Raw genomic sequence first — 268,060 nt, forward strand, 5'->3', positions numbered from 1 at the left:
GCAAACTTGAGACACCCAATTCTTTCTGTTACATGGTTCTTGTAAATGACCGACATGGCTAGAAATGAGCTAGGTAAAGGTAAAGGTACCCCTGCCCGAACGGGCCAGTCTTGACAGACTCTGGGGTTTGTGCGCCCATCTCACATCTATTGGCCGGGGGCCAGCGCTGTCCGAAGACACTTCCGGGTCACGTGGCCAGCGTGACAACGCTGCTCTGGCGAGCCAGAGCCGCACACGGAACGCCGTTTACCTTCCCGCTGGTAAGCGGTACCTATTTATCTACTTGCCCCCGGGGGTGCTTTCGAACTGCTAGGTGGGCAGGCGCTGGGACCGAGCAGCGGGAGCGCACCCCGCCGCGGGGATTCGAACCGCCGACCTTTCGATCGGCAAGCCCTAGGCGCTGAGGCTTTAGCCCACAGCGCCACCCGCGTCCCAGAAATGAGCTACTCACAGTTAAAAAAACAGGCAATGGCATATTGGGGATGGGGGCACAGTTGTACTGACAGTGTATTGGAGGAGGAGTCTAGACTAGCAGGGGAGAGGGCAAATGAGGGGAGATGGTAGTTATTGACTGTTTTCTGCTGTTTCTGTTCTTCCAAGAAGTTGGGAAGAAGATATAAAAGGGCCAGGAGATGCCCTGGGCTACAACAGGGATGGGGAATCCTCAGCTTAAGGGCCGCATTCCCTTCTAGACAGGTTTCCTGGGGCTATGTTCCAGTGGTGGGCAGGATCCCAAGTAAAAGTGGACGAAGCAACAAATGTCAATTTTATCATTGTTATGCACACACAGTCCTCTCTAGCCCCCACCCAGGCAAGGAACAGGCATTATTAAGCATTCAAGGATACATTCCAGCCAGGTAAAAACATTCAGGTTGCAAAGCACCAGGGGAGAGATTTGGTCCCTGAGCCAGAGGTTCTTCCCCCGCCCTATGGGCTAGGAAGAAGCACAAGAACTGGAAGAGACTTGGACCCCTGCCTTGACCTAGAGCAGCCTTTCTCAACTTGTGGGTCCCCAGATGTTGTTGAACTACAACTCCCATTACCCCTAGCTAGCAAGGCCAGAGCTCAGGGATGATGGGAGTTGTAGTACAACAACATCTGGGGAGCCACGGGTTGAGAACCACTGACTTAGAGAAGGCTGCTTGCCATGTCAAGCTGTTCAGCCCTGGGCCATAATTTATATGGTTGCTAAAACATGGTCCCTGGTAGCATCCCAATGCCCATAAGAGCAGCTCACAATTTGCCACTGCCATAAATGAGCTAAGCATATTTTGGCTTCTCTCTCTCCCCCCCCCCCCAGATATGAAGCTAAAGTCCCACGTTAGGCTCATCTAGATGCAGAAATGAACAGTCTCCTGATGGTTTATGTGTGGGGTTGTTAAATTGAAATTTAAACAATTAAGTTGAACACAAATGTGGGGCGGAGGGAGCAAATTTGGATTGGGGCAGTGGCAGTAGGGTGGGAATGCTGAACTCTTTACCCCAGGGGGCCTTTTTCTGATTAAGACTATCTTCCCCCAGACACCCACCCATGGGTGAAAAGATATGGGGGTCCCTGTGCCTTTTCCCTCGGGAGGCAATGTGATTGTGGTTGGTGGTTCCCAAACTGTTCTTCTCTCAGACCACCTGCATATTGCTGAAGGTCTTCGTGGACCACTTAATCACAGTTCAGCCTATACTAGTAATCATGATGTACCGTCTTAGATGCTGTAGGTCCTTAATTGTATTTTTATTGCTTCTTTTATTTCACTTATTACCATTTGAAATCCACACAATTCAGAATGCGAACAGGAGATACAGAAGAATCAATAAAAATACAATTAGAAATCACTACAGATATTTCATGCAGACGTGCCACGGACCACCTGACCTTGTTTTTCAATCGTAACCCACCCTGCTTGGGGCCTGAGCGCAAGATCACCCTCCCTTCCTGCGGTTCCTAGCAATTTGGCTCCCAGCAAATTGCAGAGCTCTTAACATTCCCATCTCAAAGAGCCGCCTCTGTCTGGTTTGGGCAGGACAAGGCCGGGACAAAGGTATGCTGCTTACCTGCCTGATTTCGTTCCAACCCAAGGACGTAAGAAGACTCTGAGGAAGGGGTGGCCTTCTGGCCTGGTGCCACCACAGCAAAGGTAATATGGAAGGAATGTTGGGAGGTTGCGACATGGTCCAAGATCTGGAGTCACTCAGAATCCTGCCACCACCATCCATTCTGCCTTTTGAGTGTTTGGAAATGACCACTTATCCCATCCCCAGGGTCTGCATTCCTTCACAGCTGCTAGGAGCACCCTGTTAATTTTTTCTATACCTGCAGGCAGTCTACCAGTCCCCATAACATAATCAGCTGTTACAATTACGCAGTGAATTTTAGCAGAATGTATGACTGAGGATTTGCTTGTGATGTAGCTGTTTTTTTCCATCCCTTTCCTTAAAGCAGCAGGGGAAGACCTGGGGACCCTTCAGAAGTTGCTGGACTCCAGCTCCCATCACCTCTGATCATTGGTGATGCAGGCTGATGGGTGGTCAAATATATCAGGTGGGGGCACACATTCCCCATCTCTGCTTTGAGGAATATGGCATGCAGCACTGGTCACCCCCATGTCAAGGTGGGAGCTGGGAGCAAGTCAGCAATAACTCACAAGGTATCAGTGAAGTTCACTCTTTATTCAAAGAAACAACACAGCTCAAGCCTAGTGATCACAGCAACTCTTCCCAGTAGGTCTTGTCCCAATGAGGCAGTTGCGAGAACTGAAAGTCCTCACCTTCCACTGCTCTCTAAGTCTCTTCTTGCACCGGCACCTTCTGCAGCAACTTGAAGCTCCTTCGTCTTGTCTCTCTCTGCTCTTTCCTCTTCATTCCTTTTCATGTACTGGGAGATGTGGAGGGGGCAGGGGGAGAAAGCAGGTCACAGTGGGAGGGGAAGACTCCCTGGCTTCTTCAGCAGCCTACCCCCACTCTGCCTCTAGGCCCCTCCTCTCCAGCCTTCGCTTCTGCCTCTGATTCTCAGCTGCTCTCTGCTACAGCCTCTTCCTGCTCACTAAACCCTGTTACCTCTTCAGCCTCTGATACCTCCCCACCCCATGTAATCAGACTGTAAGGGATGCTTGAAAAGAATTAGAAGTGTGCATTGCTAAAAACATTAAGACCACCATCAAGATGTCCTTTAAATACATCAGTGGCCGGAGACCACCTAGGTAGACTGCTGGACACTTGGATGACAAGAGAGTTGAAGGCATACTAAAGAAGGATAAGGAATCTGAATTAATTCTTTGCATTTGTCTTCATAACAGGTCCGGCCCTCTAGAAGGAGTTCCTGTTTGTTTGCTCATTTGCCATGCATAACACTTGTTGAGTGTTTGAGCCCTGTTTTGCCTATGTAACACACTGATTTGAGCATTAAAGATTTTGGCAAAAATGCTACTCCAAGTTCTTCATCCTTTGAGGGCCAGGAAAATCTTTGCCAGTTGTTTCAGCTGATTGTTTGCAAAGGGCTTTTGAAATAAGGCTGAGGAATGCATAAAGTTAGAGCAAGGCTGTAGGTTGCCCATCCCTGGTTTAAAGCCATGAAACAGAAGTGACTAACCTATTCTGGAAACCTTGGTCTACCTCCTGGGGCCATGTGGGTATGGCCAAAAGTGAATGGGACCATTCCACACACTCTGTCACTCAATCAGACATCAGCATGTAGCCTGCTTCCCTTCCTCTGTTGCAGATCAACTAGTGAGGGAGGCTATTGTGCCCCTCTCTGCTCCTCAAATGACAAATCAGATGCCTGAGAATGGCATACCTATCCGAATGCTGGGCTCCACCCACTTCAGCTCCATGCCTACTTTATTTTTTTCCCTTTTCACTGTCACCATAAAAATCAGTGGAATCTGGGTGGGGGAATATTTGCTTGGGGAGCTGAGTGAGGCCCCTGAACTGGTGTTAGAAGTGCAGCACTTTAAATTGAGCTCTGAAGCAAACTAGTAGCTGGTGCACTTGAAGTGGAGTGATATTATCAGTAAACTCCCAAAGAACAGTCTGGTGGCTGTGTTGCGAACCAAATGAAACTTTTTGAAAATAGCCCTATGCAGGGACACTCAACAAGTGTTATGCATGGCAAATGAGCAAACAAACAGGAACTCCTTCTAGAGGGCCGGACCTGTTATGAAGACAAATGCAAAGAATTAATTCAGATTCCTTATCCTTCTTTAGTATGCCTTCAACTCTCTTGTCATCCAAGTGTCAACCTTTTTGAAAATAGCCCTATGCAGGGTGCATGATATCAAGAGCATAACAAGGACACAGATGATTGTGTTACAAGCCTACCACTTCCTGTGGCCTATAGCCACATTTTTTACCCTTTCCCATTTTCCTTTAACTAGAATCATACTGAAATGGAAACCAAAATGGCAGGCAGGTAATAGATTACCCACAATGCCTCTGGGCTGTGCCAAAGCTCCTTCAGGTCTGTTCCTCCCTTCACTTGCTGTGACATTCAGCCCCCTTGCCCACTCACCCTTTCACAATCTGCTCTCAGAACTATCCCAAATAAATGTGCATTACTCAAGGACAATGGTGGGTTTTGTCCGGTTATTCTATGGGAACTTGAACTTTCCAGGAAGAGAACAGAGCTGTTGTCTGTCAAGGCTCAGAACATCTGCCCATGTAGGCACAGACCCCCTCCCCCATTTCATGATGCCCCTGGGAACATGAATGTGCCTCAGGGGGTCACTATGAGCTGTGTCACAGCAGCAGTAGACAGAAATGTGCCATGAAGGACGTCTTTCCATTCTGTCTATCTCCAGGCATGCTAAGCACACAAAGCCTCCTACAAATGGTGCTGAATTCCTCACGGTAAGAGGAATCCCTCGCGAACTGGGTCTTTTGGTGCTTCCAGGCAAACTGTTTATTAAGCATTCACCCTGTTTTGTTTTCAGGGAGATTAGACAATGTCCTCTATTTATTGAGCATTCACTCTGCTTTGCTTGTGGGAAGGTTAAATGATGTTGCATAGAAGCTGTCAACTTTTCCCTTTTCTTGCGAGGAATCCTATTCGGAATAAGGGAATTTACCTTTAAAAAAGGGAAACTTTGACAGCTATGCATGGAAGCAAAGGTTCTCTTGCACTCTGCAGTGCATTTCCCCATCACTTTCCTAATCGCCAAAAGGCTGATTTTGGGGAGAAGTGTGTTGTACAAACCCACCCTCATCAATTATAATCGCACAAGCTGAATTTGCCAGGATGCGATTGAATCCCACCTAAAAATAGAAGCACCCTCTGATGTTCCAAGGAAATATAATTTTTGTCCTGGAGTTGTGGGGTTGCTAACTAACCAGTAAATAAATCCAGCCTGCCCTGCTCCTGAGCTTTTAGTATATAATTGAATGTAGAAATCAGCAACTGTTTGTTTTCATGGCATGAAACCAGATGTTTAGTGTCATGTGTGAGGGATGGAGAAAATTGTCCATTCTACTTCATGGCAGACCAACTCAATCTGGGGCTCACAAATTTGCTTGTGGATCAAAATGCAACTCCTAGGCAGATTATGCACTTGCACGGATTCTGCAATCCAGTTATAATGCACAAAAGCACAAAACAAAATACCTTTTAAATATTAAAATCAAGTGTTGCTAGATGTTGCTAGATTCCAGCTCTCACCATTCCTGGCCACTGGTTATCTTTCTTTTACATTATAATTTTTTATTTTTATTTTTGCAGGAAGAGGGTACCATAATATTATATTGCATACTTAAAAAAAAAACAAAAATATACTCCTTTTTGCTTTTAGGACAGGTTATTGCAGGATAGATTAAAATGCCATATGGCAAGAGGAAAGAGCTTTCAGCTATGCACCTGTGGTTGAGACGATGGGGAACTGAACCAAGTGATAGAGAAATAGAGATGCTTTGAAAGTGTCCCTGTTTTAATCTGTGACATGCTCAGGTGTGTGGTTGGGGAGAATTGGGCTCCTGAATCCCTTTGGTTCACCTAGCACTGGACTCAGACAAAATTTGTGGGGTAGAGGGTGGGGATTATAAAGAGCAAGCACACCAGCAACTAAACACACCGAGAGACTTAAACACAGAAAACAAGTTACTTCCAGAAGGGACAGTTCTGATGTCTCTGTTTCACCCATCAGATGCACTCTTCAAGAAAAAGCATTTCTCCAAAATGAGTTTTAAGTGAACCCCACCACTTAATATATGACAAAAATGGAAACCAGGTGTCCAAAAGATTGTCCTGCTTGACCATGTCTCTTATCGACCTATTGTGGTGTGTGGATTTTTCTAGCGATGCAATTTGCCCAATTCTTTTTGCTCTACCAAGCAGCCAGTTTTCATTTTCCAATGCCTTGTGACTTCCGCCCCCCTGAGGAAGCTGACTAACTCCTTCTGCATAACTTTGAGCTGGAGCCATCAATAGAAATGACCATGCCAGACTGGGTGGTACAATCTGTTACATAAACACTGAGATCTACCCCCCCCAAAAAAAACCACCTTTGCACAGAATTGCTGCCTAAGTTGGCATGCTCACCACATGTGCATTAATGATCCTTCTTGAGATCTGCAGCTCCTGTAAGCTGTGTGTGTGTGTGTGTCACATCTGTTGATACGGTGCAACATCACAGGGGTGAAATGCAGAAAACCTGTAATTTAGACTACCAGCAGAGGGTTCCGGGGAGTAAAATATTCACCAGTTTGTCAGCTAGCTGGAATGAAAAAGGTACCTTGGAATGCCAGGGAAGGAAATGTGAGTCACTGGTGTCCCTGTGCTGAGGAGGACTTACGTGCTCTTATCTCTAAAGGCAGGGCTGCTCAGAGCAGGCAGAAAGGGGGAAATGAATCAGGGAGGCCATGACTTCCGCCTGCCGTGATCTCAGTGTCCAGGCTTCTCTATGTGAATAATTAACCTTCACAACGCAGCACCTCTTAGTGGTGGAAAAGTCTTCTAAAGGAGTTTCATTGGCAGCTCTAAGAATGTAAGGGCTGAAACAAATTTGCTTGCTAAATTTCCAAGTTTGCCTATTTAATTTTCTTGTGGCAGATACAGTGGTACCTTGGTTCTTGAATGGCTTAGTTGACGAACAAATCGCCTCCTGAAGGCTGAAAACCCAGAAGTAAGTGTTCTGGTTTTCGAATGTTTTTTGGAAGCCAGATGTCCGATGCAGCTTCCACTTGGGGGCAGGAAGCTCCTGCAGCCAATCGGAAGCCATGCCTTGGTTTTCAAATGGTTTTGGGAGTTGAACAGACTTCCGGAACAGATTAAGTTCAAGAACCAAGGTTCCACTGCAAACAATCACAACCCAGATAAAGATGTGTGGACCCCAGCCTCCCAAACAAAACTCAGATGAGAATTTGGGTAAAGACAATTGTGTCACTAAGTACGTACAGAACACTGTTTGCCACACAAGTCTGTTCATTATGTGTCTACATGGACATAACATTTTAATTTGCCCATATCTTAAGGTGCTTATATTCATTTTTATACCACACTTGAGTAGTAGTTTTTACTCAATTTTTTGTCTGAGGATTTGAGTGAGAGATTCTCCAAACGCACTCTGGGGGTGTGAATATTGCGTAAATATTTAATATTCAGCACTTGTCAGAAGATACTAAGACCTGAAATATAGTTGCTGACATTTGGGAATACATTTGACAAGTAACATAGAACAGCATTTAGCATTGATGCTTTCTGAAAAGTGTATTGTAATAAAATTGAGTAAATGTATAATGGCATCATCCATCTATTCATCTCTGAAATTTGAAATCTAAATTTTCATGTCAAATTTAGAAAATTTACCAGATGTTGAAAGGTTGCAATGGTTGGTTTCATTGTGAATGTTTTTGACATGCCTTGGGTAAACTAATTAATTTATGAAACTTGATTTCTGCTGGCTCAGTTCTGGCTTCTTGGATCAGGAAGTTTCACGCTCACCCTTCTCTCCTAACATAGGACTGTGGATTTCTTTTTCCTATATTGATCCAGGCATCAGGGTTATGGACAACTGCAGGGTGGATGTTGAAGGGGCAGCATAACAGCATCAGCTGCCCCCACAATACTCTGCAGGGCAAGCAGAGCTTCATCAGGTCCTGTTTTGCCCCTTTAATTTTCCTCCATATCTGAAAACAGTTTGCCAATAACTTTCTTGCCTATAACTTTCTTCACCCAGTGAAAATGCCCTTGGGGTGATTCAGTGATTGGGTCTCATTCATACTCCTGATCTGACAGATCAGCATATTTGGGGGCAGGATGGAATCCCTCCCTCCTAGATCAGAATGGAGAGGGACTCTGCCTCTTCAGGGATGGGGAGGGGCAGAGGCCACCCTTCTCTTGCCTTTCTTGTTTGTCTGTGGTTGCATTGAAGCTGTGCTTTTCTTGTGGCACAGGGCGGTCTGTGTAGATCCATGGTCTATTTAGCAGCACAGCATTTGGGATAGCCTTCCCCAGTCTCAAGCCCTCTAAATCAGGGGTCAGCAAAGTTTTTCAGCAGGGGGACGGTCCCCTACCCCTCAGACCTTGTGGGGGGCCAGACCATATTTTGAAGGAAAAAATGAACTAATTCCTATGCCCCACAAATAACCCAGAGATGAATTTTAAATAAAAGGACACATTCTACTCATGTAAAAGCACGCTAATCCCCAGACTGTCTGCTGGCTGGATTTAGAAGGCGATTGGGCAGGATCCGGCCCCCAGGCCTTAGTTTGCCTACCCATGCTCTAAATCCTTTGAAGGACCATCAGCCTGACCATCCAATGCAGGGACTGTGCTAGGTCCAGTACTTCTGGAGAGCATGTCAGGTTGGCAAAGGTGGCGCTCTGTCCTGGATCATAGGCAAGTCAATCAGAAAATTGTGTTTATTTGGCTCAACAACTTCTGGGGTGTCCTGGTTTTTTACTTTTTGAAATATGGCAGGGAGACAGCTAGCATGCAAGGCCTAGTGTGATGAGGGCTACACACAGAATGGAACCTTAGGGCAGATCCAGAAGAGCATCAGTCCCAATGTGGAGTCAGTTGTAGACTGAAGACTGAACTGCAAAATCCATCCAGATCAAGGCTGGAATGGAGCATGGGAGGCAGGAAGGGCACAGAAGTGGTAGCAGCAGCAAGTTCTCATGCAGAGCTCTGCAAGGTCTTGTGAGAGCACTGCAAGATCTTATGAGAGCTTGCCGGAACTCCCTGCTGCTGCTTCTCCTCACTTCTCCAGTAGTGGTGGTTGTGGCAAGTGGGGCTCCCACTGGGAGCTGCCCTGGTGGTTTTCCACTGCCCAAGGCAGCTGCCTCAGTGTGTCTCCTGTGTGGGCCGGCCCTGGCTGTACTTTTAGAAGTTCTAATGCATCCTCTTTGCCTCCTCCTCCTCTTTCTCTAAGCACCCCACCTGCTGCCCCAACCCAACTTTCCTACTTTTGCCTCCCTTTTCCAGTAATCACTAGGGATGTTCTCTCTGGCAAAGTGCAATGGGATCCCCCTGTGTACTCCATGTGGACCACTGACTGAAAAACAAGAGCAATGTGAGAAAGAGCATCTTTATTTTGGGAAATGAAGAGGGGGACTTTTGGAAATAAACATTCTTGCATACTAAAAGTCATCCAAGTGCCAGGCTGAGGGGAGAAAAGAAAGGCTCCGGGAAGAGCCATTCCCTGCTTGCATTACAATGGCTAAAGACTTGTGTCAAGTGGAGGGGGATCTCTGCTGCTTTTCCCCAGGGGCTCATGGGAAAGCACATGACGCATGGCACATTCCCATCCACTCAGTCACTGCTAAAATATGCGCAGAGGAGACGCTGGGTCTCCGAGTGTCCTGCTGGGCCTTCCTGACACCCTGTCCAACACCCGGCCCCTTCACCAGAAGGTGGGGTTGCTGCTACCGCCAGGAAGTGAGACTTACAGTCACCAGCACAGGAAAAGGAGCTTTGGCGGATTAGAAAAATCTATCAAAGTTGTATAAACTTATCTTAAAGGTGACGCTTCTTTCTTAAAATAGGGCCCCGATAGAAGAATTTGTACAATTGTTTTAGCCCATCACAAGTAGGAGGAATGTCTGGTTCAACTTCCACTTGGTTGTTGTTTTTCCACTCTGGCAAGCAAATGCAGTGGTACCTCGGGTTAAGAACTTAATTCGTTCTGGAGGTCCATTCTTAACCCGAAACTGTTCTTAACCTGGGGTACCACTTTAGCTAATGGGGCCTCCTGCTGCCGCAGCGTGATTTCTGTTCTCATCCTGAAGCAAAGTTCTTAACCCGAGGTACTATTTCTGGGTTAGTGGCATCTGTAACCTGAAGCGTCTGTAACCCGAGGTACCACTGTATCTCCAACCATCCTTATGTCTGCTTCTATCCCATTTGCATTCTGTTGGGCTCTCTCTCTCTCTCTCTCTCTGGCCTCTGAATGTGCAAACACCAGCAACAGCATGGAGAAAGTGGACAGAGGAGTTTTTATCCTTCTCTCTTTACACCAGAACTTGGGGTCATCCAATGAAACTGAATGTTGAAAGACTCAGAACAGACAAAAGGACGCACTTCTTCATGCAGCGCATAGTGGAACTATGGAATTTGCTTGCACGGGAGGCAGCGACAGCCACACCAACAGATGACTTTAAAAGAAGATTGGACAAACTCGTTGAGGACAAGGCTATCAATGGCTACTAGCCACAATGGCTATGCACTGGTTCCATGGTCAGAGGCAGCAATGCCTGCAGGGGTGGAGCAGCTGTTGCACTCAGGTCTAACTTCTTGGTTTTGCAGAAAAGGGATCTGATTGGCTACTCTGAGAATAAGATGCTGGACTAGATGGGCCCAATCCGCAGGGATCTTCCTATATTTCTATGGAGAAGAAGCGAGCACTGAATGCTGTTTCAGAATAAGTTGGGAGCTCCAGTTGAGCAATGGCATGCCAGGAGTTGGAAACTTCCTCCTGACCCACTGGTGCCCCAAAGCTTCTTCAGGATTGGGCAACTTCCTCTTTGATGGAGTCAGCGTTGATTTTGCTAAATTACAGTAGCCTCTTCTAGGGCATGTGGAATGGGTTTGGAAGATAATTGCATATTGTTTGGCAAAGACCTTTGAAGAGTCAAAGGTCTGTCGCTTGAAGGGCAGCAGTGGGCCTCTGGCTCTTAAGAGGCTGGCCTGGACATGCCTAATGACACCCATGCTTTGTACTTGTACCTCTATAAACCGTGCCTCTTGGGCCAGGGGGTGGTTGTTGTGCAAGGCAGTACTGGGTTTCAGTGTTTTGGAATGAATTCTGGAGGTTCCTGTTGGGGGTGGGGATTTCTGAGGAATTTGGAGGAAAGCAAAAAAGAGTTTCCGTGAACTAGCAAAATATCTCACTGGAGCTCTGCACAACCTTTCCTTGGACCTACAGAAAATGTTGGTCTTATATGGACAGTGGGGAACAACAATGACTTGTCAATGGGGGGGGGCAGGATTGGGGTTGCTTTCTTATCCCCCAACCACCGACCACTCTGACCACCATATGTTAATCAGAAGGTCTGTGTAGAACAGCCTTCATCAACCTGGTGCCCTCCAGATGTTTTTGGACTACATCTCCTATTGCACTTCTCTAAATCTGCCTCTGCAACACTTGATCTCAAAGGCCAGCCTGGCACTTAGGAAACTAGGTAAAGGTAAAGGGATCCCTGACCATTAGGTCCAGTCGTGACCAACTCTGGGTTACGGCGCTCATTTCGCTTTACTGGCCGAGGGAGCCGGTGTACAGCTTCTGGGTCATGTGGCCAGCATGACTAAGCCGCTTCTGGCGAACCAGAGCAGTGCACAGAAACGCCATTTACCTTCCCGCTGGAGTGGTACCTATTTATCTACTTGCACTTTGACGTGCTTTCAAACTGCTAGGTTGGCAGGAGACTAGGAAACTAGGCAGCCCTTGATTTTGCCCCTTGACAGTGAGCAGCACCTGAGAGGCGGCAGGCTGAGGAAGGCACACAGCTCACCTGGTCACTGCCTCCCCCAGCATGCTGAGATGAATGCAGTTCTATTTTAATTATAGATGCAAAATTTGAGGGGAAGTGGTCCTGCCTGTCGTGGGGATGACTGCTGGCATTTTTTTCTGCAGAAATGAAGTGACGCACACCGTGTGGATGGATGGGGTTTGCTTCAGCATATTTGTCCCCACCTGACTTCAAGGTCACAGCCCTGGGGTGACTCAGTGATGTTCCCTCCACATTTCCTAACCCTTCAGCACTTTGCTTGAGGGACGTTGGTGCTAAAGTGATTCAGACCCAGATTTTCACTTCCTCTGCCCTTCTCTTGGAAGAGGGTCCAACACTATCCCCCTTGCCTTTCCAAGATGCTTTCAGTTCCTCTTATTCCGCCCCCACCCCACTTGTGCAAGGGATCATGACACATGGTTGTGTAACAGGAACCCCGTTGTGCAGAGTCCTGCCACTTGGGGTTGTGCAATGGGACGCTGGCAGGTCAATCCCAGAGCAAGCCTTGAGGCAGAGGCCCCCAACTGTCAAAGAGGAAAGGGGGAGATGAGAGAAAACTTTCTAAAAGGCAGCTAGTCCTACTCAAAGTAGATGCACTGAAATTAATGGAGCTAAGTTAGTCATGTCCACTAATTTCACTGGGTCTACTCTGGGTAAGACCTTTTTGAGCAAGTGGTTTGTTCAAAGCCAGCAGCAACCAGGCTCACCTCCTTCCAGGCCTCTGTATCTTCTTACTGATAATGTCCTCTTGTGAAGAGAACACTCCCTTTCCAGGTGTATGTATTGCTATTACCCAAGAAAAAGTCTTACACTGGGAACTGATGGTTAGAAGATGCTTGCTGAAATGGGTTGGTGGCTACTGGCTAATGGCAACAATAAGAGATGGATGAGCTTTTTCATTTGTTGGAAGCTTCCCAGAGTGGCTGGGGTAACCCAGTCAGATGAGTGGTGTATAAATAAATTGTTGTTAATGATGGTGTTATTATTTCAAAGCTCTCCCTGAATTAACTCAGAAATTATTCTGCTGCAGCTTTCAGTAGGTGAGACTGAGGAAGGTGCTCACTCCTGAGGGAGAGATGGGTGACAAAAGGGGGTTCAAACAATCCCTCAAAGCATTGAAAGAATTCATGAGGTGGGTTAGGCATTCCTACCATTGCACACCATGCAAGAGCCACACATCATTTGCATGTTCAGGCACCATATGAAGGGACTTCATGCATGTTTCAGAGCTAATTTGTATAGCTCCATAAATCTTCACATGCTCCTTCAATGTGTGTGTGTGTGTGTGTGTGTGTGTGTGTGTGTACTGACCTATCCCTCCACACATACATAAGAAACTGCCCATTGCATCCAGTTCTAAGTAAAATGACCCCACTGTATCCATGGGTGGCAAAATTGTGAGGGAAATTCTCCAAATATTCTCCAGAGAAGTATAATTCTAGAAAAGGTTGTTGATGCTGTGTGTTCTATTTAATGCAAAAAATTCTCCTTGGCGAAATTTCAGTCCAACCCCTCACCCGAAGTATACTGTATTGTTAGTTCATGGTGATGGAGGAAGGAATCGATAGGCTATGAGAGAAGGGCTAGAAGGAAGAGGGGCCCAACCCATTAATGCTTCCCTTCACAATGTTAACATGCCACCCCCAATCTCCACAGCAGTGTGAGATTATAGGGGTTCAGGCACTTAGCCAGGGGTTGTGTTTGGAAATGAGGCACAGTGGAGATGGTGGTGTCTTTGGGATATACTGTATGGTTTATTTGCACATATATACAACATGAGCCTACAATGGAGGGGTTCACAGCATGGACAACCCAAGAGGGTCTTGTTTCTCCCGCAGCCACAGCCTTGGATTCAAAGAGAAATCAACCATCATGCTCTGACCCTCTCTTCAGCTTGCTCCTTTACTTCTACGTTGCATCACTCCTAACCCTTCACTAGGTAATTGCCTGTGTTGCTTCTCCATTGCTTACAGACTGATCTGATTTTCCTCCGGCAAAAACTGCTAACCTCAAACTCTGCTACTGGCCTTTGTTCTTCCAGCTAATTCAGAGATCAGAGTGGGACCCCACCCCTCTGCATGTGGCAGAGCGTCTTAGCCTTGTTGATGGCTTTCTTGATGGGTGATCTTGTCTTTGCTTGCTTAACAACTCAGCCATGATCGGGGGAAACTCAGTCCAGCTATTAAGAGTGTGCCTTCCAGTTTAACTTGTCAAGTTTTGATTGTATTCTAACACTTACCAAACCTAGAAATTATGGGTGTCTGACACCCACACACCCTGGCACCCAAAACTCATAACAATACCGTGGGTTGGATCCACAATGGTCCTCAGAGGTTTCCACCCTATTCACAGGCAGGAAAATTCCCATTCCACCAACAGTTCAGAGGGATTCCGAAAAAGGAATTTCTCAAGTTATTTTTGGAGACGTTTCATCTCAGCTCTCATTGCTCCCCTGGGTGAATCTCTGCTCCAGGTTGGCCTTCTTCCAATGAGGGCCAGAACAGAGACTCATGCAGAAACACAACAGCTGGACTTCTTTGTGGGTGGCTCATGTTTTATATTTGGTTTTATATGCCTCCAAAGGAACCCCTTTCAGATGTGGGATGAAATGTGCTCCATGTTTCAATTCAGAAAGGCATGTCTCAGCTATCAGAAGCTTAGATTTCTATTTTTTAATGTAGGCTGAGTTCAGGTGGGGCTGTGGCTCCAGCTAAGCCTTCCTCCTCGTGCCTGCCGTTCCATCCCAGCCAGCCACAGACAGTGGCAGCCTGGCTTAATTCCCATCTCTTTTCTTGCCAGCGTCCTGAGGTCACAGTTGGCAGTGTGCCCAACCACTGTGGCTAATTTCTTTTCTTGGCGCAACCACAGCCCAGCCTCTCGCATGTGCCAATGGGCAACTGGCCATCTGGTTCGGCACTGAGTGCTGCCAAGAGAAACCTGTGGAGGGATGCCACAGTTTGGTGGCGTATCTCTCTGCCTTTATCGAGGGTGCAGCTGGCTAGCGCATCCTTGCCCTGCTGGCTCCTGCTTGAGCAGGATGCGATGCTGCATCCCATGTCTTTGGAGGCAGATTCGGCCTTGATCTTTGGCAACACATCTCCATGTGGATCCTTCTTGGGGTGGGAAGAGGAAACCACAGCTGGAAGACTTCACTGAGGCTTCAGGTCAGGCTTTGCTTCAGCAGAGGCCCATTCCCCAGGGATGAATGCACTGCCACAGCCTCCAGTTTTTTCTCCCCAACGCTCACACTTTTTTAAAGCATGCATATTTATAATTATCATGTAGAGTGTTGTACAAAATCATCTCCAACCAGAGGTGGCTGGTGGAGTGGAAAGGCATGGAGACCAACATGATGTTGAGCCAGAGCCAATGGCAGGCAGAACCAGAGGCATACCTAGGGTCCCTTGCACCCTTGTCAAGCAGCTGTATCAGCATCCCTGCCCCCCCCCAAAAAACCCCAAATAGCCACATTAGATGTTATTGCATTTTACATGACCCAAGTATTCTAAGTGTCTGGATTGTGGGCAAAGTGAGGAGGAAGAGTGAGAAAATTCACATGCCTTTGTGCCGTAGTATAAGGACTCTCCTGTGTTTGATCTTGCCACAACAGTAGGGGCATTTCAACACACACATATATGTCATACACCCACCCCTCGAAGGGCCTGCAACCCTGGAGGGGGCTGAATACACCAACCCCTAAGTACACCTGTAGGCAGACCCACCCCCAGAGTCACTGTATATAAGATGGCAGGCAGGTAACAGGCAGGAGTTGGCTGAGCCGGGTTGGATTCTGCCCATTTATCCTCATGGACCAGCCTCCACTGAGTTCAATGAACATCATAATAGATGCAAACACATAAGCAATTTTTAACATTTCATTTCTTTCCTTTAGCAGATAATTATTAAAGTTACCAAATCAGTTGTTAAACTGTCATTCCCACATTTTTTTTTAAAAAAATCATTTTCTCTCCCTCCCTCAAGACCACATAAGGATTGACTGCATTGAAGTGTTCATTTATTCCAGGTGGATATTTAAATAATATTTTGTTATCCCTTTGCCCACCTTCCCAAACCAGAATTGATTTTAATTAATTCTTATGATGTTTTATAATGTTGCACTATTTTAGTGTTGTTAGCCGCCCTGAGCCCGGCTTCGGCTGGGGAGGGCGGGATATAAATAAAATTTATTATTATTATTATTATTAATTATATTTGTTAATTTTATCATCTAGGCAATGCCCCCAATTTTTATCCACCAGATTTCTAATTTAGGTGGTTCTGACTTCTTCCATGACAGAAGAAAGCTGCTGTTAAGTGAATAATCATTTACTGATCTTCCAAACCAAATGTCCTTAGTAGGGACAGGGTACTAAAAACAACAACCCCAATCTCTCCATGGGACCACTGGGGATCTTTAGTGCTTGAAAGCATTTTTAGCATACCCTCCATGCCCTCTTCTCACAACAATATTGTGAGGTAGGTTGGGCTGAGGGGGTGACTTGCCCAAGATCGGACTGGTGAGCTTCATGGCTACGTGGAGATTTGAACTCAGGACTCCCTGCTCCCATTCCAACACTATACAACAGTCTGTCAAAGTTCTCTCACTCCTATGAGATAGGAGGATGGGACAGGAGGATGGAGGGAGAGAGGGAGGGAGAGAAAGGTTTTGTCCTGAGTTCACCAAGTAAGTTTTCTGGCTATGCAGGGATGTGCACTGGGATCTCCAAGGTTTAAACCCAACACTCCAACGAGAAGAAGATAATCTGTGGCCTTCCAGATGCTGCTGCATTCCTATCATGCCCAAGCCAGCATGCCCAATAGCCAGAGATGACTGGAAGTGTGAAAGTCCAGCAATATTTATTTATATTTATTAGACACCACCCTGGCTGCCTATAGATTTGATTCAGCCTTTATTCATGCTTGCTTTTGAAATTCAAAGAGGATTCCCTCTCATGTTTGCAGTCTCAGGGACTAGAACCTTGTGTTTATTTGTTTTTTTTTACAAAAGCTGCTATTTATTTTAGTGTGGTGCTTATGCCATGCTTAGATCCCCACCAGAGGTGCAAGTGAGAGGACATGTTTATATAAAAGAGTATTTATTTAGCAAGTCTGGAACTCCCTGCCTGTTGGTGCACTCACCATACTGTTTTAGCTGCCTGCTGAAAACTTTTCTGTTTCAACAAACCCATTCAGCTGCATATTTTAGGTATACTTTGCTTGAAAGTTTTACGGATTTTATAACTGTTTTCAGTGATTCTATCTGCTTCTAGTTGGTTTGTGTATTTTCGTACTGCTTTGCGTAAAACCAGACTTGCACAACACCGCTTGGAGAATTTCTTTGAGAAATCGTTGAATGAATGAATGAATGATAATGATGATGATGATGATGATAAAAAACAATCAACTGTATTACGCTTAATCAACAACCAGCTCTAAGTCGCTTACATAACAGGATAAATATTCATTAAAAATAACGATAAAAAGAGGCTTTAAAAGCAGATAAAAACCGACTGTTTAAAAAAAGAAAGCGAGGAAGGGGGGGGAATGTCCCTTCCTAGCGCTGCGTCTCTCACCACTAGGCAAAACTACCAATGAACGCCCCACCCCAGAAGGGTCCTCCGCGCTGCCCCTGCGTAAAGCTGGGCGGGCCGGAGAGGCAGGCGGCAGGCTTGGTTGCCGGGACTGGATCGAGGGAGCCGGTGGGCTGGGAAGCGTACATAAGAGGCGCTTGAATCTCCGGGCAGCAGAGCGAGAGAGACGTCCGCCCGCTCCTGCCGCCCCTGCCAGGGACTTTTCCTCGGCGAGGAGCAGCGGCTGCCTGCCTGCCTGTCCGCCTGCGAGCGCCAGAGCTGCTGCTCACACCCCCTTCAGGTCCACGAAGCCCGCGCCTTCTCGTGCGCGACTGATTCTTCAGGAGATCAGCCTCTCTGGTATGCCGCCGCCCTTCCCTTCGGCTGCTCCTCTCCGGGTGAAAAGCGATCCAACTTGGCCAGAGCCTGAGCATCACCGGGGCAGGAAGGCGAGGCTGTTCTCTTGTTGAGGCTCCTCTGAACCTCGTTTCCAGGTTTGGACCTCAGGCTGGGAAGCTGGTGGGGTAAGTGTTACACGGCCAGGTGTGAAACGTGGAGTAGGGCAGGGATGGGGAAACGTGTGGGGTGTAAGGCTGTAACTCCGTGAGAGAGGATCTGCTTTGCATTCAGAAGGTATTGGGTTCAACCGCAACCCCGCAGCATCTCCACACAGGGCTGGGGATGTCCCCTGTCTGAAGACAGCTGCCAGCCAGTGTGTGCAATACTGAGCTAGGTGGACAAAGGTCTTCATTGGTCTATGTTCCTTCGTGACCCTCCAGACTCCAACTCCCATCATATCTGACTGACCACCCAAAAGGTCTATCACAGAAAAATTGGGGGGGGGGAGAGGGGATGCAGGATAGAATGGAATAAAGAGGATTGGTGCATGTGTGCTTTTTTTAAGTATTATATGTGAATGTATCATGTGCATGAATGTCCTTGATTTGCTAGGTTGCCAAATGCACAAGTTGGCCTTGGTGCTTCTGCTTACTAGGGTTGCCAACTTACTAAAACCATGCTTACATGCACAGGTGAGAGCAACAATCAAGTGGTCCATTGTTGGGCAATCATAATATAATTGAAGCTACAAAGGAAAATGCTAAGCATATTTATATCAAGGTTCCAGATCAGAGTGCAACAACATCTGGAGGGCATCAGGTTGCCCACCCCTGGCATCAAGGTCCAGGGTACAGTCTAAAGGCATCTGCTGAAGCTAAGCAGCTCTGGGTCTAGTCAATGCCTTGGTGGCTGACCACCTTGGAACCACAGGCATGCCACCTTGGGTTCTGTCATCTAAAAGCTTCCTAAACAACGGTCAGGGTGCAGAAGTCTGTGGATCAAGAAAACCAGGGTGCTGTCATGGTTAGTGTCAGACTGAGGAGAGCTGGGTTCAAATCCTTGTCCAGCCACAAAGATCACTGGTTGGCTTGTTGTAAGGATTAAAGCTGAAGAGAGCTATGTACACCACTTGAGCTTTTTTTGGAAGAAGGGTGGGATAAAAATGCAACGAGTTAGACAGATATCCTGGAGATCTCTTAAAAGACCCATATAAAGAAGGATTTTTTTTACTACATATTCTCTCTAACCCCCCCCCCCGCAAGCCTCCCACACATCCAAGGCATCTGGGGAAGGAAAGGGGAGGCTGGTGCATCACAAAATAAAGAGTGGGATTCTGGTTTAAGAAACCCTAATTATTCTATTCTAGTTCTATTCTAATTGATGTCGTTTAAGAAGTCCCCAGTGAAAGGATAATTTGGGGGGGCGGGGGGGGGCTTGAACATATAAGTGTTCTTTCTCCTTCCCGTGTTTAGTTAGTGAAGAAGAGTTTTGTCTGAGCAGGGGGGAGTGTTCCGATTGCCAGGGAAGGCCCCCAGTCCCGAGTGTTTGTGTGGAATTCCTTATCAGCAATGTGTTTAAATAAAGGTGCACCAGGAAAGGTTATATTTAATAACTGTCTGTGAAATTTAGAACATGCTGCTAATGTTTGTGTTTGGGGTGGGGAACTAGGGTGTGGGTGCCACTCATCCCCTGCCGCTAGGAGGGATGTGGAATTGACTGGAACTGTTGCAGATTGTGTTATGTGTACTGTGTAAACTGTGCTCTTGTAAAGTGGGCACAAAGTTCTCCTGTTTTGCAGTTATGTCTTTTGGAGATCTTTTCCCATCACTACTAAAACAAAACCAAAAACCAAACCAAAACAAAAAACAAACAAAAACCCCTCAATTAAAAAAAAAAATCCTCTTCCATTTGAAATGCCGCCGGCTCTGGGCTGGAAAACCTCCACAGTTGTACAGTCACATAACAAACACCACAGTTCAAAGGGAGATAAGCCGCACACCAACAGGCACAAGCCCAGATTCCCTGCCTTGCACGAGGTGAGAGCCGTTCTTGAACGCTCCACCTCCTCAGATTGATGAGCCGCCCTGTGTGTTTCCGTGGACTTTGCCGACTGAGGTCAGAAGGCGACAGTTAATCAAAATGACGCCCCACTACTTCCTAGCATCTGGAAGAGCAAGGCAGAGGTGTGGGGTGGGGGGAGAGGCCCAGATTCCTTCCTTGCCTTCTGACCTTGAGCCGCCCTCCTCTTGAGATGGCTGCTGCTGAGAGTAGAAAACTTATTGCATTGCTGAAGTCTGAGATCATAGAAGGTGCCTTCTTAATCCCAGGTGGCCATGAGATGGGAGGACACAGGGGAGATGCCAGAGAAGGAATAAGAACGGGGCAGAGGCTGTCTTCCCCTTCTGGGGCTAGGGGGCACAGCAGACACCAGCACCCAGTCTTTCTAACATGAGAGGTGAGGGGGCTCATCCTTCCTCCAATTTCTTTTTTGAGAAACTTTGAACTTCAACCACAGTTCAGAAACAGTTACTTTGGAGTTCTAGCTTCATATTCCAAATGTATCATTGGCAACAGGTATCTTGAGGGAAAAAAATACCCTTATCAGATTACCCCCAGAAATTCATTAAATCTGAATTAAATTGGAGGTGGGGGTGTGTGTAATTCAGGCTGGCATCATGTTTTGAGGATGGTGTAAAAATGAGGTGTCTCTGTCCTCTAGTACAGTGTTTCCCAACCTTTTTTGGGCAAAGGCACACTTGTTTCATGAAAAAAAGTCTCGAGGCACACCACCATGCCAGATGGGGAAAGGTCACTTTTTACTTATGTAAAAAAAAAAAAAAAATAGTAACAACATAGAAGGTAATGGGTCTAGTAAAAGCCAGCCTGGAAGAACGCCCAGTGCTCTCCCCTCCTCATTTGATCGGCTGCTTTCAGCTGCTCAGTTCACGAGTTCAAGGCTGTACCCTTTTGCTTTCTTTTTCCATCCTGAAGGCAGCGTAAACAGGAAAATGTCCCGAGTTACATTCCTGGCTTGGAAAGCCTGGGCTCAGGGAAAATGGCTGGGACAGATATATCAGAGGATGTCAGATACACGATTACTGTACTCTGGCTGAGCCAGCCCTGTGCTCCTGGATACCTGAAGGTCAAGCTGAACACCATCTTCCAGCGAGGGAAGCCCAGAGCATGCTGGTGAGACCCGTGGGATTTCTTCTCTCGAGCTGCCAGCTGAATAGGAGGATCCTATTGGGGCAAAACATTTGAATGTTGAACACTGCCCGCCCTCCCCTGCAAAATTGCTCCCTGCACATTCCTGCATGTTTCATGGAGGGGATTGACTGTCAGGCCAGGCAGGGTGCAGAGCAACCCAAGGGAGACCATCAATGGGAAGGGCTGCTGGTGCCTGCTGTGAGTGTCTGCCTTCAGGGGCACAATTGTGACTACACTTTGGGGTGCTCTTTGGAGGATTTGGGTCAGAGTTCCAGAAACTCTGTTCTGCTGGAGGGAAGTATTGTCCTTGATGTTATTGCACTGAACAGGTCACTTTAATTTTTTACGTTGTGTTTTTGTTTTGTATTGTAAATCACTTTGAGCATCATTTTACGGGGTGCATAAGTTGGTATGTATCCAACCAAGCTCCACATAGTGTAAAAGGGAGATCGATTCCTCTGTGTGATTCTCCATCTTTTCATTGTTCTCCAGGACCTGCAGATCCCAGAAGATCAAACAGAAGAATGGGGGCCTTCTGGACTCTCTTGGCCATAATGCTGTTGGCAGAAGAGGCCCTTGCTCTCAGGGCATCTCGTACGCGGAGGGAGCTGGCCCCGGGATTGCATGAACGGGGGATCCGGGACGCAGGAGGTTCTTACTGCGAACGCCGTAATGCTTGCTGCCCTGGGAGGGATGATGGCTGCACAGTGCCATACCTGGACACCATCTGCTACTGCGACCTCTTCTGCAACCGCACTGTCTCTGACTGCTGCCCCGATTTCTGGGAGTACTGTTTGGGCATCCAACCTCCATTTGCTGTGCAGAAAGGTAGGTTACTTGCGGGTGGATTGCCTGATCGGTGGGTAGATATATATAACAATGGAGGTGAGTCTGAGGGGAGAGGAGGGGGGTACAGATGTGGGCTGCTTTGCAGACTTGGTTCACACTGCTTGGGGTGCTGATGGTCCAAGTCATCTGGAGGGCACAGGGTTGAGAAAAGTTGTTTAGAAGGTTAGATGTTTTGAGATAGGTGTTTGTTTTTTGGTCAGATAAGGGTCTGTGGGCATAAGTGGCTGTGTGTACTGGACAATTATGAATGGTTGCATTTGTGTGTGTTTTCGTTTTCTCTTCCTCTGTGTTAATACTATAGATTGTAGAAACAGATCAGAAGGAAAGTCGCAGCAGGCAGGCTGTTGGTTCCTAGCACTACCCAAGATTGCTTAAAGAAATAAGCACATGGATAGAATGGTGCCTATTGGAGGTGTGCCAAAGTTTAGGGGCATGGCGATAGACTCTCCTGCCCAGTTCATCACTAAACGCATCCAAACCATGCCCAGTAGTTGTAGATGAGACAGGCTGAGTTCATGCTACTCTTCTGATCCTTCCTCCCCAAACTGGATTTCCTGCAGTCTGAAAAAAAAGCTGCAGAAAACAGAGCACAGGGGAAACATAGGCTGGCAGTGCTTTGATAATGACATCGTGTAGATGCCTTGTAAAAAAAATGATGAAGAAATAACAACAATTCTATGGTAAATGTCTGTTGTGGAAGCCGGCATAGAAAGCCACATTCATCAACCAAATGCCCTCCAGATATTTTGGTCCACAGCTCTCCTCAGGCTCCACCAGCACCACCACATTGGAGAAGATAGCCAGAGAAGAGGCAGTGCATTTTGGAGTGCCCAATGTTGGGGCCAAATCATCATGATCATCATCATGATCATCATCATGATCATCACCCTACCTTTTCCCCAGACTGGGACACAAGGAGGCTTACAGATAAAATAATTAGGATGCTGTTGTTGTAATGTTACACTGGGCACTTGGATTGATCTGAGAAAGACCAACCTTATGATTAAATGTGTGGATATTTATTATTATTGGGATTCTCCCATTCCCCCCACTCCACATGCTGAAGACGTCAGTGTTTGGGTCCTTAAATATGCCCCTACTAGATGTGTCATGCCATTGGCACAATCGCAGTCCCCAGAGTCCCAGTAGGGATACTTCCGCAGCAGCTGCAAAATCCCCTTGACCCCCTTTAAGGAAAATGTGATTTCCCCTTCTATCCTTGCTTAAAAACAATAGGCGCCTTTCTCTTGAGAGTCTCATAGAAGGGCTGGTGGTGGGGAATGCCTTCAGCTTCCCTCAGGGCTCTGGCTTCCCTCTGAAATAAAACGTTTAACCCCATCAAAGCTGAATCCAAAGGGGAAATAGAAATTTTCATTTTGGGCTAAATTTTCTCCCCGCCCCAAGCAGTTAATTTCTAAAAAGAGCAGTGCTAAACCCTAGCTGGGAAACCAATTCCACACTCTCAGGTTTTGGTGTGCATGGACTATTTCACCCTCCCACCCCCAGTGGTGGGAAAAAAAGCACTTTGGGCATACTCAGATAAATTGTCATGTTTATTGCTATTTTTCACATTGGGAGGTACCTTATCCTGAGACGTAGGAGGCAACCTAATGCTGAGCCAGATCATTGGTCCATCTAGCTCAGCCTCATCCTCATTGACTGGCAATGGCTGTCAGGGTTATAGACCAGGGACATCCCCAGCTCTCCCTAAAGTGAATCATAATTATAATAATAAATGATTTGCAAACCAGATGTCCTGCCTTCTGGTCATTGACCCCTCTAGTACAGTACTGCCTACACTGAGAGCTAGCCATTCTCCGGGGCATTGGGGATGCTGCTGAGTTCATGGCAGAGACAACCTTCTCAAAGGAGGCTTCCTGAAGTGCAAGCTGGTCAGGAACACCACCTTCTGTTACTGCCGCAAGATCATGTCTTATCACATTCACATTGTTCCACCTCCACTGTCAGAGGCAGCATGCCTCTGAATACCAGTTTCTGGAAGCTGCAAGTGCAGCAAGGTGCTTCTGTCCTCAGGTCCTGCTTGCAGGCTCCTTGTAGGCATCTGATTGGCAACTGTGAGAAGAGGTCCTTGGCCCGGTCCACCAGGGCTCTTTGTATATTCTTATGTTTCTGTACATTACTGCCAACAGGTAACACATATCTTCTTGAAACTGACTTCTCAGAAGGCAGAGGGATAACTGCACAGGAGTTTCAGGGTTCATGGAGCAGAATTACATGCCTGAAACCTGCCTCTTGCCCCTCCCTACACAACTAAGAAAGTTCTGTACATTCTGGACTTCAATGGGCCACTAGCAGGCTCTTCCTGTCTTCTTAAGAGCTAGGGTTTGCCCCTCCCTTCACATTTTCCAAGCCCGACTTGGAAAATGGCATTTGAAACATGCTCCAGCCTTGAATTAATCAAACTTTGACCCTGAGCTCTCGATCCAAACCCTCAGCGCAGGAGAGCGAACTCAGTGAGATTTTATACAGTTCAACCTTTGCGAGCTTCAACCAGCCTTTTGTACTCTGGAAAGGTTAAAAGGGTAGAATTTATCCCATACTTTCCATGTACATTTATGGAGGAAGAGAAGCTTCTAAACAGTAAGTTATTGTTGCTCCAGAACCAGGGAGTGGTACGTAATTAAGCCAGGCTACATCAGTGTGTTGGTTCCCCCAGCATGCCTTACAATATTTTAGTGAGAAATTACAAGAAATGTGCTACAGGGTTTAGCTCAGATGATAAAGCCCTGAAGGCTTAATGATGTCTTTTGTAATATTTGATGTGCTTACAGTATACAATCAGAGCATGGCAGGGGTTAATAGACGCCCATAAACACCAGCAGCTACACCCAAGCAGTGCTCTCAGCTCTCTTTCTTCTCTATCTGATTTTAGCTGGTTTGAAACTGCGCAACTGGTTCCCAAACCATTTCTCTGCTGCCCCTCCCACTAACTGGAGCAGAGTCTTGCCTTCCCAAACTCTGCTGGGGGTTGTATTCCAAAATCTGGAGAGAGATTCCCAGCAATCAGGAGTCTCTCCCCCACTGCTGGTTCCTATTGATTATGGCTGGTGTTGTGTGTGTGTGTGTGTGTGTGTGTGTGTGTGTGTGTCTGTCTTTCTCTCTCTGTGTGTGTGTGTGTACACATACATACATACTGCTTTTTGGCCCAAATGCCCCCAAAGTGATGGAAAAAATAGAAAAGAAAAATACAATAAAGTATGATAAATTCAAATACAAGTGTACAATAAATATAATGCAATATAAGCATGACATCTGGGCTTTTAGTACAAGCAATCAGCCTAACTAAATATTGATTTCCCAGCATCCACAGCAGTAAACAGTTGTACAGAATACTGCACTGAATCCTGATATTGGGCGGTTGAGCCCCTCTACCAAAATGTAAGCCTTCTTGCTATCTATATGGATCCATAGGCACTCAGTTTCCCATCCCAGTTTTCTCCTTGTTCCCTTTTTTCCAGCCTGCATCCGTAATGGACACAAGTTCCCAACAGGCTCAACCTACAGAGATAACTGCAACTTCTGGTAAGTTGGGCTCTTTGATCACAGAAGCATTTTTTTCCAGTCAAAGTCTCACTGCCAAAGTTTCCCTTCAGGCCGTCAGCATTTGGCAGAAGGAATCTGAGCACATGCTAGAGCTTTCAGTTTGCAGTGCTTAACAGATCCGCAAAACAAAAAAATCTGCTTTAGAAACTTGCATGGACTTTTGCAGTTAGGAAAGTGACAGGGAAATGCGTTGAAATAAGCTGGAAGAATGAAGATGCTTGATTATGCTTTTGTATTTGTTGGAAGCCGCCCAGAGTGGCTGGGGCAACACAGTCAGAAGGGCCTGATGCAAATAAAACAACAACAACTATTATTATTATTATTATTATTATTATTATTATTATTATTATTATTATTTAGTGTAAACACAATGCACACAGAGCATGGTCAAGCTATGTAACTCACTCCCCCAGGAGACAGTGATAGCCACTAACTAGGATGGCTTTAAAAGAGAATTAGACAAATTCATGGAGGAGAAAGCTATTAGTGGCTATTAGCCTCTGTCGCCATGGTTGGAAGCAGTAATGCTTCTGAATACCAGTTCCTGAGAGTCAGAAGTGGGGAGAGTGCTGTTGTGCTTAGGTCCTGTTTCTAGGCTTCCCATGGGCATCTTGTTGGCCGCTCCAAGAATAGGATCCTGAACTAGATGGACCACTGGCCTGATCTAGCAGACTCTTTTTTCCTTTTGTTCTTATGTTCACCATGGCATTGAGAACATGGTGCTGGACTCGATGCGCCTTTGACCAGATCCAGCAACAAAGCTTTCCTTGTGGTCCGAAAGGCAAAGGGAAGATGAGGGTTAAACAGAGAGTCCCGACTGAGCTCCAGTTAACTGCTCAGCAGGATGCAGACTCTAAGGGGAGAGTGTTGCTGCCAGGCAGGTCCGTAAAAGGACAAAACCTTTTCTGCCTTCAGGATGGGGAAGGGGGTGGGGGAAAGGATTGTTGTTGCTTTTTTAAAGTGCCTTTTGGCCGAGAGAAAATGCCAAGCGTTCTATGAAGCATAGCTAATGTTGGAATTGGCTCCTCGTCAGCAAGGCCACCGTGTTTCCTGAAGGCTTCGTGAAAAGGATTAAGGGCACCTTGTGCTAGCAATGTGCTTGCAGAAGGCCTGGCCATAGACCATGTGCAGGGGGAGCGTGGTCTAAGAGCGTGTGTGTGTGCACGTGCGCGCACACACACACACACTCATAGAGGTTTTTGGTGCCTTATATCAAGTCAGACCATTGTGTCCAGCCAACTCAACTGTCTAACAGTGGCTTTCCAGGATTTCAGAGTGGTCTCCCCCAGCTCCACCTGCAGATCCTGGGAATTTAACCTGGGACATTCTGTATGCAAAGCAGATGTCCTGCCACCGAGCTACAGCCCTTCTACTTCCAGCATCCTCAGAATCTCAAGCTTTCTTTAATAAAGGAGCCTGTTCCAATAAGTAAATAAAGCTCTTAGCACTAGTCAGATCTCACTTGGAGCTCTGTGTCTTTTTGTAGATTCTGCACTTTGAATTTGGATGTAGACACACTGGAGCACCTTCAAAGGCAGGAGCAAAGAGGGCCAAGATGATGGGGGGAAATTCTTGTGGGGAAGGCAGAAGGCAAGGCTGTAGTTAAATGGTGGAGCATCTACTTTGCCTGCAAAGTGTCCCAGATTCAATCCCTGGTGTCTCCAGGCAGGGCTAAGAATATCCTTTATCTTAAACCCTGGAGAGTCACTGCCAATCAGTGTAGGCAACACTGAGCTAGATGTTCTGACTTAGTTTAAGGCAGCTTCCTAGGTTCCTATGGAAGTCAGAACTGCCTTGGTTATATCTGTGCTGTGGTCTGCCCTGGCTCATCACCTATCTCCTTTGTACAGTTATAAATTTGATCCTCAGGTGATCTGCACCTGGTTCCACAAGGTGCAGAGTCCTTTGTAACAAACTTGAAGAATTCTGTACTGCTCATTGCTGAGTTGCTCAGTTTAAGCTGCAAGGTGGTCTGCCAGGGAAGACCTTGGTGGGTGCTATGCACCTTCACGCAATGCACTGGCAACCTCTGGTGTAAAGCAGGTTGGCGGCGAGGTTGAAGTTGCCTGGGCACACCAGAGGGAGTGTGTTGGATTGGCTCTGCCAGTGGGCCTGCACAGCCCCTATGGCATCATCATTCTGCCCAAGCTCACTGCATTCAGGTCAGTGTCAGCAAAGCTGGTGTCAGGAGGGTGGCTCCACACCACCTCGCAGGCCACTGCTGGATCTAGACTTCTGGAAGTATCTCCCTTTGGCTACTAGCTTACCACCCTTCCATAGCTTCGTATATCTAACGTTTCCCATGTCTTCTCTTCTCAGCACTTGTGAAGGAAATGGGCGATGGTCCTGTGAAAACCACGCTTGCCTCATCAATGGGGATATGATAGATGCCATCAACAGAGGGAATTATGGGTAAGAAGAAGAACCTCAATTTGACGAATCAAACAGGCTGCTAGGGAGGAGGGGTCCAACAAAAGTTGGTGGTCTCCATTCCAAGGGGAATGTAGCAATGGTGAGGAGTGGAGCCACATATCCACCATTTTGCGGCTTCTTGTCAAAGCTGTGGGCAGGAAGGAATAAGCCTAAAGAAAAAGCTGCCATTGCTCCAGCATTGACCTCGTTGTTATAAAAGGATAGGTTGGCTGGATCTGGAGATGTTGTAGCACTAGCTGAGGACCTGGAACAAGTTCCTGATACTGCACCTGAGGCGAGTGGCCCAGGGGTCTGTGGAACCCAAGCTAGGACCCTCGTGGATATTGTCCCCCAAGCTCACCTGAAGAGTCAACACAATCCTGATTTAAGGCAGATCCTGATTTAAGGCAGCTAGTAGACTTGAACCTCTTGAAAAATGGTACCTCTAGAAAAATTGTGATTCATTGGTTTCATGCTTCAGTTTTCTTTTGAAGTTCCTTTGTTCAAGAACAAGATTCATGGCAAGTACAGTGAAATGCTCCCCCACAGTTGTTGGGGTGTTGTTTTTTTAAAAAAAATGCTATTTCAAGTGTCAAGTTTATGTCCGTTTATGCTTTCTGCACAGAGGTCGTTCTGTTGGTCTTATGTAGGATGCAGAAAGGCATCACTGGCAAACAAGAGACTGTCATTGTGTAAGATGAGCTGGTCAGTGCTCCCTTGACATTCTGGCTGCCATTATTAGGATCTGTAGTAGTATTGCCTGAGGAGCTGTAGAGACAGGATTGGAACCTGTGTCTGTTGCAAGATCTGATCCCTGTGTTTATGTCTGTGGCCTATTATTCTTGGTGAGGAGCTGGGCTAGCTTGAGGATGTGCCTCTAAGTAAGACCTACCACCCAAGGCCAGTGAGAGGGAGGTACCCTTGTCCAGGATGGGCTGTAGCTCCTTGGAGTGGATTTAGCTGGGAACTACAAGTAACAACAAGCTGTGTTATCTAGGCCTGTGGTATAATAAGTCCTTTCTGGATACCTGTCTGGCTTTGCTGATCTGCATTTTCACTTTGTGTGGTGTGTGTGTGTACTGTATTGATTTATTTAGCAACATTTATATACAGCTTGATTGCAGTAAAATCTCTAAGTGTTTGTAGTCTAATAAGGAATTCCAGTTGTGAGTCTCTATCCAATGGGTTAAAACAGATGTGGTTGTATCACAGAGCTTGATGGCAGACAGTGGTTTTTGTGGTCTGTTCTGGGTAGAAGCTGGAAACTTATAAGATACATGTGGTGGTCAGTATACCGTATATCTGACATAAAGTGGTGCTTATATGCCCATTATGTAATGACACAGTAGTGATTCGAAAGCTGCATACCTCAGTATTCAGCTGAGCATACCAATGCCTCCATTTTGTTTCTCAGTGGTCCTGTTTGACTCCAGTTCTGTTGGCACAGGGACGCCATGTACAGAATTAGAACTGATTATTATTGCTTTATATTACATTCCAGTTCTTCAAAACATCACAGCAATCAATTAGTTTCTTTGCGAATTGGGGGGTTCTCACCCTTCCTGGGCAGACTGAGCAGGCAGAGTCTCCCTTTAAATTGCATGCCAGTTCTGAGTCAAGGAAGAATGCCAAGAGAAAAGGAAGCTGGCTTGTCATATATCCAAGAACTATGAACTGGTGGTGTTTTCTTACCAAGGTAGCTGCTTAGTTCCGAATGCTGGCACCCCCTCTAATGGATCTCTCAGGGTCTCCCTGAGCAAAGGTTCATCTTCTCAATGGAGTCTCTTCCATCTTTCTTTAGCTGGAGAGCCTCCAACTACAGCCAGTTCTGGGGCATGACGCTAGAGGAGGGCATCCAGTATCGCCTTGGCACCATCAAACCCCCCACTGCTGTCATGAACATGAATGAACTCCATGTAAGTCTCGCTTGGTGGATGATCCAGAAAGGCTCGTTCTGCGCTTCTTCAGTCCAAAGCCTGGGAGTTTTCTTCCTCTGCACTTCTGAGCACAGGACAGTGTAAAATTAAATACAAAAGAACATGTCCATAATTTCCCCAGTTGTGTCAGAAGGGACAAGGGACTGATTTCAGGCACGTAGCTCTTAGAGCTCTGAAACTCACACCCAGTTACCCCTCTGACTTCTGAGAGGTCAGTTTCAAGCCTGTTTTTGTTACCTGTTGACAGTAATTAAAAAAAAGGGGGGTAGAAAACACGGAGTGTCTACTGGATCAGGCCAAAAGCCCATCTAGTCAGGCATCCAGTCCTTACAGTGGCAGTAATGAGGATGGCCTGGAACGCTGAGCTCTAAATCAGGAAGGCTTACAATCAGTGCTATTTTCCTAGGGCAAGAGGTGCCGGAACTCACCATGAACGCCTCCCTTGTTCACTTATAAGGTCAATGGTGCCCACCTGAGAGGTGCCAGAACTGAGTTCTGGTGAGTTCCAGCTGGAAAAAGGCCCTGCTTACAATCTACAACAATATAAGAGGGAGGTCACTTACACTTTTTTGTGGGGAAAAGAGGGAAGATATGTGACTTTGTTAAGAGAAGGGTTTGATTTGATTTATTGTATTTCTATGTCGCTTTTCATTCAAACGAATCCCAAACCAGTTTACAAACAACAAATAACACTGACACAATAGAACATAATAGAACATTACAAATTCACCATCAATCATACAATCTACAAAACAATCCTGAGACTTCAGGGGCCCTGGAGATGTTTGCAAACAAACTCAGCTGCTTCAGCAATTTCAGTCCTCGGGATGAGGGTGGTTTCAGGGGGAGGGGACACATGTCCTTTCTTTTTCTGGCTGTGTTGTTCTTTCCCACTCCTGGGAAGGCCACTGCAGCCCCTCAGGACATCAGCAGAGGCTGCTGATTCAGCAGTGCATTATCCCTGACGTAATCTGCTCCCCTAAAGCAAACACCAGACCAAAGGAAGCCGGCTGAAATGTCAGAGGAATCAAGCCAGGGTGGCCCCCGGATCTCTGCTCTCTTTTTAGAACAGGGAAAGGGAAGAGGCCAGGCTGGACTGAAGGCCCCACTTTTTCCAGCAAGGGAAGCGACAAGTCCTTGTATGTTGGGCTACCAGCACAAGCTGTCCATCAACAGAACAGGACATGATCCCAATCCTGAGCAATTTTTGCTCTTGCTCTTGTTGCTTTGAGACTGAGCAACGTGGGAACTCTCAAGGTTATGTAAACTGGGAGAGGAAGTAGCAGGAAAGGGCAGGAAGTTTTACACAGCTTGTATTCTGGTTTCTTGACTCTCAGGGCTTGTTCGCTTAGTCTGCCTGTCCTAGAAAGCATGGGGTTCAAGAGCTTTTCTGCTTGCCCCATGCTGTCTAGGCACGGGTCTGGGCGGCTTTGCCTTTGCCCTGCTACTTTCCCCTGGAAAACCTGCTCTTTAGCACTAAATTGGAGCAGAAGAACCAACAATTTTGCCTCAGTGAGTATCTTGAAGCAGCAACCGAGGTGAGCCTGTTGCAAGATATGAATATCCCTGGCCTGATTCCTGTTGCTGTTTCCACTGTGAATCCTGGGTACATTTCCCTGCTCTCTAGTGACTTCCTTCTCCTTCTTTCCCCTCTTTCTGTAGATGAATATGGATGCCAATGAGGTGCTGCCTTCCCATTTCAACGCTGCTGAGAAGTGGGCAGGAATGATCCATGAGCCGCTGGACCAGGGCAACTGTGCTGGATCCTGGGCCTTTTCTACTGCAGGTACCTCACCTCACAGGTGGAAAGAATGTGCCAAAACAATGATGGAGCAGGGAGAGGACGTGTCTTCTGCTACCTTCCTGATGCTCTACTTCGGGGTGGGATAGGCTAGGCTAACCTGCCCCCATACAGATGTTTTCTGTACCTGGCAATCTACTGCCAGTTCTTCTAGGTGCTCTGGGAATGGGCCTCATCCATTGACTCACACATCTTCAGAGGCCTGTAAATCTTAATCACAGTACTGGCTCCTTTCCAACATCCCTGGCATGTCCGTGTCCCTGATTATTATCGCAGTGCTTGTCCCACCCTCCTGCTGTGACACTCTGTTGCCTCTTCCTCCCATTGTACATGTGCTAAGGGACTCTGGGAACAGTAGTTCTTGAGAGGGCATCACTCATAGGGAGGCACACTTCTTTCAAGCAACGCCCTAGACTTCCCTGTACAAGCTGTTTCTCACACATAGAGGGGCCAGCCATACCTCATCTTAATGCAGATTGTGAACCTCTGGTGCCTCCCCCTCATCCATCCGGCATTCTCTTCCTACTACTCCTGCCCCTCACTTTCTCCTCCCTAAATCTGGAGATTCCTTATGCTTTGAAAATCCAAACAGGAGAGCTGCATCAACTGCATGCTACTGTAGCACAATGCTAATGCTCCTGTGATTCAAGAAACTGGCTTCATCCTCATTACTAGCTCTCCAGACTTCTAACCACATGTGTCTTCTCACCAGCGGTGGCCTCGGACAGGATCTCCATCCACTCCATGGGACACATGACTCCCGCCTTATCGCCCCAGAACCTCCTCTCCTGCAACACTCGCAACCAGCAAGGCTGTAGTGGGGGCCGAATTGATGGGGCCTGGTGGTTCCTGCGCAGGAGAGGGTGAGTTTGTGCAAAAAAGTCCACTTTGTCACATTCAGAAATGGAACTGGTGTAGCAATGCAAGTTGATGAAGTTGCCAACCTGCACTGGACAGAAAAGGTCTCTGTGCGAATGTGGCATGGCCTAGTGTAGCACTGGAGGCTTTCCAGAACCCTTTTGGATCTCCCAGATTCTGCCAGGCCCCCAGTTTTGCCTCAACCGTGAGTCCATGAAGGCAGAATGAACAAAGGGATCATATGCTGAATTTGACTTAAACTCAAATGTTCAGGCATTGTCATTTTACAGCAGGCTGTTGAATTAGAGAACTGTGATGTTCAGACTTTCCACCTCTACATATATCTACCATGGAAGGCCAGTGCATTGCAGAAGATTCTGGGGAGTTTTCATCTGCTGCACAATGATTCTGCATGGGGTGTTTCACCACTAGCGTGTATGGAATTGGAATCCCCCCTCCCAAAAAAATTGCACACAAGAGCAGTCATGGGGAAGAAACAAAGTTCAACGGTAGAACAGTTCCTTGGCATATTACTATCTAATGAGCTAGATGGACCTGTGGCCTGACTCTGAATAAGGCAACTTCCTATGTACATATTGTCTTTTGCAGAAGATCAGCCTCCATTACTCTCCTTGTCATGTGTCTTGAAAACTGCTAGGCAATACTGGTCTGGCATTGTTATAGGGCTGGAGGGCTGGGGCTATTAGCCTTTGATGACTGGAAAGGCTAGAAGGCTGGGGAAAGTATCAACACAACTAGCAGGGGATGGGATGAGGCAGGTGGGTTGGCATTGCTTGTATCTTTAAAAAATCTATAAATAATTGCAGCTTTGTGGGGGGGGGGAAGCAAGGGGTGGAAGATCAGGACCATGACACATGAGGAAGGTGTTTTTAAACTGTTCCCCCCATACTGTGTTCCTGATTGCGGGGGGGGGGGGGTGAATCCCTTCCTCCTTCCATTTCTATAGGAGGGAAAGGTTAAATAATCACCTCCCTGTTCATGCTGTCCCCATCCCGGGTTAGAGGGGTTTTGTTTTTTTTAAGGTACAGACCATGTTCTTAACATCACCCTTGGGAGTGAGCAAGTCTCCACATAAGCCGTTCAGTTACCTACAAAATCTCATACTTTTCTCCTTTCCCTCCCCGCCACATTCGGTCTTCCAGAGTGGTGACGGACGAATGCTACCCTTTCACCAGCCAGGAAAAAGACAGCACCCCGCCTGCAACCCCTTGCATGATGCATAGCCGCTCCACAGGCCGGGGCAAGAGACAAGCCACAGCACGCTGCCCCAACCCATGGACGGACTCCAATGAGATCTTCCAGTCCACCCCTGCGTATCGCCTCTCCTCCAACGTGAGTACTGTAGAGCATGGGCTGAGCACAGCTGATCGTTCTGGGCAGGGTTTTCAAGCTAGAGCTGTGTGCAAATAGCCACTTTAAATCCTCTGTCCTATTGGTGGGCACATCTATATTTGTGGTGGGGGCGGGCAGGGTCCCAGTACTTTATTTGTGGTGGGGATCACCCTTAAAAGTTGCAGTAGCAGATTTTCTTTCTTTTGTCACAAAGCAGTATTTTCCTGCTGCAAGATGAAGCTTCAGCATCAACTATGCTGGCAGCCTGACCACCTTTTGCATCTTCCACCAAGTCCTAGCCTATGCATCCTTCTGGGGTGTTGTTCAGCGGGATCTGCCATCAAAAATGGTGGAGAATATTGGGAGGAAATTTTACAAAGTATCCTTCTTTCTATGGGGTTTTTAAAGCTGTTTATAATATGTTTGTAAAACGCCTTGCTACTCTTCCGTCTGCTTGCAGGAGAAAGAGATCATGAAGGAATTGATGGAAAATGGACCAGTGCAAGGTGAGCTATGGGTCTCCCCCAGGGGAAAAAAACTGAGAGATTTGTAGCTACAGAGCTTTTCCACAAAGCACTTTGAGGAAGAGCAGTCTACCTGAGCATTTAGAACCTTAGAGGTCCATGACCATTCTTAATTTGCTCCAGTGCTATGTCCTAGTCAGGAAAAGGGCCAGCTTGGTGTATAAATGATTATTTACAGCACTGTGGTGCCCAGTATGGAAGACACAATGATGAGAACAGGAAGCCAGCTCCCAAAAATGCTGTCTTTTCATATTTTGTACAAAAAAAATGCCTCTGTCACAGCAACCTGCACTGCTCCTGTAACCCTCAGAGATAAAAACCCAGTAGAAGTCGGTTTGTGATCTTTAGGATAGGCACAATCAAGACAGACCCTCTGTTAGGAAATTATCAATGATTAAGCTCAAAGGAGTTGGACTCTGGCTTTCAATGGTTCACAGATCTCTATGACTGAGATTTCTGAGACAGTGATGTAAGACAGAAGAAAACCCACATGCATTAATAGGGAATTGTGTGTCCCTCCGCCACCAGTGTATTCATCACATGTAGGAAGAGACTCTATGATCAGAGGTCCAGTCATGACCCACCCCCCCAGCATTGGAGAAGCTCCATTCACATACATAGTTGGAGGGGGGCATTCTTGGGTGCATCAGCAAGGAAGGGGGCAGCCTGTGTAATTGTTTCACATGTTCTTTGAACACATGGAAAGTGTTTGCTCCAATTTCACCAGCACCAGCAATCTTGGAAGGGTTGTGCTGATAAACATATAACACTACATACAAACAGTTTTGCCATTGGGTGGGTGGGGGTGGAGGGGTTAATCTGAGTCTGAAGCTAGATATTATGAAAGCCACGTCTTCTAATGCAGAGCACACTGGACGTTCAGCACCGCAAAGCTGTTCAAAAGTTTGACAGGTGGAAAGAAAGAAAAATAGATTAATTCCAGTGGTCTAAATCTCAAAAGTATAGTAGTAGTAGTAGGATGATGATGATGATAGATGAACATAGTTTGTAGCCAGTGCTAGTCCTACTCAGAGTAGATCCATAAAAGTGAATGAGCAAGACTAAGCTAGGCCTATTAATCACAATGGAGCAGCTCTGAGTAAAACGTAGTTAGATATAACCCTGCATTAGGGTCAGTTGATCTTAATTTGCTCCCTCCTATTCAAGTACAGCATTCTGTTCACAATGCCACACTGACTTTCAAAGGTGGAAGCACACAACCCACAGACTACTAGCAATGGGTATCACCACCAGCAGCCCAAGTTTTACCTCCTGCCTTCCAAGCCCTGCAAGCCCAATCACAATCCTTCCTGGCCCCCATGATCAGCTCCATCATCCATAGTGCAGAAATGCACACCTGCTTCTTGACGGAAATTCAGCCGGTATGCCTATCGTAGAAATCTAAATGGCGTGTTCACACAGCAAACCTGCTTAACAATTCCATCTTCTGAAGAAATTCTGGCTTTGTGAGTGTAAGAACCCCTAACAGGATTCTCAGCCAGATTGCAATTACTAGGATCCTTTGGGGTGCACATATGCAAGTGTGAATGTGCAAGCCAAGAGAGTTATAAAACTGATACACGTTTGTAGTGCAGACAGGCCTCCATAGGGTTGGTGGTGAAGTCGACGTCAGAGGTGGAGGGTCTGTGCCTGTCGTCTTTTTCCTGTTGCTTACTTCATCTCCTTTCTCTTCTTGTACAGCCATCATGGAGGTGCATGAAGACTTCTTCATGTATAGAAGTGGCATTTATCGGCACACATCTGTAGCAGCTGGGAAGCCAGAACAGTACCGACGGCACGGCACCCATTCCGTCAAAGTCATTGGGTGAGGGATATTGCTTGAGGGGGCAATGTTGGTGGAGAGGTGTTCAGGGGCTGCCTTTCTACTGATCACAGGAATATCCAATCGCATGGTATTCTCACATGTTATGTCCTACTGGATCATGCCAATAGCTGGTTCAGTCGAGCATTCTGTTTCCCACAGTGGACAGCAGCTTCTGAGAGCCTCAGAGCAGGGCATGAAAGCAATTGACTGTTGAACCACTCTGAGAATGGTAGCTTTGTGGGGGCAATAGGGGCCTCCTAATAACTGTGGTTAAACCACAGAGCCTAGGGCTTGCTGGACAGAAGGTCGGCGGTTTGAATCCCCACGACGGGGTCAGCCCCCTTTGCTCGGTCCCTGCTCCTGCCAACCTAGCAGTTCAAAAGCATGTCAAAGTGCAAGTAGATAAATAGGTACCACTCCAGCGGGAAGGTAAACGGTGTTTCCGTGCGCTGCTCTGGTTCGCCAGAAGTGGCTTAGTCATGCTGGCCACATGACTGTACGCCAGCTCCCCTGGCCAGTAAAGTGAGATGAGCGCCGCAACCCCAGAGTTGTCCATGACTGGACCTAATGGTCAGGGGTCCCTTTACCTTTAACAACCTCAGCACCCATAACAAACTGCAGCTCCCAGAATCCTTTGGGGTGGAGGCATGACTGGTTAAAATGCTATCATGGTGCTATAAATGTATGGCATGAACGTGGCCTGTGGATGTTTTGGTGGAGAGGTGTGTGAGCTTGGCCCTGGCCCCAGAATTTGGGAGAAGGCACCAGTTGCAGGAAAAAGGAATAAAGGAGTCCTTTGGGTAAAGAAAAATGTTTGTTTTTGTTTTTTAAAGGTGCTCCTGAAGGCCTCTTCTCTTTTCCCAGGGTTGGCTTGGGGGGGGGGGGAGAGTTGCAGAGGACATCCTCCACAGACTGTTTTAACCTAGAAGAGGGGGCAGAATTTCCTCATATTACTCCTTCCTCTTTGTGGCTCTTCTTGGACCCCTGATGACTGCCTGGCCTTGTGACTCTTTGGAGCTTACTCTGCCTGCCTCTGTCTGTCTCTCTCTCTGTGTGTGTGTTTGATAGTGGGCATCATAGGGAGTTCAACATGTTTCCTCTCTGCAGTGCCTCGTGGCTTCCTCTCCACTTTCCCTCATTTGGTGGGCACTGACTGGACAGCGGAGTTTGATCCATGCCAGCTCACTGCTGCTCAAGGAATGAGGAAGGAAAACTAACAAGAGAGGCCCCGCAGGGGGAGAGTAGAGGCTCTTGAGAACAAGTCACTGCCAGATAAGGCCACTCTTTGGGGGGAAAGTGAGAACTTTTCTCTCTGACGTCAAACAGCCACCAGCCGGGTGAAAGAGTCATTCTTTGGGTGAGCTGAGCACAGCTGGAGCAGATTCCCCTCTGAGATCTCTTTCACCAGGACTGAAACGGCTTCAGAGACTTATTCCACAGCATGCAAAAGACTCTCCAACGTTTCACAGATGAAATGGGGAAACTGCTGTGCGTGTTTTTAGTCTGTTATGGCTAAAACAACTAATGCATCATCTGAAGTATACATTTTAAGCAGTTTTATATCACTTTAAACAGTCATGGCTTTGCACCCTCCAAGGGATTCTGGGAACTGTAGTTTGTGAAGGGTGCTGAGGGCTGTGCCTTAGACTGAGAGCCCTGAAGGGAAGGGAATAGATTGTCTTCTCACTTCTAAGCTGCTGTGGATGAAATGCTAATAATAATAATGCTACTTATAATACTGTGTGAGGGACGAGGAATTCTCACTGGATTGGAACAAGCTGGGAATACAGCAGAAACCTAAACAAAACATTGGCACCAGGCGATGCTTTGAGTCTTTTTAACTTGAGTCACAGACTGCAAGTACACAGAATGTTGCCACAGTTACCCATTCCAACACTGAGATCAAAACACTCAGAGATGGGCAAAGGCCTCTGCTTAGGGCAAAGGAAAACACTGAACTATGGGGGCAAGCTAAGGAGAAACAAGAGGAGGGCTCCCAGCCAGCTAGATCACGCTGTCTTTTCCACTTGGGCTTATCTTCTCAAGCTGTTTGCAGAAGGAAATGACAGACCAGATTCTGAGCTAATCAGTAAGGAATGAAATGGGAAACCCCTTCCAGTCGGACACCAAGCCTGCTTTGCTAACACCTGACCAAGAACTTTGGGCATCTCTCCCGGACAGGCAGTATGAAGTACTGCCACTAACTTTGATGGCTTTATTAGGGGACTAGACAGATTCATGTACCAGCAGCTACTAGACATTATATTTATCTGTAACCTCCAGATTCTGGGCAGTAACGAATGGTAGAGCATCTGCTTTGCATGCAGAAGGTCCCAAGTTCAATCCCTAGAAGCATCTCCAGGTAGGACGAGGAATGCTCCCTACCTGAAACCTTGGAGAGCTGCTGCCAGTCAGTGCAGAGAACACTAAGCCAGATGGGCCATGGTTTGACTTGGTATAGGACAGCTTCCAAGGAAGGCTTTCCCCTCCATGTGCTACTTGTGGGATTCCTAGAGGCATCTGGTTGCCCCATCGTGGAAAACAGGATGCTGGAGTCCAGAGGGTCTCTTGTTATGATCTTCTCAAATCGGAAGGATGAATGTAATGGGGTTGGATAAAACCTAGTAATCAAAGCAACAACAATGCTTCATTTTTTGTGAAATGCATTCCACTGTGCAGGTCTGTCATAAAACAGCATCCTGACATGTTAAAGAAGGGATGAGAATAATAATAATAATAATAATAATAATAATAATAATAATAATAATAATAATAATTTATTATTTATACCCCACCCATTTGGCTGGGTTTCCCCAGCCACTCTGGGCAGCTCCCAACAGAATATTAAAAACATGATAAAACACCAAACATTAAAAACTTCCCTAAACAGGGCTGCCTAGTGGCCCAAACACTGGATGTTGCCTCTGAAGCATATGTTTTTTTCCAGGTCCTTTTGGCCTTATCATATTTTAGTTAAAGTGTGGCAAAATATTTATCACTCACAGTTTCATTTGTAAGTATGGACCGAAGAATCAGTCAAATTTCATTTTGGTTTCTTATCTTTCCAGTCTTAAAAATGTTTGCCACGTTTCCACGTAATATTATTATTACTGTATTAAGATCTGCATGAAAATTCATCAGCGTTTTGGTCCGATTACTCCAAGTATACACTTTTTTTTGCAAGCAGTTTCCCTAATATTTGTTAATTGTCCTTCATCAGAAGATGCCTGGGTGGTGTGCAAATGTGTGGCTGAAATCTTTTGCATAGCACATGTTAAGGAGGACCACTCAACAAAGCTGTCTCTTTCATTCTGTGTCACAGGTGGGGAGAGGAACAGCTGCCTGATGGGTCAAATCAGAAATACTGGGTGAGTGCTGCCGTTTCTTAACCAGGAATTGCCACAAATTTAGGTATTGTTCATTTGATGTATTTCATTTAAGGTCTTCCATCATAGAGCTCAAGGTAGCATAGATGGGTGCCCAGTCAGGACATTTCCAGGCTGTCACTGTTTTCAGGTGGAATTCAGTCAAATCCTGGCAAATTCAGCCTGTGCACTCAAAGCTGATTTGGAACTCTTGCGAAATAAACCTGCTTCCCTAAGAAATCAGACTTGCAATAAGGAAAAATATGGTGAAATGGAAGTGTGTGATAAAACTCCCTCGACACATCATCATCTGATCTCCCCAAAAACAAATCAGGGAGCAACTCAGTGTGGGGGTGACGATCGAGACACTGACCCAGACCCAAATTTGTTTTAACTTGAGCAAGTGGCTGCAACATATACCTTCAAAGCACACTATGGGACCTTTTAATAATTATTCGTTATCCTAGACATCTATTTCTCTGGATCTCTCCTGCCCCGCTGTCTACAAGTAAGCGCTGCTGTAAATGAGGCTTGAATACAGTGCCAGTCAGCTGATTGGAAACTCTGGAATGTAGCCGGTCCCAGCGGGGCTTGAAGTCACCACCAACCAGCTGGTAGCGAGTGGCATCAAGCCATGCTGCAAAGGAAAAAGGGTTCCCTGAGGTGGGTGCCCCCTCCACCTGTCACTGACCCACTGGGCTCAGGATCTGGCCTGTTGAGATGAAAATGTTCCCCATCCTCGTTTTAATGTGAGACTTGGTGTAGCAAAGCCACTATGAGATAGTGTTACAAAGCAGGAATCCCCAGTTTAAAACTCGCCTCTGCCATGAACTCACTTGACAGCCTTACGTGAGCTTCTCTTTTTCTCTTTGCAAGATAATGGGGATAATACTGACAATACCTGCCTTGCATGCTTGCTGTAAGGATGGCAACAAGATTGCTATGTATGAATGCTACGGCGCAGTATAAATGTGAAAAGCTGTTTTGTCAGAAACCATTAATGGCTCATGTTATCTTCTGGGCAATTTTGTGTCTCTGGCTTCAGATTGCTGCCAACTCGTGGGGCAAGGACTGGGGAGAGAACGGCTACTTCCGCATTGCCCGTGGGGAAAATGAGTGTGAGATCGAAACCTTTGTGGTAGGCGTCTGGGGCCGAGTCGGGATGGAAGACATGCACCACAAGAAGTGAGGAACTTGGGAGGCCGACCTTGCATCGGCAGGTCACCAGGGAGAACTTTGTTGCCCACACCTTTTTTCTTCTCCCCAAAAAAAGAAAACAAAATCAAATCCGAGATCTGGATCAGCCAAAGAACACCACACAGCTCCTTTTCACCACTGTGTCTGTCTCTGAAGAGAACAATGCTTGACCACATTCTGGGGTCTGCACAAGACTGTGTTAGGCCTAGGACTGTTCTTGAAGCCCTGGGCATGTCTAAAAGGCTTTGTATGGCCTTCTTGGAAACTTTGGAAGCTCCTTGAGAACTCAAGAAACAACTGGAGAAGGGGAAGTTTTGTCAGAAGGGACCAAGGAAAGTTATTCTGTCTGACACCCCCTTGCTCCTCTGCATCTTTGTTAGCCTACACTCAAAACCCAAAGTTTGCCACAGAGACATCAGAAGCAAATAAGGAACACCCTGTCAATTTTGCCTGAAGAGTGGCTAATGCCATACAGTGAACTGTATGGGAGGACAAATCAGCATCTCATTTTCTGTGGGTATCCAGTAATCTCTTGTACACCTCACCAGTGCCTCAAAATGAAGCCATTTCAGAAGTGCTGGTTTCTCTGACCTGATGTTCGACAGGGGTTTGAGTCAGGAACAAGCCTCTTTCGAGGAATTGGCAGCCATTGTAATGCCAACAGTTGTGGGCTTCTCATGTCAAACCATTTCGGGCCTCAGATAACATGGGATCTCCCCTTAGCTGCTCCTTCTCCTCACACATGTACCAACACCAGTCTTATGGAGACCACACAAAAACAATCAGGCCTCACAGCCTAATACACATTGTCTCTCGTAAACACTCCCATAGTTTCGTTCCTAGCCACTCCGTATTCCCATTGCTTTACCTCAGCCTGGCTGACATATAAAAGAAAAGAATGAATCCCAGATCTCAAGTCTGCCAGGTGATGCCCTCACAAACAGAGGAGTCAGTCCAAATCACAGGAAGTGCTGTGATTTTGAGAAGACATTTCTAGAACTGCTCAGTAAGGTCCATCATTCTTGGAGGCCCAATCCTGAAATGGAAATGGCGTCCAGTTACAGAATGAAGAAACAACCCCAAAGACTGGGTTTTTCTAGACAGCTTTGCCCAGGCATGTGGGAAATTCACCTGGGTGGTGGAACGAACTACTGCTAGGGTTCCTCCCTCCCAAAAAAGGTTGTGTATCTTATGATTCCTGTGATCAACCAAACGATTGGAAGACAAGCAATAGTTTTCAAGATAGCTGAGGATGGTATGAAGGAGGCATTGTTGTTTATTGTATTCACACCCTTTGTATTTGTCTGGCAATCTCTGATCAAATGAATTTGGCAGATTTTTGAAACATGGCAGAAACCATCCATTAAGGAGGCTGAAGCAACATGTTATTAAAAAATGTGGGGCTGACACTGAAAATGGCAACCTTTCAGCCAAGTTCTCCATAACTTAGTCCATGTCCTTATGACATCTCTAAGCTGAACACTGCCCAACTGCTGCCAAGGGCAGCCAATGTTCTGTAGCAGGAAAACACACTGTATCATGATGTCAGGAGTTTGCAGAAGAAGTTGTGCATCTTGGAGGAAGGAACTCGGCATGGGGTTCCTGTGTGCTTTACTCTGTGCCAGAGCAGAGTGTTTGTTTGTGCCACAGGGGATGACTCCATTGTACCACCTTCAGTTATCTGAAAAAAGCATTTGCCTGCCTACTGGCAGAGCAAGCCAGAATCAGCCCCCTGTCCTGCTAGAGCCCTGTGCTCTTTCCCTACCACAATGCCATTTCTCCTCTCTTCCAAATTAGAAAATAGGAAATCCTTTTTTTTCCCTCCTCCCAACCTCTTTAAAATCCCGTGCTGTTTTCTCATTTGCCCTCCCGAGATCTCTTGCAAACACAGAGTTTTGCTGACATGAAGAACTCGGTGCACCAGCCCATATATTATCCATATTGAAAGCCTTCATTCTCCCCTGCGCTGGCCTCACTCTGCCCCTATCAGTTATCCCTGTCCCTTTCTTTCATGTTTTAGCGCCTGTCTCTGAGCCTTCTGTACAGGATGTGGGGGTCTTTGGGTGCTTAATCCCACCCTGGCTTAGTAAGACCATTGTTGGGAGTTTGGTGCTGATGAAAGGGGGCTTTAGTCAGGCGTCGTGGCTGGTTCTGTCAGTTTTTGCAAGCTTCACAAGCGTCAGTGTAAACACTGAGCTGCCCCCATTCATGTGAAAGAAGCAGAGAGTGAAAGTGCACATTAAAGTGGAGTGCGTTCACGCCTGACAGAGGCAGCGAGGCTTTAGGGTAAGCGTCTGTGCCAGCACTCCATATGGAGTCCAAATGAAGTTTTAACAAGGGAGAGGCCAGCAAGTACATGTGCCCAGATCAAAGCAGAAAAAGAGACATCCAGGTGATTGTGGATTTTCTAAGCCTGGACCTTGGCTTATACCTCACAGGCCCATAAAGCTGTGGCTGGGACTATACCACTTCAGACTGCAGGTGGTGGTGATGGATGCATGGACTGTTCTATGAAAATTTTAAATAAAAACAAGGAAAGCGAGCATGCTAAGGAGAAAGCAAGGTGCAAACCCACCTCCATGGCATCTGTCCAGGTAGATGGCATTTTTAATTTTGACATGAAAAGTATTCCATCATGTGTGCCTCCACTTGCAGTCTGCAATAACCCAGACACAAGTTGATCACCTCCGGGAGAACTGGGCCACTGCGTGAAAGCAGAACAGAACTGCCTCCATTTACCTGTCCATTTCAAAGTGCTTTGGGAATGGAAATGTGCATTGGGGATACAGTCAAGCTCTGCAGTCCACGCTTCCATCCTAGGTTGACTTGCTGTCCTCTCTAAACTGTTGGCAGCAGCTGCAGCTGTTTTTAGGAGCAGCCTAGATTCTGACATCCATCTGTAACTACTGTGCAATAATCATTGTGGGCAAACCTCTTATGCTGCCCACTTCCTGGCTATTATAGCTCCTTCCCTTCTTCTTTTTCCTTATCAAAGCTTTTAACTGAAAAAGGAAAGATAAGAAAATGTAATGAATTGCCATCAGTACACCTGTGCACCCATTGCCTAAACTTGGTAGCCCTCTTCCAGAGAATGTTCAGACAGGCATACATGTCTCAGTTTATTTCTCTACATTTAGTTGCTGTGTAGTTCATCAGTAGCTGAATGTGTGAAGTAACTGGTGTCCTTGAACTGTGATGAAATCTTTGTGAAGAAGGGATTTTCTCAAGGTTCCTCAAGGCTGTGTGTCTGAAGACCCTACAAGTGGCCAACCAATGCATGGCTGCTGGAGTGTAGTGAGGTTTGAGTGAACATCCCTCCAGTCTGCGAAATTTTATCTGCAATGGCCTGTTTACATAGGGTTGCCATAGCTGCTGAGCTTCCTTTGGAAAATCTCTGATAAAATTGAAGTTTTAGAGCTTTTTTAAAGGAAATTCGACAAACAACAATACTTTCAACATGGGTTGCTATGGGTTCCCAGTTATTTTAACCTCTTTTGGAAATTCCACCGGGACTCCATTTTCAACAGGCGAATCTTGGATATGTCCAGGGAATTCCAGACATATGGCAGCCCTACATTTACACATGCAAGTCATCACTTGCACCCGAGGCCAAGTCATGCAGGAGAATGAGATGAAAGAACCTAGTGGTTATAAGAATAAAATATAATTGATTTAGACTGCGGGTTGGCGATGCCGTTTTGAAATGTTCCCCCCAGGTTTTAAAAATAATTCACTGAGAGTAACAAAAAACTCTACCGTAGCTGATATAAATGTTACGAGTGCCTGGTTTTAAAAGCTCTAACCCCAGCCACGCACTCTGCTGTGCTTGCAATGAGATTTTAATGTATCAGCACATTGAATAATGTGATCTCCCACCTGCCCTTTGATATTATGTACCTTGTTCTCCCACCTCAGGACTCTTGCCACCTCTTCCTGCTACATGTACAGCCTGTGCTTAAAATAATTTCAAAACTTGAGGGATTCAAAATGGTCACAGCTGACTTGGCTGCTAAATTCAGCAAAAGTGAGGCATGGCCTTGCCTTTTCAGGTGGCGCCATTGACCAAAATGTTCCCAGAACCCAGTTATTCCCCATGTTAGGAGACTGGCTATTATATTAGTGCCTGCTCTCCCTGCCCCTTTGAAGCACACAGCATAACATTGACTGGATATAGGTGCATTTGTGCAAATTGTTGTTGTTGTTTAGTCGTTTAGTCGTGTCCCACTCTTTCTGACCCCTTGGACCAGAGCACGCCAGGCACTCCTGTCTTCCACTGCCTCCCACAGTTTGGTCAAACTCATGTTTGTAGCTTCGAGAACACTGTCCAATGATCTCGTCCTCTGTCGTCCCCTACTCTTTGTGCCCTCTATCTTTCCCAACATCAGGGTCTTTTCCAGGGAGTCTTCTCTTCTCATGAGGTGGCCAACGTATTGGAGCCTCAGCTTCAAGATCTGTCCTTCCAGTGAGCACTCAGGGCTGGTTTCCTTAAGAATGGATAGGTTTGATCTTCTTGCAGTCCATGGGACTCTCAAGAGTCTCCTCCAGCACCATAACTCAAAAGCATCAATTCTTCGGCAATCAGCCTTCTTTATGGTCCAGTTCTCACTTCCATACATCACCACTGGGAAAACCATAGCTTTAACTATACTGACCTTTGTTGCCAAGGTGATGTCTCTGCTTTTTAAGATGCTGTCTAGGTTTGTCATTGCTGTTTGTGCAAATTATGGGCTAGCAAAGATGAAGACTAAAACGAATGGTGACAAACAGGGAACTTCCAGACAATCTGTTTATTGAGCATTCACCCTGACTTGTTTGCAGGGAGGCTCATTGGGGTTTGCTGTTTAGTGAACATTCATCTTGATTTGCTTGTGGGGAGGCTGGTGGACGACTGTGGAGGGTGTTGCATCCAGCTAATGTTATCCCACACATTCCGGAGCATTTCCCTGTCACTTTCCCTATTGCTGAAAGTCTGACCGAGTGGGTTTGTTGCCCAGGACCTCTCAGTCAACTGTAATTGCACAGCCGAAATTTGCCCAGAATGTGAATAAATTCCACCCAGAAATATGAACAGCCTGGAAGCGCTCAGAGACATAAATGTTGCAAACCTAAATAAATATTTCGTTTCAGTGTATCTGAAGAAGTGTGCATGCACACGAAAGCTCATACCAAGAACTAACTTAGTTGGTCTTTAAGGTGCTACTGGAAGGATTTTTTTTATTCTAAATAAATATAACCAGTTTGTCTGTTGCGGCTTTCCATAAAGAATCATGGAAAGATTACTGATCCAGGAGGTGATGCATGGGTTAAAAGTCTATTTATGTACATGGATCTCTTCAGCTGGCTCAGAGCACCTGTGTATTATCCACACGCTCTGGTTTCTGCATAGAGAGAATCTCCACCTTTGCAACTAACAGCTGACACTTGCATGAATGAACGAAACTTGATGTGTGTATGGTGGCAGCGGCAGGGAGCCCTGCTCCAAATTCTCAAGTTATTACATTCCAAAGAAGTTGCTTCTGATCAGGCATAGATCAAGAACTTATTCAAAGACAGAAGCAATCCTACTATCTTGTCTATGCAGAAGGTTTTGTATTTCTAAGAGCCTTTTTATATTTATTTTGCTTATTTGTAAATAAAGTGCATCAAAGACAGTGGCAAGAACTGTGTGTGGCTGGTTTCTTTCTTTCCACCTGGAGCCTTAGGCTAAATTTTAGCATGCACACCCCAGGAAAACACACACACTGAACTGGGAGAGGTTATCCGCTGGTATTTGGAAACCAACACTGAGGTTTTCCTAAAGACACTTAAACTTGAAAAATTCATTAATGTACAAAGGAAAACTGGTGTCTTTGTAACTTCTTGAAGAGGCTGCTTTTTATTTTATTTTTTTGTCCCGATGGGGTTTTTCCTCTTGGGGGAAAATTTCAGCAAGAAAATGTCAGTTGCAAAAAGAGTCACGAACGACAATCTTGTGGGTTTTTGTTCTACATTGAAAAAGGACAGGAATGCCATCACACTTTTGTGTCACGTCTGATCTGTAGCCAAACTACTTTTGTGACCAGAGGTATCTTTTGATACACCCAAACTTGGCCTACCTGGCAAAAACTTGGCCTCATTGCAAAGCACCACGGGAAGGGGAAAAGACAGAAGCAGACTCTTCCTGCTCTCACTTCCAGCCTCAGCTCTGGCCCCAGGGGCTTTTGCTCTGAGATGTCTGCAGGCATGCCCCCCCCCCCGCTGGATGTGTGTAGAGCCGGGCGGGGGGAGGTCAGCACCTGGAAAAGCTGCACAGTCAAGATAAGAGCCTCGGCCATTGTCTCGCTTCCTGTTATGCTGGGATGCATTAACCTTTGGAAAACCTTCTTCATGGAGTCCCCTGCCAGGAAAATTGGACAGCGGCTCAATTTAGATGCGAAACCTCCTGCCCCCTGCAGTAGCCATTCGGGAAGTCCTGTCTGTGTCCTCAAGTGTCTTCTGATAAACCTGGGGCATACCAAACTATCAGAAATAGGTGGGGACCCATAAGATTGATTGCTCCCCCATCCACCTCCAAATTCCTGTGCGTGGAAATCGAACATATCAAGCATAAAGTTGGACTCTCCTTGATAGCTAGCTTTCTGTGTGCGAGTAATTTTTTTTGGATGGATGATTATCAGGGCTCGTTCACACTTCCTCTTTCCCTGTGCCTAGAAAGCACAGGTCTGAGCGGTTTTCTGCTTGACCAACGCTTTCTAGGCATGGGAGGAGTGTGTGGGTTTTCCCTCTCTCCATTCCTTTCCCAGGGAAAACTTGCTCTTTGGCTCTAAGTCGGAATGAACGGCAGTCTGGGACAACCAGATCGCTGCCCCCACTCCTCGAGTGGTTTCCCCAGGGGAAAGGAGCAGGCCAGGAAAAGAAGCTCTGGAAATTTATGGGGTAACTTGTTAACAGTCCTGTGCTGCACGTTTAAGACCAGCCAGTTCAGGTTTACAATCCTGTACATACTTACAAGGTGGCAATCCCCAGAGAATTAAACAGGGCTCACCTCTGTACAGTTTGCTTAGCATGAATCCACACTAGGAATCGTGACAGCAGGGACCCCTTTCTGAATCAGAGTGAGGCACTTTTCAGTTTTAGCCAGTTGCTGCTGCAAAAATTGCCGTGCTTAAGTGCCCACTGTAACTTTACAAGGGAGGAGGTTGTGGAGAAAACCAGAACAATTTGGCCACACCTCTGTGACCGCTCATTGCTCATGCCCCCATGACCTCCTAGCAGCTTCCCTGGTCTGGTGGGCAACAGCCATCACTGACCAGCTCATCTTAAAAGTTGAAACCACTGAACAGGCCTGTCGACATAAAAAAAAACCCAACAACGTCAGGATACAAGTGAAGATGTCTGCTGTGTCTCTACTACAAGAGAATTGCACTGCATGGAATCAACAGCACTCGGTGCCTGACTTCTAGACAGTGCCAGTTGGGCTTCTGAAACACGGAGGATAGCTAAAAACTTTCCTCCAGATTTTTCTCTCTGATTTGGCTGAGATATATAGTCACCTCATTCTTTTTAAATGATAGCTCTAGATGTTATTTCATTGGTGTTGTTAAGCAATTGCAAACCACTCTGCAATCCTTCAATATATAGTCAGTGCTGGATTTACGTATAAGCTAAGCAAACTATAGCTTAGGGCTCCACTCTCTTGGGGGCCCAAAAAAAATTTAGAGGGGGAAAAACTGGATGTACATTTCCAAAATGTAAGATAAAAACCAAGTAAAATAAAACCTACATTCAGCAACAGTGTTTTGTGTTGTGTAGGCACCTATGATGTAAATAATGAGCCCCCAATCATTTTAAGTTAGAGCTTAATAATTATTTCACTATTAATATACTTCTTCTTAATTACATTTCACTATTAATATACTTCTTCTTAATTACATTTCACTATTAATATAATTCTTCTTAATTGTATTTCAGTTCAACAATTGCTTTGATAAAATACATATTTTGTTATGTGCAAATAGCTTTATATACCTGTTAGGTCCATAAATTACCATATAGCATATATTCAACACAAAAAACAGCGACAATTTGTTGTCGACAAAGGACAGCTGGACATATATAGGGCCCCATTACCTTCAGTAGCTTAGGGCCTCATCAAACCTAAATCTGGCCCTGTATTATAGTGTAGGCACCCCTGATTTAGCTGTCTGCTAAATCAGCTGTCTGCTAAATCCTTCCCTCCCCACCCTTCACTGCATTTGGAGTAAGGAAATGCTGCCATCTTGTGCCATCCTGGGGAACTTCAGGAACTCAAGACCGGGCACCAGCCTTCTGTTTTCTGAATTTCATTTCTTTCTGACTTCATGGTCTGTGTGGTAGATGGATGCTAGTTCTGTACTAAGAGTGTTGAGTCTTTTTAAGGTGCCCCCAAACTTTTTGTTTTTGCTGCAAGAGACTAGTGGAAGGACAATGAAATGGCAATTATGTCTCCCCACGTAGTGGAGAAACCAGAAACAGCAGTTAGACATGTTCCCTAAAGATCTGAGCTCAAGATGTAATGCAGATATACCCTTCTATCTTAGGGCTGCCATATTCCCAAAAGTGAAAATCTGGACAAATTTGCAGCCCCATTCTATCTGTGCAGCTGAGGAAACGCAAAACTATTCAGCTCCTGGAGACAAAGTTACTTCCCAAAACAGGGTCCTTCCCCACCCCCCACCCCCCAGTGCCCTAAATCCATTGGGAATAAGCAAAACCATAATGTAAGTGCACTAAGTGCTTTTGTAGTGGGGTGACTCAGTGAATGAGTTCTGCTGTCTGAGGTTGTTGCTGGTCTGAAATCTCACATTTGACGTGATTGCATATGGTGGTCTAAGGCCATTTTTTCTCACCGCCTCGCCCCCTCTCCCCATTTCCAAGGTAACACTTTGACAACACCAGGGGCATAGATTAAGACTAGATTTTTATCAAATATTTTTGCCATACATTTATGGAACTCAAAGTATATGGACTGGTAGAATTATAGATACTTCCTTTGCTTTAGCAGCCTGCTAAGCAAATTCTTGGATTCACTCCTTAGTTACATCTGGTTGCATAAATGTAATGCACCCTTTATTAGGCTGCCTAAGTTCAGTTGGTCCTGCAGAGGATTTATAGAACTGTGTCTACCTGCATCAAAATAGATGTCTTGCCCGTTCGGTCAAACTTGTTTCTGCTCAAGCCTTACACTTCTGGTTCTGCCCAGGAGATGGCACTGGAGACACACTGACTGAAAGCCTCTCACCGTCTCAAGCCAAAATTTGAAGACTGTTTTGGAAAGTAGGGAGTTGTCATTAAGTGAGGCGATGAAAATAACAGGGTTTGATGTGCTAAATTGCAAGAGAAGGAGAGAGGAGGGCTTTGGGGGGGGGCAAAGTTAGTATTTATTTGGGTGTGGGATGATAGGAGTTTGACTACAATAGAAAAAAAGCTAATGTGCAAAAAAAATTCTATCACCGCCTCAAGACAATTTTCAGGCAGAACAAGTAATGATGTTTGAAAAACGTTTGGAGTCCTGCAGAAAAAGTCATTTGACAGAGTAATGGATTGATTTTGGCATAAAGCCCTAAGGCATGATCCATTTAAAGTTAGGTATTTTGAAGCCCCATTAATTTAGGATGAGGAACATTTAATGATCATACAAAGCTGGCTCCAAGTCTTTGTGGGCCTTTGGCAGCAGGGCATTGGTGAGTCCCCCCCCCCATCTTACAGGCTGTGCCATGGAGGTCAGCCATGTTAAGTCCTAATTCTAGGAAATGAGCAACATTTGTGTTACAGAGAAGGCAGACCACGAAGGTTTTGGTTTTTGAGACCTTCGATCTGGAGTTCAAAGCATCTACCTGGGGACTTCATGTGGTACTTCAGTTACTTAAATTACTCAAGGGAATTAGCCAGAATTAGCGAGTCCCCATTTCAAATAAATAAGTTCAAATAAACTTATTTCTGTTCAGAAATAGCCCTCCCCACAAAAACCGACACCAGAACCAGAGGCACACAGAACGCCGTCACCAATCAACCACACCAGACCCAAACCCAGACCCTCTCCACAGACATATTACAGACTCCATCCAGTAGCCAAACTATAGTGGCACCTCCGGATGCTGCACCCCCCTGCAATCCCTACACAGATCTGGCTGGCACAAGGCACAAAACCACAGCTCGCCCCTATACACGAAGCCAAGCCAGAGCACAACTAAATGCAGCACAGCCATCTTCTCAGAAAAACTCTTCACAAGCTCAAGAGGTCAAGACACGAAAGCTTTAGCAACTAATCTACACTTAATGACCCACCCAGTGGTATTCAGAATATCACTCATGAAATCACTCAAGATATCCCTCAAGTAATTAAGGAACAAAAGAAGAAAAGGCACACTAATCTAGGAACTTCCTCTCTGCCCAGAACGTTGGAGGCTATACACCACACCCCTCAACAGTATTTATAGGAACTCAAACACCAGATTCTGCTCTGTTCCAGTAACAAGAAGCCGAAAGCACCAGCCTGAAGATGACGAGTGAGACCTCGTCGAAACGTCGCCCAGACACCCCGACTCTTACACGGGAAGACACCCGAAGACACCAAAACCTGCATTCCTGTACCCGTGAAAATCTACGAAAGCATATATATATATATATATATTAAAGGTGGCGGTACCACATCTCCTTGAGTACTCCTAGAAAAAGCACTGTTTGTTATTATATTTATATATCCCACCTATCCTCCAAGGCCCTCAAGGTGGTGAATGTGAGTCTCCCCCTCTCCATTTCACCCTCATAGCACCCCTGTGATGTAGCCCAGCCTGAGACACAATAAACAACACCCAAGGTCACCCAATAAACAACATGGCTGAGTGAGGATTTGAAGCCTAGCCTCCTAGATCCTACTCCAGCACTAATCACTACATCACACTAGTTCTGAGGAGGCAATTCATAAACAATTTACCTCACAGAACCAACCTCTGTTCATGGAATATTACAGAACTTCCCCTCCACATCAACAGTGAAAAGGTTTCAAATTGTGGCTTGCGTCCGTTAGGAAAATCTGAGGAAGCCAATTTCTATTTTTTTTTTTTTTATAATATTTTTTATTAGTTTTACAAAAGTTTTTATAACAAACAAGCACAAAAAAAACAAACAAACAAACAAACAAAGAAGTGTGGTTTCATAGTGTCATTTCGTAGACTTCTTTCCTCGGACTTCCCCATACCTCCCCTTTCTGCATCCTCATGTCCAAATTTTACAGCAACTTATACATATTTTTCCAACTCTAATTTATTATAGTCCTTTCTTATTCTAATCTTATATTACTGCAACCCTTTATCTCTGTCGAATCTCGACATTCTAAACTTCCTCAAGTTTATAATGGTCCTTAAGATAAATCTTGAATTTCTTCCAATCTTCTTCCGCAGTCTCCTTCCCCTGGTCTCGAATTCTGCTCGTCATTTCCGCCAAAGTCATGTAGTCAATCACTTTCATCTGCCATTCTTCCACGGTGGGTAGATCTTGTGTCTTCCAATACTTTGCTATCAATATTCTTGCTGCTGTTGTTGCATACATAAAGAAAGTTCTATCTTTTTTTTGCACCAATTGGCCGACAATGCCCAAGAGAAAGGCCTCTGGTTTCTTAAGAAAGGTATATTTAAATACCTTTTTCATTTCATTGTATATCATCTCCCAAAAGACCTTAATCTTCGGGCACGTCCACCAAAGATGATAAAAAGTACCTTCAGTTTCTTTACATTTCCAACATTTATTGTCGGGCAAATGATAAATTTTTGCCAGCTTGACTGGGGTCATGTACCACCTGTAAACCATTTTCATTACATTTTCCTTTAAGGCACTACATGCCGTAAATTTAATTCCGGTGTTCCACAACCTTTCCCAGTCAGCTGACATTATATTATGACCAATGTCCTGTGCCCATTTAATCATGGCTGATTTAACTACTTCATCTTGTGTATTCCATTTTAACAGCAAGTTATACATTCTTGACAGATTCTTAGTATTGGGTTCTAACAATTCTGTCTCAAGTTTTGATTTTTCCACCTGGAAGCCAATTTTCCTGTCTTGTTTAAAAACCTCCGTTATTTGGTAATAGTGGAGCCAATCTTGTACTTTGGGTTTTAGGTTTTCATAGCTCTTTAGTTTCAGTCTCTCTCCATCTTGTTCTAGAATCTCACAATACTTTGGCCATCCGACCTCCATATTGAGTTTCTTGTGGGCCTTCGCCTCTAAAGGTGACAACCATCTAGGGGTTTTATTTTCCAGCAAGTCTTTATATCTCATCCAAACATTGAACAGCGCTTTCCTTACAATGTGATTTTTAAAGGCACTATGCACTTTAATTTTATCATACCATAAATATGCATGCCAACCAAATGCATTATTAAAACCTTCTAAGTCCAAGATATCTGTATTCTCGAGGAGCATCCACTCTTTCAACCAGCAGAATGCTGCTGCTTCATAATACAATTTTAAGTCCGGCAGGGCAAATCCCCCTCTTTCTTTTGCATCTGTTAATATTTTATATTTTATCCTGGGCTTTTTGCCCTGCCAGACAAATTTCGCGATATCTTTCTGCCACCTCTTGAAACAGTCCATCTTGTCAAGTATTTGCAAAGTTTGAAACAAAAATAACATTCTAGGCAATACATTCATCTTAATTGCTGCAATTCGGCCTAACATTGATAATCTCAAGTTTGACCATATTTCTAGATCTTTTTTGATTTCTGTCCAACATTTTTCATAGTTGTCCTTATACAAATTCAAATTTTTAGATGTTAGGTTAACCCCTAGGTATTTCACCTTCTTAGTCACCGTCAAACCCGTCTCTTCTTGAAACTTATTCTTTTCTATATCTGTCAAATTTTTCCCTAGGACTTTAGTTTTTTGTTTATTCAACTTAAATCCGGCTACCTGGCCAAATTGTTGGATTATCTCCAACACCTTTTTCGTACTAGTGTATGGCTCTTGTAAAGTCAGGACTAAATCATCTGCGAAAGCCCTTAACTTGTAATGTTTTGCTCCGACCTGTACCCCTTTAACCTGCTGGTCATTTCTAATCATATTCAGCAAAACCTCCAGGACAGAAATAAAAAGCAATGGGGAAATTGGGCATCCCTGTCGTGTTCCTTTTTCTATCTTAAGTTCCTCCGTTATCACATTATTTACAATCAACTTAGCTTTTTGTTCAGAGTATATTGCACCCACACCATTCTCAAAACCTTGTCCTACCCCCATCCCATGAAGATTCTTTTTCATAAAACTCCAAGAAATGTTGTCAAAGGCTTTCTCCGCGTCCACAAATATCAAAACTGCTTTGGTGTTTATATTCACCTCTAACTTTTCCAAAATGTCTATTATAATCCTAACATTGTCTGAGAGGTGTCTCTTTGGGAGAAAGCCTGCTTGGTCTCTGTGGATCTTTTCCATCAATACTCTTTTAAATCTTTTTGCTAAAATGTCTGCAAAAATTTTGTAATCCACATTGAGTAACGAGATTGGGCGGTAGTTCTTCAATTGAGTCTTTTCAGTCTCTGTCTTTGGTATGAGTGAAATATATGCTTCCTTCCACGATTCGGGTGCCTTTTTTCCCTCTAAGATCTCATTACAGACGTCCTTTAACGGTTGAATCAACCATTCCTTTAGCGATTTGTAATATCTGGAAGTCAAGCCATCTGGTCCTGGAGATTTGCCCAATTGCATGTCCTGAATGGCACCCTCTATCTCGTGTTCTGATATTCTCTGGTTTAAGTCCACCTTACTTTGAGGGGAGATTTTTTGTAATCCATATTTGTTAAGGAATTTATCTATATCTTCTTCATTTTGTGCTCCTTGAGAGTAGAGTTTTTTAAAATAACTCACAAAACAGTTTCTTATTTCATTTGGTTTAGATATAGTCCTTCCATCCACTTCTAAACTTGTAACTGTATTTAATTTCTGTCTTTTCTTAAGTTGCCATGCCAAAAGCTTGCCACATTTGTCTGCCGACTCAAATGACTTTTGTCTCATTTGCTTTATTTTCCACTCTATCTCTTGGTTCATCAATTCCATATATTGTGTTTGATATAATTTAATCTCCCTCAAAATCTCCTGGGACTTTGGTTTTGACCTTAATTTTCTCTCTCCTTCTTTTATCTTTTCCAAAATTTTTTCTCTTTTCTCATTCTGCCTTCTCCTCTTTATTGAGTTTTGTTGAATCAAAAACCCTCGCATCACAGCTTTGCTTGCATCCCAGACCACTCTTTTTTCCACATTGCCCCTTAGATTGATTTCGAAATAGTCCTTTAAAGTTTTTTGGGCCTTCAAGTGGAATTCTCTATCTCGAAACAGGGTGTCATTCATTCTCCACCTAAACTGACCAGTTGTTGTAAGTTTCATTTCCATCTTCACGGCGTTATGGTCGGAGCAGGTTTTTGGGCAGATCTCTACCGTCTTAATCCTCGGAGCCATTCCACTAGTGATCCAAATTTGATCAATTCTGGTCCAGGTCATCTGTGCTTGGGAGAAAAAGGTTCCCTCTCTTTCAAGAGGGTTCCTTGTTCTCCAAATGTCTACTAGGTCCATGTTCTCGGTCATTTCAAAAAAAGTCTTAGGGAGTCTCCCATCTTTAGTGAGTGTCAGTCTTTGTGTCTTGTCCATATTTGTAGAAACTACACCATTCATATCTCCCATAATTATCATATTGTAATCCAAATAGTCCATCAGAGTTTCATGAAGTTTTTTAAAGAATTCCGCTTTACCTTCATTTGGTGCGTAAATCCCAATTATCAAAAATTTTTCTCCTTGTACTTGTATCTCCACCGCTAAATATCTTCCCTCTTCATCTTTAAAAATCATTTTTGGAGCCCATTTCTCTTTTACATAGATCACAACTCCTCTTTTTTTCACTTTATCCGACGAGATAAATTCTTGTCCCAATTTTTTATTCATAAGTAGTCTCCTGTGGGCTCTAGTTATGTGAGTTTCCTGTAAGCAAGTCACGTCCAGTTGTTCTCTGTACAAAATATGGAATACTTGTCGTCTCTTCAAAGGCATGTTCATCCCATTACAATTCCAACTGAGGAATTGCAGGGCCATCTTGTTATTTTTCTGGTATTCCTCCAACTGCTCCCAATTGTTGTTCCTCCTCTGTTGGTAGTGGAAGGTTCTGTCCAAACGAAAGGTTCAAGATGTCTATTACACCCTTTTGCTCAGCAATTGGGTCTACAGTTCCTTTCTGTAAATCTTCTTGATTTTTATGCAAGAACCTGTCTTTATCCTGTATCGTCTTTATTTTAACCTTCTTTCCCCTGTAGTCAAAGGACAGTCCCTGTGGGAATTCCCACCTAAAACGAATATCGTTCTTCTTGAGCAAGTAGACCAGGTCCTTATAAAAAGCTCTCAAGTCCAGGATATGTTTGGGGATATCTTTAAAAATCTGTATCGGTGAATTTCCAATTTGTAGGGCTTTTTCAAAATGCAGTCTTAGTATTTTATCTCTTTCCTCCTTTGATCTCAAGGTAATCAAGCAGTCTCTCGGTACCTTTCTATTTTGTCTTCTGCCCAATCTGAAAGCCGTTGTAATTTGGATTTCGTCTTCCTCTAGATCTTCCCAGGCATCTGCAAACTCCTTCATTAAAAAGTCTGTAAGGTTATCTCCTTCATCCTCTGGAATTGATCGTAATTTCAAATTCCTTTCTTTTCTTTGTAGTTCCCACAATGCCAGAGTTTCGTCGTGATCATAAACCTTTTTGGCAATCGGTTCTAATTTTTCCTGCGTCTCTCCAGCAATAGTTCTAGCTTCCTCCGCAATTTGACGTGTGGCAGAGTTCTCTTGCGTAAGCTTGTTTATAGATTCTGTGTTCAAGTCAAGTCTAGCTGTCAAGTCTGTCAATTTCTGTGAATTCTCTGTCAATTTCTTAGTATTCTCTGCCGTTTGCTTTGTCAAATTCTCCAGGGATTGGTTTATCTTGAGAAGGGCTTGCGATACTGCATCCATGGAGACTGCTGCACCTCTTTCTTGTCCTGTTGTCACTGTAGATGTTATTCCTGAGATCGAGCCTCTTTTCTTGAATTGCTGTAGCTGCTTTGTCTTTGCTCTCGTGGTTATCTCGTCTGCTGGGCCACTCATGTCCCAAGGTCGTTTCCCACAGGAGCCTTCACCAAAAGGAAAATTCCACTGTCTCAAAGCGTAGCAACTTTCAGTTTACCCTCTAGAGGGAGCAAATCAAAATGTCCGCAAACCGAAATTACGAGTATTTATAACACAAATTTATCAGGAGGCTCCTATATGTATATTGCAGCACTTTCCCAATAGATAAAGTCCCAGCCTTCCCTGATAAATTGTATCCACCAAGTCCCAAAACTTTGTATCAAGTAAACAGTGAAGCTTCCACTTTGTAACCTTCACAAGAATTTTAAAGTCAGTTCAGTGTTCCTTTGTTTTATGAGCAGTTCGTACCAGGTTGGGGGCTGCAGAAGTTTTCCTTTTCCGTTAAATTAATCATGCAGCTTGTAAAGTCACTTTTTCCTCCCCTCTGCCCTGCAAGCTGGAGGGGATGATCAAAGTCCGAATGTCGGATTCAGGCAGTTAAGAACAATTTTCCCTTACGGATGCAGCTTAATAACTTTCGTTGCTTCAATTGTCATGCAGTCGGGGGAAGGCAGACTTCCTTAATTTTTGCCTTCCCCGTTTTCAGCCTAATTTCAAATAATTTTGACACGAATACAGGTTCAGTCTTACTCACGGGTCCTTTTTGTCCAGATTGTTTAGGAAGGGAATCGACGCTCTCCACTAATGGCGACGCGGCTTCACTCTGCGGGCTGGGTAGCGATTCTCAGCACCGCGCTCCCCCGTTGTCGTTCCGGAGCCTTTAAAAAGGCTCTTTCTGCGGTAAAGAGGGGGCGCTTCGGGTGCCCACCGAATCTCCTTGTTCACAGGATCCGTTCCTGTGATTTTAGGGGTCCCCCGCTTGCCGAAGCGGGTCAGACCCGAACTCGCAGAGCCTTCCTCTCTCCGGAGCTCGGAGAGAGAGCAGCCATTAGCGCTGGCGCCGAACCGGAAGTCCTGAGGAAGCCAATTTCTAAATCCAAGCCAGCTGGAGGCAGGCTATGATTTCTCAGCGGCGAGGCAAAGCTACTCTGTACATGTTCAAGGTTATTCTCTCACACCGTCATTCTTCACGCAATATATTATTTGCCTGGCACTCTGTGACTGATTCTGGGGCTCCATCCAGACTCGGACTGAGATCCAAGTGGCTTCCTAATCCCCATCGCCTCCCAACAGAAAAAAAACAATTTGTCTTTCTCTCATGTCTAAACTTCCTGACATTGCTTAAATCCTCTTAAGCAACCAGCTCAAATTGTCCTGCTTTATGTCTCTTGCAAATGCAGGCCATGGCCCTGAGCCTCCAAAAAAGATTATCCCATTAAGCAAAGAAGCCTGAAATCAGCAACTCTGGGCACTTGGGCTGGAGGGTGGGAGGAGAATCGATAACCTAGAAAATGTATATCTTGCTTTTCCCCCTTCCCTTTGTAAATATGAGCCTTTGAAAGAGAGTGGAACAGAAAACACTAATTTTCTTTCTTCCCCAAAACACACACCCCAATCTAAGTACAGTAAAAAGGAACCGACAATCAGAAGCTACGTTCTATTAACTTGAGAAATGGGCACTGGGACGGAATCTAAGCCGGAGATGTTGGCTAGGGGTGGGGTGAGAATTAAATGGCCCTGCTTTTAGCAGGAGTGCTGCACAGCAACTTTAACCGTTTCCTCTGTAACTGTTGACTTTTGGAAAAAGATGCTAAGACCTGGTTGAGGCCTGGGTCAGAATGGGTCTGCGGGCAATGCTCAGACTTTGGGTGGGTGGGTGGCTAGCATAGAAGTTGTTTCTCTGCATAAATTGCATAGTTTTAAATGCACACATACCAGCCTAGTGAGTTAGCAACCCTATCCATTCATCCCCATACAGCTCCTATCATCCCTCCATTTTTAAAATTTAAAACATTTTTACTTCATTGTTGAGATAAATATGGGTCCCAGAGAGGCTCACAGAGGTCAGGAATAAGACGGTCCCTGAATTTGTGGGTCACTTGAAACAGCGGCCAGTCATTAATGTTTTTTAGACCCAGGGACCCATTTGTAATTTTAAGTAACTGTTGTGGGTGACTTCCCCTCTGATCGTTTCTCTCCTCACTCATCCAGATCAGTACACAAAAACACACACACATGTCACTCAAGGAAAAAAAAACCACACATTTTATTTTCCAACGAATCTGGGTGGAACTATTCTGTGCCTTGAAAAGCATGTGGTGATTGTATTCAGCTAACTTTTACCTGGAGTAGACTAACAGAAATTAACGTGTCTCAGTCAGGGACATTCATTTCAATGGGTCTATTTTGGAAAGAAAGAAAAAAGAATTTGTGCCAACAAAAAAGGAATGGCGGGATACATTATTAGATTATGTTGAACTGGCCAGATTAACAGAGACAATTAAGGGACAACCCAGACAAGAATTTCAAAAAGAATGGGGAAAATGCAGAGAATACTTTACCAAACAGTGCCCCAAAATATATACCTGGACTTGTTTCGATAAATTTCTACAGGAGACTTTGCGGTTTTTTAAGTCATAACTAGGAAAAATTGTAATAATCACGTATAAAAGAAACAGTATACAAGAAGTAAATAAGGAGGCCATTGACAGGATAAAGGAAGTCTTTTATTTTTATGTTATGTTTTCTTTATATAAGGGGATAGGAGTTTAATTTTGATAGTTAAATTGTCAATGGTGGTGGGTGTGTTTGTATGTATGAGTTGTTGTGGACTATGTTGTAAATAAATTATTAATAAAAATTAAAATTAAAGGGAAAAAGCTGGTTGAGTATAATCCACAAATTCCTGAAAGAGAAAGCGGGAAAGAGTGTCACTCTTCCAACTTCAGCTCTATGTACTTTTGAAGGGAAAAGAGCAGAAACTTCCCTTATCAACCAGGAGAGGGCGGTGCAGAGGTTTTGTGGGCACCTCAAGGTTGCCATAGCAACATGGGTTCCACATTGCTCATAAACTTCATATTTATGGGCTATGCATTCCACATGAACTTCTCTGTCCTTGCTCCGGGTATCAACACCTTTGCTGGTAAGGTTGGTTGTATCTTCTCCAAAAGGGATCCACAGGGCTGCCAAATCTTTAACAGGGTTTTGCCCGTGTGCTTTTCACAGCATTCTCTGTTGCCTTGCTCTGCCATGACCTAGAGTGAGTCAGTCACTTGTCATGAAGCTCTTTCCCTCACAAGGCAATATGGAAGTTCCCAAATGCCAAAAGTAACTTTTAGTGTACAGGATTTTTTAATGATGTCTCCATGTATTATTATTATATTTCAATTAGGATTAGATACATCTAGTCTGAGTATGACTAACATTGGCTACAACCCAAAATGTATAAACTCCTCTCTTTTTTGTCTCTGTGGAGGGATGAGAACCGCAAGCGGCTATTGCCGATTCTATTCTCGCAGCTCTGTGGTCAAGGAAGTTCTCTCATGCAAGCCCCATAATGTCACACTTCACAAAACGGAACTGGAAGCAAACAGAACTTCAGGCGGTGGGGAAGCAGACCACAATACTTAAGAACCCCCCATCCCCAATATACATAAAACAGCATGTTTTCTTTTTAAAAGCAAACTATTTCCACTCCGTTTCCCTTTAATGCAATGCCGTTTTAACACAATGTCCCATCCCTCTTGAACTCTCTTCTCCTTCAGAACATTTAACCATGAGGTTCTACCCAACTTTTTCTCTAAGCTCCTTGAAGTTGGCTTTCCTGAAATCCAGGAAATACACGCTAAACTATGCTCACAAATTCCAAGGTGACATATGGTCACTCTCTCCTAAGGTCTTCCCCCATGCTTTCATTTCAGTGATCAGGTTTTCTCTGCTGGTCAGGATTATTAAGTCTCGGATAGCAGATCCCCTCATTCCTTCTTCCACCTTTAGAGAGATGAAGTTGTTAGCAACGCAAGTCAAAAATTCATCGGACACATGATGGATCAGTAGATGGTATGTGTTGCACAAAAAGTATTCTGTTCTCATAGTGGCCAACCAGATTCCTATAGGAAGCCTGCAAACAGGATCTGAGTGTATCAACTCTTTCCGCCTAACTGGTATTCAGAAGCACACTTTCTCCAACAGTGGAGGTAGAACATCTCCATCAGGGTTAGAAGGCTCTGATAGCCTTATCCTCCATGAATCTGTCTCATTCTCTTTTAAACCCATTCATCTATCCTCCACTTCACACATGAACCTGCCTTGGTTTGGGAGGAGTGAGAACTGATAGCAGCGAGGAATAATTCACAGAATGCAAGCTTCATTTGCAATGGTTTCACACACACACCTCAAAAGCTTTCATAGTCTTTCATGCCAAATAAAAAAGAAAAACCCACATACCCATTGACCTATGCAGCTTCTCATTGCAACCACAACTGCCTGAGAAGAGATAGAAAGAGGGCTGAAGGTCTCAGGTCTTCAGTGCCTACCTCACCATGAATTGGTAATTGCGCCTTGCTAAGAGATAATGATTCATTCCTTCCATGGAAATGTCAGGTGCCTTTGCTCCTTCATCCCTTGAGAGGCTTTGGAAAATGTCACACTAGCTGCGGGCCAACAAATGCTCTTGGCATTTAATGTGACCAGCAGTTTCCACTGCTGCAGTCAAAGGCTCCATTTATTAGATAGATATATGTTACTTTAAGGCAGAATTTGCATCACCACACCGCCATAGCAACCGCAACTGATGAGATTTTTCGTTAAACCAAAGGTGAAATGTTCCGGAAGGCCTGCAAACGCCATATTGGTAGTCAAGATAACCTCAAAACTAATTGGTAGCTGTTGCAAGAATGAGCTCATATATGTTTATATCCATTTGCTTTGAAATATGCTAATTGGCTTGCTTTGATGCTGTGCTTATCTGTGTTCCTCCATTAGGCTTCTAGAGGTGACTTTTGGATTCAGCGAAGGAAGCAGTCCAGGCCTCTCCAGCCCAGACTAAGACTGCCTCAGGACCATTGTTCTCTCACACTAAGCAATGACATCACCTTCGGCCATGGGAGGGGAAGCCTACCCCCTTCTGGAATCACCTCCAGCTAGTAGTTTCTGTGGCAGCCAGTCTCCTGTACTCTTTTGTCATGCAAAGTGACACTTAACAGACTCAGCTAGTGCTATTATTTTAACAGAGATCGATCTGACCTCTTCTGCATCCTCTCTGAGGTGTTTGCAACTTGGTTCATGCAACACAGTAAACCAAGGTTTATCCGTGACTACAGCCTGTGGCTGGTGAGGAGAGAGCTAAACCAAACCTTGGCTTAGTTCAGCATGGTACAGGAATAAAGTGTGTGTGTGTGTGTGTGTGTGTGTGTGAGAGAGAGAGAGAGAGAGGGAGAGAAGGGGCAAAGCAACTCCTCTCTGGGAGTCTGTACATTCACACAACCCTGGTAAATGATAGTTTACTGTGTCATGCAAGGCAAGAGTTTTTCAAGACAGGATCGCTTCTTGAAGAGATGAGCCAGTGATTCTGATGCTACAAGAGCAGAAAATAAATAAGAACCCCTCCTCCCATTATTAGAGGCGAAATCCCTAACAGAGAGATGATTTATTCAGAAAATACCCATCTCCTGGTGGTGTTAGATAGCCCCCCCTTGACAAGACTTATACCTGGAATTAGCTTCCATTCCTCTTATCAGTCCCTTCCTTCTGCGACAGTCCCTTTGCTGGCTGCAGCTGGAGGGGTCGACTGAAGGAGTGAGCAACTTTAATGGGGTTCGAAGGATCTCCGGCTGGGAGTCACTACAGCAGATGGAATTAGGCTTCTCCTCCCTTGTTTCTGCAGCTTTAAGCAAAATTCTGCTGCGTGCCGAGCTGGCGTGATGAATGTGGCAAGCGGGAGAAGACCACCCACAGGTCACAGAGCGGAGCTGATGCAGCAAAGAAATCTTTATAGCCGAGGCTGTGCATTAGCTGCTTAGAGAGCGAGTGCAGGCTGGGACAAAGTAGCATACTTGGATCTAGGAGGCAGGGAGAAGTCGTGGGACACCATCCCCAGGGAGCTTCTCTATTGAAACTTCACTGAAATGAACAGCAGAAGACAACAACGCCTTTGCCTGGACTAGCCTTTTGTTCTTGAGACTCAGTTCATGTTGTGCTAAGAGTATTACAAATAGGAAAGGGTTGCCCATAAATGGCAGAACAAATGGCATTAGCAAGCGCCTTCTTAGCTCAGTTGGTAAGAGCACGAGGCTCTTAATCTCTAGGTTATGGGTTCAAGCGCCACATTGCAGAAAGATTCCTGATTCTTTGATTCTTTCTCTGTACTGCCAGCCAACCCAGTGCCCTCTAGATGTTGCTGGACTACAGCTCCCACCATCCCTAGCTATTGGTCACGGGGGCTGCTGGGACTGCTGGGAGATGGAGTCCAGCAGCATCTGGATCACCCTTGTACTACAGACACAGGTGCTTCCTATACCAATTCCATTTTTGAATTTCTGTGATTGCTGCCAACGCATTCTTAGCAAATCATATTCAGCACCATGGACAGAGGTGCTAGAAATTAGCAAGGTAAATACTTCACCCCTCCCTGTGTCTTATGCTAAAAAAAGGCTGAGCAGTACTTGTGAAAAAAAGGCTAGAAGGTGCCCCACTGACACTCTTTGGAGGCATTTACAGAAGGTGTTTGCGGCACATAAAGATTTTGAAGATACCAGATTCTCCTAAGGGGGGGGGGGAGGCAGGGGAGAAGAGGAGGGAAAGAAAAACTGGCCACGTCCCCAGTACTAGGGTTGTAGAGACTAATGTATTTATTTCTTTTTGAGTAGGGATGCATATCACACAGAGAAATCTATAAAACCCCTGCTATTTGCCGCCAGAGACACGGCATCGGTTCCTCTAAGTTGCTAATTCCCAAGCTGTGTTCCTGGAGCAAGAACGTAAATCAAATTATTAAAAGTTCCCTGGAGCCCAAATTACCTCCTCGTTTGGAGGCTAGTCTGCCACAGCCCTACTTATTTATACTTCCAGGCTCTTTTCTGCCAAAAAGACCTTTCCAAAGTGGCTTACGAGGTAAAAAAAGGCAGCAAAATAAAAACCAAGAATCCAATAAAGAATGAATAGAAATAAAAACATAAAAGGTGGAGCAGCGGGGTAGGGTGGGGGTGGGGACGACAACACAATTCCAACGGCAACAGAGGAAATGAGGGTCATTCCAAACTAAAAGCCCGACAGAGCCATTTGTAAAGAGCCTTGAAAAACTGCAGTGTGGGGCCCATGCAGCTTTCCTACAGGAAGGAGTTCCATAGCTGAGGCCCCTTAAAGTACCCCGTCCAATGTCATCCCCTATTGTTACTCTGATGGAAGCAAAGTTTCTCCTAATCATCTCAGTAGGCAGGCAACTGGACTTGGGCCACTGCTGCAACTTAGCTTCCTCCTTTGCCAGATGTGAGCACATACATGTAATTCTGCTGCATCAGATAAGCTCAATCGCACAGTCATTCCCAATACCTCATAAACACCCGCTCTCAGAGGAGGTTGGTGGTTGTGCTTTGTGTGAGTCACTGCTCTGGGCTTGCACTTTTCTATTCAAGATCAGCGACTCCTGCAGAAAGAGCATGGGGCATAGCCTCTGAGGGTGAGTAGCTCTTACTGTTTCACTGAAAATTGTTGCAACAGCAAAGCATCCCTTTAGTTTCCACATAACAAGTGTGCTCCTTCTATGAGAAATTTGGGAAACCTTGACCATGGCATTACTCTGGCTTGGAATAAAATGATGCTTTCAAGAAAAGTATGATACGGAGGACATTTTAGGGTGAATATGATTATAGCTTATTGTGAGCAGAAGGTAATTTCCTCTTTTAAATCTGCCAATCCCTCCCCGCGCCCTGCTTTGGCCCTGAAATGTGCGCTGTTTGGTTGTCATAGGAATACAGGAAGCAGCCTTATACTGTCTCTGCCAATATTGTCTGCCTTTGCACTGACTCTTCAGGGCCTAAGATGGGGTTGTTCCAAACCGTCCTTGGAGATTCCAGAGATCAGACTTACAACCTTTTGCATGCAAAGCGTGTGCTGAAACACTGAGGGAAAGGGAGATTCAGGGCTAGGGTATATACTCAGCAGAATTAAGTGGTACCTGTACAAAGCAATTCACTTGGACGGTGCGGCACTTAAGAATGCAGCTGTCAGGAAGCCGGGCACCCGTAGCCACTAGAGGGCAGTGTTGCCTTAAAAGGAAATCAAGAAGGTATATTCTACCTCAGGGGTCAGCAAACTTTTTCAGCAGGGGGCTGGGCTACTGTCCCTCAGACCTTGGGGGGGTGGGCTATATTTTGAAAAAAGAAGAAGAATGAATTCCTATGCCCCACAAATAACCCAGAGATGCATTTTAAATAAAAGGACACGTTCTACTCATGTAAAAACACACTGATTCCCGGACCGTCCGCTGGCCGGATTGAGAAGGCGGTTGGGCCAGATCCGGCCCCCGGGCCTTAGTTTGCCTACCCCTGCTCTACCTAGTCATACCTTTGGTCTACCTAACTCAACATTTTCTAAGTTGATAGGCAGCAATTCTCCAAAGTTTCTGACGGGGCCTTCCCTGCCCCATCAGGCGATGCAAAAAAAAACACCACAGGGCCTTTTGGATGCAAAGCCGGTGGCTGACCACTGAGCCCTTTCCCTTCATGCCCTACTGCCCCTGATGTGCATTTCTAGATGGGGAAAACAGCTCACACAACCACTTGAGCACAAAAAGTGGTATCTGAAGAAGTGTGCATGCACACGAAAGCTCATACCAAGAACTAACTTAGTTGGTCTTTAAGGTGCTACTGGAAGGAATTTTTTTATTTTGACTATGGCAGACCAACACGGCTACCTATCTGTAACTGAGCACAAAAAGATATTGAAGGTGCAGACACTATGTCAGCATTTATGTGGCACCTGAGATACAGAAGCAAAATGGCGGAAAAGGCACTGGGTTACCTCCAAATCAGTTTTATCCAGAGTAAACCCATTGAAATTGGCTGAGGTTAGCCATGCCCTTAATTTCAATGGTTCTGTTCTGAGTAGACTAACCCTGGATACAACCCACTGTTTGTATGCAAGAGCATTTAAGTGCCCTGTGTTTAATTATCTGCACCCTTCCTTCAGCCACTCACTTTGTTGTGTGTGAAAGAGGTCTTGATTACAAAGGGGCTGAGAGAAAAAAGAACATCAGTTACCTCTCTGAGTTGCAGGAAAAAGAGTTGATTCCTGCCCATTAGTTTTTAATTTGGCTGTGCATTGCTTTTTCACGCTCATGAGTTGCCTCAGGTGCTTTCGTTAAGGTAAGGGGAAAGCGTTAATGTAAATAATTGAAGTAAAAGAAAAACAAATCACATACAGAACAAAAGCTCCAAAAACTTAAAAATCCTGTCTTTAAGAGATCCTTTCTATCTCTTGTAACGGACCCTATAGGTGTGCAGAGGATTCTAGCCTGCGTTGTAGTGGGGACCCTCAACTGATGTGGGGAATTGACTAGGACCTGCTCAGCCTTTCCTTCTACCATCAAAGAGCATAAGGTCATAAGAAGAGCTCTGATGGAACAGGCTGATGGACTCCATAGTCGAACACTCTGTCCACACAGTGGCCAAGCAGAGGCATGTGGGAAATCCGCGAAGGGGAGAGTGGCCTAGGATAGGCAGAGACCTCAGACTCGTGTGGTCTATTTTTTACTAGAAATGTGTCATCCACCAACTGAAACCAGGTACAAAATGATGGCTCAAGGTGGATCCAGCTACCTGCTGCACTGCACCCAGAGTGATACATTGAGATGACTTACATAAAGAATTGCAAATCTACATGAGTTACTGCAGATCACACATTTCAGGGTTCAGAAGTGCTGGAATGGGGTAGGGGGAGAATTCTTTGAATTTTTGTTAAACCACTGGGATTCATACAATCTTACCCATCCAATGACATTCTTTCAGCAAATTACTAATAAATCCTCCCAGTTCTACTGCTGTCCTAGAATGCACCCAGCATAATCTTGATTCTGTGCTTGGCAGAAGAAAAATCAGACTCTCTTTCAGGGGAGTTAGTCCTACTGGCTGTTCTTCTGACCAGTGAGGAATGTCCAGGTGCCCTGGAAGATAGCTTGAAAGCCACTGTTCTACCATCAAAGTAGGGGAATTCTTTGCAAAAGTGGTACTGACGTTGAGGAACACCTCTCAGTCTACAACAGATGTAAAATGAAGGCACGAAAGACAGAGCTTAGTTCCTTGCAAACGCCTCTAACCCATCCAAACCAATGTTATTCTGTCTCTGAATAATTTAATAGTGCAACCCCATGCATATCTACTCAGAATGGACTCCAACTGAATTCAATGGGACCTACTGCCAGGAATGAGTGCACAGAAGTGCTCCCAGAAAAGGTGTGGGTTAGGGGGAAAAAGCTTTACTTTTTTAAAAAATGGAACCAATTCTCACACCTCCGATCTACTTCTCTAGTAGACCCACTAAGAATCTTAGGCTTCCTTTGCACCATCTAGATGCATGCTCCAGGTTTGCAAGATAAGACCATCAGTAAAAGAATTAAACCAGTAATTCCCAACCTATGCTCTATGAGAAATAAATAACTGAAAAGTGTGTGTAACTTATACACAAATGAAGCTCCCTGCAACTATTCTGCCTTCACCTCTTTTGACAGGTAATTATGCTGTGTCTCTGCGTTGTATGCAACTGAACAATCCAGTCACTAGATATATAGCGAAATTGCTCTCAGAGGGTGCCTGTTGTGTTTCTGTATGAGTCACTTCTCAGAGCTCACCCCTCATTTTCAAGTTAAGTACCTTAGTGATTCATACAGAAAGGTAGGCAGCTCTTTTAGATACATACTCTGAATGCAAACATTTTAGGTATAAGAAGGAAAGGTGCTCACCATTTTAATTTAGCTGGGATGGGGGAAGTGTGTCACAACTATGTAAATTTTGGAGGAAATGCAGAAACCTTTTCTTTAAAGCAGGAAATTCAAGGTAAGGGCATCCAATTTGCCAGAGTGGGTAGGCATTCATAACATCCTGCCCTCCACCCCTGTCACGACTCCACAGACAAAGATCCATTCACCAAGCACCTCAGTCCACTAATCTACGCTGTTATTTCTCGCCTACCTTTGCTTCTCTAAATACAAATTCTTTGTTCGAGACTAGCGGGAAGAAAAGAGTTCCAGGAAGAGGTTGCTTTTGACATTATGTCTGCAGGGAGGTGAAAATAAACAACTTGCATCTGGTGAGCCAATGCATAAACCGCCAGGAGTTCTTGGAAATGCACAAGTGGGAATTATTTGCTCTGCTGCAAAGGCAGTGATTTTACGCTAGAAGTGCAGCTCTCAGGCTACCAGGAAAGCCAACTGCCTGGCACAGTAGCCAGAACCGCACACCGTGCCTAATGAAGAGGCTGCTCGTTAAGAGCTGAAAGAGTAATTAGCAGTTCAATTTTCTTCCAAAGCTAAAAGTTAATCTCATCATTTGCATGGCGGATTCCCTCTCCCCCCACCCCCCGGTTTGTTTTTGCAAGAGAAATTACAGCAATAGCTTAAAGCTGCTTTCTCCTGCTGTTTCCGTGGCTGCAAAATTCTCCATCCAGAAGGCACCAGACCAATCTGACAGAAGTTCTCAAACTACCTAAAAAGAAACATCCTGAGTCTGGGTGTACCACAATTATCTTGGCCAAAAGTGAGAAAGGGGGCTGGGAAGTGGACTTGGTACAAGGCGCCTGTCCTTTGCTTGGGGAACTTAAAAAATTCCTTCCAGTAGCACCTTAAAGACCAACTAAGTTAGTTCTTGGTATGAGCTTTCGTGTGCATGCACACTTCTTCAGATACACACAGTTGGGGAACTTACTCTACCCTGCGACGGAAAGAGGGCTTGAACCTCCTTACCCGGAGTCTTGCCCTCAAAACAAATTATGCAGCTTGGATGTGTCTGGCCTCAGTCAGTGTGTTCTCAAGGGTCAACATGGAACCTAGATGCTACTTCCATGCTACTTCCATGTTTAGAGGCAGAAGGGAGCTGTTTCGCATGGAGCCAGCAAGTGTCCCCTGAGAGAGATCAGGAGGCAGACAAAGGCACCATCCAGAACATCAGTTTTTGAGCCACAGAGGGAGTTGCTCCTTCTGGTGCCACCATCAGAGACACCAACCATTTACTATCTGTGGAAGGATATAGTGTTTTGTTAATAAGGATTTTCAAGTTTTGTGCCCACCACCCTCCTGGTGAGGGTACAACTCAAAACTACAGTTAGCCACTCTGCCTTGGGCTAAGTAGGGCCTGAATGCCAGGACTCGGCAGATGGGAAGTCATGAAAACAAATGCCTCTCCCCTCATCCCTGACCAGCCTCAGCCAGCCCTGCCAGAGGTATGGCCCCTGGCCCCTTAAAAAGAACAATTTAAAGCAGCGTAAACTAATGTATGAAATTCAACATGCATGGCTGCTTTTTTTTTTTGCAAGGAAAGAACATTGGGCAGATGGTAGGAGGATGCAGAAGCCCAGATAATTGGTCATGGGAGAAAAATCAGGTACTGTCTGAAGTATCACCGCCTGCCCAGCTCTCCTCTGGCCTGTGAATAGTTATTTTCTGGAACCACAAGGGCTGGATACTCAATATAAAAAGAAGAGGAGAACCAGGCAGTCTGCCACATGGAATTCCGCATTTCTGCATTGAACTGGCAGACTCTCTCTTGCCAAAGGGCAGGTTTGAGGATTATATCACCCACTTCCAGGTGCTTTCTATCTAACATATTTGCATCCTAGCCACCCTCAAAGCAGCTCAGGGTGGTTTTGCACTAGGCCATCCCATTTTATCCCCACAGTATTTTGTATAGTTCTCATGCACGAAAGAAACACACAGAAGGGGAAGAGAGTGTTTAGGGTCCTTTATTGTACAGAGTTTTATCTGGGTGTAAATCTCTTTCTGACACATCTTTATCTATGATTTTGGCCTTTACAAAAATCACAAGCAACGTGTTGGCAACTGAGAAAATAACTGAGAAGTGCCAAGTGAGCAGTTGGCAAGGGACTTTGCACTTTAGCAATGCAAAAAGAAATCTGCCAGGACACATTAACCAGGGGAAAAGCCCCTACCCAGAAAAAAGAAGAAGTCTGGAATCTTGGCTGATGGTCTCCCCATCTAGTGGCAAAGAAGGGAGCTGCACTTGGCATGGATGTCATGGAATGCAGGAATTTTGGCTGCTGTCGACACAAAAACATGGAACCCAATTCTCTTCCCTAGGTGTTGTTTTCTGCTTTGGCAATTACAAGTTGCACATGCAAACTACAGAAGGGTAATTTAGGAGCAAGAAGCTCTATTCAGACTTCTTGGCAACCAACTCCTCTAACTTCTTGGTGGGATGGTTGAGTGGGGAAGAGGAAAGAACTCAGGCAGAGGGTAGTGGGGGCTGCTGCAGAGCTGCCTGGCACAGACAGTCTGACTTGGTGTTTGTGGCTCACCCTCTAGTGGCTATAAGAGGCAGCTGTTTCAATGCAATCAAACCAAACCCTTTCCAAGAATCCACCTAGCTTAAGCATCTGGAGTTACACTGGTGTGATGGAGAAGGGCAATTTCATTTTCCTTTGCAACACAATGTCCTCCAGACAAAGTGGTCCTTCCTTCTGTGGAAGGAAATGCCACCAGCCACCAGTGGGATCACCAACAAAATCAATACCCCTGGCTCTCACAACACGCGAGCAGTCGAGATCGTAAGGAAGTCTTCGTAGTTGAGTCGTACGTTGCCCGTCATCCCAGTATCCTTTTCCCGGAAGGCTTCGGTCAGGGACTGGAGCAAGGTGCAGATTTGGATGAAGCGGTCCAGCTGGATGCCAGGATTGGCAGCCTTCGGTGAGTAACGGGAGAGCAGCAGCTGGGAAAACTGGGGGCTCAGGCTGTAGCCCATTTGGGAGAGTGCTAGGAGAACAGGGGGCAGGGAGAGAGAATAAATGAGAATCCACGCTTCACACAGCCATGGATGGAAGTCACAAATGATTTGCAGCTGTTATTATAGTCTTATTATGAATGTTGACTTATGAGTGATCTTTGTAAGCTACTCTGGGAATCTTTCCCACTGAAGGGGAGGGTAAAATGCTATAACAGTAATGATAGTTGTTATTATTATCACCATCAACTGCCCAAGTGCTAAACTTTTTTCTTCTCACCCAAATACTAACATAACACTGAGACAAGATGGCCTTTCTTGAGTCACTCAGAGCTGAGCGTTCAAGCACCCAAGAACCACGCCAGTATTTCTACACGGCTACGTTTTTCAGCGGTCCCTGATGATGCATTTTTTTTCGCACTCCTCTTTTGGCACATCATCTAACTGCTGCTAACTCTGTGTCTGCTCAGCCTCTTCTTAGACCAGTTCTTTCTCCATTTCCAAGCCTAGCCCCAAGGCACTCCAGAGAACTGCACTAGGGACTTGCATTTAGGTTCTCATGAACCTACGGAGACTGCCAGAAAAAGCTGCATTACTCAGAGTCCATCAAGCTCAGTGTTGTCTGCAATGACTGATGCCAGCTCTCCAGGGCTTCAGATGAGGACTTGTTCAACCCTACTTGGAAGATGTCAGGGGCTGAACTGGGAACCTCTCACACGAGGCATGTGCAGCCTCCCACTGAGCTATGGCTCCACTCTCGAGGAACCACATAAGTCCAATGAGCCATTGCTCTGCTGTCAAAGCTTCCTGAAGAAATCAGCTCATCTGCTCTCCAGACACTAAGCAATAGGCATGTTTGCCTGATGCAAAAACTTCACATTTATCAGTTTACTAGGTTTTAGGCTCAGCCATTGCCAGCTGATGGGAGTTGTAGTCCAAAACATCTGGAAGGCACCAGGTTGCCAAAGGCTGCTTTAGCTTGTTCCAGTCATAATGCATTGATTCAATCTCATCACAGTTATTGGGGATCTAGATTGTGTCAGCAGTTCAACAGAAGGCTGGATGGTTCAGTCTAGCAGCAGAGGGACACAAGAGATTACCTGACTGAGGGAACTCTCACTAACCATGGTGGAAACCTCAGTCTGTTGTTCACAATTGTTTTGGAATGGCCTCTGAGCCCGAAAGCAACAATCTGAACAGACCTCTGCCTAAAAACAGCCACTCTCCAGCAGCGTTAGAGATCGTGAACAGCCTCTTGAGGCTTTAAGGACTGTTGCCTCGTTCTGTCTCACCTTGGTGAAGCTCATTACAATTAATGCTTCCTGACTGGTCGCGGTCGTACTGCTGGAAGAGATTCCGCCACTGCTGGATGAAACGCCACAGGGCCGAGAACCCATAGAGATCAATTCGCCCAGATTTGGTTTTATCAAACATGTCTGCAGAGGCAGTAAAAAAAAGAGTGGAGCACTGAGCAGTGGTCCCATATACTTGCTGACTCAAAACCAGAGACAGAATACCCACCTTGCAACACAGCCCCAAGAACTGAAGGTGACACAAGAGAGGCAGCTAATCCTACTTTTGCCTCTGCTCCACCAGGTTTGTGCAATGTTTCAAAACCCAGCAAAATCTGTCTGACCAGAGGAAAGTGTGAGACCAAACAATGCGAGTAAAGCAGAGTCTCTATCACATTGCTTTCAGCCCTCTGAGAACTATTGTCTGTCTCCAGTGTAACATGCAATTCTTCACAATACCTTCTGCATGCCACATGCCAGCAGCAAGGACAAGCATGGGGTTGTTCTTAGGGTTGTGCTGCCACTAGGACACTAATGCTTTCCACAAACAAGGTTGGAGGATCTTTTGAAGACTACAGAAGATATTAAACTCAATTACTGTTTCAGCAGGATGGTCTGGAAAAAAGCACACACGATCTAACATTTATTATGTGGACTACTCCCATTTTAATTACTGCAATGTAGTCTATGTTGAAGTACCCTTGAAGACAGTCCAGGAGCTGCAGCTGATGCAAAATGCAGCTGCCAGATTGTTGAGAGGGACAGCAAGATGGGACCATGAATCACTAGTCCTAAAAGCTTTGTACTGGCTGCCTGTGAGCCACCAGATGCAGTGCTGGTACTGGCATGCAAAGCCCTAAATAGCTCAGGGGCTAAGGACTTTAAAATACCTGCCTCCTCCAATGCTAACCAGTTTGAGCCTTAAGGCTAGCAAGGGAAACCTGGCAGGTGGCCCTGCTGGCAAGTGTGGCCTGGGGGTAATGGTGGCAGCCTGCAGCAGGGCCTCCTCTGTGGCAGCACCTTGGTTATGAAACTCCCTTTTTGGTGAAGAGCAGCTGTTCCCCACATTGCCAACATGCCGATGAAATCTATAGGCACTTTTGTTCACCCAGGGGGTTAGTATTTGACGGGTGATACATTTAGCAGATGGAATTGTGAAATTTTAAAAATATATCCCTTAATTGTTTTAGTCTTTGTTGGGTCTTAATTATGTCTTATTGCAAATGCTGTATGGTTGTCCTGAGCTCCTTTGGGAGCAACGGCAGGACAAAAATTGAAATAATAATAATGAGGGATAATGATGATGAGGGAGATGAAACGTGCATCTCACATTTCTGAGGAAGGCAAGCATGGGAGTCCATGAACTTCAAGCACAACTGAAGAACACCAAACAGCCTTGGCATTTCTACTGTTCATTTCAAGTGTTCAATGCACTCTGCATAATCAGGGTTTGTCAGCCTTCTGGGGCCTGTGAGCAGAGTTGCAAATCAGAGAAAATGTTGTGGGCAGTTTCCCTGCGCAATGAAGCACACACACCAAAACCTGTTCCATTGGTCACAACAGAATGCTTCTTTTGAGCCTAAATTCAGCAGGGGGGAGGAACAGGGAAGGGAAACCTGTGAGTGCCAGGTACATGCATGCCAGTGGGTACTAAAATGGCAACGCCTGGCACACATTATGTGGCAATCCTTACAACAACAACAAAATAATTCCAGTTTGCAATTTTGGTTCAGGGTGGTGCTGAGGATTTCTTAAGGTTACCCTGTACTTTCATTACCAAAATGATATTTGAGCTGGTTCACATTTGATCCACTCTGGCTTCCGATCATGTAGGCCGGCCTGCTAGCGATTAGCAATGCCTTTGCCAGCCTAGTGCATCCTGTCCCTTTTGATAGTTCCATATTCTTCTATTTTGAGAATTAAAACCTGAAGCAGGATCAGGAAAGTAGGCATCTGCTATGAAGTTTTGAGTCCCCCCAGATAACAAGAACAGTTTTTAAACTGACGTTTGCATTCTGGCATAAATTCACACATATGTTGAATCAGGGCACATCTATATTATCAACTTCAAAGGGAAACTGTCAGCAGAAAAGTCCCCAGCCCCTGATACAAGTATTTTTAAAGAAAATCTTGTATTGAGTCTTCCAGAATTGTCTATTTCCATGTGTCTTAGACACCATACCAAAGTACAGAGTATTGTGAGAGATTAACATTCCAGACCCCTCCCACTCCAAGCACATTTGATTTGAATCATCAACATCTGGACTCACTCATCATCATTGAGCAAGTTTCCTCATTGAAGGCGGACCAGTTGGAGTTGACAAGGGCTTGCCTGAGTTCTTTGACTGAGATGTAGCCGCTTTGGTCAGCATCCACACTCTGGAACCAAGAGAAGGCTTCTGGGTCCACACCTGGGGGGATGTTCCCTGCTGGGGAAAGGGCAGAACACGAATTAGGAGAACCGCATGGCCATTCATCAAGGCATGGCAAGCGCCCATTGCCACCGGCAGTAAGCTTTTAGCTCAGCAGATTTTTGGCAGCTAGAGCAACAGGGATTGGACAGGCCCTCTCTCATGCCCGCTGAGTCAGCCATTGTTTTCTAAAAGGTTTTTTTTTTAATAGCCAAGTTATTAATCCTGCGGAAGACGGCTCAACCCTCCCAGCAGGAGCTGGGATGCAAAGCCTTGTAAAAACAGAAGGGAAATAAATGGGATCTCTTTAGATAGTTTGTAAAGTTGAGTGCAAACATGCGGAAGGTGTGTTGTTTCAGCAGGATGTAAATGCTACCCAGTTCCAGGAGACAGATGCACAGCCATAAACTTTTATTTCCGCCACTCAGGGTGGCAGCTTCAGTGCCTTTTGGCTCCCACCTTGGAACCTTAAATAATGCAGTCTTTCTCAACTGCCTATCTAAATGGAGATGAATAATTCAATTAGCGACTGCTTCTCCAACGCTGCGGTGCAAAACTCGAGTCAAGGGCTCCAGCTGCACACCAAGAGGCCCTTTATATGATAGATGCCAAAGATAGACGCTTGGGTGCTTGAAACGCTTTGTAAGTAGAAGAAAGTGAATCTTGGGAGATTTGGGGAAGGGGAGGCAGAAATGTGACATCTGCAAAACACAAGCTTCACTCAGCCTTGCAAAATGGTATTTGTGGTGTGCTAATTAATAACCAAAATGTGTGTGTGTGAGAGAGAAGTTTACATTCTTTTCAAATTTACAAAAGTTTCCCCGGCTGGGTTTTGATCAGTGTTCGTATGAGAGAAAGCCCACCATTGCAATTAAAGACCACATGTACCTTTATTTATTTAATTTATATTCCATCATTTTCTCGGAGGAGTTCAAGCCAGCGTCCATGTTTCTGCCTCTCCTCATTTCACCTGCGAGGTAGATTAGGCTGAGAGGCAGTGACTGGCCTAAGGTGGCCCAATGAGCTTCATCACTGAGTGAGGATTTGAACCCTGGTTTCCCAGGCCCTAACCTGACACTCTAACCACTACATCATAGCAGCATGAACTAATGTATGTTCAGGTATGGTTTGCCATTTCTTGTCTCCTAGTGTTGATATTTAAAGTGACAAATTCCAAGTTTTTAGATCCCAAACTGAAACTTTGTATCAAGAATCTGAAGCCCAGATGCGATACGGCATGGACAGCACATGGGTGGAAGAAACTGCAGGTAATTTTGGAGATGTGCGTGACTGTCTGTCAACCCTATAATGAGGAGGGAAGAAAAGCACCACCCCACAGAAGGTTTGGCTTTGAGGTCTTGTCAAGAATACTTTTTCAAAGAAAGAATTTGGTATGAAATTTCATTAGCAAGAAAACAGGGCAATACATACCAGCAGCCCCAGAAAAGCGGGTGGAATCATTCAGAGAAGACATGGAGTACCATGTCATTTGAATTCAGAAAGCACGCCCCATATGGCAATCCATTAGACCTCCTCCCCATGATGATGATTACTGATTAAATTTTGATACCACCTTTCATCCAAAGATCACAGGGCAGTTTACAATATAAAAACACAAAAACACCTAAAATAGAAACAAACAAAAACAATACCCACCCAGATTTAAAGGCTATAGATTAAAAATATGGAACATTTAATGAATTTGTGTGTCATGAACACTACTAATCCACCTGAAAGCACATAGTCATCAGAACAGCCCTAAGCTCTTTTAGCACTCACCTCCAGGACCTACTGCCCCATAGGGGCCAGGCTGAGGAGCACCATATGGATTGGTAGAGGGTTGCCCATAAGGTCCTCCTGGTGCTGGGCCTCCTCCATACATTCCACCAGGAGGCCCAGAGGAAGGGTGGCCATAAGGTCCTCCGCTTGAGGGTGGCCCATAGGGACCACCAGGCGCTGGTCCACCATAGGAGCTGCCAGGAGGCACCCCACCTCCATACTGGCCTCCTCCGGGATAGTTGCCTTGCGGAGCACCTGGAGCTTGTCCTGCAGAACCAGGGTAACCCTACAGGAAAAGGAAAAGGCTATGAAAGTGGCAGGGGGAATGAGTTGATTTCTATACCCCATTAATATGCAACAATGAAGGAGAGGGGCCTATGCATTCCCAGTGCATAGTTAAGATAATATAATGCAGAGAGATTAACCCAATAGTCTTGGATTGAGTGCAGAGTGGCACTACCAATGCATGGAAGGAACTATGAGTATGTACAATCAGTATGGAGTGGTGGTCAGACAGTCAGAACAGGACGAGAGTCCTGGGTCCAACCACCCCACTCAGGCAAGAAGCATACTGTACGACCTTGATCCAATCAGTCTCTTTTTTAAAAAATAAATTTTTTATTGGATTTTCACAATTTATATAAACACACACAATACACAATACAAACATACAAACACAAAAACAAACATGTATAATTTCAAATCCTTTTTTTCTTAAAGCTTATTTCACCGACCTCCTCATACCTCCCCTTTCTGCATTCCAATTTCAAAATTTATTTCAGCAAATCCTCCCCCTTAATTTTATCTAATTGTTTCCTTTTCTTTTCCTCTACTCAATCTTTACAGCTGTAATCCACTTACTTTCTATAACCACAACATTTTAGCACTCATTAATTTTACAATATTTCTTAAGATAAATTTTAAATTTCTTCCAATCTTCTTCCGCCGTCTCTATCCCCTGGTCTCGGATTCTGCCACTCATCTCAGCCAAAGCCATATAGTCTATCACCTTCATCTGCCATTCTTCCAGAGTGGGTAAGTCTTGTGTCTTCCAATACTTTGCGATGAGTATTCTTGCTGCCGTTGTAGCGTACATGAAAAAGGTTCTATCTTTCTTTGGCACCAATTGGCCGACAATGCCCAAGAGAAAGGCTTCTGGTTTCTTAGGGATCTGGTTTCTTAGGGAACCTTGATCCAATCAGTCTCTGGGCTTATCCAGACTTCTGTTTGTGCTGCAATTTGTAGGCACAGGTCTGTGCTTTCTGAGCAGTTTGGTTTTTTTCCTTACCATTGCTTCCCCCAGGAAAACCTGTTTACTGCTGAACTGGAACAAACATCAAGCCACGTAGAACTCAATTGATGTTTGTTCCAATTCAGTGGTAAAAGAGTTTTCTTGGTGGGACAAAAACAACAGCAGCCCTGCTTGGATCCATGCCTGGAAAACATGGTCTTATGCCTACAAATCATGGCACAAATGGAAGTCTGGATAAGTCCTCTCTATCTACATCACAAGGTTCTTGTGAATGATAAAGTGTGTGTGAGAGAGAGGGGGGGGGATATATCACCGAGTGCTACATTAGAAATGTAGTAAATAAAACTTCAAAACTGGGTCTGATAAGATATTTTGGACTAATTAATCAGGGATATGGAATAAGACCCCGAGAAACCAGCAGAGTAGCAGGGATGGCTCCCAGGATTTAGAGTCCAAGGTCTTGGGGGGGGGAGGTTTTTGCAATGATGTTGCTGCACAGTTACTTATAGGCAAGGAATTTGCATGAAATATTGCAAAAATCAGATAGTGCCACATCTCCAGCACTGCTGTCAGTGGCATAGTAAGAAGAACTTGCATTTGGGGTGTCTCAGTACATGGAAAATCCCAAGGCCACAGCTGAACCCAATGGCCCAGGAAGCAATGATTCTCTGCTTAACCTGCTGAACAGGCAGAGTAGGAGACGACTTTGCAGCCCTGACACCACAGAGCCTCCTCTACACAGTGGAGGAGGGGTGAAGAGAAGCTTCCAAACGTGTTTGATCAAAGGACTCCAGCACATGTCTCTTAGTCACCAAAGATAACTAACACCACAAACAAGTGCATCAAGCATTAACACCTTTCATTTGGGGTAGGTTTGGCCCTCTATGTTGCTGAATTACAGCTCCCATCATCCCTGGCCACTGGCAATCTTTGCTCAGACTGCAACATGTGAAGGGTCAAAGGTTCTATATGGTGATGTAAGGAGAGAAAGGGCTAGTCTCTGCTCCACAGAGCTTACAATCTCAAGGTGGCCAGCAAAGCCAAAACAAAGAGAGAGGAAAGACAAAGGAAATGAGGGAGGACTCTTGCATTTGGCTGGGGACGAGCTTAATGTGTGTGCATGTCAAGGAAGGCCACTGCACATCAAGACTGACAGCACCTGGCTAGCATGGGCACCATATACATAGCTGGGTCAGACTGACTGGACATGACAGAGGAAAGGACACTGGGAGACTCCAGCAGTTTATTTTGGAGTATTTTTACCACACCTACTAAGCAAAGTACCCAGGGTGGCTTGCAACATAGTTTACAACACACACTAAAATACGACAATGGTCCCCCCACTTTTCATTGTTCCAAAAAGAATCACTCTGCAGCTGAATCTCATGGACTCTTGAAGCTGTGAATTGTTACGTCTGCCACAGGCCAGGGGTTCCTACCTGCTGTCTCTTACAGTCCCTGGCTCTGGTGGCCAAGACAGGTGTGATGCGGGGGGGGGGGGGCATGCTGCCCAGGAAAGAGGGGTTTGTGAAATGAAGCTTCTCTCGTTCCTATGCAACATGTAATGCTTGTCAGGACTTTGCTCTCCTAACACAACTATAGCAGCTATGCTCCCTAGGCACTCTCCCTCAGGAGTAATAAGCAATGACTCTGTTTACAGATCATAGAGTTGGAAGGGACCCTGAGGATCATCTAGTCCAACTCCTGCAATGCAGAAATATGCAGCTGTCCCATTACGGGGACCAAACCTGCAATCTTGGCATTATCAGCACCATGCTCTAACCAGCTAAGGTATCATCATACCACCATCAAGCTTTTCTCTGTCTCTTTTCAGTTTTGCAACAACCCTATAAAGCAGGCCAGTATTACCATCTCTATATTGCAAATGGGAGAAGCAGAGGCTGAATGAGAGTAGCTAATGTAGTGAGTACAGGGCTAGAGGTGAAAGTCAAACCAAGGACTTCCTGGTTCATAGCTTAATGTCTTGGGGTGCTTAAATAATTCCATATTAATCCCATAATAACTATTAAATAGGTCACTATTCTTGGCGGGGGGGGGGGGGGCTGAAAGAGAAGCAGCTTGCCCCATGCCAATCCCAGCCATATTACAACACTGAAGCAGCCACCTTTTCATTTCCCACCATACCCATGCAAGGGCAGCCACTGGCAGATTTCAGAGGCCAAGGTTGCCTGGTGGAACAGCTGAGATTCAGGCCAGGAGGTTACTATGGGCAGCCGAGCCTCTTTCTTAAATACACTTATTAGGGACCAAGCCCTACTGATCACAGTGGGACTTACCAGGCAGAGGGCCTTCTCGGTAGTGGCGCCTGCCCGGTGGAACGCCCTCCCATCAGATGTCAAGGAAATAAACAATTATCAGACTTTTAGAAGACATCTGAAGGCAGCCCTGTATCAGGATTTTTTAAAATAACTGATGTTTTGCAAATTTTTATATGCTGTATGACGCCCAGAGTGGTTGGGGAAACCCAGCCAGATAGGCAAGGTATAAATAATAAAATTATTACTTCTGAGTAAACACCCACAGGACAGTGCTGCCTGTCACTCTGCTACACCAGCTCTCTGATCACCCAAGTGATCAGGCCAGACGCTTCCGACCCTTCCCCAACATCTCCTCCAATGAATCCTTTGCACTCGAGCCTAACCATGATGTCACCTCACAGGCCCACGCCGGCAATGACGTCACTCTGGGAGAGATGCGCTTCCTGTCTGCGTACGTTTCCCCCCTCCAGACTCCTATCTCCATCGCCCCGGACTCCTGGGTCCTCTCCCACTGCCCGTTCCCTAGGCAACGTCCAACTCCCCCTTCCCCCGGAAACGCTCCGTCGCCTAGGCAGCAGATGGGGCCTTCATCCCCCTGGAGGCTCCCCTCGGCAGGGGGCAGGAGAAGGCGGTCGGCGCTCCTCCCTCGCTCGCTTACCTGCCCATACGGGTAGCTGGCCGCCATTGAGCTTTTCACAGCCGCTCGGGCCACCGCCCCCTCCTCTCTGCCGCTGGCACGCCCACTCCTTTCCGCTCTGGTACCGCCTACTGACGCAGCCAATTGGCGGACAGGCTTGCTGAGCCTCCCGCGGACTTGGGCCGAGCTGCCGTCAGTCACCCACCGTGGGCGGGGTCCTGTGACTGAGGAAGTCCATAAAAAGAAAAGCGGGCCTTCCTTTTTCCCTGGGAGGGGAGGGAGGTGCTGGTGCTCGTGGCCCCGCCCCCTCAGCCGTTGCCGACCGTTGCTAAGAGCCGCTTCCGCTTCCCTCGCTTTTACCTCAGGGCGGTTGAGTAGCGAAGAGCCGCCGCCAGAGTGGCAACAACAACAGAAACAGAAATAATTACACAAAGAAGCCACCGTGGCATTATACAAACAGAAGTAATAGCAAAATATAACAATAAATCATTTTTTATTTGAGCAGGCATATTAACTGAAGGCTGATTTGTAGTTTTAACTATTTTAAAAAAAAATCTTCTTTATTTATTGTGCACTTTTTAGAGAAAAATTATATATATATATATATATATATATATATATATATATATATATATATATATATATATTGATTTAAGGGGTTTTTGAGGCAGTTACAGCTTTTGATTACAAAGACTCTCCAAAGGATAGGGAGGTCCTAGACCTCCCTATATATATGCATAAAAGCATATATGCTTTTATGTAGCACTGCTCTAGGACCTCCCTATCCTTTGGAGAGTCTTTGTAATCAAAAGCTGTAACTGCCTCAAAAACCCCTTAAATCAATGACTCCTGTATGCCAGAGAAAGATGCTCTACTTGCCTCGCTTTTTACAGCTCCCAGCTGGGTGTGCATCTTTATCCCTCCAAACCACTGAACTGCAGGTGGTTCTAGAAATGGGTCTTGCCGTGATTAATACTGTATAGCCTTAGCCTGGAATCCCAGCTCCACTCTCACTTCCACATTCATAAATTAAATAAATAAATAACGAGAAGTCTCTTTTTACTTTCTTTTTAGATTTATCCTGATGCTAAGAAATGGTGGCACAGCCTGAGTTCCAGAAAAGGGGGTGAATTTTGTGCCTTCCAAAAGACAAAAGAATGATCATCAGTCTGAAGGTCAACCCTCCATTGAGAAAATTCATGTTTTAGCATTAAATCCATAGCCATTCCAACAGAGCTTAAAAGACACGAAAAAACAGTTTCTTGCAGATTATTTTCATAAGAAGCCATATCCCACTGAAAAGTAGTTACTTCTGTGCATGGAAAGCTGATGTTGCAACATTTGGGGGGAGAAAGCGACACATCTGCCTAAAGGCAATAAAAAGTCTTAAGCCATCCGTGCTTTGGGGCTTCAATATGTCCGAACTTAAAAATGTGAAGCCCAGTTTCAGGTTAATGTGAATTGGAGGATGTGTGAGTTGTCCCCCCCCCCCCCAAGCAATATAAGGCAATCAAGTTTGGCTGTTCAGCCTTCTGTCATGAATTCTTTAGTTGAGATTTCTGCATTCCATGGGATGGTGGAATAGATGACCCTTGGGTCTCTTCCAACTCTACAATTCTATGATTCTGTTAATCTTAATCTCCCAACCCAACCAGAGTCCATGCCTTTCCAACATTTTTGGGACAGTGGGCACATCTGGAATTTTGAGAAAGTGCTGTGGGTGCCAGTCACAAATTGGTTGTTGTGGGGTGTGTTGCATAACACAAAATAGCTGCCATATTTAAAAGAGCAGAGAAGGACAGGCACCTGAAATGGTGTTGGTATGCTTCTCCGCCAATAGAAAAATGACTCCTACCTGAATCACTACTACACAGAGTGAAGTTCTTTGCACCTTTCCACTGTTTGGGATGGGAGTGTGAATATCCAATCCTGGCACCCAACAAACATGGGCATGTGTGTCCTACCCCCTTTCAACTTCCATTCACCTGAATGCATGGTTAAAAGGCTCTTGGTGGAATCACTTCTCACCCTTCTCCCTTTCCTTTCCTTCTCTGGACAGCCTTCATCATAAATGTCAAATTTCTATTTTGTTTACTTTTTAAATGAAACTCAATTTCCTGAAATGCTCTGATCTTGTATCTGCTGCTTTCTGAGCGACTGTCATTGGCACTCTGGTACAATAATGAAACAAACTAAAATTAAAAGCTGTCTTCCTGTGTATTTGGAAAGTGTGCAGATTTCTGTGCCAGTTCTGTCAGACAAATAAATTGCCTATCCTCCAGCAGCATCGATCCAGGGTTGCAGTGGGGAATGGTTCTCATGGCACATGTAAGCTGAATTCCAACCTGTCTCCCCAATCATCATGTTCCAGAATAGCTTATTATTTTAATATTGAGAAATAGTCCTCAGATGTATGTTAAGGCTTGTATTCTGAACAATCATGGTAACATATGGAAGAAGATAGATGTAATGGTGCCCTTGTAATGGTGCCCTTGTATGCTAATGCACAGGCTCTTTGGGGAGCGGGCAATGGGGTCACATCAATGCTGACAAACAGTCAAGGCAAATGACTTTGATGCAGGGGGCAATGAGAAGGGTTCAAAGGAAGATTTAAGGTCCTTGGGCATCTCAAGGGTCTGTTCATGCATCTTTCAGGTGACCAGAAATCCCTAGGCACACCCCTTGCTGCTTTTTTTAGGATCTTGAATGGATTCCCTGCTCAAAGCTTTATGTTTAAGTGATGTAAGCAGTGCTTTTTTTAAATGAAAAGACAAAAAAGGTGCCAGTACTCACCATGAAGTTGTTATAGTAAGTGCCACAGTTTTAACGTTTTTTTGGGGGGGGGGGAGGTGCTGGTACTGTGTACCCTCGAGTACCCCCAGGAGAAAAAAACACTGGATGCAAGACCAGTAAAAGTTACATTGCTTTATCTTTGGTGGCTCCAAAGCTATGGGACATTTGCCCAGTGATTCTTCTTGACGTTAAGCCTTCTTGTTCAGATGAGCTTTTCGGAAGCTATAATGTCATTTGCTCCTAGTGTCTATTATTCTCATTGCCTTGTTTTGCATAAGATGTATTGAGCTGTATTATGATATATAACTATATTTTATAAATTACATTGATGTTAATTATATTTTTTATCTCTCTTTTTAAAAATCTTGTTTTATTTAACTGCAATGTTAATTCAATTATGTGTTTCAGTAAGAATACTGATCCTGCAGTTGTGGCTCCAAGTCCAATATCCAATGGTACACATTAGATCATGAGCTACTATAAGTTTTTGGAGAGGATGTGATTTAAATTTGTTAAATGCACTGATTCTTACTTCAAGAGGCTACGCTGTTTGCAATGGGCCATATAATGGCAGCTTCTTAAGTATTTAGGGGCAAAAACTTTTAGGCTTTTATGAGTGAAGATCAACATCCTGTCTTTTATGCAGAAGACAGAAGCTGATTTCCCAGTCTGTCCAAGATACTTGCACACACAATGCAATTTCAGTAGTCTAGCCTAAAGATTATTGTGAAATGAATCCATTTCATTCAAGAACAAGGTTATTGCAATTTCATATATCCTGGAGTATCAGAGTATGATTTCAGATTCATCTAGATTTGGTGAAAGTGGTCTCCCTCTAATTAAAGAGACAAGAGATTTGTGTGTAAATTGTCAAACTAAGTTTTAGATTGTTCAGAAAAAAGAACAGGAGAAAACCCTCCCTTGTGTGATTGAGCTAGTGTAGCCTTACTTAACCAGCATATTTTCATGTTTGGAGCCAAGATTTTGTAATTGCAACCATTATTTCTAATCACAACCCTTGTTTTCTAACAAAAGGACCAAAGCAGGTTGTCAAACAAGAATTCTTGCCGTTCTCTGGCTGTTTCCTGCTGCAGAGTCCATTTGGTAAATGGACATTGTTCACGGAACAGCATAAAAGTGTGTTGTAATCTGCTAGGTTTAAACACAGCATGTGAGCCAAAGGGTTGAAATGAAAGTGAGCCAAATACCAATTAGGAAACAAGGCATCATTTATTTAAATAGAATGGCTAACCATTAGGAAAGGTTCTTCAGCTGAGGAAAGACGCCACTACTTACTCTCCTCTACCAAGACCGTTAAGGGGCATATTCCATGTAAACCTCTATTGCAATGAGATGCTCACAATTACTCTAACCTAGTTAGTTTTAAGTCTAGGAATAGCTGACAGAAGCTACATAGCAACACAAACAGCTTGCTTGGTAGCCAATTCTTATTTCTAAAATAAAGTAATTTGAGGTCTGAAGGCATATAAGAACAAGAGCATTTTTGGGAGGGGGAGAATTTTTGAGCATTTTTTTTAACATCCACATTTCCCCAGTATGCCATTGCATGAAAGAGCTGGTTACCATGAAGGGGTGTGGTGTGTTTATTTTAAGGGGGAGCAAAAGTGATGTTTGACCGCAGTTTCTCATCTGACTCTAAAATCTCCCAATTGTAATGCCCAGAGATTCCAGCAGTCAGTAAAATCTTTAACTTTGGATAAGCATTGTTTGGTCTTTTTTTTTTTTTTTGAGTGAAAAATATATTTTATGAAAAGTAAACAACTGATGTTCCAGTAACATTAAAGAAAAGTCACTGATTCCAGTATATTAAAAAGGTATAATCCCTATCCCTTGCCCCTGGCCAAGTTTCACATTACGTACAATAGAAATGGAAGAAACCAGAATTTTCCTCATTTGGACAAAAATGTAATTACATCATAATACACAAAATGGTGTGTGTGTGTGTTACATAGAACTGATTTTTCAGTTATTTTTAGATGCAGGAGTGCCTGTCATTTTTTGCTGCAGACAGAATAACTAAGGTTCAGTATTGTTCAGCTCCAATGTTCATCTGGGAGCAAGTCTCGGTCAATTTATGGGGCTTACAGAGTAGGCACACACAGAATTTCAATGTTAATTCCATTTTAGAACTCCACCCTCCATATCCACCCCTCCACATTCTTTCAAGTTTTAACCTAAACTTATGACAAAGTTGCCAATTCACACAAGTTCTGTTGAACTTAACAATAGGAGTACTTCCACATTTTTTGCACAGCTACTGGAATTTCCTGCTGGAATATGCACCTGCACATATTGTTGAAAGGCTAATAATTCATTCCTAACAAACAGAAGAGGTGTGGAAGTAATCTACCCATTATTTGCCCACAGCAATTGAAAGACTGAAGCATTATTTTGAAATGTATTTTGCTGAACACAGATGACAAAATCAACTTCCCTTTAGAATACTGAGGCAAACATACACACAGCCACACATGCTTGGATCATTGTCTTTGAAACAAAACAAAAACAAAATATCATTATGAACGGTTGAACCCCACTGGCGAAAAAAAATATAGTCAAAATATTAACAACAATGAAAAAATAATCATTCACGACTAGTCACAAGGACCAGAACTTTGGCAAATCCCAATGGAGTCCTTTGTAGAAGAAAACCTGTTAGTGCTTCAGCCTAAAGGCCCCTTCATGTTTTTGGGCTGATACATTGGCTGTTCCAGAGGCATCATGCCAAAGCAATCTGAAGGGTTGCAGTGACCTGTTTTTCCAGGCGGCCCTGTAATCCCTGGGGGTCCTGGGATACCTGGGATGCCCTGCTGTCCCATAGGTCCTGGAAGACCAATCTTGCCATACCCTGGTGGTCCTTGGATCCCTGCAGAGAAGAATTGAGAAAGAGGGTCATTTCATAAGCTTCATCCATTGGGGCTTATGCAGACTGTTTTGTGCTTTCCACTTTCTGGGAGGGCAGGAGCTTCTGGGAATAAGTCTCACATCCTCCCCACCCCCTTTGCAGTCCTTACTGCTTGAGCAAGCTGCAGTCCCTTCTGAGGAGGCCCACCTCCTCATTACTATAGCTACTCCCCATGTCACTTGCCCTCTTCCTCTGGGTCAAATCTGCACAACCACAAGTGGAGGGCGAGGCTTTATCTCCATCCATCATTGCTTGCATGCTTGGGGAGGGCAAGTGAACAGGCAGTGAGAGCATGGAGGAGGACGAAGGCCAGGAGTCTCTAAGGAGGAGTCAACCATTATATCTCTATAAAGTTACAGAAAAAGAACTCACCCTTACTTTCCGTATTAACTAATTCACTCTTATGATGTGCGTATGTATGTGTGTATAAAAAAGGTAAAGGGACCCCTGACCATTAGGTCCAGTCGTGACCGACTCTGAGGTTGCGGCGTCACATACCCAAATGAAGTAAACAAGTTGTTTTAAAAAGGATGCCTGTTATGGTGCAGGAAGAAAACAGGAAGAAAAGGAGGCCTCAGGAACCTGGGACTTATGTTCACAAGTGGTGGGGGTGTAAATATGTACAATTGGCAAAGGGTGTTTAAGGAGATAACAGAAATCACTGGGTTAAAGCTGACCGAAAGTCCAGAGGTAGCATTATTATCAATTTATGATGGGGTAAAAGGTTCACAGGCTATGAAGGACTTGCTCACAAATTTATTGACATTTATTATTTATTGACATTTATTATTTATTATTTATTAAATTTATTTTAGCTAGGAAGTGGAAGGGGCAAGGTAACTGAATATAAAATGGAAGAATGGTATAAAGAGGTGTGGGATATATCTATTAATGATAAATTAACGTGCTGTTAAGGTAAGATGGGGGAAATGCAGCAGAAATGATTTTGAGGAGATATGGAAGGTATTTGTAGAATTTGTTCTGTTAAAACGGAAAGGAATCAAACCATCACAAACCTCCTTTTGGGAGGTTGGATAGTTACAGTGGAATGGTCTTGGGGGGGAAGTACACACATTTTAATTTTATTTATTATTATTACTTTGTCAAAATATAAATAAAATAATAATGAAAAGAAAGAAAAAGAGGCCTGTACCTGGAGGACCTGGAGGGCCAGTCTCTCCCATGATTCCAATCCCTTTGTCTCCCTTTTCACCTTTGGCACCTGGCTCACCTGCACCAAGAGAAAGGAAAAGGAAGAGAAGCTGCAAGGTGATTGATCCACCACCAGCACCTACAGAATTGTCTCCATGTATCAGAAGCACAGAGCCTTGTTCTCATTGCATCAGTTTGCTGCTAACGTAGGTCTTTTATGATACTGATGCTAAGGCTAATGCTTGTGTCTTCTCAATAGCTAAACACTGGTCAGTTTCATGCCAAATTTGGTAGATGTAATTGCTAGCAAGGAGAAGGAATAAATCATTCACTGCAAGAATACCTAGAACATCCCAAAATCCAAATCCTTAGGTTGTCATTGAAATGAGCCAAAACAAATTAATCTGCAGGGTATAAGAGGCCCTCTGAGCCTGCCACTATCAGGGACAGAAATGGAAGTGCGTACCTCTCATTCCAGGCACACCTTGTCGACCCTCTCTCCCAATCTGTCCTGGCATTCCTGGGGGACCTGGAGCCCCTTGCCGTCCAGGTATACCATCTTTACCAGGGGGCCCTGGTCTTCCTGGCTGAGCAGCCACTTCCACTGGGAACTGCATCCGGGAGGTATAATATGCCATCCGCTCTGCAGGAAGAGATAAAGAGAGTGCAGTGTTTGCTTTGCTGTTGTAAAGATGGCCCATTGGTCTGGGCACTGATGGTTTGCTCTTGCTGGAAGGGCAAAAATGAGTCTGCATCAGTTTTGAACATAATATAAAGACTGTCCTGTCCCATCTATGTGTAGAATTTTGGGAAAATATCAGCACAAAACTCTCTTGAAAAGAGAAAAACCTTTTTTTAAAAAAGCCTTTCCTTTTTTTCTTTTGTACAGCTGTCACTTAGCTAGAAAGCACCACTGTTGCACTATTTGAAAAAGGAACTGCAAAAGCCCCTGGCCGTCCCAGGAATTTTGTATGGAGAAAGGAGTTACTGGTCCCAGGTACCCATGGCCATCTTTTCCCCACACTGGGACATTGTATGGAAAAAAAGATGGCCACTACCATGGGTACAAGAGGGCAACCACATTTTCCTCTGTACAAAGTTTGAAAGCGGTATTCATCATCCTACAGGTTTATCCAGCCTCATGTGCAAGCTGTGTGGAAGCTGCTTTGCTGCTTAGTCTTTCCAAGCAGCTGAATGCTATACCAAAAACCAAACACTACAGGGAAAATGGTTTCAGGTAGTCCTCAGGCCATGCCATAACTTAAAGGCAAAAATTGGGTTGTTGAAGAATGGATTCCAAAACAAAACAACATTCCAATGTGCATATTCGTCTGGGAGGGTTCATTTTGGAACTTGAGCCCAGTGGATTCTTCTAGCATCCCAAGCTAGTGGCAGGGACAACAGGGGCCTTCTATTGGGTAGCTTATGGGAAATAGAAAGATGGTAGCCAGGGAGAGGATCTTCTTAGTTGTGGCACCCCATATATGAAATCTGCTATGCAACTGAAGCTTGCTTAAACTGGTTTTTATTCATTAATTGAATATGTGTATGCTGCATTTCTGGGAAGCTCAGAGCTGTTCACAATAGCAAAAAATACTATATATATGTGGTACTAAGCGAAAGACTTTTTTAAAAAATTGCTCAGGCATTCCAGTCTGTTTTATGGCTGATCTAAGTTCTGTATTTATGACTTTTGCTGGATTATACCGACTACTGAATTTTATGGCTGCAGCTCCTGTGATTTTGTATTGTCCTTTTATTGAATTTTATCCTATCTGTTTTATTATTTTAAAATTGTACAATGCTCTGAGAGCCTTGAAGGGTGGTTTATAAATCCACTAAAAAATAAATAAATCCTAGGTTGGGTCTCAGCTAGGGGAATGATGGAACAAGCTTCTGTTCTAGAATGTGTACTATGATATATAATGCTGAGAGAGGAGTAGCAGAGAGGAGCTTTAGCCTTTTAAAGACATATCCACAATATCAAGCGTGATGATGAATCCACGGAGGATAAGGCTATTAATAGCTGCTAGCTACAATAACTGTGTTCTGCCACCACTGTCAGAGGCAGTACGTCTCTGAATACCATTTGTTGGGGACTGCAGGCTGGCAGGGTGCTGTGCTCAGGCTTCCCAAAGGCAGAGCTGGCTGGCCACTGGGAGAAAAGGATGCTTGGCTAAGTGGGTCTTTTAAGTTCTTAATGGAAGCTACTTTGGCTCCATGAAGCAATCATAGGGACAAAGAAATACAGTAAGCCACCTTAAACTGTGTCAGATCATTAATCCATGTACCTCAATATTTCTTGCCCTGACTGGCAGCATCTCTACAGGTTCTCAGATAGGAATCTTTTCCAGGCTTGCCTAGAGATGTCAGGGATTTAACAGAACTTGGGACTTTGCATGGAAAGCAGATGCTCTACCACTCAGTCACAGTCCTCCATGGCTTTACCTCCCACTCCCCCAACCTGGGAACAGTAGGCTAAATTATATGTATACAAGGATTTATTTTTGTCCATTCACAAGTTTAAATCCTTGTTATTTGTTCAGGAGCCACGAGAAACAAGCTCATAAAATCAGGGCAGGTACAAGAATGTATCCAGCAGCATATTCTTCTGCACAACTCGCTGAGATGAAGAGAATCTGCACAGGTCTCTCACTTTACTGCTCTTCACAGTACCCTACAAAAATCTGACCACCAAGGCAGCCACATCATCTTGGGGCAGGGCTGCCACTGCTTAAAAGATCTGTCCAACTTATCCAATAAAGAAGGAACAGCTACACTCAGTCTGCTCAATGGTCCCAAATGGCAAAGCCATGAGATGATATTTCTGTGAAGTAGAAGCCAAAGGTGGAAGAGGTGGAGCCTCAAAGCTCTGCCAAGAAATCATTCTTTATCAAACACCATTCTTGTAAAGATTCTAAAAAGCCCAAACACAATGCAGTCGAAGACAACCTCCTTCTGGTCCTTCTCTCTGTCAAAGCAGCATCTCTCTCCCAACTCAATATGGCTGCTGCCACCACCACCCCAGCAATGTTTGCTACTAACCATCAAACATTTTGTTCAGTTCTTGTCTGATGAACCTCCGGATTTCATCATAATTGATGGCATCCGCCTAGCAAGAAAAATGAGGAGAAGAAAAGGCAGAAGTCATTCTCTGTCCTAGCAGCAAAGAGATACACCGGCAGAGAAAACGCTAATCCTGCAGAATCTGTTACTTTTGTAGTCCTCTAAATAGCCTGTGCCAAGAACCTTTCCATGGCATATCCTAAGCAATTTTCAGCATTAATAGTTTCTTCCCCTTACTCTGCACCTTTTTCAGGCAACCCATTCCATTGGATACATGTCCCTTAGCTGTCACTCATTTGCTGTCAAATCAGGTGGGTCATAAAGCCTTCACCAATCCAGTGCCTTCCAGAAGTTTTGGACTACAACTCCCATTAGCCCCAGCCAACACTCTAAGAAATTTAGTAAGGTGACTTCTGAGTCACAGGCTCTGGGTTTGACCTGCTCTCAACGCACATAGTATTAGGCAGAATTTTATACTTCTGATTTGTTTTCCATTTTTGCATTTGTCCCCTTCTGTTTAAGGAGCTCAGAGCAGCTTTTTCATTCCACAGCAACTCTTTAAGTTGAACTAGGTTGAAAGTAGTGACATAAGTACCCAGCAAGTGTCATGGCTGAGTGAGGTCTTCCCCCTCTATATTGCATTAATCAGAAGCAAACCTTAGTATGGGGCTGGATTTGGGACTTCTGCTGTATGTACAGCATCTGGTTTTGTATTGCATTGTAATTAATCAGTTATGTCTCTTTTTATTAAAGTTGGTCACAGTATACAAGAAGGCCTATAGCCAAACACTTCACCTGCTGACAGCACCAAGCCTTGCTTGGAAACCTTGCCTGGCAATCTAGTCTCCCATTGCACCCCTCAAACAGTAGCCACACACTCCCCATCTCTTACCATGGTCCCAGGCAATCCTGGGTTCCCTGGACTTCCTGAGGGACCGGGAGGACCAGGCTGCCCTCTCTCCCCAGAGGGGCCGCGTGGCCCAATAGGACCCATCTCGCCACTCTTTCCTGGCCCTCCTGGCATCCCAGCTCTGCCTTTCTCACCAGGGTGTCCTCTCTCTCCTACAGACCCCGGTTCACCCTGGAAGAAAAAAGATGGCAAGAAGTCCATGAGGCATTTTCACGGGATTGGAGACTAATACTAAGATCTCAGCCACCACACTTACCTTTGGTCCAGAGGGTCCGGGAGGGCCTGGTTTTCCTGCTGCACCCTAGTAAGAGGGAAAAGGGAAGCAATAACCATGGAGATAAAGACTCACCATGCTTTGCCCCATAGACATGCTCAGGGCAGGCTTCTTCTGGCACTGCTCCCCCCACCTGCCAAAGAGGGAAGGTCTTCAAGAAGACTGCAGAGACCACAATTACCATACCTCTTTGCCCACTTGTCCGTCTGAGCCTGACTCGCCCTAGGAATCAACGGGGGGGGGGGGCAGAAGCAAAAGGTTATTTTCTTTTCATTTTGAATCTAGGCCCATAAATCATGATTTGTAACGATCTCATATTCTTCTCATATGAGCTTTGTGCATCACCAAATGCACTACATGGCTGTGCTGGGATTTGAACATGCACCCCCAAATTCAAACCCAACATTCTTCGAACTGGACCTTAAAATGCAAACCAAAGATTGGCCACACAGTTTTTCAGCAGACTGATCTTGAGGCATTCCAATTCCAACCCGCCACACTTACCGGTGGGCCTGGGTGACCCGGTGGGCCTGGCTGGCCTGGAATCCCACTGAGACCTCTTTCCCCAGGCGATCCCCTCTCACCCTTCAGCCCCTGGGGAGAGAAGGTTTTAGGCATTAGATACTGCTAGAAGCAGCCAAGAAGATGCAGGAAAGAAGATGTTGTTGGACTCCAAATCAGTCTCAGACACCATGGCCAATGGTCAGGGGTGATGGGAGTTGGAGAGCATCAATATGTCTGCCCTGATGTAGGCCTTTGTAGTGTATAGCTAATGGGGTGCAACAGTCAACTCTGGAATAAGGACTTTCCCCCAAGGCTGTGTTCAGAGCACTGTGGGCTGACTCTCAGTAGATTTTGTATATATGGAACTTCTCTCACAAAACCTCCAACATGCAGTTTCACTGTAGTTTATCTCCCATTTTGTTCCCTAGCAACTGGTAGTCAGAGGTACATAGTGGTACATAGGCATATTACCTTCCTCCATTCTACACCCCCCCCCTTTAAAGTAATCCAATTTTGTGGCCATCACAACATCTGGTGGTAGCCAGTTCATTATAATTCAACTATACACTGCGTGAACAAGTCCGCCCTTTTGTGTGTCCTCAATCTTCCAACATTCAGCTTCATAGGGTGACCCTGGGTTCTAGTATTATGCGAGAGGGAGAAAAACATCTCTCTACCAACTTTTCCCATAATTCTATACTCCTCAGTGATGTTGCCTTTTTTCTAAACTAAAACCGCCAAACACTGTACCCTTTCCGCTTAAGTATCATTTTGGTTGCCTCTTTCCAGCTCTGCAATATTATTTTTGAGATATGATGACCAAACTGCATGTGGTATGCTAAGTGTTGCTGCACCATAGCTTCCTATAGTGGCACTATGGCATTGGCTGCTTATTTATGTGAAAAGGAAGCTGACCATTTCTCTAGCAGCAGCTGCCAACAGGGAGCCAACAGTAGCAATAATGATACTCACAACTCCAGAAAGTCCTGCTGGGCCTGGCTGGCCAGGGCTTCCAGGGGGACCCTGAAGAGGCAGAGAAACACAGCAAGTTTAATAACAGGATTAACTGGGGAATGCAGTACAGACGGAAAACTGATGGGGAAACACACACTAGGGTTTTTTTTATTTAGGAATTTATTAGTGCTTTACCCCTGCCCTTTGGTTCATAAAAAGACCCACAAGGCAGCTCAGAAAATGCTACCTAAAATCCAAATTAAAAATGCGTCCAAAACCAACTATAAAGCAGAGTAGAATAATTATCTCAGCAGTAAAATTTTAAAACAACCAACAGAGCTGAGATTCTAAGTGCTCTTTTATTGCACTTTTGCAAAGCTACATTTTTTCATTCACTCACATCACTCACTGACTCTGGACCAGATGAGGCTTGCTGTTCACAGGTCTCACTCACATGGGAGAAGATGGATCTTTATTTATATCAAATGGGGCACACGGGTGAAGGGAGCCAAGCTCTCCTCTTGTCTTTCATCCCTGTGCTCCACTACCCACTTTTCACCTTTTCTCACTTGTGGTATTGGAGTCAGTTTGGGGAGAAGAGCACCCAAAGCAACTGTGTATGATAAGGCAAGGCAGGATTTGGCTCCCTTTTCCTTTATGTACAGATCACCCCCGCTCTATATGTGAGTGTTGCAGCCATGTGAAGAAACGAACATGGCTACCTCCCAAATCGAGTTTGGTCCTAAAGGTGATTCAATTTTGTGTGTGGTTTTATATCCCACTTAGAGAGCACTTCTAAACTACCAAAGAGCTTCACAGCCTCCAGTACATTCAGCTGTCCAACAACCCTGTAAGATCAATCCATGCTGGAGCCAAAAGTTGGCCAAGGCTATGCAATGAACTCAAAGTCAAGATGGGACTTGCATTTGGCTTTCCAAGATCCAACTTTCTAGCAAATTTTCACTGTCCAAACTTGACATGCAGTAATCTCAGAGGCCCTGATCCAGCTAAGTCCCACTGAAAAATGGATGAAATAAAAGCCTCCTCTTTAGTGATAAATTGGTATGAATAGCAATCTGCTAAAAAACCGACTGCCATTTGCTCTGATTCAGCACTAAACTGTAAGTTTTCCTGGTGGAAAGTGGCGGGGAAAAGAGAAGCGTGGGTGAGATGTAACTGGAACCCTGACATTTTCAATGTGACTTAGCAATGTCTAACTTCTTCTGCATTGAGGTAAGAATATACAACTACAATATATTATTCTGATTATTCACAAGACTTCCTAAGTGCAACTACTATTCTTATGGGGAGGGGTCCTGTTTTTATTTTCCACATTAGCTTGTGCAGAAAGCACAGCTGCAGATTGTTCTACTGGTTTTTTTAAGGAATCCTAAAAAGTGAGAAAGGACCCAAACTGAAAAATTAACTAGCTGCATGGTCTTTTGCATAATGTTTCACATGAATCCACACATCATGGACCTTCTGGAAAGCAGGAACTGATTTTAGCAGGTGACTCAGACCCAGCCTGAGCCCCAATAACAATCATGCAAAGGCTGAGAATTAAGTATTTTGACTTACAAGGTGGCCAGGAGGACCTGGTCTGCCTTGAGGTCCCATAGGGCCTGGCTCTCCCTGAAGGAAAAGAGAGAGAGAGAGAAAGCTGAAGGATAACATGGAAATTCAGAGCAGACACATGACTCTTTTCAGTGGAGACTAAAGACTCATCTTCAGATTTCTCATATAGTAGGCTTTAAGCACATGTTGAATATACATTCTTATACCCAGGTCAGATTGGCCAGTGACTGATTTTTTCACTCTTGCAAGCTACTCTTCTGTGAAGCATCTGCTCTTGTTTGCACTGCAGGCTGCTCTGCATGTCACAAGGTATTCAGGGAGGAGCTGGCAAATGAACATCCCCATAGCAACAAGGTCCCCAAGTTCCTTTTCCCCATTGGGGGAATAGCTGCTACTCCCTTACATCGGAGAAATAAGACGTCTGCACAGTATGAGGATAGGAACTATGCCCATATTTTAGTTTGGCCCTGCTCCCTTAGCAATCTTGCCAATCCCAGCATGTTTATCATTGTGAATTGCTGTCTGCAAAGCTCCAGGCTTCACCTGCATGACCTCACCTTAAGTTCCTGACCCAGGAAAGTGATGGTTATATACACATGCAGCTGATGCTGCAATGGGGCATAGCATGAGTGTCACAGGGACAGAACAGCCCATTGTGCATCAGAGCTGTGGGCTGGATTTAGTGGCTAACTCCATCAGTCTGTGAATCCAAAATAAAAGAGTACAAGTCTTGTGCTGTGTGCCCAGAGCATTGACCTGTAAAAACAACACACTTCTGGTGGCGTGCTGATAACTCACCTCAGCTCCAGTCCGGCCAGGATTCCCAGGTGGCCCTGCAGCGCCACAGTCACCCTAAGAAGTAATATATGCATGGTTCATCATGTTTATATGGGATATTCCACAAAACGCTGACACTGTCTGGTCCTGGGGACCCCAACAACATAGATCCATAGGAGGATGGGCTTGCTATGATTGCTGCGCATGCCTCTCAATGCACTAGCGTGACTGATGTTTCAATTGAAGAAGTTGCAGGTTGTATCTGCGATCTTCTACATGCAAAGCAAGGACTCTGCTGCAGAACACTGGAGGGCTATTGCCTCAAATATTTCGTAGCCTGTTGCTTCAGAACACCTTTGATGTTTGACTACTCTGTACTAGGAAAAAATAGGTCACCCAAATTCTGCAAGAAGAATCCTGTGGCCTGCACAGACCAAACAAGTACATTTGCATGCTTTACTTCACATTACTAAGTTTCACCCCCTCCCTGCAATTTTCATGATTTATTCTGCTAATTATCAAGGGTGGGAAGAAAGAAGGCATGCAGGGCTCCCTCTAAAGTCCTGGCTCCTTGAGGACAGGAGATCCTATTTAGCCAGTCTTCTAGTGCCTACTGCTGCTACCATAACATGAAACTTGCAGTTTTGTTTTTAAATGAAAGCTGAAGTTCCAGGAAACCGAATTCTTAACCCACAACCATGTTCTATGATCAGGGCCAGCTCACCCATGCGGCAAGGTAAGATGACTTTATCAGGCGGCAGGATCCACAGGGGCAGCAGATAGCAATGTAGATCTTTATTCCCCCCCCCCCTGTTCCTGATGTAGAACCTTACTTACCCCTTCTGTCCTTGCATGGAGAGGGTGCCATTTTATGCTTTGTTTCAGGTGCCAAATTGTCTTGGGCAGGCCCTGTCTGATGAGCATTCCTTCTTTTACACTTCTATACGGAATTGTCTCCATATTCCTTACTGGGCCCATCTTACAGATAGCATTGATTTATTTTAATTTTGCTCCCTCCTCAAAAGCACCTATCACTTAATGATGCCTGCAGTCACTGACCTTTTGTCCTGGAAGACCGGGGTGACCTGTTTTCCCTTTGAAGCCCTAGAAGGAGAAAAGAAGAAATTAGAGTTTTCATTGAAGGTGCTGGAGCAGCCTTGGCCAACCTGGTGCCTTCTAGATACTTTGGACTACAATTCCCATTGGCCCCTGCCAGCACTGGCTAGGGCTGATGGGAACTGTAGCCCAAAACATCTGGAGGGCACCATGTTGGCAAAGGCTGTGTTAGAGTAACTCTCATAGTTGCTGAGCAATTAAGCTCTAGGCCCGCAGCTGTGGATCCATCCCCCCTTTTTATAGTTGCCAATGGATCAGAACATAATGCACACCCATCTCAGCTTGCTCTTGCACCTTTAACAACAACACCCTGACCTCCAGAAATTGGCCAGTGAAGCTTTGCACAGTATGTAGATAAATGGTACTGCCACCTGCTAATGTCTGCATTTCAAGCTGAAAGTACAGCAGCTGCAGATTACTTAAAGGGCATTGTCCTACTGCCCTTGTCAATACCAGCTTCTTTCAGTGGGAAAAGAGGCTGCCCTGAAGGGGAAAGCAGTGGGATTAAGGTTCCCTACTTTCCATAGGTCCAACATGGTCATAAGATGACCTGCAACTTACTGGAGGTCCCATCCTTCCTGGAGGTCCTGCAGGTCCTGGGTCGCCCTAGAGAAAACAACAAGTTAGTACCACCAAAGGGCAGATGCTTGTGCAAACCTGGGGGTTTTACCAGGAGGCTTAACACTATCAGAAGCATAAAGTTCCTTACACATCATGCAAAGGAAGCAGCCATCACTCCTCCAGCCCCACTAGAGGGGTTTAGACTGCTGTCCCAGATGCAGTCCTGGAGTCAAGCAGAATGCTATGCTTTTCATCTCTTTTTTGGTCTCACGGTGCTGAAGCCCCAAGCAATCAATGCCCAATGGGGTAAGGTCAGATCAGAGGCAGAGGTGAGCTCACCAATAATTCTGAGACACAATATAATTGATGGTGTGTGTGTGTGTTTTAAAGGCCAAAATAAGTTGTAGGTGAAGACGTTGCCACCATCTAGCGGGATTCGCATCCTTACCCGTAGCCCTGGCTTTCCGTCCTTCCCATCTAGTCCTTCCAAACCAGGTGGACCCTAGAAATAAACTCAGGTTATAGATGCATTCATTCCTTGCACTGTCATGTAGATAACCAAGATTACATGGCCAACAGTTTATATTTATATATTGCACTATAAGCATGCACATGGGCTTCACAGACATTGGCACAGTTTCACTTCAGATGTTACACTGAATGGCGACTAAGGAAGCTTAACTGTGTTTTGGGGTAATGTTTGAGCTGACAATGCATAGTTTTCAAGCCAAGTGAGAAACAATGGGCTGAAACTAGCTTGTAAACTATGGTTTGTGGCAAATTTTGTTTGGTGCAATGCCAGAATCAACAAATCATAGTTACAGCTATCATTCCAGCTTCTGAGGCAGTTGCACCATGGATATAGGAGTGAATTTATCAACCTACAAAGCTGAGGGTGGAAAATGAAAGCTGACAAGAAGCTCTAAACCATGGTTTGCTTGCTGAATATTGGCAGAACAAACTATGGCTTGGATTCTAATGGCTAGCAGAAGCCATGGTTTATTGTGATGTCTGAACTGAGCTATTATTTAAGTGACCCAGTGATTACTACCATGTTAGGGCATATTGGTGTGCCATAAAAGGGTCTGAAGTGTCACGGGAAAAATTTAGTCTCCTTGTTAGAATCATCCATTACTCCATCCATCACAGGTGCATGTGAGCCAAGAAGCATCACAACTGCCCAGAACATGACTCCAGTCATGAGCAGCAGAGAATCTTCAGAGAGTTTAAGAAAATTAAAGTGCAGGATGGGGTTGGCTTGCATCACCTAAATAACTACCATAACAGAGGCTTCATTGTGGAGCTGCATCTTTTTCCCTTGCAGAGTACTTAGTATCATGGCTAATCTAGCCTAGTTGTCTCATATCCATATCCATGTTCAGGATCTGTAAACTGCTGAGCGACCAGCATACTTACTTGTATTCCAGGGGGTCCTGGAGGCCCTGGTGGGCCCGCCATGCCAGGAGAGCCACGCATCCCATCGCTACCCTGTAAAAACCCACACAACACCAAATGATTACATTGCTATGACTGCCGTGCATGGAGAAGAAACCAATATAGAGGCAAAAGGGAGCTGGGCGTGACAGATGCACTCGCGATTCCTTTGCCTTCCTCCTGTTAACTATCTTTTCCATGGGGAATTCAAGGGGGTGGGGAGATAATTTGGATCGGGGGAGATTGAAAGAGCATGTGGAGACCACCTGGGCATGACAGCTGATACCTGGTGGGCATATGAAGCACAGCTGTCAGTGCTAAAGGCTTTCTGGTACCATCCCGATGTTTTTAGACTCCAGCTCCCCTCAGCACAGCATGGTAGTTGCCATGCAAACCATCTGGAGGGTGCTGGGTTGGCAAAGGCTGGTATATGGGGTGTATTGCAGCAAATGATTCACAGGTGTTCCCACAAATCGGTGCCAGAGGATTGCAGAAGTGCCCAGAAGCCAAGACCTGCTTGAGCTCACCTTGCCACTCCCTCCCAGCAGCTGTGTCGTACCTGAACAAGAGGTTTCAGGCAGCCATTCTTTCTATACCAGTTTCAAGCTACACATTTCAGCCAATATCCACCTCCCTTAAACTCTAGAGGGCTTATTCACCTTTCCTCCACTCTCTCCAAGCAGTGTTCACACTTTAGAGATATGTGTTTGAGCGCCGTTGTTGTTTTTTTGCCTGGACCTTTCCCCACAAAAACCTGCTTTTTAGCACTCACTTGGCACAAACAGCAATCCACAGAAAACCCAAATTGACGTTTGCTCCTATTGAGTGCTATAGAGCAGGTTATCACAAGGAAAACTATTTTTTTTAATGATATTTATTAAAGTTTCAGAAAAGATTACAAAAATAAGAAAAAGGAAAAAAGAAAATACAAAATACAGAAAAATAAAAACAATTAAAAACAAATCAATCTTTCCATGTCTTGTCTTTCATTTACTTGTTTCCCTGACCTCCTCACACCTCCCTTTTTTGTATTCCAGTTCAGTTAGTTAATTCAGCAAATCCTTTCCCTCTTTGTTTTTATCTTAATCCTTTATCTTAATATATTATAGCTTTAGATTCTCACCTATTAACAATCCATTTTTACATACTCCTTTGTAACATCGCAAGGAAAACTATTGGGCAAAACTCAAAAGCAAAACCCCATCTGTGCCTGGAAAAAGGGGGAAGGAACAGGTAAGTGAGCAAAAGGCTTACTCTCCAGTAACTGCTGGGATAGCTCAGTCAGTAGAGCACGAGACTCTTAATCTCAGGTGGATCCTAGCCCCACGTTGAGCAAAAGATTCCTGCATTGCCGAGGGTTAGAACAGATGACCCTTGTGGTCCCTTCCAGTTCTAACCCTACAATTCTATGACTCCAAGACTTGAATCATTGATTCAATTTTTCCCCAGGTGCTATCCTAGCAATGAGCTGCAGGTGTCAGCAGAGGCCAGGAAGCAGGGGTGATCTGCTCCTTTTGACTACACTTCTCTCCCCTCCCAGCCCCATCTCTTTCCCTGGGCAACTCAACAGCTATTTTCTCCTTAGAGTTATCATTGGTGCTGCTAGAGAGCTTTCCTGAAAGATGTAGCACAAATGACCCCTTCTTCCCGGATAGTGTTTTGTCAACAAACATGGGTAGAGGGTAAGGTCTGAAGACAATTCTCATTGGAACGACTCTGTGACTTGCCCACAGCGAATGACTGAGAAAAGCAACTAAACTTGCCCCTTCCTGGTTCAGCAGGTCACCCTCTAACCACAAAGGCTGTCTTGTCATATGAAGGAACATCACACTCTCAGGTAGTGATGGATGACGACCTCTCGGCTCACCCCAATTTCTACTTGCTTTCAGTGATTTCTCCTACTGTCCAGTGGGGGGAAATAAAACTCAAGCATTTTCCAATGCTTGCGAGGAAAGGTTATAAATAGTGAATGGATGAGCTGAATCACTTTCTTAGCCCTCCTGCAATTTGCCCCATCCCTATGAGCCCCCAGATTCCCTCTGCTCTCCTTCCCTTCTCCTACATTTGTCTGGGAGTGAAGGAATGCAGAAAACGTCTCCATTTCTCCCTCCCATTATTGGGACTCCTAAAAGGTTGCAACTACACTAGCAAACATTGGAGGCATAGTTCTCCAGGGATGCCTGGAGGGCAATGTTTCCCAAAAGCTGCCTTCCATGTGGGAGGCTGGTGTTGGCAATGCTCTAACTGGAGGGGAGGGAAGCAGAGAGAAAGACTTTTCTCTTGCCTCTGCTTTCCCCATCCTTGCTACAAGGTGAGTCTTTAAGGTGAGAAGGGAAAGAAGCAGCAGGGAAGGGAAGGAGGTTGGTCAGAAAGGGTGACACAGATGCCTATCAGCAATGGGCAGGGGACACGGGTGAAGCACTGATACTGGCTAGTCCTTCCCCATTCCCTGCCATTAACAGGAACAGTGAGACTCATTCCTTCCATCCTTTCAATATTATGTATGACGGAACCCTTTTAATTCCTGGATCTGGCAGGGATTCAATTCCTGGAATAACCAGGCTAGCTTCCTGGTGAGGTAACGACCCTAAGTAGGGGGCGTTAAGGTAAACAAAGGAAGCAGCTGGCAGTTAGAAAGACAAATGCCAGAGTTAAGAGTTACGTGAGCTAAAGGCTAGAAACTGGAAGCAGCAGGCTGGGAAGACAGAGAGTCAGAATCATGCCTGATTTTTGCTTGAATCCAAGGCTGCAGCTGTGGGAGAAGCAAGACCCCACTTGCGGTGTTGATGCTGTGAACCCCTCTATTATAGACTCAGGTTGTATATATGTGTAAATAAACCATTTATCATAAAGACACCACAGTCTCCACTGTGCCGCATTTCCAAAAGGAAACACAGATCTTAGGTGAGTGCCTGGAACCCCTGGAATCTCGTAGCACTCAGAGACTGGGGTGGTGTGCAGCCATGTTTTACACGTTTAGGGAAGTTTTTTATGTTTGATTCTATTTTTAATATTTTGCTGGGAGCCACCCAGAGTGGCTTGGGAAACCCAGCTAGATGGGCGGGGTATAAATAAATAAATTATTATTATTATTATTATTATTATTATTATTATTATTATTACTACTATTATTTCCCCTACTCACCTTCTCTGCTGGAGGCCCTGGAGGTCCAGGTGGTCCTGCTTTCCCTGGGAAGCCTGGCGGCCCCTAATAAGCAAAAAGCAACAGATAGTTTTGAGAAGCCCTTTGGCTTTAGAGTCAATAAACAAGCTTCATTTGAGAGGAAAGCTGAAGTCAGGCCAAAGTGGCTGTTTTGTGCTAAACAGGAAAAAATTAAAATTCTATACTAAAAAGAGCTGAATTCTGCAGCATGTATAAATTATCCAGATTAAGCAAATTTGCATAATTTCCATTTCATTGCATAATTTATAACGAGGAAGAGGCCAAGGTGCTGGAGCTGCCTCCCGCCCCTCCCTGCCTGCTCAAAATCTTATCCGACCACCCTTTTGGCTTCTGAGATTTCAACAGGCATTGCTCATGTGCATTTTTGCAACCGTAAGCACTAGAAATATGCTTTTAAGAATATATAAACTGAGATTCTCAGGAAGCTGAATTCTGGCGCCACGTTCCAGGGCTTCTTCTGCACTTATGCTAAATTGGCAGCACACGCAGACCGCCCTGCCTTTTGCTTGATAGTTTGCTTCTGAAAAGGAGCCGACACCTCCACTATGCTTAAAGCTTCCAAATGTTAAGATTCCTGATATAGCCCTTCAATTCCTCTTTTACAAAAAGGGGCAGAGAAAGCAGTTTTTGGATAGTTTTCACACACCATTTGAAATGTTTCTGATCTCTATGGTGACCCTCTGCCAGCCACCGCCTGTAAGCTTCTCTCATCTGCTCCTGAAAACCCATCATCCCAGCAAAATCCCTCTGTAATAATCAGACAAAAGGCTGGTTTCGCTTTTGTTTTCTTACATCTTGATTGCCTTCTTGAAACAGGACTAAAGATCCTTCCCCCTTAATTGGATTTATTTCAGGATTCTGCTCTGTTAAAGATAACCACAAACTCTCATCCAAATCCCCAGGGAGGAAGGGGGAAGGGCTGTGGGTCTCCTGCTTTTTCACGGTGCTGTTCCAGCACACCCAGTGCTCCAGAATCTAAAAACCCCTTTGAGATGTGCAATACTTACAGGTGGTCCCGGGAAACCAGGTTGACCTTGAAATCCCTGGGAAGAAAGGAAACGCTGATCAGCCACAAGTAAAGCCATAGCAGAGTGGACCAAATAGGTACTTGAGTAGAGTCACATATTTTGCAGGGAAACCTCTGGGGCTGCAGGTTTTGAGATAGTGGCTTAATGGCACTGAAGGCCATGCTGTAGCCTAGGAGGGCATCAGACCTTCGGTACTCTTCCTAAGCCAAGCCCATAACATCATCTGCTCCTGGCTGCAATGCGTGTCCTTCAACTGTGACACCTATTGCTAAACCTCTTGGGGGGGGGGGTTGTGTGCAAATATCAGGGCTTTCTGCCCTGGCCTTGCCCACCACTGTCACACAGCTGCCAGAAGGTTGCCCAAGAATGTGGCCTTCAGAAGGAAAAAAGATTGGTTACCCCTGATCTAAATACCATAAGGGGTATCTGAAGCTAAGGAAGGTAGGTTAAGACCTGGGAAGTACCCTGATTTAAAATGCCTCGGGGAGAGAACCTCCTTGGCAGACATTTTGAGCTCTTTGGAAGGACGGCTTATATGTCAAAACACTTAAAGAGAGCAGAGTGTCATCTTCCCCAACTGCATCCATTTAAGAGGTATGGAAGTCATTTTACCCTGCAAAGATCAAAACTCTGAATAGACTGGCAAGACTCAAGTTCAAATCCTCACCACTCAGGCATGAAAAATGAATTTGGCCCAGTCTCAGCCTAGTCTACTTCACAGGGTTGATGTACTGTAAATGACTTCCTAAACCACGGAATGCCAAGGTATGGTGCCGTAAGTGCGTTATAAAAAGAGGTCAGGCTGTAGAAGTGGTAATTATACAATTTGTGACTAATTTTGGAGTTGACATTCCAACTATGGTTACTCACTGTGCTGTTTGGTGTAGTTTTTGCCTAGCCTATAGAAGTTGGGGCAGAGGAAGGCGATGCAGAGAAATAATGAAGGCTTTAAAAAAAGCTTCTTTTGTTCTGTTCGGGTTGTTGTTGTTTTTAATCTGCTGCGTTTGCTCCTTGTCATTATGCTGTATTTTACTTATGTCATTTTAATGGTGTTAGCTGCCTTGGCCATTTTTATGGAAAGTCTGGAAGCATGTTTAATATAAATAAATAATACATAAGCAAATAAATATTAATGTTAGGCAGCTCTTTTTCATTCCCCATACAAGTGGTGGTGGGGAGAGGGGATGGCATAGATGGTCCTCTCCCTCTGGCTTTAAACCCGCTTCACCTTGACATGCCAGCTAATCTGGGATGGATGAAAACTCCTTCCAAGGCATCCAACACCATTTCATCATTTTTTTCTGAGCCAAGGCAGGTAACAGGGCAGAAAGGATGAACAGCAGGATATTGTCTCTCTCCCAGCAGGAGTTTGGCTGGCAAAGAAACAGCAAACAAGCCAGGTGATCAATTACCCCCCAAGAAGAAACAGGATTTCAAGCTTTAACAGACACATCGGTTGGAAATCCCAGATTGGGGAAACTCTATATAGCAGAAGGGGGTGTTTAAGCCAGCACAGCACTGTCTGGTAGCAGTTTGACATGCTTTGTGCTTACCTGCCTCACGATGCAAGGAGGAAAATTCTTTTGCAGCTACTCTAAGTACTTTCAAACTAAGCATGCAAAGTGTGGAATTGCTTGTTTGTTCACTTGCTTTTTAAAATAGGATATCCACACAATGCCGTCATCCATTAATGGTCATTTTGTATTTTCCCAGGTGTGGGTGTGTCCATTTCTTCCCAGATTGCATTAAGTCTGTTTTTGCCGCCACCCCCACCCCAGCAGAGAGTGGAAGAGTAGCAGAACCTCTAGAGGGATGGTGGAATCTGTGGCTCTGCAGATGCTATTGGACTCCAACAGAAGGTCTTAAGCTGTTTAGCAAAAAGGCTTTAGGGAGGAAAGAATGGCTCTCCCTGGGTAAGTTTCTCCATCTTTTACAGCAGTGTCTCCTAAATGTCTCAAAAGGGAAGCATACCCTTTTAAAATATTAAAAATGGAAGACACACACCACTCTTACAAACTGACTGTTTTATACCATGTAAAATGTGTGTAAGAGGTAGATTGGCCTGTGCCCAGAGCCACCTCCCTTGTACCTGTATGAATCACTGATCTGGCCATGTATCCAGAATGAGGCAAGCCCCAAACAGGTATTCATGCAGAGATGCAACAGGCATCGGTAATTCTGCTGCCTCTCTGCATCAGGCATGAGTGAGGGATCTAATCAGACCCAAATCAGAGACTCAGCAAAATTACCTGTCCCTAGGAGGAGGCTGACTGGAAGGAGGCAAGGTCAGAACACTGAATCGTACCAAGAGGCAGCATGGAGCTTCCTCTGTGGGCTCGTAATCCACACACTTCATAGAAACTAAGCCAACATGACATAAACACCACCATAACTGCAGACAGATTGAATTTGTGGCAAACTTGAAGAGAAGCAAGGAGGGCCTGGTTATGATACAGAGTCAGGCCTGCATTGCTGCCTTCTCTCCAGCTAAGCTAGAAACAAAAACTATATGCCAAGGCATTATTGACAAGAAAAGGAAGGCCTTTTAGATCTGGCAAAGAGAAATAAACTGTGGCACCAAGAAAAAACGTATGCCAACGCTAAGGCCGAGGTTCAAAGAAAAACCAGAGAACTAAAGAACACCTGGTGGATTAAAAAAACAACAACAAACCCTCAAGAGATCCAGCACTTAGCCTATACTCATGATGCACGGGTCTTCTTTAGAGCCACAAAGACCATCTATGGGCCAATAAATTATGGTATAAGCCCCCTACACCCAACAGACGGTACCACACTTCTAAAAGATAAATAAGCTATTGCGTTGTGTTGGAAAGAACGTTACCAGCATCTCCTTAACCGCAACTCCCCTGCAGCTGCCGAAGTCCTTTCACAAATCCCGCAAAAACAAATTAGAAATGAGGTTGCGGTATCTCCAAATCTGGGAGAGTTGTGTACATAGCTGTCAACGTTTCCCTTTTTAAAGGGAAATTCCCTTATTCCGAATAGGATTCCTCACAAGAAAAGGGAAAAAGTTGACAGCTATGGTTGTGTACAGCTATTAACCAAATGAAAAACAGCAAAGTCGGAGTCTTCAAAGTAGGCGGAATTGAACTTACAATCTTTTAAAAAAAAACATGATAGAACCGATGGCAGAAATTATCGAGGCATCTCTTTATTTGCCATGGCCAGCAAAATTCTTGCAAGGATCTTAGCAATCCTGAGGACACCCTTTCTGAATCCCAAATTGGTTTTAGATCTTCTAGGGGGACAGCGGATATGATTTTCACTGCTCTACAGCTTCAAGAAAAATGCAGAGAGCAAAATCAACCCCTGTATATGGCGTTTATTGACCTGACTAAGGACTTCAACACTGTAAATCGGACTGCTCTGTGAACTGTCCTTCTGAAAATCAGCTGCCCAGATAAATTTGTGAACATCCTTCAGCTCCTCCACAATAACATGACAGCAACAATCACAAATAACAATGGCTCTCAAAGTGAACCATTCACAGTGGGATCAAGCATTAAACAGGGATGTGTTATCACCCCAATTCCATTTATTATCTTCATCACCATGATTCTACACATTGTCAAAGGGAAACTCCCCATCAAGGTAGAAATCATATCGAACAGATGTCAAGTTCTTTAATCTGAGAAGGCTAAAAGCAAAGAGTGACGTTACCATAACTTCTGTCATAGAGCTTCAGTATGCTGATGACAACGTAGTGTGTGCACACTCAGAAGATGACCTCCAAACAATCCTAAATATCTTCACAGAAGCTTATGGAAAACTTGGCCTATTGCTCAATGTCCAAAAAACCAAAGTGCTGCACCAACAAGCACAAAACAACCTCTGCAGCGCCACAAATCTAACTTAATAGTGTAACTTTGGTAACTGTTGATCACTTTTCCTACCTGGGCAGTTATCTTGCCAAAATCCAGCATCACCTGAACTCTGCGAGTGCAGCTTTATCCAGATTTAAATGCAGAGTGTTTGAGGACTGGACATTTGTAGGGAAACCAAAATGCTTGTTTACAAAGCTGTAGTACTACCAACTTTACTGTACACTTCTGAAACATGGACCACTTATAAATGCCATCTCCAACTCCTTGAAAGATTCCATCAATTTGAAAAATTGTACACATCACTTGGGAAGACAGGCGAAACTAATGTCAGTGTACTGGAAGAAACAAAGATTACCAGTATCAAAGCAATGATTCTTCAACATCAACTTTGTTAGACTGGTCATGTTGTTTGGAAGATTGTCATCTTCCAAAGCAACTACTCTATTCCCAACTCAAGAATGGAAAGTGAAATACTGGTAGACAACAAAAGAGGTTTAAAGGCTCTCTCAAGGCAAATCTAAAAAAAATGTAGTATAAGCACTGATAACTAGGAAACACTGGCCTGCGAGTGCTGCAACTGGAGAACAGCTTTTACCAAAGGCGTAATGGGCTTTGAAGAAGCACAAACTCAGGGTGGAAAGGAGAAATGAGCTAAGAGGAAGGCACATTTGACAAACCCTCATCGTGATCAACTCCCACCTGGAAACGTATGTCCCCACTGTGGAAGGACATGTGGATCCAGAATTGGCCTCCACAGTCACTTATGGACTAACTGTTCAAACCGTGTTCATGGAAGACAGTCTTACTCAGCTTTGAGTGATCACCAAAGAAAGAAGAAGAAGAAAGCATAAGTGTGCTAGAGTACAGCAAGGTGGCGCACTGGGCTTGACCTGTGGCCCACTTGCCAAATATCTTGGCCGTTACTAAACTAGAAGAATCCGAATACAGGAACACCTCACCTGATCTCCTTTTTCTCCTCCACTGCCCGGCAGTCCTCGTTCTCCTCTTGGACCCTGATGTACGGAGAAAACAAAGGTGAGGGGGACACACTCCTTTCAAGGAGCTCCCTGCAACAAACTTATTGCTGACCTAGTTCTTGCTGGGATGGCTAAACCTGTGTCTGGGTTGTACCTCTTCAGCAGAGGCAGATTTAGGGCAGCATGATCGGTTCTGGTCACCGCAGGGCATTGCAATTATGACACGATGCAGTGGTTCCCAATTAGCTAAGTACTGAGGACTCCTTTTTAAAAGCCAATTCTTACTTTTGAAAATATTGTTATCTGTATGGTAGCTTTTATTATATGAATGGTGTCACTGACCCCCCACAGACCACCAACTAGGAACTACTGATGTAGTAAACAGATCAGAAGGTGAAAGATTGGGGAGGGGGCAAAATTTGGTCTTTCACAAGGTGCCACTGAAATTTAATTAACAACAATTCTTTCTAATGTGGTCCAATTTAACCATTTGCTGGCAAAAGTCCAGGCTCACTGTATGTGACACCAGGTGCCCACTGATAAAAGTTTGATTGGCTATTTCAGAGCATACATACAACTCAGCTGTGAGCTTACCGCTGGTCCAGGGGGCCCTGCAGGACCATCCAAGCCTGGAGGACCCTAAAGAAACAAAGGGAAGACAGAGGAGACATTTATACTGTAACAATCCGGGGAATGAGGCCAGGTTGGGGAAGATATTTGCCAAGTTCAAGAAGGATGTAAGAGTAGGTACCAAAGCGAGCCTCATTGGTGAGCATGTCCCAGAGCGCAGTGCCCCAGCTGAAAAGGCTCACCTTCCAGTCATTATCCACCTAACCTCAAGGAAGGGCCTCTGAGGATCATGCAGGCATGTTCAGGCAGGAGAACACAGGCGCTTACCGATTCCCCTTTCTCTCCAGATGACCCCACGTATCCTCGTTCTCCTTTAGCACCCTGGTAGTAGGTTAGGTAGGTAAGGAGAAAGGAGAAGACTTGTCATCACATGATACTGGATTAATTGAGCAGGGCAGTCAACTTTTCCAGTGATTTTTTCCTCCCCCCCCCCAATTACATTCAGAACTTTAAACCTTACATTTTGAATTTTCAAATTCTGAATTAAAACAAAACAAACATGGGTATTTTTACTATGGAGAACATTAAATATTAACTTGACATGTTTGATAATTTACACCTTAAATCTTTAAAAATCGAAGAGGGTCCTCAGCAGGGTATGCTGTAAAATTATTCAAAAGCAATTTTTTTTTTAATAAAAGTGAATTTTGGATAGCAAAAACTGACTAAATACAATGTGCTTGAGCCTGTTTTTGCCTGAGGCATTTCAGCTCTCCTGCGGACTCCTGCTTTGTGACGTGTGGGCCTGGCTGACCTGTTATATATGTTTGTTCCTGCACCACCAAAATAGATTTTGTGTGGCGGCACACCTGAGGCCCTCCCCACCCAGCAAGGGAGCCAAACCTTTCCCATCCTCCCTCCACCTTTTCTCTGCCTGCCTAATTTGCCATTCCATCCTTCCCTTTGCATGCCATACTTACAGGTAGCCCAGGAGGACCCATTGAGCCAGGATATCCAGGCTGACCTGGGGGACCCTGTGGAAAAGGATGTTGGAAAAGCATCAACACACAATAGTCTTGTGGTCTCAGACAACCATCACTGTGCCAGACAAACTGCTTCCATGCATTCTTGAAGACCCTGATCATTGTTGCTGTGTTGCAAAACCATTCCAAAAAGCATGGCTGAATGTTAAAAAGTCAGAAATGAATGTGTCCTCTAATCTTCATTAATAATTGTAAGTTACCCAAAAGACAGTTGTTGTTACAAATTATTACTGAAGAAGGTAAGATGCTGGTCTTGGGTAAGTGTCAAGAAAATCTCTCCTGATCTAGACAATCTATATAGAGGGCATCACCTTTGATAACAGATTTTTGGTTCCTTTCATTGAGAGAAAATAGTCATCAAAATATTGGATTGTCCATCATATGCACTAAAAATGTCTCTGGTTGTCTTAGTAACTCAGTTTCCTGCTAAAACCACCTGCTACTATTTGCTTCAGCCACTCAGACCCATGATCACACAAAGAGGATCTCAGCTAGGGTTAATAGCACCTATTCATCTAAGAGTGGAAGACAGGAGTGCCTGGCGTGCTCTGGTGCATGGAGTCACGAAGAGTCGGACACAACTAAGCGACTAAACAACAACAACAATCCATCTAAGACATCTAGTTGAAAGGTCTCTAGACCTTCGCCAGATATTTTGGACTACTACGGCCATGCTGGCTGGGGCTGATGGGACTTGCAGTCAAAAAAATGTGAAGGGCACTAAGTTGGGGAGTGAGGACTAGTCTAGATTGACAAACCCCTTGCATGTTTTATAGCTCTTCTGGAGTTTAGAAGCAGGATCCATTACTCACCGATTCTCCCTTGGATCCAGGGGGCCCAGGTGATCCACGTTCACCTTGGAGACCCTTTGGGAAGAAATACAAAAAAAGGGTGTTTCACATTGTTTGTCCCATTTTCATTTAATTGCATTTGGTGTGGGTGGATGGGAGGGTGCTCTAAGCCATATAGCAGGGTGGGGATGAATGGAGAATGGATTGCAGAAATGGGAGCCCGGAGACACAAGTATTGAGTGGCCTCGAGGCAATCAAATACCACCTTCATCTGGCTACTGTTGCTTGGAAAGCTTTACCTCTTGTTAAGATTGTTTGGCATTCAGTTCTCCACAGATGGCTCTTCTTTTAAGAAACTGGACCAATAAGATATTATTGATAATGCATTGAACAAAGTTTTGGAACAGCAGTGCTTATAACAGTATTTCTTCCCACATCTGAAGACGCTGATCTAGAAAATGGCCAGTCAAGGAGAACCTTGCAGCATGATCTCTGTGTTATCTGTATGACAGAATTTTCATACACACACATGAACACACACCTTCAAGTCCAAGTATTTTACCTTGATACTCTTTCAAAGGGAAAGTACTATGTACATCCCCAACCCTTCCCACAAAAAATTCTTCCAGAAATGATATGACAAAAGAGTCAATTGATTGGATTTCTGTGTGCTCTGCAAAAGGCATCTTGGACAATTTGGTGAATGTGCACAGTAGCGTGTGTTGCACAGTAAAACAGCTGGAGAAGCTTTAATAACACAAACATGCAAAAAGAGTCTGCTGGAACAGGCTAATGGTCTATCAGGTCCAGCATCCTGTTTGCACGGTAGCCAACCAGATGCCTGTGAAAACCGGCAAGCTAAATAGCATCCTCCCCACCTGCGATTCCCAGCAACAGTTTGGTTGACCTGCCACATTTCCAGCATTGCCATTTTGAGGATTCTAGAGAAATCAGTATCAGTATCCCGTTGTTGTTTTTTTGTGCTTTTTAAAACTACCTCTGCAAGAGCTACAAAAATCTGCTTAAATCCAATCCCAGTCTCCAACCATGGTATTATCCAATAGGTTTAGGAGGAGGACACAATCCAGCCCAAGTTGTTTTGACTAAATTCCATTGGGGTAAAATCGAAATCAAGCTTAGTTTGCAACCCTATGCTTTAGTTTTGAATCTCAATGAACTCAGTGAGGGTTACTTTTGTGTAAGCAAGCATGGGATCAGGTTGATATTTGTGTGATGCATTAAATCCCCATGGATACTGATTAACTTTTGTTGAATTGTGCCCCAAGATTGAGCAGTGTGTGGGGAGAGGATTGTTCTCCCATTCCTTATGAGAGTCTTGCCAGAATTCTTACAAATAGTTGCTTGCAGGAAATTTGCCTTCTATTTTTTGTGGTGCTTTCATTCTAAATATTTTGGATATCTAAAGTCATTCAGATAATCTTTAACAGCTGCACCCCGAAAGAAGAAAAAGTGGGTGAAAAAAACCAGGCCCCCACCTTGTCCCTCCGCTATGTATGGTAACTATATAACTCTTCCTTCTCCTGCTTTCAGCTGCTGTGTTCCCTCCACCACTAGCAGTGGGCAACCATCACCACACAAGATGCTCAAGACACAGGAGGAAGCAGTCTCTCAAAGCAACCAAGGAAGTGAACTGTAAGACAGGCTGAAAGGTGGGCTCATTTTTGCAGCCCCAGCATAAGAAGTAGCCCGACACAGAAAGCCTGAGCACAAAAAAGAGGAAAACCCCAAATGGCACAGGAGATCATTTATTAGGAAATTCATTTTGAGCCTATGGAAATAACTCTAGTCAGTGGATGTGTTCTAGGGAACTTCTAGACTGTTTCTGCTTTGAGGAGGGATTCCACCACACACTAGCAAATTCAGGTTGTGCAATCTAAGTTAATTTGGAGCTCTTGTGCAACAAACCTGCTTCCCTCAAAGGCCAGACTTTTTGCAATAAGGAAAGTGATAGGAAAATGCATGAGGAAACATGGGCACCTCCTGACTATGACTGTGGGATGGAGGGGTTACTACTTCCCTTATAAGCCACTGGGGAGAGAAGGGTTTCAGCCGGAGTCCACCCTATTCCATTTAAGATCTGGAGAGACTGAAGGTGAACGGAGTAAACCTGGGCTTCACTTCTGAACAGAAATCCCAAGACGCAGGCAGAATTCTCCACAGATTACAACTCATTCATCCATCCTTGCTAGCAACTTTCAGTGGAATATTTAGCAAATGGAGTATCATTTTCAGTTTACAGGATTGTCAGGAGCAGCAGCTGGCTGTACATACAACTCATCAGCTCATTTATCTGGTCAATGGGAGTCACTCCAGCAGTTACCTTTTATTCAGAAGGCACTGTGTGACAAGCAGCCCTTAACTGGGTGTTGTATCTAACTGACAGAGCTACACAACATGGAATATGAGAATGACTTCTCTATTCATTGTCATGTGACCCACAAGAGTGGGGAGGCTCCCCTGGTGCTGCTAACAATGTGGGGTTAGTTCGGGTTACATGGGGGTGCTGGGCAGTGATGGTTTTCACTGGACACACTGTTGACACCAGCACAGGGCCACGCCGCATAGCAATTAATCACACAGACTGTGGGAGTTACAGTGCCATTAGTGGGATGAGGTGCTGAGGGATGAGATTAAGGAATTAACAATGGTGATGGTGGTGGTCAGGTGAGGGTGGAATGAGGATTTCAAGAACCAGAAACACAATTTGCATACACGACACAGAAGGAAGGCGGTTTCATTTTGGAGTGGAATCATAGAATCTTAGAGTTGGAAGGGACCCAAGAGTCATCTAGCCCAACCACCTGCGATGCAGGAATCTCAGCAAAAGCATCCATGACAGATGGCCATCCAACCTCTGCTTAGAAACCTCCAAGGAAGGAGAGTCCACAACCTCCTGAGGGAGACCATTCCACTGTTGAACAGCTCTTACTGTCAGGAAGTTTTTGCGTATGTTCAGTTGGAATCTCATTTCTTGTACCTTGACATTTTTCCAGCGTTTATCCACCATGGGTTCACAGTCAAGTGGAACCACTTCATCTGAAGGGATTCAACTCACAATGAACAGCCAACAATTGTTGGACAAGCTATGCACTGAGAGAAAAGTTAACTGTGGGAATCTATTGTATGCGTAATCTTTGTGGGTAGAAATGTGACTAGATCTGTCAAGGTTTCCCAGCATTTGGCAGAGGTGAAGATGTTCCTTCATAGCCAGGACTCTGGAAGGTTTTAGAATATGCTTGTATGGGGCTGAGGGAAGACCACAGAATGACCCTGATTAACCAGTTTGGGGGCTAGGATGAATCCCAGATTAGATGATTCCCATATTGCCAAAAGGTTGGAGAGCCTTCCAGTCCTGCTGATCCACATCTACAGAAGATGAGCCTTTATCAGGCAACTTGACTGTATGGGGGTGGGGGTTAGATCATGTGACCAAGTGTGCATGGGAGGTTGGCTGTGCTATTAGATACAGAGCCTGGAGTAGGAGGGAGGAGGAGGAGGGGTGAGAAGCCAAACAAGCGGCGGCGACAAAGGACTGCACACAGCACGTGCTATACTGGGTTCTTACAGGTAATCCAGGTGCGCCAGGCGTTCCAGGAAAACCTGGGGGGCCCTATGGGAAGAAACAGTGAAATCATACCTTGGCAATCACATTGGCTAGGCTAGGGAAGGTGGGTGAAGACGGAGGAAACTGAAAGCAGAGATTTGGCTTGAATGGACAGGGCTTTCCTGATACAAGCAGGACTTAATTTCTCCCATCGCAGCACCAATGCGATGGACTCACCTTTCCAAATGAATCCATCACCGTATTTCCCCAAAGCAAGGCTACCTTAGAGTACAGAGACCTGCCTATCCCTTCCTTCTCCCCAATGCAATTTGAGCCCTTTTAGTCGGAACTTGCATTAAACACAATGAGCAGCTGCTCACAGCCTGGATGTAAAAGGCCAAATATGGACCAGGCACAAAATAGGAAGGTTATATTTAAATGCATTTTCTCTCCATGGCTCTTTGGACAGGTTTCAGCTTGTGGTGAAAAGGATGCTGCAAGGGTCAAAGGCTTGAGGAAGGAAACAAAAGCATTTGCATTGTGATTTTAAATTGTTGCAAATTGTGAATGGTGCACAGGCAGGCTAAAAATCTTTACTGAAAATGGAAACAAAAAAACAGAAGCTAATGTACTCACAATTGGTCCAGGAGGTCCTCTTGGGCCTGGTAGGCCCTGCACAGAAGGAGAAGCAAAGAGAAAATTATAATTCCTAAACTCAAGATACTGTGGCAGCATTGTGGCTCCTTGGTGTCTTAATAATAATAATAATAATAATAATAATAATAATAATAATAATAATAATAATTTATTTATACCCCACCCATCTGGCTGGGTTTCCCCAGACACTCTGGGTGACTTACAGTATATCTAAAAACATAATTAAAACATCAAGCATCGGGTGACATTACCTGTTCCCCCCTCTCTCCAGGTAATCCAGGGATTCCAGGATGGCCAGGACCTCCAGCACAATCTTGGTCATTGCTACTATCGCCCTGGAAGGAAAGACAAGATGCATTGAGTCAATCCCAACTTTTCTACACAGTTAAAGGATGCCAGCTGTTTACAAACAAAGAACGGCATCTACTGGAGTAGGACTTCCAGCAGCCTTCAATTTACAAGCTAAAGTGATCCTTGCAATTACCAGAAGGATGGCCATGCTGGTCTGTTGAAGGAAGAACAACAAAGTGTTACGTGGCACTTTAAGAGCTAACAAATTTATTATGAATAAATGGCTTTTGAAGACCACATTCCATCCATTGCACTAAGTGTAAGCCTGAATTGGCAATCATATATACATGCAAATATGAGTGAGTGAAAAAGCACAGGAATGAGTTCAGAGGAAAATAAAGTGGGAGTAACAAAGGATGCAATTACCTGAAAACAAAATAGTTACATTGTCCAGTTAAGAAGGCAGTGGTCCCACCTTGTTAATCAGTCACTGTAACTATTTTGCTTTCAGATAATTGTCAATCTTTGTTGTTCTTGCATTTCATTTCCCTCTGAATTCACTCCTACTCATTCCTTCCCCTGTCATGTGATACATATGTTTACCAGTTCAGGATTGTGGCTCACTCCCATGGTCCATGAAACCTTGTGCCATAATTAAATTTGATATTCTTTAAGGTGCCACAAGACCTTTTGCTTTTTGCAGTTCTGGTAGTTGTGATTCAACTGGTAAAAATTTCCTGATGTGCTCTTTGTCCTCTTCCAGATTTTTTTAAATAGACAAACAGAAAAAAAATATTTAAGACATAGGTCATGAGAATGAGCTCTCTGTTTATGCTAGTTTCTTTAGTCCAATAGTCCTGGATTTTCACACAACCTCACCACCAATGAACATCTATTTGGACTTCTTTCAAGAAAACAGCTTCTAGAGAGAAATCTCAGTAAACTGAGCAATGATGACCATGCAGTAAAATTGGTCATTGCCAGACCTAAGATTGCATAATTTACAGTTCAATCCTAGGCATGTTCACCCAGAAGTAAGTTCCACTGAGTTCAATGGGACTTCTTCCAGGCTAAGTGCATATAGGGTTGCAGCCTCAAGGAGGAGCCAACTCAGACTTTTGGATCCATTTCCCTTTGGAACAAGACCCAACTTGAATGCCAGAATTCACATCAGAACAGATCAGTGAACTGGCACTGGGCTAGGGAGCTTACATTTTCCAGAACCCACAGTCCCATAGAAGATTAAATCAGTGTAGCAGCTGTTTTGGGCTGCCTATTTGCATGCACTGTTGACTACAGACAAAATACTTCTATATTTAGACTCATTCTAAAGTGGGTAATATATCATTGCATCTCCACCATTTTTTAAAAATGACAAATAAAGTTGCAAAGGTCCTTGATTCTGAACAGGATCACAGAACAGGGCCATGGTGATCTCTTATTTTCCCCAATACCCAGTTAAAACTGCCCAATACCCAGTTAAAACTGCCCAACCGCACTGTTCCAAGCTGCATTTGCTATTTGACAGCCCCTCCCCTTGGCACCCAGAGGAGAGACAATCCATCTGGTTTGGTGTGCTTGCTTAGATATTTTTGTAGTTACTTTTTATTGATTCCACCCATTCCTTAATTATTTGTGCTGTATACTATTCAGATACAATAATACTGCCTTCAATTCTGCTTGTTAACTGGATGAATTTTTTTCACTGGCCTGGTTTTCTCCTCCACAGAGCCATTTCTGGTTCCCAGGGAAATGACGTTGTGGGCTGGGAGCAAGACCTAACCATGCGCATGGAGCGGGATAGCCCCTGCACCATTGGGGGGTCCTCGGCCGTATCATCCCTGGCTGACCAATCCGGACGATCTGGGGGCGTGGCGTGGGCTATTTAAACTGCCCGCGGCCAAGGACTCACCCCCTTTTCAAGGGTATTCCATTAAAGGAATCCAAGGGGCGTGGTCTCTGTCCGAAACCCCAGACGGGGGGCTAGGGCCATTGCATGACCCCTAGCAGTGACCCTGGGGGAGTTTCTAGTTGATGTGCATCAACAGGCCTCCCACTACTGGTGGTTAACCCTTCCAAGACTTCCTGCGAATGGGCAGGAGTCAGATATAGTCGTGTGGTTTCCAATGCCTAAGGCAATAGCACTCACATTCTGTAACCAATAAAGTTGTGGCCTTTTTCACCCATTAACCCAAAATACTGTTTCATGTGTCTTTATTCCAACATCCCAGGAGGGTCTGGGACCTTGCTATGCAATTATTTTTGCTACTGCACCACAGTGAACTACCCAAACCTGGGCTTGTGGTTAAGCTCTCTTCATAGGTTTATTCTTAGCTACAGCTCATGGTCTGTCCAGGCCATGACTTAGCAGTAAAACAACCATGGAGGGCAAGGGTAGCTGCAATCTCCTCCTCAGAGGAACCTGCACATTTATGCCAAGCCATGGTTCTGCCATGGTATTTCACCCGTGGAAGGCACAACAACTGACTTTCTGGAATTATCGTTGGATTTTAGCTCACCATAATAATCTACTCAAGGTACCTTTGGAGATCAAGGAATGATGTGAAATACACATATCTTCAGAATCCCCTAAGCTTCCCCTAAGCTTTGCTGAACCTGAAGTCTCAGCAACTTGAGCTGAAGAGTGAAGTGTCTTGGATCAAGGATAGTATAGAGCAAAAGGGTCTCAAACTGTACCAGTATAGACTGGCATTTTGCTGCAGGCATATATATACCTGTACAGCACTGCTAGTGAGAACATGATGATCAAGAGGACACAGAACTTGGTCTCCCTCACTTGGCTGATGATGAACCCTTTGTGCAAATAGCATGTGCTGATGAGGATACTTTTTGCATACCACTGGGTGGAAGAAAGGTACTATTGATTAATTAACTCATAGCATATTTTATCTTTTCCATGATTCCCTCTCCATAGATACTCAGCCAAGAGTTTTACTCACCCGAGCCTCTTCTGCTCTGGGGTAAAGAGCAAAGCACTGAAAGCAGAAGAGATGCAGAAATTTAATTTCTTAGCCAGAGTTTGTAGTACGACTTAGCATTACAGCTCAGCACTTGCCAGAAACACGTGAGCAGCCATATTTTCAAGGGATGCCAATGAAGCTGTGGGTGACCTGATTAGTGCACCGCAGAATCCCTTGCAATATTTCAGTGGATGCTAAGGCATCAGTCTTGGACCATGAGTGGCATTTGATAGGTATAATCTAAGAAAACCCAGCTGTTGGAGCTGCTTATGTCAGTTCTGGGTCATGCCTGGAAAGGGGCTGGCAAGTAAGGCAAAATATGTATGATTGCCCTACTCCTGGTCATGCCCAATGTCCTTGTGTTGGACCTATCACTTCCATAGGGACCCCTACAGGTGGAGCCCAGCATGTGTCAACCTGAATCTCATGACTGATGCAGTGAGCTCTATCTGTGTAGCTCTCATGCAAACAGGAAGTCCAAAGCATAGGTGGGGGGGGTAAGGGGGCCACTTGACCACACAGTCACAACCCCCTTCTGTATATAAAAATGGGACTCCACATAGGACTATATGTTGGCACGTTGACCAAAGGCATTTCTGTGATTTGTTGAGATTGAGCAAGATAGCACCAGAATGACCGCTCCCCGCTTAAAATGGGGGGCGCCCTTTGCGTGGACGCGTGCAGCCCCTGGATCTGGAGCGGCTCCAACAGCATAGGCTTGGCTTTGCCTTCCCTCAGGTGGGATACCTGGAGGTCTCCGCCTACCTCAGTCAGTTGTCCAATCCCACCTGGGGGAAGCGTTGCCAAGGAGACCAGGCCAGGTAGGGGAGGGATTACCTGCCCACACAATAGAGGGAGGATCTTACCTAGGAATCCTCACTTGGCTCCAGAGCTTCTCCCACCCTACCCACCCTCAGTTAATGTCTTATTTTGCAGGTTAACTTTTCTTCACAGGTTTTGCAGGTTAACTTTTCTTCACAGGTATGCGGGCGCTGCTACGTTAAGGTCGCTGTTAAAGGGCCGGAAAGGAATTTCCCTACATTGGCAGGTTTCGCCTTTCCCATAGCAAAACGTCACAACTTTGGTGGTATCAGGCCTTGGGCGGAATCCTTTTGTCCATCTTCCTCTTGCGGCGGCGATACCAGGGTTCCCCGTTAAAGAGGTTTTCTGAAGGGAGGCTTTGGCCGTACACCAAAAGGTCGTCATTGCTCTCTCCTGCGGTGGCGGCGTTACAGGGGCGGCCATCTCTGCTTGAACATATGTTCTCCAGAGCCGGCCCATCCCCCCCCCACACACACTGGATAACCCTGATGCTCCCTAGGTCCCCGGCTGGGGACCGGGGAGGGAGAACGCCCAATGCTTGAGCCAAGGTCTACCCACATTTGAAATTTAATAAAGTTGTGGCCAATTTAATCCCATAGCACGTTGTCTTGAGTCGTTATTCCACATGACGGGGGGACCGTGCACGATCTGGGGACTCCGCCTGTCCACGCAAAGCATTTCCCTCTGCAAGCATATTTTGGGGCTCTCCTGCACTCTTTGCCAACATTTACTGGTTTATTATGGGAATGAGGGCAGGGTTTCATTACATTGAGAAAAAAGTCACTTTCTGATATTTGAGCTCTCCAACAGTAAAAAAACAAACAAACAAAAAAACCCACCCTGAATTTATCACATTTAACATATATCACCTCCCAAAATGTTAAGAATTGCCAGTAGACAGAAAAAAGGAAGAAACTCTAGTGGTTAGATAATGGAAAAATAAAGTCTGGGCAGTGATCAATATAATTATTGGGGGGGAAATAACAGAAGTGGAAACTCTGGCTGGACAGATCTTGTAATGATTTGTTGTGAAAATTATTTTGACGGTGAACCATATTACACATTTGTATATTACATTCTGAGATGAAATGTTTGTATTGGATATATGTGCGTTTCATGCATTCAGAATTGTTTTATAATCAATAAACATAATGATTTTTTTAAAAATCTGGCTCTCAAATGTTCATGTGTCCTGAGTTTTTAGCATTTCCCATCACTTACTAAGATGCATAAATGTGTCATATCATCTTGGCAGAATGGGCTGTTATAGGCTCATGCTATTGCAAGGTCACTGATTTCACAGTCTGATTTACAGTACTCTTCAAGCCTAGCTACAGGAATCTGGATGTGACCAAAGCCTGACTGGCTACTCACCCGTGCACAATTATCTATGCCAGGGGCTCCCGGCATGCCTTGGTCACCCTTTTCGCCTTTGGTTGTGCCGGGGACTTGGGAAGCTTGTATGTTAGCACAGTCTCCACAAATGTTCTGGCAAAGGAAGAAGAAAAAGAGGCTGAGAAGTAGAATATTCCAGCACTGCCTGCTGCCTTTCCAACATTAATTGTCAACATTTGTATTAAATGATGTACTATTTGTATTGTGAATGATGCACAAGTAACCAGGAGTGGAGGAATCCTGCCAGCTCTGGTGAGAAGGATACTGGCAGGACAGTCTGTGTCATTTCTGCACTGGGGTTTGTTACAGAAGCACTTTCACTGACTAGCATCTCAGTAAGATGAAGCATCTGCAAATGTGGCAACGCCTTCCTAATAATTGCCTCGTTTTCCCTGTTGCTCTGTGCACTCAGCACAATTCTGTTGGAGTTTGTCACCATTTGCTGTGGCAAGTGATTCTGTATTTTCCATTATTATTGTTGTTGCCATTGGGGCCGCTGCTGTTGTTATTGTTATCATGCCACCCTTCCTTGGAAAGTTGCCCAGGGTGGCACTCAAAATAAAATAAAATAAAGACATAAAATAAAAAAACATAAACAAATACAATAAATAATTAAAATATCAAAAAATATTTTATCACAGTCTCTAGGATCACCTGAAGAATGCCCCACAGACCATGGCTTACTGAATCACTGCTGCAGTCCAGCCCTCCATCCAAACACAGAAACACCTTGGGCAGGTGACTTTCTAACCTCTTCTTGAGAGGACAGCTTTTGCTGCCGTCTCACATTCTGTCGCTCACACCAGAGCAAAAGCCAGCCAGAGGTCCTTTTTGCCTTACCTTGAGGACAGCCATGCTCTCAGCAGCTAGTGGTCCCTGCAATGGGGAGATGGAAAGGAGGAGAGGGGAAAAAATTGCATCGATAAAACAGAGCTATCTTCCTTTTCTTTTTTATCGGAGCCACGAGCTTCTAGGGAATTGTGCCAAAAGCAGCATAAACACCTAACAGATTCCCTCCAGCAGCCTCCTGGTTGCTGCTTTTGATAAAAACATAGCTTCTAGTTTGCACCTCTTCTGCACTTCTTCTTGGTGGGGTGATGGAGGAGGCTTGGGGAAGAGCTGAGCAAAAAGGGGCAGCACTAAGCACAGGCCTGAGCGAGGGCAGGAAAAGGCGGACACTGCAGTCCTGTACCTACCAAGTCTCCCACCGGCCCAGGCAGTCCCGGCAAGCCATTGTGTCCTGGGATGCCCTAAAGGCAAGGAGAAACTTTGAATATTTTGAGTGCTTCCCAGCTGTTGCCTCCTGAAGTGATCTTTGCTATCTCAAAGGGCTTCTGCTGCAAGATGTTGGCACCTCAAAAGCACCAGAACTTGGGACCTACGATACCTGACTTCCATGCCAGAACATCCCTCACTGTGTCTTTCCAACTCCTTTACCTATTCCTCAAGCCCTGACTGGCTCCTAGACTGGCCTCTCCATTGGTTGGCAGCCTCCTATGCACCTTCTTCATCAGGGTAACAACCAATCATTGACAGTCTGCTGGTGACTGTCACCACCAAGTCAGGACTTCCCTATTCCTCTCTCTGACCTGAGAGATCTAGTGATGTGATGAACCCTGTTTCTTCCCTTTGAGCTCCCCTAAGTCCCCAGCATTGCTCTTCATCCACACTAGGGATGGAAAAATCTGTCAATTTCAGTTCTCTTAGTTCCTGGCTTTTCCAGTCTTAGGGCTCATCCCCACTTCCACAATCCCACACCTAGAAAGCATGGGTGCGAGCAGTTTTCCACTTCTTCCACTCCTTTCCCAGGGAAAACCTGCTCTTTGGCACTCATTCAGAACAAATGTCAATTCATGAAAAACCGGATGAGCCTTTAAATTCAGTTCTCCACATTTCTGTAGCAATTTCCTTTGAAAAATGCTAATGAATTTTTTTTAGCATTTCATTTCAAATTTCTCCTAATAAACACACTTTTGCATGCTGTTTTGGTTCTCATATTGTTTTGGAAAGTGCAAATTTGATAGAGCCACTTTTAAATGTGAGCTGAATCAAATTTCTCCCCCATGGCAAAGCAAAAACACATAAGGCCTTCTTCAATCATGTAATAAGAAGAAGCCTGTATGTACAATGTATGGAGGAGATACGGAGATATTCTGGAAAGAAAAACACCCTTGTGGATATCACCGACAGAAGCAGTGGCAGTCAAGAAGATGAATCTCAGAGATAAATGGGGAACCCATAGAAATCTGGTGAGCATCCAAGAAGATGAAACAAGACTTAAAGAAAGATAAGATAAAGATAAGGGCTGGGGGTGTGAAGGCTTAGGAGAAGTATCATGGGTGGGTGTGATTTTCTGCAACTTAGATCAGGACTCATAACGCTTGCATGGTATTCTCCCCACCTCTAGAAGGCACACCTTTTGTTCTTGCAGCCAACAATTGTGTAGAGGGGATGGGGAGGCATGCCTAAGATCTAGATGCCCTTTAGAATGAAAAGGTCTATAAGACGGGAATACATCAGTTGTACATGTGTCATGTGGAACATTGCCACAGTTCTCTGTTCTGTAACCAATCAATGTGTCTTAAGTCAAAACAAGCCTCTGCTGTTATGTTTAGTTGGGATGGAGGAACTAGAGTCATCACCCCACACTGATATCTGCGTTCTGGGAGGGGAGGAAGGGCAGGAAAGGAAATGTTGTGAACTGGTTCTCCATCCAAGTGGTACCGAGGGCTCCCCTTTGCCAGGGCAACATATAGAACAAACAGGTATAGTGTTGCTTTTGGAGAGCAATTTCTGCCTCCTGCTCTTGATCAACCACCACAGGGATGGCCCAGCAAGAAAAGGGTCATGGCATTGGGACTCTTGCTGGACTTCTCCACCTTCCCAAAGCTTTTTAGCATTCCAGGTCATTTCCATGAGGGTGCGATGAGAACTGCTGAGGGCAGCACACTGGCTCACAGCCACAACACAACTCATTTGCTTAGCACAGCACCAGGACTGGGTCCCCATCTAAGCAGAGCTGCTGCTCTTCCTGTGCACTGCACAACCAAGGAAGTCAGGGGGAGTGGGAGTGAATTCTGGGCTTGGAAGCCCTGTCTCTTCCAGGTTAACTGAGTCCACTAATGCTGTGCCTTATCCACTCCCCCACCACAAAGAATACAGGAGCTGGCACTGATAATGCATACCTGTTCTCGTCTGTAAGATGCTGCAGTATATGGCTCTCCTACCACTTACCTGCCTCCCAGGAGCTCCTGGTGGGCCTGGAGGGCCTGGAACACCTGGCGGTCCCTGTTAACACCACAAAGAAAGAGAGAGGAAGAGGTTAAGAGAGCTATGGGGTGGGCGATGGGAAGAAAGGAGCCAAGGTCGCTACGCACAGAGGAGCAAGCATGCACATACACACACCCACACACCTGAGGGCCCGGCTGAGGCTGCCAGGAAGTCCCGATCCACAGTCCTGGGGCACCCTGCGGGTCCAAAAGGGGAGAGCGTTTAGCAAAGGCCAAGCAGGACATGGGCGTTCCAGCCTCCGGAGCAGCAAAGGCGTTGAGCGGAGAATGGGGGGGCACAGGTGGCTTGAACCATCATCCAGCCTGGCAGCGAATCCCCAAGGCCTTGGGGGCAGCAGGAGCATGTAGTGATGCTTACCGGAAGACCAATGTTGCTTGAGTCCACGCGAGGGCCGGGCTGGCAGCTGCACTCACCAGAATCTCCCTGAGAAGATAAAGGTGAGGAGGGTAAGGAGGGAGAGACACCTGGGGACCAAGGAGTGGGAGTACAGGGATCCTTTCCTACTAGAGAAGGCTACTGTGCCAATGGAATCATAGAATTTGTAGAGTTGGAAGGGACCACAAGAGTCATCTAGTCCAACCCCCTGCAATGCAGGAATATTTTGCCCAATGTAGGGCTCAAACCCACAACCCTGAGAGTAAGAATCCCATGCTCTACTGGCTGAGCTATCCCAGCTCATGTATGGCTTGTGGGCTTCCTAGAGGCATCTGCTTGGCCATTGTGGGAGAAGAATAGATAAGCCTTTGGTTTCAACCAGCAGGACTCTTCTTATGTTCTTAGGGGCTCTGGAATGGAATGGAAATGGGTTGTTATTCCCAGAGTAACACTTCTGGTCCACATGAACAAGGAGTGGCAGAGTGGCAGGGTGTTTCTGGCTCTTCCACATGTTGGATTACTCAAAGGTGCACTGTGCTTCTCTCAGCCAGTGCATTGCATCCCCAGAAAGAAAAGAACTGGGAGAATTGTGTGCAGCACATGACAAAACAGCAGGTGTTTGTTGTATAAGATGCTGACGGTGTGGAAAGACACCAAAAGGAACTTAAGTGTTGCAAAATTTGGGATGGAGAAGGAGTCTGACCCACCTTCTCTCCTCTGGCTCCCTTTTCACCCTAGAGAAAAAGAAAGGAAGAGAAAGAAGAGTCAGATATTTGGAGAAGCGTGCTGCTGGCAATAGCACACATGCGCACACATGTGCAGAGTGATTTCATGGTCCCATTTGCTTCTCAGATGTGCAAAGAAGCACACCTGCAAGTTCCTTTGATCAGCTCTCTTTGGCCTGCTTCTTTCACTCGTTTTCATGCCTTCTGACGTCCCATTGTCTGGAACCTCTGAGCTCTGAGCTAACTACCGTATTTTTCGCCCTATAGGACACACTTTCCCCCCTCCAAAAATGAAGGGGAAATCTGGGTGCATCCTATGGGGCGAATGCAGGCTTTTGCTGAAGCTTGGAGAGCGAGAGGGGTCGGTGCGCACCGACCCCTCTCGCTCTCCAGGCTTCAGGAACACATCCGTAGCCTAGGCAACCCTGCGGGAGTTCCCGCGGGGCTCCCTATGCTGCGGATAGCAGCTTGCCGCCCGGCACGAGCGACACCCTGAAGCAGAGCGCCCCTCGCGCTGGGCAGACATCCGCAGCGTGTTGGAGCCCTGTGGAGTTCCCCGCAGGGCTCCCCACGCTGCAAATAGCAGCCTGCCACCCGGTGCACAGGGCGCCCTGAAGCAGAGTGCCCCGCAGGGCTCCCCATGCTGTGGATAGCAGCCTGCCGCCCGGCGCGATGGACACCCTGAAGCAGAGCGCCCCACCCACCGGGCAGACGTCCGCAGCGTGTTGGAGCCCTGTGGGAGTTCCCCGCAGGGCTCCCCATGCTGCGGATAGCAGCCTGCCGCCCGGCGCGATGGACACCCTGAAGCAGAGTGCCCCGCCCGCCGGACAGACATCGGCCAGCCCCACAAGCTCGAAGGACAGCAAGGAGGCGCAGCCCCCACGCTGCGGATAGCAGCCTGCCGCCCAGCATGAGGGGTGCAGAGCGCCCCTCACGACGGGCAGACATACGCAGCATGTTGGAGCCCTGTGGGAGTTCCCTGCAGGGCTCCCCACGCTGCAGATAGAAGCCTGCACCCGGCGCACAGGGCGCCCTGAAGCAGAGCGCCCCACCCGCCGGACAGACATCGGCCAGCCCCACAAGCTCGGGGGACAGCAGGGAGGCGCAGCGCCGCCATCCCGCTGTTCCTCGACCTGCTTCGGTTTCCCTGACCTGGTTTTGGGGGGAAAATAAAGGGGAAAATGTTTTCCTTTATTTCTCCCCCAAAAAACTAGGTGCGTCTTATGGGACGGAGTGTCCTATGGGACGAAAAATACGGTAATCCCTTGCCCACCTTTAGAAAACTCCTCTGTTGCTCAGAAATCATGTGGACTTACCTTACATTACAAGAGGGGTGTAAACAGTGGCCCCTGGGCCAGAACTAGCTCCTGAATCCTTTTCAACTGGCCTTCCAGCTACCTACCTGTTTTGTGTGGCAGTGGTTTCAAGTAAAAACAAACAAACAAACAAATTCCTCTGTGTTCCCTCAGCTCTTCCTAGGAATCTTCTGAAGCACCTGATGATCATTGCCAGGACCATCTGAAATGGTAAGAGAAGCTGGCTCCATCAGGATCCACCTCCTCAAGATGCCTGGAGTGCAGGTTCCTAAAGGTTTTCCTCACCTGGGGTACCTTGAAGTAGCAGTTCCCAAAGTCTTTCCTTGCATCTCACCTTTAGCACTAAGAAAAGTGAGGGAAGCCAGTTCCACCAGGAACTACTACCTCAAGGTGCCTGGCATGCCTTGAAGCTGTGACTCCCAAAGGAGCAATTCTCCTCTCTCTCTTTTTGCTGCTCAGCATTTTCCAACCAGCTTGAGGGGCAGAGAGAGAATCACTGGGAAGGGAGGTTTAAACCTCAAAGTCAGAAGTCCATTTTGCTCAGTACTGTCTGCACTGATTGGTAGTGGCTCTCTGGGGTTTCAGGCAAGGAGTCTCTCCCAGTCACACCTGGATATGCCATGGGGAATTGAAATTTGGACCTTCTTCATGCAAGGCATATGCTCTACCACTGAACTATATACTCCCCGCCCCCAGCATCTGTGGCACGGCCCACCCTTACCTTCCACCCGACATGATAACAGCATTGCTGCACTGATAAACAAGCTGAGTGACATGCTAAATTCAATCGGAACAACTTGAGAACACCAAGGACCATGGAACAGATCTTTGAAGGCTGTGCACAGTGGCTCCTATTGAATAATTGAAGGTCTTCCCTCAAAAGAGGCGCGCATAATTAATAACCCCCTTTATCTCTCTTGCTAACATTGGGAGTTATTAGAGAAAGGTACGCACCCCAAATCCAATTTATTTTTCAGCGCCATATGTTGGCCTTTGAGGCACCGCTCGTCATTAGAGCAGCGCTGAGCATTTGCACTGCAGATTTCAAAACCGCCACGGCGTGAACAATCATCTCTGCTTTGCAAACGAGAAAGCATGCTCTGTGCTGCATGCTTCGCTCTTTGACCCTCGGCCGCTTCAGTCATCTTTAGTCAGTCTTATTTTGGGGTGGAAATGAAGTGTTTACACGAAACATCCACACATTAGTCATGCCAAAGCTGGATCCAAAGCTTCAAAATTCAGGCTTTCAACACTTTCGTTTCAGAGCCTGCTTCCAAAAAGAGTGGGGTCAGGCAAGTGCTGTGGCCTGGAGGCAGGCAAAGGGCCAGCAGCACTCAGGGGCATCACTCTGATAATTTTTCACAGAGCATCCAAGAAGGTGAGAAGCAGCATGAGCGAATTCTTAGTTGCACAAGCCCCTCTTCAATATTAAAGAGGGCACTGAGGGCTCGCCCACACATTTCTGCTTGTCCCAGTGCTTTTCCCTGGGAAAACCTGCTGTTTACTACTGAATCAGAGCAAATGTCAATAAGTTTTTGCTGTGGATTGTTACAATTCAGCAGCAAACATAGGCTTTTCCTGGGGAAAGTGGTGAGACAAATGAAAAACCGCTCAGACCTGTCCCTAGAAACGTGGGACAAACGGAAAACCTCAGATCCATGCTTTCTAGGGAAGTGAGAAGCAGAAGTTTGTCTCTAAAGGAAGGGTGGATCTGGCACCTGGGCATTTTTAAGAAAGGGAGGAATCTTTCACTGATTGGATTCCATCCAGGTAGCAGCCATGGCAGGATGCATCTGACAGGCCTATCAAGTTCCTTTTGTTTTAAGGCTTTCAAGGCCAGTGCAGGTTTGTGCCAGCAGTGGGATTGTCAGAAGTGGGTGGTTCACAGGTACAGTAATTAAGAACCTGGTGCAGCCAGATGATTAGACAGGATCATTTTAGTTTTCAGAGCACACAGCTTGCCCACCTTTGAACCATCGGATCCAGGAACTCCCGGGAGGCCCTGCTGGCCTTCTCGGCCCTGGAGGAAAATATCAGGACAACAAGAGTCAGAAAGCACAAAGCGCTGGCTGGTTGTAAGATTTCCGGAGCTACAAAGCAATGGCACTTACTGGTGGGCCAGTAACACTGGCACCTGGAGGCCCAGTGGGTCCTATGGCACCTTTAAGACCTGGGGAGCCCTATAGGGAAAAGAGCAATATTACATCCAAGCTGACAACATTCTGATGTTAATGGTGGAATTTGCTCTAAAACATGGTTAAGGCCCAACACAATCTATGCTGGAGTTTTCTAATATCTTGGACAGATATTGTGGGATATAAAGTATACTTTGCAAACACAGTGTCTCCCACGCTCCTATATTAATGCAATGGAATATGGGATAGTTGCTGCAGGGTGCAAAGCAGTAATTCTATCCTCAGCGAAATGGCGCTGTGAACAGCACAGAATTAAAGCAGTTTTCTACTGAGATTCACCTTGGAATAGGAGTACATGTCACTTCACTGATATTTTATCTGTTTCATCATTCATTTGATGCAACAGTTCACTGGTAATGAATAAGAAATTAAAGATGAACCCACCACAGCCATGAAGGCTATTAGATACCATTTCTCAGTTCCCACTGAAAATTATACAACCCAGATGCCAATGCTCACCTTTTCCCCCTTTCCCCCAACATTTCCTGGTGGCCCTCGAGGTCCTGGGGGTCCCTGTGGCACAAAAAAGAGAGAATCACAGCACAAGTGAAAGGGACAGGAAGAACAAAGCTGGGTTCTGGAAACATGAAGATATCTCAATAGCAAAACATTTCCTTTTGTTAGGCTTTTGCCAACCTGGTTCCCCCTCCCCCAATGCTTTGGACTAGCCAGCTGATGAGGATTATGGGCTCAAAACCTCTGGAGGGCACCAGGTTAGCAAAGGTTGCATTGGGAGTTTGCAAAGCATTTGGGGGAAAAAGTAGAGATGCCATTGAATTTTCTTGCTATCAATTTCAGAAGGTTCCGTATATTCCTAGCTGGAGGAACCACAAAAAAGTTGATGCAGTTTTGGGTTAGATATGTTCTGTGTGACATCCTTTGGGACATCCTCCACTTGCCATGGTGAAGGAAGCCTACACATTCAGGCATGGGCATAGCCAGGATTTTTTTGGGGGGCATCATCCTCTGTCTAGCTCTGTCTAGCAGATTCAGAATGAAATTTCTCAACAAGAGTTGCTTAAATTACTTTCTTTTGACCCTAAACGCTCAGAAAAATCATCCTCCAAGTGACCGTAGTGAGCCTTTCAATTTCAAACATTCTGATTATTGCTACTTTCAGTGAAGTATTTTTACTTATCTAGTTGATTTTGGTGAGCTGCTGCCCCCCCTACCCTCTGGCTATGCCCATGCATTCAGGGCAGAGTCAATTATACCTGTGACAAGGCAAATTTGGAGGTCTCTGGGTAGGGGAATCATACAAGGATTATTGAGAAAAGGAAAATGAGCTTTGATAAAACTCCGCCACAGACCCCAGCTCGTTCCCCTTGTCTGGAATATCGAAGAGCCTTCTGCAAATGAGTGCTAATTTCCATGCTAGGTCATAACCCCTTGCAAAGCAGTTAACTCCACACTGCTCCTCTTGGGACTTTGCTGCTGGGTCATCAGGGCTACGCAGACCCTGAGTCTAAGGCCTTCCAGGTGAGTACCAATTTATAGGTTAGCACCAGAGCCTGGTTCAGGGATCCTCTGAGTCATTGTCTAGGCATGACAGGTCTACTGTGGCTGACCTGCCTTAATGTGGCTGAACAAGGCAAGGCGAGATTCTACTTACAGGATTGCCAGGAGAGCCTTTCTGTCCAATTTCCCCCTGAGAAAGAAGAGAGAAGTGGGTGGGTCTTGTTCTAATCACAACACATAGTTGCAGAAACGATTCACACACACACACACGCACACACACACACACTGGCCATACTCACTTCTGGACCTTGGATTCCTATCCCTGGAGGACCTGGCTCCCCCTGGAAAGATGCAACAGACAGATTAGTGGAAGCACGACATCACCAAATCACCCAAAGAATGAAGCACACCTGAGTCATAGCTATTTCAACAGCCTTGGCTCCGTGATTCCCCTTATCTCCCTCCCTGGAATTTTATGCTCCCTCCTCCTGCATCTCTGCACCGCAGCCTTAATCCTCTTCATTCACTACCCCAACTGGATGGTTGTGGAGCACCTTTTGTGGCTCATTAGCAATGGCAATTCACTCTTCCTCTTATTTCTTGGGCCTGGCTGTCAAAATAGGTAGCCATGCCAAGGTTTAAGCAGTGCTTGGGAGAAAGCAGCCCCATCTGTCCATGCAAACTAGGTACATTTAAAGCCCTGTCCAGCTATGCCCTTGCTCACCTGCAGTCCTTTCAAGCCAGGAGGTCCCTGAACTCCTGGAAGTCCTGGTTTTCCCTGGTGGTGAGAGGAGGGAAGACGCAGTAGAATTAGCCTGAATAATTTAGAGCCCCCCAGAAATCACTCATGCTGGTTGCAACACATCTGATCCATATTCTGTTGCCTTAGAGGAACGTATAGTCTACCTTCTATGAGTTCACAGCAGGTTTTCAGTTGCTGTATAGTTCTGAGCTAGAAAGCTAGGGGGAAAGCTAGCTATTTATCCGAGGAAGCTAAAACAGTCAGCATTTGCTCTAAATTGACATTCGATTTCAAATGAGTAGTTCTGGAAAATTTAATGGGCGCAATTAATCATTTTTAGACCTTTCAGTGCTGCAGATTTTTTATTTTTTTATAGTATACTGGTCTATCAGAAAGTTACTAGCTTTGTGAAACAAACTTTTTAAAATAACTTCTTAAAAAGTACTCCAAAAAGGATATTTGTAAAGCAAAGAAATATGAGGCTCTTATTCCAGCCTCATCCTGTGAAAGGATATTTTTGCTGTCATGAACAACCAAAAGATAACATCATTCTGCATCTTGATCACTCTAATTTTGCATCAAGAAAAAACAGAATTATGCAACCTTCATAAATCACGAACCACCATAAATCACGGACATTTGCATAATTTCCCTAGTGTGCATAATTTCATCTGCTTCAGCTAGTTGCAGGAAGGGATAATGCCATGCTCAGTGCAGGACCATTTCAACCCTACTCTTCTGAACACTGGAATAGACATTGCCTACACCCTTTCAAGGCTCTCTTCATAGCCATGAGGGATAGAAACTTGATTCTTTTTTAAATGAGATTTTCAAGATGCTGAATTCAGAGACCCTGTTGCAAATTCTCTGCCTTTCCTGTGCTTTTATGAAATCATGGGGTGTGCTTAGAATATGTTTCTCAAATCTCTTGAGACTCCCAGTACGAACAATGGTATTCATATTGTTTCAAATTATGTTTGAAGATCAGTATCTGTGAAAACAGAGCCATACTGCCGTCATCATTGGTTATCTCACAAACGATATTATATTCACAAACTTAATAGGGTTAGAGCATGACTTGCTTTTAAAATAACAAAGATGTCTTTCTTTGTCTTACCAAGGAATGCTAGTGTTTAAAATTATAATTATTTGACATGCTCATACTGAACAGAAACGGTCACCTGTACTGAGGGAAGATCTTTTATTGAGATCCTTTGTGAAGGTGTTGTGAAATGTAAATCGAGCCAGTTAATTAAAGGAATAAAAATGAGGCAGTTAACACTGGGTCATCCAATAAAAGTGATTGGCAGCAGGTTCTAGACAGATGAAAGGAATTAGTTCTTCACACAAGACGTAATTAACTTATGAAAGTTGCTATTGCAAGTTGTGCTATCTTAAAGGATTAGACATATTTGTGGAAGATCTATCAAAAGTCAACAGCTATCGTAGTTGCATGGAATTTCCAAAAACTTATTATTAATGGGTGATATAAGAATGCTGTAAATAAACAAATAAATGTACAGAGTACATGAGTACCAGATGCTAACTTGGAAGCAGGGCAAAGGCCTTCCACCTTCATGCCTGCTTGTGATACCCACAGGTATCTAAACTGGCTAAAAGGTCGTGCAACAGTTGACCAATCTATTATACAAACACAAATGTATCTGGTTCTAGGGATGCAGCCTTAATTGTTCAGTTTTGTTCACATAAATAACTCAAAGTAATGGTAGTTAATGACTGAACCAATCTTAAAACAGACTATCAGACTAAATTCTGAATTTGGCATTCTCAGCAACACTATTTTGATCAGTTGGAAAACTACTTACAGGTTTGCCTGGCTGTCCCACACCTGGAAGTCCACGATCTCCTTTTGAACCTGGTTTTCCTGGGATCCCAACCGCACCAGAGAGGTCTCCACTGAGGGTGGGACAAGAGTCACAAGCATCACCCTGTGGGCCGGGATGGTGAGAGTGGGGAAGAATGCAGAGTGATATGTCAGCAAACAGGAGACCAGGTTAGATGTCCCAGATATCCTACCCCATTATCCCTAATCAAAATTTTCCATCATGTAAACACTTAAGACCAGAGGCCTATGTGGATAGTCATTGGCCATACCAAGGAGGCAAGCTGCAATTGTGTCTGCTGGCTCTTTACATGTGTGCTTATGGGCACACGCCCTGCCAGACAGGATGGTTTGGATCGTGCAAAGAAAGTTAGTGTGTGTAGTGTGTGTAGGCTCCTCTTTGCAAACATGAACTTTAAAGCAGGGCAGTCAGGGGTGGGACATCAAGCAGGATTCTGATCCACCCCACCCCACTGAGAGATATGCTTGAGGACCATTTGCCTAGTGGTCAGGTACACAATAACTGATATGAACCAAGCTGAATTAGGGATGAACATAAATGGGCTCCAAATTTTGTGGCCCTTTTTGCTTGTGGTGAACTTAGGAGAGCCTCTTTCTCTGCACCAAAAAATAAAAAATAAAGGATAAAAAAAATCAGAGAGGTGTGCACACAAAATTTGGCATCAGAGAAGCAGCTCATCCTTAGTAATGGCAGTGGGTGTTTTCCTTTCTCCCCCTTTTCAAAAGTCTCTACCAACAGCAGCAGCAACACACCAGCTCCTCTTTCAGTGGCCCAGCCACCAATTTGTCTCTACCTCCCATTGCCTTAGATGTAGCATTGCATCTACATCAATGGGGTGGGGAGATAATGGTGATAACAACATTTATTTTTACTGTTCTCCCACTCACTCAGTGCCTTGTTTGCAGATGGCAATTTTACTACCGCAAGAACAGTAAAATACTCCTACTGGTTGACAGGGCAATACAGTGGAACCTTGGTTCTCGAATGGCTTAGCTGACGAACAAATTGGCCCCTGAACACCAAAAACTCAAAAGTAAGTGTTCAAACGTTTTTCGGAAGCTGAACGTCCAATGCAGCTGTCAGCTATTGTTTCCGGGGCGCCTGCCTTGCCATGCCTTGGTTTTCGAACATTTCGGGAGTTGAATGGACTTCCAGAATGGATTAAGTTCGAGAATCAAGGTTCCACTGTACAGGTGAGAAAGCTCACCCTGGGGTGAGTTTGGTTATTTGCACAGGTGCACACACACACATCCTGTTCCAAAAACATTTGGTCCCTCTTGGCTGCATGGTGGTTGTACCCCAACAAGGGGCTTACTCACCTTTTCACCTTTAGCTCCTGATGGACCTCTTACTCCAGGTTCACCAGAAAGACCAGGCAAACCTGCTGTGCCAGGTATGCCAGGATCGCCTGGGCTTCCTGAAGCACCCTAGACAGGATAGATTTTTATACACACTTGTTCTTATTTATTTTTACAACCTATCAAAAAGATAAAAATGACAAACTAGACCTCTCACCCTCCCTGTTTTTTTTACCCAACCTCAAGGCACAGTTCAGATCCAAATAATAATAGTAAAGGTTATATACTAAAGTGGAGAGAGCCTGAAAGATGCTGATTTCAATATAGAGCTCATCCACACTGTGACAGGCTTTTTAGGCACAGGTCAGGGATTTCCAGATCTGTGTTTGAGCGGAGATTTTTCTTTTCCCTGCTGCATTTCCCTGGGGAAACTCATGCTAGAACAAATGGCAATCTGCTGCCAGCACCATTTGGCCAGAATTGGTGGTATATTCCCAGACCACCAGGTCCCAGTCAATCATCTGGTTGCTGAAATCTTCACTTCCTGAAGTTTCTGAACCATCTTCAAAAGGCAGCCCATTGTCTTGGCACAGCATCATAGAAACAAGGGATACAGACTGGAGTGGCTGTTTTCATAGGCCCACTTGAACCATGTGCTGTAACTCAGGGGCAGCCAAAAGCAGTGGGCAGAAAGGGTTTCTTTTGGGAGGTGGGGAGAGGAATTCTCTAGCTTCTTTGCTAGGACTTCCAAGACTATGCCAAAATCTGCCCTGTTTATGCAGTAGAAATCACACAAAGCAATGGTTCCATTGCTAGTTTATGAAGTAAAAATCTGCTGCTCTTTGTGAGTACCCTTGTATCTGTGGCACAACACTACAAGAGTCAGTGGGATGTAGTGGCTCATGGGACAGACGAGAACTGTGGGGCAGATCCAGATTCAAATGTCCATTCAGCATCAGAGTATACCGGGTGCCTGGGTGCAAGTCTGCCTCTCGACCTAACCTACTTCGAAGGGCTGTTGTGTGGGTAATTTTGAGTCAGCCATTGTCTCTCAACTTAACCTACCCCACAGGATTATTGTGAGGATAATACTGAGGGCAAGGTGAGCGATAATTGGAGGAAAGGCAGGATATAAATATAACAATAACCTGCTATTGTTTTGTGCCATAGTTCAGTGGTAGCACGCCTGTACTGCCCACAAAAGCACTCAGGTTCTGTCCCCAGTGGCATCCCCAAGTAGGGCTGGGAATGTCCCCTGCCTGAAACCCTGGAGAGCTGCTTCTCGTCTGTGTAAACAGTGCTGAGCTAGATAGGCCAATGATCTGACTCCGTATAAGGCAGCTTCCTATATTCTTGTGTTGAAGTAGCCTGTAGAGATAGGACTGGGCTTTGTGCGCAGTGGTTGTTAGGAAACATGGAGGCTGTGGTTCTCTGCTGGTGGTTGTAAGGCATCACAAATACGTAGCACCCAAATAGGGTCTCTTAATGTCATTTTTAACCTTCCTAGCACCTACTAGAACCTACGTTAAAGCATTAAGAATTCAAATACAAGGTTGCCAGGCAACTTAAAGGCTGTGTGGTGATGCCCCCCCCCAAATGTGGTTGCTAGGGAAAGGGGTGTGCACCTCCCTCTAGTGGCTGTGCGTAGGCAACAACAGCTGTGACACACTTTTCTCCTGCAGTGATGCTTACCGGTGGTTACAACACTATAGCCTAGGGTAGACTGCACCTTCAAGAGTTGTGTAAAATCGATTTCAAAAGGGGCCACTTCTCTTGGCCTTGCCTGGCAACCTGCACTTGATGAAATTACTTCTAAACAATTCTTTTAATCACCCCCCCAAAAAAAACCACACACACACCAGCCATACGTTCCTTTGCCTCTTGGCCACTCTACACAACCACACTTGGGGACAGCTGTCTCTCATGCTGTTGAACATATGACTCTGTCCTCCTTGCAAAGCCTTATATCTGTAACCCACATAACTCCCAGGTCAATATAGTGCATGAAGCTGCCTTATACCGAGCCATACAATTTGTCTCTGCAGCCCAGTGTTGTCTTCTGCACCCAGGGGAGGGGCAGGGGGAAGGAAAGGGGACTAGATCCAGCCAGCAGGACGGATCCTTACCTTTTCCACACACACCCTGCAGGCCATGCCTGACAAATAGGTGGGGCCATCCACCTGTCAATCATCTGATAACACAATGCCATCAGACGAGCTATTTTTGCATAGCACTGTCTGCAAGAGTTCTGACAATCATCTGATCATTGGAGTTCCCAAAGCACTGTGCATGGGGCTTTTAGCCCCACATCGGTTGTCATTGGTGTAGGACAAGTGAGCATGGCTTGATCAAAACAACATTGTGGGCCAAATGGAGAAACCAGGTGGTCCTAATTAGGCCCATAGGCTGAAGATTCCTCACCACTGCTCTATGCTGACTGGCAAATGACTCTACAAGTACTGAGATGGGGGTATTTCCAACCTCAGTACCCAAAGCCTTATTACTTGTAGAAGGAAGTGAACTGCTATGGGCCCCTTCGGGAACTGGCACGATTTGGCACAGAAGGGATTCATTTGCACTGATGAGATTTTTAGCAGTGTTGGACTGTGGGTGTTGACATTCCTCCTATTGCACCGCATGCATATTTGATATTTGTGTTTCCTTCTGGTCTTTTGCAACTTCTTATAGATCACTATACTTTGTTTGTAGCTTGCTTTTCCAATTATACTGTGTAAATATAATGAGAATATATTTGCTCCCTAGAGATCCATTTCCTGTGCCTCTGGTTTTGTCTCGAGGAGTGTGAAAAAGCCAGACCTCCTCACCCCTTTCCGAAGCCAGCTCTGGCCACCAACCCCCTTGGGTTATGTAATCTCGCAAAGAAGCACTCCAGCAGGCAGACTTCTCTTACCTTCTGACCTTTCATTCCAGATTCCCCGGGTTTTCCCTGAAAAAGTACAGCAAGCAATATAAGAGAAAAAGCTTTTCTGCTTAAACTTCACTGGCCCCTTGGATCCTGCCACAAAGACAGTCCTTCCAACAAATCAAGTCTGCCAGGCAGCCTAATAAGAGAAGCCCACTAGAAATAGGTTCCAAATTCTCAGCCCTGTTTATCTTCTACACTGAGCTTCTGCACCAATTTGTCTAATTTAGGAGGAACGTACTATGCCATAGACTCACAAAACCTTTCTACCTGCCCCAGGAATCACAGAATTGTAGAGCTGGAAGGGTCATCTAGTCCAACCCCCTGCAATGCAACTTTTTCTTTCACCTATGGGAACCACCTTCCCTCTATCTCTATTGCCACACCCCTTGCCCCTCTCCAAAGGAGGTCCACGCCAAGGGTCACTTACTGGTTTTCCAGGAAGTCCAGCACCAGGAAGCCCTGGCTCACCCTTCTCTCCTGGAGGCCCTGGAATGGAAACCATGGTCTCCCGACCTTCCAGAGAGGCAGGGCACTCAGTACAAGGTTCTCCCTACAGGGGAGAGAAAATGAATTGTGATACAAGATGGCAAAACAGGGGACATGGATAAGAGAGGAGAGGGCCACAGATTGTGAGCAAGATGAAAGGCTCACTTATCTGAACGAGTTACACAACCACTTCCATGCTTCGATACCAATTTTCTCACCTTTTCGCCTTTGACTCCTGAATCTCCAGTGTCCCCTTTGGTCCCTCGGGCTCCCTAGAATTACAGGAGGAGTGAGAAACTGCTGAGCTTTAAGCACAGAATGAGAGGAAGGGTTGAGGAGAAGGAGGTGGGGTCCTTTCCTAGATTCGGAGAATTCCTTGTGGTAGAGATACATCATGGCATTGCCATTCATTAGAGTTAATTTGGAAGCATCAGAATGTACTGAAGAGCAGTACGCCATTTCTCTTCAAGCATGAACTGAAGCTTTTGAGTTTGATGCAATAAAAATCTTGAGGTCTAGCAACTATGCTAGGGGACAATTCACCAGACTGTCTAGCAAGCAAAGTAAAAGACAAAGACAAAGAAAATTGCACAGAGTTTCATATTTCATATTAAAGAACTGGATGTTTGGTACCCTGGTTTGCTGTTATTTCATCCTGCAGATCTGCAACTCTGTATTACTGTTTTTGTGTTTGTTACTTACCTGTTTTCCCCCCTGAGTGACAGTGACTTATTAACTCCCCCAAATCCCTTTATTATCTGACTTTGTTCTTGTTTTCATATCTTCCAACGCTGTTCAGATCACAAAAGCCAGCTCCCAGAGGGCAACCAACGCACTCTAAACTTGCAGAACTTTCTCATACTCACAGCTTTGCCTGCAGGTCCTACAGCTCCAGTATCTCCCTAGGTACAAAGAGGAACAGGTGAGTTGCTGAAGACAGAAAATGGCTGCAATGGTGCTCAAATGATCTACCATCTTGAAACAAGAAAACTGCTGCTCAGATGAATCTGACATAAGGGGGATCTTCTTGTTGTTGTTTTTTTTTTAATAATACTTATTGCTTTTACAACAATTTAAACACTACAAAAAAAACACACAAAGAAAAAGCAATACATTACAATACAATACAAAGACACTACCTTACACTAAAACATTAAACTAACAAGACAAAACAAAAACAATTTAAAAACACATCAACAAAGAAAAGAAAAGAAAAATAAATAAATTTCAATGTCTTATCTTTCTTTCACATATTTCCACGACCTCCTCACACCTCCCTTTTTGTATTCCACTTCTATTAATTATTTCAGCAATTCCTTCCCATCTTCCCGTTTCCTATCCTATAATTATCTTAACACATTTCAACCTTATTTTTCTTTTAATAGTTCATAGTAACTATTAATCTATTTGTACTTAATTCCTTTCTACTAAAGCCATATCACTTCATTCCAACATTCTTCTAGCATTCCTCAATTTTACAATATTTCTGTAAATAGTCTTTGAACTTTTTCCAGTCTTCTTCCACCAACTCTTCACCCTGGTCTCGGATTCTGCCAGTCATTTGCGCCAATTCCATGTAGTCCATCAACTTCATCTGCCATTCTTCCCTGGTGGGTAAATCTTGTGTCTTCCAATACTTTGCGATGAGTATTCTTGCTGCTGTTGTTGCGTACATAAAAAAAGTTCTATCCTTCTTTAGCACCAATTGGCCGACCATGCCCAGGAGAAAGGCCTCTGGTTTCTTAAGGAAGGTATATTTAAATACCTTTTTCATTTCATTGTAAATCATCTCCCAGAATGTCTTAATCCTTGGGCACGTCCACCAAAGGTGAAAGAATGTACCTTCAGTCTCATTACATTTCCAACATGTATTATCGGGCAAATGGTAAATTTTTTCAAGCTTAACTGGTGTCATGTACCACCTATAAATCATTTTCATTAAATTTTCTCTTAGGGCATTACATGCCGTAAATTTCATACCTGTGGTCCATAACCGTTCCCAGTCAGCCACCATTATGTTATGTCCAACATCTTGTGCCCATTTAATCATAGCTGATTTCACTGTCTCATCCTGAGTGTTCCATTTCAACAGCAAGTTATACATTCTTGACAAATTCTTGGTTTTTGGATCTAACAATTCTATTTCCAATTTTGATTTTTCCACCTGGAAACCAACTTTTTTGTCCAATTTGTATGCCTCCATTATTTGATAATAATGGAGCCAATCTCGCACTTTGTTTTTCAATTTTTCAAAGCTCTGCAATTTTATTCTATCTCCATCTTGCACCAGAATTTTGGCCATTTGGCCTCGATATTGAGTTTTTTCTGTGCCTTCGCTTCCATTGTTGACAACCATCTTGGGGTTTTCTTTTCTAACAAATCCTTATATCTTATCCAAACATTAAACAATGCTTTTCTAACAATATGATTTTTAAATGCTTTATGTACTTTTACCTTATCGTACCACAAATATGCATGCCAACCAAATACATTATTAAAACCTTCTAAATCCAACACTTCAGTGTTTTCAAGAAGCAGCCATTCTTTCAGCCAGCAAAACGCTGCTAATTCATAATAAAGTTTAAAGTCTGGCAAGGCAAATCCACCTCTTTCCTTTGCATCCGTTAGTATTTTAAATTTTATTCTGGGCTTCTTGCCCTGCCAGACAAATCTAGAAATATCTCAATCTTAAACTCTTCTGTCATCACATTGTTCACAATTAATTTTGCCTTTTGTTCTGAATAAATTGCACCTATACCATTTTCAAAACCTTGTCCTACCCCCATCCCCTGTAGATTCTTCTTCATAAAACTCCAAGAAATATTGTCAAAGGCTTTCTCTGCATCCACAAATATCAAGACTGCTTTAGTACTGATATTCACTTGTAGTTTTTCTAGAATATTAATTATATTCCTTGTATTGTCAGACAAATGTCTGCCCGGGAGAAAGGGGGATCTTCTTGTTTCACTTCTTATTTATTTATTTATTTAATTTACAAACTGTATGTGGCCTGGACACACACACACACAGAGAGAGAGAGAGAGTAGAAGGCACCATGCATCTTTACAGAGGTATTATTACCCTGTGATAAAAATCACTGGATTCACCCTCAAGTTCTGGCTAATTACACTTGCAGTGGAACAGAGATAAAGCAAGGTATTCCAGAACCAGCCCTCTGTCTCCTGAAAATTTGCTCTTACCTTTTCTCCTTTGAGTCCAGACAGCCCTGGAAGGCCATCTTTGCCCTGAAAGCAAATAAAAGAAAAGTAAGAAGAATCATTTCAGTGATTCTTCAGTTGGCCGAACCAGGAAAAGTTCTGGATATGGTTTTAACCAGGATAGTACCTTAAGATCAGACCTGCTCTCATTTGGAACATTCTATTCGCACAACCAATCCAAACAGCTTTGAAACTGCCATGACATCCCATCAAACCCTGAGGACTGTAGTTCAGTGATATCATCAAGAATGCTTCTCAGAACTAGAGTTCCGCAGGCTAAAGTGAAGAGGATTAAATGGGTTTGTACTGTGTAGACTTGCCTGTTCACAGAAACTGCCATGGGGATTGCATGTGCTTTTCTATGATCATGAGGACTAGAAACCCTTGTGTTATTTCACATTCTCACTTCAGCACTGCTATTCATTCCACCTTTGTTCTTCCCATAAATCCTTGCAGTGCCCTACACTAAAGGCAAGAGGCACAATGGCTCTATACTTACGGGAAGCCCAGGCAGGCCAATCCCTGGTGGTCCTGGTTCTCCTTTGGGTGCTTTCTGAAGGTGCTGGGCTGCAGGGCTGCAAGACTGACACTGATCTCCCTTAAAGAAGAAGAAGCACAATGCTTGGTATTAGCGAGGAATAGCTCATTTCATACCAATACAATGCAAATGGTGATACAGATTGCAGGATATGGTACAAGCCTGCTCCCCCACCCCAACCGCCTGCACCGTGGGAAAACTGCTGGTTTGGGACAGACATAGATGGGTAGATTTCAGTAAGCCTAAAATGCACGGGTCTCCTTGTTTACATGGATTACAAAATTGACTTTGCAGTAAGTATCATTTGTGGGTGTGGGTGTGTGTGCCTGAAATAATTTGCACAAAGGTATCCAGCAGTCTTGTAAATAACCACATGCCTAGTCACTTGCAGTGAGGAACAACTGGCTAAAGACAATGAGATGGAGGAGTTGTGTAAAACCTGTTCCTTTTCATCAGCAAAACTTCATCATCACCTTGTTCAGAACACAAAATTTACCCAACTCAAAATGCTCACTGTTTTTGGTTTGTTTGTTTGTTTTTTTACAAATGAAGCAGTATTTCCCTAAGGAGTTCTGCAGTTTGCAAGCTAAAATGAGAATCTGCAGGCATGCAAAAGATGCTGTTAGTTGAAGATTGCTTTCAGTCTAAGCCCTTGCCACTAATCACAACTAAAGCAGAGATGTGTGCAAGCACTCCCCAAAGGCTACAGAGAACTTTGGACAAGCCCAGGATTAAAAGGAGAAGGCCTGCCTAGGAATTCCATTCACATTCACTCGAATGCATCTCATGATCAAGGACTGTGCTTTATCAGAATCCACAATTACATAATCCTAATTGAATTGAACACCAAGTAGAACCCCTGTGCAAATTTTCCTTGTACATCATGGGAAAGATTGGGGACAAAGCGAGGCAGGAGGTGGGAGACAGCACACATGAGGACATTTGTGGTGGGGCTTATGTGCACAACTCCCCCCCTACTACAGAGTGTGACCCCTATTAAACCAAAGCAAAAACAGGGGTTAGAGATCATATAAAAAGGAAATGGCCACCTACCTTCTCCCCTTTAATTCCATTGATCCCAGGGTCCCCCTGAAGAATGATAAAAAGAAAAGGGAGAGGAAAGAATCAGAAGGCAATGGAAACGTTCATGCAACCAGCAACTGGGTGAGGCAGCTGAGCCTGGGTGGTGTTGGTGGTGCTGAGAGGGCATCAGCAAGAGATGCACCTGCTGTACCCCATCAATAGTTGCTTCAGTTTAGACAAACCAGGAACATGTTACAGAATCACAGAATTGTAGAGTTGCCCCAAGGGTCATCTGCTCCAACCCCCTGCAATGCAGGAACCACAGCTAAAGAATCCCTAGCAGATGCCAACCCAACCTCTGTTCAAAAGTGCTCCTGGATCCACACAGCTCACAGTCTCAACAGACCACAAGGGGCCACAACAACTGGCCCTCACTTGATTCCTCCACGGAATCGGTGTATCCTGGATCATGTCAACTTCCCATGCACTCATTTGTAGGTCTGCTTTGTGCCATTTCAGCTTTAATTTGAAGAGTGGTTTTTTATATATATAAAAGAATGAATATGCATTTTAATAGGTAACAAATTCACCTAGTGTCAGAAATCTGCCACAGTTCTTGAACCAGTGAAGTGAGACAGTGTCCTTCAACCTTGTGTCTCCTGATGTTGTTGGTCTACAGCCTCCACCATCCCTGGCCATTGGCTAAGCTGTCTGGGACCAATGGCAGGTGCAAGTCAACAGCATCTGGAGACCTAAGGTTGAAGAACACTGACCTGAAGGATGCCAGGTGGGGCATTCAGGCTGTGTGCCATCATCCAGTTCACTCTGTCTAGAGGAGGGAACGACAGGGAAAACAGCCACACCTGCCAAGGAAAGATTCATGCCCAAAGGCTGTAGGTGGTATTATTCCATCACAACATCTAAGCTTCTGGGTCAAGGGATACCCGTTCTTGTTGGTTACAGGCCATCTTGACGGACATAGGAAGCTACCTGTAATTGGGTCAAAGCCCCGTGCTGGTCTGGCAGTGGCTGTCTGGGATATGAGGGAGATGGTTTTTTGTGTCACCTGATGCTTTTTAAACCAGAGATGCAAAGGATTCGACCCAAGGCTTTCTACAGGCAAAGCATGTGCTCTGACTTGGGTCTTCCCCTTGCTCTGCTCTTAATCTCACAGAAAGTGAATCTGACACCTACCCTGCTGCCTTTGAGTCCTGGAGGGCCAGGCTTGTCCTGAAAGAGAAAGGTGGTGGGGGGGAGGGAGGGAGGAGACCAAAGGAAATGCTTAGAACTCCAGGGTCCAATAACTCAGCAATTGCCCCACCAACCAAACACCTTTGCTTCTTAGAATCATAGAACTGTTGAGTTGGAAGGGACCTCCCAGGGTCATTTAGTCCAATGCAGGAATCTCCTTGTCTGTAACACCCTCAAGGGATAAAGCCTTCACCCAGTGACCTGGGACTCACCGATTTGCCCGGTTTCCCTGGAGGTCCAGGCTCCCCTTTGGGCCCTGGTTTCCCAGGGATGCTGACTGCATTGTTCCCATCAGAGATAGTGGGACAGACTTCACATGGGTCCCCCTGTTGAGAGACATTCAAGATGCTGTGAAGAAGATTTCAACTAAAGGAAGACAAAACAAAGGCAACAGGGCCAAAGGGAAAAGGTCTCCATTGCTTCCTTCCACAAAATGGAAAGAAAATTATTTAAACAAAATGCATTAAGATGAATTATTCCTGAGACAAAACATAGTTAGATCCTCTTGTTCAGGCAAGTAGTTTTTGGGAGGTGTGGGGGATGGAATAGAGGGAAGAGCAAATTAAAGGGATATAACTGTGGAACTCCTTCCCCATAATGGTGCCTGTTGCATCTTCACTGTACAGCTTTTGCCATATTCCTGAAGATAAGCCTCTTTACCCTGGCCTTTTACAGCTTAAGCATTACACCTCTTTTGCTGTTTATTTATCCTCCTCTGGTTGGAAAAGTTTTGCTTTTTCATATGTAATTGTAACTGTTTTATCTGTTGTTATAGCTGTATAGTATATTGCTATAACCTGACCTGGGACCCTATGGGAAGGGCAGGTTAGGTTCATTATTAGATGTGGTGATAATGGAGCTTGGTGGGGAGTGGGGTAGGAGCCTCATGCCCTTCTCTGAAACCAGAGAATGCACAGGCTTTGCCTTGATCCTGCCTTCCTTCTACTCACCTTGTCTCCTTTCAGGCCTGGGACCCCGGGTTTTCCCTGCAGAGAAAGAAGGAAGGTTTCCGTTTGTGATGCAACTTCTTTTTTGTACATTGTGTCGAGGTTTTTTTTACACTTAAATGGTATATACATTTTATGGAACAAATAAACAAGCTCCTATGAGACCAGGAACTAGCTATAGCTAGCTATATAGCTAATGTGTTTGCAGATCAGGAAACCTGCAGCCTAAACTTATTCATGTGTATCTGGAAATCAATCCTAGGAAACTTCAATGGGAATTCCTGCCAAGTAATTGATGATGTCATGGGCCCCCAGTGAGGGACCTGGTTGGGCATAGGTGGAGAGGAGAGGAGTTGCCCATAGATGATCCTGGGACAGATCATGCCAGTGTCTCAGAAGCTCGATGAGCCACTTGGGGAGGAAGATCATGGGGAAGGACCTACTGTGGGGGGAGGGGTTTCCCTACTCCATCTCTGCATCAGTCACCCCAGAGCACAGCTCATACACAGCATCCATCTCTGAAGTTGTCAGAGGCCGCCCCACCTACTCCACCCACTGCAGAGGAGTTGGTGATGCCTCGTCCATTGCCAAGGTAATAGAGATGCCAGCACAGGCATGAACAGACAGTTCTGCTTGCCACATTAAGTTGTGCTGCCCTGTTCCCATATAATAGGACTATAGGGGGTGTGCTGATTGTCAGATCAAATGATGGCTGTGTTTCAGTCTGCATATTATTTCAGGAAGTGTGAATTATGTAGGTTTGCCCTTCAATGCAAACTGAACTGAATTTCTCCCCCATCCCTATAGTCATTGTCACAAAAATGATTTATTTCGCCTTTACGATCCCATTCCACACAGACACTCTGCCTGTCTTTTGAATGCCCCCTCAAAGCCTTCCCACAACCCCTCTGGCTTTGCTGTTTCCCACCAGTCTTCCCTCACTGGCAGAAACCTCAGCTGTTGAGCAATGTAGACTTTTAACAATCTAAGCAGCCCTTAGGGAGCAAGTGCTGGGCGTGGAACGAGGCATGACTTCATTCCCAACAGCTGCATTGGTACATTCAGTTTATTCTCCCTTTATGTCATCGTTTAAGTGTGACACTAAATGCCAAGTGGAGCGCCACAACAGAATGCTGCAGTACGTTCCTGGCACATGTGCGTTGCTTGAGCCTGCGGCATCGGCATCAAAGGCAGGTGGTTCGGCTCTGATTTGAATCTTCATGTCCAAAACGTATTGGCTTATTGTAGCTTTTTGGACATTTTGCATGCAAGCCCATAAAGCCTGAGCCCTCTCCATGCTTGAATTGACCTGGGGGATAGTTCCACCTCTGGTCTGCTAAGAGCTACTGTGCCTCAGCACATTCCTCCTATCTGCAACAGGGATATGACAGTGAACTACCCTGTAGGATTGTTGTGTGCTACTCTCACAGCTCAACCTCAGCAGCACAGTGATACAAGCAATAGATAACATGACTGGGTTAGTTATAAGCTGATCTCTGCACTTTAGCCAAATCCCCAGGCAGCAGTGGGGGGGCCTAATACCTCTGGACAACACTGCAAGTTTGTTGTAAACCATTCAGAAGCTGAACCTCACCATTCATTGTGAAATACACTTAAGGGTTGTCTTGCTCCGCAAAAGCCTCTCCCAGCCTACAGTTTGTGGACAATGGACTGCATTTGCTTTGGAATTTGAGTTATTATAGTGCCATTTGAGAGATTTTTTTCACCCACCTACCACAGTTATCTCGAGCCTTGTATATGCCTCTCTCTTGCACACAGGTGGTATAGGTTTGTATCCAGCTCCATAAGCAAGAGGAGTTACAAATCAGTGTCATATACATATCATAAATAAACCCAGCAGCTGCCCAATAAGCAAGGTCCCACCCAGCTTCCCTGGCTGTCAGTCAGTGGTCACATGACCTGGGTGGAGAAAGCCTAGTCAAGAGCACAGAAATATGCAAAGCATGAGCCCCCACTCCTATGATGGGGGTTCTGGGATCTGCTGCAATTTTGTGGATCCTCCCCACTTTGCTTTGCTGGTTTACTCACTGAAAGAGGAACTTACTGGCTTTCCACTTGAACCGCCTGGCCCTGGAGGTCCTGAGTCCCCCTGGAAATAGAGAACAGAGAATAAGAGCCACATAAGTAGGTCTGAACAAAGCAGCCATGGACAAGAGAAAAAACTAGTTTTCTGGGACATGATAATCACTGGGACTATCCAAAGCTATATGCATGGTTATGCCTACCTTCTCTCCTCTGGGACCTGGTGGGCCACCGGGATCACCCTAGAATGAAAGCAGAACAGTTGGTTGTATTCAGAAGCTGAATGATCCACCAAGGTCATTGCTATCCCAAACAGGACCCAGAATATGTGCCACTTCTGCCGCTTCTTGACTCTCTCTTTCCAGGCACAGATCTGCGCTTAAAAGCTCTGCATCTAAGAAATTGTTTTTGTTTGTTTTTTGCCCCGGGAATTTCCCCATGAAAACCAGCTCTTTAGCACCCAATCAGAGCAAACACCAATTCAGGCCTTCTGTAAATTGCCCCTTGCTCCAATTGACCTTTAAAGAGCGGGTTTTTTGCGGACAAAGCTCTGGGGAAGGGGGAAGAAAGATGCCTGGAAGTGGAGCACAGGCCATGCCTGGGGAGCGTGAAGGAAAGGTAGGTGTGAATAAGGCCAAGGTCTGCTGTGCCCATTACATACCCTGTATCCTGTATAACTTTTGAACCCATGACTATGGAAAGCATAACAGAGGGGAAGTTGCATTGCAGTCTTCTAAACACTCGTGCCCTTTGTTACCTTGTGTACATTTGGCATATTTCTATGTAATTTAACCTGAGTTTGACCTTTCCTTCATTCCTTCTATCTTGGTTATGGAGCTGTTAAATTATGCTGACAGGGTGGGAATGTGTGTACTTGCCCTTTCCCAAGCTGATCACACTCTCCTCCGTCCAGGCAAGCAAGAGGCATTATCAGAGTTCAAGGGACCATTCCAGCCAAAGGGGATATGGAGCAAGGCTGGTGAAGGTGGATGGGAGGGCAGGGCAAAGAAGCTGTGGCCAGGGAGGTGGGTGTTGCCTGGGGAGAGTCCCAAGGGCCAGGCAGAGAGGCTTGAAGGGCCACATTTTGTCCCTGGATCCGTGGTTCCCCAACTGATATGGAACCCTAAGTGGATGAGAATATATGACAGACTGGACTCCCAGAGGTAGAGGCAGCTGGCTGGCACTGGCTGGCACTGGCTGACTGGTTGGGTGGTATCTGGGGGAAGATAAGAATGAATTGCACATACAGGCTTCCCCCAGGGCCCCTATTTCAGATTCCTGAAAAGCAGCTCCTCTTAGCAATTCTTTTCACAAAGCTGTCAGTGCTGTGAGCATTGTTTAGGCTCAACACCCACTGGCTGTTGCTCGATGTTTCTCCTGGCTGCCAGTGGCTGCACTGGAACAGGACCAAAATTCTATAAATGCCTTTCTTTCTTTCTTTCTTTCTTTCTTTCTTTCTTTCTTTTTAAAACACTTTTGAAAAATAACCAAAACAAACACAAAAGACAATGAAAAATATCACCAGAGCGATGCTGTGGTTGGGCCAACAGCTTAACGAGGAACTGTAAGGCATTAAAAGGGTTTGTTTGCCCATGACACTGCAGGTGGTGCGAGTTTTAAAAAGAGCTCCAAATTCTGCGCCTAATTGTTCAAATTGAAAGCTTGCACATATTTTTGTTTGCACGATAAAATATGTAACCTAGATTTGGGTCAATCCATTTGCTCACATTTACTCTTCCTGACCCTCTGCTGTTCCTCGCCATTCCCTCGCCATTCCCTTCCCTTGTCTCCTAATGTTACCTGCCCTCTGCTATCAAAAGATAGATGTGAGCTCCCTGGGGCAGAGCTTTCTTCTTTGCACAATGCTGTAATTCTCATCCTCATCATCTGCTGCTTGTCAGAAAGAGGGATAAAAGGGTAAAGCAGAACATCAGAGCTTCTCTCCTGGATCCCTGTGAAGTCCTGCTCAGCATCACCTGCTTCCCTTCATGTCATCTATTGCTTACATGTTTCCTAATTTATTTCCACAACCATAAGGAAACATATTTTTAAAACTTAACAAAATCCTGTGGTTAGCGAGGGGTGCTATAAACAACCAAAGGGGTTTCTTGGTTATGTTTGGAAAAATTTAAAGAAGAACTAGGAAGCAGTAGGCTTGCTGCTTGGGGAAGTGGGGTAAAGAGTTAATAGGTAATAGAGAGGAGGAGGAACTATTCAACTCTTGTATTGCCTCAAGGGGGGTTATTTTTGAGAAGAAGAAATGATTATGAGTTATTTGTAGTCCAGGAGGTGGTCAAAGAACACCAAGCTACTTCCAATGAGTTCAGGTCTCCAGGGTCAGATGAATGAAAACCCTGATTGCTGAAGGAGTAATTAATCAGATGCTAGTACCCTTTAATAATTCTTGGAGAACAGGTGAGGTTGTAGAAGAGACCTGAGATGGGCAAATGTTGTCCTTGTCTTCAAGAAGAGGGGAAAGGAGCAACCAGAAAACTACAGACCAATTTGTCTGACATTAGGCAAAATTCTAGAACAGATTATTAAGTGCTTGTTCTGTGAACATTTAGAAAAGAAAGTATGGATTGCTAAGAGCTGCCACAAGTCAAGTATATCAAGAACAAGCCATACCAGGTCAAGCTTACCTCAATTTTTGATAGAATTATAAGTCAGGTAGATCATGGGAATGCCATGGACATAATAGGTCTTGATTTCAGTAAAGCATTTGACAAGGTCTCTCATAATATGCTTGTGGTGCAATGTGGGCTGGATGATACTATTATTCGGTGGATCCACAGATGGTTGAGCTATCATGCCCAGCAAACGTTCATTAAGGGTTTTGCATAAAACTGGAAGGAGATCTTGAATAAAGTGCCACAAGGCTCTGTCCCAAGCCCTGTGAATGATTTCAATAAGGGTGCAGAGGAGATGATGCAAAGCCAAGAGGGACAGCTAAATAGAATCAAGATTCAAAATGATCTTGATGAGCTGGAATATTGGGCTAAAACCAATAAGAGGAAAATTCAACAGAGGCAAATATAAAGTCCTTCATTCAAGTGAAGGAATCAGAATCACATGTACAGGATGGGAGAGACTTGCTTGGTTTGGCAGTGGTACATATTAAAAGAATGTATGCACAGGGGGTACTCAAGGGCACACGGTACTGGCACATCTTCTTGTTGTTGTTAAAAAGTGTGGCACTTTCTGTAACAACTTCATGGTGATTACTACCAGCTTTTTTTAAAAAAAGAAAAAAGCACTGTCTATGCGCCTTAGTTTATTACAGGCTGAACATGAGCCAGCAGTCCAATATAGCTGCTGAAAAAGCTAATGCAATCATAGGCTGTTCAAATCATGAGAAGTAATAGGTCCACTGTTTGGGCTGCATTTGAAGTTCTGTGTCCAGTTCCGTGTGCCACATTTTGAGGACACGGAAAACCAAGAGCATGTCTAGAGGATAATGAGGAGTCTGGAACCAAATTCTATGATGGATGGTAGAAAGAGCTGAGTAGGCATAGGCTGAAGAAGAGGTGATTAAAGGGGGAGATAGGAGAGTTGCCTCCAAATATCCCAAGGGCAGGATCTATTGAACTGCAGGATCTACTTCATTTTTACCTAAAACACCAAGGTCCACCAACCAGAGTCAGGCACATTACAGTAAGAGCGTAAGAGATCTGTTGCTGGATCAGGCCAGTGGGTCACCTATTCTGGCATCCTGTTTTCACAGGCCAACCAGATGCCCCAAGAGGAAGCCTAGCAAGTGACGTAGGTATGGGAAGAATTAACGAACAGGGTACCTATGAGCACATGTTCAGACCAGGAATGTGTGATCGGTACCACCACCCAGCCTAATTCTTCTCAGTCCACCCCTACCCCCAAAGCAGGCTACAAGGAATTTTAACCACAAGCTGCACTCAAAAAGTAAGGGCCAACTGAGGCATTTCATTTCATGGGACAGACTGGGCATGCTGCAGAAGACCCAAGGGCAGAGCACCTTACTTTCCCCCTAGTTCAAAGCAGATATTTGGGACATGGGTGTGTGTGTGAATTGGGAAATCACACAGTGCCACAGTGTTTGGGGAAGGTGGTGTTAACCCCCCCCCCATTTCCCTGAGGCGAATTATCTTCCACAAATTGTCGTTCGCCTTGCAGGGAAGAACCTACATGTTTCTATTCCACCCACGTGGCAAATAGCAGCTTTGGAAAGAGGGAGGTTTAGATCAGGAAAATGGAATTGGGGACAGCAGGGGTTGAATGCCCCCACCTGCCAGTACCAATCTGATTTGTCTCCACCCACCGGCAAAAGACCCACAAACCTAGCTTGGCACATCATCACAATTATCTGAGACATAATTTTAACAAAGGATTGAAGCCGTGAAGGAGCCAGAAATAGAAGGCAGGCAGAAATGAAAGTCTTACTGGTTTTCCTGGGAGGCCAATTCCAGGTGGACCCGGCCGACCCGGGGGTCCTGGTTCCCCAGCAAGACCTTCAGGACCCACGAACCCTGGGTCACCCTAAAAAGACAGGCACAGTTGTTACTAGTGACAAGCCCATCAGTAGAATGCTGGCTTCCCCCCACCCCCAAGAGAAGCATAATCGTACCTTTTGACCTTTGGGTCCCACCACGCAAATCTCCCCAGGCCGGCCCTGGTTAGGAAGGAAAAGCAGGATGCATGAGGGCGGGGCTTCTTTCCACTGAACAGGGCCAGATTGTCAGAATCTTCAGAGCTTGAATCATTATTTATTAAATTTATATACCGCCCTATACCTGTAGGTATGATTGGGGGGCCTCATGGGCTGAGGGTGGGGCTTAGTCAAGGGAGCTGCCTGTGGGGGGTATATTCTGAGGCTTCAGAACTCCCTTTGCATGCGAGGGGCCATGTTCTCTGTTAAACAATCTTCCAGGGGCCACATTCAGCAGTGCATAACAACAAATGATAATTTTCCCCTTTGTACAGTAGTCTTCTCTCTCTCTCTCTCTCTCTCTCTCTCTCTCTCTCTCTCACACACACACACACACACACACACACCCTCTGTCCTCCATCCAGTCAAGCAGGCAGCATTAGCAGAGTTCAAGGGCACAGTCTCCCTGATCTACGTACCAGCCTGGATAGCTCAGCTGGTTAGCTCAGCATGGTTCTGATAATGTCAAGGCTGCAGGTGTGTATTCCTGCATTGCAGGGGTTTGGACTGATTTTATACTATTGGCCAATCACAGGGGTCAATATTTCAACCCCTATCCTAGGGTGCAGAATCTCAGGTCTAGGGGGCAAATATGGTCCTCTAGGCCTCTCTAGGATTCTTCCCAGCTCACACATCCCCAGCCACACACCCTCATCCAACGAAATACCCATCACTGGCCATACTTTGCACTCTCCTTGGGTGCTTTTGCCTATCAGAATTGCATTAAAATGTGAAGAGGTCTCCCCTATCCCTATGGATTCAGCAGGGTTCCTCTTATGTCATGTTCCTCCATGACCCTGGCTCAGTCGAGGAGAGATCAATGAAGAGAAGTACAAGGTGCTGTGTGGTTTATCTATTCTGAGCAATCGTTCTAAAGTCCCTGCTCTTCTGATCCAGGAAGCCAGAATGGACAATAATAGTTCAGGGGGAAATGGTACAACAGAGTTAAAGGGGAAATGTCACCCAAAGTAGTATGAGCATTCATGCTTTGAAATGCATCTCCATGTGGTGAAAATGAGATTTGATGATGAGAGACACAGCAATGATGGGAAATGCAACATTTGTTTTCAACAGCTCAGCTTCCAGCATCATATCTCAGTTTTGCCAGGCAGAAATGCACTCATATGAGGAAGCAACAAATGAAGGATTTCAGGGAGATGTCAAATAAAAAATTATTAAATGCTATTTTGGTTTAAGTGAACTGATGAGTAATCTTCCTCATACATTTTTCTTTAACCTCAAGGGTGTTTATTTGGATAATAAACTTATTTTTACATCTGAAGGTTTCAGATTTGAACAGCACCATAAGAGCAACTTCCTAGTGGCATTGTTCACTGTTTGAAGTATCCCTACCAGCTAGAGAAGATCAAAGCTTGGGTCACACAGATAAGTCAGCCAGTGATGTAAATGTACATGTAGCATCTATGAATAACTTGCATGTGTGATTGGCTGAGCCATCACAGACACACCAGAGGATGAAGTTTCAGATGACCCTCCCAAAACAAACAAACCAGCACACACACACACACACACACACACACACACACACACACACGGCTCTGTTCACAGTAGGGATGGGAAGAAAGTTGGCCCAGTTCACATTTTATTGTGAAGCTATCTAATTCACACTTCCTGAGGCAACATGCAAACCAAAATGCAACTATCCTTCAAAATTTACACTTCTACAAATCTTGTAATACAGTTCTTCAACCAAACACTGCATACAGAAATGCATGTATTAGCGGAGAGTGTGCATAATAATCAATACTAGGGGAGTTTGCTTACACAAATGGTATATTAGGCAAAATTGCATGCAAAAGTTTCTGCATTAGGAGATATATGCACTAACCTGCTGACAAATTTTCATGATATTTTTTCTAAAAAAGCACCACAAAATTATGCAGAAATGTGGTGATCTGAACTTGAGATGTGAAAAACAAGAAACAGAAATGCACCAAAATGAACAGATTTGCCCCAGTTCTAATCAAGTAATCTCCATGCATGTGTAGAGCAGCTCTATGGCTGTGTACACATTACCATTTACTATGGCTTCAGTGTGCTCCCACAGCTGGTGTTTGTAACGTTAAGCCACATTCACTAAGGTGTGTATGTTTGGGACAGTCATTGTACATGCACAGATGACAGCTTCATTTTGGGGGGTGGGGTTTGCAGGCACGCATTGCCAATCAGGTGGTGAGCATCAGGGAAAGACATCCCCACCCCTTCGCTAGTGTGTACAGTAACATTCAAAGGCCACCTTGTTGTGTTTAAATATGTATAAGGTAAAGGTAAAGGACCCCTGGATGGTTAAGTCCAGTCAAAGGCAATTATGGGGTTGTGGCGCTCATCTCACTTTCAGGGCAAAGGAGCTGGTGTTTGTCCACAGGCAGTTTTCTGGGTCATGTGGCCAGCATGACTAAACCGCTACTGGCGCACGGAGGACCGTGACGAGTCCCAGAGCGCACAGAAATATTGTTTACCTTCCTGGCGCAGTGGTACCTGTATATCTACTTGCACTGGCGTGCTTTCAAACTGCTAGGTTGGCAGGAGCTGGGACAGAGCAACAGGAGCTCACCCCGTTGCGGGGATTCGAACCACCAACCTTCTGATCAGCAAGCCCAAGAGGCTCAGTGGTTTAGACCACAGCGCCACCTGTGTCTCTAGTGTGTACAGTAACATGCAAAGGCCACCTTGTTGTGTTTAAATGTGTATATAGCCTAAGTAAGGGTCTTCCTGGCAGATTCAGAGAAGTGAAGACATGATGGAAGACGACCCTGCCCAAATCTGGCAAGGGAGCCAAAAAGCCACACAGTGAACACTGCAGCATGTGCAGGACTCTCCAGATCTTAATTTGTGAGGAATAGGACTGTGAGGAGAATCACTCAAAGTTAACGCTCAAACAATCCTTGTGGTGGGGGAAGTAAATCCAGGCCTCTGAACAGGAGAGGAATTCACCATTTTCTTTGTAGGATGTTTGTGTATTGGCTTTGCTGTCATGTGGGGGGCACTTCTTATTTTTAACTTTCTTCCCTGCCGCGGCAGGAACAAGACTTTGCTCTTGGTTGTCCTGTGGGCTATTTTCTTAACCCCCAAATTATGCAGATGCCTTGCTGTTCTCAGGCATTTGGGGAAGGGTAATCATGGCAGCCATCTCTCACACACCCCAAAATGCCAAAATAACTGAGCAGGTAGTGGCAAAATACAGTTAAAAAAATAATAATGAAGGAAGCTGATCCTGCACCCATACGAAAGGGCAGTGATGAATTCTGGTGCACTTAACCCCCGAAAAGTCAGAAATGGTCCCCAAATGCATGGTATTCAGGGTACAATCCTAAGTACAGAGAAGGAAGAAAAAGAGAAGGAGGGCTGGAAGAAGAGAATGTAAAAGAGAGAGAATCAAAATTGCACAACTTACATCGCGCCCTGGGCTTCCTGGCTTTCCTTGAAGACCAAAGTCACCCTTATCACCCTTTTGCCCCTAAAGAAAACAAGAGATGACATGTCTTAGCAATTAATTCAGTTTCTGCCTTGGCCTCACTCCAGTACAGCCTTCATCAACCTGGTGCCCTCCAAACGCTTTGGACTGCAACTTCCATGATGGGAGTTGTGGTCCAAAACATCTGGAAGGTGCCAGGTTGGGGAAGGCCACTCTAGGGTCATCCTCATTACTGCCACAGTCTGGCACCCCTGCTTCCCTGTCTGACATCCAGTCCTTGTAGCCAGCCAGAGGCCCTCAGTTCTTCTAGCTAATATCACAGCTCCCCTGGAGAGCTCTTGTAAGTCATTTCTCTGAAAGCTAGGAGGCAGTTTGGGAGCATTCTGGATGAAAGGTAGCATCAAGACGCAGGAAATAAATAAACAAGACAAATAAATAAAGTTCTTGTAGCAGGACCTTCTGTCACGGGAGAACAACTTTCAAGGGGTCAGCGTCTTCCCTTGAGCCAACTATTCCTTCTCAAAGCTGGGGTGCTTACCTTTTGGCCAACTGTTCCAGCCAATCCCGGAGGTCCCTGTTAGAAACATAATGGATTATTTATTAGTGGTGTAGATTTGTTAAGTCCATGCTATCCCAAATGCTGAGGGCTGGTTTCATCATATAAGCATATACATATAAGCCTAAGGACTTTCACAACTGTCATTTGGAGGGGGAGGGGAGTTATTAGCATCCCTTTCTACACCATCCCAGCCTGAGGCCATGACAGCTTTCCCATCGTGCTCAGACAATAATAAGTATATTTTTGTTATATATTATTTGTTTTAATGACTGTACTGTTTTAATTGATTTTTTTCTTCATTTGTACCCACTCTGTGATCATCTGTTGATATTCATTGAGGGGGATGAAATAATAAATAAATAACTTGGGTAGCTGAAATAAGTAGCTCAAGGCAGATCCACACCTGTTCTGGAGCTACCATTTCCAGCACTCTGAATGAACTACAGTTCCCAGAATTCTTTGGGAAAATTACATGCTTTAAATGTGCACTGAATATGCTTTAAATGCGTAGTGTCCACACTATTCTCTGCCCCTTTACTGAGACAACATTTTCCACAGCTTTCCCATCACATCCCATTAGGAGCTGTCCAGGGTCCTGACTTGACCTGCTTAGGCCAGAAAGGGCTCTGTTTATTGCTTCCAGTTTCTACATGGGACCCAAGCCCCTATAGATCAAGACAGGGGCTACTGTAAAGCATTAAACGGAATATGGTGGCAGTGGAAGTGGTGAAGCCTCTGTCAACCATTAGCTAAGCTGCCTACCTGTCACATAAGGAATGGGTTCTGGCTGCCATTGGTTGAATTGCTGTGATCTCAGAGAGAGAGGTGAAGCAGCAGCAAGGGCCTAGAAAAAGAGGAGGCAGAGGCCTGAAAAGGCAGAAGAGAAGAGGAAAGGAAGGTTGGATTCTGGGAGAATGGAGGAGGCCAAAGGGAGATGAGAGAGGGAACAGGCAGAGAGGAGAATGGTTTGCCATCAGCAGTTCTTAAGTGAGAGAGGCTAAATTTTTCATATCAATTTGAAATACAAAGCAAAAGTCCTTGGCTCTGACAAAATATATAGTGCCACTATATTTCTGGTTTTTGTTAATGCATTAAGTGGACAGGGCAGGATGCAGCTGGCCAGGCACAGACACACAGAGACACACACAGTGTCATGACAGGCCTGACCACAGGATGCCGTGACTAAATATTTATCATTCACAGTATAAACTTTGGCCCAGCACACACTGGCCTTTATTCAAATCAGCAGCTTTCAAAGTGGGAAAGAAGAACAGACATTTTGCAAAACAGCAAACTAGAGATTGCAAAGAGACAGGTGGCTGGTCAGCAAAAGGTCAGAACAGGGTGACTTGGGCCAAGTTGAAGTGACATTCGATGGACACAGACCTGCTAAGGTCAGGCTAAACCAAGAAGGCTAAGGAGTAGGGGCTGAATTTGATGCATCTATGCATGGATGTCTGTGGAGCTTATTAACTAGAGAACTCGGAAGAATGAATGAAGAAGCTGCTGAGTGGACCAATCTCTGAAAGCAAGATGCAGGCGTTTGCAAAATTCTGGGTCCCACAACACTCTTTGGCATCAAAGGTCAGTCTAAAAAATTTCTGTCCAATGCCAGATGATGAACAAGGACAGGCTATCAGAGTTTGGGCCCCTGGGGATAGTCTCTCTGTCTTCATCCCTTAATCATTACAAAGGTGGTAAACCTGCAGCTGAGCTGCAACCCTTCAGGTTGCAAGTGAGGGTCTCACATGATCAGATTGTTTTCCACACTAAACAATTCTCTGCATGCAGAAAACAAAATGTCACAGTGATAACAATGGTAGTACATTCTGATCAAGTGGGTTTTTATTAAGCACAGGCAGGAGTGGGTCATTTAAGATTGGTAACTAATCATTTAAGATTGCTACTAATCTATTGCAGGTAAGGCTGAAGAGAAATTTCATTCAAAATAATTTTCAACTTGAAATTGAAAAATACCTGGGCAGGAAAGCTCACCCATTTTCACAGTCCTAGCAGGAGCCTTCTCCCTCCCTCTGGTCCATAATGCACAGGGTAAGCACAGAGTAGGGGATGCAAGCTGACGGTGGGTGGAGCCAGAGTGGAGCGTGGGCGGAGTCCAAGGCAAAAGTGGGTGGTGCAAGAGCCAATGGTGTGTAAAGCGCTAAACAGTTTGGCACTAGGGGCTGATGGGAGTTGTAGTCCAAAATTTCTGGAAGGCACTAGTTGGCAAAGCCTGCTGTATATACATGCTTACCTTTTCTCCTTGATCTCCCTTCTCTCCCGGTGGGCCTTCAGCACACTTCAGAAAAGATAAGGAACAAACAGACAGACAGGGAGTTAGTAGGACAGCAACACTGGACAAAGAAGAGGAGAGAGAAGCCAAACAGGCATGACCTCTCTCCAGGGTTGGGCAGCAGCTCACCTGTAATGGGGCTTCAGGTGAGATCCGGACACAGTCAGCACCCTGGAAAATTAATAATAGTGTTACAGGTTTGAGTGTGGGCCAGCCTGGATTAAATTTGTATATCACCCTTCATCTGAAGTTCCCAGGGCAGTTCACAGATTAAAAATACTTTAAAATACAGAACAAAACCACAAAGTACATAACAATGATGATGATGATGATGATGATGTCAAACAAAGTTTGGCATTGGGATTTGGATATGCCAATTCTCCCACATGGTAAAAGTGTTGCTCCCCAAAGCATGTCAGCAAAGTTCCAAGTGTGACAGAGCGAGGAGAACCATGCTGTACTTACACGATCGCCTTTCTCCCCTTTGGATCCATAGACGCCTGGTGGTCCACGTTCGCCTTTCCCACCCTGCACGAAAAGAGAGAAGGAACTCCCTGAGAAAAGTACTGTTGTCATGCCATTGAAAAGAAAACAGAAGCTCTAGGCAGAAGACACTTCCAGAGTGCACAAATCAAACACAAAAGCCCACATGCTGTGGATGTGAGCAGCGCACAATACAAAAACATGACATCACTTGATGTCTGGATGCAAACACATATGCTAGTTTATTAATCTCTTTCAGATGTAAATGCCATCCTTGCCCTTCGCACACTCTCTCTCCAGTTAGGAGCAGGGAGTGAAAGGTGGGTGGGATTTAGATAGAGAGGGGATGAGAAAGAGAGAGAGAGAAAGAGAAAGACAGGATGACAGCAACAGCATGGGTGGGTGGCATTGGAAGGAATTTCTCCCACAGTCTGTTGATTAAGGTGTGCATAAGCATCAGCCACAATCTTGGCTTGAGGTCTCTAGTCTGAAAATGAATAGCAGGTTTAGCAGCTTTTCTAACATCAGCGGTTGTTTGCCTTCTTTACAAGTCTATCCATTTAAAACACATGACCTCTCAAAGAATCCCAAGGATTTTAGTTTGCTAAGGGTGCTGAGCATTGTATCTCTGTGAGGGTGCTGGCCACAGTTCCCAGGGTTCTCAAACTACAATTCCCAGGATTCTTTGGGGGGAATCAATGTGCTTCAAATATATAATGTGTACACAACCTCAGGTGCCAGTAGGAACACTCTAGCCACCCTTACCTTAAAATAATTACAAACATCCTGAAATAAAAATATTCGCAAATGACAGAAGTTGGATTGTGTGCAGTATCTGCAGTTAACAAAATAAACATTTATAAACTGCTTAATAGTCAAAAACCTCCCAGGCTTTCTCAACCTGTGGGTCCCCAGATGTTGTTGAACTACAACTCCCATCACCCCTATCTAGCAATGCCAGAGCTCGGGGATGATGGGAGTTGTAGTCCAACAACATCTGGGGACCCACAGGTTGAGAACCACTGCAAGCGATGACAATAATTATGCAGTAAGAGAAAATAACAAATCCCTAGTAACAATGAGAAAAGGAGTGGTTGACGTCTGAGCACATGGCCTGCATTATTGCCTGTTAGTATCAATACACAAATATGCACTACAATTTGGGGAACGTTCTGGATAAGGTAATTTACATGCTTATTATGTTGTAGTCTGTTTGTTTATTTAATCTAATCAGAAGAAGGCTTTAAAAGGAACTGCAGAGTGATCAGCAGTCCTTTTTAGCCCTACTAATGATGGCAAGCCAGACAGCCAATTCTTCTAGGAATGTTAACTGCATAAGATTAGGAATGTGGAGCCTGAAGCAGCCGCCACCATTTGGGATTCTGCTTAGGTGAAAGACTTACCTTTAAGCCCGGTGGACCCAGCGTGGCCTGAAGAGATAAAAACAAAATTAATGCACCTGCTAGACGCCTCGGTGATCATTCTGCATGCCAAGAGTAAGTAAAAGGAGGAATCAGGTCAAACGGGAACAGACTGAAAAGCAAGTATTCAGGCCGACAAAACGTTAAAACTATCAGGGGCTGTGTAACGTGAGCCTAGAGAAAAGAAGATTAAAAGGTAACATAACAGGCCTCAAACTTAAGAGGCTGCCATAAAGAAGATAGAGAGGAACTCTTTCCTCCTTCCCCCAAGGAAAAGACAAATGGAAAAGTTAGTCAAGCTGCAAGGATGGAAAATGTAGGTGTCTTATTGAGAGAGGGAGGGAGGGAGGGCCTCTTATAAACACTGCTGGAACAACCTGAAAAAGGATCCAGAAACGGATGGAGAAGATGGAGGCCAGCATTAGTCACAGGCTTTGGTGGCTGGGTCAGGCCCAAGGGGCTCCATCTGCCTGCTAAAGTTAGGGGCAAGATGTCTGCATAGCTACATAGATTAGAGGCAAAGTGGATATCCAAGGAGGTAATCTGTGGCAAAGAGAAGGAGATGCTAAAAGATGTGGGTCTAAGTGAGGAAATCAGGACTGGCTAGTCTCATTACTGTTCACTCTTCTAGTCAGGGCAATGTGATGGCATCCAGGTTCAAAACTCCTTGCACATCTCCACTTCAAGACCCACTGCAGATGGTTCTGGCATCCATATGTTCCATCCATGCAATCATAAAGCATCTCCCTCCCTCCACCACACACACATTCACACACTGAAGTAAAGATAGACCCTGAGCTTTGACTTTCAGTTTAAAACATACCAGTGGAAAATTGGCTGCCACTGCGATGAATGAAAAGCCCCTGTCAAAAGTTACTATTCTGCAGCTGCTGTATCCATTGGCTCCGTAGGGCCTCCTTTGCCAGGAGGAAGGTTGATAAGGAGGCAAACTTATTCTTATGACTGGAAGTCACATAAGACTGAGTGCTTTAAGCATCTTTCAGAGAACAGAGAATCTCACCCAAAAGCCTGCATTTTCAGAGTGGCTTGAGCTTAATCTGAGAGGGGGAAGACAAGCCCTAGCTCATTTTTAGGTCACCAATGTGAAAAGGCAGCCCCTGAGCATGCCCAGAGTGCATTTCACTTCATCCTAACCCTAATGTGAGGGTGGGCAGAACCTTACAATATAACCCCCCTCTCCACCACAATACAAGTCTGGTATAGTGTCTGCATTCAGCTCACCAAGCATCATAGGTTGTGCAGGTCTCTGCTAGAGCTTTCAGGCTAACCAACAGACTGGTTATAAAGCAGCATAAGATGCTGCCTTCTGCTGCCTCAGACCATCTAGCTCAGTACTGCTTACACTGACTGACAGGGGCTCTCCAAGGTTACAAGCAGGAGCCAGTGGCTCAGTCATGGAGATATGGTGCTTAACAAGTTCAGAGATATTGTTGTGCACAAGTTGGGAGGGAGGGGTTGTGGCCCAGGGCTGCTGAGACGATTCAGCACCTTGCATTTCATCAAGAGTGAACTGGTGGCCTTTGTAAGAAGCTCTTAATATGTCAGATGCTGGCTCCCTTCGGACTAGGAGCAAGAAAGGTCTGGAGGTGGAGATCAGAGCCTGCAGTCAAGGAAAGGGCAGCTCTCAGTGGCAGCAGAGCATATTTTCTGTATGCAGAAGTCCCCTGCTGAGAAGTATCGCAAAGGAGAGGCCACAAAGAGAATGCACAAACAACAATAACTCTAATACAATACGGTTATGGAGGGGAAAGTCATGTAGCCAGCTGCCACTTGTAATGCAGATGGAAACTAAGAGCCCAGGGCTTGAGCTTTGTACGGCAAGCCAGAAGGACCAAAACACCGCACCTTGCTCATCTTGGGCATTTCTGGATAGGGCTGGGTAGGTCTTTTATCTTCTACCAAGAGAGGCACTGCCTGTCACTGTAGACAATCCTGAGTTAGATGGACAAATGGTCTGGCATGGAATAAAGTGGGCTTTTTAAGGGAGGACAGTTGTTCAGTGGTAGAGCAGGAGGTCCCATGTTCAACCCCCAGTATCTCCAGATAGGGCTGAGAAAGAGGCAGTCATTGTGGGCAATATGGACCTAGCTGGGCCAATGATTTGACTGGAATAAGGAAGCTTCTTATTGTCCTTTTCTCTCTCACACCAATCTGCCCCTGTCCCTCAGTTCATGTTGAGGGTCAAGCCACAGGGTCCCCATTACATCTGGGGAGTAATGGCTAAAAGGGACTCTGGCAAAGCCACCAAGACTCAGATCTGTGGCTTCCCCTCCCACAAATTCCTGTGCAACTGCTTGGCAGTCCCACCATCTAGCCCTGCAGAAGAGTAACCAAAGTAAGCAAGGAAAGGGAAAAGTGCAAAGAGTAGCATTGATGCAGCCTCTCCTCCCCACCTCTTCCTTTCATCCTCTGTGGTTCCATGTGCCAAAGTTGTTGCCATGGGAACCCTTGCTGACATCTGGAAGCCATCACGGATTTCTTCAGTGATCCAGATGTTCCAGTGGATGCAAGCCAGAAGGAACAGGGGAAAGTGGTGGAAGGATGGGGGGTGGGATCACAGGGACAGCTCCTTTTAGAAAGCATGCGGACAAAGTTTGATATTCAGCCAACTGGGACAGGTAAAAGGACTTGGGGGGCAGGGGAGAGTGAAGATGGAAATCCAGGTTCCGGGGAAGGAACCCGCCACTGGGATGAATGAATCAATGAATGAATCAATGGTCCCTGTTGAGGTTACAATTCTGCAGCTGCTGAGAAGCCTTTTGAGTCAGCAGTTCGGCTGCCAAATGAGGAAGGATCTAAGAATACAGCCTTGTCCCATTAGAGGCCCTGTGTCTGTGTGTGTGGGGGGGGTGTCAGGTGATTTCAACATTGCTCGCAACTAGAAGTTTATGTCAGTTGCTTCTCTAATTTGGCAAACTGCACATTCAACTACATTTGCAGCTGGGGCAGCAAAACAGTCATGATGCTGCTCTAACACAGAAAGAAAGGGATGTAGGTGGGACAATGTTCCCAAGAGTACCAACAGTGTTTGGCCAACTCTTGAAGCAAGCAAGATTGTGGGTCTTTTTTAAAAAGAGAGAAGGGGGTGTTATTGTGGGGTTACAACAACCCTAAGAGGTAGGTTGGTCTTGCTTTACCCTTATTCTCATAGGAAATGCTCAGCAGGATCAAGGAGGTTCAGTTGGAGGGGAGTGAGAAATGTCCCTATTTACATCTGAGGAATGTTGATGGGTGTGGAATATCCAGCTGGCAACCAGAGATGCCAAACCCAGAGTACTTTCTTGTTCTGAGCATGACCTTGCCTTCTTGACCACCAGTTCAGCTCATCTCCTGCCTAATTAACAGTTTTCCAGGAACAATTACTCTTGGACCCGAGTTCCTGCCCACTGGACCTATGGAGATTATTATTTTTTCCCAAATCCACAAATGCATGGATCCCACTCCTGGAAGTTAAAGAGAGCCCATGTTGCTTCTTGAACCATCAGCAAGTGACATCCATCAGCCTGCCTTATCCAAGGGCTCATTAGAAAATCAATGTGATATTAACACCAGCCCGTTGACTTACATTTGAAAGCTGTGACTTCTGTGAGCATGGGGGACACTGCAAAAAAGAACAAAACAATTAGAAAACTGGAAAGGAAGATGCTTTCTAATAAAGGCTGCAACAGTTATAATGCAGTTCTGTGCATGTTTATTCAGAAGTACATCCTGCTGTGTTCAGTGGGGGCTTTTCCTCAGGTAAGTGAGTTGAGAAGGCTGTATTAACTAATTGACTAGCAGTCAAGCAATTAGTTATTGCAGCCTTCTACAACTTGGTGCCTTCCAGATGTTTTGGATGGCAAGTCTCATCTACCCTAGGCACCAAGGCAAAACATCTGGGGGGCAGCAGGTTGGAGAGCTGACATTTAAAACATTTTGATCAATTAAAAAGATGCCACCATGAATTGGACAGCAGTTTTTAATTTTAAAAAAGAAACTTGCTTTGAATTTAAGTACATTAAAAAAATCAATATGTGGTGGGCACCACCTTAAGAAAGGCATCCCTGCTTTTTCCTCACATAGGATGGACCACCATGTTTATGGTGATGCTGGCTGTGGCTCAAGGGTCCATCAAAGGTCAGGGGAGAGTGTTTTTCTTCAGCAGTGTTGCTTTATTTGTTTGCAAACATGTGTGGGTTTACTAGATAAATTCATTCATTGACTTACGCCCCATGGGCAAGGACTTCTTTCATCCATCTACCAGTTAAACTATCAATCACCCTGTAATGTTTATGCATTTTTGTGACTGTTAGTATGATGGGCAGTGACACAAATGATCAAACTTTGGCTATTTTTAATGCAATCAGGAAAATACTAAAATGCAGTATTGGGGGGTTAAGCAAATACCTTCTCTGATTCCCTTGTGATATGATCGGTTTGAATCCTCCTACAGTCCATTCCCAAGTACAGGCCAAGCAGCTTATTAGTGAAGGGTGTGTTGGGTGGAAGCCTCCAGTGAGCTAGTGAAGGGACTCAGTTGTCTGAAAGGCAGCTGGCTCCGTCTCCTTTCCCTGGCAAATTTCTGGGCACAGCGAAAGACTCTTATTATATGTGAGGGTTTGTGGCTTGACCACTGCTTCCTCCCACCAAACCAGTTAAGTGTGAGATGCTTCCCATGGGATGGTCAGCTCTAAAGAAGCCAAACCAGTCAGGCCGAGGCAGCTGGTGGCTGCTGCGGTTTCCCTGCATCGGGGGCAACTGAACGAATGGTGCTTGGAATGCAAACTTACACACTGTTGATAGGGATGTCAGAATGTAGTGGAAATTGCAGAGATGCCTTTCTGGGTATATCCAGCACACCAGCAAGGTATAAGGCTGGGATATGTGAAACCTGCCCATTTATTTCAGCACAGTATTCCTGTGAGTTCAGATATCCACAGAAACTCCACAGAGCACCATAGATCACCTTGCTTTTGAGCATAATGTCCCTCATACCTACGGGACTGCCTCTCCTGGTATGCCCCGCAGAGGACCTTAAGGTCCATAAATAGCAATGCTCTAGAGGTCCCGGGCCCTAAGGGAGTCAGATTAGCCTCAACCAGGGCCAGGGCCTTTTCGGCACTGGCTCTGGCCAGGTGGAATGCTCTATCTCATGAGGCTAGGGCCCTGTGGGATCTGATTTCTTTCCGCAGGGTCTGTAAGCCAGAGCTGTTCCGCCTGGCCTTTGGCTTGGAATCAGTCTGATCCTCCTCTCTCTTTACTTTTCCTTCTGTGATGGAACCCCTATTTGGGGACTTCCCTAGCTTTTTTCTGGCCCACGTAGGACCAGTCTGGATACCTGGCCTTGGTGAAGATTTGACGTTTTCTCCCCCCAAAGAGTTTTTGATCTGGGCTTCCACTGAAATGAGGCTGCATTTTAAGTTGCACTTTAATCCTGTTTTTAAGTTTTATACCTGATGTTAGCCGCCCTGAGCCCGGTCTCGTCTGGGGAGGGCAGGGTATAAATAAAAATTATTATTATTATTATTATTATTATTATTATTATTATTATTATTTCAGAAGAAACCATTTTTTTAGGTGTGCTCTTCATTGTTTTCAGTGGGACATGGAATGAAGTGCAGAGGCTTCCCTTTTTCCCAGTGAATTCAGTTGCACAACCCCCTTCATAATCCCACCCCACCTTGACAAAATTGTGCAAAGGTTTATGCATCCAACTACATTTTTACTTAATTTTGATAATTTCTAAAGCATGTCCCAGGACTGAACCGAGGTTGTTTTTGTTTCTTTGTGGTGGCGTGGAAGTGAAATCAGAGGAGTTCTGATGACTTGGAGGAAAGGTTTCTTCTGTCCTTCGCAAGTGAGGTCTTCATTTACCTACACTTATACAACATCCTCCCCCCCCCCCAGGCACCTGTGGGTTCAGAATAACTGATGGCATCAATGGAAAGACAATATCCACGTCAGCAATCCAATCTTCCGGATGACTGTGGCATCCAGAATGGTCTGAACAAGGAGCAGCAACTGCAGAGGCATGTTATGAAGGCTACAATTCCTGACTGTGTAACAAGCGCCAGAGCGCAGAAGGCTTTGCTTGCTTCCTTTTAGGCATTGGTAGCTCAGGAGTCTGGGACATACAAAGAAGCCCTCAGAAGGAACCGTTTACTGAGAGCTCTCCAGGAAAGGATTAGCATCAATGAAGTCTTAAGTACTACATGGTAAGCAGGGACAAGCAGGGTTTTGATTCTCAGCCCCTAAAGGTCTGGAATACCACTGAAAGAAATTGTGTGTGTGTGTGTGTGTGTGTGTGTGTGTGTGTGTGTGCTTGGAGAAATTCCTCGAGAAACTTCTCCCCAAAGCAGAACACCTTACAAAACTCTCCATAGGTCATTTGCCAATGTTCCCATTCAAAAAAAAAAAAAAAAAAAAGAATTCAAACTGCCTTGTAAAATGTCATTCTCACAATCCAATATGAGAATTTCAACTGTTTGTATCAAATTCTTGCGGCTTCCAATACTACCCATATGCTGATGACACTCAGCTTTTCCTCTGTACCTTAGATCTTTTGTCCTTCCTTCAATTCCACATTTCCAACTTCCCCTCTGATATTTCTCTGTGTCAGTGTTTCAACACTGTTCTTTATTTGTTTAAAAACAAACAAACAAATGCAAAAAGGATGTCTCAAGCTGAATATATCAAAGAGCAAACTTACCAAGTCATGGTTCAAACAAACCTATTTAACTATATTCCCCTTCCCCACGTATATTACAACAACCCTATGAGGCTGATTGGTCTTACTGTCCTATGGGCACGAGGACTCAAAAATTCATGACAGGAGAGGTCAGAACTGGAGTCTATCTGATCAGTAGCTCAATTTCTTCTTAGATGCTACACCTACGTAAGCAAAATTACTAACTCATGCTCCATATATGATTCCGCACCTTGTCACCTTGGCCATCTTTCACACCAACCTTTCCAGAAGATCTCACCTCCTCCTGGAAGAGAGCAGAGAAAAGACAGTATTATAGGCTAGTAGTCCACAAACCATTCTTCTAGCATATGAATATAAGAAGAGTCTGCTGGGTCAGGCCAAAGGGGACTCATCTAGTCCAGCATCCCTATTTCCTATTCTCATAGTAGCCAACCAGATACATGTGGGAAACATGCAAGGAGGACCTGAGCACAAGAGCAACTTCCCCTCCCCTGTGGTTCTTAGCAATTTCTGCATTTCTGCTTCCAGCGATGAAGACAGAGCCTAGGCATCATGGCTAGTAGCCGCTGATAGTGAATTTGTCCAATCCTCTTTCAAAGCCATAAATCTGCTGGATGCTCTCATGCTCCCTCCCACGTAGGAAGCCTCCCATGTGGGCCAAAACAGCTTCTTTCTGTCCTTCACTCCGAGTGAAGAGGGAAGGTTGCCAGCAGCTGGAGAAAATGGCTGATGTTCAGAGAACTAAGATTAACATTTAACAGGTGCTTATCACAGCATTTGGAAGTGCACTGCCACAGTTCAGTGATAGAGCATCTGCTTTGCTTGCAGAAGGTCACAAGTTCAAATCCTGGCACCCTGCAGTATGGCTGGGAAGGTCTCCTGCCTGAACACAGGACACACAAAGCTGCCTTTATATGGAGCCAGACCACTGGTCCATGTAACGCTGTATTGTCTACACAGGGAGGCTCTCACAGCCTTACCTGGAGATGCTGGGGACTGAGCTTGAGACCTTCTATATGAAAGGCAGGTGCACTTCACTGGGCTATGCCCCTTCCCCAAGGGGCTTAGCATCCCTAGTCTGAAACCCTGGAGAGAAACTGTCATTCAGTGTTGACAGTACAGTCATACCTTGGAAGTCAAACGTAAACTGTTCTGGAAGTCTGTTCGACTTCCAAAACATTCGAAAACTAAAGTGTTGGCTGATTGGCTGATTGGCTGCAGTCAATCAGAAGCCATGGAAGCCCCATCAGACATTCGGCTTCCAAAAATAGTTCACAAGCTGGAACAGTCACTTCTGGGTTTGCAGCGTTCAGGAGCCAAAAATATTCAGGAACTAAGCTTTCGACTTCCAAGCTACAACTGTACTGAGCTGGATGGTCTGACTTGTACCAATTCAGTTTCCTGTGTTAAACAAGAAATGAAATGGCAGAAGCTCAGGAGGTCAAGTGACCTCCTCCGTCACCCATCTTGGCCTTTGGCTCTCCAGTCTTGCTCCTCAAGGCAGGAGTGGCTTGTGAAGAGCGGTTCTCCTGACAGCAGAATTGTTGCTGCTAACCGGGACCTTGTGGGGGCAGGGCAGGGTGACAGTGAAGCCATGTCTGGCAGAGCACCCTGGCAGAGCCAATCTGGCACTCTCACCTGCTCAGCCCCACCCCACCACCATCCCGCCCGACTCACACAACAGCCCAGTGAGAGGCAGTGATGCCAGTGTCAGGATGGTGGCTCTACTGCACCACCCCATCACTCTCCAAAACCTTTTTTGCAGCCTTAGCCAGAGATGCCAGGAACTCAGGACCTGCTGCATTCAAATCAGAGACTATAACAGAGAGTGATGCCCCTTATCTGCCAAATGGCTCACAGACACATATTTTGATTGTCTCAGCACTGCCTGTCTCTGGGCTGTTTGCTCCCTTTTGCACCATCTGTGCACTGCAAAAAACCCCCACTTGTCTCCAGTAAATTCTCCTCACATTCTGACCTTGTTCAGCTGCCCCTGGAACATGCTGTGCAGCAGCTACATGCCTGTCTCTACATCACTCGAAGTCAGGACTGGGGAACCTTTGGCCCATCAGATATTGCAGAACTACAATTCCCATCAGCCCTAGCAACCATGGCTGGTGGCCACGGATTATGGGCGGTGTAGTTTAGCAATTTCTGAAGGGCCATAGATCCACCTACACTTCAACCACCCAGGGACTAGTCTGCCTACACATCGTCCTAACACCCTGGCCTCTTTCTCCCAGCCCACCAGCAAGATTCTTATCATCACACACTTGTAGGAATACTTTCCCTGTTCCCACTTATCTGTTGCTCCATCCTGTCAAGATTCACCCCTTGATAAGCTCTGTTTTCTATCCTCTGGCTCTTGTTGCATTTTTCTTCAGTCTGGCTCTTTTGGCCTAGTCTCATCACCGCCATTAAATCTTGTGGAAAAAATGAGGCAGGTTTGTTTTTGTCCCAGAGGGTGAATGAATGAGGCTTGTGTTCTCATCAATGAAAGAAGCTCAAAGGATGGAGAGGAGAGCAACAGGGAAAGGAGGCCCATATGTGGGAGAAGGCAGTTCCAAGTCAAAGAGTTCAGCATATCTTCCTTGGGCAAGTCAGAACACAATGCCCCAGGGTCAGATATACCTACAGTTGGACAAAGATGTCCATGCCACTTCAGGATGAGGGGAATATCCAGCAGGGTTTGCATCTTAATGCAAATCTACCCACTTCACGAAACAAGACATGAACTGATAGGCAGCTGTCCTTCAAAATGCAGACACAAATTATGATGCAGTTCTCCAACCAAAGAATGCACACAAAAGCATATACTCACTAAGAGTGCCATGGTGGGTTGACCATCACATCCTGCTGGCTTTTACTGGCCAGGGCAGAAGAAGTGGGCAGTGGTTTTAGTGACTTTTCAAAGCCATGCCAGTTCCAGGAGCCCTCTCTGCTAAATGGACTGGTTCAGAACCCAGTGGATCCATGGCTGGCCCTGCTGTGACCCAGCCCCATTACAGATCATTTTGGGGTCCTATGCTGGTTATGACTGGCAGGAACAACACCACTTTCTATGGCTGGGAGTGGGGCTTCCAGGGCAACGGAGTCCCACAGAGACGTAGCCCAGCAGATGGATGCATCTGTTGCCTCCTAACCCCCTTCAGCCACAAGGATCAGCATGTTAGGACTGTAGCCTAAGCTAATATTAAATCATCTGGATGTAAGCATCTATTGGCCCTACAATTCATCTCAAAACCAAATCAATGCCTCTACAAGATATGCTGAATTAAATGGGGCTTTTCTATGTAAATAAAAGAAGCACAATTTAATCATATATCAGATATGAATGCCTACACTTGAGCTATCAAAAACAGGAGTGTTGTTCACCAGATGAAAGAAAACTTAAGTTATAGGACAGGAATCAAGCAGTAACTGCACCTCTGGGAGAAGGTAAAAAAAAACTGTTTATGTACCAAGTGATTGAATAATAAAGTGTTTAAATGATTGATTAATCAATTCTGCTGCTGTTTTTAATCTGCTGAAGGTTGTGTTTTGCTTTTGTACTGATGTTTCCTTTTATATCATGTTTTTGTATTAAAAAATGTTGCTAGCCCCCTTAAGAACCATCTTTGGTGAGCAGGGATGTAAATATTTCCATATTCTATCCATCATGTCAGCGCACAACTGGCTGGCAGTAGTCTCAGATGGTTTAGATTGCAACCTCTTGCTCCCCCCTTCCCAGTCCCTTCTCTGATGTGTATTTCTTCTCAGTAGGATGTGACAGTGAAAAATAAAATCCCTAAATTGGTAGCAAACATATTCCCAGCAAATGTTGAACGGATGACTGGTGTTTAATTCCAGCAATGCTCTCTCTATTCCATACTACAGTGGTGGTGGGAACAGGCAAATTAGTTTTCCATCAGTTGGACCATTAAATCTATCTCAGCAGAGGATTAAAACCGCACTGAGTCTCTACAACTTTCCGATTTGTGGATCAAAAGTACTTATTTTGATGGGTAATTTCCCCTCCCAAATACTTATCTTTTCTCAAAACTGTTGGGTGCCATTATTTATCCTGACTGCTGCTTCTGATAATGGTTACATGGGTGATCCCATCCTATCAGGGATCACACAGTAAATGGAACAATGCCATGGTACTATGTCCAACACAATGTGATTGGACATAACCATTACCATTAGGCAGAGTGAGCCAGCTGCCTCAGGTGGCAGATGCTGGGGGTGGCAGCAAGATATTGGTGAACATGGCTAAGCACATGCAATGGAAGTTTTCAGTGTTGTTTACGCAGGCTAACATTGCAATGGTTGTTCAGTAATGATCTCACAGCTTTTCTTCCACAATAAAATTCTTTCCACACAAATCCATCCTATTTAATCACATCGTATCAATCTAGCTGTCTGCTAGAGAGAAACAGGACTAGAAATTGCCAATGTTCACTTGTTCATCCCATGTCCAGAATGGAAATCAATCCAGCAAATGCAATTGCTATTCACTGCTGTTGTTACTTTCAGACTGCAATTGATACAAAATCGATTGCATTTTCTCTCATTTGCATCATGTTTTCTTTACATTGAAATGAATGGATAACATAATGACAAGATGGAATTTACATAATTTACACAATATTGTCACAGCGGACAGTGAGAAGAATAACAGTTTATGCAGAAGACAAAATGCAGTGGAATGGAAACAGTGCTACAAGCAACAAAGGCAGAGTGAAACAGAAACTATGTCTTCTTACATCTGTGTTGTCAGTACACATGCAAAAAAAACCCCATGAACCACAACCACCCCATATTTCCACAGTTTGGGCAGTACAATTCCAGTAAACTGAATTTTCCAGAGGATTTCAAATCAATAATACTTTGTCTTATGTAATGCTTACAAATGCTCCACATACTTTAGCTTGTCATAACCATTACAATTCTCCAGGGAAGGACAGCATCATCAACCCCCAGATGGGAGACTGAGAGGCTTGCTTATAGTCATGTCCTGACTTCACAACAGGAACAAGATTTGAGCTAGAGGCTTCCTGATTCATAGCTCTATACTGGGAGTAACTGGAGTGGTACACTCCACATGTTGTGGACTGCAGCTCCCATCCTCCTTGACCAATGGCCATGCTGGCTGAGGCAGATGGGAGTTGTAGTTCCAAATGTTTGGAAGGCACCATGCTGGCTGCCCATGCTCTGGACTTTGCTAGTTCTTTCTTGCTGGTTGGTGTTCCTCACCTGCTTGCTTTGGGTCTCCTCCAAGCAGAAGCAGCGGGTGTAGACCTTGCCTTCAGTCTGAGGGTTGATCTCTATCAGGTCATTGCTCTGCATGACTTCCACATCCCGACGAGTTTTAGATGCTTCGGGAAAGCACTGATGAAACAGGAAAGCATTGAAATAACTTTGATGAGCAAGGCAATTAGCTCTTCATGGACCAGCATGGCCTGGGGCTTATAGCAGCGGTGGCTAACTTGTTTTGGTCCAAGGTTTTACCCTTGGCCAATCTCTGGGGGCTGCAAGCCACCCTACACTCCCTCATGCACTCACCTGCATACACACAGGTAGACAAGCCACCCATTGGCTGATCTGCATGCCCCCCTAAAACTACAAAATTATCATTCTGATGATCAGGAAGGAGGTAGTTTTGATTCCCTATAAGGGAACTGGGCTCCACCCATCCTAGCACTGTGTCTACTTACAATTTTTCTTTTTCTTACTGCTGCCCAAATTGGTTGTGTTTGGGGAGCCCCAGAAAATTTGCTTAGGAACAAATACGGGTTAGTGACAGACCAGGAACTGGGAGACCAAAGTTTATGGCTCAGGTGATAAGATTTTTCAGCCTGGTGGGCTGGATGCTCGCTTCCCTCACCCATCATGACAGGTGTGTCATCAGGTAGCAACTTCTAAGTTGCTAGCTTTCAGTCCCAAACAGCTGGTTGGTTTGACAGCAGCCCTGCTTGCCAAAGAACAAACAGGATTACATTTTAAGCTCCTGAGTATTCCTTTGCAAGGCGTGTCTTTATAAGGTGCCCACCTGATGTCATGTGTGGTGTCAGGTGTGGGGCGTGGTTTGGGGAAAACAGCCTTGAGGGCCAAATTACGACTGAATCCCGTAGGCCTGATTAGGCCCATGGGCAGGAGGTTCTTCACCACTGAATTTATGGGCACAATGAGGCTGTACTATTTGAACAAGATCAGAGCTTGTTGAGAAGTAAGTAGAGGGGAATGACTGCATAGACCTGAAAGTGAAGGTTTTCTGAAGCAAAAACCACACCGACATTGTTTCAAATAACTATCCACTCCCCCCAAAAAATAATAAAAAATAACTATCTCAAACAGGCAGCAGGTGTCAACGTATTATCGGATCCACCCAAAAAAAGCAAAGCAGTTTTTACATGCAAGTTGCTATGTAACAGAGTAGATTGCATCTACAATGCAAGATCACATCTATATCAATTGCTGCTGTTGCCTGTGGTTTTGAATGGGGAACCTGATGCACCACTGTAGATAATAAAAACCTGCAAAACAGACAGCAGTGCTTTCAACTCTAGAAAAGTTGTCTGACAGCTTTTGTGGATAAATGTCTCAGTCCTGCAACCTCAGCATGAGGAAATGCAGGAGCACGCACATAAACAGAAGTGACAGCTTTTGCATATCTGGAGTATTACTCACCCCGTTATCAGAGATCTCACAGCATCCCTCATGCATTGCCATGGCTGGGTCGCAATAAATGTGAAGCTGCTGAATGTCAAACTGCAAACAAAGAAACAAGCAAACTGTTATAGGGTGGAGATCCAATATCCACCCTGGTTCTTCAGATCCTGGAGAAGAGGCCTCAGCCAGCCCTTCACTTAAGCATGGGAAATCATAGTGGTACAAGTACACATCCCATTGGAGGAATGAGCAGAAGTGGCTCACCAGGTGGGGCGGTGCCATTATGATAACTTCTCACCAGTTGTGTCCCAGTTGCTTCCCAAGAAGGAGAGTGCAAAAGTGGCAGGGAGACCAGTGCAGTGAAAACGCACTGGCAGAGCCAATCTGGTGCCCCTGTCAATGCATCTGCAGCCTCCATGCCATCTTCCCACTCAGCAAGTGACAGTGACATACCTACCGGGCTCCACCACACCTGGCAAGCTTCTTCTGGGCAAGAGAAATGGCAGGGTGAGCTACCTATTGTCTGTACGTTTTCAGACACCTGCCTCTCAAATGGTTTCTGGTGAAGGGTTGGTAGGTCTTGGGCTTGGTTCTGAGAATGAGGTTCTATATATTATCCTCAGGACCTCTCTTCCAAGGCAGCACATTTCCCCTCAAGGCCATCAGGTAGGCACAAATTGCCACCTTTAAATGTTGGCCTAGGAGTTTTGGAGCAGCATTATTTTAAAGTTCTACTTAAGAAGAAAACAACACCACACATTCTGAAAGAGAAAATAGTGTATGTGAAATATTTTCTTTGGTGCTTCTCCAAATTCCCCAGTGGCATTGCCACAGTGGGATAAATGTGTGGGGAGAGAAATCCCCTCTCCAAAAAGGAACTGTCACTCCCAATTCTATTATGGAAAAAGAGAGAACAATCAGAAATCCTGATCTTGGCAGGGTAAATTGCCTCATTTTGACCTCTTGCTTTATCCCGCAACTGTGCACATGAATTAGAAGCAGAGGTGGGGTCAGGGTTGGGGGATGAAATCTGGCACGTGTGGAACTGTGCTTATACCTGTCTAATGGGTCAGTACATCTATTCATTTATTGCATTTAAATATCACCTTCCTTCTATCAAGGAAATTAAGGCAGGATATGTGAGGGTTCTCAGGCAGTCTCCCACACAGGCACTGACCAGAGCTAGACCTGCTTAGTGTCAGCAAGGCTGCTATGGCATCATTTGCCCTCCAGCCATAGGGAAATCCCACAAAGACATACTCTAGGTATCTGGAGTCTAAGTAAAACTCTGAAGCTTCTAACAGCTCAGGAGTTAACTCAACAATTGCACAGGGCTCAAATTACTGAATTCCCAGCACCGCCATTTTACTTCGCCAGCCCTGCTCCCAACATACACACCCTGGGAAATGGCATAATTAAAATGTTCAGGGGTGCAGGCCTAGAGCTCCACTCAACACCAAGAGCTTCACATGGCTATTAGCCATGATGGCCATGTAGTGTCTCCAATATCAGAGGCACTGTGCCTCATAAGAATGGAAGAAGAGCCTACTGGACGAAGCCAATGACCTAGCTAGTCCACAATCTTATTATCACAGTGGCTAACCAGATGTTTGTGGGAAACCTGCAGGGAGGACCTGAGAGACAAGAGCACTTTCCCCTCCTTGGGTTTCCAGAAACAGGTATTCAGAAGTATTATTGCCTCCAACCATGGAGGTACAGCATAACCATCATGGCTTGTAACTGTTATTAGCCTTATCCAATATATATTTGCCCACTCACTTTTTCCATGCCATGAATAATTTTTTGACACCTCCATCATATCACCTTTTGCTGGCCTTCTCTCTGAACTAAAAAAGTCCCAAATGTTGCAGCCTTTTCTCATTGGGGAGTCACTCTCCATCCCATTGATCATTTTGGGGAGAGCAGTGGTCTTGCACTCAGGGTCTACTTATGGGCTTCCCATAGGGGCATCTGGTTGGCTACAGTGAAAACAAACTGCTGGACTGGGAGAGACTTGGGCTCATCCGGCAGCCAGGCTCTTCTTATGTTCTCATGTTCGAGGCCACCCCACAGTCCATTCTAGCTGCTGCTGGGAAGCAGCTAGCAGCAGTAGAAGTGACCAGTGATGTCCCCACCAGCATTATAACAGCAGCCTGGTGGTGGTGGCAGTAGTCCTTGCCAAGGCCCCAAACCTTGCCCAAGAATTTTGTGTGCTGGCTTCTGGCTTAGAACAGGATTTGCTAAAGCTCCCTGATTTATTGCAGAATGCACTTACACCAAAATAGCTTCGTTTGTTGTTAATTATGCATTGGCTGATCAGCTCAAGCATTTCAAAATCTCTTCCTGGAAATATATAGTCATTTCTTGCTCTATCACCATGCAGATTCTCCAGTGGTGGAATATCTGCTATGCATGCAGCAGGTCCCTGGCTCAATCCTTACTATCTGCAGGTAGGATTGGGTTAGGGTTAGAGAGAGCTGCTGCCGGTCATTGTAGATCAGAGGTGGGGAACCTCTGACCTGCATCCCTGCATAGGCCTGGCAGAAATCACAAAAAGGAAACCCCCAAAGAATAAAATCATAGCTATGTCTTGAAGTTCAAAGGTGACCTAGCTTAGTGGCCTCAATCCTGACACCAACTCCTGTTCTCTGGGGAGTGAGGGACAATCCCTTACAGACAGAAGCTTCAGTAGAACTGAATTTTGTGTAAAGTGAACTTTTGGACAATTTGGAGGTTCTTTCTTCTTAGAAATGTAAGATTAGCAAAAAGTATGCATGTCACCTACGGTAGAATGCCAGGACAAACCTGAAGGTTTATGAGAGGTTCCCGGTGAAGCTTAACACTTTTTTAAAATGTTAGCAACATTCCTTAGAGTTGGGGGTGTCTTCATAGATACCAATGTGTGTTTGAGCCCAACTAGGTTTGAGAAAAGGCCAAGCAGGCCCAAATGGAGAGATGGTCCGCTTGCCACAGCTTGCCCACAAAGCCCCACCATGACTCACTGTGACAGGAGCACCCTGCACGGCATCCAATCCAACAAACGCGTTGCCTTCCCTGGCCAGGCGCCGGCGGGGTTGCAGTGGCTTGGAGGAGATGTAGCTGCAGTCGATGTGGATGGAAACCACTTGGCTTTGGATGCTAAGGACCATTTTGTGCCACTTCAAGTCGAAAAGGGCGGAGACCCCTTTTCCGGAAAAGATGGCACTGACAAACTCCTTGTCCTGGCCCTTGGCTTGGAACTCCAGGCTCTGCTCTTTGCTGTTGATCCCCAGGGAGAGCTGAGGGGGTGAAAGGAGACGGCACTGACTATGAGAATGTTCTAGAAAGAGAGGCAGAGAGGAAAGGCATGAGGGGAGACAGGGAGACAGAAAGATGAAGAAAGCACACTAAACAGAGAGATACTAGGATTGTGGCGGCAGCAGGCAAGCTGAGAGAAGACTTGTGATTCTTTTTTGCCAGGGCAGTCTTCCCTCTGGTCCATACACCCTTCATTATGAAATGGGTCAAATCTAATGTTGCAGACCATCAGATCCCACAACACAAGTGGCATCTTTGTCATATTATGAATCATTGTCTGTTTTAGCTATATATTATTTTTTATTAAAGGAAGTGACAGATATAAAATACAGTTATATTATCATAAAGAACACAGAATGATAAATGTGGTCTCAATGCCTGTTATTCCAGAGAGGAATGCTTTATTATTATCATTAACTTGGATCAGCATGTTTTCTGAAATAACATCTTGAGAAAAACAGTTAGTTTAGCCATTTGAGATATTCCATATTGTTATGAGTTTGTGGGGAACCGCATTCCCCTCAATTCCTGGGTCTAATAAAAGTTAGGATTAATCAATGCTTGGAGGATTAAACTGAAACTTTAAATAGCTGGGCTCCAGGAAACGACCTGGGAGAGGAGCCTTCAAGAGGAAGAAAGCTAATAAATGTTCCTCCCACCTGCCAAAATGGCTCAGGTGGGAAGCAACCAGCCAGATTCAGTGCTCTGCCCTTGCCCAGGCCACACTCTCATGCTAGCTTTCAATGGTGAAAGCACAACACAAGGCCAGTCTAGGAAATCTGTAAGGCTCACTTCTATGGCAAGGATCCTCCTCATGGGTAGCAGCTTAGGCTTGAACTGTGACTCAGACAAGAAGGAGCTGGCTAGGTTTGTTGGACCAGCAGCACCAAGTGAGGGAAATTACAAATGAGGAGTCAGATCCTTGGGAAGGTCTCAGTGATGTAGCCACCCCAGCACTCCACTCTTTCCCCTCTTACATCACCCAGGTGAACTAAGCCTACTACACTCCTGTGGCAGGTTCACCTCCAATCCTGGCACCCTCTGCAGCACTGCGAGAGCCTGACTCTAGCTTATCCTCTCAGGAGGAGCTTACTGCTCAGTCTGGTTTGGAGCCACCACTGTGGGTTCCTCCATCGCCTTGGAGGGGTGATCTTGCCCTGGAGGCATAGAAGGCTCCAGCCCACTCTTGGTCTTTATGGGAGCAACTTGCTTACTTGGGAGCTTTCCATGATGCTGCCTTGCCCCATTAGAGCAATCTCCCACCATCTAATGACCTCCAGATATTCACCACTACAATTCCCACCATCCCTAACCATTGACCATGCCGGCTGGGGCTGATGGGAGTTAAAGCCCACAACCTCTGGAGAGCACCCATTTTGAGAAGGCTGCATGTGCCACATTTCCTGGGTGAAAGAAAGATAGGTGGGCATGGGTGCAGATAGCAACTGCATAGGTGGCGACAGCTTTTGGAATCTACAAGGTACAGCAGCTCCACTGGCAACTTTGCCCATGTGGATCAGGTGAGTAACAGGAAGCTGAATAGGAAGCTGGTTGCCCTCAGTGGAAAGAAGAGGCACATGATAGGACAGAAAGAGCCACAAGGCCCTGGAAAGGATGCACCATGCTAGTGTGATGTACCTGGGGGTACCCCTGACGATCGGTGGCCTGGAAGAGGTACCAGTTCTCTTTACTGGTCTGTTTCTTCAAGAGTAGAGTCACCACCAGGGTGAATTCATCAGGCAAGCCCCGGGGGAACAGCTGTCTGGGAACAAAGAGGAGGGGAGAGATGTGAGGAAAGGGAGGCAGCCATGGGGGGCAGGCAAGAAAGCTCTAGAAAGGCATTACAGCAATTCATGACATCATTCCCATGGTGGGACATTTTGCCTCAAGGACAATGCTGGATGCCCAGGGGCAGCCATGCCAGTGAAAGTAGTGATAGCAGGCGGGTCTTTTGCTCGGGATACGTATGTATGTGTAAAGAAATGAAAAGGGGGGGAAATCATAGGAAAATAGAAACCACAGTCACCTGCTCCCCACCCCCAACACACAAAGTGGAAAAGAATAACAATAACCCTTGACATATATTACACCATAATCTTGTCATGCTTGCTAGAACTGAATTCAAAGTGGTGTAAAAGCACAATATATTTTGACGTAACCCTGTATTCTTGCTGTATTTAATAAATGGCTGCCAATTTGTTGCTAATTTATCTTGTCTTTGTCTTTTCTCTTTCATTTTGATGTAATCAGTTAACTTGGCCGTTGAGGTAAACTCCCACATTTATGGGAGTCACCTCGTATTGAGTTCATGGTTTATAACTAGCCCTATAAATTATTATTTTGTTTCTGCGGTTATTTATGAACTGCCAGTTGATAAGAAAAATATTGTGGTGGTGTGCACCAAAAAGTTCAGTAAAAAATCATGGATGAAACATCATAAAACATAGATCACTAGTCTGACTCACTATAAAGCAGCCTCCTCTTTGCAAATACACCAAGCAGACACTGAATCAAAGCTTGCACCCTATTTTCAAGGAGACTAATTAAACAATCACAGAAAATGTTGGGAAAGATACGTATCAGTCCATAAGAACACGTATGCTCGCACACATATTAGATGGAAATGACACTTTAATTGGCAGATTAATCAACAACAGCTGTGGTTTATTCAGTGGGGTGGGGGTCCCCTTTCATTGTGAATGTTCAATTTCTGTCGTGGTGTTGTTGTTGTTTTGCAGCTATTTTGGCTCTGGTGACTTGTGGAAAGAAAAAGAACATATTAACAATGACCTTTCTCTCTAATGAGTGCTCACTTTTGTTTATTAAGCAGTAAACTATCTTTCACTTTCTTCATTTTTCCCCAAAAAAGGCATCCATGTGCAATATGCCAATTTATTTTAATTAACGTTAATATATCTAAAGACAGATGATTACTCAAAGGATTTGTGGTTAATTGGTCAGCCTATAATAAATCCCTTCTACCAGCCCACTAAATCATTTCTTTCTGCAAGCATAATGTGGGTTCCAGTTGAGTTTCCTTTCTTTCATGCAAAAAAAATCATAAAAATATATTAACAAAGAAAATCTACAATGCAATTCTAAAAACAACAAAGCAGCAATGAAATGGAATAATAAAACATAGAAGGAACATTAAATTAGAATTCATTCTCTGGGGGCTCTAATTAATTCAGAGCTGCACCTCAGAATGAAATAGTCATAAGAGCCTGCTTAATAGAAGACAAAGAAGGGGTTGGGCAAAGATTTCTTGGGGTCAGTACCAACTAGGCCTTGTTTCCCATCACCTCAACAGGCTTGGGAACAATGAGAATCATATAATTGTAGAGCTGAAAGGGGCCATGAGGGTCATCTAGTCCAACCCCTCCCCCCATGTGGAAATCTTTTGCTCAATGTGGGGTTTGAACACACGACCCTGAAGTTATGAGTCTTGTGTTCTGCTGACTGAGCTATGTATCATGTAAGGGCCACACAGAGCTGCAATTCCCAGCACCCTCAACAATTCCCGGATTCTTAGTGGGGAAACTTATAGTGTAAATGTGTCTCAGATGGAGCTCTCAATGATGTTCATTCCTCAGAACTCTTGCTAGCCCCAGACCCTTCCAGAACAGACTTATGTAACAGCCATGGTGCCTGTTTTTGTTTATTTCCCTCTCCTCTTCCTTACCCCTCAAGTACCACCATGCCTATAACACTGTAACTTGTTATTTTAAATCATGAAACAATGCGGGTGTGTTGACAGTACATAAAATTAGAAATAGATGAACACAAGAACAAAGCTTCCTTCATTATCATGGACACCACGAAAGTACCTACTGGCCATGCTCAAAGGCACAGAGACTCTGTCAGATAGGAAAGGAGGTAAGCCTAAAAACCATTTGGAAGCTTCTTCTCCCCCCCAAAAAACCATAAATAACACTTTAAAAGGATTACTATAATGAGGTCATGGTAGACACAGAGTGAGTCCAACAATTTTGCTCCAGTAGCAACAGCAACCACTAACATCTGTGTTCATTTCTCAGGACATTCAAAAAGAGAAACAGCAGCAACAACAACCCATATCCAGTCCAGACAGAATCAGGAGATTTGGAAGCCAAGCAGAGCAGGAATCAATTTCATCTGTGGAATCCATCCTACTATTGCAACATTCATTGCCCATCAGTGACCAATTCTGGGGCTTGGTCAACACCAGTTATTTATGCCAAGTTTTTCCACTACAGAGACTTCCCCTTGCATCACATGGTCTTTGTAGAGGTGCGTCAGGAATGAGCTGTTATTTGGATGCCAGACAGAGGTCAGAATCAGGGCCCTTTGACTTTTAAGAGGTGAAGTTCTGCCACCAGGGATGGGAGAGAAATTCAATTCTGTTCGCATGGAAAGGGAAACCTACCTAATTCACACTATGTGAGATAATACAGGCACTGAAATGTAGCCATCCCTCAAAATCCATACTTTTCGGAATTTTGCAATGCAGTTCTTCAAGCAGACAATGTTGGCAAAAATTCAGTCATTGGGGGGAAAGGGTGCATAATGGCAAAGAACATATTACTGAAAATAACATGCAAACATACCATATAGTAGGACAAATTGCTTGCAAAATATGTATGTTAGTCAAACTGTATACAGAAATGTATTCGTTAGGATAAATTTGCACTAAAAGGCTTATTACTTTTCATGAGGATATTTTTTTAAAATAATAATAATCACAAATTGTTCTAGAAATATGGAGAACTGAATTTAAGACTGGAAAAATGAGAAACTGAGAGAAGCGAAATTGACAGATTTTTCTATCCCCACCTGACAGAGGCCTTTAAAACATCAGACCTGCCACCAAACAATGGAGACATCAGTGGCAATTTGGGAAAGCTATTTCAAAAATTCTCTACATCAGAATTTTTTCATAGGCTTTGGAGTATACAGTCCTGTACAGTGATACCTCGTGTTACATACGCTTCAGGTTACAGACTCCGCTAACCCAGAAATAGTGCTTCAGGTTAAGAACTTTGCTTCAGGATAAGAACAGAAATTGTGCTCTGGCAGCGTGGTGGCAGCAGGAGGCCCCATTAGCTAAAGTGGTGCTTCAGGTTAAGAACAGTTTCAGGTTAAGAACGGACCTCCGGAACAAATTAAGTACGTAACCAGAGGTACCACTGTACATATAAATAAGTGCATGCAAATTTTGCACAAACCTATGCCCTCTTTTTTCTGATAATGGATTTTCTCTTATTTGGTAAAACATAAATGACCACCCTATCTTAATATGAGCATATTTGTTTCATAATACTCTCCCCTTTAGCATAAGCGTCTACCCTATCTATGTTCGATTGTTTGCGTGGTTGCATTTACAGTTCTTTGGGTACATTTTAAAAAAAGAAAAATCCCTGATGCACACGGGTGCATTGATGAGACATTACACAACAGTATACATGATGTGACGAAGCGCATGGTTGGATCAAGATCATTTTGTGGAGTGTTCCATTAAGATGAAAGTAAGTAATGTACGTAAAACACTACACCACTCAAAGCAAAACTGGAGCTGCTCTCCCTAAAGCTGACCCCACCTCCGGCTGCTGTCGGAGTTGGGACAGGCTTCCTCAACCTTAGCCCTCCAGATGTTTTGAGACTACAATTCCTATTAACCCTGACCACTGGTCCTGCTAGCTAGGGATCATGGGACTTGTAGGCCAAAAACATCTGGAGGGCCGAGGTTGAGGAAGCCTGAGGTAGGAGGGAAAAGGCAAGGTTGGAGAGAAGTACGTGGTGGCTGTGGTAGAGGAGGAGCAGGTGGTGGTAGCAGCAGTGGTGAGCGGTGTGCTCATCAGAGCCTGGATCTGTCGAGGCTCTCAACTGTCCCCTGGTCTGCCACCTGAGACAACTGCCTCACTCTGCCTCATAGGCAGGCCGGCCCTGGAGGGGTAGTGCTGATTTCTCAGTTTTTGGTGGTTTGCATCAGTGATGGTTTGCAGCTGTGGAGAAAGATGCAGATGAAAAGAGGGAAGAGAAAGCAGGGGAGAAGCTGCCCCTGAGCCAATTCTGATGTTAATTTTAGAAATTCTCCCCAGTAAAGGAATGCAGGAGGAATTGTAGACGGAGCAAAGGAAAGCATCAGATCAATAAATGAATGGAGCTGGGGAAATCCTCTTATCCCCAGCCAGAGGCACGATAAACAGTCTGAGATTTTTCTTTCTCTCTGCTTAGGGCTGCTAAAACAGGGAGAGGTCATCAAGCATCTGCCAGACCGATAGACATGGTTGGTGGGCCACATTTGCATTGACTTCATCAAAATTATCGGCAATAATGGAGATCAGGCTGCATAACTTGTGACTTGCCCCCCACCCAGGCTGAAAGCAGTTTCACAGTATCCTGCATGGAGGCTCCACATGAGTTGGATAAACTGCCATACTTTTTTTTTTTTTTTTTTGCTGCCAAGCTGAGAATGCAAAGAAAAGGATGTAGAGCCGGGATGGAGGGTACAAGCACTTTGCATGCAGCAGGAGCAGGAGCTGAAATCTCCCTGCTTTGAACGCACCACAGACTGGCAGGCGTGCCAATGCCACACTTTGCTAGCCCATTGCCGCCGCTGTTTTTCCTAACTTGGAAAATAGCTCTGAGTTCTTTCCACTGTTGACTTGCAGCAGCAAAGAATTCTGATAAGAGAGTCTCGCAGGCCAGAGTAAAGAGTAGTGCCTGGTGATGGGGGAGAACGATAGCAGCCTTCACAAAAAAAGAAGAACTGCACAGACGGTTTCCTCATCAGTCTCAGTGTGTGGGTGGAGAGCTTTTCTGTCCCCTGGTCTCAGGCTCCCCTACCCAGCAAAGGAATGAGACCAGAACTAATACTTGTTGGCCCCTGCACCTCTGGCATTGCCATTGTACCGGATGCACATTGATCTCCTTGTTGTCTTCTTGGAAGCCCTGCTCCAGGTCATTTGTCTTTCATTTGCTCCTCTCTCTGTGTTTATTGTGGGGTCATCGTGCCTGGCTCATGAATCACCAAGGCAAAACAAGAACCAGCAGAAGGAGATCATAACAGAGGCGCCCTCGGCTAGCCAAGCGTTTAAACAAACACACCTATTCCCAACTGCCACAGCGCCCATCCTTGCATTAAGAAACTGTTTAGAAACTGTCAATGAAGATAAAGAGAGAGGGCAAAAAAGAGAGAGAGAGAGGGAAACCCCAAGGGACTCAAAGGAAATGTTTTGGCACCATCAAATTCAAAAAGGAAAGGCAAATCTCTCCACTTTTTCTCCACTGTCTAATTTCAGATTCACTCCACAGCTTGGTTCCAGCCACTGCTCACCAAGGGCTCTGCCCTAGAGTTTCTTCTCCACCTTAGGCCCCACACTATGAACTGAGAGATAAGAAAGGAGATAGCACAGTAGCCATGTTAAGCAATCCACTATTTTCCCAGACTCCCTTTTATAATAAAGCAATAATAATACTGTCCTGCCTTACAGGGGTGTTATATTGTGTTCATTTTTTAAAAAAACACTTGAAATATGAAAAGATATGCATATGAACCTGCTTGTAATCTATTATTTGGTTCTGACTTCCTACTTATGTGCCGACCAATGAAACCTGTTAGGATGGCAAGACAGGGACTTCTTAGTGGTGGCCCTGCAGCACCCCTTGCTTGGACCCTTCAGTTCTGGCATTCAAAAAAGCTTAAACATTTATACATATCTGTCAGGGAACTGACATCCAAGCTAGAGGCGGAGGGAAGGCTCTCAAATGAAGCTGGAGAAGGGCCCAGCAGGGAGAGAGGGAGCTCCGCAGATGGGGAAGCAAATCAGCGCAACACCAGGGATATAGAGGGGCTGATGGGGGAATCGGCGAGAGGGCTCCAGGACTCTTCACCGGACACCAGCGGGGAGAGCACGGGTCCTCCGCTACCCACGCCCTCCCTGCGCAGAAGACTTCCGCACAGGGAGAGTAGGAGGAGACTTGGCATCAAACAACTTTTATGCTGGAAAAGGTTTAAGAAATGCCCACTGACGGAAACTGCTAGCGACTGAGGCAGCCACGAAGTGAAGGGCTGTCCAGACAGAAAGGTTTAACCAGGCAACATAGCCAGGAGAGGCGGCAACTTACGCACAAGCAACCCATACTCATTACAATATCTTTTTAGTTGGTGCCATTTCTTAGGAGAGTTTCGGTGACTGAAATCAGAATTCAGTTGTAAGATTTTCCACAGACTCCCTCTTTTTCTTTGTCTTTGTCTTCTTTTGGCCCTCACCATTGTTTCCTTTGAAGCTGGTACTATCTGAGTGGTCCTACTCCACATGTGCCCCTGAGAGGTGACTGCACGCCTTCTGCAGACAACTACAGACTTGTCTTCTTTGGAACAGAACAAAAGCTGCAATTGCTAAGAAGGTGGAGGGGAGGGGAGAACTCTGAAAGGAGAGCCACGGCAACTGTTCTGCCGTGCACCAGCTATTTCCAATGCCCTCAATCCTTTGTAGCAGAGCCTCCTTCCCTGAAGGCTGAATTCCAGGTGTCTGAATGAGCATTAAAGCAAAGTACCATCATACATGCTGGAATATATTTGTGTTGGATGTTGGTGGCACCATCGGGATCTAAGCAGCCACTGGCCTCTTTTCTGCCACGCCACATCTTCTGAGTGTGGGTGGGGCAGGTGCTCTGGCTTAGTGGTTGAGAGGGAAACTGTGTCAGAAACCCCAAGGCACTTAAATTAGTGTTGTGATCATCCTCTGCTCTTTTCCTCTTGGCTTTCCGTTTTGTTGAAAATACTTCTTTAGTGGGCACTGAAGACCCAAACATGGTGGCTTAAGTAAACTTTACCAAAGAAAATAGGAAGAGCCTACTGGATCAGGCCAATGGTCCCTGAAATCCAGCATCCTGTTCTCACTGTGGCCAACCAGATTACTGTGGGAAATCCACAAGCAGGATTCAAGCACAGGAGAACTCTTTCCTGGTGTGGTTTCCAGCAACTGGTGTTCAGAAGCCTCCAACCATGGAGGGAGAGTAGCTATCAATAGCCCGCTCCACCATGAATTTGTCCAATTCTCTTTTAAAGCCATCCAAGGTGGTGGCCATTGATACTTCTTACAGGAATGAGTTCCATAGTTTAAACATGTGCTGTGTAAAGAAGTACCGTACTTTTCCGTGTATAACACGAGGGTTTTTTCTTAGAGACTACCGTGAGAATCCCACCCCCATTTTCTTAAATTTGAGTCCCCCAAAATAGGGGGTGTTTTATACAAGGGGGCGTATTATACATGGAAAAATACGATATTTTCAACTGAATCTTCTAATGTTCAGCTTCACTGGAAGTCCACAAATTCTAGTGTTGTAAGAGAGGGAGAAAAAATACTTTCCCCCACCCACTTTCTCCATACCACATGCCACTGTATAAGCTTCTATCATGCCACCTCTAACTCGGCTTTTCTCTGAGCTGAAAAGTCTCAAACACCGCAACCTTTCTTCAAAGGCAAGTTGCTCCTTCCCTTTGATCATTTTGGTTTCCTTGATGGTCTTTCATGGCCAATGGGAGTGGAGAGAATAAGTTAGGCAGTTGTGGAAGAGAAAGAGATAGACTGAGTTCTGGCAGGGAGGAGCGTTTTTACTTGAAGGTCTTCCCGACAATCAGATGCACAACAAAATGTTGTGTTCTGTCCTCAGTATGTTCTCTACTGCCTTTGCTGCTGCTGCTGCTGCTGCTGTGCACATGTGCCCGAGTGCCCAGGGCTCTTCTATTTGCATCTTCCCCTTCACTGTTGGAGCGGAGTCTTCCTCTCCTCTCCTCTTCCTCCTCAAACTTGCAGCTGCAGGCGAGTGGAATGTTCTGTTCCTCCCGGGGGGAGCTGTTATTTCTGGCCTCTTGCATCTCCTTCTACAGATCTCATGAGGTAGGATGGCAGGAGGGAGGCTGTACAGAGAAAGGGAGGGTCTGAAGCACCACTCCAGACTTCATTTCAGGCTCAGTTGTGTGTTGTGTGTGCATTCACTTCCATGCAACCACATGCATACATGCATGATTTTTCCTGTTGTTGGATGGGAACGGGGGGGAAGCCACTGATGTTTTCTCCCTCTTTACTGATTTTATGTCCATCTGCAAACTCCAGAGTTCCCTGAGAATGTAGATGTCTTGCCCTTGTTTCCTGCTGGTCCTGCTTTGCCTACAGAGCTGTTGGCCCAAGCCACCCAATGTTCAATGTTAGAGGGAGGCTACTGTGTAAACTGACATGGTGTGTGTGTGTGTGTGTTTTGACATTTGTGAAGATTGGAGGTCCTGCTGCTTTCAGTTTTACTTATGTTGCTGTTTTAAGTTATGGTTACAGGTCATCTTTATGAGGTTTATCAAAATGTTAATCTTATTGTATTGTAGTGCTTAAATTTTAAACGATCCTTACTGGTGGGTTTGTGTGTGTGTGTGTGTGTATTGCAATTCTCCGTTCTGCGTACTTTTAAGTGCCAAAATGCACAGGAAGAATAAAGCAGCCCCATAAACTGGGAACTGAGTGCAGCTGTGCTTTCTGATTTACTTCATGGGGATCAAAAGCCCCAGTGCCTGAACTGAAGCAAGTCCTGGAAAGGAGACGAGTCCTTGCAGCACCTCCCCTTTTAGACATTAAAGGCTGTCCTACATGCAGAGGCAGGAGAAGAGGGAAGCCAGTTTCTAAGCCTGCTTTTTCTGCACTGCTGCTGGGTCCTGATGAAAGGAAAGGCCTAGCTAGTAAACAGCTTAAGCTGCTTCAATCTACCCGTCTAGACCCGTCAGGCTGCCTGCCAAGTTTCAGTGGAGGAAGGAAAACACACATGGTGCAGGGATTGCATAATGGCCCTGGAAAAGGCCCAAGTCCTTTGCTCTTGTGCTGTGATTTACTTTCTAGGATTAAAACATCCTTCCAGCCATCAGGCTGTGGCTGAGGCTGAGGCACCCACACAATCCTTACTCAGGGAGACCGCAGGCTCTTTTATAGAGTTAACAGGGTAAATTTATTTGAGTTTGGGGCTGGTACTCATTGGACACACCCTAATGAGATGTGTCCAAGACACACCCCAATGAGATGTCTACTCCCCAAGGGCTATTCGATTTACTACATTTGCATCCTGCCTTTCATCCCAGGAGCTTACGGCAGCATGCATGGTTCCTCTCCCCACCTCCATTTCATGCTCACAACAACCTTGTGAGGAAGGTTAGGCTGGGAGATGGTGACTGACCCCAGGTCACCTGGTGAGCATCACAGCTGAGTGGGGATTTGAACCTGGATCTCCCCAGTACAAGAAGGGGAGGTGTGGGGAAGTCAGGGAAAGATGTTAAGAAAATAAGGATCTGAAACTATACTTGTTATTTGTGTTGTGTTTGTTTGTGTTTTTGTGTTTGTTTAAAATTTGTGAAACTTTAATAAAAATGTATATAAAATAAAAAGAACCTGGATCTCCCCGAGCCTAGTCCAGCACTTGCATCATGAAAGCCCACGGGCCTCTCATTTGCCTTCATCCAAGAAGCTCAAGGGGCAGATATGGTTCTCCCACTCACAGGCCACCAACTTATCTTTACAATAAGCCCATGAGGTGGGCTAAGCTGACCGGTCCAGATCAGCTGGCCCAAGAACACTCAAAAGCGGGGATCTGAAGCTGAGCCTCCACAACCCAATGCAGATTGCATCACGTTAGCTCTGAGGTGCAGTGGAGAGCAAGTATAGATCCTTTTCACATGTACTGCTGTCAAACTAGGTGCTCCCCTCATCTTTTATTTGTGCACCTGATTATTCCTGCCCAATTATTCCTAATATTTGTCCCTATGGTCAGCTCTTGCACTGTACAGTATACCTTGAAGATACAGTGGTACCTCGGGTTACATACGCTTCAGGTTACAGACTCCGCTAACCCAGAAATAGTACCTCGGGTTAAGAACTTTGCTTCAGGATGAGAACAGAAAACATGCTCCAGCAGCGCGGCAGCAGCAGGAGGCCCCATTAACTAAAGTGGTGTTTCAGGTCAAGAACAGTTTCAGGTTAAGAACGGATCTCCAGAACGAATTAAGTACTTAACCCGAGGTACCACTGTGTATAGGTACAGACTCAAAAGGCTGTAAAAAGAAGAAGGAGAGGAGGAGGAGGAGTTTGGACGTGATGTCCAGCCTTTCACTCCCCTTAAGGAGTCTCAAAGTGGCTAACAAGCTCCTTTCCCTTCTTTCCCCACAACAAACACTCTGTGAGGTGAGTGAGGCTGAGAGACTTCAGAGAAGCGTGACTAGCCCAGCAGCTGCATGTGGAGGAGCAGGGAAGTGAACCTGGTTCACCAGATTATGAGTCCACCGTTCTTAACCACCACACCATGCTGTATTTCTGCAAGTTCAAAATTTACCACTATCCCACCAAGCCTGGGGCAAATCATTCTGTGCGCCTCTGCCAGCCTCAGTTCCCCATCCACAATATGGGAATTCATGACACATGTTGCAAGGTTGTTGCACAATTGCTGGAGGCTGTACACCTCTGCATACCAGTTGCTGGGATTCACACATGAGAAGAGTGCTGTTGCATTCTGGTCCTGCTTGTGAGCTTCCCATAGACATCTGGTTGGCCACTGTGAGAACCAGCAGGGATCCAGCAGGTCTGCAGAGATCCAGCAGGGTCTTACAATAAGCTCTATTGTTATCTCTGCAATAGTGAATACTCAGTTCCTAAATGGGAATAAATAAGACTCACTTGGCTTAATAACTTGAACGACTGCACTGATGACTTGAGGCACATGCAGCCACGTACTAGTTTTTGGAATCGAGATCAGGCATACTCACTCCGTCAGTCGGACCAGAGGGGTGCTGCCCAGTCGCAGGATCATTGGGCCTTTGGGGTTGCGGATCTTCTTAATGGCTGAGGTCTTCAGCAGAGCAAACCTTTTAATTAGATTAAATCCTGCCAAAGACACAGAAGAGAAAGGAGCATAGCTTGAGAGTCCAGCCTCCCATACCGACGCCCAAGTTCCCATTCTCCCTTTACAGACAAGTTGCTGGGGCAGGTTAAACTCCGAAAATGTGAGAAAGTAGAAGAAGAAGAGTTTGGATTTGATATCCTGCCTTTCACTCCCCTTCAGGAGTCTCAAAGCGGCTAACATTCTCCTTTCCCTTCCTCCCCCACAACAAACACTCTGTGAGGTGAGTGGGGCTGAGAGACTTCAAAGAAGTGTGACTGGCCCAAGGTCACCCAGCAGCTGCATGTGGAGGAGCGGAGACGCGAACCCGGTTACCCAGATTACGTGACTACTGCTCTTAACCACTACACCACACTGGCTCTCAGTGAAAGTGAAAGGCTCTGTGTGGCATTACAAAAAAATACAGTTTATCCTTTCTTTCTTTCTTTTTGTCTGTTATTCCCTGGTTGATTGAAAGTTCTATGTTTGGAATGCCACATTTTAAAATATTCTTTGCTTAGGGCTTGTCCTGTCACATTTAACTTGTTCACATGCATATTATATTAACCCTGTTAAGCTTGATACTAATCAATTAGTTTTCATTTCATTAGTTTTCATTTATGAATCACTTCCTGTGTAGGATCTCAAAGCAATTTTCACATTACCATAGAAAACATATATTGAACAATTACATTGCTGTAAAAACAATGTCGAAGCATTTGCAAGTGTAAAAACAATTGCAGATCAAATGCAGATGCCTCTCGGGATGGAGAACTTCACTTATTTAAATAGGAAAGGCATTGAAAAATGACAACACGCACTTTTGCTCCAACAAATTCTGGAGGCTAAGACTCCCTCAGAAGGTGGTGGACTCTACTTCATGGGAGGTTTTTAAACAGAGGTTGGATGGCTATCTGTCAGGGAATGTTTAACTGTGATTCCTGCATTGCAGAGGGTTGGGCTAGATGACCCTCAGGGTCCCTTCCAACTCTACAATTCTATGATTCCATGATTCTATGAAATGCTAGGTCACACTGCCCATCTTTCTTCCCAGCTTCAAGACCAGAACGCTTGCCAGTCCTGCCTGTGACACTGCAAGAGATCCTCAGGCAGCTTTATGGACACTCCTTGGGCTGCATGACTTTGTGGTTGTTTTGTTTTCTCTTTGCTGCCCCTCAGCTAAGTGGATCTTCCTGCCCGATTCTGCTGGGTCTCAGATCCACAGGTGCTGATTAGATAGATTTATCTCTACCCCCTTGCAAATTCCTTGGGAGGAAAGAGGTTGTGGCCAGAGGCCAGCAAGGAGAAGAATTTTTTGGGAGAGACAAAACAAACTTACCAGTTATGTTTACATATTGGTCACTAGTCTGGTCCAACCGGAGACCTTCCTTTTGCATTTGGGGACATTTCTCGTCTGCAAGACAAGACAGTGCATTGAACATGGATTGAGTACAGTGGCAGCTTGGTTTAAGAACAGCTTCATTTATGAACAACTTGGATTAAGATCGCTGCAAACCCGGAATCGTATTTTTTGTTCTATAAGACTCACTTTTTCCCTCCTAAAAAGTAAGGGGAAATGTGTGTGCGTCTTATGGAGCGAATGCAGGCTGCTCAGCTATCCCAGAAGCCAGAACAGCAAGAGGGATTGCTGCTTTCACTGCGCAGCGATCCCTCTTGCTGTTCTGGCTTCTGAGATTCAGAATATTTTTTTTCTTGTTTTCCTCCTCCAAAAACTAGGTGCGTCTTGTGGTCTGGTGCGTCTTATAGAGCGAAAAATACAGTGGGTGTTTTAGTTTGTGAACTTTGCCTTGGAATAAGAACATGTTTCACTTCCTGTCGAGTGTGTTCCATTTGTAAATTGAATCCCCTGCTGCTATGGGAAAGCACGCCTTGGTTTAAGAACGCTTTGCTTTAAGGACGGACTTCCGGAACAGATTAAGTTCATAAACCACGGTACCTCTGTAATACATTTGAAAGCTGCCCATATAACCTGCCATTAAAAATTAAGCTGCAACTTGTTAGTCTGTTCTTTTGTTTTACAAAGGGAAGTGCGTCTGAGTAACAATTACAAACAGAATACAAACAAATATGAACTTTGGAACTGTTGAGAAATCTCCATATATGCTATGACGCTAAGTCCTGCCTTGCCAAGACCCCATGTGAGATCCTTCTACTCCAGTGTGTTGCACTTTATTTCGGAAACGAAGACAATGAATAATAGTGTAGTATAAAGCAAATGACTCAGCCCTTTGATATGCATTTACCAGAAACCTTGTTTTCTCTTCATAGCAGTCCCACCCAACCGGCATCAAGCCTGTGCTGAAAGCTGGCTTGGGTACAACATATCCCCACAGAAATTAAGCAGACGTGTGCAAGACGCCATCACAACAAAGTGACTATGAGGATGAGCAGGTAAGCCCACCATTCACATTTCATGGTAGCCTTGATTACACTAGAGCCTTGCACAGACAAAAATCAAGGCACACGGATTGTGCAGATGGGGAACAGAATCAAGATGCAGACCTCTGGGCCAGTCCTACCATTAGGCAGGAGGCAGCTGCCTCAGGCGGCAGCTTCTGGATAAGTGGGAAGGTGTTAGAGAACAGGGGGAGGTGTTAGAGCATTGGGAGGTGTTGTAGAACAGGACAGTGTGACTAATGTCTGCCCTGCATCTCCTAAACTAGCCTTCTCTCTCCAGGTGTGGTGCAGGATGCTGCTCATTACCCATAGTGAAGTAATATTCAGGGATCAGTCTTCCTGGCTTCAAAACTTGGAATGGGGTGAGGAGGCACCGTCTTGCCCCCTGACCCACACAACAAAATGTCCTGAACAAGCCTTGTGCAAGCATAGGTTGTGGCCAATGCTCGTCCTGCTCAGAGTTAACCTGTTGAAATAAATAGGCCCATTAAGTTCAATGGGTCTACTCTGAGTAAAACTTAGTTGGAAACAACCCTTTCCCCTTGATTAATGAAGGCTGCAATCTTAATAGAAAGTCCCTTTTCTACTCAGAAGTCCCACTGGATTTAGTAGGGCTTATATACAAGTAAACAGGCCTAAATTTCATACAATTAGTCAACTGAGTTTGGATTGTTGTTGTTTTTTAAAAAGGAGGGTGACAAGCAGTGCTTTTTTCTAAAAAAAAATGTTTAGGGGTACTCTCACTTTGACTCAAGAAAATCACCATTTTAAAGTTCAAATCAGGAAAAATAAATACAGTAAATAGACAAAAGTACAAAGATTCACAAAATATTTGGGGGTATGTGTACCCCTGCGTCTGCCCCCCCCCAAAAAGCACTGGTGACAATAAACCCTCATTTTAATCTCTCCATGAACAGGAATAAATGTGTATAAAATGTAGGTGATGCCATGCTCCACCCAGTTTCCCTTTCCCTCCTAACTATTTCTGCTACTGTTGTGAAGCTTTCTCTGTCCCCAAAGATTATCTAGTTATTTGCACTACACAAAAAAATACTCTAGATTTTATCAATGCGATGCAATGTTGCTGAGATCTAAAACAGCCACCAGAGTAAGCCATGGCTGGAAGCTCCACTCTGCATACGCACAGATATCTTCCAGCTCCTTCAAGGTGCCTCTGGCAAAATGAGGGTTGATCCCTATCCAGTTTCCACATTAGATGACAACCGGGATGATGCATCTCTCTTGTGGATATTCTGAGACAGATAAGTAAAAGATGTGCACATTTTTTCCAAACCTTCCGCGTCATCCTTGCTGAGAGGCAAAGCATTTCTTCATCGCCTGTGAATTCCACCCTTTGGCCAAGGAGCTCAAAGTGCCTCACAAGGAGTCATGTCATTTCACTCTCACAATGACCCAATGAGGGAGGTTAGGCTGAGAGCCAGACATTTCCTGAGGCTGCCCAGTACATTTCATGGCTCAATGGAGAATGAACTTGGTCTCAGTGAGCAAAGTCCTACAAGTTATCTATGACACATCAAGAAAAGGATGTCACATAGAGGTGGGAGAAAGGTTGTTTTCTGCTGCTCCAGAGAAGCGGACACGGAGCAATGGATCCAAACTACAAGAAAGAAGATTCCACCTAAACATTAGGAAGAACTTCCTGACAGTAAGAGCTGTTCGACAGTGGAATTTGCTGTCAAGGAGTGTGGTGGAGTCTCCTACTTTGGAGGTCTTTAAGCAGAGGCTTGACAACCGTATGTCAGGAGTGCTCTGATGGTGTTTCCTGCTTGGCAGGGGGTTGGACTCGATGGCCCTTGTGGTCTCTTCCAACTCTATGATTCTATGATTCTATGATCTCTAAGTGGAAAATAGGGCGAGCCCACTAATGGGGAGTGCCCCAACCCAAATGAAAGTGGGTCACTCCAGCTTTCTTTCCTTCTTTCTTTTTAAGAAGAGAAAAATTAAGTGTGAAGTAAGAGGGACACAGGTGGCACTGTGGTCTAAACCACAGAGCCTAGGGCTTGCCAATCAGAAGGTCGGTGGTTCAAATCCCCACGACAGGGTGAGCTCCTGTTGCTCTGTCCCAGCTCCTGCCCACCTAGCAGTTCGAAAGCATGTCAAGTGCAAGTAGATAAATAGGTACCGCTCCGGAGGTAAAGTAAACAGCGTTTCCGTGCACTGCTCTGGTTCACCAGAAGTGGCTTAGTCCTGCTGGCCACATGACCCGAAAAAACTGTCTGCGGACAAACACCGGCTCCCTCAGCCTATAGAGCGAGATGAGCGCGCAACCCCAGAGTTGTCCGTGACTGGATCTAATGGTCAGGGGTACCTTAACCTTTAAGAGAGTGAAGAAGTTGCAAGGGAGAGAGACATCTTCATAAACTATGGTGAAAACCTGGAGCATACCTACACAACAAACATCTTGTCAGTTTTGTACGTATTTAAACTTCATGGCTAACCCCTTCAAAAGAAAATCATTCTGGAAATTGTGGTTTGTTAGGGAGCGCCCAGAATGCCAAATTAGCATTTAACATTTAGCATCTGTCATTGTAGTTCACTTACTGGATAGCTTAACGCCAACGATCCATGCTCTGGAAACCTCCAAGTTAGGCTACTGTAAATGTGTTACACAATAGGGCTGCCCTTGAAGGTAATAAATAATAATAATAATAATAATAATAATAATAATAATAATAATTTATTATTTATACCCCGCCCATCTGGCTGAGTTTCCCCAGCCACTCTGGGCAGCTCCCAATCAGTGTTAAAAACAGTACAGCATTACATATTAAAAACTTCCCTGAACAGGGCTGCCTTAAGATGTCTTCTGAATGTCAGGTAATTATTTATCTCTTTGACATCTGATGGGAGGGCGTTCCACAGGGCGGGCGCCACTACTGAGAAGGCCCTCTGTCTGGTTCCCTGTAGCCTCACTTCTCGCAATGAGGGAACCGCCAGAAGGCCCTCGGCGCTGGATCTCAGTGTCCGGGCTGAACGATGGGGGTGGAGACGCTCCTTCAGGTATACAGGACCAAGGCCGTTTAGGGCTTTAAAGGTCAGCACCAACACTTTCAATCGTGCTCGGAAACGTACTGGGAGCCAATGCAGATCTCTCAGAACCGGTGTTATGTGGTCCCAGCGGCCACTCCCAGTCAACAGTCTAGCTGCCGCATTCTGGATTAATTGCAGTTTCCGGGTCACCTTCAAAGGTAGCCCCACGTAGAGCGCGTGACTCCAAAGCTTCAGAATCTGGCTGAAAGTACTTTGCCTGGTGAAGCAATTTACATCAATTCTTCAATAAGTTCACCAGCTGCTTATCTGCTCCTGGGCCCAATTCAAGGGCTTACCTTTAAAGCCCTAAACTGCTCCAGTTTTGGAATACTCTCCCTAGAGGGATTCGCCTGGTATTGATCTCACAGTCCTCTCAGCACCATGTTAAGACATCATTTGTCCAGGCATTTTAAAGAAGCTACATTCATCTTTGGTCCTCCTTTTTGTTCTTCAGCAGTTGTCTTTTAGCTTTTATTGTTTCGTGATGGATTATGTTATGCTTTTATTGCATATTATTGTTGTTCTTATTCAACATCACTTTGGGATCTGCTTGGATGGTGGACAATTTAGGCTCTTTTTTCTTCCTTCCTTCCTGTCTTTTCTTTTTTTAAGTTTAATGTATCTTACACAATTTTTTTTTTTACAAGATTGAAACATAGTACAAGTACATTTCAGACTTAACCAGCTTTAGCAATATAAAATAAGATAATGTTAATAATAAGTCACAAAAAAATGTTTAATATGACATTGAATCCAACCATGGTACATTACATTGTCCTTAACAATATATGTGGTTGAAAAAACACAGTAAAAGTGGTTAAATATTCATTGGGGAAAATAAATACACACAGTGGTATCTTGGTTTAAGAACACCTTAATTTATGAACAACTTGGATTAAGAATGCTGCAAACCCAGAAGTAGGTGTTTTGGTTTGTGAACTTTGCCTTGGAATAAGAATATGTTCTGATTCCTGTTGAGTGTCTTCCATTTGTAAATTGAGTCCCCCACATGGGAAAGCACGCCTTGGCTTAAGAACACTTTGGTTTAAGAATGGACTTCTGGAACAGATTAAGTTCGTAAACCAAGGTACCACTGTAATCAAATACAAAGAAGAGGATTAATTCCACCCAATTCTCCACTACTCCTTTTTCCACGATCTCTGCCAGGCCAGTCAGTTGGCACCTGCCCCAGGAGGGCAGGAGATCTTAGCCTCAAATTGATGTGGTACTTTCTGCATTACTCTTACCTCTTCTTCCCTTGGCAGAAATATCTGTGTTTCTGATCCAATAAGGTTTTTTTTAATCTTTGGTTTCCCACTCTAATAAAATACTATATGCTTTTTTAAACAATTTAACATTTTTTTTCCACTATTTCTTTTTGAAATCCGGAGATTGTATAACTAAACCCCTTTTTATTGTCTTCCTTTAAAATTTCATTTAATTGCCTATGGTGTAACCAACTTTGTAGATAGTCTTTCAGCTCATCATACTCTTTTAGTTTGAGTTTACCTTCTTCTTCTGTTAACAACTCTCTATATGTCAAAAAAGTAGAGACATCACCTTGCCAACAAAGCTCCGTATAATAAAAGCTATGGTTTTCCCAGTAGTGATGTATGGAAGTGAAAGCTGGACCATAAAGAAGGCTGATCGCCGAAGAATTGATGCTTTTGAATTATGGTGCTGGAGGAGACTCTTGAGAGTCCCATGGACTGCAAGAAGATCAAACCGATCCATTCTTAAGGAAATCAGCCCTGAGTGCTCACTGGAAGGACAGATCATGAAGCTGAGGCTCCAATACTTTGGCCACCTCATGAGAAGAGAAGACTCCCTGGGAAAGACCCTGATGTTGGGAAAGATTGAGGGCACAAGGAGAAGGAGAGGGCACAAGGAGATTGAGGGCACAAGGAGAAGGGGATGACAGAGGACAAGATGGTTGGACAGTGTTCTCGAAGCTACCAGCATGAGTTTGACCAAACTGTGGGAGGCAGTGGAAGGCAGGAGTGGCTGGCGTGCTCTGGTCCATGTCGTCACGAAGAGTCGGACACGACTAAACAAACAAAACATATGTCAACCAGCTTACTTTTTGGGTTGACTTAAGTGAAAATGCTTCATTGGGTGACAGCCACCATGGTGTTTTCTGCTCTAACAGATCTTTATATTTTTCCCACACTCTTATTAATGACTTTCTTATTATATAGTTTGAAAAGCCTTTATGTTTTTTCCCTTTCCCATACCATAAATATGAGTGCCAGCCAAATCTATTGTCGTGTCCTTCTAGTTCTAACTCTTCTTCTTTTTCCAATTTTATCCAATCCCGTATCGAAACAAGACATGCTGCTTCAAAATACAATTTCAAATCTGGGAGAGAAAAGTTTCCTCTATCTCTTAAGTCTGTTAATGTCTTATTAAATGTGTTCTAATATATTTTAACTATTGTCGTTAACTATTGTCACTTTGTACTTGATGATGATGTTTTTTAAATGTTGTAAGCTGCCTTGAATCCTGATTTTGGAGGAAGACAGGATATAAATACATTTAATAGTAATAATAAAGGAAGAATGCAGGAATTCTACACAAAGCCCAGCTGGCTTATGGAACTCACAGCCACAGGATACGTCTGTGGACACTGTCATTGTTTTAAAAGGGAAGCTCACAACTAGGCAAGCTCATGGTTAGCCAGGTTATCTAAATGAAACTTCCTCAATCAGAGGCAGTGTACCTTTGAAGACATTACACCAATGAAAACAAGAGGGGGGTACTGCTGTCTCTTCACCCTGAGATGGGGATGGGGGAGAAATTTGGTTCACTCCCTATTTTAATGTGAATCTACCCAATTCACATTTCACAAAGCAATGTGTAAACCACAAATCTGCACCACACCCATTTTGCAATGCAGTCCTGCAAGCCCCCTCCATGTGTCTATTATAGCATAGAACTATGTAAACACTAGGAACAATGCACACTAAAAAGCTGATGAATTCTAGTGGTGCAGAAATGTGGCAAACTGACTTCAGGACTGGAAAAATTAGAAATAGAGAGAAACTGAAATTTGCCAGATTCACCCCTCTTTCAACGCATCTGGTTGACTTTTCTTGGAATTAGGGTTAGGATGCTGAAATTAGGATGAGCTCTCTTTAATGTTCTTTGGTGTCATACCAGAGAGCTGCAAAGTCAGAAACTGACTCCTCCCTGATGAATGATCTCGGAAGTGCGGCATTCCCTGGAGTGTTGGCTTGAGCTGCATCATCACAGCCAGTGTGCAGCTGTGGCCACGGTTCACTGCAGCGTGTGTCTATAAAGAGACATCACAGCTCCCGAAAAACTGCTCCTGAGGGCCCTTCTGAGGTCCAGGCTACAACATCTGCTTAACATCTTTCTGCTAGGACTATTTAAACAACAACAACAATGGGAAGGGGAAGGGGAAGTCAATGTGCTAGCGTGGGCCATAGGATGCTCTTGGGAGATCATTTGGGGCACTTTCTGTGCAGCAAAAGGAGAGCGTAGAGCATTCTAGATAAAGAGCCAACATCACAACCATTTGGCCTTCAGCAAAAATCCACAGTGACTTTGAGAGGGAAGCTGTTAGCTGCCACCCAAACACCTCCAGGCAGGAGGCAAGGGAGAAATGGTTCAAATCAATACATAGCAATGTGACAGAAAGAGTGAATTAAAACTTTTAAACTGTCTCAAGATGGAGTGTTTGGTGGCGGGATTCCCCACATCTACAAGTTGTCTCCAGATTTTGTCAGAAGTGAGATTCAAAGAAGTTATTCTTGTTCTGACGCAACGTCTGAGGAATTTCTAAGGAAGTCAACAGAGTTTCAATAATATGAACGAGGCTTGAAAGAAGAGTCAGGAAGGGGAGCTACATCTGGCCACAGCCGGCGAGGGGTGGAAGGGTCAAGTTCGCATACTGACTTGAAACAGCAACAGGCAAAATCTTCTGGCCATTGCAGGTGGCTAGTTCTCCATGCTGCTTTTTTTCCCAAAATGACTGCTTTGAATTTTTCACTGTCCATGGAGGAGCCAAACAACTGATATGCAGTGTAGATAACATGCCCTGTGATATTTACAGGTAGCTATAGGGACCCTCTGATGCCAGAAGTGGTATTGTCAGGCATTCAACAAGGTCCAGTGTTGACCACCAAACTTCCCTGACTCTAATAGCTATCCTTCTGGCCCCAAGGAAGAGCACCAGTGAGCAAAGGGAGTGAGGAACAGGTGAGCACAGAGAGGTAGAACACACAGGATAATAATACTACATTTTTCTATGGCATCTTAAGTAACTTGACCAAAATCACAATGGGTAATCTGTAGCAGAGCTAGAAAAACTGAAGGTGCCTTTCCCAAGTGCCTTGCTTGTTCCTAGCTACTGGTTATGCTTGCATGCAACACATAAACACATAGTTTGTTTTAGCCATAGTTTGTTCAACAAAACATGAGTCATCTGACAAAAAGACAAAACAAGCCACAGTTGGAATATCCAAAGCTTGTTCCCCACCACCACCTGCTATTGCCTCTGTGGCTTAGTGAGCAGGTGGGGTCAGGGACAAACAAACCATGGTTAAGGCAGGCTGTTGAGTTTGTACATAATGCTAAACCATAGTTAGAACAAGCCACACTTTATAAGCCAAGAACAAATTGTGGCTTCACATCATGGCATTATGTTGACTTATTTGATTCAGGCAATTGATAGCTTCAACCAGATTCTCCAATCAGGGTACATTTTCTTAAAATAAATAAACACTATAAATGCCATCATAAAACCATAGTAAGGCAGAACGAAATCAAGAACACCAATCTACCCACAATTTCCCCAAAGCTTGCCTTTTGCAAGGGAGATCTTAACTGCCTCTTTAAATTTCAAGGGGCATTTTCTTTCCTGCTCTCCAGAGCGGCACCCTCACATAATCTATAGGCACTGAGCCCTTCTTTTTTGCCAATGGTGGCAGCTGCCATGATAACTCAAAACAGGAGAAGAGGAAAACGATCAAGAACAAGCGGGGCAGTGAGCGTACGAGAGGAGTCTGCTGTTTACCGTGTGCTTAGCCAATAACTGAGAAAAACAAGCTCATAAGTCAGGAAGACGGAATGTTTCTGTTTAATGCATCACAGACGAATGAAAGGAGAGCATGTGAAAGTTGGAGGGAGTACAGATGAACTCTGGACATCATCAGTGCAAGCAGGTAAGGGAGAGGCTGCATTGCTAGCCAGTGGGGGACCCAAATTCTGCCCCTGCCAGAGACAGGCAGTATTTTTGAGGCAGCACAGCATTAACCTGAATAGCTTAATTGCCTCAATATATTATGCTCACTACCAGAGTATGTGAGCATTGGACAAATAGATAGAGCAGGAATGAGCCCATCCAGGCAGGAAGCTATGATACAGGGCAACAGTTCTATCCATGGGGTTCTCTTAGGTCATTCTGCTTGCTCATGAACCGTATCCTGCTCTATTGTATTCTATTTGGGCCTGAAATACAGGAAAAGAGCCGGCCCTGTCATTAGGCAACTGGTTTGAGATGAAATGGCAGCCAATGGTTGGTAACTTAAAGGTAAAGGTACCCCTGCCCGTACGGGCCAGTCGTGACCGACTCTAGGGTTGCGCGCTCATCTCGCTCAAGAGGCCGGGAGCCGGCGCCGTCCGAAGACACTTCCGGGTCACGTGGCCAGCGTGATGAAGCTGCAACTGGCGAGCCAGCACCAGTGCCGCACACGGAAACACCATTTACCTTCCCGCCGGAGCAGTACCTATTTATCTACTTGCACTTAAGGGTGCTTTCGAACTGCTAGGTGGGCAGGAGCTGGGACCGAACGATGGGAGGTCACCCCGCCACGGGGATTCGAACCGCCGACCTTACAATCAGCAAGTCCTAGGCACTGAGGTTTTACCCACAGCGCCACCTGCGTGCAGTTGGTAACTTAGTGTGTTGCTATTATTGTGTTTTGACAGCTGGGGTGGGAGGAGGCACACATGACTGGCATTATCTTACTCTGGAGTAGACTACCTTGGTAGGGGTGGGGGCACAATTTGCTGCTCCACCCCAGGAAGCAAAATGCCTGGGCCTGGGCCTGGCATCAAAGTATCTTCAGCTCCAAAAATAGAACCAATAAGCAACTGCAGATGTATCTCCAGGCTTTGTCCTATTTGTGACACAGAACATCCATTTATAAGGTCCCATTTGGTTGGAAATGGTTTCTATAGCCACCGCTGAACCTAAGCCCGGAAATGTCACCTCAGGCACTTGGCAGAGTGAAGCAAATCTTTAAAAGGGGAGCAGCCTTCAGTGCAAGAGAGGCAATGGAAGAGACAGAATAAATAAGGGCCTCAGCAGAGCAGAAATGGAGCCCAGGTTCAGCTGCCAGCAACTCCAGTTACAAGGATCTCACGCAGCAGCGCTGGGGAAAGACCTTTCTCAGCCTGGAATGCTGGAAAGGAATGCCAAGGTGCAAATTCACATCAAGGTCACACTTGGGATCCTGTGTACAGTTCAGATCACCTCACCTCAAAAAGGAGATTGGAAAAGGACCAAAAAAAAAAAAAAGGCTTCACATAGTTAAATTATGGAACTTGCCCCCACAGGAGACAGTGATGGCCACTGGAATGGCTTTAAAAGAGGATTGGAGGAGGAGAGGGCTATCAATGACTGCTAGCCCTGATGGCTCTGCTCTGCCTCCACAGCTGGAGGCAGCAATCTTTTTCAATAACAGTTACTGGAAGCCACAGGAGGGGGAGAGGGCTCGTGTCCTCAAATCCTGCTTGTGGGTTTCCCACTGGCATCTGGTTGGCCACTGGGAGAACAGGATCCTGGACAAGGTGGGCCACTAGCCTGATCCAGCAGGCTTTTTGTATGTTCATGATCAAAACAAGGAGTTCAAACAACTTCCCTTTGAGGAAAAGCTACAACATTTGGGTCTTTTTTAAGAAAAAAGACTGACTAAAAGGAGACTAAAAGGTGCATATACATGGGGTGAAGAAAGATAGGGAAAATCACCCCCCCCCTACTTCCTCTCTCTCTCTCTCTCTCTCATAATACTGTCGTACCTCTTGCTGCGTTCGGTTCAGGTTACGTCTTTTCAGGGTGCGTCCCGCGGTGACCCAGAAGTAATGGAACAGGTTACTTCCAGGTTTTGCCGCTCGTGCATGCGCAGATGCTCGTAATGACATCACGTGCATGTGCAGAAGCGGTGAATCACAACCCGCGCACGCGCAGACGCGGGTTGTGTTCTGCTCATGATGCAAACAGGGCTCCAGAACGGATCCCGTTCGCAATCAGAGGTACCACTGTACTAGAACTAGAGGCCACACAATGAAGCTGAATGCTGGGAGATTCAGGAGAGATAAAAGGAAAGACTTCTTCACATAGTGTGCTACAGTATTCTGCCACAGTATGTAGTGATGGCCAGCGGCCACCAACTTGGATGGCTCTACAAGACAAATCCATGGAGGCTTAGGCTATCAATGGCCATTAACTATGATGGCTAGGCCCTGCCTCCATCACCAGAGGCAGTAATGCTTTTGAATGCCTGTTGCTGGGGTCAACGAGGAGGAACATGCTGTTCTCCTCAGGCCTGGCTTGCAAAAATCCCTTAAGCATCTGGTTGGCCATTGGGAAAGCAAGATGCTGAATGAGATAGGCCTTTGGTCCGCTCCAGCAGGGCTCTTTTCATATTCTTATGATAATAGCCACTGCCAGGCAGGAATAGACAATATTGTGCAGGATAGACCAGCGATCCAGCTCAAATTCATAGCTTCAATTGGGGAAAGGGGTCGGGCTGGGAGAGAGGGACTGCCAACTAGATTAAAACATTCTGCAATAAATGAAAACAAAAAACCCTGTTGTCTGGAGCCACCATGGAAGATGTTACATTCTCCACCCCCCTCCTTTATCCAGCAGAGGAAAGCAACTCACCCGCCCCGCCCCACCCCAAGACTTGAAACAAAGCTAGCGGGAGCCACAGATGTGCTCGGAATAAGTGCATCTGCCACTGAACAAAGACAGATGCATAAATGAAGCACTCTGTGCCCAAGGAACCAGAACAGATTGCCTCCGATTGCAGCAGGCTCTGTGTTTGGAGTCTCAAAGGGCCTTGCGGGGTTATTCCTATGCTATCGCTGCTCTCCTCTTCTCGTTTGACCCTGCGGGAGCTGCATAACTATACATGCCAATGAATTGGTTCTGCCTGCCATTGGCTTTGGCTCCATCTACTGCTGGTCTCTCTGCTTACCACTCTGCCAGTATGTCTGGGCACCAGTTCTCCCTGCCCTCCACTTACATACCCTCCAACATTCATCAGACGGAAATAAGGACATTTCTCATTCCCTCCCCCCACTGACCCCCGTTTCTCTCCCCCACCCTGCACAGCATTTCCTATTGGAAGAAGGGCAAGTACCACCACCGCTACACCAGCAGACATGCCCACTGTCCTGAGAAAACCCCTTAATCCTGATTTCATTTCATTGCATTGCATTGTATTTTATTCTTTGGTAGATTTACAAAAAAACACCCACCCACCAATACAGTGGAACCTCGAGTTGCGGGTGCAATCCATCCTGGAGGCACGTCCACAACTCGAAGAATTCACATCCAGAAGCACCACGCCGGTGCAATTTAGTGCTTCTGCGCATGCACGAAGCATGATTTAGTGCTTCTGTGCATGCGCGAGCAGCGAAATGTGGAAGTAACCGTTCCGGTGCTTCCAGGTTGCTGCGGGACGCAACTTGAAAAGACGTAACCTGAAGCAGATGCAACATGAGGTATGACTGTAAATAAATTTTAGAAATGGGCAAGATTTGACACAGATGCCTAAAACCTTTTTTAAAAATCAAAATCAAAATCAAGACTTGCGCTCTGCTCCATTCCCCCTTTCATCCTGCCCAGAGTAGCCTTGCAGGGCTGGGCCTCTCCAGCAATTGCAGCCTCTCCGCCTCCTCTCCCACTCTCCAGTGCTGCTACAACCTGCCCAAGGGAGGAGGCTGGCAGGCAGAGGCAACGGGATGCCTCCTTGCAGCCGTGGCTGCCACTGCCACTCAGGACAAGTGCTGGCTTATGACCTGAGTTCAGTGCTGGCGGGGAAAACTGGGACATTCTGGGATCAAATCAGAAGCCACAATGGCTTTTGTAATTCTAGGACTGTCCCTGGAAGATATGGACACTTGGAGGATTATGCACTTAGCGTTGGAGTTGCAGAAGCCCCCACTGGGTAAACTTAGTGGGAATTTTAGACTGTAGGCTCCTTGGGGACTGAGGATTGTCAGTTTTGCTTATGGTACAAAGTGCCGTGTGTATTACCAGCACTGTAAATATGACCAGTGGACTGGAAGGAGGTAGGGGTATCTGCTCACTGAGTACCAGACACACTTAAAAATTATGAGGGAGGGAGGGGGGAGGTGTGAAGGAAAAGGTGACTCATGTTTGATCTGTCAAATCCTCTCAGCAGTCCTTCAGCTCAAGATATCTTGCAGGCAGTTTTTGTGCAGAAGACTGTCAGGGAGTAATTGAACCATCCTTTAATCCAACAATAGTTTTTCGGTAATGCATCGTGTGTTAATTCCACGCCCATCAGTGTTTGCACAGCAGACACCTCCCAGTTGAGTTTTGGCTGGCCTGCAACCAAAGATTCTGTTCTTTTTAAACAATCCATATGTAAAAGTTGCCCTCCAGCTCCTGCCCATTTGTACCTCTCCCTCCTGCCAATTCTCCCTTTCTCTCTCCCTGCTATCCTTTTCTTTCTTGCATTCCTCTGAGCCACTCCCTCTTCCAACTCTGGGGAAAGTCTATATAGCTCAGTGGCAAAGCAAGTGCTATGCATGTAGGAGGCCTCTGGTTTTGGAGACAAAATACTGTATCCCCGAAGACCAGTTGCTGGAAAACGCAAGAGAGTGCTGCTGTTGCACTCAGGTCATAGGATAATAGAATAGTAGAGTTTAAAAACATCCCATGAAGGACATTCCACCACCCAGGGGTGAATCTAGGCTTTCTTTCACCCAGGGCAAAGACTCAGTTCAGCACCCCCACATGTGAGTTTGCACACATGCACGCACACCCCTCAACACATTTGTTGAGCATAAGATGTTCCCATACAGGGCATTTCTTACTGGATCTATTATAGTGGAGCAGCCTCCAGAGCACTTAATGCACACTTGTTCCATCAATGACCTGTTGCAGAATAAACTCACAAAAAGCATCTCTGGTCTAGAGGGGTCCAGAGTGGGGTAGAAATCTTGCCACCGTTTCCCTTGTATGTCAGAGAGAGAAAGAATCTACACTTTTGAAACATAGGAAGTTCCCAATACCTGGCCAGATTATTTGTACTTTTTGCCCATTACTGCCTACAATTTTTGGTCTTTTACATCACCTGCTACCAAATCATTTTTTTTTAAAAAAACCCACACACAACCCCAGAGATCCTGGCATTTGGACACAGTATCGTGTGGCGCTGTGGGTTAAACCACAGAGCCTAGGACTTGCCGATCATAAGGTCGGTGGTTCAAATCCCTGCGACGGGGTGCGCTCCCGTTGCTCGGTCCCTGCTCCTGCCAACCTAGCAGTTCAAAAGCACATCAAAGTGCAAGTAGATAAATAGGTACCGCTCCGGCGGGAAGGTAAACGGTGTCTCCGTTTGCTGCTCTGGTTCGCCAGAAGCAGCTTAGTCATGCTGGCCACATGACCTGGAAGCTGTCTGCGGACAAACGCCGGCTCACTTGGCCTATAGAGCGAGATGAGCGCGCAACCCCAGAGTCGTCCACAACTGGACCTAATGGTCAGGGGTCCCTTTACCTTTATCTTTTACCTTCTGCATACAAAGCATTATCCTCTGACACTAGCAAGTTGGAGTCCCTTCTCCATCAAGCTATCATTCCCTTCTTTAATATTTACCTATATTTGGGGTTTCTACATTTTCCCACTGCAAAGAAGCCAATTTTGTGGCAAACATGCACTTTTGGCCCCCAAGCAGAAGCAGAGTGCCTTCCTCCCCCGCCACCACCCATCGCTCCACGATGCTAAAGTTGGCCTTTCCCTGGCTAGATATAGCAGCTCCCCAGGAATGGAGACCGAATTGGGGATCTGAACTGAATGGACAGATATGCACATCCAGTTATGATAACCCAGGCGGGGTGCTGGAGTCCATTTCATATTGCTGCATGGACAGCCCACGAAAGTCTCAAGAGGCCGCCTGCAGCAAAATGCCAGGAGCGATGAAGGCAGCTATCAGTCACAGCAAATTGTTGCTGAACATGCACCTTGGAGCACTTCTATCCGTCAGTCGGAGATGCCAGCAGATTAATTCAGCAACGAGCCGAGGTTTATCTTGCCTTTCACAGCTGAATTTTGCCCTCCAGAGTCCTGCACGATTGCGGAGGTGGTGCAGAAATCACAGTGTTTTCGGCCTGGGATTGATCCGGAGGTCACTGCAAGGACCTTCACACCTGGGGACAAGATTGCCTCTCAGATGTTTGTGGCAGGCAACACTAGGCTTGCAAGCAGTAGAAAACACACACAAGGCCCTGCAGTTCCTCTTGCTGGAGGCTGACACATGCACCAGTTTTGCAGGATGGTCAGCAGTGTGCACAAGTGCAGTAGCAACTGTGAAGCTGAAGTTAGCCAGTGGTCACAAAGAGGCCCTTTCCACATGCTCAGGAGCATTTTCCCTTCGTTTCTTATTTTACATATTGGTACATGCCACCCCAATCTCTGAGTGGTGCAAGATTCCAGGGGTACCAGGTGTGCTTACCAGGATCTGTGTCCCCTTTTGGACAATGGGGCACAGCAGAGTCTGCAGTGTCTTTATGATATATGGTTTATTTGAGCATATAAACAACCTGTGCCTAATGAAGGGGGTTCTGAGCATCCCATCCCATGAGGGGCCAGCCTCTTACAAAGGCAGTAGCAGCCTTGCCCTGCAGCTTGCCTTTTCCTGAGAACAGTCACATCCCACCTGCTCTAACCTTGCTAACCTAAGCCCTGGTATTCTGTAACACAGAGAGAGGCTCCACTCATCTGTATTCCCACACCTAGTTCTATGATGCTTTTGCAGTGCTTACACCCCCAGACTCTCACCTCAAAGGCTGACTCCATTGCCTTTGAACCCATGTTGATTTCACAGGATTAAGAATGTCGGACACACAATCCAGCACACTGGGTCTGACTTAATGAGCCTTCACACATGCTAATTAAAGGATTAACAGAATATCACACAGCTTAAATACACACCCAGAAATTGGACTATATGACCCTTGAGATCCCTTCCAACTCTATGATTCAATTATTCTACCTTAAATACACATGAATCTGGCTATCATCTCTAAGGAAATTAGCTTTGACATCCCCAAACCTTAATTGAATTCTAGCACCTATCAATCTATAACATTATCAGGGGGAGCAGCCTGATGTTTTGCATATTCTTCCTCTGCCTCACCTTCCTCTCTTTCTTCTGGTGCTGAATTTTAAAGTGTAAGCTCTTTGAAGCAGGGGCTTGATTCCATATGCGATAATGGGGTGGATAACCAAGTTCTTGCCCCAAGGCCACCTTCATCCTTGACACCAAACCATTGTATTGCTGCTCACACCTCAATCTCCAGGCATTTCAAGGGTTCCTGTGCTTGCCCCAGGGTTCCACTTCCTTGGAATGAAAAGTCAATGGAGACTGTAGTGTCTTTAGGATATATGGTTTCATTTACACGTATATACAACCTGACCATAGGCTGGAGGGGATCTCAGCAGCAACACCCCAACAGATCTTGCTTCCCCATTAGGGTTACAGGGAAGCCCCAAGCTCTTGGGACCAGCACCGAGCAAGACAAGCCTCAGTCTTGACAGTCTTGACACTTCCAGCATCAGCCAAAACTCACATACAAATCTCTGGTCATTGTACTGCTGCTACCTTACAAGGTGATTTCTCTTCCAACTAGGTGAGGTGAGGGGGTGTTACTCCCATTTGTCTCTATGGACTAGTAAATGGCAGCACTTAACAGGCCAGCTGAGACCATAACCTTAACAAAAGTTAACCAGGTTTCCTCTTGCAGATTGTAACCTCACAGTCACATGATCACAGGTTGGAAGGGACTCATGGGCATCATCCAGACTGACACCACCCCCAACCTATAACAGTATGTTAAGAAAATTAAGGGGGAAAGGCAGCCCTAAAAGACATTGCCACCTCACACAGTGTTGCGTGAATTAGCCACAGTAATCATCAAAACGATTTGGATCCCATCTTTCATTGGTGTCATAGTTTTGGAACCTTTCTTTAGTGCCAAAAGGATTTGCATATATTCAACACTGAAACTTGAATTAATTAATGTTGAGAACTGCTGCAACTCTTTCAGTTGGATGTTTTTCAGTTTGCTTTGCTGGCACTTTAATTAATGGTAGGGCTCAGCTTTAGTTCATTAAAAGTTACACATTATTTCCAGTAGAATCCTGACTTCACTTACAGTAAGATGTGAAAAGGGAAAGCATGTACAAAGCCAAACTGCCTCCGCAAAGGGTGCAGACACCTGAAACCCAACATTCATTCCAAACACCAGGAGCCTGGATCCATTTCTGTGGATTTCTCTGACGTGTATCGCACAACACAATCTTAGTGATCCATCTACATCCCATTAAGGAACTGGCCGTCTGTGTCGGCCATGATGGTTCTCTTACCTTCCTGAGGAGCAAGCAATTTCCCTCCTCTGCTGGTGCCAAAGACAATGCCAAACAAGCACAAGATGGAAAAAGGGGTTCCCCACATGGTGGGTCTTTGGTAGCCCAGGCAGGCACTGCTGGGAATGCTGCACCTAGAAGAGAGAGGGAGCAGATGTCAGCAAGGGCCCCTTGAGAAAAGAGAAGGGTCAACCTGTCTGCCATTTCATTGGAACAACAAAAGACCCACCTTCTATCTCAGCAGCTAATTATCCTTGCTCCTCCCCTTCCCAACCCAGTGGTAATATTAGCTACTAAAGGGGAGATAAGATAAGCAGACTATGATCCCCTCCAGCTTTCTCTGTATGCTTCAGGAAGAGCATCAGAATTCAACACTCAGAGCCTGGCTATTTAACACTACTTTCCAAGTGATGACTGTACCACATAGTCAGGATCTAAGTCAGGGTAGCCAACATAATGCCCTCCAGATGTTTTTGGACTCCAACTCCCAGCAGTCCCATTTGGAGGGCACCAAGTTGGCTACTTCTTACCCTAAGTGGTGCTAAATTAGGGGTACACGGCTGCTCTGTACAACCTCAAGGCATGCCACCCATCCTTTCAAAGCCCTTTAAGGTGGTTGCAAAATTTCAGTCCTGTTTTGCCCATATTTGCATCAAAATGTCATTTTCAGCAATATCCACTGGCTGCAGCGATAAGCCTGTGGTGGTTGTGTGGCGGAGTGTGTGTGTGTGTGTGTGTGTGTGTAATGAGTAGAGCCCAGATTAGCTGCTACATCTGGAAAGCTGCTTTCAGGGAATCGTGGTTTAACGTTGCACAGCTTCTGTGGACTCCTTGATGTGAAGCAATTATGGGAGCCTTCTGGTGCTAAGGGATGAGCTGACAGGATATTTTGTAGAATTGTTTGTAGTTCAAATTAGTGTCTCCTCTTTTCTTCTTTTTTTATTTGCTCTCAGTGGAAACCCTGCTTACAACCCCAGCCTCTGGAATGACGAGTCTTCTGGAAGAAGGTCCATTATGACAGGGGAGAGCCGAGTAAAGGAAGACCAAGGGTCCCCGACTCATTTTTGGCTAAATTTCCCCAGGCCCAATTTTGCTCCTGGCCTGTACCTTGGATGAAACTTCAAACACAAGAAGAAACTGGTGTGTGCAGAGGGGGGTTATTTGTTCCAAGAGGGGTGAGATGTGTGCCAGTGTCCAGAAAACAGGATAGAAATATTTTTGGGGTGCGTTGGGATGGTTAGCAAGGCTGCGACTGAACTTTGGAGGACTGATTTTGCCAGCTCAGGAAAGAACCTGCTGTAAACGCCGTTATTATTCCAGTAACCAGTCGTGGCACATGAGGAATGGTGTTGGAGAGGCAGGGGTTCCCTGTTTGCAACAATGTTCCTATGTGCTGAGCTGGGGTGGGGTGAACGTGGGGAGCACAAGGTTTGTAGCCATGGCATCAACAACCAAAAACTATCCCGACCCTGCTGCTGCCCTGCTCTGTCCCCTTCTGGGCAGGCTCATCTCACAGCTACTAAGATTAACTTCCCCACTGAAACCTGATGAATTTCCATATAACTAACTTTGGTTGGAAGGAAATCAGCCCTGAGTGCTCACTGGAAGGACAGATTGTGAAGCTGAGGCTCCAATACTTTGGCCACCTCATGAGAAGAGAAGACTCCCTGGAAAAGATCCTGATGTTGGGAAAGATGGAGGGCACAAGGAGAAGGGGATGACAGAGGATGAGATGGTTGGACAGTGTTCTCGAAGCTACCAGCATGAGTTTGACCAAACTGCAGGAGGCAGTGGAAGACAAGAGTGCCTGGCGTGCTCTGTTCCATGGGGTCACGAAGAGTCGGACACGACTAAAAGACTAAACAACAACAAGAACAACTTTGGTTGGCTTGTCCCCTGTGGGTTGTATCCAATGTTAGTCCTATGCAGAGTAGACCCACTGATTGCAATTTCAATGGGTCCACTCTGAGTACCAACGTAGTTGGAGACGACCATATGTCTTTAATACAAAATGTTAATTTACAATGTCTCAATATCCAGAAATCATTGATTGTTTAACCTCTGAATGGATCGGACTATGCCAATTCAATCAATCAATCAATCAATCAATCAGTCAGTCATTTCATTTGTATGCCACCTTTCCAAGGTTAAAACCATGCTCAAGGCGGCATGCAACATATTAAGAATTACGTAAGTACAAACATAATAAAAATAGGCATAAGCAATAAACAAAACATCAAAAAACACACAACCAAGTTGAACAATTTCCACATAAATCATAAGATACAAAATAAAGATACAAAAAAAAAATAACAGTGACAACAGCAACAAACCCACCCTCACTAAAAAAAAAAACCCTAAGCAACACCCCAGCCCAAGATAAAGTTCAGCAGCCTCAGTTTTTGTAGATGGAGTCAGTCAGGGCCTTTCCTTCCCAGCCCAGGTGGGAAAACGCCTGCAAGGCAGGGAGTAGGTCTTTCAGGAATCACAGCCAAGTTTCCAGTCTGCGGATGGGGGAGGGCACCAATTTTGGACCCTTCCTCTATGTTTTCCTCAGTAGGGGGAGCACAGGAGGAGGTTCCAAGTTCACAAGAAGAGCTAAAAGCATCCAAAGGCATCCAACATCCTATTCACACAGTGGCCAATCAGTAACTAGCCACCTACAACTGCTCCACTATGTGTTTTCTTCTTCTTCTTCTTCTTCTTCTTCTTCTTCTTCTTCTTCTTCTTCTTCTTCTTCTTCTTCTTCTTCCTCCTCCTCCTCCTCCTCCTCCTCCTCCTCCTCCTCCTTTCCTATAACCAAACTTTTCCCTGCCCATCTCAGGCTGGACCAAATATTGCAGATAGGAATTTACACACACTTACCCCTGAATGCTTTTGTAAGTCTTATCAAAAGTCTTCAGACTTCCTTCGAAATCCCTCACATCTCCCTTCCATCTCCAGATTCTGCTCAGTTTTTTCTTTTGCCAAACCACAGTCTCAGTTATGGTATTTATGGGATACCCTTTGTAAAATGGTTTGAGTCTCCTCAGATTTCTCCTAGGTTTAGTCTGAAGAGAACAGTGTTGACTCCAGGTTTTGGAGGGACTCTGGGGAAAGGACTCTCTGTGACCCCCCTCCCCCAGTGATCCTACCTCCTCACCACACCAGGTCTAGGGGGCTCTTGTCAGTGGGCCCACTCCTGGGGTGCAGTCCCATGGCTTAAATTTTGCCCAAGTGAAATTCCGTCACACAATTCTCTTTGGACTCCATCTTTACTTCCAGGGGGAATGTCTGGACTCCCTGGAAGCTTGCTGTGCCTTTCCAGAGACACAGAGGTTTAACCTTCTTCTGCAGATTGTGTTTTACGAGGACTTGGGAGCGCCTGTAGCAAAATAGCCCAGGGATTGTGCACACATTCCTAACCCAGGGAAACAAGCCATTCTGAATAACACCGGGAAATTGGAGATTTATGAAGGGCCTGCCCAGGAGTGAACTGTTGAGATATTTTATTTATATTTATTTATTGAAAGCATTTATTTACAGCCCTACATAAAACTCACTTTATGAGTCCCCTAACACAAATGTAAATAAAAGAAAGAGAGTAAAGCTATTTGGTTAAAACTACTGATGAAGCCAGTGTCAGTAAGGCTGAGGGAGGCCACACTCAAATGTGAAGCTAAGTCACATGAACCATGGTGCAATCGGATAGGAACAATGTCCTACAAGTGGTAGATGTGTTCAGTGGTGCAGGGATTTTGGTCTAGAGTAGTCCAAGTAATTACTACTGTAAAATCAAATCGTGTTTCTAGATCCAGGACTGGTTCTCCTATCATTTCCCCCCAATGAATGGCTTGATATGCCTTATCATTTGTCTCTTAGCGACAGCTAGAATGGAAATTGCCCATCAATGGAAACAAGTCAACATGCTTCACTATTCAAGGATGGTGGACCATAATGTGGCCAGAAAAAAATTGACCCAACAGCAATGTGTTTTGAGGGCTGAAAGTAAATGCGATAAACTAATCTGAAGGCAGTTGGAATCCCCATTTGTGTCATTAGCCAGGCAGGGAGACCTTATAATACCACCAACTACTAAAAACATAACAAAACAAAACAAACAAACAAACAAATCCCTTTTGGCTGGACCTATTACCCAGACACCTTCTTGATTAAATTGTTCCTACAGATTCACAAGCTGCTCTTTATCTCTGGACGTGACCCTCTGGGCGTGATGCCTGACACTTCTTTGATGTGCACTGTTATGTCATGTCCTGTTTGTGTTGTTATTGCATCCTACCATATGCATCACTATGCAACACCTTTTAGAAAGAAAGAATAAATTTTAAAAAAAAACACAGAACCTGCACATAGATTAAAAACAGTAAGTAAGAGTTCAATCCACAGAAGAGACACTTCAGCAATTTAAAAGGCCTGGGAAACCAAAAGTGTGCTCTGCCTGATGTCAAAAGGAAAACCACATGGACGCCAAGTCAGCATCCTAGAGATCAGGCAATGATCCATTGTCAGGGTGCTACAGGCATAGATGCTGCCTTCCTCATTTGCCACCTGCTTCACTTCACACCTGACCAAGGCAGCACTTGACGAAAATATTTAGTGAGTGGCCTAAGAGGGCACAGGCAGATCAACACGGGAGAAAGCATTCTGTCAGGCCCCCTGAGCTCTAAGCCCTTTAAGGCTTTGAAAGCAATTACCAGCACTTTGAATGGGACTCTGAAGCAGTGGCCAGCAAAGCTCTTTTAAATGCATGGGTTATAGCCCAAATCAATTGCCCCAACAGTTGAAAGATTTTTGAAATCTCTCCAAGGCAGAGGCTTCCACCTCCTCTGCCAGCGCTTTCCCACTTAGCGCTGCCCAGGCTCCCCTGTGAGTAGGGAAGTGGGGTGCCCCACCAGCTGGCACACTTGTCGTCATCCCTCCTACCTTGGCTACCTGTGCAGTGACTCACTGTTCCCTTCTAGTTTTAAAGCTAACCGTGATGTTAGAAGGACATCCGCACCAGTCTTTCCATGAACCGTAGCTGATGCCAAGCCACATTTTGCAGCTGTGATTAAAAGAACCAGCTTTACATGCTTGGGTTTGGGCTAATTATTGGGTAACTAAAACATCAGTGCAGACAGAATGCTAGCCACAGTTAGCTCCAAAACTGAAAGGGAGGGTGGTGGGTGGAAATAGGACACTGCAAAGCATTCCCAAACAGCAGTCCATGGTAAGCTCTGCAATGTCCCTACACATTTAGGAGAACTTCAAGCATGGTGAGCCAAATTCAGATGCACATTTATGTGCTGCATAAATGAAACACAGGAAGTTATGCAGGTATCTTGGCCCCTTCATAGTATACATTGCTTTAAATAATTTGGGGGACCTGACTCTACCTATGCAGTCATCAAGCTTAATCTCTGCAGGGGTGTTTGCACTGGATGGCATGAGGAACTAAGGAGGGGCAAAAGGAGGGGCAAATCCCTCTATTTACACTTTGTGCCAATTTGACCGGTGCTCATTAATAAGTCTATCCTGTTCTGTTTCCCCATTAATCTGTTTTTCTATATAAAATCTCTACAGAAACTGGTATTTAAGCAAGTTTTTAAATGCATATTTATGTATTCCTATATGTAATTTGTTCTAAAATATGCACATTTGTATGCAATCTGGTGCTTTCTGAGCCAAGATCACAAAAATCCTGAGAATTCTGAAATCGGAAGGTTAACTATGTCCCAAGCCATGTTTGGAAGGTGTGGGTTAGGTCAATTTTCAGGGCATTCATCTAGATGACCCTTTGCGCCCCTTCCAATCCACCATTCAATTGTTCTATGAATTTGCTGAAATACCTGGCCCAAACAAAATTCTCCTCCACCCTATGCCAGGCCATATCCTACAGTGAGCAGCTCCACAAACTGGCAAAATAATAATAATAATAATAATAATAATAATAATAATAATAATAATAATCCTGGTTCATTTTAGCTGATCTGCCTTGAAGCAGGGGGTGGGAATCTCCAAAGTGATTAAGTTTTAAATGGAGGGAAAAACTTGCAAGGCACCATCTGGAGATCTGCATTTATGATCCTCCTTTGATCCCAGGTTGATTGATGTGTCAAATGAAAGGGGGAGGGAGGGAATTCACACTCCTGTGTAAATTCTGCAAGTTAGATAAATAATAAAAAGGGGGCCTCACATAGCCCACATTACAATTTCCTCGCAGGTGTGTGTACAGAAAGCTTGTGCTAAATCCCCTTCCAACAATTACCCCTTTTCTTCACCTCCTGTTAAAGGTGCCCTGTTTCCAGAAGGATACAGTCATGCTTTTTGCTTGAAAAGAAGCTTCTCCTAAGAGGCAAGGATTCCTCTCATTGCCCCCCTTAAAACAGGATTTATTGCACATAAAGCACATCTGGAGGTGTTTATGGAAAGGTACATGATGCATTACAAAGCCTCTGTCTTTGCTCCTCCGCATCTCCCTAAGCTTACACTATACAGACCCACACCCAACAACACAGAGCCCTAAAGCTAAGCAAATTTAAGATAACTCTGAGAGCTGCTTTTTAGCCGGGTTCTGGAAGGATTTCATCCAGGAGTCAACCATGGTGATAAAGCATGAGATCCACGGTGGTATGGCAAACTTGCAGCAGCTTAGCTAATCACCTCCCTAAGCTTAGGTGGCTTGAAAACCGTACCTGAAAAGTTGTCTTCCACCTGACACCCCCTCCCCCTGCTTTGCTTCAAACAGCATCCTTGCTTCAGCAAGCAAAGTCACCCAGGAGCAAAAAGTTCTCGCAGCCCTGCAAACAGATGTTCAAGAGAGAGAGAGAGTTCTGAATCAAACTGGGAGGGATTAGTTCTCTTACCTGTCAGAGGTGCTACACACAGCTGGCCATATTCCTAAGCAGTGGGGGAAGAGGAGCGTTGGAGAGCAATCATGTCCCCAGCAAGCAAGCAAACTAGCAGGGAGCTTGCAGCCCACGTCACCATCAGATCTGGCAAGCCTCCTCTCCAACTTTTCAGTTGTTTGCAACTCCCCCCCCCTTTATTTTTGGCTGGTGTGCAAGACAGAAAGAGCGGAGAATCGGTGGAGCAGAGGCAATGAGGAGAACAGATCCCAGCTTCTGCTGCAGAGCAGGCTTGATGGGGTCCTTACAAAGTTTTTGACAGCTCAGAACCCAGATAGCTCTTCTTTTAGACTCTCCCTCTTGAGTTGGAAAATTGAAGGTTCTCTCCCCCCCCCCTGCCCTGCCCCCCCAACAGCCTTAAGCGCTTGAGGCTGCCTCTGTGACGAAACGCTCATTCTCTGCCAGGCCCCTGCGCTGGAAGCAAAGAGCTATTAAACGTGCCGGAATGCCAAGAGAGCTTAATCAAGCCCAGCTGGGACAGGAACAAAGGCCTACAGGCAACGAAAGCCACAGCCACCTCATCCGCTGCTCTGCTCTCTCTATAGTGCTCTCTCTCTCTCTTTGCCTTCCTAATGTTTGACATGTCTTAATGAGCTTGTTCAGGGCCAAGGAGTTGCTGCAGGTGGAAGCCAAGCTGACAACCCGTTCGGATGCCATTGTCATGGGAACACGGGAAGCTGCCTGAGGCTGAGGCCTTATCCACTGTGTACTTTTCAAGCAGTATCATGCCACTTTAAACAGCCATGGCTTCCCCCAAATATTTCTGGGGACCATAAGAATACAAGAGAACCTGCTGGCCAATGGCCCATGTAGCTCAGCATCCCATTCTCAGAGTGGCCAGCCTGATGCTCGTAGGGGAAAAGGCAAGCAGGATCTGACCACGAGAGCCTTCTACCTTACCTGCTGTGGTTTCCAGCAAGTGGTATTCAGAAGCATTGCCGCCACTGACCATGGAGGCGAAGCATAGCCATTGTACATTTTTGCAAACAATTTCCTATAATACAATGGCAGTGTTGTATCTTATTTTCAGTAATGTGTGCATCCCCCCCCACTTTACCCTAATACATGAATTTTTAAATATGTTGTTTCGTTGGAGAACTGCATCGCAAAGTTCAGAGATGTGCGAATTCCAAGGGATAGCTTGTGATTTGGTTTGTGTATTGGTTCAATAAGTGCAAATTAGGTAGTTTCTCATTAACATGCAAACATAATTGAATCTCTTCACTGCCCCTATTTTAAGCTGCCGATAAACTACTGGAGGACAATTCTGCTTTTGAAATATATGTTCTTTTCGCTAATCAACTTCTTGGCTTTGAACTCAACAGTGAACAAGTTCTTGCAGGGTAAAGCAGCACAGCACTGAGTCCTGTTTTCACCAGCCTGTCACTCTCTGGATATTTTTGGACCACAGCACCCATCAGACCACCGACTCCCATGTTTTTGACTACAGCTCCCATCAGCATATTGGGAGCTGTAGTCAAAAACATCCGGAGGGCACCAAGTTGGCAAAACCTGGCATACATCAATGGGGTGCAGTGGGGAAGGATGATCAAACTGTGGTCCTTAGCATGGGATCCTCCATTGGGGCCCTTCCAGTGGTTCCACACAGCATGGATGCCTTGTTTGCCTCTACCAGGAACCAAACCTTTAGAGTTGCAGGCCCTGACCTGTGGAACTCCCTGCCAGTAGAGGTTTGGCAGGAACTGCCCGACTTCTTTCAGGCGTCTTTTGAATGCTGCACTGTTTATGCAGGTCTTCACAATATGAAATCCTCTTTTTAACCCATCAGTATCTACTGAAGTTTTAAATGAAGATGTTTTACTGATGTTATCATAGAATTGTAGTCTAGTCCAATCCCCTGCAATGCAGGAATTTCTTGCCCATCACACAGCTCAAACCCACAATGCTGAGTCTTATGCTCTACCAGCTGAACTATCCCTGGTTTTATTATATTTCATTTGCAGTAAGCCTCAATGATATACGTCATGAAAGCGTGGATTATTAATATCTAAGTAATTCAGTAAATAACAAGGGCAGAGGTTTGTTTTTGCAAGCAGACCCCCATTTTCATCCGTGAAATGGTGCTTAGAGAGTCTGCAGAAGCTGTCTTCCCATGGAAGCAAATCCCTGAATGGGGCCTCTCCCTGCCAACCCACAGTGCCTTGTTGTACAGTTTGTCTTCCAGACTGTGGTTTGGTTACTTACATTAACAGAGCAGTGCTCATTTCTGGAGCCGAAAGAAATTAGCCCTGCATTTGCTCTCGATGGAAAATCTGAGGCATTACAAAGGGGGAAGCAGAGAGAGAGGTTGGGAATGGATGTGAGGGAGCGTGAATCCCTTCAGATGTCTAGCTGGCTTATTCCCTTCCCAGAGCTGTGAAGGTGGCCTAATTTAGGTTCATTCATTCCAGTGGGTGTACTGAGAGTAGAACTTAGTTAACTACAACCCACTGTCCCTCAGCCTAACTTATCTCACAGGGTTGTTGTGAGGATAAGATGAGGGAGAATCTTGTATGCCATTCTGACTTCCCTCAAGGAAAGGCAGGATATAAATGAACAAATAATAATGCATCCTGTGTGCAGAAGGTCCTGTGGTTAATCCCCGGCATCTGCAGTGTGAAAATACAGGCTGCAGGCAGGTTCTCCCCTCTGGCCTTTCATGCAAAAAGCAGCCTCAGATCAAGAGGCTTGGTTTGTGAAATGCCACCTTTAAAATGGCAGCTGCAAGTGTGGCAGGATCAGTGGCCAATTGGGACCAGGACTGAAGCACAGGGAGGCAGCACAACAAGCACTGAGGGCAGCTTCCCCTCCACACCAAATAGCAGCTTCAGAGGAGTGATTTCTGTCAGGGTGGAGACACAGAAGCTTAAAGGTGTGAGATTCAAGACAGAGAAAAAGAAGGACTTATCTGTACAGGACATAGTTACTGTAACCTGTGGAAGTGTCTGCCACTAGATGTAGCAATGGTCACCCAGTTGGATGGCTTTAAAAGGGGGTTGACTATGCTAGCCACACTGACTATGCTCAGCCTCCAGTCATGGAGGTGGTAGGCCTCTGAACTTCACTTGCCAGGCAACCAGAGTGAGAGGAAGTGCTGTTGCTTGTGGGCTTCCCAAAGGCACCTGATTGGTCATCATGAGATGCTGGACTTGATAGTTCTTTGGCAGGACATTTTCTTGTGTTCTAACATGGTTGCTTATGGCTTCCCCGAGGTATCTGTCACCCCTTTACCAGCAGCTTTATTCAGGTTTTCTTCCTCAGGTTCTAAAATGGCAGCTGCCTGCCTTAAGCAAAAAAAGAAAGAGCAAACTAGAAAATGTAAGAAAACTAATAAGTAGTGGGAAGGAGAGAAAAATCCACAGTGAAATTTGCCAAGGACTTTTGGAGCAGCCAACAACTACAGCCTACTTTCTGGGGACTAAAATAGCTGCCATTAATGCTACTTTTTCCTTACAGACCTCCCCAGCCAATTTGGTTATGGAGAAGGTTGCTGAATGCAGTCCTGGCTCACACATCACACAATGTGTGTTAAGTGCTATAGAAGCCTGGACATAGGAGACAGAAGCAAGACAGAATCCCCATTGTCAGGACCCAGGCAGAGAGAGCTGGATGTGGCTTTCAGCTATCAAGCTTTCAAATGAGAGGTTTTATAAAGAGGCCAATTTCCTAAGCGCTGAATACTTTAAAAGTGCTGGAACAGACAGTGCTGGAAATGATGGGAAATTTCTCAAATTTCAGGCGAGGTTGTTATGTGAAACTGGCCCCACATTTCTGCAGATATATTTCACCTTCTCCAGTGTTTGAGTTGCATGTTTGGGATATTTAACTAGAGAGGCAAATATGTGCTTTTCCCAACGCGGATGAGAGAAGTAGTTGTTGCACAACACAAGCATATTATGACCCAAAGTTATCTTAATAGTGCATCACGTTCCCCATTCAAGTAGCATAATGCAGATGTGGATCATGGCTGTTTGCGAATTGGGCTTAAGTGCACAACCACTTGGACATTTAGTTTATTACAGCTTATTAGAGGGGTGGCTGTGTTATCTTCTGCAGCAAACACAACTCGAAGAAAAATGCATAATAACCTTGCTCAGCTTCCAAAAAACACAGTTGAATGTCAACAAAGAGTCTTGTGGCATCTAAAAAAAAGTAACAACTTTTTTAGCCAAATAATTTTTATTGGTTTTTCAGGTAAATACAAGAACAACATATAAATACAGAAAATTAACAAATTTATTATGGCAAAAGTTTGTGGACCACAATCAAATTTGTTATTTTGTGGCTATTGAACATAGGAAACCACTTTGTATTTAACAGCCTGTTGGTCAGTATAACTCAGTATACTCTACTTTCTACTCTTACAGGCTATAGGGTCTCAGGAATACATCTTTCTGGATGATGCTTCCAGACAGTGGCTATTTGGAGGTAGCATTCAATTGAACACCATCAAGTTCGAATATCCCAGTTATAAATGATTGGGAGGTCTTGTGCAACAAACTCACTTCCGCAAAAGATCAGACATTTTGTTTTAAGGAAAGTAACAGGGAATGCACCAGAAACCGTAGGGTAACCCTTGCATTGATGTATCATCTAATCTCTAGGCAAACAAATCAGGATGAATGCTCAATAAATAGGTTGCCTGAAAGTGTCCTCTCAGTCCTCCTATTGGACATGCTGTGGATTTAACCTAGGCCGTGTACACACTACACTAAAGCACATGACCACCCAAAGATTCCTGGGAGCTGTAGGTTGTTATGGGTGCTGAGAATTGCAGCTCTTTGATGGACAGACTACATTTCCCAGGATTCTTTGGTGGGTGGCATATGCAGCCCTGGTACCTGAGCTACACCACTGAGCTACGGCCCTTTCACAAATTGCAATTTGGAATCCTCTTGCTTCATACCCAAGAAAATGGAGTACAAAGTTGGCCGGGGGTGGGGGGGAAGAGATGCAAATATGTGTATATTTTTAAAACACCCCAAAGCAGCTTGCAAAAACAATACAAAACTCTGCAACCAACTCTTTCCCTTGATTCTTGCTTTCTTCACAAATCCCTGCAGTCAGTTGCACTCCGAGTCTTCCTCCCTAGGCTGCGTTGAAGAGAACTGTCCCCACAAAGGGTTTCCCCCATGAATGGAAAAATGAAATGCAAGGCTTGGAGACATTTCTAAGCCCTGAGTCAAAGGCAAACCTTGAGAAATGTTTTGCAGAACTGCACATCTTCCATATACTGTACATCACACACACACACACACACACACACACACACCACTGCTACAGTCCTGAGCTGACTCAGGCAAAATTGAAAACCTCAGAAGTTCTCTGGCATCTACAGATTTATATAGACCCAGAAAGCGATTTTCCAGGAACTGCAGGGAAGAAATAGGATTGCAACCCCTGGCAGTTCTGGCTGGGAAATCGCTTAGCAAGAGGCCTCCCTCAGCAGACAGAGAGCAGCTGCCGTCTTAGCCTTGGATTTTCAGACCTCTGTAGAGAAGACTGAACTCAAACCACCCCCACACTCAAATTATTCCATACCTGGCAGGATGGTAGGAATGAGCCTTGTTTTTCAACACAGTCCTTGATTATTTTATTTTTTTGCAGGGTCCGCAGTTATTTGCTCTACAGGTCTGTTGACATTTTCATAGGAAACAGCAGCTCATTAAACAGACACCCAGGAGGTGCTCCCAGGCTGTAAAGTTATGCAATCCAAAACATTAAGGAAGTCATTGCCAGTTTGGTGCCATCCGGAAGTTTTTGGGCTACTGATTTGCATGTTCATTCCACTGGTGGCAGAGGTGTGATTTCAAGAACACAGATTTTGCAAGGAGTGCAATATATGAGGAAATGGTCCCTATCCCAGAAGTCTCCTGGGATTGGACAGGGACATCTTTCTATGCCAGAAGCATATACTGAGATTAACCAAAGCTGGGGAAGATGGACCAATAGCTTTGAAGGAGCTGCATGCATAAGTAGCTGGACTGAGGCCACCACCAAGGTATCTGTCCATTGTATGGCATTCCACTCCCCGCGCCCCCAGTGCTTTCCCCCCTTTTTCTTTTTTGAGAAACAAGACCTGGCCTCAGTCAGTCATGTTTTAGTCACTTCCAGATTTAGATTGCTGCCCAAACCTCGGTTATTTTATAGCCCTCACAGGTTGCCAATTTGTTGTTGTGCTTAATTCAAGTTGCTGATTTTGACCTTTAAGTCTCTCCATGGCTTGGGGCCAGCCTGAGCATCCCCAGAATCACCTCCTCCCACAGCAACCTGCCCGAGAAGCTCAGTCTGCTTCAGAGGCTTTTCACTGTGTGGCAATCCTCCCTCCTCCCCAAAACCACCAGATCCCAGTGCATGGGCATCCAAGATGAGGCATTTTTTGGTTGTAGCACCCAGATTCAGGAACAGCCTTGTGAGAGAAGTGGGGATAGACAAATCAGTTAATTCTGGTTTCTCTCAGTTTTTCCACTCTTAAATTCAGTTCTGCACATTCTGCATTACTTTGCCATTTTAAAAGCTCTCCTGAAAATTCATCAGCATTATTCTTCTTAATGTATTTATTACCCATCCTTAACCCCAAGGTCTCTGGGTGGGTTGCAACATTAAAAACAATATTAAAAACAAATTAAGACAAAATTTTAGTGCAAATTTCTCCTAATATATATGACTAATACTACTTCTTTTGGAAAGCAACTTCCCCCTAATATAATGCATTATAGTATGTAATTTTCTTCAGTGTATTAACATCTTGACATAATTGCATGTGGTTCCTTTGGTCATTTATTATTATTTAATTAGCTGTGTTGCAGGAATAAGGAACCTGTGGTCCTCCAGATGTTGCTCCTGGATTAAAACTACCATCATCCTTGACACAGGGCTGTGCTGTGCATTTTATTGAGCCAGATTACTGGTCCATCTAGCTCAGTACTGCCCACATTCACTGGCAGAGGCTCTCCCGCCCTATCTGGAGATGCTGGCAATTGAACCCGGGACTTCCTGCTTTCAAAGCAGATTCCCCATCACTGAGCTGCTGTGGCCCTTCCCATTGGCCATGCTGGCTGGGGATGATAGGAATGGAGTTCCAACACATCTGCTATGGGTTCCCTATCCCTCTTACAGGGTGCCCTGTCCATGTACCAAATCTTCTGTGTTCGGAGCCAGGAAGGAATTGACCAGTCTAGAGGTTTTGCCTTCCCCAGAGCAAAACGTCACAACTTTAGGCAGTTAAGGAATTGGGTGGAATCTTAGTCCTTGATGGTGCATCAGCCCATCCTGGATCAGCTATGTTTTCAGGGTACTCTGTTAAAGGGGTCTCGGTGGATGTACCTGTCCAGAAGCCAGAGTGGGGCAGATGGGCCATAGGGCTTCCAGTGGCGGCCATAGGACAGCCACCTCGGTAGATCAACATCTTGGGGAGGCCATAATCCTTAGCACAACCCCGAAGGGGTTCCAGCTCTCCAGGAGGCAGCTGGAATGTATCTACAGCCAATGCCTGCAGCCAAAGTTCCATCTACGCCTGCAGCCAATAAAGTTGTGGCCATTTTAACTGCTGGTCGTTGTCTGCCTGAGTTTGTACTCTCACACTACAACACAGAATTAGAGTGAGCGAGGGAGGGAGGCACTGCGAGTGACACTGCAAGCTCTCTAGCTTGACGGCAGACCGTCATAGTTCAGAGTTGCTTCTTTTCTGCACAGATTCATTCCTTAATGGTGACAAATCTATTTTCCCAGAGGGTTCCTTTTTTCCCCTTTTTGGTTAACAAATATGCATGCATGCATCTCAATAAGCAGGCATCTAATTAACACCTGATCGTTTCCTCCGCACATGGCGAAGGAGATGTCGCGGGTGGTCAGAATGATTACCGAAGAGTCTCTCCAGTGCTCAAGCGCAACCGTGGGCCATTTGTTTTCCCGACAACCCCCAAAGACTCTGCAACAGGGGATTTATTCCAGTGCTAGTTACACAGTGATAATTAGGGGGGTAATTAGAGCTGCTGGCTATGAGATATCACCCAACTTTTATAATCCTTTTTTTATTGGGCAATTATTTCCTCCCCCATAGTACTGCTATGTATTTTGGAGACAAACAGGAGGTGAGCTGTAAAACAATGATGTTGCATGAACCGACATGGGGTGTGTGTGTGTCGTGATCCAGTGACTGTGCTTGTGCAGGTGAGATTCTGCATGCACATACCTGTCAGACAGCTACCACAGTGTGTGTTTCTTCTCACCAGTCCACAGGTCATGCCATGTGGAATATGACTGCAAAAAGAGTCACAGGTGCCTCTTGGTTATTTGGGTGCAGCTCGGGCGGAGGAGGCAAGCCAGAATCTTAAGCTGCAAAAGACCAAGAGGAAAAGACTGGCCTCCCAGCTAGACTGCTGTCATGGGGGTACCTTTGAAAACGAAGTTAATTGATGAGGAATGGTAAATATGACCACATCACACATCTTGTCATCCACAGTGGCATCTCATCAGTTTCTGGACCCAACTCAAAGTGCTGGTATTAAAGTATTTAAAAGCTTGAGGACAGTTTACATGGAAAATTTCCTCCTCCTATATATATAAAGCAAATATATATATATATATATATATATATATATATATATATATATATATATATGCTCTTGGACCTGAAGCAGTGCCAGTGTAAGGATATTTTGGATTATAACTCCAATCAGCCTCAGCAGTCCTCACTCATTGTCCCTACTCTCTGGGCTTGATGTGAGCTGTAGTCCCAACAACATCTAGGGAGGGCACCATCTTGGGGGAGCCCGACCAGGCTTGCGACATTCTCATTGCCATCTCAGCTGGCCTCCTTAGCTTTGAGGGGAACTCCAAAGCAGGTGCCACTGTGCCTCCCCTCCCCCTGCAAAGTAACACCTGTGCCAGAGGTGTCTCCCTCGGGATAAAATGGCATCATGCCCTCATGAAGAATACTGGGTCTGGCAGTTGCTGGATCTCCCTTCCATCACCACCACCATTATTATTTTCAGCCTTTTAGTTTCTATGCCCTTCCTATATTGACACCTCCAAAATTTGCCACATTTCCACAATTTTTTCCTTAAAACCATCTGTGTGAAGATCCAAAAACATTTTGCGTGTGCATTTCTCCTAATACCCCCTTTCGGAAAGAATGTTTTGTGCATTTTTTTCACTGATGTACACATTTTTGTGTACAATTTTCTCTAATGGTTACTTTTGTGGGGACACACTTTTGGGGGTTGAAGCAATGCATTGCAAAATTAGAAAAAGCTTCATTTCAGCTTGCTTATTGGTCCAGGAAGTGTGGATTAGGTAAGTTTGCATTAAAATGCAGATGGAATGGAATCCGCCCCCCCCCCCCGACTAGTGTTGACAATAAAACTTCATGTTTCTCACAGATGAAAACTCATTTGCTCCAGAGCTGACTGCAGTGTGCCTAGGGAGCTGAGATTTGAATTGTGTCATTGTGCAGGTGCATAAAAAGACACTGCTGCTTTTGATGCAATGCAATCTGCACAGCTCTTTCCTAAGTTCCGGAAAGCGATGCTCTATTGACATCAACTATTCCATCTCAGAAATTGCTGGGATGGAAATGAACTGCAGATTGGCAAGCCATTAACTGCTAATATAGACCAGTGAAGCCACTTCTATTCTGCCTCAAAAGTTGCTATTAAGAATAGCTACGTTAGTTCCTGAGTTGGCAAAGGTTGCATGCTCAGAGGGACATGTCAGATTCGTATTCAAATTTGACACCAATTATTTTCAAACCCAGAGGGATGAGGCAGGAGTCCTGCAGAGGATCTAAGGCGAGACTGTGTTCCCACTTCTAAGACACCTCCTTAGCATGGTTCCAATATGAGCATTTTATGAGGTTGTTATTCCATAGTAAGAGTGGACTATGTGAGGTTTGTAATCTTTTACAACTTGCTTAGTAAATCCAAAGGCACGATTTGCAAGGAGTGAGTTCATAAAGATAATCTTTGGTTCCATAGCTGAACCTTTCCAAGAACGTTTAAGTGATTCTTCTAAATGTCACCAGGACGTGAGAGATCACAGCAGCTCTCCAGTTATTTGCTCTTGCAAGCTCACTTTTATGTGGTGAAGGGGTGGCACAACTTCAGATCACGGAAGCATTAATATTCAGAAGTTCCTGCATCTATTTAAACAACACTATTCTTTCTCCCTTCTGCCCTGTATACCTGGAACATCTCCATGATAGCCCCATCCTGACTTCCTTCAAAACCCTCCTTTCCATGGGAAGAACCTTGCTGCAGCTGGATCAAACTAAGGGCTGATATGGTCCAGAAACCTGTTCTTACAGTGGCAAACCAGTTGCCCTCATGGGAAGCCCATGAGAAGCAAGAAGGAGCCTAAGTGCCACAGTGCTCTTCTGTTTCTGTGAAGCCTTGGACACAGAAGCTACTGCCAGTGGCATAGCGTGGGTTGCCAGCACCTGGGGCTGTGCAGAGGATGGGTGGGAGGAAAGGAAACGGACAGAGTACACATGTGCATTCAACTGTCTAACGGCAGTGATGTCACCCAGGAAATCACAGCCGCAGAGATAATAAAATAAAAATGGTTCTGTTGTCTGGAGAGGTTACTTCCTGTCTAATGGAGCTCAACGAGGGAAGTGTGCAGCTGCATTGAGACAGCATAGGGTGTTGAAATTTTGCACTCCTAACAATTTTGCACCTGGGGGAACTGCCACTATGCCCCCCCCCAATGCTACACCACTGCCTGCTGCAAATAAGCCTAAGTGTGCATAAAGAGGGACACTGCTTGATACTTTCAGGCACAGATTCATGGTGCAAATTTGCATGAAATACGCACTACCTACTTTGTATGTACAGATGCAAATTCAGATCACTGAGCAGATTAAGATGTTGGATGGCTGAGATCTTACTGGCTCTTCTTTGTCCTGCAAGCCTTTTTTTTTTTTTTAAAGCAGACACTTTGAGCCCCAGTATAAGAGACCCAGGGAAGGCATTCCCTGTACCATCCCTAATAATGCCCCTGATTGCAAATATTTCTCCTGCTCCCACTTGTTTCCTGTAATGAAAGAGAGGTTGTCGTTTCCTTGGGGCAGGGACCTGCCCTCTCAGTTGATTCCAAGGAAAATGGAACCCAGAATGGAAATTGGTACTGTTTGCTTATTTGTCCCGTGTGCAGAATGGAAATCAACCAGCAAATACGATCAGTATTCACTATGGTTGTTGCTTTAAGTGTGCAAACAATGCATAATTGATTCCCCGCCCCCATCCCCCAATATGTACTGGGTTTCCTTTGCCTCTGAATTAATAGGTGGAGTAAGGTAACGACAATGCAACTTATGTAAATTATGTAAATTACATAATTTTGCTACAGTGAACTGCAAGGCAGATGTTGATGCCTCCATGCATCTCCATGTCTCATCTGCGGCAAAGTGTAATGTAGATGAGTGGGGATACATTATTGAAATAATAACATTTAAGACATTTTAAAAGAAGATTTGTATTAATATACCTAACACTAAAGAACAGAATTATAGGTTAGTTTGTCTGGTTTTTTGCTTGTGAAATTTCCCTAGAAAAAGCATATATGCACACTCGCCTTATGTAAAAGATTGCATCTTTTATCTCCCAAACACGAAATCTTGCCTATATTTTAGGCTCAGAGGATTTCTCAGTCAGATTGCAGATTGGGGGAAGTGAAAGGGGAAGGGGCTTTCACTGATCTTCAGAAACAGTCTGTACACACATCTCTTTGGGGAAGCTTGGGGGGTTGTTTGTTTTCTTTCATGAAAAATGGGAATGGAGTCTTTGGCTGCTGGCCTAATTCAGTTACAAACCCTTTACACAAAACTATTTGAATGCCAAGCTGAAAACATCAATTTTGAAGCTTTACATTTGATTCCCCACCCCCTAGATAAGCCAAGACAAAAAAAATAAAAAATCCTCTGACTCTTTGCAACCAAGAAGATAAAAATAGACAAAATGGAGAGATGACCGCCCCCCCCATTCCAAAACAGAGACAGAATGGGGGAGGGGAAGAAGAGTCAGAATTGGCAGATATGCCTTTTGAAATTAAATTTTAAAACCCAACCAACCATATCAAAAACGCAAGCACAGCACAGGAAGGCAAACTTCAAAAGATGCAGTCATTGAATATCTGAGCGTCATTTAAAAGCAATTTATGGAGACTAATTTATCTCCTTTGCCCTCCCCCCCCCTTCACCCCACACCCCATGCCACTAAAAAGCAGATTTGTGTGTGATTCGCCAGTGCTGGTTTGGGGGTTAACGTTCCATCTGGTGCCCATTGGAAAATATCCCAAAAGAACTGCTTCAGTTACGAATAATTAGTAACTGATGGGAGAAAGCCACAAGGAATGATGGATGAGGAGGAGCAGCTGAAGAAGAGAAAGATATTTTTGCATGGGGGGAGGGGAACAGAGGGAGGGAGGAAAAGGAAAACCAGGCAATGGGCTATTCCGCACATTACGTGGCAGCAGACCCAGGATTTCGACTTGACATGGAGCTGCAGCCAATATTGTGTTTCGGTGAGATTCCCTGTATGATAACAAGTATCTGTCTCAGTCACGCAGCATGCTTTAAAAAGGAAGCTTAGTTAGCGTGTTTCAGATCCTTGGTCCATATAGCTGGAGAAGGACTGCAGCTTAGTGGCAAGAACATCTGTCTTGCATGTAGAAGGTTCAATCCCTGGCTGCATCTCCATGCAGGACTGAGAATGTCCCCTGCCTGAATCCCTGGAGAGCCGCTGCCAGTCAGTGTGGACAGTAATGAGCTAGATGGCACAATGGTCTGACCCAACATAATGAGGCCTCCTGTGTTCCAATGAGTATTGTCTCCACCAGTTGGAAGCATCTCTCCAGGGACCTGGCAGGGGTGTGTCCCATCCCTACTCGGAGATGCCAAGGATTGAATGAACCTAAGACCTTCTGCTTGCTCAGCATGGGTTCTCCCATGGATCTGTGATCTCTCTCTGACACACCCCAGAGAGATGGGTGCCCAAGGGAGTCGTCCCCCCCTCAGAGAGCCCTATGCCTTGCTCCCTGGGTGATCCTAAGAAATCCTGAAAAGTACACCTTGGGGGACTTTGCAAGGACATGCATCTGGAGGCAGTTGGGACCCAGTGGCGGAGCTTCATGCTCCAGCATCAGGGGGCAGAAAGCAGTTGGGGGCGGGGCTGGCGCATGTCCTGGGGCTTGGCGCGCCACCCGCAGGGGTGTGGTGCGCGTCCTGGGGGCGTGGCTCCCAGTGCGGGTGGGGGAGAAACCGCGATGGCACCTCACTGGGATTGTGCTGCTGGGGGTGTGTGCTCCCCCCCGCACTCTTCTTCCTCCGCCAGTGTTGGGACCCAACATCCTTTGCAACATGGCAGGTGAGCTTTGGGCACCTCTTGGGTCACACGTTCAGATGGCACCACAAGATGGTCTTGCTTCTTCCATAGCAGCAGCTGTAAATTCAGAAAGACATCAGCCATAGCTCTGACCCTCTCTTCAGCTTGCCGCCTTTACCAGACTGCAACCTTTTCCCTCCAGGTCACATCCTAGCCAACTCCAAAGTTTCAGGTTTTGTTCTCCTAAAACACTGAGCTGAAGGAGGAGCCACACCTCCCCCCCCCCCGCTCACTTGCTGCCTGGCACAGGGTCATCGCCTTCCTTTTATTTTCCTAATAACTCATCACTCCAAGTGATTTCCTGGTCAGGAAACCAGCCCGGCTTATGTTTTAACATTTGCCTTGATTCAATTCTAACCCCTATTGGACCCAGGTATTTAGCGGGGTCTGGTACCTACAAACTCATAACAATACAGTATGTTACTTAAAAACAAAGTAACAGGGATCAAGTTTCGCAATTTGAGAACACAAGATGGAATTGGACCCTGAGATCCAACTCACAGGCTTGTGATCCCCACCATTGGCACAATGCTTCTGACAATGTAGGAACAACCCAGCCGCCGTGACTGGTCGCCATTGAGACTCCTGTCCTCCATGGATTTTTCTCACCCTCTTTTAGCTGGGGGCCACCATTACCTCTTGTGGGAGAAAATTCTACAGGCAAACTATGCCTGATACATCAGTTCTGGCCCCTCAGCCAAAGATTTGGCTTCTTCTCTGCTGAGAAGGAAGCTGAAACTCCAGTCAAACCCTGAGACCTGGCAGCCCTACCGAGAGCAACACACTCATAAGTATTGCTTTTATGTACATACGCACACACACAAATTCCGCAATTGACATGAGGACCACAAAAATGGTTGTGGCTGTGGGCAGACACTTTGACTTGGAGAGCTGGTTTGCACAGGGGAGGGAGCAGGGGAAATAATTTCAAACACATCTCCAAGCCTTCTAATGCAGTGTCAGAGGTGCCCCTTGGTTTCAAGCTGTTAGGAATCAGGCCTAATGCAGAAGATCAGGCAACCACCTTCAAGCTCTTGACAGAAGGGTAGGTGAAAGCCCCTAGCTTAGTGGTAGAGCATCTGCTTTGGGCACAGAAGGTTCCAGGTTCAATCCCCAGCATCTCCAGGTAGGGCTGGAGAAATCCTGGAGAACCACTCCAGCTCTGTGTAGCAGCATTGCTCTGGATTTGTTTCTGATCCTGGGTGCAAAGGGGACTCTGAGCACTGCTTCCCCTTCTAAGCTTGACTGGCCTGTATCTCACTAGGTCCAGCATCAACATATTCCTGGGATCTTGCACCCCTGTAGCAGCAGGACCTGGACCTGATCTGAGAGAACTTGGGGTCAGGGAACCAGGAGCAAGATCAGGACTATGCAACTTTAATGAGGGACTACGAAGGACACTCAAGGATTTCGCTTGGTCTGCATTTTTGTAGCAGACTTCCCAGGTCAACAAATGCATCAGAACTCTTTCTGAATTTTCAATTTGGTTTGGGGCTCAAAATACATACCAAATATTTAAAAATGGATTTTTGATTCAAACACATACCCCCCAAAAAGTGTGTTTTGGATAAAACATAGAACTCTAGGGTAAGATGCATCTATTTATTTATTTTATAAAAAGTAATGTGAGGTTTTCAGTTTTTAAAAGATTCACAGACTGTTTTGGAAATGGAACGGACTTAGAAATGAACAGCTGTGATACAGACAGGAACCACAAATAAGGCTCATCTGTCCCTCGCTGAGGACCACTTTGAAATATCAGTGATGGATGTTTGCTAGGTGAAGATGTGGATCCCAACTGGGTTTGCCCACTAGACTGAGGAGGCGGGGAGAAAATCTGTTTTCCTGTGGTACCATTCCCAGCGAGCACATGAAGGCCACAGACACCAAATTGGGAGCAACCCCCCCCCAGCACCTCTAGGTTCCATTTTGCTCCTGTTGTTATTGTCTCTGAAGGCACAATGGGCACCGAAGGCCTCTCTGAAGCCTGAGCCCTTGCAGACCTGGAGAGGAGCCTCCCTGTCATTCTCCACCAGATCTCCTACCAGAGGCTCAAGAGTGGAGTGGGGGGGGGAGCATCTAGGTTGTGAGGCTTACAAGGAGAAGGAGAACTCTATGCAACCATACATTCATTCACCATGACATTATAGGGTTGCCATACACCCAGAATTTCCCAGACATATCTGGAATACTGTGGTTGGAAGCAGTGTTTGGGTAGAAATCGGCAAAATCCATGGCAACCCATGTTGACAGTGTTGTTTTTGCCAATTTCCCTTAAAAATAATTCAAAAGAGAGCGCGCGCAATTTTGGCCCCAAATCTCAACAACTTTGGGCAACTTTTTTTGAAATATTTCAACTTATTTGAAATATGGCAACCTTAGTGTTGTTGTTTAGTCGTTTAGTCGTGTCCGACTCTTTGTGACCCCATGGACCAGAGCACGCCAGGCACTCCTGTCTTCCACTTCTTCCTGCAGTTTGGTCAGACTCATGTTTGTAGATTCGAGAACACCGTCCAACCATCTCGTCCTCTGTTGTCCCCTTCTCCTTGTGCCCTCCATCTTTCCCAACATCAGGGTCTTTTCCAAGGAGTCTTCTCTTCTCATGAGGTGGCCAAAGTATTGGAGCCTCAGCTTCATGATCTGTCCTTCCAGTGAGCACTCAGGGCTGATTTTCTTAAGAATGGAGAGGTTTGATCTTCTTGCAGTCCATGGGACTCTCAAGAGTCTCCTCCAGCACCATAATTCAAAAGCATAAATTCTTCGGCGATCAACCTTCTTTATGCAACCTTTAAGCCTTCTTTAGGCAACCTTAGTACAGCAGGGCCAGTTCTATGAAGAAATTGACCAGTTCTATGAAGACTTACAAAACCTTATCGAAGTGACACCAAAGAAGGATGTTCTGCTCATTATAGGGGATTGGAATGCTAAAGTAGGGAATCAAGAGATAAAAGGAACAACTGGCAAGTTTGGCCTTGGAGATCAAAACGAAGCAGGGCAAAGGCTAATAGAGTTCTGTCAAGAGAACAAGCTGGTCATCACAAACACGCTTTTCCAACAACACAAGAGACGACTCTACACATGGACATCCCCAGATGGGCAACATCGAAATCAGATTGATTATATTCTCTGCAGCCAAAGATGGAGAAGCTCTATACAGTCAGCAAAAACAAGACCTGGAGCTGACTGTGGCTCAGATCATCAGCTCCTTATAGCAAAATTCAAGCTTAAACTGAAGAAAGTAGGAAAAACCACTGGACAGGTAAGATACAATCTAAACCAAATCCCTTATGAATACACAGTGGAAGTGAGGAACAGGTTCAAGGATTTAGATTTGCTGGACAGAGTGCCTGAAGAACTATGGATGGAGGCTCGCAACATTATACAGGAGGCAGCAACTAAAACCATCCCAATGAAAAAGAAATGCAAGAAAGCAAAGTGGCTGTCCAACGAGGCCTTACAAATAGCGGAGGAGAGAAGGCAAGCAAAATGCGAGGGAGATAGTGAAAGATACAGGAAATTGAATGCAGATTTCCAAAGAACAGCAAGGAGAGACAAGAAGGCCTTCTTAAACGAGCAATGCAAAGAAATAGAGGAAAGCAACAGAATGGGAAGAACCAGAGATCTGTTCAAGAAAATCAGAAATATGAAAGGAACATTTCGTACAAAGATTACCATAATAAAGGACAAAAGTGGTAAAGATCTAACTGAAGCAGAAGACATCAAGAAGAGGTGGCAAGAATACACAGAGGAATTATACCAGAAAGATATGGATGTCTCGTACACCCCAGGTAGTGTGGTTGCTGACCTTGAGCCAGACATCCTGGAGAGTGAAGTCAAATGGGCCTTAGAAAGCACTGCAAATAACAAGGCCAGTGGAAGTGATGGTATTCCAGCTGAACTGTTTAAAATTTTAAAAGATGATTCTGTTAAGGTGCTACACTCAATATGCCAGCAAGTTTGGAAAACTCAGCAGTGGCCAGAGGATTGGAGAAGATCAGTCTACATCCCAATCCCAAAGAAAGGCAGTGCCAAAGAATGCTCCAACTACCGCACAATTTCACTCATTTCACATGCTAGCAAGGTTATGCTTAAAATTCTACAAGGAAGGCTCAAGCAGTATGTGGACCGAGAACTCCCAGAAGTGCAAGCTGGATTTAGAAGAGGCAGAGGAACCAGAGACCAAATTGCAAACATGCGCTGGATTATGGAGAAAGCTAGAGAGTTCCAGAAAGACATCTACTTCTGCTTCATTGACTATGCAAAAGCCTTTGACTGTGTTGACCACAGCAAACTATGGCAAGTTCTTAAAGAAATGGGAGTGCCTGATCACCTCATCTGTCTCCTGCGAAATCTCTATGTGGGACAAGAAGCTACAGTTAGAACTGGATATGGAACAACTGATTGGTTCCAAATTGGGAAAGGAGTACGGCAAGGCTGTATATTGTCTCCCTGCTTATTTAACTTATATGCGGAATTCATCATGCGAAAGGCTGGGCTGGATGAATCCCAAGCCGGAATTAAGATTGCCGGAAGAAATATCAACAACCTCAGATATGCAGATGACACAACCTTGATGGCAGAAAGTGAAGAGGAATTAAAGAACCTTTTAATGAGGGTGAAAGAGGAGAGCGCAAAATATGGTCTGAAGCTCAACATCAAAAAAACGAAGATCATGGCCACTGGGCCCATCACCTCCTGGCAAATAGATGGGGAAGAAATGGAGGCAGTGAGAGATTTTACTTTCTTGGGCTCCATGATCAGTGCAGATGGTGACAGCAGTCACGAAATTAAAAGACGCCTGCTCCTTGGGAGAAAGGCGATGGCAAGCCTAGACAACATCTTTAAAAGCACAGACATCACCTTGCCAACAAAGGTCCGTATAGTAAAAGCCATGGTTTTCCCAGTAGTGATGTATGGAAGTGAGAGCTGGACCATAAAGAAGGCTGATCGCCGAAGAATTGATGCTTTTGAATTATGGTGCTGGAGGAGACTCTTGAGAGTCCCATGGACTGCAAGAAGATCAAACCTCTCCATTCTGAAGGAAATCAGCCCTGAGTGCTCACTGGAAGGACAGATCGTGAAGCTGAGGCTCCAATACTTTGGCCACCTCATGAGAAGAGAGGACTCCCTGGAAAAGACCCTGATGTTGGGAAAGATGGAGGGCACAAGGAGAAGGGGACGACAGAGAATGAGATGGTTGGATGGTGTTCTTGAAGCTACTAGCATGAGTTTGATCAAACTGCGGGAGGCAGTGGAGGACAGAAGTGCCTGGCGTGCTCTGGTCCATGGGGTCACGAAGAGTCGGACACGACTAAACGACTAAACAACAACAAGTACAGCAGGGCAAAAAAATATTACTAAATTGCAGTTCATTAGTTTGAAAAAGACAGATTACCTGTTTGGGGGCAAATGCCCTCTTAATCAAACAGTTCTGAATAGGCTGGTTTTGATTCCAACTGGCAGGTGATATCCTCATTGCGAGTCTTGAAAACTGAGGACACTGGAGACAAAAGGGTTTCAGTGGCCCCTCATCTTCCCACTGCAACATCTTTCTCCACACTGCCATGGCTTTCTGAGCATACAAGTCACGAACCAGCAAATAAAACGAGTGCCAGTTCCTTACCCACGGTGCGGTTCCAAATGCAGCTTCCATGCCAACCAAACACCTACACACACACACATGCACACACAAACACTTCCAGCCACCCTCTGCAATATGTCCCGAGATGGAGGCCAAGTTCCTGTTCTCAGAGAGAACCCACTCAGTGCAAGAGGGGGCTGTGATCTTCCACCAACACAAGGTGCCATTTCATTTGCCAGGTCCCATCTTATCCTCCCACACACTTGCTTCCTTGCTTGCTCGGCTGCCTGCCTGGGTGCTTGCCAGGTCCCTGAGGGGCTCCAAAGCTCATCTGTTGGCTGGAGCAGTTGCTGCTTCAGTGCTACATGCCAACTGCAGAGCCCCCCCCCAAAAAAGCCACTCACTCGGGAGAATTATTATTAGGTCATTAGAGAGGAGCCGCACATGGGAACACATAGGAAGTGCCACCAGGCCCACTTGCAGAAGGGGCCATGTTGCAAAAATGTTCAAGCTTGGAGGAGAATTTGATTGCTGCACACGATTTGCATCTGGAAGCAAAATGAGGCTTGCCTCAAGCAGCCATGGAAGGAGATCACAAGTTTTCCTGAAATCCCGATCATGTTTCGCTGGATCGCCAAGCTCAGCGGTGAATGAAATGTTTCTCTGGAATATTGTAAAGTTTTGCCAGTATTCCATATTGTCAGCATCAGACAAGCCAAAACAGAGCCAAGATCAATGGTTGATGTAGCAATGGAGCCCTAGGGACCATTGACTAAAAGGCTAATTGTGGTTTCCAAAGGCCCAATGGACAGGGTCAGTGCTGACAGCCTGAGTAGGACCCAAGATAGTCGCAGAGCAGAAGGCCGTTTGGAAGGAGATGGAAAGCCAGGCAGGCAAGGCCTAAACAGGGCTTTTGTTGACCGTGAAGCATTTCTAGCTGGGCCAGGGCAGAGCAGATTTAAAACGGGATCACACAAACTAAAGGAGGACAAGGGCTACTAGCTGAAATGGCTGGCAGGGACAGACCTTGGTAATATGGCGCCCTGTGCAAGGCCAGAATTTGATACACACACACTCCTTGCATGGCCTTCCCAAAGCCAGGTAAGAGAGGTGTTGGGCTTTCGAAAGAAGGTCCAAGGGACCAGTTGCTGGGATTCACAAGTGGCAAGAGCGTTGCTGTGCTCAGGGCGGGCTTCCCAGAGGCTGCTGCGAGAACAGGATGCTGTTCTTGTGTTCTTATTGTAGATCAGTACAGTAGCACTGAACTCAGTTACTGGATCCTTCTCAGCCTTCACCAGCTCCATCCCCAGACCACTTGTGGCATCACTTCAAAGCCTTAAAAGGGGTATTTACTAACAGGTGCCTTATGAAAACCTCAGTGCTGCTCCTTTCTCTCTTCCTTCTCTTCTCTCTTTCATGACCCCATTCGCTGCCAGATCTTTTCCTGTTCAGCCTGTGAAAGACATTCTGGAGGAATCTGAGGCCAGACAGAGAAGACGATATACGACTACTCCACCTCATTCTCTGGGTGCATCAGTGGAGGGGATTCCCTCCCACTTTGTTTAGAATTAGCAGAAATGCTGGAAATTACCTAGAAGCTTCTTGGTTCAGACCACATGACAGCAGAACAGGAAGCCATGGAAGTTCTTTTTTTCCAGTGCCAGAGGTTCAACCATGAGTGATAGAAGAGTACCTCTGAACATGTACAGAGCAGCTTTCCTGTGCTATTGAAAACAACATTCAGGAAGCAACATCCACACGGCTGTCTAAATAGGGACAGCTGGGAGACAGGCAGCTTGGGGAGTAGGCAAGGGTCACTTTTGTACTCTCAGGCTCCAAAATAGCAGAAAGAAGGAAGGGTTGTGTTTTGCTTTGACAGCCAAGCTATTCAAACCACACACACACACACACACACACACACACACCGCCCTCCTAGAAAGCTGTAACCCAGGTCAGGTAAAACGCTTGGGGAGGAAGAAGTGTGGGGAAGGGACGAAAGGGCTAGGAAAGGAGGCCGGACATTTGAGAAACAGGCAGAGGCTGCTCTTCAGCATGAGACACCCAAGCACGGATTGCGAGTAAAAGAGGAATGGGGAACTGGAGCGGGAAAGTTTTATTAGGAACAAAAAGCTAGTAATGGGCCCAAAATAGCTAGGACCTGCTACTGCTAGTGCTGCTTTGTGGAGGAGACTGGCTCCAGGCTGTGCCTGGCTTGCTCTCCCTGTGTGAAGAGAGGGGGGGGAGCCAGACTCACGAGACAGGCTCCCATCTGCAGCCAAGATCCACAACTCCCCAGCAAAAGGCCACAGTCTGGCCAAGGACATTAAGAAGCAGAAGGCCCAGTGTTGCTGACGTTTGGCTCCTGGAGCTTTTTGTAGCCAAACTGGCACACTTGCAAGCCGATACTCGTGTGCCAAGATGCTCACCCTGACATGCCCAGCCTTCAGAACCTGCCAACACTGCCCCTCGTTCCTCCTGCCCAGGGAGCCCATGTCCCTCCCCTCCTCACACAGGCTGACTGACTCATGCGCACACACGCACACACACACCCTCTCTCTTCTCGTGCGCGAAATGTTTGAGTTGTTGCTGCTTTTTCAAAGGCCAATTCCCGTATGCAAGAAGAGAGGCAGCAGAGAGGGGAAATTCCTGGAAGCTGATCTGAAGGAGGCATCCATATAACGAAGAAAAGATGAAGATTAAACGCTAACGTCCCCCAGCGGGGCTGTGAGGATGCCATGCCGAGTCACAGCGCTAATGCGGCAAAGTCTGGGACAAAATGTAAATTGTACACGGATGCCGTGCGTGGGTGGCAGGGACCATTTCCGCGGACGATGCAGACTGGAACTGTTTCGAAACTCCCTTTCGCATGCCCTCAACCACCCCGTGTTGGAAGGTGGCAAACAACAACCAAACACTTCAGCCCAGGCCCAAAGTATGAAAAGGTCTGGAAGTGGGAAGAGACCTTGTGGCATCACAGCACACAAAAGCTTCACACTCTCAGCTGACTCTCCATAAGCAGAGAGAAATCAGTTGATGTACTTGTGTACCTGTGAACCAGCCCTAAGTACATCAGGGGTGGGGAACCTCAGGCTGTAACCCCTAACCCAGCTCAGGGGCTGAACGTGGTCCTCCAGCCCTGTTTATCTAGACAAAGGTCCAGCTCTGAGGGCCTTCTGGCAGTTCCCTCACTGCGCATAGCCAAGTTACAGGGAACCAGGCAGAGGGCCTTCTCGGTAGTGGCACCCGCCCTGTGGAACGCCTTCCCACCAGATGTCAAAGAGAAAAATAACTACCAAACTTTCAGAAGACATCTGAAGGCAGCCCTGTTTAGGGAAGCTTTTAATGTTTAACAGACCACTGTATTTTAATATTTTGTTGGAAGCCGCCCAGAGTGGCTGGGGAAACCCAGCCAGATGGGTAAGGTAATAATAATAATAATAATAATAATAATAATAATAATAATAATTATTATTATTATTATTATTATTATTATTATTATTATTATTTCCATTGCTCCACCTACTTTTTGCCTCTTGCCACACCCACCTCAGGAAGCAACATGGTTGCACTGGGAAGACCCAGCAACCAGCAACTCCAGCTCGCCTGCTGTCTCCCAGCCCCAGTTTGCTAAGTTTGCCACTTCCTTCCAGTGTAGTAAAACCAGGGAAGGGAAGCCTGAGTCCCCCACCCATGTTCTTACACACCCACTCCCACCAATCCCAGCCAGCGGTCATGGATGATGGGAGCTGGGAATCCAACATGACCCCCAAGTTATGCAGGACAGCTAGTGGTTCACAGCAGGCTGGTGTCCAGAGAAGAGCTTTCCCTCGATCCAAGACTCAAATCCAGGAGGGCCTGGGTGATGATGGCAATCTCCGAACCAGGTTTGCATGCAGAAAGTTGAATCCCCCATCGCTCTATTATTAATTGAGAAATTTTCCAAAATACTGCAAAAGACCTATGAATTATATATAAAGTTTAAAATATTATTTCTGAGCAGTATGCTGCAATTTACCAGCATTAATAATATAAAATAACACCGCAGCCAAGCCTACCCACCCAACCCCCTAAGGAACAACATACAAAATACTAGCAATATTTACCGCTAGATGATTTATTCAAGTGCATACATTTTGGATACCCAGAGAAGTGGAGAGGAAAACTAATAGGGAGAGAAAGAAAAGAGAGGCCTCTCTGGTTAAAACTGGGGGGGGGGGGAGAGAGAGAGAGACAGAGAGAAACCTCAGGCCTGTGGGCCAGATGTGGCCCTCCAAGCCACTCTATGTGGCCCTTGGGACTGTCTCCAGGCCATTCCCCTCACAGACCCTATTTTGCAGTCTCCTGGAGCATTTCTGCTTGGCTGGAATGTATCCTAGACCTCTGAAGATGCCTCTTGCATGCCTGGATGAAGGAGAGACAGGGGCATACAAGTGTGTGAGGAAACTAGCTTATGGGCGACATTTGCCTCTGGCAGTGCCCACCTCTGGCATGTGGCCCCTGGAAGGTTGCTCAGAAGGGAATATGGCCCTTGACCTCATCCCAGGTTAAAGCTCAAGTAGTAACACCGGGGGGGGGGGTGCTGGATTAGGCCCTCTCCTAGGTGTGGTGCAGGTTTCAGGTAGATACCTACAATTGCTGGGACAAAGAAACTCACACAAGGGCAAGGAGATGTTGGAGCATTACAGTGAAAACAGAAATGGGAGCAGAAATTGCCAGAGTTTGCCGATTCATTCCATGTCCAAAATGGATCGCAATCCAGCAAACATGATTAATATTCATTGCTGTTGTTTTCAGTCTGCAAATGATATGTAACAATACATAATTGATGTCTCCTCCTCCAATTTGCATACTGGTTCCTTTGCATTGAAACAAATGGTGTGAAACAGCACAACTATTAGTTATGTAAAATTTCACCATAGCAAAAATTACATAGTCCCCCCCGCCCCGAACTGCAGCGGAATGGAAACAGCACTGCATGTGACAAATAAAGGACAAAATTCATGGCATTCTGACATCCCTCCCCAAGGACTGAGTCCCTGTTTTCGAGAACATAAAACTTTAGCAGGGGAATTTTACACAGCCAAAAACAAAAGCACACTCAATCCTTGCCAACAAGACCCTTGTTAAGTGGAGAGAGCTGGTGGCATTGGCATTCCAGAGATTATCTCTGCATCAGGAAACCACCATTTTAAACACTCAGTACCCAAAAAGAGGCATTTGCTGACCATTAACCAGGCATCTTGGCCCCTTAGCAGCCATTTAGCCAAAGCCCAACTGCATTCACAGCAAACAGAGAGCAAATTGAGAACCATGGAGCCTGGGCAGGGCTGGTACATTCACCTAGTCTGCCCTTTGCTGGTCCCCAAAGATTTCAGCTGGACTATGACAGCTCAAATGTAGACCCGTGATCCTCTTTTCTGAGTTGTTACTTTTTTCTTTTTCTAAATACTAAGCAACCTGAATGGGTTGCAAATCTGAATGGCAGACAGAGGCACGCACCCACATAGACAGACAGTCTCTTCAAATCTTTCCCTCCCTCTCGCTTTCCAGCTCAAGATCACCCACTTTATGACGTTTTCACCCTCATAGTGGCAGTGAGGTGAGAGAAGGACATGTTGAACCCCATGGGCAAATGACTGGGGTTTTTTTTTTTTGGGGGGGGGGTAATTTTTATCTGGAGGCTAGTGGTGGAAATGACCAAGCAGGGGAAAGCCTCTGCATGTTGACGCAGCCTGCTCTAGGTTGCTCTGAAATGAACCTGCAGCTGTAAGAATGACGGAAGCCCATTGAATCAGTCGTCTGAGCTGAGGGTCTTCTCCCTGTGCAAGCGGCTGCATTTGCCCCCATGAGCCAGTAGGGGGCAGCAGCGGATTACTGATTTGCATTAAGGTGGGAGGATGGAGAAATGTGGGGGGAGGGGGAGCCTTATCGTTTTCTTCTCTCTCCATCTCTGCAATTGAGCTTTGAGAGATAAGTTTGAGGCAGGCAATTTCTGGAAGGCAGTGGACCAGGTGTGCCTCATACCTGGCCAATAGGCCGAGGCTGATGATGCCCCCCAAAAGTGCCAGTGCTTAGCTGGATATGCCAAGGATGGTGGCAGCAAGAGAAGCCACAGAAGAGATGAACCCCCTCACTTTGAAATTGAATGCCCGGGCAGCTGTCAGATGCTAGTGTTTGCAACAAAGAAAATTTTAATATGTTAGCTCCAAGCCAGTGCTCACCCAGGATAGGCAAGGAGCATTTTGTGGGAGCCTGGCCTGGATAGTCTGGCCTGTGACTGGGATGTGACACATCCCAGGTGACCAAGATGACTGTCCAGCAACTCGTATTTAGCCTTTAACAAGGACAATCAGAGGAACACCATTTTGACGTCCCTTCATGGACTAGTGACCAGTGTGAATTTTGTAAGAATCCCTGAAAAGGATATTGTAGAATTGGAAAAGGGGCAGAAAAGGGGTGGTCAGAATTATCATGGGGAAGGAGTGACTTCCTCATGAGGACTTTTTAGTTGAAAGAGAAGTGAATTTTATAAAATTCTGCATGGTGTGGATAAATCAAATCAAATTTTATTAAACGGTCACAGACCAGATTAACTCGTACAGCTAGTCAACGAAGCATAACACCGAAAAAAACAAAGAACAATTTCAATACAAATTAGGCCATAACAGCAATTTAAAATTAGACAACATACATAAAATTAAGTATTTGCCTTCGCCTGCATATTGACATTGGAAAGCTCTTGTTTCCTGCGCCTAATAGCGGCTACACAAAATTTGGCCACATTGGTCATAATTTCAGGAACCTTATCTTCTATCAAGGCTCTCAGACGTTGGAGTTCTGGTTCATTTTTACGCTTTTGTAGAACTGGGGCAATAAAGGTCAGGCGTAGATCCTCGTAGTATCTACAGTGCAGCAATACGTGCAGACTTGTTTCCACTTCCGATGAGCCACATGGGCAAAAACGTGACGCATATGGTTTGCCCTCATATCTGCCTAGCAACAGGGCAGAGGCAAAACGTTAAATTTGGCCAGGGTAAAGGAGTGTCTGTACTTAGATATTTGTAAATCAGCCAGATAATTTGTGGGTGAGAACCCTCTCCCAAAGTCTCTAATTGTGGCATATTTATCCATTTTGCCCATGTGACATTGCAGCTCTATGTCCCTAATGCGTTGGAGCACTTGACTTCTGGCTCTCTCATATCCTGCCGCTATCAAGATCTGCGGAGAGAATCCCAAGCTTCTTATCTTTTCAAACAGGGAAGCTTTCCAGGTGGAGTGAAAGGTGTCTAAGAGCATTAAAGGAGCCAAACCGACCGGGGGAAAAATAAGTTTTAACCAGTAGTGTATCTTTAGAATCCACAACCGCGCGTTAACGGGTGGTTGTCCAACTTCTAAGCGGACAGCTATATTAGATACACAGGGGGGGGGATCCCCAGTAAACACCAATAGAATTTTGTTTGAAATGCCTCCATAGGCGCAAAATTTTTAAAACTGCAAACCTGGGATCCATAAGTAAGTTGTGGGAGTATTTTTGCAGCAAAAACCTGAGAGGCCCCCTTTCCCGTGGAAAAATCTTGTAAGGGCTTTATTGGCCCTTCCTGCATTGGCAATGGCGTTTTTCATCTGTTGATGCCACGAGACCCTTTCCTGAAAAGTTATTCCCAGGCCCAGGTATTTGAAAGTTGCTACCTGGTCAATAGGTTGACCGTTAATTCTCCATTTGTGTTTCCTTCTTTTTTTTGAAAACACCATAATTTTGGATTTGTGTGGATAAAATTGTTCTCCCTCTTTCAAAATACTAGAACTCATGGACATCCAATGAAACTGATCTTTCTTTCATTCCCCTCCCCCTTTTCTCTTGCTTTCTCTTTTTTAAGATTTCTCCTTTTCTTGTATTTTCTTCCTTGTGGCATTGCCCTTTTTTTAGATTAAGCAGCTGCTTTATCTCTGTATTTTATATAAAAATATAGTTTTCAATGGCTATGTGTTTCTGTATATCTGAATAAGTATCAACAAATAAAAAAAGAAGCTGAAGTTGGAAAATCCAAGAACTTCTTCACGCACTGCACAGTTAAACTATGGAACTGGTTCTTGCAAGATGTAGCCAATGGCCACCAACTTGGATGGCTTTCAAAGAGGAGTGTCCGGACTCATGGAAGAGGCTGCTGTCAGTGCCTGCAAACCTTGACAGCTGTGTTCTACCATCACGGTTGGAGGAAATATTTGCCTCTGAATACAAGTACAGTCATACCTCGGGTTGAATGTGCTTCAGGTTGAGCGCTTTCAGATTGTGCTCTGCGGCAACCCGGAAGTAACAGAGCGCATTACTTCCAGGTTTTGCCGCTCACACAGACGCTCAAAATGACGTCGCGTGCATGTGTGGAAGCGGCAAAATGTGACCCGCGCACGCACAGATGCACCGTCGCGTCTTACATTCCATTCAGGATGCGAACGGGGTTCCAGAACGGATCCCATTCGCATCCCAAGGTACCACTGTAACTGGGAATCACAAGTTGGGTGGGGATCAGTGCTATTGCACTCAGGTCCTCCTCGCAGGCTTCCCAGAGGAACATCTGGGCAGCTACTGTGAGAACAGGATACTGGACTCGGTGGGCCATGAAAAATGCGAAGAGCCAATGAGTTCTTTGAAGCACCCGCTCAGCCAGAGCCTATTGACAGGTTGTGAGTTCCTGAGTTAGATAGTAACCAAGGAACCCCAAGATCTTCACACAGGCAGTGAGAGAGAGAGAGAAAGGATTAAAAATATGCGAGTGGAGAATCTCTCTCTCTCTCTCTCTCTCTCTCTCTCTCTCACACACACACACACACACACACACACTTTTCAGTGCTCTGCAGGTCTGCCTGCCTGCTTTAATATTAAGTTAAGAGAGACGTTGACGGAGAAGGGGAATTAATTAATTAATAATTTAAACTTGATTTTTATTCCATCCTGTTTTATTAACGCACAAGAATATTGATGTTTTTATATAATCCAAGGCTAAGATAAGGAGAGGGGCCCTTGTTTTTTTAATGGTTGAGGCTTTAGAATGGTCTCTCTTGTTTTATAGAGGCAAGCCCGCTGGAGCGAGAGAATGGCCCTCACAAACCCTGGGAATCTGGAGGCCAGTAATATAGCTGGCTTCTTACTTTCTAGGGAAAACTGATGACTCAGTTAGGAGGTCTCGGCCGCATCAGGCCTTACATGGTATCAAAGGCAGGCTTTTCTCCCACGAATTGTACCTGAAGCAAACATACGCTCGAAAGCATGTTGCATTTACAGTTGGCAGTCTTTAAGCACACATGCAAGAGCATCACATGTGAAGTGGCCATAAGTGGCTTGAAGGTTGAAATCTTACATGCAGCTCCTTGGGGGTGAGCCCCCTTGAGCTCAGAGGACCCCACTCACCCTGAATAAGATAGAGGATAAATTCAGTTTTGACAAATTCTGCCTCACTATGCACTTCCTGAAATGACACAGGCCAGAATACCACTCTCCGTTGGAAACTGTGCTCCCCTGAACTTCGTTACACAGTTCTTCAGCCAAAGAAAGGTGAAGAAAAATGCATGGATGAGGGAAAAGTGTGCATAAATATGTATATATCAGTGACAAGAACACACACAAAAAGGAACACGGGAAGCTGCATTTGTCTATCTAACTCAGTATCGTCCACACAGACTGGCAGCAGCTTTCCTGGATTTCAAGCAGGGAATCTTTCCCAGCCCTGTCTGGCAGCACCAGGAATTGAACTCAGACCTTCTGCATTCAAAGAATATGCTCCACCACTGAGCCGCATCTCTTCTCAAGAGAAAGGTGTTCGTAATTTGTATATATATTGGGTAAAAGAATATTGGGTACTAAAAGGCTGGTGTTTTTTTTCTTGAGGACTTCTCACTTTTTTGTAATATAAACTGACAGTGCAATGTGGTGAACTGTGCTTAAGATTGGGGGAAAATGAGAAACAGAGAGAATCTGAAGCAGATGCTTTCATCCATCCCTACTCCTGAGAAAATCTGCTTAGAGTGGTGCTGTGTGACTGCCATGTAGAGGGATCAGATCCACCTTCTTGCTCCCCGCTTGCCTTCCCCCTTCCCGTCTCTCCCTCCCTCTTTGAGGAGGCGCTATCAGACCACACACACCAACTCGAATCTTTCCACAGCAATTTCTGGGTGACATGCGGAGCCCAGAGGGATGTATTATTTCCAATCAACTCCAAACCAGGCCCCCTCAGCATGGAAATGAACCAAATAGGGAGACAATATGTTCAAATGACAAAACCTGATTGAGTTTTCAGCATGGACCTCGTGCGCAGAACCGCCGTGCTGTCAAATTGCCGCCCGGATTTCTCTCCAGTTTATTTCATGTTCCGATCTAGGAGAGGAAATTGCGCCTGATTAATTTTTGTGTGTGTTTCTGTGAATTAAAGAGCTAAAACAGTTGCACGGCTGCAGAATGCTGCTGTAGGCATAGCGGATGAGAAACAGACTGAAACGGCACTCTTGTACACACAGGTCCTGCTGAACTTGATAGGACATAGAATACAGTGGTACCTCGGGTTAAGAACTTAATTCGTTCTGGAGGTCCGTTCGTAACCTGAAACTGTTCTTAACCTGAGGTACCACTTTAGCTAATGGGGCCTCCCGATTTCTGTTCTCACCCTGAAGCAAAGTTCTTGACCCGAGGTACTATTTCTGGGTCAGCGGAGTCTGTAACCTGAAGCGGCTGTAACCTGAGGTACCACTGTAATAGAAAAATAGAATAGAGTTGGAAGGGACCCAAAGGGTCATCCAGCCCAACCCCCTGCAATGCAGGAATCACAGCTACTTTTGTGTAAACATGCATAGGAGTGCAACTATGAATGATAAAAACTGGGGCACCCCCCCTCCATTGAAACTCAGTGTCACAGATGCTCTAGCTCAGAGGTCAGCAAACTTTTTCAGCAGGGGGCCGGTCCACTGTCCCTTGTGGGGGGGGCAGACTATATTTTGAGGGGGGGGATGAACAAATTCCTATGCCCCACAAATAACCCAGAGATGCATATTAAATAAAAGGACACATTCTACTCATGTAAAAACATGCTGATTCCTGGACCGTCCATGGGCCGAATATAGAAGGCGATTGGGCCAGATCCAGCCCCCGAGCCTTAATTTGCCTACCCATGCTCTAGATCAGGGGTGGGGAAGTTTTCCAGCCTGAGAGCCACATTCACTTCTAGACCACCTTCTGGGGGCCACATGCCAGTAGTGGGCAGAGTCCAGAGGCCAAAATGGGTAGAGCAACAAATGTGCATCTTACCTTTGTGCTGCAGGCTTGTTGCCACCCCTCTCTGTCCTTCGGCAAGGCAAGCAGTTGTTTCAGTCACTCAAAGAGTGTGCACTGCAGGGAGGATGCAGGGGCTGGAACTGCATAGAGAGGTCTGGAGGGCCACTCTCTCTTAGCCTCAGTTTCCTGTCTGTAGCATGGGTGTAATGCCCACCCAACTTGCAGGGCTGATGTAAAGATCATGGCAGGATAATAAGGTAATGTGCTCAGAACAGTCCAATGCCAAGTGTTACAGTATGGAGCAACGGAGTGGCTTTTCCAAAATGGAGTCTTCCTGCTCCAGTCCCACCACAGGAATGTCTGCATTCTGCTTCTAGGGTTGCCACCTTTTAACTGGCCCTGCTCTTGTGCCCTCAAGAACAACCTCAAATGCCCTCAAGATGCAGAAATGTAAGATGTTATTGCACAGGCCATAAGAGAAGTGTGTAAAGTTTGTGTGAACTATGCGGGTGTAAGGATTGCCATTCATTGTTTCCCCCCCTGGGAGAATGTTCAGAAGTTTTGGTTCCAGAGTGGGTGGAACAAGATTATGATCTGGACGCTTGGTCCAGGGTTCATACTTGAACCCCCCAGAAGTCCCAAGTCAAAACTGGCCAGGCAAGCAGAGTGCTTCTGGCCAAGCTTGAAATGTGGCACTCGTAATAACCTGAATAATCCCTTTTTAAGCCCACACACCCTCGCCATAAATTGTTAAAACCTTGTCAATAGCTGATTAGACACACTATAGCAGCCTGCCAAGGTGTGACCGCCTGGTGATTTATGGCCAATGCATTTTATATTATGCATTATAAAAAGTTATTAGAGAAAGTGGCTCAGACTCCCGACCTATTCCTGAAATATTAATAAAGCGTTAATAAATGTGAGCTGCAATTCCTAGCGCTGCCACCAAGACAACATCTCTGTGGGCCTGATCCAAACAACCCAAACAACAGCAGCCCGCCTACAATGGAACGAGGCTATTATTCTTCTCACCGCTGGAGAAGGGAACAGGACTCTGTCTGGTGCGCTTTCAACAGCAGCAGTGCATGGTCACAAGACAGAACGCTGCCTCTTTAAATTCATTGCATCATCACTAAAGGAATGAGGCTCTGGCTGTCAACACACCCTGCTTTGGGATGTGAGGGTCAAGTCTGGTTAGCTTCCTCCAACCTGGCGGCCCCCCCCCAGATGTTTTGGACTACATCTCCCATCAACCCCAGGCAGACCAGCCACAGGACACCCAGCTGGGGGAATCTAACCAACACGTTAGAGTTTGTTGGAGCAACTCCAGTCTCCAGGGACTCTCCCAACCCTTGCATTGCCAACTGCCTTTTAAATGCCTCCCAGTTATCAGTTCCTTGCTACTGTGAATAGCTTAAGGTGAATTAAAGGCAATTGTTATATTAAAGGCTCTTGTTTTATGGGGATGCAGTAAAATTCCTGCATTTAGAGATGGGAGGACATCTCCTTTTCTCTTCTTTTATTGCTCCCCTGGTTCGCTCTGCCCTGTGCTTTGCTCCTCTTGAATTCTGGTTTAACTAGGATGTCTAAGATTAATTCTAAAATTAGAGCATGGACCGTTTGCTGCAGAGCTGCCACCTCCCTTGTTCATTTGCATCTTTCCTGCACCTCCACATTACTGTTGCTAGAAAGCCAGCAGTGATGCAATCCTACTATGAGAGCATCAAGATCCTTTGTGTGTTTAACTCAGTGCTTTTTTTGGTTTAAAAAAACAAATCACAAGCTGCTTGTACTTATATCTTGATCAAGTACCATGGGTGCCAGCATTTAATGGCTGTCAAGAGCTGCAAAAAAAATTAAAGAAGTGAAGGCACTTCATGCCAGAGAGTATCATCACAAATAAAGCACTGGGATGCATACATTTGCTTCTGCATTTTGGTGGAAACCAAACACAAATAGAATCTTGAAAAATCTGTAGGTACAATCACATCAAGTTGGGTTTAATCCCCCCCCCCCCGTGCTACCTTACCAAGGCACCATAAGGACTCCTGGCACACATATTGGTGAAACACCACAGCAAAGGAATCTTGAATTGTACCAAAGAATGCATTAAGGTAGCTGCCTCCCACACTTTTTTGCAGTGTTGTTTTTTTTAGTAGAGGATTAACTCAAATGAGTAAAAAGTCAGAAAGAACTAGAAGCGGGCACACTGGCTTCTTCCACTTGCTCCCATGACGTGAGCACATTGCGTGGCTTGAGTGCACATCGCTGAACAATATTGAGGGGGCTGGCCCCCTCCTTGAAAATTTTGGCAGGCCCTTGGCCCCTCCCTCCTCCAAGATGGCACCCCTGACTAGAAGCAAATGAAAAATGCAACAAATTTCCCAGACACAATGCTGTGTATGAAATTCAGACGTATTATTATTATCATTTTAAATGGGAAATTCTTAAAGTATTGGTTGCACTGTGGAAACAAGAACATTTGGCCATCCAAGGCAGGCAAGTGGGAATGGTGGGGCACTGGCGCCATCTGCCCTAACAGGCCAGCTTCCTTTGTGCTATTTATTTGGTCTGCCAACCAGGCTTGGGCTGGGTGGCCACAGAGATAGACAGTTTCTGCCCAGGCTAGTTCCCATTATCCATGCTGAGTAGATATGGCAATGAGGAGCCCAAGGGACACTCAAAGGGTGGGAGAGATTTCCCTCATGGCTTCTTCCTCCCATGCCTGGCCAGAGCGTTGTGGGTAGGAGCTACAGGGAAGTGTCGCCCACGCCGCTCTGTTTACATGCAAATTGAGCTATAGGCAGCAATAGAAATGCAGGAGGCTTCTCTTCTTAAAAGAACGAAGAAGCTGGAGGCTGATGCCAAGTATGATAGGAAGCCAATTTTTAAAAAAGAAGACGAACTCAAGAAGGGGGTGGTGATGAGTTCATTGTGACAGGAGAGTTTTCCGGAAGGCAATGTGTCAAGGAGAGCCAGGGAGGGAGAAGCTGAGACACTGAACTGCTCGGGAAGGAAAGGGGTCCCATTTTCACTGCAAAGGTCAACATCCACATGTTGGTTGGGTTTTATTCTTTCTCCTTGCATCATCGGCTAAACGAACCTCTCCCCCCAGGGCGGGCAGGCAGGACGAGGGCTAAATATGACTTCTGCTGCCTGGATCTGATGACTGGGCCCAGGTGGGCTCTGCCCAATCCCATCAGGGATGCAGAAGCCAGCCGTCAGTTCTCTTAATTAGGCTCCCGCCAGCAGTAGCAAGAGGCTGGCACATTCTTCTGTCACGGTTTGACGTGCTTAAGGAAAGGTGATGCATCAGATCTGATAAATCCTCATTTGGCTGCTGACAGGATTTTCCCCAATGCATTTGTTGAAGTAGGGGGAAATGACTTCATTAGGCGGCCATGTTGCTCCTTCAATCCAACAGGCCGAAGCACCACTCTGAAACCATCTGTTAGACTCCTCTTTGGCTCTGAAGTGGGAGGTGGCTACTCTTCTCTAGCCATTCAACAACTCCATCCCCCCCTCCATCCCCTCAGATGGATAAATGTGATTTTCTGAGGGGGATTTGAGGGGTGGGAAATGGTGCATCCGCCACCATTATGAATGTCAGTAAGCTGTGATGGCTTTCCTTCCCGCATACCTCCAAACCACCAAAATTATGCCCCGCCCCCCAACTTTGCTACCTTCAAATAGGGTGACAAAATTAGATGGCCCCTAGCCAGCCCCTGCTGTCCTGGTATATATAGTACAGTATGCAATGATTGTTGCTTTTCAGTATTCACAGCAGTTGTACAATGTATTATTCCATCGTACGGTATTCAGTGCTTGTTGTTTGAACAGTTTGTGCTGTACAAGGCCAGTAACAAATGTTTATTATACTGACATGTTTCTCAGTAGCCCATAATTCAAGTTAGCTTCCCCCACCCCATGCGCACCCCCAGGCAACTGCACGGCCTAATTAAACCTCCGCATCTTTTCCTGCCTCTGCAAAGTTTCCCTGCCAGAAAACACTCCCCGAATTCACCTCACCCCTCTGCCACCCCAAGCATGAATCAATGATATTTCACAGGCTGGCAGAAATTAAATATTGACTTTCTCCGGGTTTGAACTTCTCTGTGCATCCCTGAGGCCTTGCTGGCTCCGTTCGCTCGGGGGTTACAGAGCCCCACACTGAGTTAAGGGAAGTGGCGTCCAGTCCCCTTGGAAAGGCGCGAGGGAGCAATGGCTTGATGGGCCTGGGATGGTGGGCTGTCAGAGGAGTTATAGCCTGAGTGTTCTGCTCCTAGAAAAACAACAACTCTCAGTTCTCCTCTCTGCATCCGACACACCCACAGGTGTTTCCATCCTTCCAATGGAGTGAATGGCAAAGTGAAGACTGACTGGTTGGTTTCTATACTGCTTGTTCCATCCTGAGACAGGACATAGCTTAATATATTAAAAATATATCTAAGCGGTGTACAAAAACCTGAAGCAACAATAATCAACTTCAACAAAACATTACAAAAATACAGAGTTACATATTAAAATGTTACAGGGTGTGTCAGAAGACAAATGCATTGATTAGATAGATAGATAGATAGATAGATAGATAGATGATAGATAGATAGATAGATGATAGATAGATAGATAGATAGATAGATAGATAGATAGATAGATAGATAGATGATAGAGTTCTTCTGACACACCCTCCATCTCAGTTTCCGGGTTCTCACCCACAAAAATCTCACGAGAAAAGTTCATGGAAACAGCAGACATCAACCTAGCCTGTCCCCCTATATTTGCTTTTTTTATGGTCAGGCCAAAGATAAACTGTGCAAGTCCTGAGCTGCAACTTAAATGACTGAGAATCTACAAAGAGAGTAGAGATTTTTACAGTAACTATTTTGTAAGTGGTTGCCACTGAAATTGGTGGGAGTCAGGTCTCCTGGAGACAGGACTTTTGCTCAGAAAATTATGTGTGTGCATTTGTTAACTTTGGCAAATATTTATATGTTTCTGTCACACATGACTGTGAACTCACAGTTTTCCTACACAAAAGTCATAGGAGTACAGTGCTGAGCTTTGCTGAATTCCATGTGGGAATAAATTACCAATGTGCATCGGGCATGCAAAGAAGGGGGGGGGGATAGTGCAAATGAACAGAAGGGATTGAAAGCTGCAGGAAAGTGCACATGCTGCTGTTCCAGAATTAATTTTAGAGATTCTTCTAGTTCAGCGAGAATTCCAGAGAAGTGGGGCAAGAGGCAGAGCAGGAAATGCACAAAGCAATCAAGAAATGAAATGGGGGGGGGGGACCTGTTCATCTCAACTTCCACCCTAAATCCATCAGGTGGTGAGTCAGAAGGAAAAGTCTCTGCTGGGAGGAATTCAAATCAGTTTACATTTAAAGGCAAACCTACCTCATTTGCACCTTCCGAAACAATATGCAAACCGAAACATGGTCATCCTTGGGAATTTGGGAATTCACACTTCTCTGGATTCTGCAGTACAGTTCTCCAGCCAAGTAATGCGTGCAAAAATGTATATACTAGGCTAAAGTTTGCCATGTAAATGCAAATACTAGAGACAACAGCATACAAAAGCTCATTACATTAGGGGAGAATGCTTTACAAAGGTGCATGTAGTTGGCAAAATTGCATGGAAACACGTGTATCTTAGAAGAAATCCGCAGCAAAATACTGATGATATTTTGCAAGGTTTTCAAAAATAAGTAAATCATAAACTGATGTGGACATGGGGAGAACTGAACTCAAGGCTGGCAAACTGAAAGAACCTGAAACTGTCAGCCTTCTCCATTGCTCATTAGACCTCCCTCCTTCCCCTTCTGTTTTCTCTCCAGTGCCAAGCAGTGTAGGTCTGGGATACATCCCCCCTACCCGCCTGCAGATGACTTCGGCACTTGTGAAGCTCACATCCTACAATCAAAGGCACTAAGTGCACAATTCAAAGTGTTGGTGCTGACCTTTAAAGTCCTAAACGGCCTCAGTCCTGTATACCTGAAGGAGCGTCTCCACCCCCTTCATTCAGCCACTGAGATCCAGCGCCGAGGGCCTTCTGGCGGTTCACTCACTGTGAGAAGTGAGGTTACAGGCAGAGGGCCTTCTCGGTAGTGGCACCCACCCTGGGGAACACCCTCCCTTCAGATGTCAAGGAAATAAGCAGCTATCCTATTTTTAAAAGACAGCTGAAGGCAGCCCTGTTCAGGGAAGTTTTTAATATTTAATGCTGTATTGTTTTTAACACTTGATTGGGAGCCACCCAGAGTGGCTGGGGAAACTCATTATTATTATTAATTATTATTATTATTATCATGCAGTTTTCTAATTATTATTTTTATCCCCCTTCTTCCCCTTCTGCGCAGACCCTTCTGCAACAATACGAAACCTGCAGGGTCCTGAGGATTGCAGCCCAGGATGGGAGGGATGATCACTTGCTGGATGATGAGCCACTTCTGGACCCCAAGCCTTTTCATCCCTGGGACAGCTGTTCTCTCCAGCTGCAGGCAGATTCTGACGAGGCCTCTCTCTCCCTCTCTCCATGGGCTGTCTCCCAGAAAATAATGGCTCTTTTTATCATTTTTAAATTTCATGCCTATTCTTGTAATTATTTATACATGTCCCTAGGCTGTGTCGCTGAGTCACTGTGCTGAGTTAGACTAATTAACGGAGAGGCGGAGAAGGCGGCAGTGAGCTGGGTCAGCGGCAGGCTTCTGTGCTCATTAGATGGGCAGGCAAATGCGCAGAGAGAGCGGGATGGGCAACCTCGCCGGCTGGTTGCTAGTTTTGCCGTTGATCGCTGAAACCTTCATTTCAGGGGGGCCTCGGGAAGATGATTGTTAATTATTAAGCACAAATAAACTGCACCAGTATTCTTGCCCTGTGTTGTGGTTGTGGAGTTCCAACAGCAACAACTGATGCATCATTGAGGAAGTAGGAAATCCAGGTGTGTCTAAGACAGGAATGAGACAAGGCTGTCAGGAGTTCAGCCTACACTCGAGTAGGACCCTGGCAGAGACACATGCCCGACTGGCATGTTCCCTCCCTCCTGGTTGATCGTTCGGGAGCTTCATAAGCTTTCTTCAGCCCAAACATCACAGCGACTGATGCCAACTGACATCGGCACACTTAGGGATCCGCAGAGTTTGTGCCTCATGCGTGACAGACCTCAGCAACTCAGCATTTTGGCTAATCAACTTTATTTACATATAAACACACAGAGCACTGCAACATGGCTCCCTCTCTCTCTAGCGTCAGACAGCAAAGAGAAAAAACAAATGACAATAGTCCCACTTCACGGAACACAGTAACACAAACACCCTGTCTCCATCACATCCCATTTTGTGGAGTCAAAACATATACCGTAATGTGATAGGCAAAAATCCCATGACTGCAATCACAGAGCAGGAATTCTAACAAAGGCTACATGTAGTGGTGGTGGTGGGAGTAATGGTTCATATTTATGTATTTATTTAAGAAATTTACATCATACCCCCTTTTTTCAAAAGACCACAGAACATTTTATAATATTGCAGCATAATAAACAACACAACGTATGTATGTACATAACATAATATACCAAAGAAATCAAAACAGTTGGATAATTCATAATAGGCATTATCATCAAATAATTCATCATTATTTCAATCATCATTTCATCCAAAGGGCTACCGGAAGAGGTATGTTTTTGCTTGTTTCTTAAAAGAAAACATTGACATCGCTAGACTCACCTCCGTGGGAAGAATCTTCCACAGACATGGAGCCACCACTGAAAAGGCCCTTCTGTGGATTCTGGTGCTTTGTACTTCCTCTCGCACAGGGGCAACCAGTCACTCCTCCTCTGGTGATCTCAAGGTACAGGCAGATTGGCATGTGAGAAGGTGTTCTCTCTCCACCTTGTTCACTGCTTTATGAAGTCCTGTTGGCCCTTTGACAAGACTGCTGAGGACTATGCTCCATTACTAATACCTCTGATCCTCAAATTCACTATAAAATAAATAAATATTGCTATCTGTTCCTGCTTTGGAATATCCTTCTTGTCTTCCAACTCCTCTTGGGGACTGTTCAGCAACTAATTCTCCAGGAGGGCCACTTTGAGAAGCCAATGAAGTTTGATGGACCGCTCAGTGTCATAGCCCCCCTCCCAACTGCTTCTAAGTCAGGGTGGGGAACTGGTGGCCCTCCAGATATTGTTTCACTCCAGCTTCCATCAGCCCCAGCCAGCACAGCCAATGGTCAGAGATGGGGGAAAATGGAAGCCCACATCTGTCCTATCCTTGTGATTGGTTACCTTATAGTATCTTATTTTTGCCATGGGTTCCATATCACCAAACTTGTAACTAAAAGGGCATTGGGAGAGGGGTAGTGGGAGGTGTGGATTCCACGAATGATTTCTGCTTCTTATCTAAGCCCTTACCACCTCCCCTCCTGGCAAGCACTGGGAATATCACTTGTGCCAAACTGAGGATGGTCCTGAGGCAAATGGGATAGTTGGTTAGCTCACTTGATACTTGACTCGAGTCACACAGGTGCTCTGCTTACTACAGCACAGCTGAAGCAAAGTATTACATCAGTTGGACATGTCTGTACCAGCAGGTGTTACAACAGGGGAAGAGCCTAACTAAATGAACGAGGTGAAGAAATTTAAAGTGGCAAGTGTGCTAATGTTCAACTTGGAAAGCAGCCGCAAATGCAAAGCGAGGTTTCTGCTGAGGAATGGCAAAGAGGAAGCATAAATTATATCAGGGGGTGAGAACAGGCGGGTGTCCTTGACAGCGCTTGTGATACATGTGGCAAGGCCCACTGTGTGATTGAGATGTGCCTGCAAAGGATGGAGAGGCGGAGAGGAGGAGCCCCAAATGGATGACTCCCAAGGCTCCGTGGCCAGTTGGATCAATACAGCAAAAAGCATCTTCCTTGTAGTGCCATTAGCAAAAGACACTGGAGCCTTGTCAGGTGGTTAAACAAACAGCTTCCCCCACTTAGCTGTGCGTCTCCTGGTACAAGCACAGAGTTCATAAAGTAGAGGAGAAAGCAAACATTTCCAGCAAGCTTCATAGAGAAGAAGGGAAAGGAACAAGGTTGGTTTTTAAGATATATATTTTTTTAAAAAATATTCATTCTTACCCAGTACATGCACACATTAATGCACCTTCCTTTCTTGGGTGACGGGAATTGACTACAACGCATGACACATACCACCTGCTGCACATCTGCATAGCTAGCTAGATCATGTTGGTACCTTTCAGAGAGTTTACTGCAGATTGCTGAAGTCAGTTGTAAAGGTAAGCAGCTGACACCAGGGTAGGAGATAAAAGGAATGCAGCTCTGTTTTCTGGCAGCTGTCCAAACAACAGCCCTGTGAGGTAGATTAGGGTGAGAGGAAGAGTAACCGCCCTTAGGCCACCCAGTGTGTTTCATGGGCAAGTATAGATTCAAACTTCGGCACCTACTCCTAGTCCAGGCTGCTAACAACTACCCTACAATGGCTCTCCAAATTTATCCTAATGTACACATTTTTGTAGGCAATTTCCCCTAACAGATACATTTCTGCAAAGCAATTTCTCCTAATGTAATGCATTCCTAAATCTTATTTTCATCAATATATGCCTTTTTCTAGGCACACTTTCCCCTAGTATATGTATTTTTAGACGCAGTTGGCTGGAGAACTGCATTGCAAAATTTCGGGAAGTGTGATTTTGAAGGCTTGTCTGAAGGATTGTTGTTTCAGAAGGTACAAATTATGTCAGACGGCGTAGTACAGAGGAGCTGCTTGGTTAGATTTCGGTTCTCCAGCTCTTCCATCACCTGCACTGGCAACCAGTGTAAGACTTTTAAAAAGTAAAAATGAGCAGACTGGTAAAACAGCAGGCAGGCTGTGACCCTATTGCACGGTGGTTCACCTCACTTGTTTGAAATGAGAGATTTGCCTGCTTGCTTCGAATCAATATATGAAATTCAGCCCTCCTCACCTTTCTCTTCTCCCCTTAGGCTCAGTGGGAGCCCCTCTGCCCTCAGCCATCTTAGCTCATTAGCCCCAGAGCCTCCGTACAATGCACAGTTCTGTGCAAATAACTCTCCTCTCTCTGCTGCTTCCTTCTCTGTGACTGCCCCTTTGGTTTCCTGAATCAGCTTCCTGCATTCATCCAAAGACTTAAGGCTCTGCTCAGCTTTCCCTCTTCCCATATAGTCTGATCCCTAGTCTGTATGAAGCATTTCTCCCATACTGATCTTCCCTACACCTCTCAAAAGGCATTCCTGCTTTATCAACACCCTGTAACTGACCTGAAGCAGTTAACATGTTTGTGAACATTCCACAATGTCACAGAACCTCAGCCAGTAGCTGAGAGGGGCTTGCAGAGAAATGTGGGGAGGAAGAGCACAACCACACTGATTGGTCTCACCTCACTGCCACATCCCCACTGCCCCTGTCCCATTCTCCTCATGTCTCTAGAGGGGCGTTTGCTCTGGACTCTTGTTTTGGCAGGGCTCCATAGGAGTGGTAGAGCCTATTTGCATAGCATATGCTCTTTAATTTAGACTTGCCCTCCAGTGTGTAGGACAGGGCCAACAATGGGGACAGGTTGGTAGGGTGGGGCCAGGAAAGCAGTCCTGCTCCCTGTGATGGTTATTTGCAAGGATAAGACTATAGTGGATGAGTCATCCAGTTTGTAGACACACAGAGACACTCATATACTATACTGTACTGTACTATAATAATATAATCACTAGCTTTTCTCACACATACCTGGCAAATGCCATTTCCACGCATATAAATAAAGCAAGCAGTTAAAATCCTGTTAACAGCATTAGTCAAATTAAATTTCACGAGTTATCAGTTACTACAGATTTATTTACAGACGCTTACCATAATGAAAAATGTACGTGCATTTGATAAACCACTGGCCATAATCCAAATGACAAGCAAAATATATCTTTTTAAAAATAGCACTCTTGGTTTAAAAATAAAACTGCCCCTCCCATTCTCTTCCCTTTTTCTTTCACTCTCCTTTTCGCCTCCCTGAAGGCAATGTCTAGGATGCAATTTTACTCAGGGAGTTCAGCAGATAACTGAATCCCTGACAAAGTTAAAAAAAATTAGGGGCACAAATGGATGGGTCTTGTTTTTCTGATTTCCCTCACATGGTACAAATTGCATGAGGAGGAATGGGGATGAGCGCCCTTAGTCCACTCCCTGCTGTGCCTACTCCCACATGTTAGAGGGCAACCACCTGCAGCAAGGAGCAGCACCTCAAAAGAAGCACAGGTAGCTCAGTGGCAGAGTGTTTGCTCTGCGTACAGAAGGGTTCAGCTTCAGTCCTTGGCATTTCCACTTGGGGTTCGAAAAGTTCCTTGTCAAAAACTCCAGAGAACTCACTGACTCAGCATAAGACAGCTTCTTACCATGCAAAAGTTGTTATGTCATCCATTCTGGGGACGGGAATAGAGCTCACTAGTAGAACACACATTTGCCTCCTGCAGAAGGTCTCAGGTTCAAACCACAGGTAGTGTGGGTGTCCACAGAAATAATTCTAAGGGCAGCTTACGACTACCCCCCCCCCCGAAGGAAAGCAAAAAGAAATGATGGTGGGGTGGTTTACAGTATTTGGGGGAAAATACTATTGCATGCCACTGCAATCTCCGAGCGGTGTAAGCTTCCAGGGTTCCAGGTGCTCACCCAGGGTTCATGCGTCTTTTGAGAATGAGGCACAGAGGACACCGTGGGGCCTTTGTGATCTATGGCTGATTTACAAGTGTATACAACCTGAGCCTATGATGGAGGGGCTCACAGCATGGACACCCCAAGAGGGTCTTGCTTCTCCCCACAGCCACAGCCCTGGATTCAAACAAAAATCAATCATGATTCTCCCTCACAGGCTCCAGCCTGCTTCTTCCTCCAGCTTCAGGCCACACACACACACACAACTCTGGCCTTTCCCTTTTCTAACTGCCTACTGGTGGGTTGAGGGAACCATCTTCTAACAATTTGTTGTTGTTGATTTAATAATAACTGAGCAAAGCACTAGAAAAACATACAGCTTTAATTTGTCAATTGAACAACAATACTGTAGGGCTTTAAACCAGACTTTTAAAACCCTAAGGCTGAATTTTACACCTTTTATGCAAAATCTACCTTGGCTGTGGTGAATGCCAGACATAAGGTATGAAACCAGTCAGACTTTTGGTTGTTTGTTAATTCTTGTGCTATATAAAGGAAAATATAATACAAAATGTATCACTCTTTAAACAAAAACTGGAGCTTTCAAGGATCTTGGCCAAAACGGTCAATGACTTCTTTATAATTTTCTCCTTGGAATAAGTCTTCAAATTTTTCAATGTACACTCAACAAACACAAGGCAGATAATTGATCTTCACTCATTGTCAAATGTAGCCTTGTCTTCATCTTGTGCAAAAGTACGTTATCAGCAATATGCTGATGACACACAGCTCTACTACTCCTTTACATTTGCAGGCGAGGCAGTGGATGTTCTGGACCAAAGCTTTGCCTTGGTAATGGACTGGATGAGAGCTCAATCCAGGTAAGACTGAGGCCCTGCTAGTGAAACTTTCCCCTAGATTAGATGGATGGGGTGTAAAGGTAAAGGGATCCCTGACCATTAGGTCCAGTCGTGACCGACTCTGGGGTTGTGGTGCTGGGATTAGACTCCTTCTGAGGAAGCAGGTACTTCTGAGGTTGGCAGCTTGGGGTACTTCTGGATCCATAACTATCACATGAAGTTCAGGTGGCCTTGTTCGCATGGAGTTCCATCCATCAGCTTCAACTGGCACCCCAGCTGTGCCCCATCTGGACAGGGATAGCCTAACTTCTGTTGTCTAGGCTCTGGTAATCTCTTTGTTAGCCCAATATATAACACATTGCAGCAATCTATCTTTGAAGGCCATTTGGAAACTGCAGCTGGTGCAGAGTTCAGTGGCTAGGCTGTCACTCCATCACTGGGGCAAAATGGACAGAGCACAAAACGTCAATCCTGGCCCAACTGCATTGGCTACCAATTAGTTTCCAGATGCAATTCAAAGAGCTCATTTCAACCTTTAAAGCCTTATTTGGCTCAGGACCCCCAAACCTCAAGAACTGCCTCTCTCCATATGAACCAGCCTGGACCCTGCAATGGTCATCTGAGGCCCTTCTTTGGGAGAGCCAGAGGTTGGCAACATGAGAATGGGCCTTTTCAGTACTGGCTCCCTGCTTGTCCCAAGGGAGCCTCGCCTGGTGCCATCATTACATATCTTTCGACACCAGGCAAAAGCTTTCTTTTTCTCCAAGCCTTTGGCTTTTCATTATCTGTGGCCTCCTTAAGTGGGTGTGTTGTTTTAATCCTACCTTTTAAAAATAAGATTGTCATCTGGATTGTTTTTGTTTTATGCTGGTTTTAATGTACCGTATTTTTCGCCCTATAGGATGCACCGGCCCATAGGACGCACCTAGTTTTCAGGGGGGGAAATCAAGGAAAAAAATATGATTTCCCCCCCCCCCGCAGCTCTGGGAGCAGTGGACAGGCTGCACGCAGCCTGTGCGCTACTCCAAGACCTTCTCCCTGCTTTTGCGGGAGGTGGCGGAATTCCCCCACCTCCCGCAAAAGCCCACAGGAGCCCCGCGTGACTCCTGCGGGCTTTTCGACTAGGAGGGAGAAGGGACTGAAACGGCCAGTCAGTCCCTTCTCCCTCCTTGGGGAAAAGCCCTTAAGAGCCGCTCGCTCTTTAAAGGGTGTGCGGCTCCTGCGGGCTTTTCTAGGAGGTGGGGGAATTCCCCCACCTCCTAGAAAAGCCTGCAGAAGCCGCGGAGCCCCTTTAAAGAGCGCACGGCTTTTGCCTGCTTTTGCGGGAGGTGGGGGAATTCCCCCATCTCCCGCAAAAGCCCGCAGGAGGGAGAAGGGACTGACTCGGCCAGTCAGTCCCTTCCCCCTCCTTGGGGAAAAGCCCCCAAGAGCTGCTCGCTCTTTAAAGGGTGCGCGGCTCCTGCGGGCTTTTCTAGGAGGTGGGGGAACCCCCCCCCCTCATAGAAAAGCCAGCAGAAGCCGCGGAGCCCCTTTAAAGAGCGCACGGCTTTTGCGGGAGGTGGGGGAATTCCCCCATCTCCCGCAAAAGCCCAAAGGAGGTTTGGAGAGTAGCGGGAAGGCGTCGCACGCCTTCCCGCTGCCCCCCATCCTCTGGGGCTGGCGATGGGGGAAGCGCTGCTTTCCCCCCCCCCCAGCCTCAAAGAGCAGACTCTCCTGGCTTCAGCGGAAGCAACGCGAAGCCTCTGGAGCGCAGGCTTCGGAGGCTTCGCGTTGCTATCGCTGAAGTCAAGGAGTCTGCATTCTCCCCATAAGACGCACACACATTTACCCTTCATTTTTGGAGGGGGAAAAGTGCGTCTTATAGGGCGAAAAATATGATATGTTTGTTTGTTTATAGATTTTCAGGCACTATGAGTCATCTTGGTAAAAAAAAAAGTACCCTGTGAATTTAATTAATAAGTAAAGGATTTTTCAGTTGTGTATGTTGCTACCAGGAGGGAAAGTGCTCTAAGTTGTGACCTAATAATTCAGTAAGGCTCATGTTCACACAATGTTGGGTATATTTCTTTGGTAGGTCTGTTTGCCCACAACTCATACCAAGTAACAGATTCACCCCAAAACTTAGTTTCAGCACACTGTAAGCAGGTTACTTCTCATCGCTGAAACAAGTCCTCAGTGAAGTAATAAGCAAATCCAGGTAGAGAATATAGATGGACCGCTGGTAGAAGTCTTCTGGGGAGTAGCTGGGATGATTGGCAGAGTTCTTCTGTTGCACAGCTTGTTAGGTAAGACAGTTTCACTTCTGTCTTACTGTGCTAAGGGTCTCCTCACTAGCTTCTCTGTTTCATTCTACTATTCCCAACAACTCTCGTATATGTGCTTTCATTTCCATTAGACCTAACTGCACAGATTGCAGAGCTTGGGTTACCGGTCCCATTAACAAAGAACATTTGCTTCTGATCACATGGAAAACAAGTTGATATCCATGATGCACACAACACCTGGTACAAAAATTGTCTTGGTGTAGCTTGATCTTGCTAATTACTTCCGTTGCGAGACAATACTTGGGGGAAATTTTCTGCAGGCATTCAGATACTCCTGTATTTTTGAGCCAACCCACAACATTGCTTTACACGTAGCCAGCTGTGTGTGTGTGTGTGTGTGTGTGTGTGTGTGTGTGTGTTCCTACAATGTGCTCAGCTAGCTGCCGCCTCTCTCCAGACAAGCCTTGGAGGAAATGCCTTATAATGAATATCGGGAAGGCAGGCGTGCGACACCAGTAGGAAGGAGATCAAGGTTAGTTTATCAGAGGGTTCCAGAGAGCTGCCATCGTGCCAACAACATGCAGGCAGGCCAATGAATCATGACTGCAATTTTTTATTTTAGTGCTCCACTGCTTCAGAGGACGCCAGGAGTAAATTAAACCTGCCACTCTTTGTTTTTCTGGTTGCTGCCAATATTAATTACAGGGAGGCTCAAAATCCAGGCTCCGTGTAAGCCCAGGCCATGCTGTAACCCTGGAGCTACACATTAAAAGGTACTGACCAGCATGCACATGTATGTACCTGAGTCACCCAACTGCAGGCCACTTAGAAGATGGAAAGCAGCAGGGCAGTCTGAGCATCGCCTGCCTTGGCTGCTGGAAACTCTACAGCTTGGTGATTGTCAAGGAAGGGCCAACGCCTTCACAACGTTGTGCTTGTAAGCTTCCACTCCACTGCTAGAAACAGGATACTGCGCTAGATGGATCGTCAGGAGCAGGGTTTGAGGAAGACATTATTTTTTTGTTTTGCCCTGTGTTCATTGTATGCAGTGCTGCAGTTCACTTTCCACCAAACATTACACAATTGGCAAAATGACATAACTTACATAATTAAATAGTAGTAATGGTAGTAGTAGTAGTAGCAGCAGTAATAGCAATAATAATAATAATAATAATAATAATAATAATAAATATTTATTATTTATACCCTGCCCATCTGGCTGGGTTTCCCCAGTCACTTAATTAGGCAAGTTATGTAAGTATATCATGTTGTTCCACCCCATTCATTTCAATGCAAAGGAAATGCAATACAAATGGGGGGGGAGGACCCACAGACATATATATATGTTTATATATGTAAATTATATATATAATTTATATTATATATATAATTTATTATATATATAATTTACAGACCAAAAGCAACAACAGCAAAAACCACTGTATTCGCTGGTTTGATTTCCATTCTGGACTTGGGATGAATAAGCACTCCTGTTTCCATTTTTGTTGCAGTTTTGTGACATCCCTATTCAGGAGGGCTCTTATTATGTATCTATATCTACATCTATACCTATACATCCTACTCTCGGCTGATTGGTACCATGTTGGCTAAGTAAGCATTGGCACTTGAATCATAAGTTCAGCTTTTCATTTATTTATTAAAAATATTTCTGTGCTACCGTGGAGAGCAAACTCTTTAAAGGTAGCTTGCAATACAATGTGGGTTTTTTTTAATTGCCACGAATTCGAAAAGTACCCTAAAAAGAAAAGGTAGAGTATACAGATTTGTTAATGCACCTGTACGAAACAGTAGCTTGTAGGGAAATAGCACATTTCTAGACATCTAAAGAGGATTTTTCAATTCAACAAGGGTACTTCAGCATTAGCTGGAAAGTTGACAGGCAGATGTAGAATGGCCCCGGGGGGGGGGGGGGATATACAGCCGGATAAATTTCATGAAATCTGGTTCCCATTTGTGTTTGTATGTAAATCATCATGAAGAAGAAATGCATCCCTTGGCTTCCCAGTACTCTTTCGAGAGAGATACGCTTGTATAACTTGGTAATAGGGTCTGGCTTCTGTTGTGGCTGCGTCACACTGTTGGAGGCATTGATTGTACAGTGTACATTTTGCAGACTTGACGCAAACAATTGTTGCCGTTGTTGATATTGTTTTTAAATAGTTTTATTGATCTGTTAATGAAACAAAACAAAAAGTGCAAACATAACAAAAAGAAAGAAAACAGAGAATCAGAAATATATACCATAAAGCAACACAGCTTAAAAGGACAAAGACACAGCACAAAAGGATAATAAAATATTAACTCATACAAAGGTTCCCTTTACAAGTAATAAAGATATATGAAAATAAAGGTTTTCTCCATCTGTGAGTTATATCATTATTAAGAATAAAGGTTCTGTACAGTCTTAAATGAGTGAGACATTTACATATACTGGCCATGTGCTTCAATATTTGTGTAAGAAATAAAATCATGCCTTATGTAAAAAATAAAATTGTCATTTGAGCTCTTCCCTTTAGATACTTATAGTTTGTGAGATACCTTCTCAAGAAGGGCCATTTCCCAAACCCTAGAGTACCAGAAACCCAAATAATCATTGTTGTTTATTTTTGTTTTTTAAATTCCAGTAAAATATAATTGCAAAACAACACTGGGTGGGCAGCTCGGAGCTAACACACACACACACACACACACACACACACACACACACACACCTTACCCAGTTGTCTGCATGCTAGTATACACACATTTCCATATTGATGGGGGACGAGGTGAAGGGAATATTCATTTCTGCCGCATGCTACTGTTACTCCATTTGCACAGGCATGAACAGCTTATGAAATTATGGTGTGTGTGAGCAGAATTGAGTAGGTACTGGAGTTTCCTGCCTGCCTGCAGAATAGAAGACTTTGATTGGGAACAGGAGATGCTTCCTTATCCATGAAGGAGATATTATCGGAAACGACCGCCAATAATAAGAGTTCAAAGACGACTTTTTCCAATAGATTACTAAGTCACTGTGCTCTTAATGCCACATTAATTGGATATAGGTGACAGTGGTGCAAAATGCCGGTTGAATTTTAATGCATGAGGCCACTGCTGGAACACATTTATTTAACACACAGTAATTGACTTACAAGACCCAAAGAGATAATCTGCTTCTCCCCCCCTCTGATTGTTAAATATGTATCTAATAATGACCCTTCTGGCTCTCCAGAGAAACAAGCAGGGAAGAATCTATAGCGGCTCTTTGCATCTTTGAAAATGTAAGCAACATCTTACAGGGAAAGGCATCCAAGGAGACATTAAGGGAGCAGGAATTGCTAAGTTGTTTAAAGAGGTATGTTTTTGGAGATCTCCACTCTGGTGAAACAAAAACAGCACAGCTTGAACAGGAAGAACTTTCGTTCAACACAAGAAGTGCAGAACCCCAGCAGCTCAATGCTGTTCTCCAGACCCCTCTAGCTGGACCTTGGGGTGCTCTCCAGCCCTGCTTCTTGCCCTCTTTGAGTGCTTTTTTCCTGGCTAGAGTGTGCGCTTGAACTGTGAAAATGCTGCCCCCCTGCTTGCCTGGACAAAGGATGGAGTGATGTGTCTGCGCTGAAACCTGTATTGAATGTAGCTGGTTGTACCAAAGTATGAGCCACACCTGTAGCTCCACCCACATTTGCCTCTGGCCCTACCCATCAAGATGGAGGAAGGTTGCCCATGGGAGAATGTGGCCTGGAAAAGGGTTCTCCACCTGTGCTGAACACTCTTCTGATTCAGCAAGAGAAGAAGTTGGTCTCCTGCTAAGGAGCCACGATCAAAACAATGGACTGTAGCCTTAGCTTGCTATTCCAAGGGGAAATGGATCAAAGGGAGATGGCTCTTTGTATGCTCTTATGGGCAACATTTAGGTCAGGCTCTTTCTTGCCTTCATGCCTGTGGACTTTGTGGATGAATCTGATTGGCCACTGTGTGAACAGGATGCTGGACTAGTTGAGGCATTGTCCTCATCCAGCAGTAAGGTTTTTCTTGTATTCTTATGAACTGGGTTTCCCCAGGACCCAGGTACAACTAGGAGTGCATTGAAAAACCCTGCAAAACCAGTTTGACTGGGGCCCACAGCAGGACAAAAGGAAAAAAGGTTGGCAATTGGAGCCACCTTGGCTCCATCATAGTACCACCAACACTCTGAAAATGTTCTGCTTGCTTCCACACAGTGTCAGGGAAGCTGCCATTTTGGGGCACCCTTAGAATCATAGAATCATAGAATCATAGAGTTGGAAGAGACCACAAGGGCCATCGAGTCCAACCCCCTGCCAAGCAGGAAACACCATCAGAGCACTCCTGACATATGGTTGTCAAGCCTCTGCTTAAAGACCTCCAAAGTAGGAGACTCCACCACACTCCTTGGCAGCAAATTCCACTGTCGAACAGCTCTTACTGTCAGGAAGTTCTTCCTAATGTTTAGGTGGAATCTTCTTTCTTGTAGTTTGGATCCATTGCTCCGTGTCCGCTTCTCTGGAGCAGCAGAAAACAACCTTTCTCCCTCCTCTATGTGACATCCTTCTATATATTTGAACATGGCTATCATATCACCCCTTAACCTCCTCTTCTGCAGGCTAAACATGCCCAGCTCCCTTAGCCGTTCCTCATAAGGCATCGTTTCCAGGCCTTTGACCATTTTGGTTGCCCTCCTCTGGACACGTTCCAGTTTGTCAGTGTCCCTCTTGAATTGTGGTGCCCAGAACTGGACACAGTACTCCAGGTGTGGTCTGACCAGAGCAGAATACAGTGGCACTATTACTTCCCTTGATCTAGATGCTATACTCCTATTGATGCAGCCCAGAATTGCATTGGCTTTTTTAGCTGCCGCGTCACACTGTTGGCTCATGTCAAGTTTGTGGTCAACCAAGACTCCTAGATCCTTTTCACATGTACTGCTCTCAAGCCAGGTGTCACCCATCTTGTAATTGTGCCTCTCATTTTTTTTGCCCAAGTGCAATACTTTACATTTCTCCCTGTTAAAATTCATCTTGTTTGTTTTTGCCCAATTCTCTAATCTGTCAAGGTCGTTTTGAAGTGTGATCCTGTCCTCTGGGGTGTTAGCCACCCCTCCCAGTTTGGTGTCATCTGCAAATTTGATCAGGATGCCCTTGAGTCCATCATCCAAGTCGTTGATAAAGATGTTGAATAAGACTGGGTCCAGGAAAATGCCACCACTGTGACTGTGTTTAAGAAATATGCAAACAGCAACTTGGTTGCTGTGGAGAAATAACTGACATAAAACGCTCTGAATCTGCCATGCTACAGATCCTCAGGGAAGCCTTATCTAGCTTGCAGCTCCTCGTCAAATGCATATTTTGTGCTTCTGAAGGCAATCGCTCTGTTAAATACCATTTTGTTTCACTTTACACATTATAGCATGAAATCTGGTACAAGGAATGAGGCAGGGCAGCTAGTGCTGTTGCATATATAAGGAATGTCACCCTGGGGTTTGAGCCCAGCTGTGTGTGTCCTTACAATGTTGCTATGGCAGCCTAAAGGATCACTGGATCAATTAGCTAAATTGATCGCCATAAATTATCACACACAGTGCGCTAGGGTTGAAATAATGTTTGGTTGGGTATGCAGATTTCCTTGCATACATTGAAAAGGGCGATGGAAGACGCATTGGACTACAAAAAGCTGTCACATTCACTAACCCATGTGCACATCTTCCTCATACTTTTCTGTATCTCTGAGGACTAGCACCTTGTTCATTTTGAAGTACAGGGGAACTCCAGTGGGGCTTTTTTCAGATAATTGTGGACAGCTAGGGAGGCTGCAGGGAGATTGTTGTAAAGAGGCATCCACATCAACAGCACTGTATAAACAAATGTTAAATGTGAGCTGTAACAGAATGTGGAAATCTCTTCTCAGAAAATCTGCACATTATTAAAACAAACACTTGGGACATCTATCAAAATTCTTGCTGATGTTTTGCCCAAGTAGTTCCCTCCAAATTTCCTATTATTATTATTATTATTATTATTATTATTATTATTATTATTAAATTCAGTGTCAACTCTAATGATAGATGACTCTGCTTGTTCACCTCTCCTAGGAATGGTGCTGATCTTATAAAAATGCTTGTGGTGCCTATCAAATACAATGCAGTTCTCCAACCAAAAACCATCTACAAAAATGCACATAATAGGGAAAGAGTGCACAAACATGCATAAACAAGTGGTGATATGCACAGGAGAATTCTGTATTAGGATAAATTGCTTGGGAAAATGTACAAAATGGCATTCCTCTGTGTGTGTGTGTGTGTGTGTGCGCACGCGCACGTGCGTGTACACCCACCCATCCATTAAAATGCTGATGAATTTTCACGAGGGCTTAAAAGAGAAAATTTCCAAACTGAAATGAGGCGAACTCAACTTAAGGTTGGGAAAATGAGAAACGGAACCAGATTAGTTCATCCCTACTTCTGAGTAAGCCTGCACAGGACTGCATGACAAGACAATAATTCCACTAAATTCAAGAGCTGCATCTGAAGAGGCTACAGTTGCGCACACACAAATGCACTCTGTCTTGCTCTTAGATGCTAGCATTAAACCCTGAACCTGAAGCTCCAAAGCCTGTTACTTGAAGCATTGCCTCGGCTAACTCATCACAATCTATCAGCATCCAGCCAGGCACTTGGGGATTCAAGGCCTAGACCTGAAGAGGCCTTTCAAGACAATGAAGTTAACAAAACCACTCAAACTTGAGGCTGACGGGGAGCTGCCGCAGCTGCTGAAATATAGAAGCCGGGTTTAATTAAGTCAGCCTTCTCCTTCTTGAGGAGAAATGCATTTCAGCGAGGCGGAGATGAGCCTTCTCTGCCCTGCTTCTCTGAGTGGGAAGAGTGTTACATCTGACTGGATTCAGATGGCCCCCACTCCGAGGCTTCTTGCAGAATTGCTTCCTTAGCACAGCACAGCACTGCATCTGTCTTCATTAACATGTATTTATTTAAATAACCCATCAAGAAAACCCCAGTAATGAAGACAGGGAACCTGAGCCACCTGGTTTCTCAGCCTGCAAAATCTTCCTCCTCTCTCTCTCTTGCAATGCCTCACTTCTAACGAGTTTAGTTTGCACAAACCAAAGAAGTGCCAAGATCCGATGGGATGCTTTTGAACTCAGCACAGGGTGGCCATGTATGTCCTACTTTATGGCAGGAAGCGACCTGCTTGAAAGGCTGGCACAAGACAGTCCTCTGCTTCGGGCTTGGCCTTCCATGATGCTGGACTCCAGATCCCATCAGCCCCATACACAGTGGTGCAGTTATGTAGTTTTAGACCAGGGGTTGCCAACATAGTGCCCATGGCCATGCATGCCTGCCAGCACCTCCTGCAGTACCTACAAAGCTCTTAGTAAATATCCCCTCAAAAATGCACAGTGCACGAAAGCAGGGGCGAACGAAGAAGAAGAAGAAGAGTTTGGATTTGATATCCCGCTTTATCACTACCCGAAGGAGTCTCAAAGTGGCTAACAATCTCCTTTCCCTTCCTCCTCCACAACAAACACTCTGTGAAGTGAGTGGAGCTGAGAGACTTCAGAGAAGTGTGACTAGCCCAAGGGCACCCAGCAGCTGCATGTGAAGGAACGGAGACGCGAACCCAGTTCACCAGATTACGAGTCTACCGCTCTTAACCACTATCGCTACGTAGGGCGCATGTGTGGCATCACTACGTAAGACGCATGCACTGTACATAGTAAAGCTGCACATGTGCTGTACTTAGCAGTTTGCCGGCACTGGCACTCAAGCGCCGTACGAATGGATCCTCTGCTCGCGTCTGCAGCCACGAACGGAGTATCCTCTACATGCGGCTGTAGCGGTGATGGAGGGAACCTACCACTGTCTGTCCGGCGTCCGAGCGGCACCAGCAGCAAACCACTATGTACAGCGCATGTGCAGCTGCGTTACGTGCAGCATGCGTGCGAAGCTGCACATGTGCTGTGCGGTTTGCCGCCAGCGGCAGGGTTTGCCGCCAGCGGCGGGATCCTCTGCTCGCAGGCTGCAGCTTCGAACGGAGGATCGTCCACATGCAGCTGTGGTGGTGTGATGGCTGCTCGCCCTGCCGCGATGGGGGGGGCAAGCCTCTGTGGGGTGTCTTATTGCCACCCCCCCAGACATGGCACCCAGGGTGCACCGCACCCCCCTGCACCTCCGTTGCAATGCCACTGCATGAAAGACGGTTTGCTCTTTCTCCTCAGTTCCTGTTTGCACAAGTTTGGCCTCTCCTCCACTGAGCATGCCCATGTTTCTTTGGAAGTCAGAATTGGACACACACTCTTGTCCCATTCAGAACAGAGGGAAGGTAGAAAGAGCTTCTCTCAGTTAGTTAGTACAGCAGTAGCTGATGCAGACCTCCACACCATTTTGTGGTCCTGTTCCTTTGTCTTGTCTTTTAGATGTGGCAGCCATTTTATGTTAAGCCATGTCCCCATAGCAGCCATTTTGTGACTTGCACCTTGAAATTATTGTGTTTGTCACTCTCCTTTGTTCTGTGCTTGAATTGCCTTTATGGATTGTTATATTTTGTCCTGTGAACACTTTCAGTGCTTTATCTGTCACTTAGAAAATCTTGCTGCTTCCTCTCCTCCTCTGAGCATGCTAGAGTCTTTGTGCAAGTATCTCTTGGCCACAGTTCACTGGCTGAGCATCTGTTTTGCATGCAGGAGGTAATAGGTTCAATCTGTTGCATTCCCAGGTAGGACTGGTAGATGACCTGGTCTAAAACCCTACAGAGCCACTGCCAATCAGGGTAGACAATACTGAGCTCGGTGGATCAATGGTCTGACTCTGTATAAGGCAGCTTCCTATGTTCCTATAGAGACAACATTCATGGAGTTGGAGAGCTTTTCTGTGGTCAGATGTTTTTTTTCTGAATAACAGAAGCTCGAGGGTGGGCTTGTTGCCTTCATGCTTTGCTTATGGGCTTCCTAGAGGCATCTGCCAAGCTATCCCCCAGTGGTTGAAGAAGCTGAGAGATGAAAGGCCTATGCACCAGCCACAACCATTGCAGGCAGGAAACAACAGACCAAAAGAGGGGGGGGGGGGTGGAGAGCCATCTGGAAAGGGTTAGAGGAGAAATGGCTGAGAGATTGCTAAAGAAAGGGCAGGTGGTTTGGCTGGCTGCTGACTTTCATATCACAAGTGTTTTAATGTGCTCTTTGCAGAATGAAACCTGATGTCCAGCTGCTTCTGTCCCTCTAGCATGCTGGGTGCTTTTGAAACAACCTGTATCTGCTGCCCTGGGTCAAACTGTTCCCATGTGCAACTAAGGAGCTGTTTTAGTTACTGACGAACATGGCAGCTGCCCTCCTCAGTGAAGTCCTGCTTGCTGTGGAAGGGAGAAAGGCTGTCATAAACAAGACCCTCCAACTCCCTCTCTG

At 45.3% G+C, this 268,060-nt stretch overlaps 3 protein-coding genes and 4 long non-coding RNA genes across 17 annotated transcripts; 5 read left to right on the plus strand and 2 right to left on the minus strand.

Annotated features, from left to right (window-relative positions):
* The first annotated feature begins 20,270 nt into the window (after positions 1-20,270).
* On the plus strand, positions 20,271-41,303 carry TINAGL1 (tubulointerstitial nephritis antigen like 1). Its single transcript, XM_082232757.1, has 12 exons — positions 20,271-20,292; positions 21,537-21,872; positions 25,373-25,436; positions 27,777-27,869; positions 29,671-29,785; positions 31,469-31,592; positions 32,320-32,470; positions 33,629-33,818; positions 34,279-34,324; positions 36,044-36,167; positions 39,490-39,535; positions 40,578-41,303. Exons 1-12 carry the CDS (start codon positions 20,286-20,288, stop codon positions 40,719-40,721), a joined length of 1,440 nt encoding a protein of 479 aa, XP_082088883.1. The 5' UTR covers positions 20,271-20,285; the 3' UTR covers positions 40,722-41,303.
* Positions 41,304-69,646: 28,343 nt separating this feature from the next.
* Positions 69,647-80,461, minus strand: PEF1 (penta-EF-hand domain containing 1). 4 transcript variants are annotated; one of them, XM_082232787.1, is made up of 5 exons: positions 80,329-80,461; positions 76,140-76,425; positions 74,220-74,375; positions 71,950-72,093; positions 69,647-70,689 (listed from the first exon to the last, which is right to left on the minus strand). In XM_082232787.1, exons 1-5 carry the CDS (start codon positions 80,353-80,355, stop codon positions 70,460-70,462), a joined length of 843 nt encoding a protein of 280 aa, XP_082088913.1. In that variant the 5' UTR covers positions 80,356-80,461; the 3' UTR covers positions 69,647-70,459. The 4 variants fall into 4 exon arrangements, with proteins under 4 accessions (XP_082088913.1, XP_082088912.1, XP_082088911.1 ...); XM_082232786.1 differs by having other exon boundaries at positions 74,220-74,378; XM_082232785.1 differs by lacking the exon at positions 80,329-80,461 and adding an exon at positions 80,065-80,169.
* Positions 80,462-80,629: 168 nt separating this feature from the next.
* LOC309537771 lies at positions 80,630-91,385 on the plus strand. 4 transcript variants are annotated; one of them, XR_014222003.1, is made up of 6 exons: positions 80,630-80,769; positions 81,382-81,482; positions 83,509-83,555; positions 87,268-87,384; positions 90,498-90,555; positions 91,313-91,385. It is a non-coding gene; the product is annotated as an uncharacterized lncRNA (long non-coding RNA). The 4 variants fall into 4 exon arrangements; XR_014222004.1 differs by lacking the exon at positions 90,498-90,555; XR_014222005.1 differs by lacking the exons at positions 83,509-83,555; positions 90,498-90,555.
* On the minus strand, positions 84,312-213,934 carry COL16A1 (collagen type XVI alpha 1 chain). 5 transcript variants are annotated; one of them, XM_082232758.1, is made up of 71 exons: positions 213,582-213,934; positions 206,737-206,870; positions 188,959-189,033; positions 187,507-187,624; positions 176,367-176,490; positions 174,434-174,709; positions 171,450-171,530; positions 170,016-170,150; positions 165,007-165,060; positions 161,655-161,690; positions 158,051-158,077; positions 156,630-156,692; positions 156,294-156,335; positions 156,126-156,170; positions 153,851-153,886; positions 153,292-153,354; positions 149,796-149,840; positions 149,612-149,707; positions 145,399-145,437; positions 145,218-145,262; positions 143,156-143,191; positions 142,418-142,531; positions 142,149-142,184; positions 140,985-141,020; positions 139,893-139,991; positions 139,376-139,420; positions 137,042-137,077; positions 136,394-136,447; positions 136,117-136,239; positions 135,675-135,710; positions 132,785-132,892; positions 131,427-131,549; positions 129,583-129,636; positions 129,158-129,199; positions 129,013-129,048; positions 127,860-127,913; positions 127,317-127,385; positions 127,172-127,225; positions 123,872-123,898; positions 123,147-123,212; positions 122,912-122,965; positions 122,733-122,786; positions 120,695-120,748; positions 120,339-120,374; positions 119,478-119,591; positions 117,261-117,296; positions 114,261-114,344; positions 113,989-114,024; positions 113,374-113,418; positions 109,809-109,862; positions 108,934-108,987; positions 108,281-108,334; positions 107,978-108,022; positions 107,366-107,419; positions 102,541-102,576; positions 101,495-101,557; positions 98,332-98,403; positions 97,364-97,417; positions 96,916-96,960; positions 96,298-96,342; positions 95,260-95,313; positions 94,465-94,518; positions 92,905-92,955; positions 91,933-92,022; positions 91,615-91,650; positions 91,411-91,455; positions 91,137-91,325; positions 90,224-90,290; positions 87,645-87,821; positions 87,180-87,257; positions 84,312-85,987 (listed from the first exon to the last, which is right to left on the minus strand). In XM_082232758.1, exons 2-71 carry the CDS (start codon positions 206,822-206,824, stop codon positions 85,785-85,787), a joined length of 4,869 nt encoding a protein of 1,622 aa, XP_082088884.1. In that variant the 5' UTR covers positions 206,825-206,870; positions 213,582-213,934; the 3' UTR covers positions 84,312-85,784. The 5 variants fall into 5 exon arrangements, with proteins under 5 accessions (XP_082088884.1, XP_082088886.1, XP_082088887.1 ...); XM_082232760.1 differs by lacking the exon at positions 122,912-122,965; XM_082232761.1 differs by lacking the exon at positions 120,695-120,748.
* LOC309537774 lies at positions 102,584-114,597 on the plus strand. The gene is made up of 2 exons (XR_014222009.1): positions 102,584-104,474; positions 114,281-114,597. It is a non-coding gene; the product is annotated as an uncharacterized lncRNA (long non-coding RNA).
* Positions 123,100-126,170, plus strand: LOC309537773. Its single transcript, XR_014222008.1, has 3 exons — positions 123,100-123,226; positions 125,359-125,415; positions 125,902-126,170. It is a non-coding gene; the product is annotated as an uncharacterized lncRNA (long non-coding RNA).
* A 32,870-nt stretch (positions 213,935-246,804) lies between the features above and the next one.
* Positions 246,805-250,708, plus strand: LOC309536691. Its single transcript, XR_014221703.1, has 2 exons — positions 246,805-246,888; positions 250,208-250,708. It is a non-coding gene; the product is annotated as an uncharacterized lncRNA (long non-coding RNA).
* The last annotated feature ends 17,352 nt before the right edge of the window (positions 250,709-268,060 follow it).

Source organism: Podarcis vaucheri (assembly GCF_965113315.1).
Source record: "Podarcis vaucheri genome assembly, chromosome: 7".
NCBI lineage: Eukaryota > Metazoa > Chordata > Lepidosauria > Squamata > Lacertidae > Podarcis > Podarcis vaucheri.

Coding starts and splice junctions, on each gene's coding strand:
- TINAGL1 (XM_082232757.1), top strand. Junction 27,870..29,670: donor ATCAACAGAGGGAATTATGG/GTAAGAAGAAGA, acceptor ATCTTTCTTTAG/CTGGAGAGCCTCCAACTACA. Junction 36,168..39,489: donor CATTCCGTCAAAGTCATTGG/GTGAGGGATATT, acceptor TCTGTGTCACAG/GTGGGGAGAGGAACAGCTGC.
- PEF1 (XM_082232784.1), bottom strand. CDS start 80,154: ATGGAGATAGGAGTCTGGAGGGGGGAAACGTACGCAGACAGGAAGCGC. Junction 76,426..80,064: donor TGCCGGCGTGGGCCTGTGAG/GTGACATCATGG, acceptor CTTTTCCTGTAG/GGTTACCCTGGTTCTGCAGG. Junction 72,094..74,219: donor AACTTGCTCAATGATGATGA/GTGAGTCCAGAT, acceptor CTGCCTCTGCAG/ACATGTTTGATAAAACCAAA.
- COL16A1 (XM_082232758.1), bottom strand. CDS start 206,824: ATGTGGGGAACCCCTTTTTCCATCTTGTGCTTGTTTGGCATTGTCTTT. Junction 132,893..135,674: donor CTGGAATGAAAGGTCAGAAG/GTAAGAGAAGTC, acceptor TATCCTGTCTAG/GGTGCTTCAGGAAGCCCAGG. Junction 95,314..96,297: donor CCGGTCTTCCAGGACAAAAG/GTCAGTGACTGC, acceptor ATTACTTCTTAG/GGTGACTGTGGCGCTGCAGG.